This window comes from Megascapheus bottae, chromosome 14, assembly GCF_031878675.1.
Source record: "Megascapheus bottae isolate mThoBot1 chromosome 14, mThoBot2.hap1, whole genome shotgun sequence".
In the NCBI taxonomy this organism is placed as follows: domain Eukaryota; kingdom Metazoa; phylum Chordata; class Mammalia; order Rodentia; family Geomyidae; genus Megascapheus; species Megascapheus bottae.
This window is the reverse complement of record NC_143522.1, coordinates 9010761-9273068: the sequence shown is the minus strand read 5'-3', so window position 1 is coordinate 9273068 and position 262308 is coordinate 9010761. Positions and strand designations below refer to the sequence as shown.

The following is a 262308-nucleotide window of genomic DNA, read 5'->3' as shown; positions in this document are numbered from 1 at the left end:
AGTGGTCAGTGTCCATTGTCATTATTTATTTTTACTTCTAAGTTTCTCTCTCTTTTTTCCCCTTTTGTGTTTAGTGAATTATAGATGTTTGCTTCTTGATGGGGGTTCTTGATGTTCTACAATTTGTTCTCGGTTAATTAGTATTCTTTGTAATGCTGGTTTAGTGTGCACGTATTCATAAAGCTTCTCTTTGGAGTGAAATATTCTTGTTTCTCCCTCAAATGTAAATGCTAGTTTTGCAGGATATATCAGTCTGGGTTGGCACTTGTTGGTCTTCAGGACATCAATGATGTTTTTCCAAGCTTTTCTTGCATTTAGGGTTTGTGTGGAGAGATCTGCTGTAATTCGAATGTTTTTCCCATTGTAGTATATCTCTTTCTTTGTTTTTGCAGCATTTAAGATCAATTCCTTGGTATTCTGGTCTAATGTCTTTACTATGATATGTCTAGGTGAGTTCCTTCTAGGATCTTGCCTGCTTGGGATCCTGAAACCTTCAATAATGTGAGTATTTTCCCTTTTGAGGTTGGGGAAGTTCTCTGCTATGATTTTGGTGAGTAAAGGTTGCATACCTTTGTCCTGGGATTCGGCCCCCTCCTCAATCCCTATTATACGAAGATTAGACTTCTTTGCTGCATCTGCCAGTTCCTGGCGCTCTTTCTGGTAGATTCTGACTGATTTTTCCAAGGTGGCAATTCTCTGTTCCAGCTCTTGTGTTTTGTCTTCCGTTTCTGATGTTCTATTCTCCAGCTCTGTCAATCTGCTGCTTAATGCCTCCATTTTTGCTTGAAGTGTGGACACTGAGCTGATCATGTCAGCTCTGAGGGTATTAGTCTTTTCTTCCATTTCTCTTTTGAATTCGAGGAGCTCTTTCGAGATTTCCTGCTTATGTCCTGGAATTGGTTTTGGAATTCTGTTTTAATCTCTTTAGCCATGTTCACAATCATCTTCTTGAATAGGTCATGTTTCGTGTCTCCTCAGGTGTCATTTCTTGGGATGGTGTCATCTCTCTCGTCCCTTCGCTCTTCTTGCCTTTTGGGCTTTGCGTGGGACTTTGATTATTTATGTATGTCGTGATTCTTCTTTGAGCTCTCCTCGGCATCGAGAACTGTTGTTGTAGTTTGCTCTGTGGTCAGTAGGTAGCGGTCTTTGCTTGGATTGGGACTGTGGTTCTGGGAATATGTGAATACCTGTGGTTCTCAGCGAAATTGATTCCTCTGCTGACTATGTCAGAGTTTGCAGTTGGATCTGTGAGCTTCAGTCTCTGCATGCTAGGTGGATGGTTGGTTTTCCTATGCTGCTTCTAGGGGAGGCCCCCGGCCAAGGGTCTGGGGTTTGGGAGTTTACAGGGGCTCTCAGCAGGACCTGTAGCTGTCTGCACTGTTCCCAGGGGCGGGGCCCAGCTGAGGATGTGCGCTCCAAGGGCGGAGGCGTGCCTTTCTGATTCTCAGAAGAGGAACTTGGCTGCTGGTCGGCCCTTCAGTTCCCTGCTGAGTTGTCAGAGAGTCTGTGACTGTGGGGGGCCCCTGGGTGCTGTCTTGCTCAGGATTCCCAGCTGGAGAATGCCGGGCTCAAGATTTGAGGGGGACAGATGTTGGTTCCTATTGTCCCATATACCCCACCCACTGTTGTAAGGCAGGGTCTCAGCACCCCCCACTCTCCAGACATAGTGGCCTGGGAGAGGAACCTGGTGGGCGGGTGGGAGCTGGGACACCCCTGCCTCCCCTGGTTGGGTGCTGGGTCTTGGCGTAGCCCGCCTGTCAGTGTGCAGTCAGAGGTCTGGGAGAGGAGCCTGGTGGGCAGGTGGGGACTGGAACACCTCTGCCTCCCTTGGTGGGGTGCTGGGTCTTAGCACCGCCCACCTGTCAATCTCCAGTCATTGGCCTGGGGGAGGGGGCTGTTGAGGGAAGGGACAGGATTCTAAATTCCTTGCCCCCCTGCTCCTGCTCCTCTCAGGCAGGGTGGGGGGATCTGAGTTAAGTTCTATGGCTTGGCACTCGCTCTGTGTTTGGGGACCCGCTGCGGTCGGTACTCTTGCCTCTGCGTTCATCTGTGGGTGCTGCACGGTGTTGGAGAATCCTTCACTCCCCTTGGATCTCTGCCGCCGCTTGTGGTCCACGTCTGGGTTCCGCTCCTTGCTGTTCTGGTTCTGCGTCTGGGTTCCACTGCTTCTGTGGCTCACTGACCCGGTTCTATGCTGGTTTCTGCGGGTAGGGGTTGCCCGGCCCGGCGCTGCCCCAGCCGGCTCTCCCCGCTGACCCCTCTGCCCCTGCTTTTCTTGCCTCAGAGCCAGTGCGGTGGGGGAGGGGTCCTCGCGTTCCGAATTCTGTGAGAAAGTTGGATGTAAGCTTTATCTGGATTTCTTTTCCGGTTTGAGTCCTTCTCTGTTGTTTCTTGAGTTTGTTGTTGTAGATTTCTTAAGGTAATTGATTCATGAGACTTCCTGGTTCTCTCTTTTTGTGAGAGAGAGCTAAGCAGCGTCCCTATTGTCTCGGCGCCATCTCTAAGCATGAGCTTACCTAGAACCTGGTAAAAGCCAAAGTTACATCTGAATAAGGATTGCTGTTCTTCTCCATGGGCTAGCTGGAAGTTGCTATAAGGTAACTTACAAGAGCAAGCTGAAATAGTAATTAAGCAATTACTTTGGTAGTCCTAATTTTCCTTTTTTCTCTTTCTTTAAACATTTAAGACAACTTCACTTTCAAATATTGTTTAGAAACCCATTTCCAATGTTCTTAAAAACTTTTACGGATACTGGCTTAAACAATTAACACCTTAGCCTTTATTTGCAATTGAAAAACCTTTAAGGGCACAAAGAACTCCTTCTGCCTTCAGGCCCCCTAGGGCTCAAGGCACTCCTCTTGCCTTTTAGAAAAGGGCCTCTTTTTTTTTTTTTTTTTTTTTTTTTTGCAGTTTAGATTACTGTCTAGAACTCCAACAACAGTTTAAACTCAAATAACAGTTTTTCCCTAATGCAAGAACTATAGACATCAGTGCACCAAAAGTCTAAGTCTGGACTTAGTTTTCTTCCTTTTTTTTAAAAAATACACCCAATTGCATGGAGATAAACCTTTAAAATACTAATCACATTATCCACATTTTACCATTAGATTTCTAGTGTCAGTCTGCAAGAAAAGACAGATAAGCAAAGTTTCTGACGTTAATGAACAATTTTACATTTAAATCTCTAATACATGTCTCCAAACTTTAACTTAAAGTAATAAATCCCAAATTCCCTAATACCTCTGTGCTGAACAAGATACAATGTTTACAATGTAAAAACTGTATGCATTGCAATAAAATGCAGATTTCAGGATCTAGAAAAAAACTTTTTTACCAGTTTTTCTTTAAAACAATGCAATAATCCTTTGAGACATAGGAAACATTCAAACCTAATAATTTTCTTGAAGTTTAGACTTAGATTTACCCAATTGCTTTTGTGTTTCAAATGAGCTCAACCATTGTTTTATACAGCATGCTGACAATTTAACCTTGAACATGTTCACTCACACCCATTCGCACACACATTCATACTCAAAGATCTTAAAGCGCGCAAAATTAATATCGACCATTCATTTTCCGGAAGTTTGTGTCAAGAGAGCTTTGCCAATTTTACTCTTGCAGGTGAGAACCAGGTTCAAAACAAAACTTTTTGCAAGGCAACTTAGCTGGAATTTATTTTTCCAGGGCTTGTTACAACTGCAGACATGGGGGAGCGGCCATGCTAGGCCCAGAAATGTTCAAATAAATAACAAGGATGTGAGCTTGAGTACGCACAGAAAAACCATAAGGATCCATACTTAGAAATGGTACCAATTTTAGGCCGGGAGTTTGGCCTAGTGGTTAAAGTGCTTGCCTAGCATGCACGAAGACCCGGGTTCGATTCCTTGGTACCACATACATAGACAAAAGCTGGAAATGGTGCTGAGGCTCAAGTGGTAGAGTGCTAGCCTTGAGAAAGTCCGAGGACAGTGCTCAGGCCCTGAGCTCAAGCCCAGGACTGGCAAAAAAAAAATTAGAAATGGTACCAATTTTAAAGACAAAACTGGACAAGGAAAAATATGTAACACGAACAAGACAGAGAAGTGGAGACTTTTAAATAATCAGACATTGACATATAACAAGAAAATTGGACTCAATCAGATACACTTAACACAAAAAACATGAGCTCAGATGAATGTTTTCACCAAACAGCTATTTTTAGATTTAGATATGTCTTGCTGGTTGGGCTCTCAGATATGCCTTGTTATCGACAAGAAACTCAGAAGGGGAAGGGGGGTCAAGGCGTCTCTTGACCACCCAGGCCTCTATTTTAGGCCCACAGTGCACCCTTTTTTTTAAAAATAAAATAAAATAAAATAAAAAAATAAAACAAAACACAGACATACAGGGGGTCGGCCGACTTCTTCTTACCTCTGGAGGCCTTTGCTTTTCACCTGGGCATCTTTTACAAAAAAAGGTTATTAAGAAGAGGGATGGTAAAGACAAAATAAAAAGAACAATCCTTTATCTCAATAGTATACAAGTTGTGAAAGAAAAATTGTCACATATTAAATTGTGTAGAGTCAATGAATATGTTAAAAGGTTCCTACATAATAGTAAAAGGAGGAGAAACACAGCTCATATGAATGTGTGGAACAAGTGGATCAGTAGCAGTCCCAATTGACATGCACAAATAACTCAGGTCCTTCCCACGTCGCAGGATGCACCACTGGAGGGTTGGGGGTGTAGGCCCAGTGAGTCGCTGCTTGGATGGCCACTGTCACTCTCCACGATCCGAACGCAGCGTTCAGGCAGCCAGCGGGCGTCATTTTTTCCTTGTGAAAAAACACATACTTGCCCTCGACCCCAGGTTAGAACAGGATCAGGTCCATGCCAAACACCAGTTAGGGGATCCTTCCACTTTACTAAGGCAAAAGGACACTGCTCTCTTTTTTCCCAGAATCGCTGAGCAGCAGATAAATTATTTGAATCCAAATTCAAAAAATTTAAAACAAATAAAGCATGATTAAGTATATTCACAGGGGTAGCGGGATACGACTCTCCTTTCTGTATTTTAGCAATTTGGTGTTTTAATAATCCATTAGCTCTCTCCACGATGCCTTGACCTTGAGGATTGTAAGGAATGCCTGTAATATGAGTGATATTATAGGAATGGCAGAAGGATTGAAATGCTCGGCCTGCATAGCCAGAGCCATTATCTGTTTTTATTTGCGAGGGAATCCCCATCACAGCAAAACATCGAATGCAGTGAGAAATACAATGTTTAGTAGCTTTCACAGCAAGGGGGGTGGCCAGGATAAAATAAGTATCTACAGTAACATGAACATATTTTAATCGGCCAAATGATGGAACATGTGACATCCATCTGCCAAATGTGATTAGAAAGCAGTCCTCGTGGATTTATACCTAAATGAGGAACTGGTGAGAAGGGCACACAGTTGGAGCAAGTTTTAACTATTTGACGTGCCGCTTCTCTAGATAATTTAAACTGTCGCGCAAGGCTCGGCTGTTTTGATGATGGATGTTTGTAAGCATGCCTTACTAATGCCCGTGCCTTTCATAATTGGGCAGGAACTTGTCAATCTTCTGTGATAGTGGGTAGTTTAAAGTCCTAATTGAGCGAACTTTTTATTTGACACCAGCCACAAATTCAGGAAAGTTTGTGGATCTGGGGCTTGTGTCTCTATTAATCTGTTTAGATCTGACAAATGAAGCATTGTTAAGGTTGCAGAAATTTAGTTCCCCAAACAATCAAGAAAAAGCCTTTGCAAATGGGTGCTAAGTAAGTTACACTATTGTAGCCAAAGATGGTTTGTGCAGTTGTTAAATGTTAAATATGATCTCTAGTTTGGAGTAAATTATTGTTCCTAATATCTAATCCTTGCAACCCCTTGAAAAAACAGGCTAGGCTTCTTAAGGTCCCTGGTCAAGCACAGAGACAACGCCCCTGAGTCAGCTTGAAGAAGTCACAGAAGCTAAATCTCCACCCATCAATCCCCTTTAGATGAAGGGACCAAAGTCATTTTTGGAAAATGTGACAGGATAAATTAGAGATATAGTAAAGAGTAAAAATTGCACCTATGTTTCTTTTAAAATAAAAAGGGGGTTTATGTTGGGAGCCAGAATGGAATCAAACTGTACTTTGATTTGCAGCACATAATTGCTTTATTGTCTTATTGTTTTTGGCCTTGTTCTGTTCAGTTGTTCTGAGATTTATCATATGAATGGAACCCCCAACAGTTTCCTGATTTACCATCTGGATGTAACACCTGAAAGTTCCCTGGTTTTAAGAAGGGATATAAGCCTTGAGTTTGGAAATAAACGGGGCTGCAGTTTTTACCTGGGCTGCAGACCTCCCGGACCCGATGTGTTTGTTTCTCTTCTATTTTTTCCAGTCCCTGCCCCCTATTTCAGGAACCCCAATTTGCTGCCGGTAGGCCCCGGCATCCCAAGAGCTCCTTTCCCTCACCCCACGTTTTTCTTCCCTAGGGCAGCCCCACCCCCTCTACATACATCACTGAGGAACCCAGCATTGTTATGTAATAGGCTAACCCTCCCTTTACACCTCAGGAGCTGGTGAAAGCCTTCAGCCTCAGTCTGCACTGCTCCTGGCCAGCCTGATGGGAATCTTGATGTCTTAGGCATTACATCTGGCTGCATCTGCTTTGGCCCAGACCTCCCTTCCTCATGAGGTCTGCCTGGGCCCAGGGCCTCCTGCCTGCAGTTCTCTCGCTGCCTGTTCTCTGGACACTCCTGTCCCCTGTCTGCTGCTCCTATGGCCCACCCGGATGGCGCTTCACATCCTCTGAAATCGTCATTCCCAGGAAGGTGCCCCATAGAAAGGACGGAAGAAAGATGCCAGACCAGCTGTCCTACAGCATGCGCTTCCGGGGGCAAAGGCACGTGCTCCATATGAAGCTCAAGAAGGACTTGCTGCCCAGGCATTTGCCTGTTGTTACTGACAGTGACCAAGGAGGCACGCAGGAGGACTATCCCTTCATCCCTGGAGACTGTTACTACCACAGCTACCTGGAAGGGGTTCCTGGATCCCTGGCCACCCTGGACACCTGCCATGGAGGTCTGCGGGGAAGGATACAGGTGGATGACTTCACTTATGAAATCAAACCACTGGAGACCTCTTCCAGATTTGAGCATGTGGTTTCTATGCTCGTGGCAGAAGAGGAAGGAGAGGCCAGCAGAAGGTGTCACATTGGAGAGGGAGAAATGAAACCAGTCATTGAAGAATTTGAACCTGCTGAAAGCCCTAGAGCAGGCACTTATTATTTGTGGAGGAGACATCCAAAAGACGTGCGGCTGTTGTACATCGTTTCTAATTCCTACATCACCCACTTCAATAATCAGTCTCTTGTCTTTGAGCATGTAATGATTCTGAACAGCATTGCAGACACCATTTACAAACCAACTGGCTATAACATACGTGTGCGTTTTGTGTTACTCTGGGATGTTGAGGATGCTGTCTCTTTGAAAGAGCCAGATGCCTTTGATTTCTTAATAAAAGTTGGAACCTGGAGTTCTAGGCGGTGGACTCGCTGGGTTCCTCACAGCGCTATAGCGGTTATAGCAGGTGAGCTGGTTGGAGGAATGACTCATTTTTCTGTTGGTATAGGAATGTGCACCCCTGTGGGATCAGTTTTTCTCGTGAGTGCAGCAGCGTTTCATGTATTTTTGGCTTCCACTATGGTAGCACACACATTGGCTCATCTTTTTGGTGTTAACCACGACCCCCCACCTTGTATTTGTTTTCGAAGGACCCATTGCGTCATGACTCCTGTGCCTAATCTTCAAGATACATTTAGCAATTGCTCTTTTCCAATGTTTCAATCGTGGGTTTTCAGATGGGACACTTGCATGTATCCGCTGAATGTTCCCTATGCAACTCATCTTTATGTAGCCCCTCGTTGTGGAGACAAGATCATAAATCAACTGGAGGACTGTGACTGTGGTTCCTTTAAGGAATGTGCCAGTGATAAGTGTTGTGGGACCGACTGCATGTTCACAAATGGAACCAAGTGTAGCTCTGGAGACTGCTGCAAGGATTGCCAAATTGCTCCTCCTGGGACGATTTGCAGAGACATAGCAGGTGTTTGTGATCTGATGGAATACTGCGATGGAAAATCAGAGAAATGCCCAAATGATACGTATATCCAGGATGGAACTCCATGTTCCGCTCAAGCTGTTTGCGTGAGTGGAAACTGCAGTGACCGTGAAACACAGTGCCAAGCCCTTTTTGGGCAAAATGTAAAAGATGGTTCACCAGAATGCTATAAACAACTGAATGTGATTGGTGACCGATTTGGAAACTGTGGGATAAGGTCTCAATGGGGGGGGCCTATGATTTTGAAATGTGAGGAGCATAACTTCATGTGTGGCATGCTACACTGCAGGGATCTGTCTCATATTCCAGGAGGAGGCGAGCACACTACTTTCCACCAGCTGACTGTAATGTATGAGCGTGTTGAGCACCATTGCTTCGGCTATGATGCACACTATGGCGCAGAGCTGCCAGAAATGGGTATGGTAGTGGATGGCGCATCCTGTGGCCCAGGAAGATACTGTCGTAGGAAGAACTGCACTTATTTTCCGGATATTGACTTTGACTGTGATGTGAGAAGATGCAATTACAAAGGGGTGTGCAACAACCATCACAACTGTCACTGTATGCCTGGCTGGAAACCACCAACCTGTGAGGAGAAAGGAGAGGGAGGTAGTGAAGACAGTGGCCCGCCTTCTGGCAAGCAACAACGCCTTCGAACCTACATACATGTTGATTTTCACAGAATAATCCCTCTGATGTTAACTCGTTTAATTCTCTTCGTCCTTTCCATTTTTGCTGGTGGAATCCCAAATCTAAAAGAAGCTATAAGAAGAAGGTAAAGTTGAAGTTGAAAAACAGCCACATGTACCTGTTCCCAGGACCCACATTATGGTCTTAGGGACACATACTGTAACTTCGTGGGAGGAATAATCAGTCCATGGTTCCTGTAACAATGACATCATCTTTATTCTATCTGATGTATCATCTTGGAATAAAATCACTGTGAGAATAAAAATGGGCCTTGTTGACATGCACTCATCCTTCCCTCCCTTGTTCCTCTCTTCCTCCCTCCCTCTCTTCCTTCCTTCCTTCTGCTCCTCCCTTCTTCCCCTTGGTCCCTTCCTTCTGTGCTGGAGATCAAACCAGGCTCTTGTTCATCCCAGTCTTTACCACTGAGTTCTCCTCAAAATCCCCCCATTTTTAATACCTGTACAGCTTTTACATTCACTACTAGGTGAGCATGTGTTGTATATTTATTTATTTTTCTTATTTTGTAATTTATTGCAGAGGTCATGAACAGAGGGTTACAGTTTCATACCTTACCTTTTTCTATTCTGCCAGTCCTGGGGCTTGAACTCAGAGCCTGGGCACTGTCCCTGCACAAGTTTTGCTCAAGGCTCGTGGTCTACCACTGGAGCCACTGCACAACTCCTGGCCATTTCTGGGTATGTGGTACCAAGGAATCGAACCTAGGGCTTCATGCATGCTATGCTAGCACTCTACCACTAGGCTATGCTTCTGGCCCCATACATTTCTTTTTAAACATGGATTGGCTTGTGTGTATGTAAAGTGTGAGTATAATGAATGTCTTGCATTGCAATCCATTAATTTCCACTAGTTTTAATAGTGTCCTGTGTTTCAACTGAGGTGAACTAGAGTTTTTGTTATTTGTTCATTTTGTTGTGAGTATTAAAGTTGTGCATAAAAAGTAAAAGGGACCCTTTTTTTCTTTCTTTCTTTTTCTTTTTCTTTTTTTTGCCAGTACTCTTTTTCTTATTAAAGAATTTATTTGGTATCAATGTATGTGAATTAATGCACCTTCTATCTGGCAAATGTCCTGTAACCCTTTTATTAATTACAATAATATAAATATATAAATAAAAAAGAATTTATTAACATTGATTTTTACATCATATTTCAAATGACATGTTTAACAAACAAGTGTTCAAGAAGGGAATCTCTATATACAATCATTGGCACTTAGTTTTTAGAACATAATGAAAATTTTAGGCTAAGGGTTTGTATATCATAGATACATATTAATTTATGAAATAAAACTATGTCTATAGAATCATAGGTTTTTATGTCTTTGTAGTTATGTTTACATTTCCAATACCATGTACATAGCATTGGGTATGCAAATATAGAGTCCTTGCTCTTGTATTGTTTGGATCTAATAGCCACATATTAAGGATACTATGCACCTTTTGTTCTTTTGTTCCAGACTTGTCTCACTCAACATGAGTTGTTCTAGATTCATCCACTTCCCTGCAAATGCCATTATTTTATCTTGTCTGTTGGCTATATAGAACCCCATTGCATGTATGTATATAAATATATCTATGTATTTATATTCATATATATACATATATACATATCTATCTATCTATTTATCTATCTATCTATCTATATCTCTCTCTATATATATACCACATTTTCTGTACCATTCATCTGCAGTAGGGCATCTGGATTGTTTCTATTGCCTGTCCAATGTGAATAGTGCAGAGATAAACCTAGCTGAGCAGGTGTCCTCATTATATCCTGGTTTATGATGTTCAGGATAGATGACCAGAGATGGTATGGCAGGATTGTAGGGAAGGTCAATTTTCAGTTCTTTAAGAAACTTCTACACTGCTTTCCAGAGTGGTTGAACTAGTTTACAATCCCACCAGCAGTGTAGTAGGGTTCCTTTTTCTCCACAACCCTGCCAGCAACTGTCATTGTCTGAGTTCAAAATCTTGACCATTCTTGTTGGGGTAATGTGATATCTTAAAGTTGTTTTTATTTGCATTTGCTTTATGACCATGGATGGTGAACATTTTCTCATAGGCTTTTCTGCCATTTTAATCTCTTCTTTTGAGAAGTCTCTCTTTAGTTCCCTTGCCCATTTAGTGAATGGTTTGTGGTTTTGGGGGGAGATTAATTTCTTGAGTTCCGTATAGATACTGGATATTAAGCATTTGTCAGATGTATTATTGGTAAATATCTTTTTCGATTTTGTTGGGTGTCTCTCTACTTTTGTGGCTATGCTCAAGAAGAATTTTCTGCCCAGGTATTTGCCTGTTGTTACTGACAGCGACCCAGGAGGCATGCAGGAGGACTATCCCTTCATCCCTGGAGACTGTTACTACCACAGCTACCTGGAAGGGGTTCCTGGATCCCTGGCCACCCTGGACACCTGCCATGGAGGTCTGCGGGGAAGGATACAGGTGGATGACTTCACTTATGAAATCAAACCACTGGAGACCTCTTCCAGATTTGAGCATGTGGTTTCTATGCTCGTGGCAGAAGAGGAAGGAGAGGCCAGCAGAAGGTGTCACATTGGAGAGGGAGAAATGAAACCAGTCATTGAAGAATTTGAACCTGCTGAAAGCCCTAGAGCAGGCACCTATTATTTGTAGAGGACAGATTCTAAAAACTTGCGATTGTTGTACATCATTTCTAATTCCTACACCACCAACTGTAATAATGAGGCTCTTGTCCTTGAGCTTGTAATGATTCTGAACAGCACTGCAGACACCATTTACAAACCAACTGGCTATAACTTATGTGTGCGTTTCGTGTTACTCTGGCAAGAGTCTGTTGTTTGGTTGTCCGTTGTTTGATTGGTGAAGATTTTCTCCCACTCTAAAGGCTTCCTAATTAATTTACTAGCTATGTCCTTTGCCATACAAAAGCTCTGCAGGTTAATGCAGCCCCACTTATCCAGCCTTTCTCTGATTTGTTGTGATTCTTGGTCCTTATGAAGAAAGTTTCACAGGGAGGCATACGCAAATCAATTAACATAATTCAACACACCAACAGGAGCAAGGACAAAAATCACATGATTGTCTCAATAGATGCAGAAAAGGCATTTGACAAGATCCAGCACCCCTCTATGTTAAAAGCTCTGGAGAAACTAGGAATCCATGGAACATTCCTCAATATAATAAAGGCTGTGTATGATAAACCCACTGCTAGTATTACACTTAATGGTGAAAATCTAAAGCCATTCCCTCTAAAATCAGGAACGAGACAAGGATGCCCACTCTCTCCACTCCTTTTTAACATACTATTAGAATTCCTAGCCAGTGCAATAAGGCAGGCAGCAAGCATAAAGGGGATCCAAGTAGGGAAAGAGGAAGTAAATCTATCCCTCTTTGCAGATGACATGATTCTGTATTTAAAGAATCCTATAGACTCTACTCCCAAGCTCCTTCAGCTGATTCAAAACTTTGGAAGGGTAGCAGGCTATAAAATCAACCCTCAAAAATCAACTGCCTTCCTTTACGCCAACAGTGAGAGGAACGAGGCAATAATCAGGAAAGCAACTCCTTTCACAATAGCCTCAAAGAAAATAAAGTACCTAGGAATTAGCTTAACTAAGAATGTAAAGGACCTTTTTGATGAAAACTTTAAAACCCTAAAAAAGGAAATTAAAGCAGAACTAAGGAAATGAAAAAACTTCCCATGCTCCTGGATTGGAAGAATCAACATTGTGAAAATGACAATCTTGCCAAGGGCTATCTACAAATTCAATGCAATACCCATCAACATCCCAATGGCATTCTTTAAAGAAATAGAAGAGGCAATCCAAAATTTCATATGGAATAATAAAAGACCCCGTATTGCAAAAACACTTCTTAGCAGAAAGAACAGCACTGGAGGAATTTCAATTCCAAACTTTAGACTCTATTACAGAGCTATAATTCTCAAAACAGCTTGGTACTGGCACAGGAACAGGCCTGAAGACCAATGGAATAGAACTGAGGACCCAAATGTTAAACCACAGACCTATGGCCACCTAATCTTTGACAAGGAAGCCAAAAAAATAGAACGGAAGAAAGACAGCCTCTTCAACAAGTTGTGCTGGCAGAACTGGTTAAGCACCTGCAGAAACCTAAAGTTGGATCCTTCTTTGTCACTCTGTACTATAATTAACTCCAAATGGATCAAAGACCTGGAGGTAAAAGCTGACACACTGAAACCTTTACAGGAAGATATAGGAGATACCCTAGGCCTCCTTGGCATAGGTAAGATTTATCTTTTCTAACTTCTTCATGCTGACTCAGGGGCGTTGTCTCTGTACTTAGCTAGGGACCCTAAAAGCTTAGCCTATTTTACCAAGGGGTTACCAGGATTACATTTTAGGAGTCAGTGTAGGCCTAAACAGATCAATAGGGACACAGCCTCAGGTCCACAAACTTTCCTGAATTTCCAAATTTTGCTCAGCTAGAGCTTTGAGCAAACATGGGGGTCAGGATTGTAAACTACCCACTATTACAGATGACTGACAAGTTCCTGCCCAGTAGACATGGACATTAGTAAGGCATGTTTACAAACCCTTCTATGACCTCCTGGTTCTTGATTTATTTTGAATGGCCAAGCACAAGTGACTCTAGGATCTGACACCACCTCTGCCATCCAAGCAGAGGCTTACTGCATCTGGATGCTTTATTTCTTTTGTCCCAGTAGTTTCTCATTCTGGTACCCACACGAGTCTTCCGAGTTCTGGGTTTGGAATTGACTTCCCCTTGGGTACGAAGAAGCATTCAGCATTCAAAACTTGTTCAGAACTCCTTGAACTTCTAAAGTTTATCAAGCTACAGAAAAGGGATTTGATTATCCAAAGGAAACTGATCTACTTTGGGATTCCATCTTCATTTGTTTCAAATTCCTGATTTTGAAAAGAAAACCATAAAAAAGGCAGGCATAAGCATATAAGTCTGAACTTGGGGAAGGAGGTTTTCCCATTTTCAATTCAAGTTACATCAAACTCAAGCCACCAACCATCATGTTCACTGAGGCTCATTGACACACAGATTTGGTGAAGTCAAAATCCCCAACAACTACATTGTTCTGATGAAGTGATCCATGAATTATGCCAGCCTTGTGTAATGTATAGAAGCCCTGGACAACACTTTTCATGACTTTTAAAGCTTCTTCTGAAGTTAAAGGGCTAATGGCTTAAACTACACTCAGATTTGCTTTAGGATAGGAAAGAACTTAAGCCATTGGATCAGACTTACACAAAAACAGGAATGTCAATGGCAGTTACCCAGACTCCTCCTTAGCTTCTCTGTAAGCTCTGTGATAAGCGGCTGCTCTCTGAATCACCTTAACTTCCGTATCAACAGCCACAGAATAGCCCTTTAAAAGAACTGGCTTCCCATTGACTTCAGAGCATACCACAGGGAGCTTGCTACTAAGTACCTTCATGGGCTCACCATCAAGAAGATCTCATTCCAGGCTTGTAGTAAGAAGACCACCAGAGTCCACCAATTTCCATCTCAGTTGAGCTTTCAAGCCTTTCAGCATCTTCTTAATGGACAGCAAGTGATACATACTGGGTTTCTTATTTAAACATTCAATAATCAGACATTTAAACTCAACACTGTCCTTATAGAGTGACAATGAGCCTTTTCTCTAATCAGATCTTCTTCAATTGTTCAGTTAGAGATAACTCCACCTCTTTGCAAACACACCACTCAGTCTTTTCTAAGATGTCATCAATATCATCAGTTTTGTCTTGAGAAGTCAGTGATTTTTCCAAAGAAAGATAAAAAACCTTTAGGATGCTCTGGAACCATGCTACAAGATGCTGCAGAGAAGCTTCTGTTTCATTCGTAACACTAGTGAATCCTTTTCCTTTATCACACTTCCAGTCATAAAATTTTCGAAGTATTTCTTCAGAGTTTGTTCCTTCTTTAGCTTGTCCATATACTGCTTATAAAGAAGTAGCTAAATCCTTCAGTGTTTTCAAACATTTCTTAAGTGGTAAATCATCTATTTCTAGAATAAAAACATCTGCTGTCATGTATAGCTTCTGTTGCACTTCATTTCTTTCAGCAATCAAAATATTCCCTTCATCCTCATTATAACAACTTTGAATATTCTTCTGAGCCATATTGTATTCTGCCTGAATTTCTTTCAATATTTTCTCTTTAGCTGCCAGATTTTTCAACTCCATACTAGTTGCTTTCTCTTGCTATAGCTCCTGACCAGTCTGTTCAACTTTCAGTTCTAAAGCCTTGGAACTTTCAAGTAGAACTTCTTTCTCATTTTTAAGTTTTTCATTCTCGTCAATCAGTTTCTGGTCCTGCTTAATTTTTTCCAGACTAACATTAGTTCCTAAATTAAAGTTGCTAACAGCCAAACTTCCCTTTGGAAATGTCACTTGATTTCCTGAATTACTCTCATCCTGCAAGTCAAGAGGCAGCCTCCCATTTAAACGCCCCTTTGGCCTGCTGAAGTTTGACTGGTTGGATTGGTGCCCCCACAAGGGAATAGTATTTTTGAGATTCCTGAGAGTAAGATGACTAGGGTCTGATTTCTTTTCCTCACAGACTTGAGAGCTGGAAGGAAGTTTGCATTTTTCTGCAAATCCTTTCTTAGCCACTTCTTCCCCAATATCCACACCACCATACTCAACCTGAGCAATGACTGTTCCATCTTGATAGGTTGCTTTCACTAGCACACCACTGTCTCACAGAGACTCTGCTTTGCCCGGGCTGGCTCAAAACTACAGCTTTCAGATCAATGAGTCCTTTATAAGGCCACGTTACTCCAATTAGAAGCAACATAGTGGTCATCATAAAAATAGTCTCTCAGCACGATCTTACCTGGAATTTGGTAAGGGCCAAAATTACATCTAAATGAGGATTTGCTGTCCCTCTCCAAGGGCCAGCTGGAAATTGCTACACAAGAGCAAGCTGAAATAGTAAGTATGCAATCATTTTGGTAGTCCTAATTTTAAACAAGCATTTAGGACAACTTCACTTTCAAATTTTGTTCAGAAACCCATTTCTAATGTTCTTTAAAACTTTTACTGATATTTGCTTAAACATTTAACACTCTAGCCTTTATCAGCATTTGAAGAACTCTTAAGGGCTCAAGGCATTTCCTTTTGCCTCTAGGCCTTCTTTTAGAGGGGGCATTTTTTTTTCTGCACGTTAGATTACTGTCTAGAACTCCAACAACAGTTTAAACTCAAATAAGTTTTTCCTTAATGCAAGAACTACAAACATCATCAGTGCACCAGAAGTCTAGACTTAGTTCCTTTTTTTTGTTAAATCCAATTCCAAAGTAGCATGAAACCAAATCATGAAGAGATAAACCTTTAAACATTTCTCTTAAAAATGCTTTCCCCAATTTGTGTCCTTTCTTTTAGCATTTGATTACCTAAACAGTTTTAAAAGACAGGCAAAGTTTCTGACATTGATAAACAATTTCACATTTAAATTTCTAAAACTTTAACTCAAGGAAATAAATTTCAAATTCCTTAATGCTTCGGGCTACCCAATTTCCTTTGTGTTTCAATGATGAATTCATTATTTTACATAGCAGGCTGCCAATTTAACCTTGAACATGTTCACTCACACCCATTCACACACACATTCATACTCAAAGATCTTAAAGTGTGCAAAATTAATATCAGGTGTACATTTTTTGGAAGTTTGTGTCAAGGGAGCTTTTCCAATTATACTCTTGCAGGTGAGAACCAGGTTCAAAACAAAGCTTTTTACAAGGTAATTTCCAGCGTCAAACCTAGCCCACCTCGAGCATAACTCTAGTCATTTTCCCAATTCTGACTAGGCCATCTCACATGACAGTTTACAGGACCAAATTGAAACCTGGGAAACCAAGACTGATGCCTATGTCCTGCCACCAATTGTCTCCAGATTGTTGGACACAGCCTCAATTGCAGCAGAGTGGGAGAAGCCATACCAGGCTCAAGACCTACCCCAGGGGGCTGAAGCCTTTCAAATGTTTGACAAACACACAAAAACAAGAATCCATATTTAGGACTGGTACCAGTTTTGAAAACCAGACAAGATAAAATACACCTAACAAAACAGAAGCAGAGACCTGCTGCCTGGCAGCAGTCAGAGTGAGGAAGACACCTAGGGCCCTGAAAACTCTCGGCTGGCACCTCTCTTGTGGAGACTTCCATTCTCTGGCAGCTGCTGGCCAAGGCCAACCTACCTGCAAAAACTGCTATCAGGGGGGCAAGAGTTTTTCATTTCTGACAAGACTCAGTAACACCTCAGCAGAGAGTGACCCACTTTCTCCTTTTATTATAGTCTCCTGCACATCCTGCCAATGTGCAAGGGTCAGATCTAGGGGAGAAGAAGTAGAGTGAAGACACACACACAGCAGGTGACAACCAACAAATTCAAAGAGACAAAGTTCACAGAAAGTTCCCGGGAGCAAACAGCACCCCCTTACTCTCACTCGGGAGCTACCCAAACACACTCCACTCAGTGTGTCTAACCAGACGGACACCCTTCTGGTGCCCCCAGACGGCTTGGGGTCCAAATAGGACCCTTTGCCTACAGTGGGGATCGGGAAGTCTCCCGTTCCCTCAAGGATCACTGTCCAGACACCTCTATCCCAGTGAGACCCTGCCAGACACAAATGAGACCGATCGACCGCTACAAAGTGGCAACAACACAGACACAGACAAACAGCGAGCAATCTTACCGGTTATTAAGCAATAAACCTTTCGGGCCTCAAGGGTCCCGGTGAGATTCCTGGGGGGTCCCGGATGAGCACCCAAATGTTGTGGCCAGAGGAGGGCTCCCCCCAAAGAAAACCACCGAGATAGAGGCGTCTGAAATTCAAAAGGAAGGTTTATTGCGGGATACAAGCCAGGCAGGGAGCTCGTCCGCAGGCACTCTGCAGGGAGACTGGGAGGTGTCCTTGATCAGGGTTTACACAGCCTTTTTAAAGGCAAAAATCAGGGCCAGGAGTTTGGCCTAGTGGTAGAATGCTTGCCTAGCATGCACGAAGACCCGGGTTTGATTCCTCGGTACCACATACATAGCAAAAAGCCGGAAGTGGTGCTAAGGCTCAAGTGGTAGAGCTCTAGCCTTGAGAAAGTCCAAGGACAGTGCTCAGGCCCTGAGCTCAAGCCCCGGACTGGCAAAAAAAAAAAAAAAAGGCAAAAATCACACCCATCAGGTGGTCGAGTGAGATGGGGGAGCATCCCAGGCTGGTGGAAGCTGACGAAAAGTTCTCACGCCCATTCAACTGTCAGGGAGGAGTTTTATGGTTTAGACATCTGTGGGAACAATGTCTGACTAGAGTTCAGAAGTTTTGTGCAGCCTCGGGGAATACTGAAGGGGATTGGTCTGGGGGTCATGATTACATCGCATTATATGCGACTTGTGTAACAGTGTCATGATGTGTTTCCAACTCATGTGTACTACTTTGAGTATTTGTCCATGTTTTGTAAGTGTGAAACATAAATAGGAAGAGTGGCATTTGCCAGTGATATGCAAGATTGTAAGAAACTTTTTCCCCTATCAGCCCGGGGGCATGAACTCAGAGCCTGATCAATATCTTTGTGCTTTCTCTAGACTAGCATTCTACCACTTGAGCCACAGCATCATTTCCAGCTTTTTCTATGTATGTGGTACTGAGGATTTGAACCCCAGTCTTCATGCATGCCTGGCAGGCACTGTAAGCAACATTCCAGAAAACCACATGTACACAAATTACTTAGAAGAAAGCAAAGTTTATTGCCAACAGGAGGATCTAGAAGACCCCCTTCTCACCTTCATGTGAGAAGAAGAGCCAGCTATCTTGTGGGGTGACCTATTTAATGTGTAGATTTTAGGGGGCACAGAGAACATGGAAACCCTTGGGGGGGTCATCAGAATTAGGGGTTTCTTCATGGCAGGTGGAAGATAGCTAATTACTGCCCTAATCTATGTGTCTCATACCACTTTTTCAGAGAGAGAGAACATATTAAACCAAGGAGGAGGCAGGGGGAAAGGGCCCTGGGCCAGCACTGTTTATTGCTTTGACCAAATGAGCCTCAGAACAGGAGTGATAAAGTACAAGCTAAGCTGTGGGAGAAGAGGCCCCTGAGCCTACACTATCATTCCCTGTCAAGCACTCTACCACCATGGAAATGTCCTGCTTGTAAGAAACTTTTGTTATGGCCATCTGGAGTTTCCATAGTGATTCTGACACCTGCTGACTACGTAGTTATAGGAAAGTTAGATGTTCTATTATTTCAAGCACTATATTAAATAGAAATGATTTCACCCTGTGGACATAATGGAAATTGATGACAGGTCTAAGGAAATTGACATATATTCAGTGTGTGCTGGCTGCTGTCTTAATAGTTGGAGTATTATTTTTTTAGTTATTCTAAATTTGGAATATTGCCCCCATAATGTCATTGACATATCTCTGTTTAACCATCACATACTGAACTATGGTCCATTATATAACACTTCCTAATGCTTTGGATGTTTGAAGGCATATGATTCAAGTGAAATGAAACAGGCAGCACCATTTTAAAAAGAGTTTACTTTGTGTTGGGGGCAGAGAGAAGTCTCAGTGATAGGATTGTAGCCTTTGTGCTGAGTGTTGTGGGTTATTCTCTTAATCTCATCTGTGGAAAAGATGTTGCTAGAGGCCGGGCGCAAAGCCTAGTTGTAGAGAGCTCACCTACCACACAGGAAGCCCTGGTACCACATACACAGGAAAAGCCAGATATGGCAATGTGGCTTAAGTGGCCGAGCGCTAGCTTTGAGCAAAGGAGTATCCAAGGACACTGAACAGGCCCTGAGTTTAAGCCCCAGAACTGAGTTCAAGACCCTGGACTGGTAAAAAAAAAAAAAAAGAAGTTGGGAGAAGTTACCATAGTCTAAATTGGCCTGGGATAGTAATAGGTGACCCCACTTGAAAAGAAAAAAACTAAAGGAAAAAGGACTGGCCTGACTCAAGTGACATATAACTGCATTAGCAATTATAAGGACTAATTCTAGAATCAAAGTATGAAATGCCTTTTCATTTTCATTATTATTTTTGTCTGTCTTAGGGGTTGAATTCTTGCCTGGGGCCCTACTCCTGAACTCTTCAGCTCAGGGCTAGCAGTGTACCACTTTGAGCCACAGCGCCACTTCCAGTTTTCTGGTGGTTAATTGGAGATAAGAGTCTCACAGGCCTTCATGTCCAGGCTGGTGCTGAACTGCAACCCTCAGATCTTAGCCTGCTGAATAGCTGGGATTACAGGTGTAAGCCATTGACATCCGGCTGGTTTTCATTGTTATTGTGGCCGAGAAAAAAATCATTATTGTTACAGAAAAAAATCTCTACGTATCTCACTCTATTTCAGGTTATCTTTCTTTGAGTCAGCTGAATTGTATTGAATGTGTATTGCAAGAATTAAAGAAAATGAAATATCAACCTTTCTGGTGTTTAGATTATCTGTTTACTTGCTGACATTAGGTAGACTTAATGCAAGATTTGGGTGGAGAATTTTATTTAGTTGGTGCTAAGGACTTTGAAGTTTCTGTGAGAGTGATAGAGTGATTGCAGTCTAGTACAGTCATGGGGTCAGATTTTCTAGTTTAAATGATCTAAATAGGGGAAGGACCCTTGATACTGAACATATGTTTATAAGGCTTTTGAGAAAGGCGTTTTACAAATGAGCCTTCTAGTAAGTAGTAATTTTTTTAGAAACTTCAGTTTAACATGCCAGGTAGATAGTTATAGGACACATTACTTAACAGGGAAATAAAGATTGAGTTGTATTCTCTCCCTGTCTCCTCCCTCCCTTCCTTCTGTGTTCCTCTCTTTTTATCCTCAAAGGAAGACTCCACAAGGCACAGGGAAGATGTATGGAGATATAGAGGAGCCCGAATTAGGATAAAGGAAATATCGACCAAGAAAAGATAAGATGGTTACCTGATTAGATATCCTGATTTTTTGTATCTTCTATTCAAGCCTTCTCAGATTAGCATAATTAAGTTGCAGTAAAAAACAAAACAAAACAAAAACTATGTTCTTATAAGAAACTCTGTGTATGGTGGGAAATTTGGCCTAGTGGTAAGAAGGCTTTGTAGCATGCATGAAGACTTGGGTTCAATTCCTTGGGGCACATATATAGAAAAAGCCAAAAGTGGTGCTACGCCTCAAGTGGTGGAGCACAAGTCTTGAGAAAGCCCAAGGACGGTGCTCAGGCCCTGATTTTAAGCCCGGACAATGACCAAAAAAAAGGGGGGGGAGAACGAAAGGAAGGAAGGAAGAAAGAAAGAAGAGTCTTTACTATGACCAATTTGTTTACCACACTCAGAGATATGGAACTTCATTTTTAAACCTAAACCATCTACAAAATGATTTTCACTTTAAGAAAAAGAATGAAAATTACAAATGCATAATTGCTAAAGCAAACTTTCTTAGCAAAAGGAAGAAGTCACACCAAATTATAAATTGAAAACAGGAAAATCTCTAGACTTCACAAAAGTTGAACCTCTTTCATGTTGGTAATAATTACTGACACAATTTATTATATATTCTCTTTTTTTTTTCAGTCGATCTTGTGACTTGATCTGTGGGTGTCGGCCCCGAGCTCTTCAGCTCAGGGCTAGGGCTCTATTACTGGAGCCACCATACCACTTCCAGTTTTCTGGTGGTTCATTGGAGATGACAGTCTCTAGGACTTCCTTGAGGAAAAGCAGATACCCTGAAAACTTTGTTACAAGAAGGAATAGGAGATACACTAGATCTCCTTGGCATAGGTCTCAACTTTCTTAATAAAGACCTCCAAACACAATAAATTGAAGAAAATTTGGACAAATGGAACTGCACTAAAGTACAGGCCTTCTTTATGGCAAAGGACATAGCTAGCAGGTTAAATAGAAAGCCCACAGGGTGGGAGTAGAGCTTCACTTGCCATACAAGAGACAAGGGCCTCATACCTGAAATATATCAACAGCTCAAAAAATTGAATCTCTCCAAAACAAATCTTCAAAGAAACAACCCATTCAAAGGTGGGCTAAAGACTTAAAGAGAGACTTCTTTGAAGAGGAAATAAGAATGGCCTTTAGACACCTGAAGAAATGCAAACCAAAACAACTCTGAGATTCCACCTCACTCCAGATAGAAGGGCCATCATCAAGAAACCCATAACAACCGATGCTGGTGGGATGTGGCAAGAGGGATGGCTACTACACTGTTGGTGGGACTGTAAACTGGTCGAGCCACTATGGAAAGCAGTATGGCTATTCCTCAAAGATTAAACATAGAGCTCCCCTTTGACCCATCAATTCCATTCCTTGGCATTTACCCAAATGTCCAGAAACAAGGACATACTAACGCCACTAGCACAACGATGTTCATTACAGCATTATTGACCATGGCAAAGACATGGAACCAACCCAGATGCCTCTCACTAGATGATTGGATCAAGAAGATGTGGTATTTGTACACAATGGAGTTTGATGCTGCCATCAGAAAGAATGGCATTGCTCCATTTGTAAGGAAATGAAAAGACTTGGAAAAAAATTCATAGTAAGTGAAGTAAGCCAGACTCAAAGGCACATAGGCTCCACGGTTTCCCTCCTTTGTAATAATTAGTACACATCTAAGACTCTCCTAGCAGAGGTTTACAATAGGTCAATACCTAGGTACATAAGGTCATATAGGATGAGTCTGAATGAAAGGAACTCTAGTCTTGTGTGAATGTTGTTATTAATGTACTATGTTATTTCTCTTTTTTGCCCTTATGATTAACCCCATATTGTTCCTGTATCTGACTTTGTTATCTGCTATATTACATATATATTTACTTGATTATTTGAAATAGGAAAGGAAGGGGGAAACAAGATGATTGGGAGGAAAAGGGGGAAGGGAAATGGGGACAAAAACTTGAGAAAGGGTATCAATGTATGAGAAGTAATGTACCTGCTATCTGGCAATTGTAACTGTCACCCCTCTATACATGATCCCAACAATAGAAAAAAACGTCTTTTGGATTTTAGTGCCCAGGAGGGCTTTGAATCTTGATGCTCAGATATCATCCTCCTGAGTAGCTAAGATTACAGGCGTGAACCACAGGCACCTGGCTATAATAATATATTCTTTCTAAAGTTACTCTGTTTTGTGTTGGTTTTGAGTTGAAATTTCATATGTAGTGCAGACTGGCTTCCAACTTCCTGTCTCTTGCCTCAGTTTGCCAAGGGCTGGCATAAGTTATAGCTTTTTTAACTTTCTTTTTAATTTGCTAATCTTCTGGGAATTCTTTGTTATAATTTCTACTTTGAAACCTCAAAATCCACTTTCTTTTACTTAGAATTTTTGACTTTTTTGTATTATTGATAGTATAGAAAAAGAATTTTATGTCCAGAAACAAGGCCATACTAAAGCTACTAGCACAACAATGTTCACTGCAGCATAATTTACCATAGCTCAGATATGGAACCCACCCAGATGCCCCTCAGTAGATGATTGGTTCAACAAGAAGTGGTATTTATACACAATGGAATTTTATGCTGCCATCAGAAAGAATGACTTCCTTTTCTTAATATCTAACAAAAGAACCTGCAGGATTTTTTCACCTTTCCAGTCTTGGGGGTTAAATTCTGGGGCTGGGCACTGTCCTTGGACCATTTTTGCTCAAGGCTGGCACTCTGCCACTTGAGCTACAGCACCACTTCTCACTCTTTCTGTTTATGTGGTACTGAGGAATCAAACCCAGGGCTCTGTGGGTGCTAGGAGAGAATGCTAACACTGGGCTAAACTCCTGATATATGAGAGTCTTTTTTTTTTGTTTGTGTATTGATGAGTAATGAGATAAATGAATACAATCCCAGCCAGGATGCATGGTGAACACAGAACTTCTCCACTTACACAAGTGTTGATATATCTATTTAAGCAAACATTGAGAGGATTCCCTAGAATTCTTCGTTATTTTTTGTTGTTGTTGTGCGTCATGGGGCTCGGACTCTGGGCCTGGGTGCTATCCTTGAGCTTTTCAGATCAAGGCTATTGCCTCACTCCCACTTCCCATAGTTTAGTGATTAATTGGATACAAGTTTCTCACGGTCTTTGATGCCCAGGTTGGCTTTGAACCATGCTCCTCAGATCTCAGCCTCCTGAGTAGGTAGGATTACAGGCATGAGCCACCACACCCAGATGACTCCCTAGAATTCTTAAAACAACTGTCATGGCAATACCTTTGTTCAAAGAAGACAGAGATTCTCTTCTCAAGGCCCATGAGCTACATGAATTTTCAAATTCCTTTCTGAAGACACTCCATTCTTTTTCTCCTCCAATTCCCTTAGTCCTATGACTGGTCCCACCACTCTCTTTATTTCATTTCCAGCACCCCAGCTATGATGGTCTTCCTCTGCCAGGACACAGTTGCATAAAGGTCAGTGCTGCACTCAGTACCTCAGGGGGAGGAGGCTGAACAGAAGGGCCTCATTTTCTGTCCTCTTCTGCTGTGGAAAGATGGCTCCATAATGGTGGCTGTGAAGACTAGAGCACCCCTGACAGTCTCTCTTGTGCTGCTCTGGCTTGCAGTGCCTCCGTCGCCTTCTGGCCTCTCCCAGGCTGGGGCCACCCAATACCTGAGTACCCCTGAAGTGGTGATTCCCTTGAAAGTGACCACCAGGGGCAGAGGTGCAGAGACTCCAGGATGGCTCTCATACAGCCTGCAATTGGAGGGCCACAGGCACATTGTCCACATGAGGCCCAAGAAGCAATTGGTTTCCCCAGACCTCCCTGTGTTCACCTACACAGAACAGCATGCTCTCCATGAGGACCACCCCTTCATCCCTGGAGACTGTTACTACCATGGTTATGTGGAAGGAGCCCGGGAGTCTTTGGTAGTTTTCAGCATCTGTTTTGGAGGCTTTCGGGGAGTGTTACAAATAAGTGGCCTCAATTATGAAATTGAACCCATCAGACACTCTACAGCATTCGAACACTTGGCTTATCGGTTATATGCTAATGAGACACGATTCTCACCCGCAAAGTGTGCTTTAACAGAGAAGGAAGTAGCACACCAACACTTGAGATTTGAAGGAATGGAAAATTCTGGTCTGAAACAAAATGCTTCCGGTGACTGGTGGACCCACACATGGTTTCTAGAGCTGGCTATAGTGACTGACCATGCTTTCTTCAGTTACTCCCAAAGCAACTTATCAAACGTACAAGAGGATGTGATTCTTGTTATCAATATAGTGGATTCTGTGTATCACCAGTTGAATACTTTTGTGACTCTAATCGGCATTGTGATTTGGAATCAAGGAAATGCTTTCTCAATGACAGACATAGAACAGGTTTTGGAAGATTTCTCTCAGTGGAAACAAGTCAGTCTTTCCAAGCTGCAGCATGATGCTGCTCACATTTTTATAAAAAGCTCAATAAGCACACTTGGTTTAGCCTATGTTGGGGGCATCTGTCGCCCTCCTATTAATTGTGGAGTTGATAATTTCCAAGGAGACCCATGGTCTCTTTTTGCTAACACGGTAGCCCATGAGTTAGGTCACACTTTTGGTATGCAGCATGATGAGAAATTCTGTTCTTGTGGGGAAACAGGTTGCATCATGAGTGCTTTCAGAGTGCCAGCACAGCGATTCACCAATTGCAGCTATGATACATTTCAGAAGACAACTTTAAACCAAGGATCCTGTTTGCATACTCATCCAAGACCTGGAGGTGTCTTTTGGCTGAAGCGCTGTGGGAATGGTGTCATTGAGAGAGGGGAGGAGTGTGACTGTGGGTCTGTACAGCAGTGTAAACAAGATCCTTGTTGTATGTTGAACTGTACTCTGAAGCCTGAGGCTACTTGTGCTTTTGGACTTTGCTGCAAAGATTGCAAATTCATGCCATTAGGAGAACTCTGCAGACAACAGGTCAATGAATGTGACCTTCCAGAATGGTGCAATGGGACATCCCACCAATGCCCAGAAGATGGGTATGTGCAGGATGGGATCCCTTGCAGTGCCACTGCCTACTGTTACCAAAAACAATGCAATACCCATGACCAACAGTGCAAGGAGATTTTTGGCAAAGGTGCCAAGCGTGCATCTCAGAATTGCTATGAAGAAATCAACTCCCAAGGAAGCCAGGTTGGCCACTGTGGGAAAAATGGCACAGTATACTTGAAATGTAACCTATCGGATATCCTCTGCGGGAGAGTTCAGTGTGATAATGTGGAAAATGTTCCCCTACTCCGAGATCATTCAGTTTTGCAGCAAACCCGCGTCAACGGTGTTACCTGCTGGGGTATTAAGCATTACTTTGGGCATGGCATCCCTGACTTTGGTGAAGTGAAAGATGGCACCTCCTGTGGAGCAGGAAAGATCTGCATCCACAAGAAGTGTGTCAGTCTGTCTGTCCTGTCACAAGTCTGCCTGCCAGAGACCTGCAATATGAAAGGGATCTGCAATAATAAACATCACTGCCACTGCACCTATGGATGGTCTCCACCCCACTGCCTGAACAGAGGCTATGGAGGTAGTGAGGACAGTGGCCCTGCATCGGCAAAAACAAGGGTGTTCTTGTCAGGAGCTGGATTTCTTTGGGGGTCAAGTCTGATTGGTCTGTTGGCTATAGGAATTTGTGTATATTGTCAAATACACTTTAGACCCAGGTAGATTAAGTCTCTCACTCATCAACTTAAGCAAGCCTCTGTAATTGAACATCCTATACATTCGTTTTTAGCTTCTTACTAAAATGTGAGGGCAAGTCTGAAACTGAGCACCATTTTCACTGTATAAGAAGATATAGTGGACTTCACTTCAGTATCAGGAACCTAATTAAGTACAATGATCTGGTGATCCCTGCCTACTGTTCATGTATTAAGCATCTAATAATGATTCATTTCCTGTACAGCCACCCAGCTTAGTCATTTTAGTGTTTCTTTGACATAAATAGAATAGACAGGGAGGCAAGAGACAGGCATTAGAATGTCCAGGTGTTGGGCCTCTTCGGTCATTTATTGAGTTGAGAAAATAACTTATATAGTCCCACAAAATCCGTAAACTTTCAGTTAAGGTGACACCATAGAAGTCAAAAACACCTCACAAGTGGAGGCCAGGTAATAAATAATATCATAGTCCAAGGGAATGTCATGCCACATACAAAGGATCCATGAAACCCTCTGTGTTCTGAGTGCATGTAGGTGTGTCCAGGATCCAGAGTTTTGATAACAAAGGCCCAGTTGGGCATCCTAAAATATACTCATCTACCTCCAGTCAAGATTGTAAAGCAGAAACACTAACATATCTGGCATAGAATAGCAGAGATTAATGCCACCATTAATGGCTGCAGTTTCAGTGTGTTGATCCACATTGTATTCCCATTTAACTCAGCTCTTCATGAATGATGGTAGGTTTCTGTGAATTGAAATGAAAGTTCCTATCATGTATTCTCTCCCAGACTTGGTAAATTTATTGTAAGTGATGGATGCATGCAAGTCAAGTGTTATGGTATGGACCTGTATTCACAAGTACTCCCAAGTACAGGCAGGAGGATCCTGAGCAAATTTAGAGAAATCTTTTTTTTTGCCAGTCCTGGGCTTGAGCTCAGGGCCTGAGCCCTGTCCTTGGACTTTCTCAAGGCTAGAGCTCTACCACTTGAGCCTCAGCACCACTTCCGGCTTTTTTTTTTCTATGTACGTGGTACCGAGGAATCGAACCCGGGTCTTCATGCATGCTAGGCAAGCACTTTAACCACTAGGCCAAACTCCCGGCCCCATTTAGAGAAATCTTATCTCAGAAACCTAAGTAAAAACAAAAACTAAAGAGCTCAGGTTAGAGTCCAAGTGAAAGTCCCCTGTCTACCAAGCATGTGACCCTAAGTTAACCCAAGTACAATGACTGAATGAAAGATGAACATGGTTCCTGGCCCATGGCATATTCCTATTTACCTGACAAATGTATGTTTTTGTCAACACCAGGAATAAGGATCAAAAGCAGTTGACATTCTCTTTGCAAAGGAAAGCACCCTATGCCTATAGTCTTTCCTCAAGACTATATAACTGTTGTCACAATACAATTTGATAGTAACATGATAACCATGATGTTAAATGGAACAAATGCCTAGAATATTGATAAACATGTAGAACATTTAAACAACAATATAAAGGGGCCGGGAGTTTGGTGTAATGGAAGAGTGCTTGCCTAGCAAGCAGGAAGACCTGGGTTCCATTCCTCGGTACCACATATATAGAAAAAAAGCAGGAAGCAGTGCTGAGGATCAAGTGGTAGAGCTCGAGCCTTTAGAAAGTCCAAGGACAGTGCTCAGGCCCTGAGCTCAAGCCCATTGGCTGGCAAAAATGTAAATAAAAATAAACAACAATATAAAGCAATTTGACCTACATAACATGGTTATTTCAACAACAGGATGCACATTCTCACCAACACATGGAAACAACAGAATGGAGAAAACATAGTCAACAAATGACATTTAAAACATCCTTATGTGGAAAAAAAACACACATTTTAATCAAGTGGTATACTCCTGTGATCCCTGGATTCTGGAGGCTGAAACAGAAGGCTTAGAGTTAAGGCCAATCTGGGGTACAATGTACGGTCTAGGACAGTGGGCAAATAGATCCCATCTCAAAAACCAAAAAGGAAAAGAAGGAAGAGAGGAAGGAAGGAAAGAAGGAAAAACGTTGATTGGTTCTAACTGCAACCTGAGGCAGCACGATCAAATCTCAGACCAAAGAAAATTGGAAAATACAGGTACAGGTACAGAGGAAAAAGGAAATTCAGTGGGAACCAGGGCTCCTAACACTCACCAGCCCTTGGGCTCCAAGTTCCCATGAGCAAGCATATCTATTTCTGTTCATACAGGGAAGGTTACTATGGACACATGCAAAAATAAAGCATACTAATAATGTAATATATTAAAATCAGAGCCAAAACAGAGTTTGTGAGAAACACTGGTTCCTTCTTGTTTTGAGAAAGGAGACTGCAACTCAGGGCACATCCAGATATGTAGTCTACCTCATCCAGCCTCCAAGGTTAGGTGTCAGCCCTCAAGGTCCAGCTGCCAGGATTTCTAGCACTAAGGAAGGAGGACAGCATTCCAGTCTTTTAACCCTCACCAGAGCTGTCTTTTAAATCTTCCATGGCCCAGTTCTCAGTGCCCCAAATTCTGTCCAGGCAGTGTTCCGACCTCTCAAACCTTTCCCAGATTTGACAGCTTAGCTTCAGAGTTCCCTACAGTTGATCTGATCCTTTTAGTCTATGGAATAAACTCCATAAGCTTCAACAAATAGGAAAAAATTTACATAAGGGTTGTTCTCAATATATATGATCATATTAAATAACCATCACACAAATATGTTGAGTAAGTTAAATGTTTGGGCATTAACTAAACATACTTCAAAATAATAGTAACAAAGGAAATTTGAAAATATCTGAACAGTAAAAATCAAATATGTAAAAATTTGTGAAAAGTTGCTAAAGTAAAACAAATTTTTTTTGGATAGGTCGTGGGGCTTGAATGAACTCTGGGCATGGAAGATGTCCCTGAGCTCTTCAGCTCAACGCTAGCACTCTACCACTTGAGACACAGTGCCACTTCTAGTTTTCTGGTGGTTAATTGGAGATAAGAGTCTCATGGATTCTGGTGCCCAGGCTGGCTTTGAACTGTGATCCTCAGATCCCAGCCTGCTGAGTAGCTCAGATTACAGTGGTGAGCCACCAGCATCCAGCTTAAAGCAGTATTTTATTAGTTTTACACAAATTAGGTAAAAAGTTTATCTGAAAGGAAAAGTGGAATAGAAGAGGTCAAATGATTTTCAAAATGAAGAAACAAAGCTACCTTACCCTATTTAAAGATGTAACAGCAGCAACAACAAGGACATCAAAAGATGTAAGAAAATATAGTAATAAAAATGGTGCAATATGACCAGGAGTTTGGCATAGTGGTAGAGTGCTTGATTAGCATGCACGAAGACACAGGTTCTTTTCCTCAGTACTACATACATAGAAAAAAGTTGGAAGTAGTGCTGTTGGTCAAGTGGGAGAGCTCTAGAGTTGAGAAATTCCAAGGACCCTACTCAGGCTCTGAGCTCAAGCCAAGGATTGGCAAAAAAAGATGAAATCTGTAATATCTGCAAAAGGAATAGAAGCATAATACAAATACCAAGTCCAGAAGTTAACCCAGACCGAAGTCACCAAATGACCTATGGTAGACATGCAGAAATATTGAATGGAGCAGTGGTAATGTGGATTAACAAATGGAGATTTAACTTTAAGATATCTTGATCCCAAAAGCCCTAGATCTAATATTTATACCTTATAAGAAGTGACTCAAAATGGACCAGAATGTAAATTGTAAACAGTTGGTGAGAAAGTACAGGAAAGCGTTTGTGACCTGAGACTAGATGAAGAGGTCTTGAAATCGACATCAGATGCTGGAGCTCTGGTTCTGTTAACGGAGGGCCAGCTGTGAGCAACAAAACTGAAAGCTGAGTGAACCAGAAGAAATGGATCACTACACTGTACTTTTTTATAATTATCTTCTAGAAGTTGTAAAAAGGAGTTGCCATTTAACAAAGAAGTTTATGAATACATCTTGAACAATATCATCCTTTTAACACCATGCATTTAAATGTGCCAACTTAAAAAATTGATAGCAAGGGCTGGGAGTTTGGCCTAGTGGTAGAGTGCAAGCCTAGCATGCACGAAGACCACATACATAGAAAAAAATGAAAAAAACAGAAGTGGTGCTGTGGCTCTAGTGTTGAGAAAGACCAAGGCTAGTGCTCATGCCCTGAGCTCAAGCCCAGGGCTGGCAAAGAAGAAAAATGGACAGCAAAAGCATAAGCCAATCAGAAACATACATAAATTTTAGTTCATCATAATTAAAATCCTCTGCTCTGTGTATGCTTCCAAAGGAACAAAAAGCAAAAAGTTGGGAGTAAATAATTGCACATATATTGGTTTACATTAAACCAGTAGGGCTTCTCAAAAGGGAGATATCTATGCAACATCGGAATAGATAATGTTTTGTGAACAGTAAACAAAAAGCACAAGGCATAACATGATAGGTATGGCCAAGAGTAAGAGTGTGGCCCAGCAGTAGAGTGCTTACTTATCTCTGTTCAATACCTGAGTACCAAATTCACAGAAAGAGCTGGTAGTGGTACTGTGGCACAAATGATGGTGTGCTAGAGTTCAATCAAAAAGAAGCTCAGGGAGACTGCCCAAGAACTGGAAAAATCCAAACCCAAGGAGAAAATATAGACTTGGGATCATTTCATTTCGGCTCCTTGATGTTTTTTTGTGTAACGGAATGCATCCTGGTTAGTGAAGATAGACCAAGCCTGTTCATATATATGTTTCTATTGTATTTTGTGATGAGTTTTCATTTGAAATCACCTTGTCAGTGAACATGATTGACAGTTCCCTGCATCTAGAAAGGACCCTTCATGACCAATTCCACCAGACCCACCTTAGGACACTACTAAGCCCGGCATTATTCATTAAAGACTCACTTGCATTACCCTAGAGTGCCTGTAACTGAAATCATGTGCAATTACTCACTCCATTTGGCCTGTTTTCTTTCACTGTTAATTTATGTGAGATACAGCCATGCCCAATCCTCTGTCAGGAATTTTTCTTGATGAAAGTGAGGAACATCTCAAGGTTCTTAGCTGCCTTATTTGCCTATCACCTGTCAAGAGCTGGGTTCTTTTTCATTTTGTCAGTCATGGGGCTTGAACTCAAGGCCTAGACAATGTCCTTCAGCTTTCTTTTTTATTTATTTATTTATTTTTGATTTTTTTAATTTTAATTTAATTTAATTTTATTTTGTCCTTCAGCTTTCTGAAGGCTAGAGCCATATCAAGTGAGTCACAGCACCACTTCCAATTTTTTCTGTGTATGTAGTACCAATGAATCTAATCCAGGGCTTCATGCATGCTAGACACACGCTCTACCACTAGGCTATGCTCCTGTCCCAAGGCTGGGTCTAAAGATTCCAGTTGATGCAGTAAAGGTAGAAATAAAGGCGCTGTGCACATTCACAGATGAGTTTGTAGCTAGGTATAACTTCCTAAGACAGGAATTGGATCTGTCCATCATAAAATACGTCAGGTGGATCAGGAAAAGCAACCCTTGTTCTACAACCAAGGTTTTTTCTTTTTTTTTTTTTATCACCGCTGTTTAGTATTCTATCAAGAACCTCAATCTTGGTTCAGTGTCTATAAATACTATTTGTCCTCTAAACATTCCAGAAAGGAGCATCCACATGCCTATTGTTGTTTAGGATTTCTGTCTTAAATACCCAACCAATCCTTACTGAACCATAAAAGAATCTTTTTCTCACATGGCTTTTGTAAAAGCAGTCCTATCTGATGTAAAACTGCCCTGAACCCACAGAAGTGTTTCCTCCCTGTGGCTTTCCTTCAGGCCATAGCATTTTCAGATTCAATCTATGCCACTTTCCCTCTCCCCATGTTTTTCTTCCCTAGGGCAGCCCCACCCCCTCTACATACATCACTGAGGAAGCCAGCATTGTTATGTAATAGGCTAACCCTCCCTTTACACCTCAGGAGCTGGTGAAAGCCTTCAGCCTCAGTCTGCACTGCTCCTGGCCAGCCTGATGGGAATCTTGATGTCTTAGGCATTACATCTGGCTGCATCTGCTTTGGCCCAGACCTCCCTTCCTCATGAGGTCTGCCTGGGCCCAGGGCCTCCTGCCTGCAGTTCTCTCCCTGCCTGTTCTCTGGACACTCCTGTCCCCTGTCTGCTGCTCCTATGGCCCACCCGGATGGCGCTTCACATCCTCTGAAATCGTCATTCCCAGGAAGGTGCCCCAGAGAAAGGATGGAAGAAAGATGCCAGACCAGCTGTCCTACAGCATGCGCTTCCGGGGACAAAGGCACGTGCTCCATATGAAGCTCAAGAAGAACTTGCTGCCCAGGCATTTGCCTGTTGTTACTGACAGCGACCAAGGAGGCACGCAGGAGGACTATCCCTTCATCCCTGGAGACTGTTACTACCACAGCTACCTGGAAGGGGTTCCTGGATCCCTGGCCACCCTGGACACCTGCCATGGAGGTCTGCGGGGAAGGATACAGGTGGATGACTTCACTTATGAAATCAAACCACTGGAGACCTCTTCCAGATTTGAGCATGTGGTTTCTATGCTCGTGGCAGAAGAGGAAGGAGAGGCCAGCAGAAGGTGTCACATTGGAGAGGGAGAAATGAAACCAGTCATTGAAGAATTTGAACCTGCTGAAAGCCCTAGAGCAGGCACCTATTATTTGTGGAGGAGACACCCAAAAGACGTGCGGTTGTTGTACATCGTTTCTAATTCTTACATCACCCACTTCAATAATCAGACTCTTGTCCTTGAGCATGTAATGATTATGAACAGCATTGCAGAAACCATTTACAAACCAACTGGCTTTAATGTCCGGATTCGTTTTGTGTTATTCTGGGATTATGCAGATGCTGTCTCTTTGAAAAATCCAGATGCCTTTGACTTCATATTAAAAGTTGGAAGTTGGAGTTTTCAGAGTTGGGCTCGCAGACTTCCTCACAGCGCTATAGCGATAATAGCAGGAGAGCAGGTTGGAGGAATGACTCATCTTGCTATTTTGATAGGATTGTGCAGCCATACAGGGTCAGTTTTTTTTGTGACTGCAACAAGGTTTCATGTATTTTTGGCTTCAACTGTGGTAGCACACACATTGGCTCATCTTTTTGGTTCTAAGCATGACACACCTCCTTGTCTTTGTTTTCGAAGGACCCATTGCGTCATGACTCCTGTGCCTAATCTTCAAGATACATTTAGCAATTGTTCTTTTCCAGTATTTCACTCGTGGGTTTTAAGGTGGGACACTTGCATGTGGCAGCTGAATGTTCCCTATGAAAATTATCCTAACATAGCCCCTCGTTGTGGAGACAAGATCATAAGTCAACTGGAGGAGTGTGACTGTGGTTCCTTCAAAGACTGTGCCAGTGATAAGTGTTGTGGGACTGACTGCATGTTCACTAAGGGGACCAAGTGTAGTGATGGAGACTGCTGCAAGGACTGCCAATTTGCTCCCGCTGGGACGATTTGCAGAGATATAGCAGGTGTTTGTGATCTGACGGAATACTGTGATGGAAGAACAGAGAAATGCCCAAATGATACGTATATCCAGGATGGGACACCATGTTCTCCGAAGGCTGTTTGTGTGAGAGGAAACTGCAGTGACCGTGACTTGCAGTGCCAAGCCCTTTTTGGACAAAATGTAAAAGATGGTTCAGCAGAATGCTATAAACAACTGAATGTGAGGGGTGACCGGTTTGGAAACTGTGGAGTAAGATCCCAGCGAGGGGGACCTGGGCTTGTGAGATGTCGTCATCATAACTTCATGTGTGGCTTGTTACACTGCAGGGATCTGACCCATATTCCAGGAGGAGGCGAGCACACTACTTTCCACCAGCTGACTGTATGGTTTGAGGAAGAAGAGCACCAATGCTTCGGCTATGATGCACACTATGGTGCAGAGGTGCCCGAAATGAGTATGGTAGTGGATGGTGCATTTTGTGCTCCTGGAAAATTCTGTTTTAGGGGGAATTGCACCGATTTTGATGAAATGGGTTTTTCTTGTGATGTGAGAAGATGCAATTACAAAGGGGTGTGTAACAACTACCACAGCTGTCACTGTATGCCTGGCTGGAAACCACCAACCTGTCAGCAGAAAGGAGAGGGAGGTAGTGTAGATAGTGGCCCGCCAGGTGAAAGGGAACATCTTCAAGCCCATATATACTTGAAAATTCACAAAGTAGTCCCTCTGATATTAGTTCGTTTGTTTCTGTTTCTGTTTGTCATTCTTTTTGGTGCAATCCCAGGGATACAAACGTTTTTCGCACTGTACATTTTTAGAATTGAAATAGAACCAATGTCAGAATCAGAACTGCCAGAAACTGCTGAAAATCCCGCAATGCCTGGTGAATAAATATCAGTGAGCTCTACTACGGACTTGAGCTATCTGGAACCTGAGTGGACAGAAAATGATCACTGTAATAATTACATCGTGCTTATTCATTTTGAGGTAAAATAAAATCAGGAAATATTCAATATGGGGCTCTGGGTTTAAATTCATTTCAAACTTCATTTTTGTTTCATTTATCTCCTTGCTTCACCACACTTCTCTTTTCCCTCCTCACCCCTTTCCTTTGTTCCCCTTCCTTTTCCCTCCTTCCCCTCCAGAGTCCTGTTCTGTTTGTATCTTAGACAAACCTAGCACCTTTTCTTGAGAGGCAACGGTTGTACAACTACGAAGTCCCTAAACTCTCCTCATATTCCTTTCATCCCTCTGTAGATGAAGCAGGAATTAGTACATTCGCTATCTGTTGGTGAGCCTATGCATGTTTAACGTGTGAGCTCTAAGCTGTTCCTGATACATCATGATTACATCGCATTATATGGCACTTGTGTAGCAGCGCCATGATGTGTTTCCAACTCATGTGTACTGCTTTGAGTATTTGTCCATGTTTTGTAAGTGTGAAACATAAGTAGGAAGAGTGGCATTTGCCAGTGATATGCATGGTAATTGTAAGAAACTTTTTTCCCCGGTCAGCCCGGGGGCATGAACTCAGAGCCTGATCAATATCTTTGTGCTTTCTCTAGACTAGCATTCTACCACTTGAGCCACAGCATCATTTCCAGCTTTTTCTATGTATGTGGTACCGAGGATTTGAACCCCGGTCTTCATGCATGCCTGGCAGGCACTGTAAGCAACATTCCAGAAAACCACATGTACACAAATTACTTAGAAGAAAGCAAAGTTTATTGCCAACAGGAGGATCTAGAAGACCCCCTTCTCACCTTCATGTGAGAAGAAGAGCCAGCTATCTTGTGGGGTGACCTATTTAATGTGTAGATTTTAGGGGGCACAGAGAACATGGAAACCCTTGGGGGGGTCATCAGAATTAGGGGTTTCTTCATGGCAGGTGGAAGATAGCTAATTACTGCCCTAATCTATGTGTCTCATACCACTTTTTCAGAGAGAGAGAACATATTAAACCAAGGAGGAGGCAGGGGGAAAGGGCCCTGGGCCAGCACTGTTTATTGCTTTGACCAAATGAGCCTCAGAACAGGAGTGATAAACTACAAGCTAAGCTGTGGGAGAAGAGGCCCCTGAGACTACACTATCATTCCCTGTCAAGCACTCTACCACCATGGAAATGTCCTGCTTGTAAGAAACTTTTGTTATGGCCATCTGGAGTTTCCATAGTGATTCTGACACCTGCTGACTACGTAGTTATAGGAAAGTTAGATGTTCTATTATTTCAAGTACTATATTAAATAGAAATGATTTCACCCTGTGGACATAATGAAAATTGATGACAGGTCTAAGGAAATTGGCTGCTGTCTTAATAGTTGGAGTATTATTTTTTTAGTTATTCTAAATTTGGAATATTGCCTCCATAATGTCATTGACATATCTCTGTTAAACCATCACATACTGAACTATGGTCAATTATATAACAGTTCCTAATGCTTTGGATGTTTGAAGGCATATGATTCAAGTGAACTGAAGCAGGCAGTATCTTTTTTTTTTTTTTTGCCAGTCCTGGGCTGGATCTCATGCCTTGAGCACTATCCTCGGACTTTCTGAAGGCTAGCACTCTACCACTTGAATCTCAGCACCACTTCCGGCTTTTTTTCCTATGTATGTGGGGTACCAAGAAATCGAACCTGGGTCTTCCTGCATGCTAGGCAAGCACTGTACCACTAGGCCAAATTTTCGGCCCCCAACAGGCAGTATCATTTTAAAAACAGTTTATTTTGTGTTGGGGGCAGAGAGAAGTCTCAGTGATTGGGTTGTAGCCTTTGTGCTGAGTGTTCTGGATTATTCTCTTAATCTCATCTGTGGAAAAGGTGTTGCTAGAGGCCAGGAGTGAATCCTAGTTGTAGAGAGCTCACCTACCATGCAGGAAGGCCTGGTACCACATACACAGAAAAAGCCAGATATGGCAATGGGGCTCAAGAGGCAGAGCACTAGCCTTGAACAAAGTAGTATCCAAGGCCCTGAGTTTAAGCCCCAGGACTGACTTCAAGACCCTGGATTGGTAAAAAAAAAAAAAAAAAGAAGTTGTGAGAAGTTACCATAATCTAAATTGGCCTGGGATAGTAACAGGTGACCCCACTTGAAAAGAAAAAAACTAAAGGAAAAAGGACTGGCCTGACTCAACTGACACATAACTGCATTAGCAACTATAAGGACTAATTCTAGAATCAAAGTATGAAATGCCTTTTCATTTTCATTATTATTTTTGTCTGTCTTAGGGGTTGAACTCTTGCCTGGGGCCCTACTCCTGAACTCTTCAGCTCAGGGCTAGCAGTGTACCACTTTGAGCCACAGCGCCACTTCCAGTTTTCTGGTGGTTAATTGGAGATAAGAGTCTCACAGGCCTTCATGTCCAGGCTGGTGCTGAACTGCAACCCTCAGATCTTAGCCTGCTGAATAGCTGGGATTACAGGTGTAAGCCATTGACATCCGGCTGGTTTTCATTGTTATTGTGGCCAAGAAAAAAAATCATTATTGTTACAGAAAAAAAATCTCTAAGTATCTCACTCTATTTCAGGTTATCTTTCTTTGAGTCAGCTGAATTGTATTGAATGTATATTGCAAGAATTAAAGAAAATGAAATATCAACCTTTCTGGTGTTTAGATTATCTGTTTACTTGCTGACATTAAGCAGACTGAATGCAAGATTTGGGTGGAGAATTTTATTTAGTTGGTGCTAAGGACTTTGAAGTTTCTGTGAGAGTGATAGAGTGGTTATACTCCAGTACACTCATGGGGTCAGATTTTCTAGTTTAAATGATGTAAATAGAATAAGGATCCTTGATACTGGACCATATGTTATATAAGGCTTTGAGAAAGGCATTTTACAAATGAGCCTTCTAGTAAGTAGTAATTTTTCTTGAAACTTCAGTTTAACATGCTAGGTAGATAGTTATAGGACACATTACTTAACAGGGAAATAAAGATTGAGTTGTATTCTCTCCCTGTCTCCTCCCTCCTTCTGTGTTCCTCTCTTTTTATCCTCAAAGGAAGACTCCACAGGGCACAGGGAAGATGTATGGAGATATAGAGGAGCCTGAATTAGGATAAAGGAAACATCAGTTAAGAAAAGATAAGATGATTACCTGATTAGATATCCTGATCTTTTGTATCTTCTATTTAAGGCTTCTCAGATTAGCATGATTAAGTTGCAGTAAAAAAAAAAAAACAAAAAACAAAAAAAACAAACTATGCTCTTGTAAGAAACTCGGTTTATGTTTGGGAATTTGGGCTAGAGGTAAGAAGTCTTCCCTAGCATGCATGAAAAGTTGGGTTCAATTCCTTGGGACCACATACATAGAAAAAGCCAAAAGTGGTGATATGGCTCAAGTGGTGGAGCACAAGGCTTGAGAAAGCCCAAGGACGGTGCTCAAGCCCTGAGTTTAAGCCCCAAGACTGACCCAAAAAGAAAGAAAGAAAAAAAGAAAGAAAGAAAAAAAAAGAAAGAAAGAAAAAAAAAGAAAGAAAGAAACAAGAGCCTTTACTATGACCAATTTGTTTACCACACTCAGAGATATGGAACTTCATTTTTAAACCTAAACCATCTACAAAATGATTTTCACTTTAAGAAAAAGAATGAAAATTACAAATGCATAATTCCTAAAGCAAACTTTCTTAGCAAAAGGAAGAAGTCACACCAAATTATAAATTGAAAACAGGAAAATCTCTAGACTTCACAAAAGTTGAACCTTTTTGATATTGGTAATAATTACTGACACAATTTATAATATATTCTCTTTTTTTTCAGTCCATCATGTGACTTGATCTCTGGGTGTCGGCCCTGAGCTCTTCAGCTTAGGGCTAGGGCTCTATTACTGGAGCCACCATGCCACTTCCAGTTTTCTGGTGGTTCATTGGAGATGACAGTCTCTAGGACTTCCTTGAGGTAAAAGCAGATACCCTGAAAACTTTGTTACAAGAAGGAATAGGAGGGGGGAGGGAAATGGGTACCAAGACATGTGAAAGGGTATCAATGTATGTGAATTAATGCACCTTCTATCTGGCAAATATCATGTAACCCTTTTACTAATTACAATAAAAAAAATTTAAAAAAAAAGAAGGAATAGGAGATACACTAGGTCTCCTTGGCATAGGTCTCAATTTTCTTAATAAAGACCTCCAAACACAATAAATTAAAGAAAATTTGGACAAATGGAACTGCACTAAAGTACAGACCTTCTTTATGGCAAAGGACATAGCTAGCAGGTTAAATAGAAAGCCCACAGAGTGGGAGTAGAGCTTCACTCGCCATACAACAGACAAGGGCCTCATATCTGAAATATATCAACAGCTCAAAAAATTGAATCTCTTCAAAACAAATCTTCAAAGAAACAACCCATTCAAAGGTGGGCTAAAGACTTAAAGAGAGACTTCTTTGAAGAGGAAATAAGAATGGCCTTAGACACCTGAAGAAATGCAAATCAAAAGAACTCTGAGATTCCACCTCACTCCAGATAGAAGGGCCATCATCAAAAAATCCCATAACAACCGATGCTGGTGGGATGTGGCAAGAGGGATGGCTACTACACTGTTGGTGGGACTGTAAACTGGTCGAGCCACTATGGAAAGCAGTATGGCTATTCCTCAAAGATTAAACATAGAGCTCCCCTTTGACCCAGCAATTCCACTCCTTGGCATTTACCCAAATGTCCAGAAACAAGGACATACTAACGCCACTAGCACAATGATGTTCATTGCAGCATTATTGACCATGGCAAAGATATGGAACCAACACAGTTGCCTCTCACTAGATGATTGGATCAAGAAGATGTGGTGTTTGTACACAATGGAATTCGATGCTGCCATCAGAAAGAATGGCATTTCTCCATTCGTAAGAAAATGGAAAGACTTGGAAAAAAATTCATAGTAAGTGAAGTAAGCCAGACTCAAAGGCACATAGGCTCCATGGTTTCCCTCCTTTGTAATAATTAGTACACATCTAAGACTCTCCTAGCAGAGGTTTACAATAGGTCAATACCTAGGTACATAAGGTCATATAGGATGAGACTAAATGAAAGGAACTCTAGTCTTGTGTGAATGTTGTTATTAATGTACTATGTTATTTCTCTTTTTTGCCCTTATGATTAACCCCATAATGTTCCTGTATCTGACTTTGTTATCTGCTATATTACATATATATTTACTTGATTATTTGAAATAGGAAAGGAAGGGGGAAACAAGATGATTGGGAGGAAAAGGGGGAAGGGAAATGGGGACAAAAACTTGAGAAAGGGTATCAATGTATGAGAAGTAATGTACCTGCTATCTGGCAATTGTAACTGTCACCACTCTATACATGATCCCAACAATAGAAAAAAACGTCTTTTGGACTTTAGTGCCCAGGAGGGCTTTGAATGTTGATGCTCAGATATCATCCTCTTGAGTAGCTAAGATTACAGGCATGAACCACAGGCACCTGGCTATAATAATATATTCTTTCTAAAGTTACTCTGTTTTGTGTTGGTTTTGAGTCGAGATTTCATATGTAGTGCAGACTGGCTTCCAACTTCCTGTCTCTTGCCTCAGTTTCCCAAGGGCTGGCATAAGTATAGTTTTTTTAACTTGCTTTTTTAAAAATTGTTTTGTTATTTTTATTTATTTTTTATTGTAATTAATAAAAGCGTTACATGATATTTGCCAGATAGAAGGTGCACTAATTCACATATATTGATACCCTTTCACATGTCTTGGTCCCCATTACCCCCCCCCTCCACCTACCCCCCAACTTGGTTTTCCCCCCTTCCATATCCAATTTCAAATAACCAAACCCAAGGATTGACATAAGTTATAGTTTTTTAACTTTCTTTTTAATTTGCTAACCTTATGGGAATTCTTTGTTATAATTTCTACTGTGAAACCTCAAAATCTATTTTCCTTTAATTAAAATATTTTACTTTTTTGTATTATTGATAGTATAAAAAAAGAATTTTATGTCCAGAAACAAAACCATACTAAAGCTACTAGCACAACGATGTTCACTGCAGCATAATTTACCATAGCTCAGATATGGAACCCACCCAGATGCCCCTCAGTAGATGATTGGTTCAACAAGACGTGGTATTTATACATAATGGAATTTTATGCTGCCATCAGAAAGAATGACTTCCTTTTCTTAATATTTAACAAAATACCTTGCAGGGTTTTTTTCACCTTTCCAGTCTTGGGGGTTAAATTCTGGGGCTGGGCACTGTCCTTGGACCATTTTTGCTCAAGGCTAGCACTCTGCCACTTGAGCTACAGCACCACTTCTCACTCCTTCTGTTTATACGGTACTGAGGAATCAAACCCAGGGCTCTGTGGGTGCTAGGAGAGAATGCTAACACTGGGCTAAATTCCTGATATATGAGAGTCTTTTTTTGGTTTGTGTTTTGATGAGTTAAGGAGATAAATGGATACAATCCCAGCCAGGATGCATGGTGAACACAGAACTTCTTCACTTACACAAGTGTTGATATATCTATTTAAGCAAACATTGAGAGGTTTCCCTAGAATTCTTTTTTTTTTTGTGGGTCATGGGGCTTGGACTATGGGCCTGGGTGCTATCCCTGAGCTTTTCAGATCAAGGCTATTGCCTCACTCCCACTTCCCATAGTTTAGTGATTAATTGGAGATAAGTGTCTCATGGTCTTTGGTGCCCAGGTTGGCTTTGAACCATGCTGCTCAGATCTCAGCCTCCTGAGTAGGTAGGATTACAGGCATGAGCCACCACACCCAGATGACTCCCGAGAATTCTTAAAACAACTGTCATGGTAATACCTTGTTCAAAGAAGACAGAGATTCTCTTCTCAAGGCCCATAAGCTACATGAATTTTCAAATTCCTTTCTGAAGACACTCCATCCTTTTTCTCCTCCAGTTTCCTTAGTCTTATGACTGACCCCACCCTTCTCTTTATTTCATTTCCAGCACCCTAGCTATGATGTGTCAGGACACAGTTGCATAAAGGTCAGTGCTGCACTCAGTACCTCAAGGGGAAGAGTCTGAACAGAAGGGCCTCATTTTCTGTCCTCTTCTGCTGTGGAAAGATGGCTCCATAATGGTGGCTGTGAAGACTGGAGCACCCCTGACAGTCTCTCTTGTGCTGCTCTGACTTGCAGTGCCTCTTGTTCCCTTCTGGCCTCTCCCAGGCTGGGGCCACTCAATACCTGAGTGCCCCTGAAGTGGTGATTCCCTTGAAAGTGACCACCAGGGGCAGAGGTGCAGAGACTCCAAGGTGGGCTCTCATACAGCCTGCAATTGGAGGGCCACAGGCACAATGTCCACATGAGGCCCAAGAAGCAATTGGTTTCCCCAGACCTCCCTGTGTTCACCTACACAGAACAGCATGCTCTCCATGAGGACCACCCCTTCATCCCTGGAGACTGTTACTACCATGGTTATGTGGAAGGAGCCCGGGAGTCTTTGGTAGTTTTCAGCATCTGTTTTGGAGGCTTTCGGGGAGTGTTACACATAAGTGGCCTCAATTATGAAATTGAACCCATCAGACACTCTACAGCATTCGAACACTTGGCTTATCGGATATATGCTGAGACCCAATTCTGTTCCTATCACCTGTTAAAGGCTGGGTGCTGAAGATTCCAGTTGATGCAGGAAAGGTAGAAATAAAGGTGCTGTGCACATCCACAGATGAGTTTGTAGCTAGGTATAACTTCCTAAGACAGGAATTGGATCTGTCTATCATCAAATAGGTTGATCATGAGAAGCAACCCTTGTTGTACAAACAAGGTGTCTTATCATCGCTCTTTAGTATTGTAACAAGACTGCAAGCTAGGTTCAGTTTCTATGAATACTATTTGTCTTCTAAACATTCCAGAAAGGAGCATCCACATGCCCATTGTTATTTAGGGTTTCTGTCTTAAATCCCCAATCAATCCTTATTGAACCATAAAAGAATCTTTTTCTCACATGGCTTTTGTAAAAGCAGTCCTATCTGATGTAAAACTGCCCTGAACCCACAAAAGTGTTTCCTCCCTGTGGCTTTCCTTCAGGCCATAGCATTTTCAGATTCAATCTATGCCACTTTCCCAAGAGCTCCTTTCTCTCACCCTATGTTTTTCTTCCCTAGGGCAGCCCCACCCCCTCTACATACATCACTGAGGAAGCCAGCATTGTTATGTAATAGGCTAACCCTCCCTTTACACCTCAGGAGCTGGTGAAAGCCTTCAGCCTCAGTCTGCACTGCTCCTGGCCAGCCTGATGGGAATCTTGATGTCTTAGGCATTACATCTGGCTGCATCTGCTTTGGCCCAGACCTCCCTTCCTCATGAGGTCTGCCTGGGCCCAGGGCCTCCTGCCTGCAGTTCTCTCCCTGCCTGTTCTCTGGACACTCCTGTCCCCTGTCTGCTGCTCCTATGGCCCACCCGGATGGCGCTTCACATCCTCTGAAATTGTCATTCCCAGGAAGGTGCCCCAGAGAAGGACGGAAGTAAGATGCCAGACCAGCTGTCCTACAGCATGCGCTTCCGGGGACAAAGGCACGTGCTCCATATGAAGCTCAAGAAGAACTTGCTGCCCAGGCATTTGCCTGTTGTTACTGACAGCGACCAAGGAGGCACGCAGGAGGACTATCCCTTCATCCCTGGAGACTGTTACTACCACAGCTACCTGGAAGGGGTTCCTGGATCCCTGGCCACCCTGGACACCTGCCATGGAGGTCTGCGGGGAAGGATACAGGTGGATGACTTCACTTATGAAATCAAACCACTGGAGACCTCTTCCAGATTTGAGCATGTGGTTTCTATGCTCGTGGCAGAAGAGGGAGGAGAGGCCAGCAGAAGGTGTCACATTGGAGAGGGAGAAATGAAACCAGTCATTGAAGAATTTGAACCTGCTGAAATCCCTAGTGCAGGCACCTATTATTTGTGGAGGCGACATCCAAAAGATGTGCGGTTGTTGTACATCGTTTCTAATTCCTACATCACTCACTTCAATGACCAGGCTTTTGTCCTTGAGCATGTAATGATTATGAATAACATTGCAGACACCGTTTACAAACCAACTGGATATAATGTATGTTTGCGTGTTTTAACTATGAGATGATGTGGATGCTGTTAGTTTGGATTTTTGTGTTGTGTTTTATTTTTTAACTAGCCTTAGAATATGGCTTACAGCAAATGTGTCTCCCAGATTTCCTCACAGTGCTACAATGGTTTTAGCAGGTCAACCAATTGGAGGATAGTATTATTTTACTCTTCTTAGAGCAATTTTTGATTGGTGTTAGGGTTTTTCGTGACTGCAACCGGGTTTCATATATTTTTGGCTTCAATTGTAGCAGCACATGCATAACTCATCTTTTTGGTGTTTATCACAACATACCTTCTTGGTTTTGTTTTCGAAGGACCTACTTTCTCATGACTCTTGTGTCTAATCTTCAAGATACATTTAGCAATTGTTCTTTTCCAGAAATTCACACATGAATTTCAAAAAGGGACATTTGTCGGTGGGAGCTGAATGTTTCCTATGAAAGTTGTCATTACGTAGTCCCTTGTTGTGGAGAGAAGATCATACACCAGAGGACTGTGACTGTGGTTCCTTCAAAAATTTGCCAGTGATAGTGTTGTGGGACCGACTGCAAGTTCACAAATGGAACTACATGTAGTGACGGAGACTGCTGCAAGGACTGCCAATTTGCTCCCCCTGGGATGATTTGCAGAGACATCGCGGTATTTGTGATCTGACAGAATAATGTAATGGAAAATCAGAGAAATGCCCTAATGTCTTTTTTTTTTTTTTGCCAGTCCTGGGCTTGAGCTCAGGGCTTGAGCCCTGTCTTTGGACTTTCTCAAGGCTAGAGCTCTACCATTTGAGCCACAGCACCACTTCCGGCTTTTTTCCAGGTATGTGGTACCAAGGAATCGAACCCCAGTCTTCGTGCATGCTAGGCAGGCACTTTATCCACTAGGCCAAACTCCCGGCCCCTGCCCTAATGTCTTTTATATCCAAGATGGGACTCCGTTTTCTCTGAAATCTGTTTGCATGAGTTGACCCGCAGTGACCGTGACTTGCAGTGCCAAGCCCTTTTTAAACAAAATGTAAAAGATGATTCAGCAGAATGCTATACACAATTGAATAAGATTGGTGACTGATTTGGAAACTGTGGGGTTAGGTCCCAGCGAGGGGGACCTGGGCTTGTGAGATGTGGTCAGCATAGCTTCATGTGTGGCCTGCTACACTGCAGGGGTCTGTCTGGTATTCCAGGGGGAGGCGAGCACTCTACTTTTCACCAGCTGACTGTGCGGTAAGAGCAAGTTGCGCACCATTGCTTCGGCTATGATGCACACTATGGTGCAGAGCTGCCAGAAATGGGTATGGTAGTGGATGGTGAATTTTGTGGTCCTGGAAGATTCTGTTTTAGGGGGACCTGCACTTATTTTGACGAAATGGGTTTTAATTGTGACTTGAAAAGTTGCCATTACAAAGGGGTCTGCAACAACCATCACAATTGTCACTGAATGCCTTGCTAGAGACCACCAACCTGTGAGGAAGGAGAGGGAGGTAGTGAAGGTTTTGGACCCCCTTCTCGCAGGCAAGTCCGTCTTCTACCCATCGTTACCATGAAAATGCACAGATTATTCCCTGTGATGATACTTTGTTTGTTGCTTTTTCTGCTTGCCATTTTCCTTGGTGCAGTCCGAATATTTGTTGCAAGATAGATACTTGGAATTGAAAGGGAATAAAAGCTACCTGAGTAAATATTCATAGAGTAGTACTATGGACTCAAACTGTCATGAGCCTGATCGAATACTCCATGATCACTATTATAATTACATCGTACTTATTTATTCTGAGGGGAAATAAAATCAGGAAAGATTAAATATGGGCCTCTGGGTTTAAATTCATTTCAAACTTCATTTCTGTCCCTTTTCTTTTCTTTCTTTCCCTTCCTTCACTTCCAGTGTCCTCTTCTGTTTGTATCTTAGACTTGTATCTTAGATCAATCTAACACCTTTTTTCATATATTTTTTATTGTAATTAATAGAAGGGTTACATTATATTTGCCAGATAGAAGGTACATTAATTCACATACATTGATACCTTTTCTCATGTCTTGGTCCCCATTTCCCTCCCCTCCACCCCCACCTCTCATCTTCTTTTCCTCCTTCCCTATCCAATTTCAAATAACCAAATACAAAGATATACAATGTATCCCATAACAAAGTAAGATACTGTAACAATATGAGATAATCAAGGGATAGCAAAAGAGATGAGAGGTAGCATAGTACATTAAGGGCAACAATTACTTATTATATGGCTTTTGTTTCTATATCCTGGAGGTCCTTTCATTTAGCGTCCTACTATATGGCCTTATGTATCTAGGTTTTGCTCTATTGCCAATCTCTGCTAGGAGAGACCAAGGTTTCTACTGATTATGACAAATGTAGGAAACCATTGAGCCTATCTCCCTTTGAGTCTGGCTTACTTCATTTAATATGATTTTTTCTAAGTCTTTCCATTTCTTAACAAATGGGGCGATGTCATTCTTTCTGACAGCAGCATAGAATTCCATTGTGTACAAATACCACATCTTGCTGATCCACTCATCAACTGAGGGACATCTGGGTTGGTTCCATATCTTTGCTATGGTAAATAGTGCTGCAATGAACATAGTTGTAACACCTTTTTTTTGAGAGGCAATGGTTCTACAACTAAGCAGTCCCCAACTCTCCTCATATTCTTTTCATCCCTCCTGTAGATGAAACAGAAACTGGTAGATTCGCTAGCAGATGGGCTTGTGCATGTTTAAAGTATGAGCTCTAAACTGTTCTTGATACCCTTCAACATGTTTACATCCCATTATATGGCTCTTGTGTAACAGTGTCATGATGTGTTTCAAACTCATGTGTACTAGGCTTTTATTATTTGTCCATGTTTTGTAAGTGTGAAACTTAAGTAGGAAGAGTTGCATTTGCCAATTATATGCGCAGGAGAGTGTAAGACAGTTTTTGTCATAGCCATCTGTAGTTTCAGTAGTTTCTGAAACCTGCTCTCTATGTAGTTATAGGGAAGTGCTAATTCTTCAAAATTCCAGGCAGTAATTTTAATATTTGGAAATGATTAGACCTCTCTGAATATAATCAAGAAAAGCTTGTTATGTATCCAGCGTGTGCTAGCTGCTCTCTTATTATTTCAGTTATTTTTTGGTTATTCTAAATTTGGAATATTGCCTCCTTAATAACATTGACATTATATTTCTATTATACCATCACATACTGAACAAAGCTCCATAATGTAGCACTTGTGAATGTTTTGGAAGTTGAAGGTATATGATTTAAATGAAACAGGCAGTATCACTTTAGAAATATTTCACTTTAGGTGCAGGGCAGAGAGAAGTCTCAATGATAGGGATTGTATCCTTTCTGCAGAGTGTTGTGAATTATTCCCTTAATCTCATCTGTGGAAAAGACATTGCTAGAAGTATTATTGCCTAAATTGGCCTGGGATAATAATAGGTGACCCCACTTGTAAAACAATGTTTTAGACTGGGCCTGACTCAAGTGACAGAAAACTAACTGCATTTGCATTGTAAGGACAAATTCATTTCCAGAACCAAAGTATGAAATGTCTTCTTTCCATGTTCATTATTATTATAGTTAGTTGTGGGGCCCTGAGTCAGGGCCCTGTCCCTGAACACTTCAGCTCTAAGCTAATATTGTACCACTTTGAGCCACAGAGCCACTTCCAGTTTTCTGGTGGTTAATTGAAGAGTCCTGTGAACGTTCATGTCCAGGCTGGCTTTGACTGCGATCCTCAGATCTTAGACTCCTCAGTAGTGGGGATTCCTGCTGGTGCCCCACTCATTTTTATCATCATTGTTGCTGTTTTTGTAATTATTAAGGAGTTTTACAAAGGGTCTGCAATTCCTTAAGTCAGGTTATGAATACCATGCTTTTTGTTGAATGTCATCCCTCCCTTTTTTCTCCCCTATTGAAACCTATCAAATCTCTTTCTCAAAATAAGGCCTCTTGCTGGGGGTAGCTAACACTTCAGGGAGGACAGATACAAAAATAGGGCATTGGGTGGTTGCTACCTACCCTACATTTTGTCTATATTTTATGTCTGTTTCCTACCATTTCTTGCCTATCTCTGAGCGGTGTATGTATGTTTTACTGTAGGAAGCTGACAGTGATTCTTTGTGAATTTGTATAGCATTGCTATGGATAATTAAAAAACTTGAAGAAACTAAAGAAGACATCAAAAGATGGAAAGACATTTCATGCTTGTGCATTTTCAGAATTAATATCAAGAAAATATCCGTATTGTCTAAAGCAATTTGTAGAATCAATACCCTTCAAAAATTCCATTAACAAAGACTATACTTTCAGGGATCATTTCTATAGTATGTTACTAGAGAAACTCCACTGATTGTGTAGAGTACTGAAAGCCACCAGGGAGTTCACTGATCATGCTGAAGCCAAACCGAAGAACCTGGATTTCCTTTCCTTCTCTGATTTAAAGGATGGAAACGTGGAAGCTTGTAGCTAGTGTTTCTTTATCAATCAACATGAGAATACTGAGACCTAATTACTATGAAAAATATATTTCTTTTCTCAGGGACTTTTTAGATGAGCTAAACTTTCTCTTATCCAATTAAATCTCACATTAATAAGTATTTAAGTCACCAAAAAATTCCATTAATGTTTTTCATGAAATTCACTACATCAGCCCAAAATCCATATGGACATACTAAAGATCGTGGACAGGAAAGGCAATTGAACATAAAATCTGTATCACTGGAGGTATTACAATAGTAACTTTCAAAGTATGTTACAGAGCATTAATAAGAAAAACACTTTAGTTGATTTTTTTTTTAATGCAAGTCTTGGGGTTTGAGGTCAGGGACTGGGACCTGTCCCTGAGCTGCTTTCACTCAAGGCTAGCACTCTACTACTTCAGCTACAGTGCCACTTCTGGCTTTTTCTGTTCATGTGGGACTGAGGAATTGAAACCAGGGTTTCATGCATGCCAGGCACGTACTCCACCACTAATCCACATTCCCAGCCACAAAAAAAACAAAACAAAACAAAACACTTTAATAGTGGCACAAAATCAATCCTAAAGACCAATGGAACAATTCAGAAGTTCTGGAATAAAACCATACAGCTGAAGTCAAGTAATATTAGACAAAGGAAGCTGAAGCACACTTCTTTGCAATAAAATTAGCAAGAAGATAGTATCCCTTACCTCCCATCATCAGGGGAGGTATCCTTACTACATTGTTCCAAGGTGTAAATACACATTGTTAGACTACATTAGACTTTGTCAATAAGCTATGCTGATATCTAGGTACAAAGAACAAAGGGAATGTTTACTGCCATTGAAGGGACTGGCAAGATTCCTTCTCACAAGAAAGACGTATTAGCTCTTGTCTGAGGTGACCTATATAATCTACAGGGGCTAGGAAGGGGTCAGGAGGTAGAGACTTGGCTTCATCATGACAGGCTAGGATTTATGGCAGATAAAGGGGTCTTGCAGCTGCCCAGGACTGAAGGTCATTCTAAAGGGATCTTGCTGTCCTATATGGTTGCAGCTGTCCCAAAGGAGTTCTATCTCAAGGTAAAGGCTGGGGAGGGGGTGTGGAGGATGATTATATACGGCCTTTATTAAATGGGCCTCGTGTTGTCTAGGAAAAGAGCATGCTAAGCTATGAGAGAGGAGGCTATTGGGCCAATACACTTAAGTTTTGCTTTCCTTTTGTGTATACACAATTAATCCAGATGGCCACCTCGAGGGTGAAGTAGCAAAGACTGAACAACATTACCTACCGTGCCTCAGACTCTCTCTTCTTTCCATCTGGTTTTGGTGGTAAGCTGGAAACACTTCTGGCTCTGTCCAGAAGGCTCAAGACAGGGTGAACTACCTCTCCCAGAATCCATAGCGCTCCCGAGACTTCCTTTTCCGGCCCGCTGGCTGTAGAAATCGAAAGGGCCGAGCTCGGGTGGAGGCGCGGAACTTGATTCACCTTCACCCCCGCGGTGTGTCAGCCGAGCACGAAATCATGAACGGGAGAGTGGATTATTTGGTCACAGAGGAAGAGATCCACCTGACTAGAGGACCCTTAGGTGGGTGAGGGCATGGGGAAGAGCGCGGGGCCGGATGCGGGGGAATCGCCGAGCGGACGTTTGCGCCGACGGGGCGGCGCTGGGTCCGGGCCGGCCAGGCCTTGGCCTGGCGCTTCACCGGATCGCTTTCCGCCATGTAGAAACCGCGCTGGGGCCGCTGTGGTTGGCCAGATAGGCGGTCTTCAGGACGGTTTCCTAATCCTGTGTCACTGTCACCCTCGTCCTCAGGTGCGGGTGTTAGGAAAGGCCTGCTGGTGTCCGTTCGTTTGATTTGTTGGTAGCCAGTCTAATGGACAGGACACCCGTCCTTCCGTTGGCTGCTGGAGCCCTCTTCCTGGGAGATCCATTCGTGAAAACGGTCGCCAAGAAACTGTGCCCTCTGAATGCCCAGCACGGCAAATTGTCTGTTGCAAGGTTCCGGGTTCCTCGCCCTTCTCCTGCCCCCCCTGTTTTCACTGGTTTCCAAACTTGATACCATCCCAGAATTACTCTGGGTGCTGGTTTTTGGTCATCATCATCTCCTCCTCCCCCCTCTCCCCACTCCCCCTCTCCCCCTCTCGCCTTCCTCCTCCCTGCTCCCTCCTCCTCTTGTATAGAAAATAAGTTCCAATCCCTAAGTCCCACCGTGATGGATTCATATTCAATATGGATTTTTTTGACACAGCCAGATAGATCCTCACCTCTGCTGCGGGGTTTCCAGGATGAACCTTTTCACTTGACAGAGCTCTTATTACTGTATGTGCCTGCCTTGGGCTTTGAAGTTTTACTTTACACTTGGTTAGCTTATCCATAAAGAGTTTTTAGGGTTTTTTTGTGTTTTTTTTTTGGGGGGGGTGTTACACAATCTAAGGCCACATCTAACTTAATATTACTTTTGTTTAAAGTAGTGGCTGAGTAATTAACTGATTCAAATCTTACTTCCTCATCTTTAAAATTGGGAGGAAAAATTTCTTTTTAATAATTAATAGAAGGGTTACATCATATTCGCCAGATAGAAGGTGCATTACTTGACATTGTTACACCTTCTCATGTTTTTGTCCCCATTTCCCTCCCCCACTCACTCCCTTCATCTTGTTTTCCCACCTTCCCTATCCTACTTCAAATAAACGAATAAACATATATACAGTATATCAGATAACAAGGTAAGATACTGTAACAATATGAGATAACCAAGGGACAACAAAAGAGATGAGAAATGACATAGTACATTAAGAACAACAGTCACACATTGTATGGCTCTTGTTTCCATATCCTGGAGGTCCTTTGATTTAGCCTCATTGGGAGGGAAAATTTCATAGTGTTGTAAGAAAGAAATGAAATTAATGTCTGTACAGTATTTAGAATGGCTGGATGTCAGTGGCTCACATCTGTAATCCTAGGTACTGAGGAGGCTGAGATCTGAGAATCATAGTTCATAGCCAACCTGGGCAGGAAAGTCCCTGTGACCCTTACCTCCAGTGAACTATTCAGAAAAAGCCAGAAGTGGGGGGCAGGGAGTTTGGTGTAGTGAAAAAGTGCTTGCCTACCATGCATGAAGACCTGGATTCAATTTCTTGGTACCACATGCATAGAAAAAGCTAGAAGTAGTGCTGTGGCTCAAGTGGTAGAGCTCTAGCCTTTAGAAAAGCCCAAGGACAGTGCTCAGGCCCTGAGCTCAAATCCCAGGACTGGCCAAAAAAAAAAAAAAAAAAAAAAAAAAAAGCCAGAATTGTCACTATGGCTGGTGGGGCTATTTTGGAGCACAAAGAAGCTCACAGCACCTGGGCCCTGAATTCAATTCAGGGACTGGCAAAAAAGAATAATTTATAATGTGTCATAAGCAGTTTTTTTTTTGTTTTCAAAATTATCTTTAGTTGTATAAGAGTTTATGGGTACAATGCACCTTGATTACTCTAACCCTTCTCCCAGCTATCCGAACTCCATCCATCCCTTCAAGTTACCTAGTTCTATTTTCCTTGAACTCAGGGTCTGGGTGCTGTCTCTGACCTCTTGAGCTCAAGACTAGCACTCTACCACTTTGAACGACAGTACCACTTCTGGTTTTCTGGTGATTAATTGGAGATAATTGGACTTTAGTGGCTGGACAGGCTTTAATCTCAGTCTCATGAGTAGCTAGGATTACAGGCTGAGCCACTGGTGCCCAGCTTACTATTGTTATTAATAAATGCCTGAGTAGAGTGACACTGTAGGTCTGCTAAATACATTCGAAGACTCTCCAATTATCAAGTATTATGAGTTTTTTATCTCTGAAATATTTCTGAAATCCTGTCCTTTCTGTTCTCTTTGACATCACCTAGAATAGTCATCAGCTTTTCTCATCTGCATTTTTGTACTAGCATAATGACCACCGAGAGATTCTGTCCTCCTTTCCTTCCTTCTTGCCTTTTTTTTGGGAGGGGGCAGGGGGAGGCAGTACTAGGTTTTGCATTCAGGGCTATGCTTGCTAGGCAGGTTTTTCTTCTACTTGAATTATATCTCCTGCTTTTTTTTTCTTTATGTTTTGTATAGAATCTTGAGTTTTTACCTCTGCCAGGCTCAGACCGAGGTACTGATTTTTTGCCTTGGCTGCCCTCAAAATGCAAGATTTCCAAGTAGCTGGGTTTATAGGCTTGAATCAACATGTACAACAGATTATTTTTTTATGGCTTTCAGCATACTATCTATGTTCTTTCCTGTTGAAAAAAATAATGGAAGTTGTTTTTATGGAGTAAAATTCATTGCTAATGTTTGTGATTTAGTGTTATGTTTTATTTGAGCCCCTAAACTTTTGTTCAAGGGTGAGACTTTTCGTCAAAGATGTATGTAGTATGTCTAATTTTCTTACATTCATTTTTATTTTTATTTTTGCCAGTCCTGGGTTTTGAACTGAGTTGTCTCTGAGCTTCTTTTTGCTCAAGGCTGACATTCTTCCACTTGAGCCACAGTGCTACTTCCACCTTTTTTGTTTATATGGTACTGAGGAGTTGAACCCAGGGCTTCATACCACTAGCTACATTCCCAACCTCTTGCATTCAATTTTCTTAATTTTTAAAATTATTTTAAAAGTCACATACAGAGCACTTACAGTTACACAGCGAGGTAAAGTATATATTTCTTTTTGGATGTCACTTGTTAATTTTTACTATTTTTAAATATGTGCCTGTTACTATATTGATTTTTTTAGAGTAACATAGTAAAAACAGATTTTTCACACCAAAATCTAGTCTTATTTATTTTTCATCCATTGGTAGTTCTTAGGTCTAGTTAAAGCAATGCTTGTTCCTTTCTGATTATTTTGTAAAGGCATCTAGTTGCTCATGCATCTAGTTGTGTGTGTGTGTGTGTGTGTGTGTGTGTGATAGGGAGGGGGCACTTTTTTTCTTTACCTTAAATATACTATTATCCCTTTGTTTCTAGTGATGTTACTGAAGGGTTGCATTTTGCTTTATGCTTAAGTTAATGTACTTTGATATAGTCCGAATCACTCACTGGATCCTTTGGCATCCAGGATCTTCTGACTATAGCAGAACAGAACTCTAATACTACATTTTTTGGTCTCAGTGTTAAATATTTCTAAAATTCAGCCTAATAGTCCTTCACTTTTTTGGCATTGAAGTCATTGTCTAATGTTCAATTCATCCTTTACTAAAACTTCTAGCCTGTTATGTTAATCTTGCAGAGCTGAAGTTCCTAGTGTGCACATTTCTCCAAAATGATGGCGTTATATAGCTTCAGCAGACTAAGGAAAGTAGTTATATCTGGCTAATATATTTTACCCCAGAGTGGTTTAATTTCTGTTTTGTAGGTGTAGTTATACATAACAAATGAATTTGTTTACTGAGTAGCTTCTTGAATTTTCCTAAGCATTTTCATATCTTAGTCATGTCTGTCAGTCAGTGAACTTTCTAAAAGATTAGAGACCAAATTTAGGATTGATTTGTATAAAATTAGTCATCTGGAGTTTGCTTGGTTCATTTAACGGAAAAAAAAAAAAAGGAAAAAGAAAAGATTTCAGGTTGTGCTGTTTATTATTCCCAGAGCTGGTTTCCACCTGTGCTACTTTCCTGGCTTATATACCTAATCTTATAGTCCCATAAGGATTTCTTTCTACTGGAGAAATGTGAAAAACCTCTCATTCTAATTAAGCACTTCTCTTTTGTGTAACTTCCTACTCAAAGAAGTGCCGGTTTAATCATGTAGCTGCAAGAATGCATGCTAGAACTCTTTCAGGGACAAGAGTCTTGGATATTTAAAGGATTTAGACCTTTTTGTAATTCACACAAACCTAGTTTGTCTAATAGTGCTTGCTGAAAAGGAAAAACATAAAATCACTGGAAAATTATGTCAATGAAATAAGTGTCTAAAGAGTCAAAAAAAGGCTTGACTTCTTTTTGAAATAAGTAGTAGCATCTCCCCTGAGCCTGTTTCTCAACTGTGTAATGGGAGGCCTGCTTTGATCACTTCAAAGATCTCTTCCACTTCAAAAGTTCCTTATACTTTGACCCATGCATGTATTATTTTAAACAATTCCTGCCCTTTTAGACTATCTAGGTATCTAAAAAATTATCAAAGGCAGCAGTCACAACTGCAAATGCCTTCAAGGATTGTTTACCTTTTACCCTTTGGGAAACACCTTTCTTTCTGTGGGAGTGACTTGATTATAATCTGATCTAATCTTTTTCTTTATCAAATTTTAGTGTTCTTTTTTCTTTTACCCCTCCACTGGCCAGTAGTGCCCAGCTTTGTAATTTGTATTTATACTTTGTGTTTTGTCTAGACTGAACCAATGAGTGAGTATATATTTGTCATTATATATACATATATAATTTATATTATATACAATTTATATTGTATATATTTATAAATGTACATTTGTTTGTGTGTATGTACATATATATACATGTATATACCTGTGTGTATACATATCCTATATATAGCTACATACACATAAACACATTTGTTTATACACATAAGCATATACAGTTGTTTAATCTTCACAGCAGCCCTGAGAGGTAACTGTTTAGATGGAGAAGTTATCTGAGAAAGGTTAAGGACTTGTCCTAAATCTAAGATCAGTAAATTTTAAAGGATTTTATGCCAAGTCTGTTGACTGCTAATCTTTCACCTGACTTTTTTTGTTGTTGTTGTTATATCATGCCTTATTCCTGGAGGGATTTGAGGCATCATAACTACCTCACATAAGCCACAATGGAAAGCTTTTAGAATTTGCTGTTGATAGAGCTAAGGGCATATGAAGGTAAGAACCCCCAAATCAGAAAGCTTATTGAATCCAAGTATTTAAGTCTTTAGAGTCATTGGCTTTGGGTTTAATCCTGAGACTGTTGCTAACAGTTTGCTAATTGGTTGGTTCCTTCCTTTATCTGAGACTGAAGTGCTCTATTTTTGCCCTATTTTCTCTGGATTTGTGAACTCTAGCACATAGTCAGATTTGCAATATAATAAAGATGTGATATTCACATGCAAAAAAGTTAAATCTCAGTGCATAGGTACATATGGTTAAGTGCTGTGTGGAATACCTATGTAGTGGGAGGGCTAAGGAAGTAGGAAAAGTGGAAAAGAGGATGTAGACTATACTTTCGATCATATAGAATATTTGAAATAATAGAGCTAAGGACCCTCCTGGTCAATTTTAAGAAGGTTAGGCTTACAGAATTGATAGGTTTTTAGGCTTTTGTCCAGGGCCAAGTCTTTTCAGTAACAGAAGAAACACATGGTTCACACATGAAATCCTAGCTATTCAGGGAGTGAAGGCAGGAAGATTAAGCATTAGAGGCCAGCACAGTCATGATTAGCAAGATTTTGTTTCAAAATCAAAATACAGTGCAAAGACTTGGAAGTGAGTCTAAAGGAGTATTTGCCTAGCATTCACAAGATCCTATGTACAATCCCCTCCGTCCCTCCCTTCCTCCCTCCTTCCCTCCCTCCCTCCCTCCCTCCCTCCCTCCCTCCCTCCCTCCCTCCCTCCCTCCCTCCCTCCCTTCTTTCCTTCCTTCCTTCCTTCCTTCCTTCCTTCCTTCCTTCCTTCCTTCCTTCCTGGTGTCTTAGGGAGAAAAGTGACCAACTATTGTATTTGAGTAAAAGCAAAAATATTTACTGATGAAGAGAAAATAAAATATTAAATGTTAAAATGATTTTTAAAGGTTATTTCTGGATCAGCAAATTATAATTATTCTTTATATTTCCCACAGGAATTGCAGATTACTCTTAAATAAAAGGATGTACTGAGGGAAAGATATCCGGTTTTATTTAGATTATAAAGTTGTTGGTTTAAGAAGGCTCTGAATTAAAGTGCTTGAAATTCCTTTATACACTGATTAGGAATTATGTATTTCTAATCATATATTAGAGAACGGACTTTTGTTTTTAGTAATTTGGCGGTGCAATAGGAAGATGCATTAATCATCATTCAGCCACTGCCATAAAATTTCTGAGCTAACTTACAAGGAAGAAAGACAGACGTGGCCATGGGCTAAATACCTTGAAGAAGTAGCATAATCAAAGAGCTGTGGACCTTCATAAAATCTCTACTATCATTTTTAGATTCAGATTCCAGGTGCTGTATGTTACAAAAAACTGTTAAATGCTTTTTTTTTTTCCCCTGGGTCATGGGGCTTGAACTCTGGGCATGGGCACTGTCCCTGAGATCTTTAGCTCAAGGCTTCTGCCCTACCGCTGGGCCTGGGCACTATCCCTGAGCTCTTCAGCTCAAGGATACCACCTTACCCCTTGAGCTACAGTCCCACTTCCCATTTTCTAGTGGTTAATTGGAAATAAGAATCTCATGGGCCTTGTAGTGCCCAGGCTGGCTTTTAATTCATGCTTCCTATATACGTATATTTATATACTTACTGTATGTTGGATAAGATGCACTAGAATAAGAAGTTGGAACAAGAAGCAATGAAAAGGATACAGATTGTAATATGAGGCAAAATTGAATCAATTCATTGTGAACAATAAGGGAGCCACTGTAGGCAGAATCTAGTAGAGATTGGCCATACACACAGGCATAAATGTATATGTATATTGTATTTATATATGACATAAATGTTAACTATAAACATTTAACATGTTATATATTATATATAATTATATACAATGTTTGAACAATATCTTATTGAATACAGCTTAGAGTACAGTAGATGTATATTCTGTTTCAGTATTTGAAATTTTTTTTATTTTATTTTATTTTTATTGTAAGTAGTAAAAGGGTTACATGATATTTGCCAGATAGAAGGTGCATTAATTCACATACATTGATACCCTTTCACATGTCTTGGTACCTATTTCCCTCCCCCCCCACACCCCCCACCCGTCTTGGTTTTCCCCCCTTCCCTATCAAATTTCAAATATCCAAATACAAATAAATTCAATATATCAGATAACAAAGTGAAATACTATACCAATATGAGATAACCAAGGGACAGCAAAGGAGATGGGAGACAACATAGTACATTAAGGACAACAATCATTCATTATATGGCTTTTGTTTCACTATCCTGGAGGTCCTTTCAATTAGCTTCACATTATATGGCCTTATGTATCAAGATTTTGCTCTATTGCAGATCTCTGCTAGTAGAGCCCAAGGTTTCTACTGATTATGACGAATGAGGGAAACCATTGAGCCTAAGTTCCTTTGAGTCTGGCTTACTTCACTTAATATGATTTTTTTCTAAGTCTTTCCATTTCCTAACAAATGGGGCAATGTCATTCTTTCTGACAGCAGCATAGAATTCCATTGTGTACAAATACCACATCTTGTTGATCCACTCATCGACTGAGGGCCATCTAGGTTGGTTCCATATCTTTGCTATGGTGAATAGTGCTGCAATGAACATTGTTGTGCTAGTGGATTTAGTATGTCCTTGTTTCTGGACAGAGCTATAATTATCAAAACAGCTTGGTACTGGCACAGGAACAGGCCTGAAGACCAATGGAATAGAACTGAGGACCCAGATATTAAACCACAGACCTATGGCCACCTAATCTTTGACAAGGGAGCCAAAAAAATAGAATGGAAGAAAGACAGCCTCTTCAACAAGTTGTGCTGGCAGAACTGGTTAAGCACCTGCAGAAAACTAAAGTTGGATCCTTCTTTGTCACCTTGCACTAGAATTAACTCCAAATGGATCAAAGACCTGGAGGTAAAAGCTGACACACTGAAAACTTTACAGGAAGGAATAGGAGATACACTAGGCCTCCTTGGCACAGGTTGAAACTTTCTTAATAAGGACCAAGAATCACAACAAATCAGAGAAAGGCTGGATAAGTGGGACTGCATTAAACTGCAGAGCTTTTGTATGGCAAAGGACATAGCTAGTAAACTAATCAGGAAGCCTACAGAGTGGGAGAAGATCTTCACCAACCAAACAACGGACAAAGGCCTCATATCTAAAATATATCAACTCAAAAAATTGAATCACTCCAAAACTAACCTCCAAAGTAACAACCATCCCATTAAAAAATGGGCCAAAGACTTAAAGAGAGTCTTCTCTGAAGAAGAAACAAAAATGGCCTATAGACACATGAAGAAATGCTCAACATCTCTGGTCATAAAAGAAATGCAAATCAAAACAACTCTAAGATTCCACCTCACTCCAGTTAGAATGGCCAGGATCAGGAAAACGAATAATAACAGATGCTGGAGGGGATGTGGCCAGGAGGGATCACTACTACACTGTTGGTGGGAGTGCAAACTCGTTCAACCACTATGGAAAGCAGTGTGGCAGTGCCTCAAAAGGCTAAACATAGAACTCCCCTATGACCCAGCAATTACACTACTTGGCATTTACCCAACCATCCAGAAACAAGGACATACTAAATCCACTAGCACAACAATGTTCATTGCAGTATTTGAAATTTCTTTTAAAAATATTTTTAGCTTTATATTGTGTGATTGTTGTTCTTAATATATTATTTCTTTTTTGTTGCCTTTTGGTTAATCTCATATTGTTATAGTATCTGACTTTGCTACTTGGTATATTGTATATACATTTGTTTATTTGAAATAGGAAAGGAAAGGGGGAAAACAAGATGATTGGGAGGGGGTGGGGAGGGAAATGAGGACAAAAACATGTGTGAGAAATAATGCTCCTTCTATCTGGCAAATGTAACAGTAGTTCCTCTATACATTGTAATTAAAAAGAAAGAAATATACTTATCATCTGACCTGTGTAACTGTGACTCCCTTTGTATGTCACCTTTATTATAATAATAAAAAATAAAATAACCCCCCCCCCAAAAAAAAACACATTTGTACAAAGGAGTTGCCATTAAGGCAAAGCAGTTTGTGAATACAGTGCATCTTGATCAGTGTTATCCCTTTTAACATTCTCACCCAAGCCCTGCAGCCCACCCCATCCCTCACTTAATTTTGTAGAATATGCACTGATTTTTTTTTTTTTAACTCAGGGCCTGAGCACTGGCTGTGGGTTCAAGACCTAGTACTGCCACTTGAGCCACAGCACCACTTCTGGCTTTTTGTATGTATGTGGTACCGAGGAATTGAACCCCAGTCTTCATGCATGCTAGGCAAGTACTCTACCAATAGTCCAAACTCCTGGCTCGCATTTAAATATATATATATATATATATATATATATGTGAGCTTAAGCCCTAGGACTGGCAAAACAAACAAACACTGCCACAGTTTTTAAGTAATTATATAACATTCCATAAGCTGGATCCCCTTGCCATTTTACCTTCTCTTAAATTCCCAATCCCTCCTAAATGTCTTCAATATTCTATGATACAAGTTAAAGGTATTCTAAGAAAATGGCCTAGAACATAGACTTTCTCTAGCTGCAGAGACTGCACATTCAAGGTATGCTATTTAAATGATAGGTTTTCTGCTAATTCTTTTTTTTTTTTTTTTGCCAGTCCTGGGCTTGAGCTCAGGGCTTGAGCACTGTCCTTGGACTTTCTCAAGGCTAGCACTCTACCACTTGAGCCACAGCACCACTTCTGGCTTTTTTCTAAGTATGTGGTACCGAGGAATCGAACCCGGGTCTTCGTGCATGCTAGGCAAGCACTCTACCACTAGGCCAAACTCCCGGTCCCGTTTTCTGCTAATTCTTTATGGCTTTTATTACATGACAGATTGACTTGTTCGTGCTGTGTTGAGTCATCTGAGTTAGGTGTAAACTTCATCCAGTCAGTGGGAAGAACTAACAGTCCACGTACGTCTCTTTGGGTATTAATATTTTTTTCTTTGGCCATGCTAGTAGTGACTGGGATTCCACCCAGTTATATTGATAAATTTTCGTATTTTCATTGGTCCCTAATTGTCTTCCTTTTCTTTGCAGTGTGGTCCTGAATTATAGTAGTAGCTAACAAAAGAAGGCCCTACAAAAGTCCTCCCCCCACACACACACCTTCTTCTTCTATGTATAAGTAACCAAAAAATCTTCATGACAGCAGTTTCTGTTAAGTGAAATCCTTTTCTTTTCACAATTTAGTAGTTGAATCATGAAAGTAACACTTTGGTAAGTTAGCTAACTAGCTTTTGGCTTACTGTACTTGTTTTATTGCATTTCATTTCAATCACTTGGATCTATCCTATTAACAGATTTCGAAGTATACATTATAGTATTTTATCTCTAGGCATAGTGTGGTGCAGCAGATCTCTAGAACTTACTCATATTCTATAACTCAAAATTTACACTCATCTACAATAGCTTATAGAAACAAAAGTACAGGACGGTGGATACCAGAGACTGGGGAGGGAAGGGGATGGTAAGTTGCTAGTGAGTAGTTACTTTCTTTTAGAGTAAATAAAACTTGACCATTACATGTGGTTGTTTGTACTTAAAGTTGGGGGAAAAAAAGAGTGAAATTGGTAATTTAATGCTATCCAAAAGCAGGAGTTTCTTGCCAACACGAGTGCCTAAGACTTCTAATTCGTCTACGACTCTATCATACACTCATCTTCCAAGAAGAAAAGCACGGAGGTGAAGGTATTTGGGTTAATAAACCTTCCTCATTGAATTAGAAACTGTTCATCTGATTGTTAGTTAAAAGCACAGCTATAGTTGGGCACAGTGGCCTATGCCTGTTATCCTGGCTACTCAGGAGGTTGAGATTTGATGATCATGGTTCAAAGCTAGCCTGGGCAGGAAAGTCCATGAGACAGTTATCTCCAATTAAGCACCAACAAAGTCAGAAGTGAAACTCTGGTACACTCTACTCGCTGTGGCTACCAGAGCACTAGTCTTCAGCAAGAATTCCAGGGATTATGCCCAGGCCCAGAATTCAAGCCCCAGGATAGGAACTCATGTAGGCTTGCATTCATGTGAGTGTACACATACACAATGAATAAATAATAAAAGTGTAATAGCTAATCCTGTTACATTAGTACCAAAATAGCCATAATTGAGTTCTCTGAATGCTTTCATCAATGTTAAAATCAAATATGATCAATTCTTTCAACTTACAAGAATCAATACTATTAAGTTATATATAGATAGATCTTTATAAGTTCATGTCATCTTCATCACTTTGTTTATATTTTTTTGTCTTACCTGATTTAAGTAGGCATGGCCTTTATTGGTGTTACTACTTACTGACATTGAACTACCTCACAGTCCAGCTTGCCAGTCTCTCTCCCATTCCCTAAGTTGGCTTTTTCTCTTTCTTCCTTCTCCTCTAATGCTTTTCTTTCTTCTTTGCCCCATCTCCTTCATTTTTCCATGATTTTCTCAGGGCTGGGCTTCAACATCGTCGGTGGGACAGATCAACAGTATGTCTCCAATGACAGTGGCATCTACGTCAGTCGAATCAAAGAGAATGGGGCTGCAGCCCAGGATGGGCGGCTCCAGGAGGGTGATAAGATCCTTTCGGTGAGAACTGGCTTTGGCCTTCTTTGTTGTACTTTCCTAGACCTTCCCCTGAAAAGATTCCTGAATGCCAATTTGAACTAGAAATATCTAGATCGTGCACACACACACACACACACACACACACACTCTCTCTCTCTTTTTTTTTTTTTTTTCTTTTGCCAGTCTTGTGCTTGAGTTCAGGGCCTGAGCACTGTCCTTGGTTTTTTTTTTTTTTCCTCAAGGCAAGACCCCTACCACTTGAGCCACAGCATCACTTTTAGCTTTTTTTTTTTCCTTTTTTACGTTATGTGGTACCAAGGAATCGAACCCGGGTCTCCGTGCATGCTAAGCACTCTACCACTAGGCTAAACTCCCACCCCTAGATTATATTTTTGAATGGGAGGACCCTTGATCAATCTTCCAGCTTTACCATTGGGCTTGGAGGAGAATACATTCATTCTATGGATAAGGCAAATCAAATACAGAATATGAAGTTACTTGCCCGAGGTAAAAACACCAACAGTATATTGTATATACATTTATTTGTTTATTTGAAATAGGAAAGGGAAGGGGAGAAAACAAGATGATTGGGAGGGGGTGGAGGGAGGGAAAGGGGGACAAAAAATGAGAGGGGGTTTCAATGTATGAGAAGTAATGCACTTACTAGCTGATGAATGTAACTGTAACTCCTTTTTACATTATCCTAACAATAAAAATAAATTAATTTAAAAAACATAAAACAAGGACAGGTAAGAGATTGGTTTTGGAGAAAGAGATCTATTTTAAACCCACAATTTCTATCTTCTCTACTTTGGTTGGTTAAAACAGTGACTTACATCTTTTCCTTGGGGAATAACAACCTTTATAAAAGGATTTAACTTCACATGAGAGTACAAATTAAATGTTGTCTTCTGATGAGAGCCTTTTCTTACTTAAGATGAAAAAATGGAATGCAGTTAGATTTGGATATCTGTCAACTCTTCTGTCCTTTTATCTTGCTAATGTCTCACTGTCAAGTAATCGTTAATTTTACTGCTTTCTGGAGTTTACTCATGGGCAGGGACAGAATAAATCTTTTAGACCCTAGCACAAGACCCAATTCATATTTCACAAATGAACAGGTTTGCAAATTTGAATAAGCCTGGAAAGGTTTACTAATAAATATGGATATACAGATTCTAGCCTTAAAATAAGTCATAATAAGCCTAAAATAAATAAGAATCCAGGCAAAATAAGTATTAAAGTGTATACTATACTTCTGACCCTGCTTTTCATTCCTGTTTCTTTGATTGACTTCAGTATCACTATAGTACTGCCAGTTATAGAATGATATCTATTCTGTAGATTTAAAAAAAATTAGTCTTTAAAGATAGCTAAAGTTGGGGCCGGGAGTTTGGCCTAGTGGTAGAGTGCTTGCCTAGCGTGCACGAAGACCTGGGTTCGATTCCTCGGTACCACATACTTAGAAAAAAGCTGGAAGTGGTGCTGAGGCTCAAGTGGTAGTGCTCTAGCCTTGAGAAAGTCCAAGGACAGTGCTCGGGCCCTAAGCTCAAGCCCAGGACTGGCAAAAAAAAAAAAAAAAGATAGCTAAAGTTGGCTAGCTTATTACTTGTATGAAGATAGTGCAGATGATTGGTATAAAGAATGAAGAAGTGGACTGGGAGTGTGGCCTAGTGGTGGAGTGCCTGCCTAGAGTGCAATGAAGCCCTGGGTTTGATTTGTCAGTACCACATACACAGAAATAAAAAAAATAAAAAAGCCAGAAGTGATGCTGTGGCTCAAGTGGTAAGGCCCCAGGCTTGGGAGAGTCCAAGGACAGTGCCCAGGTCCTGAGTTCAAGCCCCAGGGCTAAAAAAAACAAGTATGAAGAAGTGCTAATGGCTGAGTATTACCTAATAAAAACTTTTAAAAAATGGCAAAAAAAAAATAAGGCTAGAAAAGGATGGGGGTGTGGCTTGAGTAGTAGAGTTCCTTTTTAACAAGCTCAAAGCTGAATTCAAGCCTCATGGATGCAACACTAAATAAAAAACCAAATTGCAAAACCACAGAAATTTAATTTATAACGTGAATGTGATAGTAATATGATGCTGAAATAGAATCCTTGCTTATAGTGTTAAGTTTGTCTAGATTAGTGCTTTAAAGAGCCAGGCTGGTAAAGTTTGAATCCTGGCTTTAGTCATTCCATTCATTGTGGACAAATTGCAGTTTCTCTGTTTGTATTACTGATGTGAGGTCCTTTCTTACAGGATTGTTGTGAAGACTAAGTGAGTTATTAGTGTATGTAGAATAAATGGGCAGTTCCAGACAAGATAATAACCACTAAATAATTGCTGGAATTGTTACTAAGTAATGTGGCAAAGATTATTTTAAGGTCAGGATTCCTACCACAAATGGCATAGAATATCCCAGTTAACATTCATATTATTATGAAACTTTGTTGCTGCTAAGTTGATAAGGAGCTGTCACATTATTTGGCATTTGCTGCTATGACCACATCTTGATTTCTTTGAATATCTCTAATGGAAATTAACCTATTTCCTTGAAACAAAAATATAATTAACAAATGGGCTGGAATGTATAAGTGAGCATTCTTACTATAATTCCATTAGGAGTTAACTAGCAATATAAGTCACTGAGAATTCATTGTGAAGTTCCTCCCCTATGGCATATCTACCAAGAAAACCAAAACATAAACAGAAGTGAAAAACTGCACCTGATATCAAAGTCCATCAGTTAGAAAACACTGCATTTACTTCTATAGGTAGTTGAATTTATCCTTTTAAAGATCAGTATTGGAAGATAAATAGAAATCTGAAAAAGGATCTGACTTTTAGGTGGAAGAGATAATTGGAGCATGGGTATGAAGCTAAGAGTATGTTTTAGGTACCAATGTCAGTGAACTCTGTGACCAGCTAGAGCATAGGATATATGAAAAGGAATGCATTGAGGTGAGACAGGATTTTGCAGGAGAGATAAAGCATGTGAGGTTGTATTTCCTTGATCTCCTGTATCATGTTTGTGTCTTGACTAGTAGAATTGTAATGCAGGAAGATGGATCTATAGGGTTGTTAGGGGTTGAGACTTATAGGAAAATGAGCCAGAAAGAAGGCAATATAATTCAGTGAAGAATATCTAGAATCTAACATAGAGTCCACAGGAAAGGAAGTAGCCTATAAGAGATGTCATGTTGTGGGACTGGGACTTTGGTCTAGTGGTAAGAGTGTGTGCCTAGCATGTGGGAAGATCTGGGTTTGATTCCTTGGTACCACATAAGTAGAAAAAGCTGGAAGTGGTGTTGTGGTTCAAGTGGTAGAGTTCTGTCCTTGAGAAAGGCCCCGGGACAGGCAAAAAAGTAATGAGAGCAAGAGAGGGTCATGTTAGATTATAGAATTTGACAAATATTATATGTAAAGATTAACCATAGAGAGAGTTTAGAAATGTTACCAGGATTTTTGTCAGAGGAATGCTATTAGCAATAAGAACCAAGTCAGGATATTTTGATTTTGTGGGAAGTTGTGAAGATGTTTTGGATATATTGAATTGGAGTCTGACAATATTTAAGTATGAGCATCCAGCAGAAAATTGGTGTATCTCTTAGAGTTAGGAGCTATCGTACAGATTATTCTTTTTGTTTTTTTTTTTTCTTTGTCATCAGTCGTGGGGCTTGAATTCTGGGCTTGGGCTCTGTCCCTGAGCTCTTCAGTTCAAGGCTACCACCCTATCCCTTGGTTTTCTAGTGGTTAATTGGAGATGAGTCTCATGGACTTTAGTGCCAGACTTTAGTACCCGGGCTGGTTTTGAGCCACGATCCTCAGATCTCAGCCTCCTGCGTAACTAGGATTACGGGCATGAGCTACCGCGCCCATCTCTTACCAATTATTCTTAAAGTTAAATCACTGAGGGAGAGAAAGGAAGACGATAGATACTGACAATGAAGTACATTTACTTTTCTTAGAAGAGGAGAGGTATTTTAGAAGTAAGAGAGCGAGAAGTGTTCATAATTCAGAACAGAAAATTGCAAAAGGCTAGTCTGAAGGTTAAGAAAGGTCTATGAGAGTTGGCAATTAGAAGTCACCAACTTTTAGGAGAGTTTGCTCTTCCTTCCCATTTTATATACTATTGAGAATACCAGTGATTAAAGAGTGAATGGATACTGTGGTAGTAGAAACAATGACCATTTTTTAACAGCTTTGAGTGAAAGAAAGATGGGATGTATATGGATATTCCAGGAAATATTTGTGTTTTCTTTTTTCTTTTTTGTACTGGTCCTGGGGCTTGAACTCTGGGGCCTATACTCTGTCCCTGACCTTAAGGCTAGCACTCTACCACTGGAGCCACAGCTCCATTTCTGGCTTTTTTGGTAGTTTAGTGGTGATAAGAGTTTCACAGACTTTGCTGTCCAGGCTGGCTTCAAATTTTGATCCTCAGCTCTCAGCCTCCTAAGTAGCTAGAATTACGGTGTGAACAACTGGTGCCTGGCTCATGTTGTGGTGTTTTGTTTGCTTGTTTGTTTGTTTGTTTGTTTTTTGTTAAATAAGAAAATATTTCATGATTTTAGTTGAGTGGCAAAAATAACAAGGCATCAAAATGAGCAAATGCTGTGTGGGTTCTGCAAGGAGGCTAGAAGTACTACAACCTGGAGCATGAGCAGAGTTAGCCTTAATGTAGGAAACAGAGTAGTGAAATATTAATAAACTTTAAGGGAAAAGGGGAGAGAATGTTAGTGCTCAATATTCTCACAACAAAATCTGTTGAGAGGAGGTAGAGGATTGGGATGGGGTTTGATGAAGCAGATAGCATCAGCTATTTATTGGGAGTTTGCTTGATGAGTAAGAGGGTTTTAAGGATAAGCTAGAGTCAGCTAACCTGGATCTATGGTGGAGAATGTGACTGTGTCTTTCTCCAGGAATATCCAACTCAATGATGGCAAGAAAGAAAGGTAAATGCATTATGTTGCCCAAGACTGGAAAAATGGCAGAAGATCATGGGGACAAGGGATTCTAATGATTTACCAAGTGCTTTGTTGAAATTACAACCGGAACTCCTAGATGGGTAAGGATGCCAGTAAAGTGTGAAAAAAAGTGAAGGACTTTGATGAAGCTAAACAGGAAACCAATAGAATAGAAATAATATGATTATGAATAGAATAGAAATATAGTCAAGTTTTTGAAATGTTGGATCTAAAGCATGTCTGATGTCTGAGTTATGTCAGTCATTTGGTAACTTAAAGTGAAATGGAGTTGGATACTTATCTTGGAAATAGTGTATAAGGTAAAAGCATTGGAAGATTACTCACTGAGAACATGTACAGGAGATAGGGTAACAGGAACATTGTAAACCTCTTAGAGAAAGATGTAACAGGAAGGTGAGAGGATTAGAAAAGTGGATGGCTTGAGCAGAGGAAAGGTAATTGGTGAGTTGAGGTGAAGGAGTAATATTACAGGAGGAACAGTAAAATGCAAAAGGTACTTCCATTATATGAAAACTCTAACCCTATCTCCTATACTCATGAGTCTCACTAAACTTCAATTGTTTTCATCAGGGGGCACCTAAAAAATACTATATTTGGGGGACTGGGAGTTTGGCCTAGTGGTAGAGTGCTTGCCTAGCATGCACGAAGACCCGGGTTCCATTCCTCGTTACCACATACATAGAAAAAAGCTGGAAGTGGTGCTTAGGCTCAAGTGGTAGAGCTCTAGCTTTGAAAAAGTCCAAGGACAATGCTCAGTCCCTGAGCTCAAGCCCAGGACTGGCAAAAAGAAAAAGAAAAAAAAAAATACTATATTTGGGCTGGGAGTTTGGCCTACTGGTAGAGTGCTTGCCTAGCAGACACGAAGACCTGGGTTCTATTCCTCAGTACCACATACATAGAAAAAGCTGGAAAGTGGTGCTATGGCTCAAGTGGTAGAGCTCTAGCCTGAGAAAGCTCAAGGACAGTGCTCAGGCCCTGAACTCAAGGCCTGGGACTGGAAAAAAAAATTATATATATATATATATATTCATAGGGTTATTGTGAAAATTAAATTGTATATTGTATGTGAAATAAAGTACCTATCAAAATAAATATAGCCAGGTATCAGTGGCTTAAGCCTCTAATCCTAGCTACTCAGGAGGCTGAGATCTGAGGATCATGGTGATTTAGAGCTAGCTCAGGCAGGAAAGGCCCTGAGACTCTTACCTCCGGTTAACCACCAGAAATCCAAAAGTGGCACTATGGCTCAAAGCAGTAGAGAGCTAGCTTTGTGCAAAATTTCTCAAGCCCCATGACTGGCAAAAAAAAAAAAAGTATGAAAAGTATGTTAAATATTCTTGCTATTGATGACAGGAACATGTGTAAAAGACATGTAGCCTTGCACAAAGTGGGCTGTGTTGTGTGTTTGAGTGGAGCATAGGATAGATATACCACTTGTGGCTAAAGTCAAAAAGTAATACCTGTGTTCCTTCCTGTCACCTTTAAGTGGTAGGAATAACTTTACACTGAAATAGTTCTTAGTTTGTATCATCACAGTGTACAGTTTTTAGTAATTGGAAGTGGATTGGAGTGTCCACAGAATCAAGGGAAATAGTTTATAATAGCATAAGCCCAGCAGAATATGCTAATAGAATATAGATTTACACCTTATCAAATAAAACTGGAGGAATATTTCATAGAATTATTTCTAGGGTTGACATTGGAAACTCCAACGCTAGGAATATGAACAGTAGTATGATAATCTGGAAGATCTTATTAGAAAACAAGACAAACCAAAACACTGTATTTTAACCTAGATTCTCCTCAGATGGCCCATGGAACCTCAGTTGTAGAAAAGAAGCTGAAAATGAAAAGGTAACACTCAAGTTCTAGGTGACTGCCTATACTTCTAGCCCTTGGAATTTTCCCTGAAAGTGTTTTTTGTTTTAGGTTTGACCACATGAAAGTAAATTATTGACTTATGAGAATTAGCCTTTTGCCTCCCTTACTCCTTCTTTCTATTTCTGACAGGTAAATGGCCAAGACCTAAAGAACCTGCTGCACCAGGATGCTGTGGATCTCTTTCGTAATGCAGGCTATGCTGTGTCCCTGAGAGTGCAACACCGGGTAAGGACCACTTCATCACTCGGCACGAGGCTTTTGCACTGTTCTGGTGAACAAATGCATGGAATAGCACTTGTTTTGTTGCTTATCATCACTATAAGGAGCTTGTCTGGCACAGCAGGGATCCTCTAGTACTTTTGTTTGTCATGAAAAAATTCAAAGCACTATGTTTGTTATTTAGTTTCTGCCTTCAAGGTAATATTCTTTAAAGCTTCCTAATCAAATCAAAATAGATAATAAAAAGAATCATTTTCACTTTTTGTGAGGGAAAGAACTGTACTATATACCTGCCTGGAAACTCATCTGTTAAATATATTTATAATATAAGGATATTTGTCTCTCTATCTGATCTGTATATTACAGGGATTTTTCCTATCACTGGGGTGAACTCTTAAAAACTTGGTGACCTGTGTGACCAATTGAACCAAACCCATATTTATGCTTGCATCTTGATTCTTATTTCCTATTGTTTCATAATTCTTCTTCTTACATCTGTATACTCTGTATTACTTGATGGCTAGGTGAGGATTCCAGGCTGAAGAGATTAAAGAGGACCTGGGGGAAAAAGTGCAAAAGGCTCAGACCTGTAATCCCCTTACTTGGGAAGTAGAGAAGAGAAAAATCATGATTTAAGACCAGCCTGGGGCCAAAAATTTCACCCAATCCCATCTGAGCCAATAAAAATTGGATGTGGTGGCAGGCAGCTGTCATACTATGCCAGAAATGTATATAGGTGGAAAAATCAGTCAGGGCATAGGTGGAAAAGGTCAGTCAGGGCATATATTTGAGAACCTGTTTGGAAAAGGATGGAAACAGAAAGGGAAGAAAATCAGTTTGATGGTGAAGCATTTAACCTGTCGGGAATGTAACTCAAGTAGTAGAGTACCTGTCTAGGAAGCAAAATGTTCTAAGTTCTAAACTTAGTATCACCAAGGCCTTAGCTTATCTCTGTATTTAAAACATGGAGGAGGATTTATTTTGTAGATAAGGCAAGTAAATTATATATGATGTGAATTCTTGGGCACCGTCCCAGCACTTCTGTGTTCAAGGCTAGTGATCTACCACTTGAGCCATAGCTCCACTTCTGACCTTTTTTTGGTAGTTTAGTGCAGATAAGAATCTCACAGACTTTTCTGACTGGGCAGGCTTTGAACCATAATCCTCAGATCTCAGTCTATTGAGTAGCTACCAGCACTTGGCTGATACGGAGTCTTTGTAATGGTATATGAGAATGATTTGCAATACTCACTTAGGGAAACATGGATTTTAATAAAACAGACTTGATTGGTCACGGAATTGGCATGGACATACTATCTCATCAAGAAATAAAACTGAAGAGGTAGAACAGAGGGTATAAAAGATAGTTTATGTAATCTTATCTTTCAGATGGAATGGACAGGGTTTTATGGCTTAAGATCAGTAGGTTAAATCTTACTGAAATCAGATGGCACCATACTAGTTGCAAAATAGCCATTAGAAATTGGCATTAAGAAGAGTATTGTTTAGAAAGGAACTCTTAGCCAGGTACCACCGGTGGCTCATGCCAGCCCAGGCACAAAAGTCTGAGACTGTTATCTCCAATTAGTCACCAGAAAACTAAGTGATAGAGCTCAAAGTGATAGAGCGCTAACCTTCAGTTGAAGAGTGCTGGGACAGAACTCAGGCCCAGAGTTCAAGCCTCTCGACCAACAAAACAGAAGGAAGGGAGGGAGGGAGGGAGGAAGGGAGGGAGGGAGGGAGGGAGGAAGGAAGGAAGGAAGGAAGGAAGGAAGGAAGGAAGGAAGGAACTCTATTGACTGACTGTTGATGGGAATATAAATTAGTTCCGCTACTATGGAAATCAGTGTGGGGATTTTAAAAATGGAACTTTGAAATGAGCTAGCTGAACCCCTTCTGACTATATACTGGAAGGGATCTAAGTCAGCCTACTATAGCGATAGCTGTATACCCATGTTTATTGAGTATTATTTACAGTAGCCAAACTATAGATGTAGCCTAACAGCCCATCAACAGATGAGTGGATAAATAAAATGTGGTTCACTACACAGTGGAGTTTTAATTAGCTATTTAAAAAGAAGGAAATTATGTTGTGTATTGTAAAATAGATGGAATTGATTATCATCTGGTTAAGTAAAAAATACAAGGCCTAAAAGATAATTGTAATGTGTTTTCTCTTATTTGTGGAAGCTAGGGGAAAAACGAAGCAAAACTTTAAGGTCATGACTACTAAGAGAAGAAGGAAATGAAGGAGGAGAGAAGAAAAGGGACAATAAGGAAGAGTAATAGAGTGGGTGGATATAATCGAAGTATAATGTATGCATGTATGGAAATGCCATGATAAAACTCTTCATACAATTTAATTTAGGAGCGAGTGTGAAAAAAAATAGTAAAATGAAGAAAGTCAGTCCAACCTCTAAAGGAAATACTTATGAACAGAATTGTGGGCTGGGAGTTTGACCTAGTGGTAGAGTGCTTGCCTAGCATGCACGAAGACCCAGGTTCGATTCCTTGGTACCATATACTTAGAAAAAGCCAGAAGTGGGGCTGAGGCTCAAGTGGTAGAGTTCTAGCCTTGAGAAAGTCCAAGGACAGTGCTCAGGCCCTGAGATTATGCCCAGGACTGGCAAAAAAAAACAAAAACAAAACAAAACAGAATTGTAATGCTAGGGTGTAGTTTACTTTTACTTACTTCTGAGTCTTCAACCTCAGTTCCATATAGGTTCCACCTTTATTTTTCTCTGGTATTACAAATTAAAACATGAAGGACAAGAACACATCTTAGGAAGAAATGGTATCTTCATCAGTACCTTCACCTTTCATGGTTGAAAGTGACTGATTCCTACATAGACCCTTGCTGTTGAAAATCCCCAAATGTTTATATTCTAATGGAAGAGTTAAAGATACTCTCTGAAGGGAAGCTGGACATGAGCTAAAACTTGGTTAGAACAAATGAAGGATCACATATTTTACTAGGACTATCAAGTAATGACATAGCACCTGTTTTGACATTGTCTTGGTCTGCTTACTCCATTGTGGTGACTGATTGTCTTTGAAAGTAAGCGTTCTAGAAATATTTCCTACTGTCCCTTTCTCTGACCCAGGTTTATCACAGGATCAGTAAGTTTCATGTTTTCATTTCTGATCTTTTCATTTCCTGATACACACCTAGTGAGATGAAAACAGTGTAGAAACTGAAATAATCTCACTTGAAATCCAGAATACTATTGGGTTAACAGTACAGCAAAGTTAAATGCTTCCTCATCAGACTTACTTTCTTCCCAAGAATCTGTGACAAAGGTATATCAACCGAGGATGGAGAACTCCTGCTAGGAAGTGCTTGGGATTTACAGCTCAAATGGTCTACAGCCTACTCTGCCCCAGTTGATGTGTCAACCTGGACATTTCAGTTTTGTAAACACCCCACAGTCATTAGGGTTAACATTTGTCTTTTCCAGTTACAGGTGCAGAATGGACCTATAGGACATCGAGGTGAAGGGGAGCCAAATAATATTCCTGTAGCTGTGATGCTGTTGCCAGTGTTTGCTCTCACCATGGTAGTAGCCTGGGCCTTCATGAAATACCGACAGCAGCTTTGAAAGACTTGCTTTCTGCCAATGCTCCCAATGAACTTACGTTTCTTTCACCCACCCTCCCTGCTATTTTTCCATATCTTTCCCCCTCTCTTCACAACCAACACATGATTCAAAGTGACTGATTCCTACCTAGACCCTTGCTGTTTAAAAATCTCCAAATGTTTATATTCTAATGGGAGAGTAAAGATATTCTTTGAAGGAAAGCAGGCTATAAGCTAAGACTTGCTTGGAAAAAATGAGGAATTACATATTTTACTAGGACTGCCAATAAAAATTCAGCTACTACCCAAAGAGTAAAAGATCCAGTCTTCCTGCCTCCATGGGTTACACCTTTTTTTCTTAACTGGCATAGAAGGCCAGATAGATGACATGAAAGGAAGAGAGGATTTTTTTACTTAATGATCTTCCTTGGGAAGTGTTTGTGGCCTTTATTAATAATTTCTAACTACATTCTTTAGTGCCTATATTGGACACAGGAGAATAAGAAAAGCTTTTTACTTTCTTAAAACAGCAAATGACATAAAGTACACACATATGCACTCTTAAGGACAGTATAATATTGATGCCTTATGTAGAATTAAAGAGGTGAGGAAGCTACTTTGGTTTCTGACCTAAGAGATGATCCTAATTGAGGAACTTTTAAAGATCTGTTTTGTAGAGCATACATAGTGGGATGAGGAAGTTTTAAAGAGGGTGCTCAGAGACAGAAGAGTAATAGCTGAAGCAACTACTTGAAAATTGTAGAAGAATCTTTTTGTAATACCTATGGTGATATTAAAGTAAATTATAAAAAAATCTGTTCAAGTTGGTATTCAAAAAAACCTTGAGATATTCAGATAAATTTTTTTGTCAAACTCTGGGCTACCTAGTGGCTTTTGTTTTGCCTCATTGTACCAGGATGCCATAGTGCTGAGATGGCTTTGGCCAGGGCTGTAGCAATGAGGCCAAACCAAACCAGCAAGACAAAAGAAAAGATTGAGCCTCAGGTAGCATCTGAACCCTTCTAGGCTGCTGACCATTCTAGTAGGATAGAGAAGAAATTAGCTTTATTTCTGATTTAGTTAAGTTGAAAAGGCCTGAATTACTATTTTTCCCCCCACGGGCTCTAAATACTAGTTACGGTTTTTATTACTAAATGAATAAACTTTTTTTTTTTCAGAGAAAAGGAGGAAATGTGTTTTGTTTTAGGAAGGAGGGGGATTTGTTGGGTGTTTTCTGGGGAAGTCTGGGAAGGAGAATGCATGAGAGTAGAAATACTGGGATTTGGGGAGGTAGGACCCATCCTGTGCTTGTGGTACTTCAGTTGGTTTTGAAGCACTGAGGATAGCTGAACCCCCAAAACTTATTTGTATCCTTCAAGTAACTTGCCTGGACTGTGTGGCTTACATATTACAACCTAAGATTATCTAGACTACCTGAGGCAATCAGATACCAATTTTAGCACAGACAATCTAGCTGTTATTTAATAAATATTGATTGGACATGGGATTTGTCAAGACACTCTTGCAAACCTTCATCCTAAAAGGATGTTTTTGTTCCATTTCAGAGGAGAACATTTAACATTGAATTGGCCAGTAAGTAGGGCATTATAAGTTGGTGTCAGGTTTATATCACAGACAACGAAAAGGAAGTTATTGAAAATTAGGGCACTTATGTAGAGGAAGTGGACAATGGAAAACACAGAGGAGTGTGTAGTTAAGAAAACTCATAAAGTAGGTGAAAAGTTAAGTAATAATTAAAACTAGTGGGATAAATGATACCATGCAGAATACAATGCAGCAACAAGAAGATAAATAGATGCTGTTTAATTTAGAAAAGAAACTATTACATAACATAGTTGTAAGAGAAAAATGTTACCTCTGAGTCATCTGTTAGATAGGGAGAAACTTATTTTAAACAACCATGACCTTATATGTTTCAACCTGAACTAGACAGTGCTTTTTTTGAGACTTGTGTAGAGATAACAGTCGATTGTAAAAGCATCACCAGTATTCAGTTGTTTCACCCAGTCCCACTGGAAGCCCCTTGTAGTTATGGGCATGCACAGCTTCTAGCCTAAACCTGTTTACCTCCCAGGGTTTGGACATTAAAATTTAAAAGATCTTGAGATATTCAAAGAGAAGCAAATGACAAGCACGAGGGAAAGCGGTTTCCTTTTTTGTTTACCAGTATATGCAAGTTTGAAAACACCTGTCTCATCATTGGTAGGAGCTTAGGTTTTGTTGATAATGGGGATTCTGAAGCACTTAAATAATTTAGGTTTTCTTGGAAATTAAATAGTATTAGAGACCAATATGTTTAAGATTTAGGGAAGTGTACTATTTATGTACATTCTTCTGATTCTGTGGAAAACCAAAATTATAGATAAGGCATTTGAATCCATTACAGGTGTAAAAATATTTTTCTGTTCTTTATAGTTTGAATCTAATATTTGTACAATTTTATAGATTATATGTAATGTTCCTACCACCTAAATTATAATGTTGAGTTTTGAAATTTGAATGTAGGTATTTTAAAATCCTGTACTTAATACAGTCTTATATTTATCATTATGAATTATATATATATAATTCTAATAAAATATTGTTTGCTTAATTCATGTATTTTATTGCCAGGACATCCATGTGAATGATTTAATGTGATTTCTTGGACTGTTTAGCCACTCAATTTTTAAAGGGAGCCAATATTTATTGCATTTTGTGCAAGGCACTGTACCAACTTTGATTGATACAGTAGTATCACAGCTGTGAGCATTGCTGTAAGTCTTACGTATTTCTATAAAAAAGACTGAAGATGAGAGGATAGATTTTATATGGGTAGTAATGATGGAATTGGAATTTTGAGGTCTGGACTTAAGGTGTCAATACCAGTAATATTCCCTTCCTGCTAGTGGTTCACCAAGCAAGGTTTCTGACAAAATTGCAGAATTAACTGGAAACTTGTCACATAAGTAAATTCTTGTACCTTGTCCCAGACCTACTAGTGAGAAACAGAATAGCAGCCAGTTCTAATAAGCCTACCAAGTATCTGGTTCACAGCAAAGTCTGAGGTGTTTGTAGTTGTCTATTCAGCTTTGAATTGCCTGTAGAGCTTGTAAACATTCTGTACCTCAGGCCAAATTAAATGGGAACCTCTGGAGCTGGGACTCAAGCAGCATCAATGATTAAAGTGTGAAGCCTTGATTGGAAATACTCTGATATTTAAGTGTGTGTGGTGTTTGTTAACTTACATTCAAAACCAAGAACTTCACTGGGGCAATATCTGAGCCCAGCTGTTGGAGCTTCTGCCCCAAGTATGAGGTAGAATAAGAAATGGAACATTCTTTCACATCTAATGTCGTGGGGACAAATCAGTCAACCTCTGTCAAGATGTATACTAAAGCTGGGTACTGGTAGTTCACACCTGTAATCCTAGCTCCTCAAGAGGGGCCTGAGATTGAGGATCACGGTTCCATTTGAAGCTGTGAGACTTTTTTTTTTTTAATTGTAATTAGTAAAAGGGTTACATGATATTTGCCAGATAGAAGGTGCATTAATTCACATACATTGATACCCTTTCACATGTCATGGTACCCATTTCCCTCCCCCCCCTCACACCCCAGAGCTGTGAGACTCTTATCTCTAATAAACCACTCAAAAAGGCCAGAAGTGGTGGGATGGCTCAAGTGGTACAGCATTCACAGAGCAAAAGAAACTCAGAAGCAACACCCAAGCCCAAAGTTAAAACCTCAGGACCAGGAAACTAAAAATGGATGCTAGAGTTAGTGTTTTAAAATTGTTTAAAGGTGTTGATTAGCACTACAAATGCAGATGGAATTGGAGTCATTTCTGGAAAGGTAAAAGATGCAGCTGATGAGAAATTCTGTCTTCCATTTTTTTCTCTTGAAAATTATACAATTATAAAATATCCCCTGTTCTGCTTTAACAGAAGAATCCAAAGCATATAGTAGTAATCTTTAAGGTGAGCAGCATGCAGAGGTAATGAGTTTACCATATAGATAGGTATGCTGGTCTTCCCTACTGTTGACACTTGTTCTTCATGGTCATCTCAAGGTTCTCAGTGAGTGTTTATCTAAAGGTGATTGAACAAATGAGGTCCCTGGCCTTTTAGGGTCTGAGGGAAAGAGAAGTCCACAGGACTTGTAAGTCATGGGAAGTGAAGGCGATGGGGAAAGCCAGTGCCATTGTGTTACACACTCCACAATTCCCTCTGGTAAATTCTGTAGTTTCATAAGATTCCATCTCTGCACAAAGATATTATTTTTTGAGATATTATTTTTAATGTATAAGTTAATCCAAAATAAAGTACAAAGAACTGCCAGCAATAAATGGGACCTTTTAAAGTACAGCAGTCCTGTTTATAAAGCTATTCCTTCAGTCCTAAGTGTGCCATCTTCAGTGCCCCATACATCTACATTTTGTATACCTGAAACTGTGGTTTGACTTAATCTCTCAGGTTTAGACCTCCAGCCTTTCTACTACTCCACTAAAGTGGAGGGACCGAGTTTAGGAAGGGATTAACAAATGGTCGTTGTTTTTAATTTATTAAATATATAGGGTGACATTTCATATTCATCTACTTGGAGAACTGCTCTTCTATAAGGAAGGTGACTAGGGCTTGCAAGTGAACAGTGGTCTGAAGACCACTGCACACCCTGACAGATCCCAATATTGCCATTGTCCTGAGAAAGGAAACATAGTGGACAGTGAGACACTTCTGAAATACACAGTTGGGAAGACCTCTGGAGAAATCGGGGCAGGAGAGAGCCAGGACAGGCTGGATGGACAGGACTAGCCGGCTAGATGTGTTGGCTAGCCTCATGTCACTGTGACCTTTTAACAACCACAGGTGCCACCAATAGTCCTAACCTATGGCTGCCACCAGAGCCACACCCAACACCAGGGTCAGGCTTACCATCATAGATTCCACTGAGAGCCTTGGGCTACCCTGATGGCCCCAGATCCCAATGCTCTCTTCCTGGAGCCACAGAAGAGAAACCCAACTAGGAAAGATCTCTGGTGACACATTACACAATTTTATCAGAACACAAATACTTTGCTCTACAGCATGTAACACCTTGAAACTACAAGATAGCAACCATTGTAGAATGCTTCTGCCTCACAATTCTGGAATAATTTATACAAGGTTGAAGAAAGATAGAAAACTGTGGCTCCAGCTACAGGGACGTCTGTTCACCTGACCACCAGATGGGGTGGCTGGAGCACACTAATCCCTCCCGCTGTTTCGTGTCTAACAGAGGCAGCTCACCCCAAGAGCAGCCACGAGGGTGCATGCGGGCCACCCTCGGGATCAGCCCGATGTTGGGCAGGTCCCTCCCAGAGCTGAAGGACACGGTCATTTCCACCACACTGGCCCCCGAGGACATCTAGGTCACAGAACAGCAGTAGCGGGCAGGGGCTCCGGGCCTATTTGATTGCAGTTGAAGCACGAGGTGTGCGCCGGTTGTCCGGTAGTCTACCACAAGGAAAAAAGGTTGCAGTCATTGGTGTCGCGTGTGCACGTTCGGCCATCTGGACAGGTATTGAAGGAGTCCCCACTGCCCCCCCATGTAGGGATGGAACAGCCTGCTGCTGCTGCTGCTGCAGGAGTGAGGAGGCAAAGTGCAGCTGAAGGTGGTACCTTAGCACTAAATGTGGTCATGGGGGCGGAGGGGAGAAGGCTGTAAACTTCGCAATGGCTGGTAGGGAAGAGCAGGGGAACTGGCCAGGTCACCCGGAGAAGCTCAGGAGCACCCATTTGGTTCTGGCCCACTGTCCAGACACCATGCACAGCTCTGTGGCTCTGCCCATTTGCACACTGGTAGAGGGTGCATCTAGGGGATGGCTGGGGGTGGGGGTGGAACGGATCTGCAAGGAGACCACAGGTTCCTCTGGGAAGATTTGGGCTGCTTGCAGGGACAAGTCCTATACTCTATACCTGAGCAAACTGGAGTGAATCATATAGGTAACACAAGAGAAACTAATAAAAAAGATCTCTACTCTGGCAGTACAAGTCAATCTTACGGAAGATCGACTTGAGAATTCTTGTTGTTTGCTTTCCTATTTTCTTTAAATTTAACCCTATAGTCCTACAGACATGAGTGCCATTGGAACAGCCTGTATATCTGGAGTTTCCTCCCCCTCTTCCCACTCCCAGCCTTCTGGAAAATACTTAATGACTTTTTTCTTCCTTTCTGCCAGTTCTTGGGCATGAACTCAGGGCCTGGGCACTGCCCCTGAGCTGCTTTTGCTCAAAGATAATTGGCCTGTTTTTGAAGAGCTAAAAAAGTGCCCCCATTCTGAGACAGCAACCGTCTTGTTTATGTAAGCTGTTCAAGGTATAGAGATGAAAAATAACTACCCCCAGACCCAAAATTATTCCCCATCAGTAAGCAGAATAAAAAGAAAATTCTGATTCGAAAAATCTCCAAGGACCCAGAGGCTGCACAAACAGGAACTTCTGAACCCTAGTCAGCCATTGTTCACACAGGTGTCCATAAGCTCCAGGAACTAACCTATTTTGTGTCAAAATTAGACTGCGTATAGCATTGTATAGCATTTGTTTCCCAAACCATAAAACTACTCTCTGACAGTTGAATGGGACCCAGGCGGCGTGAGAATTTCCCGTTAGTTTCCACCAGCCTGGGAAGCTCCCTAATCCCTATCTTATCTCACTCGACCACCTGATGGGTGTAAACCTGTGATTTTTGCCTTTAAAAAGACTGTGTCTACCCTGACTGTCAACTTCTCCCCCCGCCCACACCTCACTGTGTCACTGCTTTGGGGTGCGAGTGGACAAGTTCCCTGCCTGGCATGTAACCGCAATAAACCTTGCTTTTGCATTTCGGAATGTCTGACTCTCGGTGGTCTCTTGGTGGTCGTCCTGAGACTTGGGCATAACAGTTTTAATAAGAGGAAAGATAATAACCAGAAACATTTGGGGAGCATTGGAGAAGCAGAGCGGGTGGAAAGATTCAGGGATAGCACCGGAGATGTCATTATATGACAACTGCACCCTAGACAAAGCCTTCTCTGATTCCTTCCAGCAAATGACATTTGAGAAGCCTTTGGATCCCCAGGCTATACAGAACTTTAAAAATTGTATTAAATGTACACTAAATTCCCAGTCTCCTAAGTGAGGTGGCTCCATGCCAGTGATGTTCTAAAGCAGACGTTATTATACCAGACTCAGAGCATGTGAAGTCCTGACTTCCAATCAACTGGAGATCTGAGCCGGATTTTCCAATCCCTCAGTTATCCCAATGTCACGTCTGGCATCCGGAACTAAAGCACAGACTCCGAATTTCCGGGAGGACGCTGTAGTGGGTTACGACGTATCGATTGCTTTGGTCTGGCGGAGGACTATCAGGGAGGGACCAGGCACCAACCCGGCACGGAAAGGAGGTGAGCCAACAACCTGGGTATTTGAAGGGGAGCTTGGGTCGAAGGCCGTGCTGGCCGACAGCAGGGGTCAGTCATGGCTGCAGCTTCGGTGATGCGTACTTTGCGGAAGAACCGGACCCTGCGCTACGGAGTTCCCATGCTGGTGAGTGGCGGGAGGCGACCGCCAGACGGGGCTCGGGACCGCTGGCGGGGGCAGAGGGGAGGCTCCGGCGGGTCCGGCCGCCCCTGCCTCGGCCCGGCCCCCGCGGCCCCGACCGCCTTCCCTTATAGTCTAGCCTTGAGCCTGGTGGGTGGGCCCTGCGATCAGGTGGGAGGTGCAATGTCTGTCAAAGTAATCTCCACCTCCCAGGCCCAGGGGAAGGGCGGTAGCCTTGAACTGAAGGGTCCTGAGTTCAAGCCCCACGACTGACAACAACCACAAAAGTATCCCCCATGGTGCCTTTTTTGAAAAGATAAATGATGACTCACCAAGAAAAATGACCGCTAGGGTTTTGTATAGTCGGTTTTGCTTGTTGGTAGATGAGTACTGACAGGCTGAATTCTACACATCTATTTGTTTCCTTTGTTTCAGTTGCTGGTTATTGGCGGTTCCTTTGGTCTTCGTGAGTTTTCACAAATCCGATATGATGCTGTGAAGATAAAAGTAAGAACTACAACTGGGAATTTGACTGTATTTTTGTATCGTTGTGTCTGCACATTTTGGTTTTGCAGTATAGAGTCGCTGTTCTTAGTAATCCAAGTTTGTCTGTGGACAGTCTTTGTAATCTCTTAATCTTTAAAATCACGAATGATTATATTGTTCTAGAAGGTCACTGCAGCAGTTTTTTTTTCTCTTTCTTTCCATTCCTATTTCTCCCTTATCCTGCTCTGCTAAAATAAATCTTTGCTGAAGCTTCTACCTGAGAGTCTCCCAGTACTGTGAACCCTTTGAGGCAATTTCTATGTGTGGATGTCAAGGTCCTGTGATTTTGGGTGGAAACTGGAAAGCAAAGAGAAGCTCTTGTCTATGACTTGGTGACACTTTCAGTCAACATCCCAGTTTCTTAATCTTTAGCACAAAAATCATGATAATCTGACAATAGGAAGTAGAAGACCATTGTATGTATGTGAAAAATAACTGAATATTCGTCATGTCAATCACTTGTTTGATCCTTCAGGTAAAGTGTCAAGAAACTGGTCTTATAAATTTTAAATTTATAAATGTAAAACAACTGGAAGATATATCACATACATAAATGTATCCACACATATACAATAGCAAAACAAAAACAAACACAAAAACTCATATCCCAGGAAAATGCTGTAGTAGAATTTTGAATAAAACATTCCAAGAACTTTAAGGTGAGGCAAAAAGATAACAACCCTTGATGTTGTATGAGTTTGAGAGCATATAGTCTGATTTTCATGTTCATTTCCCCTTCAATGGACTATAGAATGGATGGTGATTGGAGGAGCAAAATAGAAGGGAAGAAACTGTTTTGATTGAGTAAGTAAGAAGAGCTCTATTAGAACACTGCTTAGTCAGCTTTTTATTCCTGGGACAAAAATACCTGAGATAAACAAAAGGAGGGAAGGTTTATTTTAAAATCACAGTTTCTGAGGTTTCAGGCACTGGTCCGCTGGTTCCATTGCCTTTAGGCCTGTGGGAGGACCAAGTGTTAACAGTGTGGAGCTTATGATAACCAGAGCACACAGAGAGACAGAGACGTGCCACTCAGGACCTACTGTCTCCAACTAGGTCCCACCCCATAAAGGTTTGATTGTCTCCCTGTAGCCTATTAAGTGGGTGATAACCAGTCCATGGGTCAGGTCATAGCCTTCACCATTCACAGGCCCCACCTCTAAACACGGTTGCCTTGGTGACCACATCTTTAGTACTTGAGTCTTGACTGCATTAGTGGAATAGCTGATCAATACTGGGTCCTGAAGGAAAGCATTTGCAATGGCAATAAAGAGAAATAAATGTGTAAAAACTATTTCAGTAGCAAATTGTCAGCCTTTGATGATCATTGTGATATATGTCATGCCATTTTGCTTCAAGTTTTGATTTTAAGAACTGGGGAGATTGTGGTGCTATAAGATTGTGAGCTATAAGGCAGTCTAGAATGTCAGACAGAAAAGTTAAGTCAGGTCAGGAGAATAAGATTGATTGAGTTGAGGAGCCAAGGCCAGTTGATTTCAAGGGAATAGGGCTAACAATGAGTTCAGATCTGTCTGTTGGAGGAAGATAAGAAGCAAGATTAAGGTGAGGAAAAGAACTGCTAAGATTGAGAGGGTGAGCTTGGTTGATGTTGAGAAGTAAACTCAGATGAAGTGAAGGCTGAGATCCAACAGGGTGTTGAAGATGGGACTGTAGCATTAGCTGAGGTTGTACCACTATTCAATTGGTCCTCTCCATTCAGGTTTTCTTCCTGAACACTTCATGGTACATCACAACAGTGTACCACTGTTGAACCCTAATTTTTTTCATTGATATCTCTTTATTGTTTATCTATAGAATTTTGTTGTTTGAATTTTAAATATTAGTATTTTTTGTAATATTTCTATGAAACCCAACTTGTGTGGGTGGTTAATGGTGTGGCTTCTGGAGATAGAGACCTAACGTTAAAGGCCATGGTCTGACAATTTATTCAGACTTCCATGCCTTATTTTTCTTTTATGTAATAACAAGAATAAAAATAACACTTAAAGACTTGCCTCTGTCACAGTGCCTGGACCACATAAGTGCTACTAACAAAACACTAATTGTTGGTTGCAGTGGTGGATGTTATATACATTAGCTACTGCTCTGTGATTGGAGAAGATGATGGGATGAAATTAGCCACACAGTCCAGTAAACCCTTTTAGAAACTTTAAAAACTGATACGTTTATTAGATGAAATAATGTTAAGAGTGCTCCCGTAGCATGCACGAAGCCCTGGGTTCAATTCCTTGGTACCACATACACAGAAAAAACTGAAAGTGGTGCTATGGCTCAAGTGGCAGAGTGCGAACCTTCAGCAAAAAGTGTCCAAGGATAGTGCTCAGAGCCTGAGGTCAAGCCCAGGACTGGCAAAAAAAAAAAAAAAAAAAAAAAAAAAAAAAAGAATGAAGGGAAGAAAGAAAGGAAAGAAAAGAAGCAGAGTTAAATAACTTGTGACTCCTCTTTCTTTTGTACAGATTGATCCTGAACTGGAAAAGAAACTGAAAATGAATAAAGTATCTTTAGAGTCAGAATATGAGGTACAGTATATTAGTAGTCTGTTATATAACAATTCTAGTCATGAAAAAAAGTGCTTTAAATATATGCTATTTGGAAAACTACATATTTCTTATCTAACATGCTGGGATCCATAAGCACTTTAGATTTCAGAGTTTTTCAGATAAACATTACCAGTATTGAAAACCAAAAATTCAAAATTCTCTAGAATAGAAGGATATTCGTGTGTTTCATTGTTGATGTTATTTTGATTTTATTTTGTTTGCTGGAGATTGAACCTATGGTCTCATGCGTACTAGGCAAAGATTTGACCCCTGAACTATACATCCAGAAAATATCTGCAGTTATTTTTTAGCATTGTATTAATGCTTCTGATTTTTTGAGCATTTCAGATTTCTGATTATGGATTTAGGGATACTCGGCCTGTATATAATCCTTTGAAGACAAAATAAAGATGGATCCAGGTCTTACACTGCAGATAAATCCATGTGGATCAAGAATTAAAAAATAACAGGCACACATCAGTGGTTTATACCTGTAGTCCTAGCTACTCAGGAGGCTGAAATCTGAGGATCAAGGTTCAGAATCATCCTGGGCAGGAAATTCCATTGGACTTTTTCTCCAGTTGACCAGGAAAAAGCTGTAAATGGTGACATGGCTCAAGTGGTAGATGATCTGCCTTTAGCAAAGAAGCTCAAGGACAGTACCCAAACCCTGAATTCAAGCCTGATTATACACACACATACTTTTAAAAACCCAAAATGCAGGGCTGAGTTGTAGCTCAGTGGCAAAGTCCTTGTCCAGCAAGTGCAACATCCTAGGTTCGATTCCCCAGTCCCCCCCATCCCCAAATGCAATTAAAAACCCCAAATGCTAAAAGTACTAGGAGGGGAAAAAAATGTAGATTTGTGTGTGTGTGTGTGTGTGTGTGTGTGTGTGTGTGTGTGTGTGTTTGGCATTGAGTTAGAAAAGCCTATTGGATAGAGAACCTAGAAGCTGTAAGTGTGAAGGTAAATTAGTTTATAAATAAAAATTCAAAAGTTTAGTCTCAATAAAGTCACAAGTTAAATGAGAAATCTTTAAAAATATTAATTTAAATACAAAAATGAAACAACTTATGAGTACAGGCTAAGTATATAAAAAGTTCATAATAGGAATGTGAAAGTTATAAGATGTCATTTTCTACTTTTCTGATTAGCAAAAAATCAAAAGTTAACCAGCACATTGTACTCTACAGTATATTTATGAGCAATGGCAAAGTTATTATCCTAGTTTTTGGTTTTTGTTTTGCAGTACTGGGGATTGAATTTAGGGCCTCAGTACTAGTAAGGCAGGGACTCTACATCTTGAGCCACAACCCAGTTTTTCTATTGTTCAGATAAGTCTCATGTTAACTTTGCCCGGGCTGCCCTTGAATCATGATCTTTTTATCCCCACTTCTGAGTAGTTGGGATTTCAGGCATAAAACCTGACCTAGTTCTGTTCAGTTCCTTTTTTTTTTTTTTTTTTTTTGCCTGTCCAGGGGCTTGTACTTAGGGACTGAGCACTGTCCTCTTCCAGCTTTTTCTGTGTAGTGGTACTAAGAAAGCGAACCCTGGGCTTCGTGCATACTAGGCAAGTACTCTACCATTAGGTCACGCTCCTGAGTCTGTTTGGTTCTTGACTGGGCCCCATTTTCTTCTTTGTATGTCTAGTCTGGTCACGTCTGAGATATTCCATACACATGAAATATCTCATCCAAGAGATTCTGAAGTGTGTTGAATTTCCCTTCACCAGGTAGTTTATCAGCCAATCATTTGAAACTTTGTTTTTGTTCTGTGAAGAAAGATCTGTGTAAAGATCGTGGCATTGTCCCTGTAATTTGGGACTTGTTCTCCAGATTGTTGCCTTAAAGGATCTGGTCAGAGTTTGTTTTTAAATTTCTTTGGGGATAGTCTAAAGTAGGTCATATTCTTGAGCATAATCTTTACTCCTAAAAGCATCCTTTTACACATATTACTTGGTATCAAGGAATTAGCAGGATACTAAGCAGAGATCCCCACTTGGGCAGGTTCTACATTCTGACTGTGCTTTAACTCAGCATTTCTTGGGTATATATGGGTAAGGTTTGAGTGATCCTGCCTGGAAAATGTACAGTCTAGCATTTGGCCACAGCCTGTCTGGAAGTATTTCTACAGGGAATCTTTCCTGAAAAAGTCTCTTTCTAAAGACTGTCTTTTTTTTTTCTCCTGCCAGTTCTGAGGTTTGAATTCTGGGCCTGGGTGTTCTCTTGTACTTTTGCGCTCAAGGTGAATGTCCTCCCACTTGAGCCACAGCTGTTCTGGCTTTTTTTTTTGAGGGGTAGCTAATTGGAGATAAGAGTCTCACGGACTTTCCTGCCTGGACCATAATTCTTAGAACTCAGCTTCCGTAATACTAGGATTATAGGCAAGAGCCACCAGCAGCCTACAAGACTGAATATTTTTGCATGATCTATTTCTGCCACTTGTACCTGTCTTTTAAAAATGATTTAAATTCTCTTAAGCATCTTTTTAAATATGGATACCTGTTGTTACTTTACTCACACTTTTTCATACTTTTTAATTATTCCGTAACCATACTTGAAAACATTTCTTTCTTGCATTGAATGTTTACTACAGACTCCAGTTTTTTTTCAATACTAATTTCAGCTAGGTGCAGTAGTTTACAACTGTAATCCCAGCTACTTGGGAGAGGGCTATTGGGAGCATATCACAATATTGAAGCCAGGCCAGGCAAAAGTTAATGAGCTACCATTTCAGAAAAAAAAAAAAAAAGAGCTTGGTGTGTGTGGTGTCATATGTTTGCCATCTTAGCTACATGGGGAACCTAAATAGGAGATCATAGTCCATGCTGGCCCGAGCATAAATGCAGAACTCTCTTTGAAAAATTAACAAAAACAAGAGGGATAGGGATGTGGGTCAAGTGGTAGAGTGCCTACCTACCAAGAGTAAGACTCTAAATTCAGACTTCATTACCTTATGCTTTAGGCATTCACAATCACTCTTCACATTTAGACTTGTTTTCCTAGCTTCTTCTTCTTTCTTGTGCTCTCAGAAGCAAGGTTTGTAGACTTTTTCCATATAGTAATAGTTCATTATTTATTATGGGGGGGAAGATATGTCAATTAACATCAACAGCAGGCAAGAAACATTCTAAATCCCAAGAAAGATGACATTATTTCCAGTTAGTTTACTTAGTTTGCAATTGGTTTGTTAAAATTATAACTAAGGGTCTATTAGATTTTGTCTTTTCACTTTTCATTCATTCACTGGTGTTCCAATCAAAGCCACAGGGCTCCTACACTAATATGTATACTTTAACTTTTATGGTTCTATAGAAAATAAAGGACTCCACTTTTGAAGACTGGGAAAATATTCGAGGCCCCAGGCCTTGGGAAGATCCTGATCTCCTCCAAGGACGAAATCCGGAATTTCTTAAAACTAAGACAACCTAACTATGATCTTTAAAAAAAAAATTAAAAAAAGAACTCATCCACTGGACAGACTTCTAGTTCACTGGAAAGAAAATTACAGGTCTACAGTTGCACCTGGACATGAGCAATTTGATGGCGGATAATTGTGATTAAAAAGTCAATGTCAAGTGTTTTTTACTTTCCAGCTGGTCTACTTGCAAATGAAGGTAAAAGTGTTGGTCACGTGTACACTCCACAGTGAAGCAGTGAACACTGCTACTAGTTGGCCCCTCAGAGCCCTTTCCTCAGCCACCAGCGCAACTGTGTGCCATTTCATTCAGAGAGAATAGTAGGCTTGTCCAAATTTTACAGTAAAATTGAGCAATATATTTATATTAAACCTATATAAGAAAATAACTGATCACAATTTTGGTTTTATTTATGGTGCCTAATATACTACACCTGAAGATTGTCTTGATATTACCAAATGTGTAAAAGGGATTATATGATTCCTGTTTAGTCAGAAGTAATGAAGGAATTATTTGTAATTATATGACTAAGCAGATATGGAAAATTTGTTGATGTAAGCTGAACATGACTGATTTGGGAAATAACTGACTTAAGGTAAGCTTTATGCTTGAGCATAATGTGCCTATAACTTGATCATAGCTTTTCACTTATTTTATTAATTTTTGGCTTGGTATAATCTGATCAGTAAGCAAAAGCTTAAGAGATTTAATTTTCCAAGTTCTCTACTTCTTTTTATTCCTGTCTTCAGCAACCTATGATTCTCTACCTTATGGTGTTTTCGTGTTGAATTTTAAGCACACCCACTGTAATTGCCAAAAATAATTATGAATTTATCCCACTTTTTCTTCAGTCAAAATTTGTATTTACCAAATTAGTTTTAGTTCAGTGCAGGGTAAGCTGATAATCTGTCAGTGGCAATTTGTAATAGCATAACACAAAAATAGACTGTTGATATAAAGATAAAACATTAAAATGTAGGAAAAATCAGAACTAAAGCCACTCATTTTATCTAGTGAGTTGTTTGTGACAAATAATTCTTAAACTATTCATAAAAAGAAAGGAAAAAAGAAACAAGCTGGGCATGGTAGCTCACACTTGTAATCTGAGTTGTTTTGAAGACGAGATAGGATTGTACTTCAAGGCTAGCACAGCACTTGTCCCACTTCCACTCCCCCTCCCCCAAAAAAAGAGAGATAAAAGTTAGCAAGACCTGTCTCAAAGAACAGGGCACAGTCTGGTGGTGCAGAGGTAGTAGTTCCAGCTATGCTGAAGGCTAAAAGGAGGAGGGTCATGGTTCAAAGTTGGCTTGAACCCTGTCTGAAAAACAAAGAGCAAAAAATGGCTGGCACCATGGCTCTGGTGAGACAGTGCTTACCTAGCAAGCATGAGGATCTGAGTTCAAAAAAGTCCAGAAAAGGAAGAAAAATGGTACCTGATTAAATTAACTTGATCACAAATCAGGAATTTTTTTCTCCCTAAGCACCATTTAGCAGGATGAAGAAACCTCCAAATTGAGAAAGTATAAACAAATGACAGAAATCTGGCAAAAGACTTGTATTTCAAATATGTGAAGAACTGAAAGCACAAGAGTAAGAAAAAAAATACAGAAAATTATTTCACCAAAAAGTATATATTAAGCACATGATAACATGAAAAAATGTTTGGCATCACACTGAAAGGTGTGATGTAATGGGTTAAAACATCTGAAAACAAAAACTGACAATACAAAATGCTGGCAAAGAGGTAGAGAAACTAGGTCTCTCACAGAGAAGTTATAGCTTCCCTCTCCACAAAGAAAAGCTGAAAAGAGAAGACCAATTCTTTGTTCCATCAGGGAGTTGAAGACAATTCAATCTTTAAATTGGAGACATATTGTCACAGTTTCTCTGGTACCATCAGAGATACCATTAGGCAGAAATGTTGCTAGTGTAGCTGTTGGAAACCAAGCATGGACTACAAAGAAAAAACTTGGAGGCAAGCCTTATGGGGGAAATATGCAGGTTTTTTTCCCCCTTCTTTTTCTGAGTTTTACTCCCAAGTTCCTATGAGGTCACAGTGAATATTAGAAGGGGGAAGAAAGCCTACCTGAAACAAAAAGCTCCACAAAATTCAATGTGCTTCCAGCAGAGCTATGGGGAAAAAAAAAAAAAGATAACCATTTTGAAAAACACTTCAATTGAATTTCATCAGAGCTTAAACAGCTGACAGAAAAGAAATAGCTCTAGCCCACACCAGCCTTCTTGATTCTCATAAGAAAATATGAGAAAAGGTAAAAAGTCATAATGCAAGAGCTTAGTTTCACAAAAGACCTGTTGTGTTAGGCTGGGAATGTAGCTTAGTGGTAGAGTGCTTGTCTAGCATGCATGAAGCGCTGGGCTCCATTCCTCAGTACTGCGTAACCAGAAAAGGCCAGAAGTAGCACTGTGGTTCAAGTGGTAGAGTGCAAGCTAGCCTTGAGCAAAAGGAGCTTGGGGACAGTGCCCAGGCCCTGAATTCAATCTCCAGGACTGGCAAGCAGGGAGGGGTATAGGGGAAGTTCTGCTGTGGAATGTTTCTTACCTTTGTTACTACTGCATCATTGAAAACCCATTATCTGGACTTCCTAATATATCATGTCAAACATGCAACAATTGAGACAAAAATAATAACAATACTGTTTGAGAAGAAAAAAGCACCAGAATCAGATTGAGATATAACAAGGATGTTGGAATTTTTAGCCTGAATGTTTAAACTAGTTATGATTACTATGCTAAAAACTCTTAATGGTAAAGGCCCTTAATGAAGTGTACACATGACTGAGGAAAGAAAAACAGGAGGGAGAGAGACCGAAATAGATACACCATCCTAATATTAATCAAAACAAAGTTGGAATGGCTTTCTAAAAAAAAATTTCAGACAAAGCAGAGCAAGAAAAATGGTTATAGATGAAGAGGGACATTGTGTAATGATAAAGGAGCCTACTCCAGTAAGACATACATAATCCTTCAATTGATAGGCCTAATAAAGACGGAAAAGGAAATAGATGAAATAGAATAGACTGTTATATTTGGAAACTTAAACGATCTGCTGGTAGCAATGGACAAATTGAGCAGGTGGAATCATTAAGGACTGAAGTGTTCTATCAACTGAATCTAATGTGTGGAATACTTCATTCTCAGCACAGAAGAATACATATTCTCTTCAAGCTCTCACCAAATAATCTAAAAGATAGGCAGCTTGAATTGTTTAAATGACCTGGAGCTGGCAGTATGTTCAGCATCCCCTTTTCTCAGAACATGTTGACAATCTTTTTTTGCTTTACTCGTGATTTGTATGATGCGGGAATTTTTATGAGACTCAGCCTGTGGGCAAGCAGTGGCCCTTACTGATTTTCCTCCATTATGACTTTGAGTTTCATTTCTATGTCTTGCCAACAACATGATGGCCATAATGAACACAACACAGCAAAATTAAAATCAAGAGACAGTGGACACAAGAGGTGTGAGATGTGAGGCTTCTGCCAGCATGGTGCAGAACTCTCTTGTGCAGTGAAGTTTTTATAGTAAGCAAGAATGCTTTCCAATGTAATGGTAGAAAGTGTGGCACAGTAAATACATGAACCACTTGCATACTTATTGAGTCTGATGTATTTAATGTGCTGTGCTTTCAACTCATACAGGAAGTTTACACCAGCACTATCACAAGCATAAACCATGGAATCACAAGAATATTACAGTAACTGCGGTGCCACTAGGCAATACAATGTTCCTGCTCCATTATCTTAGTGACCCTTAATCATTTCTGCAATCTATCATTGACCAGAATGTTTTCTTGTGGTACAAGACTATGTGTTCTATTGTCATTGTTGTCAAAAGATTTAAATTTAGTTAACATACAGACACGTGCACAGTTTCAAAGAAAATTGATTACATATTAACATCTGATTATATTGGCTTTTTTTTTCTGAGATCAGGACTTGAACTTCATACTTGACGCTTTTGCTCATTGACTAATGCTTTACCAACTAAGCCATGCCTCCAACCCCTGTAGCTTGCAATTTTCACTTTGCAAAGGACTTTAAATGATATCCTGGCTACAGAATAGGTCTGATCTCTACCTGAAGGTATTTGCAGAGCATTTGATGTGATGTTTTTTTTTCCCCAACAATAGGTTTGTTTTTACCTCCAATGACCTCTATGAGTCAGTGGAGACTGGAACCCACTCTGCAAAGGGAGACATTAGACTAGAGGGGGATCTGACTTCAGTCCAAAACTGTCACAGGCAGAATCTCTGCCAGACTCTCCAGGATGGAAGTGCATTGGGAGTGTGTGTGTGTTAAATCTTGAGTGGACTGTCCCTGGGTTTCCACAGCAGAGATAGGAAAGATTGTGCTCTCTATCTGACTGCTCCACTCATAGGCGACACCAGCCTAGGATTTAGTATTTCATGGGGTGTGAAAAATAGGGCTGGGTATGAAACATCATTTGATACAATAAGGCCTAAATAGCAGTGCACTTAGGGACATGAGAGTTTACCTGAACATAGTCAACTTATTACCACCTCCTCTATATCTGTACCTGCCCAAGATTGGAGCTATAGAAGCTTACAAAGTGCATTGGGATCTGGTAAGACAAGTATCAAACTCAGGAATGTTTCTTGGAGGTATCCCACCCCATTTCATGCTCTTTCTTCCCCCCCCCCATCCTCTCTCCCCCTCCCCATCCCCCAACACTCTAGACATTGGTCTCCAAGCTATATTTTCTTTTGTTTCCCCAAGATGCTAGTTAGGCATTAATTTATCAATTCAAGACATCCATACCTTTCACCTTTTGCAGTCCACAGGAGCATTTCAATTTGCAGTGCAGCCTGTTGGCCGCCTTTTGAGCTTCCATCCCTGCCCCCCGCCAAATATATTAACATAAAGTATTAGCAATGAGTGTAATATTTTCCAAGGACTGCATTGAAAAGAAAGGAGACAATGTAAACACAAGCTAGCTTGCGAAATTCTCTGAGAGTTTATTATTTGCTTCTCCACTCATGAGCAAACCCTTCCTCTTTTCACTTATCCATTTCCCCATGCAAGTCTCTTGCTCGACCCTGTCCTTTGTGTTTTTGGGTCTTGTTCATAAGCGGTGCCCTCGCAATACATCCCCTTATACAGCTCCTGCCCATCCTCCTTAACTCACTTATAGAAAAGTTTACTTTTTCCTCAGCTTCTGTAAACTACTATCATTGTCCCCAGATTTTCCGAAAATATGCTTGTTTCTATTGCCCTACATCCTTTTTTTTTTTTTTTTTTTTTTTTTGCCAGTCCTGGGCTTGAGCTCAGGGCCTGAACACTGTCCTTGGACTTTCTCAAAGGTAGAGCTCTACCACTTGAGCCTCAGCACCAGTTCCAGCTTTTTTCTATGTATGTGGTACTGAGGAACCCGGGCCTTCATGCATGCTAGGCAAGCACTCTACCACTAGGTCAAACTCTTGGCCCTGTTGTCCTACATCTTATGAATTCAATACAAGTGGGAATGATTCTCTTGGGGAAATGATTTAACTACTTTGGTGCCCCAGCTTCCCCATGTGAAACAAACAGGACAGACTATAAGTTTATTATGTAAGGCTCTCAGAACAGTGACTGACAGATGAACCATTGGACAGATGTTAGGTATTGATATAAAACAGGGAAACATTATTTGTAATAACCAAGGTTCTTATCCAAAATGTCACTTTTAAAAATAGCATTTTAGTATTTTGACTAAGATACCCCTTAAAATAGTATTTTAATAATTTGATAAGTATTCAGCAGGCTGTTCAATTAGTAGTAGGCAATTCTCTATAGAAAGACTTGTCTAAATGATGTTATGTATTTTTTTTTGTGCAAACAAAAATTCAGTGAAAAGCCAAGTAAACTGGTACACCTGGATTCCTGGCCCTATCACTTACAAATTGCAATCTTGTGCGAATTGCATAACCTTCATGTTCAGTTTATGCATGTATGTGTGTACATGGACTGTGGCTGTCATTAAATGATAGTGTTTATGAAGTCTTGGTTTCAATATCCAGGAACCTCCTCCCCAAGCAATTTCATGATGACAGCATGCCTTCTTGTATAAGAAAATTACTTGTAAATATATTTCCATCTTCATAATTTATATGCTAAAGCAGGTCAAGCTTGGTAGATTTCAGCTTTGCCTCTATTTGTCTTACTCTGTAGAGGCTTTGATGCAGGCTTTGGGCATCCTTGCAATTTTAGGCCGTGACAATGGTGTTGACATGCAACAGTGATCTGGAGCCCAAATTTCCAAGCATGAAAAAGCTGGAAAACGTTTGCAAAGTACAGATCCTCTGAAAACCTCCATCTATTGAATCAGAATCACAAGGGTCTTGGAATTTATCTCTTAAACTAGTTCTTTAAGCAGTACAAACGCTGCTGGATCTATAACCCACTGGTCTGGTGGCTCTTAAGTATCATGTGTGGGTGTGTTGGAGGTGCTATGGAGTAAAGCATCAGACGGAGAATTCGCTCCTTATGAAGGTCAAGGTTCATGGCTGATCATACAATTAGTCAGTGGAGACCTGTGGGGGGGGGGTGGGGGGAGAACAAGAAAAAAACAACAAAAACCCTCAAAATAAGCCTAAGGAGTATTCTGATTCTTAACGTACACTCATTTTCTCTAACCTAAACTACCTTTCGAGTCAGGCTCCACTTCCTGTGTAACCTTTATGAATCTCACATTCTGTGTCTATAAATTGGACTTTTGTAGTTGTATCAGTGAATCTAGGTGGCATGCATATGAAATTCAGTGGAGGCAGGAAAGAAAAATAGGTGATAAAGTCATTATTGTTATTGATGAGTACCAAACCCAAAAAAGCCCACTCACAGATACTTTATAGCATTGCTTAGGTAGTTTAGTGTTTTTAAAAATTACTTTCATTTGTTTCTTCCTTTTGAAATTTAATGTTTAGCCTGTTTGGAAACAACTAGGATACTAGAAGAGTATGTAGAAGGATTCTGAAATCCAAGCTTTGAGGCACCATTCACACCGCCAGAGGGCGCCCTAAGACCATACTGTACACTACCAAGAAAGAATTCTTAAGTGAAAGCCCAGCCTAGTCTCAAAATCAAGAAAGGTCAGATAGATGTGTTACTCACATCTGCCTGCATAGAAGATGCAGTGGCTAGTCCTTGCAACCTAGCAGAGCCACATAGACTCTGAAGAAACCTGAGAAGCCACCGATGAGAAATCTTCCTTGTATAGTGTTTTGAGGAGCTACTAGTCACATTGTCTGAGCTGGAGTCTCAGTCTTTCAGATGTTTCCCTCTTCCTTCATGCTCCTGCTCAGCACTCTGCTGTTACTTCCCAACTCCCTTGTCCTTGCCCAGATGCACTGATCACAAGAAACAAAAGCTCTTTTGTATCAGTTAGCTCTAGGCAGTGATACTCAAGTCCTCCTCCTGGGCCTTTGGCTACCTGAAATGCTTGGACACACCACACCAGCAAATCTCTTCATAATAGGCAGTGTGTAGAAAAGGGGCCCCTGGGACAGCAGCCCCTGGCTCGAAGGCTGGACTGACCAGTCTTTTTTTTTTTTTTGCCAGTTTTGAGGCTTGAACTCTAGGTCTGGATGCTATGCTGGATGCTCTTTTTGATCAAGGATAGTGCTCTAACACTTGAGCCATAGTGCCCCGTCTGTATCTTTCTGTGATTAATTGCAGATAATACATTCCTGCCTGGGCTGGCTTGGAACCACTACCCTCAGATCTCAGCCTCCTGAGAAACTAGGATTATAAAGCCACTGGCTCTCCCCTCAGTCCAATTAGTTCTTACAGGCGACTGTTCACTCCCTCACTCTGGAGTTGCCCCATGCCCAAGTAGTATTTCCTTTAATCTAGAGAGTCTTTTAGGAAAATCAAATCCTTAGGGGTTGGGAGAACAGAGTGAACTCCAAATCCTGTTCTGGTCACTGTGCATGGGAAGGTTGCCAGTGTTTTGGAATCTTCTTTTGGAAAATGTAAAGCTCATGTCCAGTTTTTATAAGGGGCCCAGAAAGCATATTCTAGCATTATCCTTTTTAGATACACAAAAACAATATGAATGAAACTATCAAATTTGTATATAGCTCAATAATTCATCAGACTATAATATTCAGGGCCAATCTGTTCATTAGGCAGTAAATAATTATCTGTAAAAAGACTTGTCTAAATGATCATATATATATTATTTTTTATATAAACAGAAAAAAATCAGTGAAAAGCCAAGCAAACTGGTAGACCTGAACTGGATTCCTGGTCCTATCACTTGCCACCTACAAGCTGCTCCTTTCCTCTTTTCCCTCCTTCCTTTTAATTTCTTTCTCTTGCTTCCTTGTGGTGCTCAGTTAATTGCCTTTGCCATGAAGTTTTGGTTTGTGACAGTCCAAGAGGAATGTACAGATAGCCAAGTGCTAGACTATTCCATGGGCTCAGACCCAGTTTCTGATGCAGCCTGGAAAATACTGTTTCTTTCAATTCACCTAAAATTTTTCATTATCACATTCCCTTGACTAATGACATTTGATTCTCTTTTAACTGATAGCAGTCCTACATTTATTATGAGAAAGAAGCTTAGACTAAGGCTCTTACTTTACAGAATGGCAAAATGAAGCCAGAGAAGAGAGATGACTTGTCCAAGGTCTTAAACCTGGTTAAGTAGACTCTGGACTGAAATCCAGTTACCCTGAATACTAGGTGAAGACAACTCCCCCCCCCCCCCCAGTTCAAGGGATCATGTGGGAGCCAGTTAATGTTTTTCCAAAGTTGCTAAAGACTCTGTATCTCTATTCGTGAATGTGGATGAGAATTATGGTCCTGAGGGCAACGATGCCTGTGACATTGTAACTACTTGGCAAGTACATACTAAACATTTCATTTTTTATTACGTTTAAGTAGTTGTGCCAAGGGTTTTCACGTCAACCTATCAGTTTATGAATGCAATGGATCTTGATACTAAACTTTTTTAAACTGAAGAACTTGCTGGGTGGGTAGAAACTGGTGAGAATGGTAAGTGATGCACAATCCCCAAAGACAAATGTAGACTGTTTGTCCAGTGAGTATGAAGCTTGGGTGAGGAACGGGAAATACCTGTGTGCACACGGTGTTTGTGCACATCAGGCGGGGGTAGACTTAACTTCCTTGGTCCTTACTTCCCTTAACACTGAGAAACTATATTTTTAGAGATTGTCCCATATCTATACTAGACCCCATATCTCAAGGAGGGAATGAGTTTCAAAGAAGGCCATCTTTTGGGGGACAGACCCTTCTGGAACATGTGGATGGACAGCCAACCTTTCTACTTCTTAGCCTCCAACACACCGAACTCCACTTTCAAAACCCAGATCTCATTTCTATCTTCTGTTCATGAGGAATTATCTGGGGTGAGAACTTAGGAGACAGATAAGACTCTGTTTTGAACTGTTTGTAGCTAATGAAGGAATCTTAGTATAAAACCGTTGGCTATTCAACTTCTCAGCTCCTACTTGGCAGGGATTTCATTTCATACACCAGTCCCAGTCCATATCCAGTTAACTAGAAATACCACAATCATTTATTCTTTTCTGATGTGTGGTGGAAAATGTCTCTCTGTCTGTCTGTCTCTGTCTCTGTCTTTCTGTGTGTGTGTGTGTGTGTGTCCCTTTCCCCTCTCTTTTTCTCTGTCTCCACTGGGGCTGGTACTCAGAGCCTGTGCATTGTCCTTTTGTTCAAGGCTAGAGCTCTACCACTTGAGCCACACTCTGGCCAAGGAGCTTTTTTTTTTTTTTTTTTTCGCCAGTCCTGGGCTTGAGCTCAGGGCCTGAGCACTGTCCTTGGACTTTCTCAAGGCTAGAGCTCTACCACTTGAGCCTCAGCACCACTTCCAGCTTTTTTCTATATATGTGGTACCAAGGAATCGAACCTGGGTCTTCGTGCATGCTAGGCAAGCACTTTAACCACTAGGCCAAACTCCCGGCCCCCTTCATGCTGCGTTCCCAAGCCACTATTTACGAATACATTCGCCTCAGGTGCCAGTGTGGTGGCATCAGGGAGATGTTGAAACACATGGGAATTAGAAGAGGAAACACAGGGTAGAATGGACCTTGTTGACGCATTTGGGTGTGGGCACTTGAAAAGTCTCCTGAGTTTGGTGGTGAGATGCTGCTGCTTGCCCCTGATGTCTGGGAGCAGGCTGGTCCCTAGACAGTGGAGCTGTATTCACACTGGTGTGTTACAAAAACGTCTCATGTGACTCGAGTGTGCATGTTAGGCAAAAGCAGCGTCTTGAAAATAAACTTGAGAATTACAATGCTGTTTTATCTTTCTGTGTGTATTTGACCTTTCATTGTGAGTGTCAAGACAAGGATTTTCTCCTCTGGACACCCATGAAGGCTAGGGTGGAAAGACGAAGGATTAAAAAGGGAACCTTTCAGTGACCATGGAGTCTGGACAGATGAAGGATTTTCGAGTAAATCATGAGGTGTGATCTTTTGTGTCACTTCACTCTATATGACTAATTTCAATCAGAACTTGGTAAGTGAGAATCACCTGACCAAGGGTACCAAGTGACTATTTCCTAACTTAACTCCGCCATTCATGCACTTAGTAGATGCCAGCTTCAAGATGGAGGTCACATCTCTCTATCCCTGCATTTACAGTGCCTTCCAGGGACATGCAATAAGGCAGGCTGCTCTGTGACTGAGCCAATAAATGTAATTATTGTTAAATGCAGGAAGTAAGCTATCCAGCGAGGCAGTGTGCTGATTAACATTAGCCTAAACTTTTTTTTAATTTTTAGTTTTTTATTGTATTTTTATTGTCGGGATAATGTATAGGGTTGCAGTTACATTTGTCAGGTAGTGGATACATTACTTCTTGAACACTGATACCTCTTCTTATGCTTTTGCTCCCATTTCCCCCCCCACACTCCCAATCATTTTATTTAGCCTAAGCTTTCAAAGCATAAATTTAAAAAAATCTGGTCACTTTCCCATATCAAAGAAAGACAGAGGCTAGAATACCTGTTCCATTTTTCTTAGCAGATTTTATTTAGTGACTGTGTGCTAAGAAAACTTAGTTAAGTCACAGCACATGGAAAGTACTGGCTTCTGTATCAATTTGCTGGTGACTACGAACCAGATTCAAATCTCTTAAATCCAAACTGTACCCCACGGTCCTGGGACCAATGTGCTAACACAAGTTCCAGGAGGATGCATGACAGTGTTACTATGAGTCGATTAGTTTTGCTTGGTGGAGGTTTATTATCAGGAGAGGAATGGGGAGGTGGGAAGATTTAGTCCCCTGCTTACTTTGGCCAGGATGTACGCAGGATGTGACCAAAAGTCCCCATATTGCATGAGCCCCCCACCAAGGGTGGACTGGGGAAGAAGACTCCAACTTCGTTCTATTTTTCTAATTATTCTTGACCTTTGTTCTTCTGTAAAAATTTGACCTTGTTGAACCAGAGAGCAAAACAGCAAACAAAAACAACTAGCTAAGCCCCCTCTTGATCTGTAAATCAGTATGAGGAGAATCAGTATCTTTGCCGTATGGATTCTACTTATATAAAGCATCAAATCACTTCCTACTGTAGACATTTAATTGTTATAGTTTCCTCCAAAAATGGATTGTACATTTTTAGTTATAATAAACCTATTCCTAACTACCTTAGCCTTATAAACGGCATCATTTGTATTGTTTCTAAGTTAAGCTTTATAAGTGAAATTAGTGGTGGTTTCGATAGTGTCTATAAAAGAACCAGACTTCCATATTTTGGCTTTGATTCCAAACAGACTAACATTGGAACAATCTCACATTAATTCCAGTACTTCACAAATCATTTTGATTTTTCTGTCAGCTCTGAATAACAGTTTTGGCTCCTCCAGAACTTGTAACTTGAAACTTTTCTTTTAACTGTAGAATCTTCCATATTAAGTAGTAAGGAAAGGTCTTGTTCCTGATAGTGAAAGGGAAGGCTTTCCCATTAAGCATGTGGTAGTGACATTGGGAGCTGCTGGCTCCCTAAAAGAAAGCTAGTTAGGACTGGGGACCTTGCCTCTCCCATCTCAGCAGTAAGGAGTAAGCCTGAGGCCAACTTCAGTGAGGACCAGATGCTCTTCCTCCAGCATGCCTGAATCCATTCTCATAAGACCACGAGGAAAAATGAAAACACAGCCACATAGACATGAGCCCGCATTTTCCCCAATAGCCAAAAAAGGGGAAAAAACCTAAATGTTCACCAACTGGCACACAGATAAACAACAGATGACATATGGTAGATAATATAGACTATTATTTGGATGTAAAAAAGAATGAAATACTGATATATGCTTCAGAGTGGATGAGCTTCAGAACCATTATATTCAGTGAAAAAAAGTCACAAAACACTATATTATTCAATGTATATTAAATGTCAAAAAATGAACCTAGAGAGGCAGAAAGTAGATCAGCAGTGATTCTTTAGGCCTAGAAATGAGGATAGAGGCAGACTGTAAATGATCAAGGGTTTCTTTTAGGGATGATGAAAATATTCTAGGGTTAGGAGCATGGCCTAGTAGTAGAGTGCTCGCCTAGCATGCACAAAGCCCTGAGTTTGATTCCCTGGTAGCACATACACAGAAAAAGCAGGAAGTGGTGCTATGGCTCAAGTGGTAGAGAGCTAGGCTTGAGAAAACTTAAGAACAGTGCTCAGGCCCTGAGCTCAGGCCACATGACAGGCCAAAAAATAAAAAATATAAACAAAATAAATAGTCTACAATTGGGTTGTAGTAAAGGTAAAATTAGGATATACATAATAGGTTATTGTACAACTGGAAACAAACCATACTCACAAAAGCATGTACTTAAAATAGGTAAATTTATAGAATAGAAATAGAGACAAATTAGTAGATATTAAAGAAACCAATAGTTAATATTAAACAAATCAATAGTTAATGCACTTTTTTGCCAGTCATAAGGACTGAACTCAAGGCCTGAGCATTGTCCTTTGGCTTTCTCAGCCACACCACCACTTGCAGCTTTTTTCTATGTATGTGGTACTGAGGAATCAAACCCAGGTCTTCATGCATGCTAGGCAAGCACTCTTACCACTAGTCCAAATTCCCGACCCAAGTTAGTGCACTTTCTTAAAAGCATGTTAATAAAAACAGCCTATGCCAGGCGTGGTAGCTCACACCTGTAATCCTAACTACTCAGGAAGCTGATATCTGAGGATCAAGGTTCAAAGCCAGCCCAGGCACAAAAGGACCTGAGACTCTTATCTCCAATTATCCTCTAGAAAACGGTAAGTGGGGCTTGGCTCAGGGTTAGGGCATTAGCCTTGAGCTGAAGAGCTCAGGGACAATGCCCAGGCCCAGGGGTAGGATAGTAGCCTTGAGCTGATAGTGCCCAATCAAGTTCCATCCCCATGACCCACAAAAAAAGCAGCATATGTCCTGTGATATTTACTTGACTGGCATCTAACCCTACACTCATCCATGTTTAGGTCTTAACATTATTTGCTGAATGCAAGGCTGCTATGATGATTGCATAGAAGGTAGAATAGTGAAGTGACAAGAAATCACTCCACACCACTGAGAACCTGCCATTAACCCATTGCTTGCTTCCTAGGTGATAACTTTCTCACACACACACAATGGCCTCAGAGACAGGCTGCAAAACACATATCTGAGAGCAGAGCCACACTCTCCAACTGTGCTTTGGTTGTCACTCACTCTCTGCACTGGAGGAACAAAAATATTAGAAAATTTGGTACTTGCTTTGCTGAATGTTTAGTCTTCCTCATAAATAATATAAAACCTATTCCATATGCTTGTGTCACATAATCTGGTAAACAGTACAATATGGTTTTATCCATGTTCCATCCTAGCTTGCCAATGGTTGTTATTGTGATGCATGTTGAATATTTTCCCATCTGTTGAAGCAAGTATTACACTTTTTTTCTTTAAAAATGTCACATAAAGCCGGGCATAGTGGTTCATGCCTGTAATCCTAGCTACTCAGGAAGCTGAGATCTGAGGAGCACCGTTCAAAGCCAGCCCTGACAATTCAAATCTGTGAGATTCTTATCTCCAGTTAATCACTAGAAAAAACAGGGAATGGGACTGTGGGCCAAGCTGAAGAGCTCAGGGACAGCACAGGCCAGAGTTCAAGTCTCATGACTCCTCCCCCCCCCAAAAAAATAATGTCACACACCAGACATTGGTGGGTCATGCCTATAATTTTAGCTACTAAGGAGGGCTGAAATCTGAGGATCATGGTTCGAAGCCAGCCGAAGCAAGAAAGTCTGCTAGATGCTTGTCTCCATTAAACCAAAGAAGCCAGAAGTGGAGCTGTGGCGTTGAACACAAAAGCTCACAGACAGAGCCTAGACCCAGAGTTCAAGCTTTAGGACCAACAACAACAACAAAAAAGTCACATGGTTTATATAACATAACTAAGTATATAAATTTATCTCCTGTTCCCCAGAAAACCACAGCACAAGCACTGTTTGTATCTTTTCCAGATCACCTAGGATTTTTTTTCCCACTACTCTCCAAATCCTGTGCTAGACAGTACATTAGAAGTTAATACTCTAAGCACTCGCCTGTGACAGAGGGGCCATGTTAGGTATCTGATGAGCACCAACAAGAGAGTTATGGTGCAGACATCAATCAGACAGCCTCTGTCATCACAGTCCTGATGTAATGAGCTTGGAGCAGTCCTGTGGCAGAGATAAAGCCAGTGCCTGGGGCACATATGCAGATTGAGCTCCTGCTGCCACTCTCCCTGACCACATACTCCCCTTGAAGTGGTACAACGAGCTCCCTGGTGACACAGGTTAGGTAAGACCTTTCAACCCAGAAAGGGCAGAAATTTGCCAGGAGTGTGGCCTAGTGGTAAAGTGCTTGCCTAACATTCATGAAGCCATGGGTTTAATTACTTGGTACCACATACACAGAAAAAGCCACAAGTGGTGCTGTGATTCAAGTGGTAAAGCGTTAATCTTGAGAAAGCCCAAGGAAAGTGTCCAGGCCCTGAGTTCAAGCCCCAAGACTGGCAAAAAAGGAGGGGAAGGGGGACTGAGATGGAACTAAGATTGACATTTTTTTTCTTTTTATGGTAATACTCATCATTTCCTGATTGACTATGGTTCCTTTCATGCTATTATCTGCAGAGCTGAGCAACACCATAGAGACTGTATAGTCTGCCAAGCCTAGAACATGTACCATCCCACCCTTCATGCAAAGGGGAGCAGGAGGCAGGAACCATGATGCTCAGGGGGAGAATGAGCTGGCCTGTCTCTGAGTAGATCCCATTAGTTTGGGCCCTAGTGTGTTAGATAAACAGAGTGGATTGTATCCTAACATTTCTTCTGTATGACAATGTTATTTTAGAAATAATCATAAAGCTGGGGCTGGGAGTTTGGCCTGGTGGTAGAGTGCTAGCCTAGCATGCACTAAGACTGGGGTTCAATTCCTCAGTACCACATACAAGAAAAAAAGCTGGAAGTGGTGCTGTTGCTCAGGGGGTAGAGTACTTGCCTTGAGAAAGCCCAAGAACATTGCTCAGGCCCTGAATTCAATCCCCAGGACTGGCAAAAAAAGAATCATAAGGTAAAACAAATAGCCAGGAAAAATGTAGACAATGAACATTTTCTTTCATTGAACATCACTATCAGTAAGGAGTAGAGTGCTAGCCTTGAGCTGAAAAGCTCAAGGACAATGCCAAGGTGCAGAGTTCAAGTCCCACAAATGATCAAAAAAATGTCTGAATACGAAATGAACTGCTTCGCTTTCCCATCCTTCTCTTCTGGGTACTGAAGTACAACGCATCGTTTCCTCACATAAATGTATCCCTGTGTAGGGGGGATGTACCCCTGTGCATACTCTTCACCTGCCCCTTCCATATTCCTCTTGTCTGTTCTAAGGCTGTGTTCATGCAGCCATCCAGGCGAGCCAGGACCCCTCCATAATCTACTCCAGAATTTAATTTTACCACAAATGGCCATTCAGTGATTTAAGACTCCCTTTAGCAATCTTGGAAAGCAGGAAACCTGAGTTCACGTCCCAGCTCTGCTACTTATTTAGCTGTGTGTGTTGGCTAAGGCATCATTTCATCTCCCATGGCCCAGAGTTCATCTCACTGTCCAGATCTAGACCTGTACCTTGAGTGTCTCTGCATTCAAAGCTCTGAGAGCTGAAACCTTTTGCCCTCTATTCAATCTTTGAGAATTTCCTTCACTTTCTTGCTGACACAGTACATAGAAACATTTGGAGAGGGATAAAACTCCTGCCTCACCTAGGGTTTCACGTTATTTTGTTCTGTAAACCTACAACTGCACATGTAATCTACCATCATGTTGCATAGGGAAATCAGAGTTCAATTTTTTCTTATTGTTTATTTTTGTCTACATTTACAGATATAAAAGGAAGACCATTCAAGAGGTGATGTTCATTTCATAGAACTCTAAAGTCTGCTACCCAGCTCTAGATCACTGGCTTTGACCCCATAGCTATAATCTCTAATTCTTCCCATTCTTGGTAATTAATTTTGACATCTCTCATACTATGTCCATCTCCTTGTTTCCTCTATTTGAATTCAGATACTGTACTCAAAATCTTGTCTTTTTTCTCATTTGCAACCTACAACTGACCTCTCCAACTTGAAAACACATTTAGCTTTCTGATTTTTATTTATTTATTTTTGCCAGTCCTGCCTGGGCTTGAGCTCAGGGCCTGAGCACTGTCCTTGGACTTTCTCAAGGCTAGAGCTCTACCACTTGAGCCTCAGCACCACTTCCGGCTTTTTTCTATGTATATGGTACCGAGGAATCAAACACGGGTCTTCGTGCATGCTAGGCAAGCACTTTAACCACTAGGCCAAATTCCCGGTCCCTGATATTTATTTTTGTACCTTGACATCAGAATTTGCCTTTGCTCCATTGACCTTTCTACTTTTTACTATCGTACCTGATTAGACCCTATACTAGCCATCCTATTATTACAGCCATCTAACTTGTGTCCTGGAAAGGCCTGTCCCAGTCAAAAAATGGAATGAAATCGGAGTAACACGTGCCATCAGTTCTCCCAGTGGCCACTTTTCTGACAGTGATCAAATTTTGCTGTCCCAAGGATAATATACTCTAAGAATTTTTGTGTTTACTACTTTATGGTTAATATCTAAACCATTGCAAGGAAATGTATTAAAAACTGTCACATTGAATATTATAGGCACTGAAATTTGAATTCTATATACTGTTCACTTGTGACAAAATCTCTTTTGGTTAATTTGTATCAAGTCTTTAAAAATAAAGGCAATTCTTAGAAGTTCATGCAAAAACAGAAAAAAAAGAATTTTTGTGTTTAATATTATCCACATTGTTATTAACGCTAAGGCATCCCCTATATACCAAGTATTGATTTGTTGATATCACATTCAACAAGTATTTTGTTTTCTTTTTGCCAGTCCTGGGGCTTGAACTTAGGGCCTGGGGGCTGTCCTTAGGCTTTCTCAAGGCTAGTGCTCTACCACTTGAGCCACAGTACAACTTCTGACTTTTTCTGTGTATATGGTACTGAAGAATCAAACCCAGAGCTTCATGAGTGCTCGGCAAGCACTCTATCATTAGGACATGCTCTTGGCCCTTAACAAGTATTCATTCTTTCCTTGTTTTCTTGGTCGTGGGGTTTGATCTTTGGGCCTCCGCATTGTCCCTGAGCTGTTTAGCTGAAGGCTACCTCCCTACCCCTGGAGCCACAACCCCACTTCTGGTTTTCTAGTGGTTAATCGGAGATAAGACTCTTTCGGGCTTTAGTGCCTGGCCTGACTTTTAATCTTGATCCTCAGATCTCAGCCTCCTGAGTAGCTAGGATTACAGATGTGAGCCATCTCTCAACAAGTATTCTTTAGTGCTCATCACAGGTGGCATGTTTAGAGATACTTCGGTTGTTTATTGCTATTTTTACGCCCTTTTGACAGTTTGGCTATGAAAGTATTTGGAAGAAAATGTGTCCTCACTCTAAAAGACTCTATATATTACTTGAACTTTCCTTTTTTTGTCCCTTTAAACCTGTCAGTTAAGCTCTACTTTATGGTCTAGGCAGGCAGTCCCATCCTAGATACCAGGAAAATAGCCTGTAAACCTATGGGTTTCTACCTTTCCCAGGCCCCAGGGGCGCAGTTCCATTCTTGCAGTCTTCCATTCATCCTCTCAGTACAAGGTATTGATGGCCTAAAATATGGTGAATAAAAGGATAGAGACTAGATGAAGCCAAGCAGGCTTTGATGCCATTTACTGACCAACCACAAGGTGGCAATGGGAAGCAAGAGAGAGGAGCCACTTTCAGTGTCTTGACTTGATAAAACTGCTAGCAATTTTTCTTAGAGAATGAGGAATGCAAGAAGGGAGAAAGAGAGAGGGAGAGAAAGAGAGAGAGAGAGAGAGAGAGAGAGAGAGAGAGAGAGAGAGAGAGAGAGAGAGAGAGAGAGAGAGAAGATTTTCTGTTTTACTTCAAAAATACATCTCTGAGGTTGTTTTTCTAAACATGATGCCCTGAAAAAACCTGTCCCACTTAACAAAAAATAGAACTCAGAAAAATAGTTGCCATCATTTCTACCTGGGATGACTTTTCTGACAGAGTAATAGATGATATTTTCCCCCCAAGAATGTGTTTTCCAAAACTTTAAATACTTCACAGCATTGTATTTACTTATTTGTTATTAATTATTTATCTAGCAATGCTGGGGATTGAACTTAGGTTCTCACAAATGTCAGGCAAATTCTCTACCACAAAGCCATATCCCCATCCTATTACATAATTTCTTAAGCATTAGAATTATTTCCACTCAAAATGGTATATTTAGTTGGTTCAACTATTTCCAGGATTCTTCTTCATAAATCATGCTGGAATTAACTTACATCTAACATTTTTTTAATTAAAAAAATTTTTTTGGTTGGTGGTGGGACTTGAATTCTGGTCCTGGGAGTGGTTTCTGAGCTCTTCAGTTCAAAGATACCACCCCTACTCCTTGAGCCATGAGCCACTTCTGGTTTTCTGGTGGTTAATTGGAGATAAGAGTCTCACAGACTTTAGTCCCAGGCTGGCTTTGAACTGCAGTCCTCAGATCTCAGCCTCCTGAGTAGTTAGGATTATAGGCGTGAACCACTATGACTGGCACTAACTTTTATTTTTAACCCCAAACCATCATTATTTCTTCTGAATAAACTACTATAGGTAGAAATTCTGGGTCATCATAAATACAGGAGAAACGTTTCTAAATTCTCCAAGAAGTATGTACTAATCTACATTCCACAAAACAACATAGTAATTGTTTATTTTTATATCCTTGCCACGTCCATTTCTCTGCCCATTTTTTAAATGATAATAAGGCTTAATGTTATATTCACACATTTATTTCATGTTTTGATTAAAACCTTGCCCTTTTTGTTATTATCCTTGTTTCAGAAACATTTGAGTTTTTCTGAGTTATTTTACTCTAGTTTACTAGCACCCTGTCACCCTAGCATGAGAAAGTTGGCTAAAGAATTCGTTTTTGAAAAAGTCCTCCCATTTCTTCTATATTTTATTTAGTCTCTGCTCCCCTGACCCCCAATCCCTCCCTAGCTTTCTTATTTTTCCTTTCACATTGGTGTTCTCTGTGAAGAATTTGTGGAAGCATCTAGGTCAAACACACTGAGTCCTCATAACAGGAAATAGCTTGCCTTCTGCTGCCTCCTGACAAAGCGTTCTTCCCTGACTTTTGCCCCTACCCTGGTTTTTAATGCAGAGCCTTCCGTTTACTCGCAGAGTAGCTCATTCATCACAATCACTCTATCACCATACCCATCGTATTAAAATGCACTTAGCAATGGACAGAGGGAGCGAACAGAAAGGTGAGCAGAAAGGAAAGAGGAGCAGGGGAGGAACCAGGATGCTCAGGGGGAGATCCTGTCTCTGAATAGAACCCATTATTTTGGACTCTAGTGTGTTAGATAAACAAAGTGGATTATATCCTAATATTTCTTCTCCTGTATGACAATGTTATGTTTAGAAATAATCATGAAGTGGGGCTGGGAGTTTGGCCTAGTGGTAGAGTGCTTGCCTAGCATGCATGAAGACCCTGGTTCGATTCATCAGTACCACATATATAGAAAAAAGCCAGAAGTGGTGCTGAGGCTCAAGTGGTAGAGCTCTAGCCTTGAGAAAGGCCAAGGACAGTGCTCAGGCCCTGAGCCCAAGCCCGGGACTGGCACACAAAAAAAGAAAGAAAGAATCATGAAGTAAAACTAATAATAACTAGGAAAAAGGTAGACAAATGAACATTTTCTTTCATCGAACCTCACAATATCAGTCAGTAAAAATGAAGAAATGGAAGATTCCATTTTAAAACTGTGCTGGTGGCTCATGCCACAGTTTGAAGCCATCTAGGACAGATAAATCCAAGAGGCTCTTATCTCCAGTTCATCACCACTTGATGAGCTATGGCTCAAGTGGTAGAGTGCTGGCTTTGAGTAAAAGTTCAAGGATACAAAGAGTACAGGAGCGAGGACTCAATATTTGCATACCCAAAGCTATGGACATGGTAATGGAAATATAAACATAACTATATAGACATAAAAACCTATGACTCTATAGACATAATGTTTTATCTCATAAATTAATATGTTTCTATGACATACAACCCTTAGCCTAATTGTGATTAAGTTCTAAATACTAAGTCCCAGTGATTGTAAATAGAGATTCCCTCCTTGAACACTTGTATGTTAAACTTGTCATTTAAAATATGATGTAAAAATCAACGTTAATAAATTCTTCAAAAAAAGTTCAAGGATAATGCTCAAGACTGGCGTGTGTGTGTGTGTGTGTTGACATAAAAGAATAGGGTAAATCACCATCTATTCAATATACCTGTAAAGTCTTTAAAGTAGTAAATGTTGCTGGTCTATCACAAAAATGAGTAGCAACATTATGGCCTTTTTTTTGTCTTAATTTCCACAGACTTATCCATGATTTGGACAAAATATTCATAAACTTCATAGTAGAGCACCTAAAATCTATAAGGATAATTAATATTAATAGAATCAAATAGAAAAATAGCAATATTCAATAATTATAGAAGATATTAATACCACAGTAGATAGATTTTTCAGATAGAAAATAATATGGAAACAATATACTTGAACACCATAGCCCAAGTGGGTCTGATAGACTGTATAAAAAGTATTATTGGGCTGGGAGTTTGGCCTAGTGGTAGAGTGCTTGCCTAGCATGCAAGAAGACCCGGGTTCGATTCCTTGGTACCACATACTTAGAAAAAGCCAGAAGTGGTGCTGAGGCTCAAGTGGTAGAGCTCTAGCCTTGAGAAAAATCCAAGGACAGTGCTCAGGCCCTGAGCTCAAGCCCAGGACTGGCAAAAAAAAAAAAAGTATTACATCCAACAGCAACAGAATACACCTTCTTAACAAGTTCACACAGAACATTTTCCAGGAGAAATACTATGTTACAAAAAGTCTTACAGGGCTGGGAACATGACCTAGTGGTAGAGTGCATTCCTAGCATTCACAAAGCCCTGGGTTTGATTCCTTGGTACCATATACACAGACAAAGCTGGAAATGGTACTGTGGCTCAAGTTGTACAGCACTAGCCTTGAGAAAGCGTGGCACAGTGTTCAGGCCCTGAGTTTAAGCCTCAGGACCAGAAAAAAAAAAAAACGTTACAAAATTTAAGAAGACTGAAATCATATCAAGTATATTTTCTGATTCCAAGGTATGAAACTAAAAATCAGGAACAAAGCTAATAAAATGCAGTGAAAATAGTCCTAAGTAGGAAACTAAAATAAGAAAGGACTTCTAATAAAAATTTACAGGGAAAAAAATCCAACTATGTTAAACAAGCAACTAAGCCCAGAAACAAGCAAACCAATCCCATAGGTAGTAGTGGGAATGAAACAAAGATTAGATGAGAAATAAATGTAGATGCCAGAAAAACAATATAAGAGATGGATGAATCTCAGAGGTGGTTTTTGTATAAACAAGTATTGGCAATTTACCAAGACTAAGAAGACATATAAAATTACAAATGAAAGAAGTGACATGACAGCTGACCACAGAAATGTAAATGATCATAAGAGACTACTGTGTGTTTTAAACAAAAGTATATGATTATATCCTAATCTAGATAACATGGAAACATTTATAGAAATATACCCACCAATAGTGAACCATGAAGAAATACAAAATCAAATCTGAATGGACCAATAATGGGTAAGGAGACTGAATCAATAACAAAACACAACAGTCAAAAACAAAACAATAACAACAAAAACCTTGGAGCCAATAGCTTTACAGCTGAATTCTGCTGGATATTTAAAGAACCAATTGTTCTCAAATTATTCCAAGAAATGGAAGAGGAGGGAACAATTCTGAACTCATTTTTACAAAGTCATCTCTACTTTGATACTCAAGCAAGGACAAGGCAAGAGAAAAAAAAGTACATGTCAACAACATTCTGTCTGAACACAGATGCAAAAAATCCTCAATGAAATATTAAATTCAAAATCACATTAAAAGGATCAAATAAAATGTCTTCTCAGGATGCAAGGATAATTTAACATGTGCAAATCAATAATTATGATACACCACTTAAACAGAATGAAGGATGAAAGCCACATAATCATTTTAATAGATGCAGAAGAAGCATTTGAAAACAAACTCATTTCTTATGAATGAGGCACAGAAATAAATGCTGCATGTGTAAGTTTAAAGAATTGAGAGAATAGTGAAGTAGATTTGAGGCTGGAAAGGACAGGAGAAATGGGAATAAACAATAGTTGACAGGTAAATGGGATGTATTTATTTTATATAGCACACAAATCAATTCTATATATATTTATTTTAAATTTTAAAGTTCTTTTGCAACATAGTGTCACGTGAATATCACTGTTGAGTTGATTCACCCTGTGTCCCACTGTGTTCCTTTCCTTCCCCAAATCAGATAAATGTATCTGCAAGACAAAGAGTTACAGAACTTAAAATGTATATTTCAGAATAACTAGTAAAGAGGACTTTGGCTTCCAATACAAAGAAACAATGAGTGTTTGAAATACTATGCAATATTATCCTCACCTGATTATTATATATCATAAGCCCATATTGTATTGCTATACATGGAAACATATCCCATAAGCATGCACTGTTACTCCATAGTGATGAAAACTGTTAGCCAATTAGCTATACAAAGAATGTATTTCAATGTTTCTAAAAGCCATATATGATAAGCCAACAGATAATGTCATAATTAGTGATGGGAAACTGTGTTGGGGGCCCAGTAACGCCATGTCTAATAACTTTCTGCGGAGACAAGGCAAGGCGCAAGAGGCAGGGCGCAAGACTCGATTACCATTGGTTACAAATGTGTTATTGTTTATCACTCTCTGCTGGGACCTAGAGTGAGGGTATATTAGCTGGAGGGACTTCCTCAGGAGGGGGGTTTTTGGAGAGAAAGATTTTTCCTGCCTTGATGAAGCTGCGTGGCGTCTCTGTTTGTGCTCCGGGGAAGGAAGGCCGAGTGCGGGAGGACAGGGCCCTCTCCTCTAGCGGCTCATCCTGGTCGGGGTGTGTTTTTCCCCATCCCTCCTACTAGTTGAGAGGGACCAGGGACGAAGGACCCGGACAAAACTGGGAGTGTTTCTTCTGACATGAGGAAAAGGACAGAAACATGAATGTCATTCTCATTCAGCTAGAGAAATGAAAAGAGAAAGCCATCTAGGCTGGAATGGGTGTGAGTATGCATACATATGCTCCTTATGTTAACATATATATGTTCCTTATCTCATGCATCAAAATAAGTGTCAAGTACATATTAAGTATAATAATTTGCTCTAAAAACTGGTCCCAGGTATCTGACTTCCCCACACCCCTTCGGATGAAGCCTTATGAAATGGGCAGAGAGGGATTAGAAACTGTCGTGGTGGTTATAGGATGGTGTTTACCCCCCCCCCCCCAAAAAAAAACAGCCACAGGGGCCATAATTTCAGCTTTTGTCAACCCCAATTTCTTCCTGCACCATTTCCCTTGGTGCCAGTGGAGTCTAGAGGCTGGCTTGTGGGATTAAAAGGTCGCCTGTATGGGAGGTGATTACTGTGAAGATGTCAGCGAATCCACGCCCTGTAATGGAATGCCTGCCATGGCCTTCTTATGAAAATGAGGTTTACTTAGCTCACTCTGCAGGGAGAAATCAAAGGGCAGAGTGCAGGCTTGGTGAATTGGTGGGACCATATACGGGAGAAAACGAGTGTTTATATCTTGGAGGAAGGGGTAAGGGGTGGGGGGAGGAGAGGGGAGAAAAGGCATGCTTTTCTCTTAACAATCCCAGCAGATCCCCTGAGACCTGAGGCCTCTGTAGGTCCCACTTCTTACAACTTCCACAGCACCCCCCAATATCAACCCCAAGGAACAAAGCTGCCAACACACAAACTGTACAGAGGCACAAATGAGTCCTTATTAAAGGGAGCACTCTATGAATGCTAAATAAAATGATACACAATGGTTGCTACCAAATGATAGCAGGTATACCAAATATATATGTGTAATTAAGTAAAATTAGAAATCTTGATGATAGTTATCTCCAGGTGGTGGTATTTGAGTGGTTTTCTTTAAAATTTCCTACATACGTAATTTCCCAGCAAAAAACATACACTGCTTTCATCATTAGTTAAGAATCATTAGTGACTCCTTTTTAAAAATCAGTGTCACAGAGTAGATGCGATTAACAACAGCCGGCCTATGCCCCATCTTGGAAAGCAGTAAACTTTTCCAGCGCTGTTTTCTTTTCATCAAGTAGAGCATTTCTCACAGGCAAAAAGAAGATTCAATAGTGCAACACCAGGAGTTTTGTGATGATTTCCTAGGGGAGACCTTGCCTGGAGCCCAAAGCCTGTTCGTTCTGGCCTGATGCTGTTCTTGGACCGCTGGGGAATTTAGCAGACGAATCACTGTGCTCCTCAACACTGCGTCCTCCAGATTTATGGACAATGATTACTGTCAATCAAATGTAAATAAAGCTTCAAAAAAAATCACCATTCTCCTTTATAGACGTCTCTGTGGTAGCTCTGTTGACCTCTAAACTATAGACAAACACGCAACAGATAGATTTCACAAGTAGACAACCATGAGCAGAAGGAGCCTTGTGTTGGAGAGAGCACTACTTAAACCATGAGGAAGAAAGATTTGAGATTTTAGTCAGGAAAGTGAGAGAAAGACCCAAGCAAGTTCATCACATTTAGCTGACTGTGTGTGCCTGCCCATCATTCTCACCTCCTATTCTCCCAATCATACCCACAACTCCAGCCAAGATGGCTTCTTTTTCCTGGGACACTGCCACTTTCCCTCTGTTCCCAAACTAGCATGGGACTTAACTGCTTCATTTCATTCAAGTCACTGCCCAACTGTAACCTGCCCAGAGAGACCTAACTTAGTCATCGAAGTCTGCTGTGACAAAAGAATCATTGGGTACACCACCATTCTACAGACTATACAATAAATTATAGCTCAAAAGCAATCACCAGAGTCAAAGCAATCCCTTCTAAAAGTCCCAATGATACTCTTTACAGAAATAATATGAAATTCATATGGAAGCACAAAGGACCCAGAGTAGCCAAAACAATCCTGAGCAAAAATATCACAATTCTTGACTTCCAATTATACTGCAGGGCCAAAGTTACAAAAACAGCATGGTATTTCTTGGCACACACACAAAACAGACATGTGGACAATGCAATAGAGCAGAGAACCATGTAGTGACAATCACCTGATTTTCACCAAAGTGGCAAAAAGCATGTCAGAGAATGGCTGGCTCTTCAATACATGGTGCTGGGGAAACCATCTACATGTAGAAGACCAAAACTGAATCTCCATCTATGACCTTGTATAAAAATCAGTTTAAAATGGATCAAAGACCTAACGTGAAGTCTAAAACCATGGAGCTACTATAAGAAAGTAGGTATATGGAGAGACTTTCTGAATGCAACTCCAAAACTCATGAAATAAGAGCGAGAATCGACAAATTGATGGCAGCAGATTAAAAAGCTATACATCAAAGGAAGCAGCAGAGCAGAGACAGCCTGCAGAATGGGGGAATATTTTTTTGCCAGCTGAAAAGGGATTCATATCTAGAATATATGAAGAGCTCAATAAGTTAAACAACAAAAACCCCTCAATTAACGCGAAGTTTTCAGAATAAGAAATAAGAAATACAGATGTCCAATAAACACATGAAATGTTCAACAACCTTAGTGATAAAAAGAAATGTAAGCCAAAGCATTGAGATTCTCCCCTCTCCCCATCAAGGCCCCCAATTGCATCCTACCACTTGGCAATCTTTTGTTCTTTCAGATTCAATTAACATGTTCTGTTATGACTACCTCAGCAGCCTCAGTTGCAGTTTGCTTCTACCCCTGATGGGTCACAATACCCTACTCTGACAATCAGGGACTTCAAAAAATATTAAAAATCCCTTCTTTCCTAATAAATCTTTGGCAACCTTTCCTCATGCCTCCTGAAGTCCCTGGACTACTTATGTTGGCCATGAGTAGACCCAGAGCTACTGATGAAAGAAATTGAGCCTCTTTACCTCTTGCTATAGACCATGAAAACAACAAATGTCTGGCTGCTTTCTGGGTTCTCTTGGACCCTGAGGCTCTTACAGTCCTGGAGCTTGTCCCAGCTGCCATTACTCTTTGGGTCATGCTCTTGCTTCACATGATGTTGCTCCAACACAAGGTGTCAGTCTATGTCTTGTACTGAAACCTCCATTTAGCGATGACCATGGACTGCTGCAACATTCCTGAGTCAGGATATAGCCAGTCTCACCCTGCCTGTAGGCTCCCCTGTCCTCAGTATCTTATCAAGTGCCAAGGAGGAGTGAGCAAGAGAGAGACAGGGCGTGGGGAAAGGGAGAGAGGGAGGGAGGGAGGGAGGAAGACAGAGAGAATCTCATGAGAAACTTGACTGCACATAGTAATAGAAGCTCATGGGACAGTGAAATGGCAGAGGTAACCATCATAAGACAGGGAGATTAATGGCATGTAGTGGTTTTTAATCCTTTAGCCTTAACAATGAACAAGTGCAAAAAACTACCTGTGTGACCAAAGTTCAAGTGGTCATTTTGGCCCCGGGTGCCTTGATGAACAAGTGGTCCCATCTTCATGTTTATTATGAATTATTGAGCCATTGTCTAAAGCTTGTTCCCTTCAAGGCAAAAAGTACTAGGGAAGCCAGGCATCAGTGGCTCACACCTGTAATCCTAGCTACTTAGGAGGCTGAGATCTGAGGATCAAGGTTCAAAGCCAGCTCAGGCAAGAAAGTTCCTTTGAGGCTCTTATCTCCAACTAACCACCAGAAAACCAGAAGTGGCCTTGTGGCTCAAAGTGGTAGAGAGCACTAGCCTTGAGCTGAAGAGCTCAGGGCTAGTGCCTAGACCCAGAGTTCAAGCCCCACAATTGACCAAAAATTTACTAGGGCTCTTGTGTTATAGGCATACAAAATAGAAATCAAAACTATACACATCTCTTACATGTATTAAGGTCATAATGCAAGACCATGCTTTGAGATCCCTTACTCCTTTTAGAGTTCTAGGTACTACTAGCCACAACACACATTTTAGATTTTGAAATATACAATGCTCGTCTCTTCAAACAAACAAACAAAAACCCAAGCATTCAATGAGTGCAACTTCCATGTCTCTAAGAAATCCCAGAGGATTGGTTTAATTAAAAGACATAATGGCCTCTTCAAAGAATGCCTTTTCCAACTGCAGTTCAACAAAATAAAACCCTAAATAAGTTTCTGTTTCAACTGAAGTGTTAACCTATTTATACACATTTAATCTTGCCTTTATCCAATTCTTGCCTCTATAGAGGCTAGATGCCAGATGGAGGGCCACCTACTCTTCTGGGACTCATTATACCACTGATTTTCCCCATAGACCAAGCAGCTGCTCATCTGATATGGGACCCAGGAAAACAAACCAAATCCTAGGCTGCACACTATCTTGTTGGCCGCTGGCACCTGCGCAGCAGGTGTTTACAATCTAGAAGCCCACATGAACTCAAGTGGATACCCACTCAGAAAGGATAGCTAAATGCCCCACCCCACACAACATCCCCTGGCCATAAAACCTGGCTTCTGGAGATCATAGTGCCTCAGGAGCTGTCTTCCCAGCCCATACCTGGCTATGGAAGATAGTGGCACCTCCTATTCTGGAGAGAACTTTGTTGTTCACAGGAAAACCCGTGTGTGTGTGGACTGCCTCTTCTAAGGCACAAATGGAAAGGAGATACTCTGCTTTCTGCTCAATGTCCACCTCTCCTATACTTAAAGGTTAACTATGATACAAGTCACTTAATGGAGATCACTGCTTTCTCCAGGAGATGTCTGTTTTACATCAATCAATCTTTCCTTTCTTGTGGATGTTAAACAACAGTTTACTTTCTATCTCTTCTTTTCATGTAGTTAAAGCTTTCTTAGTGCAGTATATGTCCACAGGCACACCCAGACACTCCTTGCTTATGGCTAGTTGTTGGAAAGATTTGTGGTCCACAAAGAATTTGGTCTGGAACTTCTTCTCGGGAGTCTGGGAAGCCACCACCAAGAAAACTTGACAAATGAGGACTGTCCTAAATCGTGCCATGCACATCCATCAGTTTTTTGGCCCTCTGGGGAGAGAATCACTCTCTTCCTGATGCTTTCTCCTGTAACCCCTCCTGTGATTTCCTGCTTTACATATCTGAACATGACCACCTTAACCACACAAATGACATACTTCGGTCATAAGTATGATATTAATGCACCAGCAGCTTTTTCACTCCAGAAGTGAGATTCACTCTTTTTTTTGCCAGTCCTGGGACTTGAATTCAGGGCTTGAACACCGTCCTTGGGCTTTCTCAAGGCTAGAGCTCTACCACTTGAGCTACAGCACCACTTCTGGCTTTTTTTAAACTGTATGTGGCACTGAAGAATGGAACCCAGGTCTTTGTGCATTCGAGGCAAGCACTCTACCACTAGGCCAAACTCCCAGCCTGAGATTCCCTCACTCTTGACACAGTTTCTGGTTTTACATCTATACACAGTCCCTTGGTATTGTCGATGCATTCATCTCCCTTTAATAAATGTCTGTTGGTGTCTACCTCCCTATAGGACAGCTAGAGAAAACATACTAGACTTGTTCCATTAGAGCTCCACACAGTCATGGACTGTGCAGAGAGGTGCAGTAACCACCAATCAGTCACAGACCCACCTTGTGGAACTTGGGCCTATTGGATTCCACTCAGAGGACCTCTGCTTGTATTAGACCCAATAAAAACTGTGGTTTATAGGTTCACAACCTGCTGGTTGAGTTGTTACAGTGTCTGGACTTCCTTTTCATCCTAGTAGGCACCTTCTCTATGAGTAAGAAATGGCTTCATCTTTCATATGCGTCATGTGCTGTCTTAAAATTTTACCTGACTCTCACACCTGAGCCCAAGTCCTGCCATCCACATCTTACTGGCATACCTGAATGGCACACCTAATCTAGTTCCTGCCATTTACATCTGACTGGAACACCTGAACCCGGCTCGTACCATGTAGACTCTTCTAGACAGTGTCTAGCTTGGCATGTGGCCATCCTCAAGAGAGAAAGACCCCAAGATCAATTAGAAAAATCCCAAGTAGAAGTGATGAAGGTCCAAGAGATGGGAAATTATCTTAGATGATCTGGAAGAGTCCACTCTAATAAGATGGGTTCTTAAAAGTGGAGACCCTGCCATTAGTGGAGACGTGGCTGAAGAATAGCTAAAGAGACAAAGAGACACAAAGCGGCTGGCTTTGAAGATGGAAAAGGGTCTGTGAGCCAAGCGGGCAGCCCTAGGAAGATGGAAGGCAAAGAAGAGGATTCATCCCTGTAATCTTTATGGCATCTTGCCTTTCACCCCCATGAGATCGTCTTTGGATTTCTAGTCTATGGAATAAAAATCTTTTTTTTTTTTTGAGACAGAGCCTCTCTAAGTGTCCCAGGTTGGCCTGAAGTTCTTGATCCTTCTGCCACAGTTCTGGGATTGCAGTGTCACCAGGTTCAGTGAATCTGCATTATTTTAAGCCATGAAAATAGTAGTAATAATTTGTTACACTGGTTAGGATAATAATAATCTCTAATTAAAAATATTCCTGTGCTGGACACGGTGGCTCACGCATGTAATCCTAGCTGCTCAGGAGGCTGAGATCTGAGGATCAAGGTTCAAAGCCAGCACGGGCACTAAAGTCCATGAAACTCTCCTCTCCAATTAGCCACCAGAAAACTGGAAGTGGCACTGTGACTCAAGGAATAGGGCGGTAACCTTGAGCTGAAGAGCTCAGGGACAGTGCCCAGTCCCAGAGTTCAAGTCCCACAACCAACAAAAAAAAAAATCTTCCCACGCAAAGAAACTCTAGTCTAGAGTGGCTTCTCCAAAGTTGTGTTGTTCTTACAGAGAGTAGAGAAGAGTAGACATGTGTCAGCTCACTGAATGATGTCAGAAAATCCTGATGAAAAATATTTGACAAGAGCACTGTAATTACGCACAGAAATGCATGGGCCAATCTCTGTCATGAATGTAGATACAGAGACCCTTAACAAATTCTAAGCAAGCCAAATTCATCAATACATACAAAAGAAGAATAGGACCCAAACACTATGATTTTATGCTAGGAATATAAAAAATATTAACTTAAAAAACAAGTTATTATCATTTCCTTTATTAACAGATGAACGAGGTTTAAAAGAAAGAAATATTGAAAAAGAAAGAGATAAGAATTCTATAAAAATGTATAGCTAGCATTATAATTAATGGGAAAATATAGAGGATATTTTCACTGAGATAAAAAAACAAACAGAGGGCCAGGAGTTTGGCCTAGTGGTAGAGTGCTTGCCTAGCATGCATGAAGACCGGGGTTCGATTCCTCGGTACCACATACATAGAAAAAAGCCGGAAATGGTGCTGAGGCTCAAGTGGTAGAGCTCTAGCCTTGAGAAAGTCCAAGGACAGTGCTCAGGCCCTGAGCTCAAGCCCAGGACTGGCAAAAAACAAAACAAAACAAAACAAAAAAAAAACAGATTCTTCCTTGAACTCATAACATTAAAGATTTAAAAGAAAGAAATTTGTAAGCACAGTTACATCTGAGAGGAAAAAAATACCATAAAACAAAACATCTAGAATAAAAACTTCTGGAATGAAACTTAACAAGGTGGCCATACACAAACTCGGTATAAAAAGGTTACATTTATTTTTTATCATAAAAATAGAACATAAAATTTTGTTTAACCAGAACAAAAAAAGAAAGAAATATTGTTTTACGTGGTGCCACAGAACTAGGAATAAATCTAAGGAAATGTGTGCAACCTGCGTATTTAGATTTTTAAGACACCACTGGGGGAAAGTAAAAGATATAAACAAATAGATATTCTGTGTTCATAGATCAGAGGACTCAATGTTGTAAAGATGTCAATTCTCTCCAAATTGAACTATAAATCCAATGCAATCTTAATTAAATTCCCAGCAAGCATCTTTCCGAAGACTGACTAAATTCTAAAAATCTATGTGTAATTGCAAAAGGCTAAAAATAACTAAGATACTCATGAGAAGAAACAAGCAAAAATATACTATTAGATATGAAAATTTAAAAAGTAAGTTTTAATAATGAACTGATTATGATATGGATGCAAAAATAGAGAAACAAACCAAAAAAGCAGAGAATCCACAAGAAACATATACATACATGATTTCTATCAAAGGTGACATCTCTTTTTGATATATCTGATCATTTTTCAGTTATTTGAATATTCGTGTGAAAAATAAAATTCCAATCCTATTTCACATTAAGCATAAAATGTAAATAGAGGAGAATGTTAGATCAAAATTATAATAGTTCTCAGAGCTAATAAGAAATAAAATCTTCATGACCTTGGATAGACAAAGGAATAGAAAAAGTACTTAATATTAAAAAATTATAAGGAATGGACCATATTAGAAGAAAGAAATTTTGCTCATCAAAAGACACAATAGAGAGTATGAAAAAGCAAGCTGAAGACAGTGGGGAGTGAATTGAACAGGGAGGCATTTGCAAAGCACGTCATGGCAGAAGACTCATGCAGAGGGCTGGCGATATAGCTCAGTGGTAGAGTGCTTGCCTAGTGTGCATAAGGGCCTGAATTTGATCCCAGCATGGCAATCAAAACAAAAGAATAATGCTCATCTGGAATACATAAAGAGCTCACACACATCAATAAGAAAAAGACAGATAACTATCACAGGAAATTAAGCCACAGATTTGAACAGACACTTCACAAAAGAGAATATTTAAAATCTGATATATGAATGGGAAGCTTTCCACTTCAATAATCATTAAGGCAATACACATTAAAACCACAAATTAAAGTTAAATAAACACCACTAGGATGGATAAAATTTAAGTAGACTGATAATGACAAGAATGTGGTAAAAATGATGTTGGAGAAAGGGAGCGTAGTACATAGATAGAAATAAAAGAAAACTGTCATTAAGGATGCATACTCATATGTACTGTATACTGTAATCCAGCAATTCTATTCCCAGGTATAATCCAAGGGAACTTGGCACATAAGTGCACTGAAAGATGTGTACAAATGTGCACAGTGGTATTATGGGAAATGATCTTTAAAAACATAAACAGTTGGGCCAGGAGTTTGGCCTAGTGGTTAAAGTGCCTGCTTAGCATGCATGAAGACCCAGGTTCGATTCCTCGGTACCACACACATAGAAAAAAGCCGGAAGTGGTGCTGAGGCTCAAGTGGTAGAGCTCTAGCGTTGAGAAAACCCAAGGACAGTGCTCAGGCCCTGAGCTCAAGCCCAGGACTGGCAAAAAAAAACAAAAACAAAAACAAAAACAGTTTAAATATCAAGGAAGGGAAGAATGAAAAGTTTCACAGCTTCAGTTAGATGGGAAGGTTACCTTCTGGTGTTTTATTGTATAATATAAAGGCTATAGAAAATAATAATAATAATCCATGGTGCTTATTAACCTGTTATTCTTCTAAAGAGCCTCTCCAGAACATATTAGAAGTTTCAAGTGGATTTCTCTTGCCTCTCTTTAACTTCTGTCATACAGTCCAACTGCTGTGAAACACTGATTCCCAGGTTGCCTATGCAGGGAGCCAACTATAGCTGGGACAAACAAGTTTTCTCCTTGGAAAGTGCACAAGGCCTTGCTTCCGAAGAAGCAGTGATTTGGGGAGGGGAGGGAATGTCTGAGGGGTTATGATAAGCCATGGGATACTGTCAAAAAAGCCATAGTCCTTTCCTTTCCTATTATTCATCCAGTGTGTCCCATGGTAATCTGATCAGCATCCAGAGAAGGGCATTCTACAACAAAGTCTCACAGAATTAGGCAGAGGACTTGGATTCTGTATTAATCCTCTATAGTGGTCTGTGTCTTAAGGGCTTGGTGCTTGTGGCAACGGGGAGAGGGTGGGACAGTTAAGAGGTGGGGCCTAGTGGGAGGAAGTTAGGTCACTGGAGGGATGTCCTTGAAGGGGGATTTGGGCCCCAGCCCTTTTGTCTCCCTCCTTTTCCCTCCTCCTCTTCCCTTCTCCCTCTCTCCTTCTCTTCTTCCTGGCCACCACGAGGTAAACAGCTACCACATGCTCTTACAATGGTGTATTTGGGCCACTGGAGGCCCAGAGCAACAGAGCCGACCAACCCTAGACTAAAGCCTCTGAAACTATGATAAACTTTTTCTTTACTGAATTGTCTCAGTTTTGTTGTTGTTAAAGCTGTCTAACACAGATTGTTCTAACGAAATACTACCAAATGGCCTTTATTTTCTCACAATTCTGGAGACTAGCCATTCAGGATCAAGATGTCAGTACACAGCCAAGTGTGGTGCTGCATACCTGTAATCCCAGGTATGTGGTAGGAGGATTGTGAGTTTGAGGCCAGCCTAGGCTATGTAGAGACACTGCTACAAAATGGATAAACAACTAAAAAAATGTCTTATACAGAAAGTAAAGAAGGTAGGCCTTTAGTTTCTCTTTAGTTTATAGATGATCTGCCTTCTTGTGTACAAATAAAACCTCTATCTGTGTCCAAACTCTTTTATAGGCACCAGTCACGTGGATCTAGGTCTACTTAACCACTCCATTTTATCTTGATTACCCTATTTCCAAATTGAGTCACATTCTAAGGTGCTGGAGGTTATGGTGTCAGCATGTGAATTTTGGAGAACTCAGTTCAGCCCCATAGCATATTCTAATCTTTCTCTTTTTTTCCCTCTTTTTTACTGAACTCTGTGACTAGGTTTTATCTGTTGACATCTCTGGGCCCCAGTTTCTTCTTAACTTGAACAGGAGGTTTGTGGCTCTTGCTGTCAATATTGATGATAGACAGCTGGATTGTAGGCTTTCCTACAAAAACCCCCTGGGTTCTCTCTAGCACAGCTAAAAATAAATGAACAAACAATGGCAGAAGTGGAAGGAAGACGGTTATCAAATACAGTGTTTTCCAACCCTGTATCCATGTCACAAAGAGAAGGGGGGAAAGTGAGATTGTCCAGAGTGTGAAGGAGTCTGGCCTCATGAAAGTTGCTGTGGGACTTAAGAGTACGAGAGAAGCGAGGATTATTATTATCATTATGATTTCCATTCAAATAATTGAAAGGAGGTATTGTGGCTAAACATGGAACTGGGCTTTGTTATCTCTGCCTAACTGCAACCCAGAGCACCCACACAAGTCACCTTTGCCTAGAACACATGTTGGCCTTCCCTTCCTTTCTCACAGGGTCCTGACACTGCTGCTGAGAGGAAGCTCTGGCTTTTGTCTGTTTTGTTTTGTGTAGTTATGCTAAAAATTCATGCCCAAACCAATTTGATTCATACTGTTGTGGCTATTGTGTCTTGAGGACTGTCCATTGAAGACATATCACGTTCATTGGAAATAAAACTCTGGAATAAACAAACCTAATTTATAGTGAGAGAAAGCAGACCTGGGGAAAGGAGATAAGTACAAAGGTACTGGAGGGAACTTCAGGGGAGATGAAAATATTCTATATCTCTATTTTGCTTGTTCTGCTTGCATGTACTTTTATGAAAATTCAGTCCATTTTGTATTATTATGACAAATATCTGAGATCAACATCTTCAACATAATTTTTACCACATTCTTGTCATTATTTGTCTACTTAATTTTTAGCCATCATCATAGGTGTGCATTTAACTTTATTTTGTGGTTGTAATTTGCATTTTCTTAATGCTTATTGGAGTAGGAAGCTTCCCATACATATATTGGCTTATTTTTGGTCAGTCCTGGGGCTTGACCTCAGGGCCTGGGCACTGTCCTTGGCTTTCTCAAGGCTAGCACTCTACCACTTGAGCCACAGAATCACTTTCAGCTTTTTCTGTGTATGTGGTACTGAGGATTCAAACCCAGGGCTTCCTGCATGCTAGACAAGCTCTCTACCACTAGGCCACACTCTCAGCCCACATACATTGGCTTTTAAATATTCTCTCTTTTTTTAAGTGTCAGCTAAATTTCTTGCTAAAACAAAAGGTTTATTTTGCTTCACAGTTTGGGAGTTTTCCAGGTCATTTGACTGGTTGGTTGTGATTGCTTTGGGCCTGTCTCAAGACCCATCATGGCAAGAGCACATGGTAAAGAAAAACAAGTCAGCTCATGGCCAGGAAGTAAAAGAGAGACACAAAGAGACTGGGGTCTCATGGTCTCTTTTGGGAACACTTTCTTAATGAACAACACATGCGTGCTACACACATGCGTACACACACATACACACACACGACTTCTATGTGCTATATCTGTCCTTTCTCTTCTTTCCCTAAAAGATTTTAAATTATTATAAAGGTGACATACAGAGGGGTTGCGGTTATGTAAGTCAGGTAAAGAGTACATTTCTTTGTGGACAATGTCACCCATTCCCTTGCTCTCTTCCAGTTTTTCCCTTCCATCCCTATCCAAAGTTGTATAATTTATTTTCAACATGTGCGCGCGCTCTCTCTCTCTCTCTCTCTCTCTCTCTCTCTCTCTCTCTCTCTCTCTCTCTCTCTCTCTCTTTCTCATTCTCTCTAATATACCATGAAAATCTTTCCATGTCAACACACAGAATGCAACATCCACATTTTATATAGCAGCAGAATAAATACACCACTGTGTCAATAGAATACAATTCATTCCATCAACAGTGTCTGATGAAAAATTCTGTTTCCTTGTTTTTTACCAGCATAAATACCACTATGAATATCCTTGTAACCAAGTATCTACACATATAGCTGTATAACATACATAACTAAATATTTAGTGCCATAGAAGTCTTCCAGTAAAATTACAGAATCACAGGGACTCACATTTTTTACAAAGGAATTTGCTACAGCTTTCAAAAATTACTGCTCCCTAAAATACCTAACAACTTGTACACTCACCAGTATGTATTGATTTTGACTATAGTCTAGTCAGCCGTGCTGTGGTCCTCCATGAACAGCAGGAAGGTTAATTCCAGTGTTGACATATGCTGAAGGTCTACGGCCTCAGACATTACTGAAACCTTACAATGACAGAGTCTCTCAGGTCTAATGGAATGGAATCTAAGATCCACATTGTATCAGGAGGTTGAAAGCATTCCTAACTGAGCACATCTAAGACACAAATTCAGCATGGAAACACCTCAGGACTTGCCAAAGGGACATGAAACAAAGGGCCAGATATCTCAAACTCAGATGCTCACTAGCTTTGCATCCACCCAGCCTCTTTTGGGCCAACTCTTGTTGTTGAGCAGCCTTTCAGGAATAATCCTGCGGTCTGGCACTTACACACATGGCTCTACTGTGGTATCATGCTTATTCTGTGTCAGCACAACTCAAGATGGCTCCATCGTTGTCCCATGCTTGGTTCTGCTGCTGTGGCCTGGACAGGAGTCTTTAACCTCACTAAGGCTCAGCTTCCTCAGCCAATAACAAATGGACATTTGTAATTGTACCCATGCCACATAGTTTTAGGAGGATAACACGGGATAATACAGCTAAGTTGGCCAGCATCAGTCCCTTACTGAGGAGATGCTGATGACTGCTAAGCTTTCTGTGGCTGTGATGGCTCCTTTGTACGTGGCTTCAGAGAGCAGAAGCTTGCAAGAGTGACTCGGGCCCTTCACCATTCTCATTGTACAACCCCAGGCCACCTAGAAACTCAGGACACAAAACCTCCTCCTCATGCCAGCCCCTCCTCCACCCCCGAGCCTTCAGGACCACACCTGATAAATATAGCAGAAATTACAGGCATTTGATTTGAGACTGTGTGTGCAGTTTGCTTGAGCCAAGCCCCAAACCCTAGTTCTGCCCAACATCAAAGGACTATCTCTCCTCCAAGCCTCCAGGCCCAGAACAAGCAACAATTTGGGAGACAGCCTCTTTATTTTTAGCCTTAAAAATTACCCTCCCAAAGCCAACATACCAACGCTCACCCAAGCGTCTCTCTCACAAGCTGTTGTTTGACTTGGTTGAGAAAATGACAGGCTAAGTTCTGCGTCAAGAAGAGAAGGGGGAAAAATTGGAGAGGAAAAAAAAAGGAGTTTTATTTTCCCTCCACGATCAACCTCCATCTCCCCCCCATCCCACCCCCGTCAACTCCTCCCCAAGGCCTGGGTGGACCCTGCCTTGGGTAGTCGTCTCCCTGCTATATTTTTAAAAACCACAGATGTGTTTGGTGGAGACTTAATTTCGGAATTGCAGGCGGCGTCTCCCGAGGACGAGGGGAAAGCCGGTGCCGCGAGCCCGCCCGCTGCCTGGAGCTCCCAACTCCGGGGAATCCAGGTCAGAAGGCGCCGCCGTGCCCGAACAGCGCCCGTCGGGAGGCGCCATCGGCTGGGTAGGGGGGCGGCGGGATGGGGGTCCGGGGCGAATTGGGTCTTCCGGGGTTCTCTGGACGCGAGGTTCGAGCTCGACGTCCCCGGCGCTGGCCGGAAAGCGGGGTGCAAAGTATCCCCTCGGCGCGCGCCAGGCTGAATGTGCGCGGCTTGTCACTCGGTGCGGCTGCCTCTCCCCGCCGATAGGGTGACGTTGGGGTTGGAGGCTTGGAGATTGGCTTTTTGATTTGGCTTCTTGCGGCAGCTTAACGGGCGAAGCTCACGGCTCGCCCAGAAACCAGCCCCTCCGCGCGCCCCCTCTGCGCGCGGCACGGCCGAGACGTCTCACGCGGTGACGGCGTGCGAGGCTCCGGGAAAGCCCGGGCGACGCGACTGCGAGCCCCCGCCGGGGTCCCTGGGAGCTGCCAGGGCGCGCCGGGCGCTTCGTCCTCCAGCCCCTCCCGGCAGGAATCCCCCCGCCCCCCCACCCCCAGCCGGCGGCGCCCGGGACTCCGGGCCTCTCCGGGGTTACCTGGAGCCCGCGCTCCGGCTCGGGGTTTCCCCATCTCTGCGTCGGCGAGGCGGGCCCTCTCCCCGACCCTCCCCGAACCTCTTCCTCCTGCTTCCCCCCCCCCAACCCCCTCCGGCCCGGATCGCGCCCCAGATGCGCCGCCCTGCAGCCCCCTGACCTCGGGAAGCCCACGAGCCGCGGCCGGCGGGCGGGAGGCAGCGGCGGCGGCGCACTGACATGCCCCGGACGCGGCTTCGGCCGGCCCGCAGCCCGCGGGGGCGATGAGCCGCTGCGGCCGCTGAGGCTCCAGGCGGCCGGGGCTTCGCGCACCGTCCTCACCCCGGTCTCCTGCCCACTGGGGCTGTGGGAGCTCGGGGAGGCCGAGAGGAATCGGTGAGTAGCGGCGGCGGCGGCGGGGGGGTGGTGTCTCGTGCCCTGCCCCCCCTCGGTGGCTAGGGCTGGGGAAATGAAGGTTGGGGGGCTAGGGACGCCCCCCGCCCCGGGTCCCTGGCGGTGAACAGTTGTGCTAATAAGTTGTTTCTCTAGATCGCTCGCGTGCACCGCGTTCCTGAGGGTTTAGGGGCAGGAGAAGCGGGGGAGGGAGCCCGGGAAAGTGTTCGTAGTGTCCGCGGTGTGGGGGGGAAGGTCTGGCAGGGGTGAGTGTCTGGGGGATGCTGGGGGGGGGGGCTGGGGCAGGAGCCGGGGGATGTGAGCTGGGTCCTGCTCGGGCTCGCTTCTCTTTGGGGATGACTATCCTGTGAGTGTGTGTGTGTGTGTGTGTGTGTGCGCGTGTGCACGCGCGCGCTGCTTGTGCCAGGGCGTGCTGTTTCTGGGAATGGGTACCGTCATCGGGCTGGGGGCTAGGAGGGGAGCGCGGTATCCTCCGGGCGCGCGGCCGGGAGGACGCCCGCGCGCGCCTGCACCCCAAGACCCAATCGGCGCGGGAGCTGATTGGGAGCTGCACCGGGAGCTGCAGCCCCAGTGCAGGCTCGGGCCGCCGCCGCCTCCGCGTCCAGAGCTCCTCAGACCCGGAGCTGGGCGATCCCCGGCTGGGTGGGGAAAAGCCAAGTGTGGAACGGAGCCCCCTCTCCCATGCAGGCGCGCGTGCGCGCACGAGCGGACACGCGCCCTCGCCACACGCGCGCGCACAGCCTCGGGCCCTCATTTAGAGTCCAGAGCTGCTCCCGCAGGCCCTGGCTGACCTGCCCCGAGGACCTGAGCCGCGGGAGGAGATGATGAAAGCGGTTTGCTCCGGGAAAGAAAGCAGTTTTTGGTCTTTATTCACTGTGTTTTATTTTTAACCGGGGAGGGAGAAGGGGTGGGTTCAGTGGCACGACAGCCTTTAATGCAGTGCCATAAATTTACCCGCTTGCTACTCCCCCCTCCTAGCTCTTCCCCCCCCCCCACTTCTCTCTCCTATCTCCCTTTCTGGCGATTAAAAACAAACCCCAATCCCCTGCACCTTTCCTGCACAAGCTTCCCATGCAGAAAGATTAAAAGTGGAGACAATTTATTAGGCACGCAGGCTGCAGCTGGGCGGCAGGTGCCGGGCTCCTGGGTGGTCAAGAACTCCCCCCGGGAAGGGGGTATGGCTAGCGGCAGCAACGCAAGCGGCCTTCTGGTGATGGGGCACCAAAAGGGAAGCCTCGGGGCCCCCTGGCGACCTGGCGACTAGCAGCCGTGTGTGATTAATCTTCCACAGCTGTTGTGCCCCATCCACTTGAGCTGAGATCTTGTTTACCTCGGTTTTCAAATATAGCTGCTGCGCCATGCTCTTCCTGAAATAGGGACATTGGTTCGTTGTGCATGGGGCATGGCATCCTACCAGCCTCTCTTTTACTCTTTCTTTCTTTCTTTCTTTCTTTCTTTCTTTCTTTCTTTCTTTCTTTCTTTCTCTCTCTCTCTCTCTCTCTCTCTTTCCTTCCTTCCTTCCTTCCTTCTCTTTCCTTCTTCTTTTCTTCCTTCCTTCTCCTACTCTTCCTCTTCTTCCTCTTCCTCCCCCTCCTCCTTCCTCCCTCCACTCCCCTCTCCTCCTTTTAGGCCAGCCTGGCTAACAGCATCCAACTTTGAGAGAAAGCCGTCCCTGAATTCAGACCTTGCAGTTCTCTAGAAGAGGTGACTCTCCATCCACTTAGTCTACCCCAATTCTTTCTCTCAAGTCCATCTCTGGTCTCCGGTTCCTTTAAGAAATGGGGTTGAAATCTGACATTAGGATTTACAGAACTGGACTTAGTTGGTGAGGTGATGTTTGTAACTTACCCTCCACAAAATGTTCACGGGAAGGCAGATTCCTCCACATCCTGAAAGTGCTTCACTTTGATCTCTAGTTCCCAGCTCAGGCCCCAAGAAGATCTTCCATGCCCTCTCTGACTAGGCTAGACCCCAGACCCCTCTCTTTCATAACCAGCATCTGAACTTGTGGCTTTGAAATAATTTCAACATGCACATTCTATTTATTTATGTGATTAAGTCATTCTGGGCATAGGTCTAGGTAATACGAAGAGAGGAAAGATGGCTGATGTTTACTCATGGGGTTTAGCATAGCGAAGGCACTCACGAAACACTGGGATAACAAACAGAATTGGAGGGACCCGTTACATCTTCCTCAGTGTTCTGGTCCCCTCTGTGCTCTATACTTCCCAGCCTCCTGGTGAAAGAGTGAACAGGCTTATCATGCTGACCCTGTTAGAAACACATAGCCTTCTGCTGTGCCCCTCTGTGGGCTGCAATCCTGGCTCACCTTCCTCATCTCTACCCTGCTTCTGTGCAAAGCAGTTCCTCACACAGTTATGGGTCTTGTTCACGGGCAGTGACTGTAGCTTTGTAACCATCTCTTCTCAACATGGTTCGTTTATTGCTCTTAATCCGGTTTTGGGGGAAAGTCATTAACTTAATTCCTTTTCAAACTACCAAGGCTGATAAGAACAGAGGAACAACTCCTCTCAAGCCTACTTGCTTTACCTAGGGGATAAGTATATTGCATTTCAGAAGAGAAAGAACTTCATTTATTCATTCATTCATTCAGCCAGCCATTTATCGACAAGCCATTTGTGAACCATCTACTCTGATGGGCATATGTCAATAGGGCAAGCAAAATAGAACGACTCATTTCCTCCTAAACATACCAGCCCAGTGAACAGGCAGGTACTGGGTTGGGTGGCTTATGCCAGTAGGGGGTAAGTGGTAGGTGAATGGACACATTCGTGAAGAGCATTTTCTTCCATGGTGCCTTGAGGAGCACTCGTAGGAACAGCTAAGCCCAGAAAGGAAAGATGAGCTGGAGTCCACCTTGGGAAAAGTGGGGGAGAAGAGAAGGAAGGCCGGATCCATATGCAAAGGCCTAAATTGGAGAAGGACTTTCCCAAAGGACTGCAGAGAGTAAAATGCAAAGGGCGACTTTGGAAAAGTTGTAGGATCAAACCTGGAAGGGTTTGTATTCCATCAAACTATTTCCACTGGCTATTCAGCGAGGGGTCAGGAAGGCTTTAACTCCCGAGATGAAGAGTCAATACACTTTTAGATGGTATGCTGAAACTAAAATGTAGGATGTGTGGTCTGAGCAGTTTTTGTGTCCAAAGTTGAGATGCCCCTTGTAAGACAGATTCCACTAATTTTCTTTAATGAGATTGGTTTGTGTTTGCTTTGTGAATGGACAGGGTAACACAGATGAAAGGTGAAAAGATTCCAGGAGGTATGAGACACTTTTTCTGACCCACTGAGCAGCAGAACAAGGCACACCTGCCAAAGATTAGAGATAGATGTTTGAGGGCAAGGCACAACCTGGAAGGAGCCTGGAAGAGTAAGAAGGATGTCTTGTCTTTAAAAGACAAGACTTTTAGATAGGAAGAATCACGTGTGCTTGTAGATAGACTTAAAAAATGATATGGTGAATGAATAAAGGCGAATTTACAGAATCCAGGGTATTTGGATATGGTATATGGAGCTACAGCAAAGAAACCTGCTCTCTTTCATCCTAGATAACATTTGAAAGAAACCAAGTGACATTTACTGTCTTCATGCTTAGATTAATGGAGAAGGCTCTTCTCTGATGTGCAGGAATGCTGGGTCACATGGGGACTGGATCAGGAAGTGGGACTGGAAGCTAATCCTGTCCTGGCTTCCACGTGGTGCTTTTAAAATCCCTGGAGAGGAGAGGGCCTGAAAGTCCTGGAGAATGAAGCTGACAGCATGACTAGGTCAACACTCATTCTTCCTTTCTACTATTTCCCTACTGGATTCCTTACCTTTCCCTCTCATTAATCTCAGAAAGAAAAAAAAATGGCCTGGACTCTCAGCCCAGAATCCCATCCTTTCACAAAGCGCAGTCTAAAAACACATCACTTGTTCATTTTCCCCAAGGCACTGAGGCATCTCTCCCTTCTCACCTCCCATCAGATGGTACGGATCCTTAGCTCCTTAGCGCTTTCCTCTTTTGGCTTCTTGTGCAGCAAACTCATCAAGTTCCATAGACTCTCATCATGGATCCTATTCCATTTCCACTCTGAGATGCTGCCCTTCTCAGTTTTCTCTCTCTCCATTGTCCCATGGCAGTCTCCCTCAAAGGATTGTGCTCTTCCTTCAGGGCAGACGTTTCTGAGCCTCCAACCCTACATGTTCTGTTTTCTTTCCAGAAAATTGTACCCTATCTCCAGTAGGATACACCATCAATTCCTCAAGGCAAATTTTTATTTTAGTTTTGGGGGGTTATGGTGCTTGAGCTCTGGGCCTGGGCGCTGTCCCTGAGCTCTTGAGCTCAAGGCTGTCATCCTATGCCTGGCCTGGGAGCTGTCCCTGAGCTCTTCAGGGACACTCTATCACTCTACCCTTAAGCTACAGCCCCACTTCCCATTTTATAGAGATTAATTGGAGATAAGAGTCTCTTGACTTTGTAGTGCCTGGGTTGGTTTTGAACTGAGATCCTCAGATCTCAGTCTCCTGAGTAGCTAGGATTACAGATGCTTGCCTTTGTCAGGGTGAGTTTTTTTATTAGCCCAAGACTACCTTCTTCCCCTTAGCTATCCATTTCCATTGAGCAAGTCTCCCTAGCTCAAACCAGTTAAAAGATAGGCCATATTTATCTTTTAACTACTTTCCTTTGTTCCCAAATCTAGCCTAATGGCTTTTAAGCTTATACTACTCTCCTATCTCTCTAATACTACTTAAATGTGGATTTTATAACATCTTGAATAACAATAATACCAGTTACTTTGTTGTTATTATACTGAACAAAAGAGCTTTTCAATGTCAACTTCTCCCTCCTTCAATTTATTTTGATCATAGTTACAAGATTCCCCATCTGAACCCTACTTCTAAGCTTGTTACTTTCCCACACAACAGTCTTTGAAGGACCTACCTTTTTTTCAGCTCCTCATACACAAGACCTTTGTAGCTTTCAAGTCTAGCCACAGGGTCACCTTAGGTGAACTTGCTCTTTCTGCCTCTGCCTTGATTCATGGTTTGCCTTTCCCTAGTATCATATCTGGGCTCTAGAAATGATTCTTTCTATTGGGGAATCTTCATGGGAAAGTAGTCCCTTTTCTGCCTGAAATCTAGATAACACTACATCTGGTTTTCATGAGATACATACTTTTTTTTTTTTGCCAGTTGTGGGGTTTGAATTCAGAGCCTGTGCACTGCTCTTGGACTTTCCAAGGCTAGAGTTCTACCACTTGAGCCACAGCACCACTTCCAGCTTTTTTCTATGCATGTGGTACCAAGGAATCGGACCCAGGTCTTTGTGCATGCTAGGCAAGCACTCTACCACTAGGCCAAACTCCTGGCTCCGAGATATGTATGCTTTTTAAAATTTAATTTTTAATGCTTTATGTAGTTGTACAAAGTGATTTCAAATCAACATATCAATTTATGAGCCCATCCAGGCTACTGTCACCATGGATTCCCTGTCCCACCCCCATCTCTTCTACCTCACCAATCCCCTAAGTTAACCTAGTTTCTTTTTTTCACCATTGAGCTAATTTTATTGTTTAAAAGATACTCAGAAGCATTTTAATGTATGTCATCAACTATTAGTCTGCAAGGAAAAGTATGTTAAGAAATGGAATAATGTCTTTATACTTAAGTTACCTAGTTTCTTTACACTTTTTTGAATGATGCCTAAAACAAGGTAGGTGCCCAAGGAAAAGTAAAGTAGTAAATAAACCAATGACCCACTTGTCTCACTTTTAAGTAGGTGAAGCCCGTTTAAGAGAGGCATGTGGTAGCGTTAAAGATGATTTCAGGAGCAGGCAACAGTGAGCAGTAGAAGCAGCCTGGATCTGGGAAGCCCCACTCCAGCTCTTAGCCTTCTCACAACCCACAGGTAAGATGCGTCACTGGTCTCTGAGCCTTGGATTCTTTGTACATCAAACGAGTTTGGCCTTAGATGTGTTGACTTTTAAGATCTTCCCTGACCTGATAATTCCATATGATGTGAATTTCTCCCCCAGAGCCTATAAGATTGCCTCTCCCTAAGACTACTTTAAATGCAGTAGAACCTTCCAGCTTCAAGTTGAAGTCTCTACTCTGTCTACTTTCATGTTGAGTCTCGAAAGGTCAACTGGCCAGGCAACTCAGGGTCTGCAAGAGGCCCTCTGGGCTGGGCTGAGGCCTCTGATTGCCTTAGGTGAGCCTCAGTATGCAGGCCTTCATCAACTCTCTCTACAACATTCCAGGGCATTCCCGGCTGGCTAGTTGTGTTCTAGGTCCCCCAGTGCTGTAGTCATCCTGTTGTCAGCTCCAGCACTTCTGCAGGGCCCCCAGGGAGGGTATATTCGAGCCATATAGAGTGTAGCGATTCCAGTGCATTCGCATTGTTCAAGGTCCTTCCAGAGGCTTTGCGTATCCCCAGCCGTGCCACCATCTCACTCCCTAATGAGACTGGAAGAACCACCTTGAGCTATGCCTTGACAACCCTCCGAAGGAGCTAATAGGGGAATCAGCTTCAAGGGACTCATGAAGGGAGTGGAGAGGAAGCATAGCTACCAGGAGAACCATTTCATCTGCTGGGAGTGTGGGGAAATGCTTCTAGCTCCCTCTTGTGAAGGGGTGCCTTCTGCACCACTGGCCTTGATTATCTGAGAGAGTCCCCAGAGATGACTCTGACTGCTTACCAGATTTCATCTGTTCTTTCAAACAACGATCTGATTTAATTCCACATTTCAGCATTTGAAAAAAATTAAGATAAATTGTATTAAAAATAGATCAGCTTCCTGGAGAATGGTCTGAAGGGAATCTGCCTCATGGAGGCTGGTCACTAACTTCTCAGGGTGGCTCAGCAGAGAAATGACAAGTAACCTCAGCACACAACCCGGGGGGGTTGTCTATGGGGGACAGTGAGGGACAGGACTGATGTCTGCCCCAGGCTTCTCTGAGTCCCTGACTTCTTGGCTTCCAGCCCTGAGATCCTTTCCATTGGAGGGTTATTTTCTTTTGGTCCTTTCTTACCTGGTCCCTTCCTTCAGGTCTGGTGGAAGGAGATCTCTGGCAACCAGAGAAACAACATTTGCTTCTGGCTCTATATTTATTGGCATGGAAACTCTTGGCAATTAACTAATTAACTTGGCATTAATTATCTTCATCTCTATGATCATCCTTACAAGAAGGATTAACTGAGATCATGGGAGTGAGGAAGGCCTTTGTAAACTCTTGGCACATAGTCTCACTTCATCTTCATTGGATCAATGATGCAATGTCGCTGGTTCTTGTCACATGGCATGCTCTGGAGGACAAGGAAGGTGCCCACGAGAGAGGAAGGGGACATAGAAGGATCTGGGTTGACAAATAGTCTCACATCTGCTCCAGTGCTCTGTGTGTGTGTGTGTGTGTGTGTGTGTGTGTGTGTGTGTGTGTGTGTTTTACTGATTCTTCTGAATGAACACATCCACTTGTTCCCTGAGGACTTTGGCTATAACCACTTCTTGACTCTAAGACTTATTAGGAAGTTGGAAGTCTCCTCTCATAGGCACATCTTTCCAAAATTAATCCTGCGGTTAGTCATGCATTCAACAAATACCTATTGACCACCCACAATATTCCAGGCTGTGGTGACTCAAAAGGTCATGTTTCCTGCTACCATGGAATTTACATTCCTTGATAAAGCCTTGATGAACAAAAGCAATAGTGATGTCAGTAATACATATTCTAAGGACAATGAAGAGTGTCAGTTGCCCCCACCTGTGTTCCTAGCTACTCCGGAGGCTGAGACCTGAGGATATTGAGTTGAAGCCAGCCCAGAATAGGAAAGTTCATGAGACTCTTAACTCCAATCAACTACCAAAAAAAAAAAAGTTGCAAGTAGAGTTGTGGCTCAAGGCAGCAACCTTGAATATGAAAAAAAAAATAAGGGACAGTGTCCAGGCCCTGGGTTCAAGCCTCAGTACTGTTTCATACACACAAAGATAATGAAAAATGATGTGGCAGAGAGTGGAGTAAAGGAGAGGGAGATAGGGAAAACCATCAAGATATGAAAAAGTGACACCTGTGGTTTGTGGGTGATGGTCTAAGTGGAGAGACTAGCTAATGCAAAAAACCCTAGGAGAAGCTTATGCTTGACCTGTTCCAAGAACCAGAGAATTTTATCTTAGCTGGAATGAAGGATAGATGGAACAAAAACAGAGTGGGAGGAGATAAGTCAGCGAGTTAGAAGTTAGAAGGCAGTGAGTGTAGTGGGCATCCTTCAAGAAAAGAAGCAATGCAAAGCATAGCTCATCTGTCTGATCTTTCTTTTCTTTCTTTCTTTTCTTTTCTTTCTTTCTTTTCTTTCTTTCTTTCTTTCTTTCTTTCTTTCTTTCTTTCTTTCTTTCTTACCATGGGGCTTGAACTCTGGGCCTGGGTACTGTCCCCGAGCTCTTCAGCTCAAGGCTAGAACTCTACCACTTTAGCAACAGTGCCACTTCTGGTTTTCCAGTGGTTAATTGGAGATAAGGGTCTCATGGACTTTTGTGTCTGGGCTGGCTTTGAACCAGGATTCTCAGATCTCAGCCTCTTGAGTAGCTAGGATAACAGGTGTGAGCCACTGGTGCCTGCTCATTTTTCTTTTACAAAGGCATCCCTGCAGACTACAATGGGTAAGGCAAGACTGGTAGCTATTGCAATAGTTCAGGCAAGAGATGGAATGTTGACTCCCCAGTAGCTGCAACCCATGACACATATTTGCCACCCGATAAATTTGAGAACACATCCACACAAACATGATCTTCAAAGAACTTACAATGGAAACATTTGACAAATATTTTATTACCCCTATGAATCAATGATCAGAATAAGGCTTTCTTCTAGTCATTCCAGGTTTTGAGTTTATCTCAAGCTTTTGGGGCTTTTCAAAAATTGAAAGAAAACAACAACAACAACCCTTCTAGCCAGCACCCTTTTTAGGAGCAATGAGTTTCTGGGGTTCATTTCCTTCTGTGTGAACTTCACTGTCATTTGAGACAGGCAGATGTTCAACTCCATCCCTAGACCCTTCTCCCCATCTCTCTCTCCCTCTCCTGTGTTGTTTCCCCTTCTCTGATACTGTTAGTGTTTATACCTCCCCAAACATTTACATTCTTATCTTGTGTCCTTCTGGGTGTTTCTTCAGGCTGGGGATAGATACCTCATCAGCACCTCTCAAAAGCCTGTGCTTTTGAAACCACAAATGCCTCTTGCCTTGACTAGATGTTTTTTTCAGGGACCCATATTGTCTTCCTAGAAAATTCACTTTTCTCTCTGCTTCCCATTTGTCTCACTGTTGCAGGAAGTCTTAAAATTGAATGGTTTGGGGTTGATTCCTTCAGCTTCGATTTCTTTGAGCGTGGATCTCTGTGAATTAGGAAGACCTTTGCAGAAGCAGTGTGGTGAAGATGGAGTGGTTTGGTTCTTGCGAATCCTCTTCGTTCCTCCTCCTTTACGATCTTGTTTCCACTGTTCTCCAGTTTAGTTGGACTCTGCTTTAGGTAGCTCTGAAACACGTCTTCTTCAGCAGCTCTTCTCACACTGTTCAGCATCTCCTCCTCTCACACCCTAGTGCTGGGAAAGATGAGATTGGTTTTCCCGCTACCAGTTGGCCTTGCTTTTCCAACTGTTTCCAATTCCCATATTGTCATCACTGCAGGTTACCTATGCAGAAGGAAAACATGGATCATATCCCTCCTCTGATTAAAAAGAATAAAAACAAACGAAAACCCCCTTCAGCCATATTGTCCCTATTGTCTCTGGGTCATGCCCGAGTTCCTTGGCCAGCTATACAAAGGCCTTCTGCCGGCCATCTCTACGAGTTCCTCAGGTGCCCTCCACTGCTCGAAGCACACACTGCTCATTCGGGCTTCTATGCTCACCAGAATGAGCCTCCCATTGCCTTTGTTGGCCATGCATTTGATTCCACCCAACCACTGCTATTCATTCTTTAAATCCTCCATCTAGAGGTACCTTGCTCTTGGAGCTTCTGTAGCCATCCTGGGCAGCACTGAAGCTTCCTTCCTCAGTCTCTCAGCACCGGGCATGTGCTTCCTGCTTTCATACCTGTGTGATTCTAATTACTCAACTTTCGGTCACTGTTCTCCAGTGAAATGTGTACTCCTCAAGGAGGATTATATTTTGTTGAGATTACTCACATTTGAAAATCCTTGCTCTCAGCCTCCCCGACAGATGGTTGTCTCCATCTGAATACTGCCAAGGGTGGGAGAAATCATTGGACACGATCCTTTTTATTTTTGCATATCCATTCAATGTATCCACTCATCTGATAACCATACTGAACATCTACTACACACTAGACACTAACTTAGCCACTCATTTAGGAAATAAAAAGAAAATCAGATAGAAGCTGGGCCCCAGTGGCTCATGCCTAATAATCCTAGCTACTACGGAGGCTGAGATCGAGAAAACCTTCTGGTAGGCACTGTGGGTCAACTCACAACCCACTGAAAAATCCTTCACCCAGTCCAACAAAGATCTCAGTGCTTGGAATCCTTGCGATACCCGTGTCATCGTCAGAATATGTATTCCGGCAAATCTCTCGCCATTCTACAACCTGTATGTTCCTTCAGATCAACTAAGGAACTTAAAACAATAAAAACAACCCCCAAACCATGAAAATCTAGCTCTACACGCAGAAAGCCCCAAACTCCTATCTAAAGGACAAGCCAGATGTTTGTACCTTATAGGGTTCCAGAGTCATTCTGAAGCAAAGCCATCTCTGGGCTGTACCTGATTCATTACTGTTGTTCTCCATTTAGAGGATGACTAGATGCAAGGTGTAGATCTACAAGCAGGAAAGCAGACTTCAAGCTGAGAAAATACCTCTCTCCTCCTAGGTCCCCTGCTCTACCCTCTGAGCTGGTGGCTCCCCTGGTCTGTGAAGGACTTGCAGAGGGCAACTTTCTTTGGATCATAGAATTGTACAGGGTATCATAGGTAAAGTCCAGTCTTTGAGCCCTATGGATAAGAGTTTCACTATAAAAACAAATCGTTAACCACAAAACCTCCCTTTGCTCTGTGGAGTTGAAATTCCGCCTGGAGCTTCGTGGAGTGTAGAAAATGGCCACCTAAGCAGATAAGCCCAGTGTTAGGAGATAAATACCTTCCTGATCATCAATATGTTACAGAAACTCAACATAGCAAATGGCTCATTTGGGAAGTAGAGAAGGAGACCAAGTAGTCAGGGAGGGCTTCCCAGAAGAGGCAGAGACTTCTAGGATCTTGCATTCTGACTTTATTCTTCTACCATCCCTTTCATCTCTTGAGGCTTAAATGCAAGATTTGGCATTTGGCATAATGAGATTCAAAGCCATGCAGTGCCTCTTGCACAATGAGAGGACCTTCAATGAATCCAGTCTCCTCATTTCTAGAATGGATAACGTCTCGCTTCTTCATGGTTTTGCTCTCCTGTTCTCAAGGTGCTTTTGAGGTGAAGAACTATACACGTTGTCTAACGCCATCTGAGTTTTATGGGTGAGATGGCTGTTGGCCCTGAGAGGGTCGCCAGTGTTTCAGGATCTCGCAGTTCACTCAAGCCTAGCTGGTTTCTTGCTCTCAAATCCAGGGTTCTGCTATTGCTTCATGATGCCTGGGAGTAAGCTGGTGGGGAAATGTCTGCATCTGGAAAGACTCACCCAAACCCCTTCCTCCCAAGGGCTCTTAAACCCAGAGTCTGTTGCCAGCACAATGGTAAACACCATATGCTCCAGTGACAGACTGCTAGAATTCAAGTTCTTGCCTTTCTACTTAGTAACTGTGATCTTGGGCAAATTCCCCATAGGAGCTCTAATTTATCATCTGTAAAAATGGCCATCATGAACCGGGCACCACAGCTCATGCCTATAACCCTAGGCATTCAGGAAGCTAAGATCTGAGGATCGTGGTTCAAAGCCAGTCCTGGCAGGAAAAACCATGAGACTCTTCTCTCCAAGAAAACTGGAAGTGGAGCTATAGCTCACAGTGGTAGAGCACTAGCCTTGAGCAGGCCCCGTGACTGACCAAAAAAAAAAAAGACATTATGTTGATGACATTTCTCTGTAAAGATTCAGCAAGCTATAGTATAGACAAACCATTTGTATCGTTTGGTTTCTCTCCTTAGTTCCTCGTTTCAGTTGTGATCCTCAAGCTAGCTAAGCAGTGAAGGTCACACCTTCCCTGCTCTAGAAAGAATAGGGAGTTCAGATCTTGCATTTTGTGGGGTGTGTTACTCTGAAGAGAAGGCTCTACCCTGACTGTCCCTGCTGCTGTAGGCAGATGTACAGGAAATACTGCAGTGTGCTTGGACCTAGCTGACATGTTGGAGCCAGTACAGCCCAGCCCAGCTGCACCTAAAACTTCAATGTAAATTGGCTGTGACGCCTGTGCAGGCACCCAGATTTAGCAGCAGTGGAGGACGATTCTACTGAGGCTGGTGACAAGCCTGGAGCTGTGCTGCCATTGGAGACAGTGGAGGGTGTTGCAGGAGGGGAGAATTTCTCAGTCTGGCCTGATGGCATTGTTTTATTAATGATCTAGAAGAGCAAAGGAACAGTGACTTTAATTAAATTTGCCAGTGATATTAAAAGATGTCAGGAACCACTGTTGAAGATACAGACACCTTGCAAATGGCCCTGGGGGCGTTGGGAAGATGATCTAGGAGCGGGACAAGAGGGCATAGGCTCAGCCAGGGCATAAGTTTGACTGAGAAGGAGGAATGTGGCATGGGGACAGAGGGTTGTCCTGTGCAGAGGTACATGTATCTGTATCTGTTCTGTTAGAAGTAGATTTCAGTTTCTAATTGATCTTTTTTTGCCCCAGTTTCATCCTCCTTACAGCCATCCTACCTTTAAGCAAATTGATACTTTCTGAAACACAAATCAAACCATGTCAATCTCCTGTTGAAAATTCCATCACTGGCATCTCACTGCCCTTAGGATAAAATTCTATCTTCTTGAGCTGAGTGTGGGTGGTGGCTCATGCTTGCAATCCTAGCTACTCAGGAGGCTGAGATCTGAAGATTGTAGTAGTTTGAAACCAGCCAGGATAGGAAAGTTATCACCAAGTAACTGCTAAAAAAAATCTAGAAGTGAAACTGTGGCTCAGATGGTAGAGTGCCAGTCGTGAGCAAAAAAGCTAAGGGACAATGCCTAGCCCTTGAGTTTAAGCCCTATTACACATACACATACACACACACACACACACACACACACACGCACGCACGCACGCACGCACGCACGCACGCACACGCACGCACACGCACGCACAGAGTCTTTGCAGCCTGGCCTTGCAGACTTGCCAGGAACTGAGTCTTCTCTCTGGTCTAGCCTCTTCTTCTGACTGCCCCTGCTCACCCTGATTCCTTATAATCCCACTTACACAGCAGGGCCTTTTCATGTTTTCAGGATTTTGTTTGGGCTGTTCTCTCAGACTCCAGTGCCCTTCCCACATTTTTATTTTTTATTTTTAAACTAAAGCTCACTCATGCTTGAAGACTCATTTCAGGGATCACCTCCTTCAGAACGCCTCTGTGAATCCTCAAGCTGGCTCAGCGCTCTCCTCATGTGCCCACAGAATTCTGCTGTTACCTCCACTTTTATAGTAAAAGCATCTATTTTTGTATCTCTCTACCCTGCTCAACTGTACCATTGTGGGCAAACACTGTATCTCGATTTTCATTTTACCCACCAGCCTCTAGTCCCACATCTAGCGAATCCCAGGCTTTTGTCAATATTTGTCAAACCAAACTGATGAGGAGTATTCATTCAGAGAGTAGATACCAGCCAACGTGGCCTGGCGTGTAGCCTTGAATGCATGCACTTCTGTCAAATGACAAATCTCTCCTGCAGGGGGGCAGAGGAGTGCAGTTCCTATGTCTCCAGCTGCTGGAAGCTGACTGGGGCCATAGATAGTCTACAATAAAGTGAAGCATTCTGGTAAAGTTGAGTGGTCAAAAGACATACATTCTTGTCATCTATGTGTGCGTGTTGAAGTAAATGAATTCAAGAAGACTGACTTATTTTCCCAAAATATAAAAATAGGGATAGAATATTGTTAATTTCCACTGGGGAGCTGGTGGCTCATGCCTGTAATTCTAACTAGTCAGGAGGCTAAGGTCTGAGGATTATGATTAGAAGCACAACAGACAAAGAGACTCTTATCTCCAAATTATCACCCAAAAGTAGACCTGTAGCTCAAGCAGAAGGGCACCAATCTTGAGAAAAAAAACCTGACAGGACTAACAGGCCTTGAGTTCAAGTCCCAGTATCCCCTGCTCCCTCTTTCTCTCTCTTCTCTCTCCTCTCTCTCTTCCTCTCTCTCACACATATACAATATTATTAATCTCATAGAATTGTTATAATCAAAATTAGCACTAAGCATACAAAAGGTATATATGTTAATTACTATGATCAAAATCTTAAACTTTGAGCATCTCAAAACCTATCTCTGGGTCTAAGTCTGTAAGAGGCTGAAGAGACACCCTGTGTCAATTTTGTACGTGCCTGGAGCCATGGCATGAAAAAAATGACCATCCTGTCTCTTCTTCCTCTTTTAACATCTCAGACTGAAATCATTTCCAAGCAGAGATGGAGCAAGAGCAACTAGGAATCCATGAGCATTTTCTACCTTCAAGTGGTGAAATGCATATAGGTACCCCGACTTCCTGCCTTTTTCTTTTAGTCTTTCCTTTAGCTCATTTGTTTTCTCAGAGAACTGATCTCTGATTCTGGCCTCATGGAGAGCATATTCTCCATGAAAATCTGTCACCACCATGTGTCTACAAAGCCAAAGAAGAACAAAGACCAAAGACCTTCTTTCTCCTGGCGTGTAAGATAAATAGGAGTCTGACATGCTAATCAGGGTTCATGTTTCACATTTCCCTCACCTGTGCATTCCTCACCCCACAGTGTGTTGGTTCTTAATTAAAGAACTGTTCCAGCTATGCCCATCTTGGGACTCCTGCTTGGGGCTTATCAGAATCCATAAAGTGTCCACATTTCAAGCAGAAGAATTGTGCATGGGGGGAGGAGGGAGGGGTCCCGTGCACATCACAACTTGCAAGAGCTTTCCTCAGCTTTTGGATATGATTCTGAGCATCTTGAGCCACCCTGCCCTTCCACAGTCAGCCTCATGCCCCCTTTTCCTGTGAGGTCACAGAGTCTTTGCTATGATGACCCCCACCTGCAGATTTGAATGCCGAGGCCCACCTTCCCCAATGGAACTATGAAACCATTCTGTCATTCTGGAGAAATACAAAGCCATGTTAATCCCCAGCTCTGCAGAAGGCAGAGCTTTGTAGTTGTAGTGTGCACTTCGACACACTGTATCCTGAAAGAAATTTCTCTCTAAGTATGAGCTTTGGGAATTTAAAGAGGTCTTTAAACATCTACTCAGGATTTGTCTGTTGAAGTCTATGGGTATTTCCAAAGCAAATGGTCAAAAGTTACATTGAAAAGGCTTTAAGGAAGCCTGTTGTCTCAGGAAGCTTTCTTGGTAGCTACAGCTAAAAGCAAACATTGATCGAACACTTACTGATGACTTAGGATTCCATACTAGAGACAAATTCGTCCTAGTTTTTATGTCTTTTATAGTTTAATGGTGAGTGAGATATTCATCACTTAGTACTGAAAATAAACATGTAATTTCAAAGTTTTAGAAAGGCCATGGAGAAAAAGTAAGAGTCCCAGGAGAGGAAGTAATCAAGGTAGCTGGTCATTTTTAACAGGTGACACTTAAACTGAGATCTATGAAACTATTAAGACCGGGGTGCCTCAGTTGCCTAGGCAGGAGTGGGGTTGGGAATTTGTGTCAGCATCATTTCTTCTTCACTTTACCTGAATACAAAAACAGTCATAAATTGTTTATCTTGTCCTTTAATATTGAAAAATAAAGTGTATGCCACTAAAATTGAAAGAATAAAAGAGGGTGGGGGTGCAAAGGAAAACCATTCATTTCAGGTATGAATAATGGCATGTGTGAAGGCCCTGAGGTGAGTTAAGTAACAGCGTGATCCAGAGGTTGGAAGGAAAAGCATTTTTGAAATATGGAAAGAGCAGGTGATGAAGATCTGATGTGGGAAGAAAGGAAAAGAAGTAGTTCAAACAAGGCTTTGTAGCTCATGATAAGGAATCTAGTTTTCAGATCAAGAGCCAGAGGAAATTACTAAAGATCTTCAAATAGTGAATTGATACACTTAAGTGTTTTGTTTTTCATGATTACTATGGCTACACAAGGAACGGTAGAACTGATACTCCATTCTCTAGCAAGATTTGGAGTGGTGAGTTCTGTTAGGTGGTTAGTGGTGATGCCCGCTTAGGCTGTGAAGGTGACAGGGGAGAGGGAATGAAAGTTGAAAGGATTTAGTGCTGTGTTAGATAAGGAGGGATGGGAGACAGAGGAAGGCTGAAAACACGTGCTTTCTAGCTTGACTAGCCAGGTAAATCAAAGTGCTATCTACAGATAGGAAATGGAGAAAGAAGAGCAGACAAGAGGGACAAGGATTCTGAATCTTTTACAGTGCTCGACAAATGCAAATCTTCATCCTTTTATTACTAGAAGTACCCACAGATTATAGAAGGGGGCGCAAAGTGGACAGGTTAGATTTGTTTGTTTCTTTATTTATTGTGTATGCTATAACTCAGGGCATCCTGATGGCTTGGCCTTTTGGCTCAAAGCAAGTACCCTCTCATTTGAGCCACAGCTCCACTTCTGGATTTTTATTAGTGAATCAGAATTAAGAGTTCATAGCCTTTTCTGTCTGGGCTTGCTTTGAACCATGATACTCAGATCCTGAGTAGCTAGGGTTACAAGTAAAAACCACTAGGATCAACTTACTAGTTCTTTAAAGCTATTGCATGTTGTTTTCCAATTGTATTGTATCTGGACAATGACTACCATGATGAGTTTCAACTGGGTTTTTCTCCTGTTCTTCTGAAGCCATAATCTCTTTTTAGTGGCCTGGAGTCAGAAGATGATTATATTTTACCTCCAAGTTGGTCACTTGTTAAACAAATTATTTGAAATCCATTTGTATTTTTTAATATATTTTTATTGTAATTAATAAAAGGGTTACATGATATTTGCCAGATAGAAGGTGCATTAATTCACATACATTGATACCCTTTCACATGTCTTGGTACCCTTTACTCTCCCCCTACCCCTCACCCCCCCATTTGTATTTTTGTTAATATTTTCAGCCATTAGACCCTTTGCCTATTTGGGTCTGGAACGTAAGTGGCTTATTGATCTCTTTGTTCCAATAGGTGACTACCTTATTTGTTCCTAACACATTTTACTGGAGGCCTAGCAGCTACTGTGGACTGAGTCTTGGGCTAGCATCATGGTAAAGCCAGGGCTTTAGTTTACCACAGTGTCAGCAGCATTCACTAGGACTCAACTCTGTTTCATAAGAAATCTCATTAGCTTGCCTCCAAAAGTATTGCATTGGGGGAAAGAGGTTTTTTTTTTCCCACAAAACTCACAGCAAGGTCTTCTATTTTGTGTGTGTGTTGGGGGGGGGGTGGGGAGAAACAGTCCCACAAAATACTCAATTCTGTGTGTATTCCCGCAAGCCTCTATGAAGCAAGAGTCTTGAGTCTCATGACAGTCAAGTAAGGAACACTAAAAACTGTAGCAACAGTGTAAGTGGGGACCAAGATGCAGGCCGTGCGAGTCCTTATTTAGGCTGGTTCTGGGCCTTCCAGTGAGGCTGGAAGAAAGGATTAGAAGTGCCTCACTTGGGTTTCCATCCCCAGTAGCTTCAGCGATTTCAAGCCATTCTTCAACTGAGTCTCCACCAGATGGTGGTGAGGACAGAGCAGCCATTAGTGCCTCCCATTGACATCTATTTTTCCAAGTGAGAGACAGCCCCATATGTCAGTGCAATATGTCGCTTGAGGTGAAACAACCGTTTGTGTTGGTGGGAACCTGCTATTTGGTACCCCTCTTTCCTCATGCCTTTTTCTGCCTCTCTCATTTGTTTTCTTTCCCTCCCCTAGGTCTCAGGCCTGTCCGGACCCTTGGTGCTGTGGTGGAAGTGAGCATCTAAGTCTTGTGTATGGCGTGGTTAAGGTTGCAGCCTCTCACCTCTGCCTTCCTCCATTTTGGGCTGGTTACTTTTGTGCTCTTTCTGAATAGTCTTCGGGCAGAGGCTGGTGGCTTGGGAGATGTGGCCAGCACGGGGCCGAACAATGAGTCCTGTTCAGGGTCATCGGAGTGCAAGGAGGGGGTCATCCTTCCCATCTGGTATCCAGAGAACCCTTCCCTGGGGGACAAGATCGCCAGGGTCATTGTCTATTTCGTGGCCCTGATCTACATGTTCCTCGGGGTGTCTGTCATTGCCGACCGCTTCATGGCCTCGATTGAAGTCATCACGTCTCAAGAGCGGGAGGTGACGATCAAAAAGCCCAATGGGGAGACCACCACGACGACGATTCGGGTCTGGAATGAGACCGTTTCTAACCTCACCCTGATGGCCCTGGGCTCTTCGGCTCCAGAGATTCTGCTTTCTTTAATTGAAGTGTGCGGCCACGGGTTCGTTGCTGGCGAGCTGGGACCCTCTACCATCGTAGGCAGTGCCGCCTTCAACATGTTCATTATCATTGGCATCTGCGTCTACGTGATCCCTGACGGAGAGACTCGCAAAATCAAGCACCTGCGAGTCTTCTTTGTCACGGCTGCTTGGAGTATCTTCGCTTATATCTGGCTCTATATGATTCTGGCGGTCTTCTCTCCCGGTGTGGTCCAAGTTTGGGAAGGTCTCCTCACTCTCTTCTTCTTTCCAGTGTGTGTCCTCCTGGCCTGGGTGGCAGACAAACGACTGCTCTTCTACAAATACATGCACAAAAAATACCGCACAGATAAACACCGGGGGATTATCATCGAGACGGAGGGGGACCACCCGAAGGGCATTGAGATGGATGGGAAAATGCTCAATTCCCACTTCCTAGATGGGAACCTTGTGCCCTTGGAGGGAAAGGAGGTGGATGAATCTCGCAGGGAGATGATCCGGATTCTCAAGGACCTGAAACAAAAACACCCAGAAAAGGACTTAGACCAGCTAGTAGAGATGGCCAATTACTATGCTCTTTCCCACCAGCAGAAGAGCCGAGCCTTCTACCGGATCCAAGCCACCCGAATGATGACTGGTGCCGGCAACATCTTGAAGAAGCATGCGGCAGAACAAGCCAAGAAGACTTCCAGCATGAACGAGGTCCACATGGATGAGCCCGAGGACTTTGTCTCCAAGGTCTTCTTTGACCCGTGTTCTTACCAGTGTTTGGAGAACTGTGGGGCTGTGCTCCTGACCGTGGTGAGGAAAGGGGGAGACATGTCCAAGACCGTATATGTGGACTACAAGACAGAAGACGGTTCTGCCAATGCAGGAGCTGACTACGAATTCACAGAGGGCACAGTGGTTCTGAAGCCAGGAGAGACCCAGAAGGAGTTCTCCGTGGGCATCATCGACGATGACATTTTTGAAGAAGATGAGCACTTTTTCGTGAGGCTGAGCAATGTCCGAGTAGAAGAGGACCATGCAGAGGAGGGAACGCCTGTGGTCATGCTCAACAGTCTTCCCTTGCCTCGGGCCGTTCTGGTCCCTCCTTGTGTGGCCACCGTGACTATCCTAGATGACGACCATGCAGGCATCTTCACTTTTGAGTGTGATACCATTCATGTCAGTGAAAGTATTGGTGTTATGGAGGTCAAGGTTCTGCGGACCTCTGGTGCTCGGGGCACAGTCATCGTCCCTTTTAGGACAGTGGAAGGGACAGCCAAGGGTGGCGGTGAGGACTTTGAAGATGCATATGGAGAGCTGGAATTCAAGAATGACGAGACAGTGTAAGTACCCTTGGTCCCCCATCCCCAGCCCCTGCCATCTCTTCCTGTTCTCCTACACTGTTCTTCCAAGCTCTTTCTTGTGATCATGTTAATGGCAACTTTGGTTACAGCACAGGCATACAGGATCAGCAGATGCTACGGGACAGGTCCTGTTTCCAAACTCGCCATCCGTTTCCCGCTTTAAGTTTCCTGAGCAAGGAATCCTGTGATGGCTGACAAAACTTTTGTCAGACATTTTGGAGACTGTTGTGAGCAAGCAAGAGTTAGCAAAGTGATTGGACCTTTCTCCTTGTTTCCTATCAAGGCTTATGAGCTTTGAAGCCAAACGCTATGACTAGAACAGCCATAGCTCAATCAGAAGAGTCTCAAGAAAAATAAGTGCCCATTGACTTTTCGCCCGGTACCATGTCATGTTGTCTAAACCAGATTTCAGGCACCATTCATTCAATTTGGATATCAAGCTGTGGACAGGCAATCTGTTTAAATGTCCATAGGCAATTTTATGGAGGAAGGTTTGATGAGTCAGGTGAGATGAGCCTAGCCTAGGTGAGATGACTCAGAATCTGGAAGCAGAGCTCCTCAAGGTCACAGCCTCCTATCAAGTTTCAGGTCTAAGCTCCAAAATAAGAGTATTCAGTGATGGAAAAGCCTCTTAGCAACTGTGAGAGGAAGTATATCTTCTGGGTGATTCTTTCTCTGCACAGCCGAGAACTTGCCTGAAATGCTTCTCTGGTTCCTACTCCATTCAATCCTTCAGAAACTGATTGTCCTAAGGTCTCTCCCCATGAGAACTGTCTTGTAAATTAGACACTGTGTCTTTGGGTCAGGTGAGTAACTTTGAAAAGAGAAACAGAAAGGCTTGCTCCAGAATGAGCAGACTTTCCAATTTCTGCTTCTCTCCTCAAGCAATAAGCAGTAGCAGGAGATAATATGGAAACTAAAAGCAGGCTTGTTAAAATGCTCCTGGAACCTGCTAATTTTCCTTTCCATGGGAAAGGAAACCACAGGCCCCAGAGTGAGAGGCTCCAAAAGTGCTTCTTCTTAGGTCCAGCCATGAGGTACAGTTCCAAAAGCATTGGGTTCTCATTCAATTCCTTCCTTCCTAGTAGTGTGACTTTGTGCAAGTCATCTGGTAACTTCTTAACTAAACTCTTTGTTTGCCAAGTAGGAATAACAATATTTCCCTGTACTTTGGGGAAGTCAGATCTTTCTGTGGCTATTTCCAGTTCTAAGACTTTCTGAACCATAGATGTGGGTGCCCTGTTATAAGTCATATTTGCACTAGCCAAAAAAATGGAATAAGGAAAATTGTCTCCTGAAGGGAAATAGCTATTGACAAATTGATGTATTAGAGCTCTGTTTAGTCATTTTGCTGGGAAGGATAATCATTTGTTAGCATAAGTAAAAACCTGTTCCTTTTAGAGACTACCATCCATTTATATATGCTTTGAAGAGAGAGTTCATGCATATAAATGAAGACCAAGCCCCGGCTGGGAAGGCTAACTGAAATTTCACACATTATAGTGATATTAGTATCTGAGAGTATATTGCCAGGTATTAAATGATGTGAAGATCACAAATTTCCCACAATTCAACAACAGTCTCATGGTCTCTCTGATTCAGTACCACACTGTTTTGGGAAGGGAGGGGAGTCAGGGGCTAGGTTTCCAATTTTCTCATTCTGGTCATAGTCAATTATGCAGTAGGATTTCTGAATATGACTACTACACCTTCTTCAAACTCATTTGTGCTTTGTTTATAAATGAGCTCATTTGTGCTTGGTGTAAGTGAGCTTGTGAACTACCAGTTTGGGATGATATTTATTCCAAATATATGCCAGCTTCCAGAAGTCTGACAGTCATATTCAGATAGTCTAGGATTTAGTCAACAGGCAAACAAACAAACAAACAAACATGTTCCCACCTACTCCTTGCTATTATTTTGTTGCCTTCCATACAGTTGATCCTTTTGATCTTTTTTATTATTCACAAACATTAGTGTACAGTAAGGTTTCATTGTGACATTTCCACAAATGTGTACAATGTCTACTTATTCCCTCTCCCATTTTTTTTAAAATTAAAGAATGAGTTCCCTGGCAGCCTCCCTGTGGTTCCTTAAACGGTAACTTTTACAACCAGAGGCATTGCTAGACCCATCAGTTCTAAGTACTCCGCATTCGAATTTCAGCCCTTCCACTGTGTGGAGTAGTCAGGGATGAGGTAATTTCCTTGTGGGAGTAGTAGCTCTCTGGCATGGCTACTGCGGTGATGGAAGGCATTGTGTGTCTTGTGTCTTGTGCCTATGACGCCTATGATGTGCTTCGTAGCGGTACTGGTGAATTAGCAATATTCCAGGTATCAGATTACGTGGATCTTTGTGTGACCTTAATTAATAATGCTAGTTATTCGCTCAGCATGAAGAGTCCTCAGCTAAAATCATAAAATAGTAGAGCCCCAAAGGTCCTTTGGGTATGCTTCTTTGATGTTAATGTGCTCAGCAATTGCTAGCGTACAGATTCTGAAGGTTTAGGTTAGAGCTTGAGAAGTACATTTCTAAAACGTTCCTGCTGCTACTGGTCCCAGCCTAAAATTGGGATCCAGAAAAGAGTGAGTTTTCAAATGACTTGTCTAACTGCATCATGAGTGCTTACCTTCCCAGTTCCAACTCTACCCCACGTTAGGAGGAGCCCATCTCTTAGAAAGGCCCTACTAACTGCAAGACCGCTCTGGGAACTGAAATGGAAACCTCTAGGCACTTGGAAGGAACACTGCAAGACTTGGAACCATCCCTCCTTCTAACTCTAGCCTTTATTTGCCTGCCTTGCCTGGCAGTGTGGAACTCGTGCCATAACCATGGGCCCTTAAATATAATGAAGTTGTAGGCAGCACTGGATCTCTGAATTCAAAGGTACCATTTAGCAGTGTGGTGGGATGAAAGGTAGGGACTTTGGAACCTTGCAAACAGAAGCAAATCCATCTTCATAAAGCTGAAGGAGTCTCCTGTCCACATTACATATTTTCTTTTGTCATGGGACTTGAACTCTGAGCCTGGACATTGTTCCTGAGCCCTTCAGCTCAGGGCTACCACCCTACCCCTTGAGCCATAACACCACTTCCAGTTTTCTGGTGTGGAGATAACAGTCTCACAGACTTTAGTGCCTGGGTTGTCTTTGAACTATGATCCACAGATCTCAGCCTCCCGAGTAGCTAGGATTACAGGTGTGAGCCACTGTGCACAGCAAAATTCCAAATTTTTTTGTTGGCATGAGAGAAGTAATGGACCATTCGCATAGTGCCTTCTCATAGAAAGTACTCAGTCATTCAACAAACATTTGTTAAATATTTGCGATGTGCTAGGTATATTTTTGGGCAACATGGGATGAATAAATGAGTAAGACAAGTTGGCATTTCATTACTAAAGATCTTATTCTTTTTTGTAATGTATAGAGGGGTTATAGTCATATTCACCATCTAGTAGATGCATTACTTCTCACACATTGATACCCCTTCTCATGTTTTTGTCCCCATTTCCCTCTCCTAACCCCCTCCCAATCATCTTGTTTCCCCCTCTTCCCTTTCCTATTTCAAATAAACAAATAAATGTATATACAATATGCCAGATAACAAAATCACATATGTAACAATATGAGATTAACCAAAGGGCAACAAAAGAGAAGAGAAATATCATAGTACGTTAAGAACAACAATCACACAAGATAAAGCTCCTGTTTCCATATCCTGGAGATCCTTTCATTTAGCCTCATCCTACATGGCCTTATGTATGTAGGTTTTGCACTATTGTAATCCTCTGCTAGGAGAGACCTAGGTATGTACTAATTATTACATATGAGTGAAATCATTGAACCTATTGTTCCTTTGGGTCTAGCTTACTTCACTTAATATGATTTTTTCCAAGTCTTTCCATTCTTTCTGATGGCAGCATAGAATTCCATTGTGTATAAATACCACATCTTGTTGATCCAGTCACCTACTGAGGGTTGGTTACATATCTTTGCTATGGTAAATAGTGCTGCAATGAACATAGTTGTGCTAGTGTCCTTGTTTCTGGATGATTCCAAGGAGTAGAATTGCTGGGTCATAGGGGAGTTCTATGTTTAGTCTTTTGAGGAACCGCCATACTGTTTTCCGTAGTGGTTGAACGAGTTTATACTTCCACCAACAATATAGTAGCAATCTCTCCTGGCCACATCTCTGTCAGCATTTATTGTTATTAGATTTCTTGATAAAGTTCTTATTCTTAAGAGGATCAAGATATCTATCTATCTATCCATCCATCCATCCATCTATCCATCCATCCATTCATACAGCCCTTCTACCTTCTTCACCAGGTTGATGGTGAAAGGACATGGTGAAAGGACATGGTCAAGGATCAAATCTGATCACCTGGAACATTGCTAATTCACCAGTACCGCAATGAAGCACATCATAGGCGCAAGACACAAGACACACAGTGCCTTCCATCACCACAGTAGCCATGCAAGAGAGCTACTATTCCCACAAGGAAATTACCTCACATCTGATTACTCCACACAGTGGAAGAGCTAGAATTCTAATGTGGAGTACTTAGAACTGATGGGTCTAGCGATGCCTCTGGTTGTAAAAGTTACAATTTAAGGAACCACAGAGAGGCTGCCAGGGAACTCATTCTTTAATTTAAAAGGTATGGTTTTTGTGGATTCAATAAAAGAGGAATGAGCATGTGCGATGGCTCATGCCTTGTAAATGCTAGCTATTCAGAAGGCTGAGATCCGAGGATCATGATTTGAGGCCAGCTTGGGGAGAAAAGTACATGAGACTTTTCTCCAGTTATTCAGTAACATGCTGGGAGTTGAAGTGTGGCTCAGTGGTCAAGTGCCAGCCTTGAATGATGAAAAGCCAAGTGGGAAGGCAAGGCTCTGAATTCAAGCCCTAGTACTGACACAAAATGGATCATAAATAGGAACAAGAGCTCTCTGTTGTGTATATGACACCACTGAAAGTGTGTATAAAATACCCTTCATAGAGGACATGAGAGTAATGGTGGTAGAGAGAGGTCACATGATAAACTTGTATCTACATTACAATAAGCCCTCAATATTTGCAAGTAGCAGTATTGACATCTTCATATCTAGAAGAATTCTCACTTGTGTGCCTATCACTGTGGTATTTTGGGAGAATTATGGCCTGGGAGACTCCAGCATCTGAGTAACAAAATCTCATGGAGATAGGATTTTTGCCTGCATGCTAATTTCTCTCATTAAACAAGTGACTGGTTCCTACCTCCCAGGCTCACACAGCATGCTTTTGCAAAATAACAGATTATTGCAGCTCAAAGACTCTGGGGTCTCTGGGAGTAGTCAAAGCCACAGATGTCAAATATGCAAATGCCATGATTCACAATAATTAAATAGCAGGGCTTCCTTCAAAGAAGAGTAGAGTAGTGGTTCTGCTTCACATCTCCTAACCAAGTCAGAATGGCAAAGCCGGAAGATATGTAGCTCTCATTCAGAAGGAAAGTGATTTGTCCAGTATTACACAACTAGCTGATAGGAGACGAGAGGTGAGAAGGACTTGAAAAACTACTGATAGATTGAATGCTTTCCTTTTCTAGTTTGGACTTCTCTCTTACTTTTACTTATCAGTAACTTAGGAAAGATGAGCAGTTTTTGTGTGAAAGATGCTCTGGAAGTATAAATATAGGAGAATTATGGGACTATAATAATATGGACTAGTTCTAATCTCTTGGTTCAACTTGAGATTGATCAAGAAGGAAGATAATAAGACCAGAGAGGTTTTCTTTTGTATTGTTGTTGTTTTCTGGTTGTTAAGGTCAACATTTCCTTATTCACTCACAAGAATGAATGGGGAAACCAAAGCAAAGCAGGTGAGTAAGGAGGTACTTCCTGGCAACGCAGCTTCCTGGATGCATATGGATGAGACCTGAGCTTATTTCCTCTGTTCTTTGACCATGTCCTTTCACCATCAACCTGGTGAAGAAGGTGGTAGGGCTGTGGTCTCTAACTTATTCAAGGCATTGTCTTTGAGATTCTTTTTTTTTTTTTTTGCCAGTCCTGGGCTTGGGCTCAGGGCCTGAGCACTGTCCCTGGATTTTCTCAAGGCTAGGGCTCTACCACTTGAGCCACAGCACCACTTCTGGCTTTTTTCTATGTATGTGGTACCGAGGAATCAAACCTGGGTCTTTGTGCATGCTAGGCAAGCACTCTACCACTAGGCCAAACTCCTGGCCCCTGTCTTTGAGATTCTTAAAAAATTTTATTATAAAGGTGATGTACAGAAGGGTTACAAAAGTCAGGCATTGAGTATATTTCTTTTTGCATCATGTCATCCCCTACTTCATTTTTCAAGATACTTTTGAAAAGAGAAACTAAACTGGACTTTCAGAATCTAGTCTGACATCCTGACATAAAGCTGGTAGCATATAATTGAGAGTTAAAGAGAATGAACACCTTCATCTTCAAATACAGCAAGGTCTCCGGGTATAAATTCTGTCCCTATAGAAACATTTTACAAACATCAGATGCTTCCAAGATTTTACTAAGTAATCAGGAAGGAGAACATTAGGTAACTTAGTCTCAGAAAGCATGACAGTTCTAATTCATAGGAATTACATTCTCACCCTTCCCTCATTCTTCTTAATTCTGTAGAATATACTTTGAGTTCTTGACATGTCTTCATATTTCTTTGTATTACTCTACTTGTCCCTTACTTTCCATTTGTAGGCCATTTTCTTGCCCCTCACTTTTGTAAGTGCTCTCACTGCAGGCTTTCCTCTTCCTCTGGGACACTCCAGGCACTTCAGAGTGCCTGCTATGGCTTCCACTCCTCCTCACATACAGCACATTTACCCTTCAATGCCTCTAGCCACTCTGTTTTTCTCATCTGATCCACTTCCCAATGCTCTCCCCCTTCTCACTGTTGGCATCTTGCACTTGGGTTTCTCTCTGTCCCCATCTGATCTATGACTTCTTTGAGTGAACAAGGAAGAGCCAGGGAAGTCTCCTTTGAGAAAGCCTGTCATTTGGACAGCTTTGAGATAGTGGCAAGAAGATGGATGTGTCTCAGGAAACAAACCACTCATAATGGTGCTCCTTTTCCCTTTACTATAAAGCATTTGCCCAACTCTATGTGGAGACAGGATCTTTGTCATCACAAAGATCAATTAGAGACAAAGCTGGGCATACCAGAAAGCCACCAGGGACTGAGACAGCTCTGAGGACTGTCTTCGCTTTCTCATATTTCCTTCTGGGTCATGTGGTCTCGGAGCTCTTCATGGCCTTCTCCCTTATTACTTCTAGCTCCTGGTGATACCACACAGGCCAATAATTCTCCTCTAGCCCTCTAGCCCACATCTAGAAAGCTCTATTTAGCTATCCAGCTCAAATTCTCAAGAGAAGGAATCTGATTTTGTTTCCATGTAGTCTTGTGAAAAGCCCTGGGGCCAGGTTGCAAGTACCTCCTCCTTCAGCATCACCTACAGCCAGATGGTAGGGTGGAAAATGAATTTACCAAGACAATTTCATGATAAGTTGTTTAAATGATTGTATCAATAGGTGGTGACTTAGAAAGAAGTCTCAGGTGAGACAGGTACCTGCTGCCTGTAAACTGACATAGTGTATTCAGTTGTAGTGCACTGCTTTTCTGGTGGTCTGTGTTGGGGCAGTGGGTTGGAAAAAATGGGATTTCCCCAATACATTGAATGCTAGACTCCAGAGCCATGATTAAACTGGCCTCTTCCCAGATCAGCAAAAGACATTCCCAGTAAGTGATGCTGAGTGGCCCAAATCTCAGGGCTGCTATATAACTTTTTTCCTTTTACTCTTCGCTGGTTCTGTCCAAGAGACTAGCATCAGTAGATAAGCTGTTGTTCCTAGGTATGCTATTTGGGTACCGAGTTACTTTTAAAGCTGCTTCCTGGATTTGAATGTTCAGAGTAGCCTGTGTTCCAGACCAAGGCAGAAATCGTCCCTCCATGCCAAGGGTAGAGTGACAGCTCTCCTTGAGCTTCTCTCTCTCTATCTCTCTCTTTCTATCTCTCTCTAACTCCCTCCTTTCCTGGACAGCTGGTCAGCTAAGTTCATCTGGAGCCAGCAGGCACCCACTCATTATCCTAGGAGCTATAGCTTGGGGTCTTTCTAGGAACTCCCAGAAGCCCTGAGTATTCTCATTTGCAGGTGTCAGTGTTTGGTCCTATCAGCTGCTTGTATCCCTGGGCTCATGGCTAGGGTGGAGAAAAGGACTCTCCTTTCATGTCAGCTCCAGTCAATTAGTAGTGGCTGTCAAGAGTCCATGAGGCCATATCAGCCCAGCTATATCTATGAGAAGAAAAGACAAAATATCTGCCAGTAGTAAAATTATGGTTTGAGTATAGAATGTCACACACAGGCTCAAGTGTTGAATTGGCATCACTATTTTGGGCAGGATGTGGAAACTTCAAGAGGTAGAGCTTAGTTGAAGAAAGTAGGTCCAGGCGTGTGGGTGTCTTTGAAGGTGAGAAATGGCCTCCAGTCTCTTCCTCACCCTTTGTTTCTTCTTGGCCTCATGCTCTTGTGGCAATGATATTTGGCCTAAATTCATGGGGCCAACCAATTATGGCCTGAACCTTCAGAAGCCACAAGGAAAAAAATAAGTCTGTAAGGTCTGCCGAAAGGAAACTATGCAGTTCAGGAGAAGAGGGTTTATTGCATGAGGAAAGAGCAGACTCCTGCCGCCCAAGATGGAGTTGGGGGAGCAAGAGAGCTTAGGGCGGGAAGTGAGAGATTATATAGGGGGAGGGGTATAGCCACAGCAGAAGTGGATGTGATCTCAGAGGATGGGGAAACACCTCAGTGGGGACCTCCCACTGCCCCCAGGCATGCCAGTTGCCAGGGTTACAGGGGCTTGGTGAGGATTTCCAGTGTGCAGGGGGAGAGAGCCAAGGGAAGAAGTCATTTCCTCCAGGCGGACCTAACAAAATCTTTCCTCCTTGAAGATGTTTCTGTCAGGTCCTGGTGACAGTGGCAAGAAAAAAAAGTTCACAGTGTACTTAGTGAGGGGATTGATGGTAGAAAGAACTTCATGAGATAGAGAAACAAGTAGTAGTTGAGGATGAATTTTACTGCCACTCTCTCTTTAATAGTAGGATAAAAATCCTAGCGGGAAAAAAATACACCTTAAATGATTCTGTTCTTTATCCTACAAAACAGAATCCTCTTTTCCTGGATGAATTCTCATCAGAAACATAAAGCCTAGAATTTCCTTGCAAGACTTGAATTTTCTAGAGCCCTTTCTAATGCAGTGGTCTTCATAAACCAGCTTAATTGTTCCTAAGCCACTGGCATGAGAGGTCCTTTTCCCCATCTTCCCTTCCCTCACGAATCCTGTGCTGTAAAAGATTATTAGCTGGTAATGAATGATTTCCATTTTTATACAATATAGCAAAAGTTAACTAGTGTTACCATGATCAGTTAACAATTCTAATCAAGGCAGAGAAAAAAACAGTATCTTAATTAACCTTTGTGGACTGTTGAAAGAACTTATACTGTCTACTTTGGGGGTTGAAGAGAGAACAGAATGAATATTGCCAAAAGCTATCAAAGGAAAATAATTTGAAAATAATAAGTACTCATTATTTAGAGTTGCTTTGATGAGGGTAGCCCCAAAGGGAGATGAGAATGTTCTGGACAGAATGAGTGTGCCATTGGTTACCTGGGTTTTACCAGTGGTTTTCTGGCCTCAGGGGAGGCTTATGATTGTTGCTGTAGTTTTTCTTGCATAATAAAACTAACTTTTTCTTTTTTTTTTGGTCTGGTTGTGGGGCTTGAACTCTGCGTCTGGGCACTATCCCTGAGTTCTTCAGCTCAAGGCTACCTCCCTACCCCTCAAGCAACAGCACCACTTCCATTTTTCTAGTGGTTAATTGGAGTTAAGAGTCTCATGGACTTTAGTGCCCAGGCTGGCTTTGAACCTTGGTCTTCAGATCTCAGCCTCCTGAGTATCTAGGATTACAGGCGTGAGCCACTGCGCCTTGTGGAAACTAACATTTTTTTACATAAACATAATTTTAGAAGTTAACATAAACATAAATTTAGAAATTCCACTTGTAAATTTATCAGGATTTTGCCCTTCCATCGGGATTACTATTACCACCTTGTTCAGATGACCTAATTTACCCGGGACACGAAGTTTTTAAGGGTAAGCATTGTGCGGGCTTTACACATTGTGAGGGCACTCATTAGAATCTTCTGATTCTATTCATGTATTCCAATTCTTTTGCCATGTTGCATATTTTAGCATAGGAATGAGGTCTTGAAGTTGAATATAGCAGTTTTCCTCAAATGGAGGAAGGGAAGAGCATATCCCACCTTTCCTATTTAATAGCAAGGGCTGGCTTCTTTACTTTCAGTTCCAGAGCTGGGCTACAGGAGAAATTTTGCAAGGACCAGATCTGCTCTGAAGCATTCAGCCCAGAGATCTGGACTCGTCAGCCTTGCTGTCTGTCTTATCCACCCTGGCCCAACCCAGTCCACAGAGGACTCTTGCTTGTGTCACTTTACTACCCAGACATACAAGTAGGTAATACTTTGAAGCTGGAAAAGGGGGAGGCTCAATGCAGTCACCACAGAGGTGATATTGTCTCCAAAGTATCTGAAAACAGCTAGGACCTGGGGGTAGGACCAGTTGCTCCTCACACGTAAGGGCCCACGACAGCCTTCCATACCAGCAATGATAGACACACAAGGAGAGCATCGATGAAGAAGGTGAGTGTGTGAGTAGCAGATATTTAGGGAACTCATATTATGGGCTGAGCACAGTGGAAATAGTACAGTCCCTCTTGTCAGGGAAAGGTAACAACGAGTGGTCATTACTGAAGGGGTGGGGACCACTGAGAACTGTAGCCACACAGACAAACCTCCCTCCCTCCCTCTTTTTTTTTTTTGGCAGGGATTCAGTTTGGTATCCTCCGTGGTAGCTTCCACGCATCTCCTCCAGTAGATTCAGAAGGCCCTGTTATCAGGGAGTGACTGGTCAACATCAGCTGTGGAGCACACACAGACATCAGCAGAAGTTGGCCTTGGAATAAATGATCTCCATGCAGGCCACATGTTGAATCAGGACAATATTTGCTTCTTCTGCCACACCCAGCAGTGGGACACAATGTCTGCGGAATGAATGAATGAGTGAATGAATGAATGAGTGAACGAATCAGTGCTTATTTAGCAGGTGAATTTCTGATCTAGCCTCTACCTGTGTACAATCAATCCCAGGGAGACCTGGGATTGAATCCTGCCTCTCAGGTATAAGAAACAGGCAGCATCCATCATTCCCTGTTCTCTGCTTTTTCCTTCCCCCCTCTCTCAGTTTCAGCAAGACCCACAGAACCCTCTGAGCTCCCTGATCCCCTGCACAGCCTGACCCTTGCCTGGCTCTGGCTCTTCAGAGGGCTGCTCCTATACTGCTTGGCTACCTCTGTGCATGGGTTGCCTTTGATGCTCAGGAGACACCCTGGAATTCAATTAAGCATTTCCTCCAGGGAGCATGTAATTATGTCCTCTCTGGGCCTTGTAATGACAGCCTCCTGCCACTGCACAGGGAGCTGCCCTGCTCAGCTGCCCAGAACTTTTCCCTGGGAGGGAACTAATCTGCTTAGCCCAGATTGGACACAGTTCTGTGCAGCACTGTCCTGGAAAGCCTCTGAAATGAGTCCTCTCTAGCAGACTGGGCCTGTCTTGGGGGACTCAGTCCTGTTCTGCTCTTGGCCATGAGCCATTCTGCCCATGGTTAAGCCTGATGTTTGAGAGGCCAACAGAGCCTCTGATGAGCATTGGAAGAAAGAAAAAAGAAAAAAAAAGACTGATGGCTTTGGCCTCTTTTCCATGTGAACATGACGGAAAGGATATATGATTAAGTCAGAGCAGCCTTTGCCTGGGTGATTCAAATGCTGGGATTCGGGGGTAACACCTGACTTGCCTTAGTTCTCTGTGTGATTTTCTTTGTTTCTTTAGACCAGATTTTTCTTTTGCAGCTGTTTGTCTATGGGTGGTCTTTCAGTCTGCTATGGATGCACCCTGCTCAGGTGGTCTGCTTGTTCCTGCCCCATTCTGGAATAGCAGCTCAGGTTTTCTTAATCCCTTCCCCTTGAGGAACCCTAACGCCTAAGCCTTTCCTTTTCATTCTATGGCAGCGACAAGCTGTACTGGGTTGAATACTGTCTGTATCTCTCAAATGTGGCCTCATACACAACTGCAGAATGTGGTCCTATGCAAAAGCAGGGTCTTTGCAGCTGTAATTGGTTAGGATGTGAGTGTACTGGATGGGAGCTGGTCCAGATCTTGTGACTAGCATCCTTATAAGCCAGTCACAGGCCCAAGGGCTGCCAGAAGCTGTTAGAAGCCAGTCTTGGTGTAGCTTGTCCCTCAGAGTGTCTGAGTAAAAAAATCAACCTTGTATGTTAGGCTTTTTGTTGTTGCTAATGCTGTGACAAATCTTCAAGAAAAGCAAAGGAAAAAAAATAATTTTGATTCATTGTTCAGTGGTTTCTCTATGGTCGGCTGTCTCTTGTTTTAAGGTCGAGGTTAGGCAGAAAATCATAGCAGAAGACTATAACAGAATACATCCAGGAAGCAGAAGAGGGAGGGAGGGAAGGAGAGAGAGTCAGAGAGTCAGAGTCAGAAGGCATCAGGGAAAAATATCTCCTTCAGAGACATGTTCTGGTGATCTACTTCTTCTAACGAGGCCCCACCTCAGAATAACCTACTCAGTATGAAGGAATTAATGAATCCATTGATGAAGTTAGTGCCCTCATGATCCAGTGTCTCAATCACAGGATCCACCAGCTAGAAGCCAACCCTTTTCCATATGAGCTATTTTAAGACCCCTAACCATATCACCCTGATAAGACTTTTCTTTTGGATTTCCAGCCTCTGACCTGGGAATGAATTTCATAAGACACCAAGTTTGTAGTAATATGTTATATCAGCTGCAGCATGCAAGGATGTAATTCCTGCCCAATGCCTCTTCAACCTTTCCTGGGTGGTTAAGAGCTGGGGAGAGAATAGCTGCCTGGATGGGTCATGCTGCCCCACCCTATACTGACCCTCAGCCCCTGAGGCAGGAGGACATGGCAGCTCATTTACTAGCTGCTTTATAAAGAGGTTGAAATTGCAAGTCTCTTCAATTTCTGTTTGCAAATAAAATCCCAAAACACTCAAAGGCCACTTTGCCTCACTCACATATCCCAGTCCTAAACAGTGACAGCTGTTAACACTGACCTCTCTTTCACTATCTATTCAATTGCCTTAGCTTGGTCCCTTCACAGTTCTTTTAAAAATTATTTTAATTAATTAAACTTTTAGGGGGCATGATATGAGTGGCAGGAGGCTGGATGGCAGAATTTGGCCTTACCCATGGCCACAGTGAACTCTGTAGTAAGAGCAGTGTATATACAGACGGGGGTAGAGAGCGTGATTAATGCCTGGATTGGCTGTCAGGCCCAAGGGTGGAGTCTTGGTTTGGCTACTAATTATACCGACAGAAAGTCCCTAGCATTTCACTTTACTTATTTGCATAACGAGAATGCTATGATATCTACCCTATAGGGTTGGAGTGAGGATGGAATACAGGCATGCTAGAAAAAAAATACTTAAAATGCTGGGCTCAGGTGGCTCACGATTGTAATTCTGGCTACTCAGGAGGCTGAGAACTGAGGATTATGGTTTGAAGGCAGCCCAAGTTAATCTCCGGTTAACCACGAAAAAGCCAGAAGTGGAGTTTCTGGTAGAGCACTAGCCTTGAGCACAAAAAAAAAAACGAAACAAAAACTAAGGGACAGTACCTAGGCCCTGAGTTCAAGCCCCAGAATTGGCACACACACAAAAAAAAAAGAAGAAAGAAAGAAAAAAAAAACACTTAGTTGACTGCCTAGTGCCAATTTGTTACCAGGGTATCGTGTGCTTGGGATTAGTTAAGTGTCTAAAAAAATCTTGACCATGTTCCTGCCATTCTGACCTACCTGGGTCAGTATATTGCTCCAGTTTTCCCCCATCAGTAATTGAATTCCTTCTCTGGGCCCAGAGTTAGCTTTTAGAAAGAGATGGTTGATCTAAAGATAGAAAGTCAAAGAGTATTGTCTGGAGGAAGATAGAGGGAACTGTCATTATCTGAGCTTTCTTCCACTGTGTCAGGGAACATGACAGGTTGTTCCTCAGGGAGAGGAACAGCCCCAGGTCAGGGCAGAAGGTGACCTTGGGGCTAACTCCTGAATCCTGTTGTGGACTTTATCTGGTTTGCTTGGGAGATGAAGGGAAAGGGGAAGAGGAGGGAAGAAAAAGAAAGAAAATAGAGAAATGGCAGAGAATAAAATGAGAGGGAGGTGGAAGGGCTGGGTGGAGGATGGGCCAAGCTCTCTTGACTCAGAATAATTAAATGTGAAATCAGCTTGCCAGTGAGACAACTGGCAACTGGGACAACTGTAGTGATTACAGTACAGGCTCCCGAAGGCTCTTGCGCATGTCTCTGAGCAGTACATAGGCAGCACGGAGAGGCCTCTCCTGTTGCTAGTCAAGAGGCTTGTTTTGGAGGGGGAGTGGGTAGGGTCGTGGGGCTTAGCCCCTGGGCCTGGGCATTGACCCTGAGCTCTTCGGCTCAAGGCTATCACCCTACCCTTTGAGCCACAGCGCCACTTCAGTTTTCTAGTGGTTAATTAGAGATGAGTCTCACAGACTTTAGTGCCTGGGTTGGTTTTGAACCTTGATCCTCAGATCTCAGCCTCCTGAGTAGTTAGGATTACAGGCCACCAGCACTGGGCTCAAGAGGCTTTAGCATGGCATTGGTGTGAGGGGCTTGTCTGCTGAAAGCCTACAGATAGAAAGGCTGCCTGGGAAAGCTCTGGTGTCTGCAGCAAAACCCTCTGTCTTTCTGTCCTGCCGCCATAGTACTGCGTCCTCACGCAGCCCGAGGGGAAGTTCCACCATGAGAAAATGAACTGGTTTCCGACTTGATTCTTGCCTCTTTGTCAGGCAGGACAGGCGATGTGCCTTTCATTTTTGTCTTTATATTTAGAGATGACTCACCTTTGCTTTCATCTCCCCCAAGCCAGGCAGTTTCTGCCATCTAACCATCCAATAATAATGTTGCCATTCCGTTCACACTTATAGTATATTTATGAGCCAGCTGCCATCGCAAGGGTCTGACATATTAGTCAGCACGTTATGCTAAGTCCACAGTGGTATAACCATGTGTGGAAATTTGAAGAGTAGGTAAGTGTTTCATAGGTGTTCTTACAACAATTGGCAAAGCCTTGTCCTGCAGTTTCCTGTTGTTGGGGCACGAATGTCACTACTGACACAGCTCCTTCTGGCTCTGAATACCTAATTTTTGGATTCCTATTTTGATAGTCCCCACCCCATCTCTTCCCATTTCCTACTAAACATCTGGCTTCTGCTCTGTTTCTGGCCATTCTGCTGGTTTTCGTGTGACTGCCGGTTAAAGCCTAGTCCTGTACAGAGTGATTGAATCCTATGTAATTGTACTTTGTGTATATCAAAAACATAATTATATTGGTGATTCTGTGTGGTTTTCCAATACTAGGACCTCATATTCTATACATTTTGTTGCCCCTAAATCTCTGCTGGACATTTCCTGTGTAATTGTCGCCTCCTGTCACATGAGCCTTCATCTTTCAAAAGCTCTCAGCTCCCAACCCCTTCCTATCCAAGGCTAGAAAGCTATTGTATCTGAGTATTTTCATGTCTCCCTGTTCTGCTCCAACTCCAAACACCCAGGACAAGCAAGGAACAAGGATATCAGTAAACAAAATGGGCTATTATATGGGATAAAGGAGAACATATCAACTTTGGAGTCAGATAGACTTGTGTTTGCACCCTGATTCTGCTACTCCTTAGTTGTGTGTATGATTAGTTTTCTATTGTATAACTGATGAACAGAAACAATAGTTACGATTCATCAGTTTCCATGAGTCCATTTCTGGGCTCAACTTAGCTGCAGTGGAGATACCAGCCAGCCAGGGCTTGTCTTAGAATCTTGAAGGGTCTTTTCTTAATCTCAAGTGGCTGCTGGCAGAAGTAATTTCCTCACAGCTGTAAAATTCATGGCCTGTTTTTTCATGGCTAGCAACAAAGAGATCCTCTCACCTCTTTTAAACCAGTTTTTGATTCCAGGCCCTTAAAGTCAAGGCTTAAAAGGCAACTATTAGAGAATCTTAATCTCTTCATTTTTGCTAGTAACAATCATGGCATATAATCATTACTATGTTACACATCTTATACTTAAAGGAGAGGAATGACTCCCCTATCCTCCCAGTAGTCCTGGGGCTTGAACTCAGGGTCTGGGTGCTGTTCCTAAGCGTTTTCACTCAAATCTAGCACTCTATCACCCGAGTCACAGCTCCACTTCTGGATTTTTTAGTGGTTAATTGGGGATAAAAGTCTCATAAACTTTCCTACCATGATCATCAGATCTCAGCCTCTTGAGTAGATAGGATTACAGGTGTGAGTCTGATTGATTTTATAGAGGGCAGATTTGCGAAGATGTGAAGAAATCTCAAGGTTTCCCATGCTTTGTGACATGGGGCTAATTAATTGACTAATATCTCTGTGGTTCAATTTCTTTGCCTCAAAAATGGAATGGGGAGGGCCGGGAGTTTGGTCTAGTGGTAGAGTGCTTGCCTAGTATGCACGAAGACCAGGGTTCGATTCCTCAGTACCACATACATAGAAGAAAGATAGAAGATAGTGAACTTATAGGTCCCAGGAGAGGTACATTAATCCCTTCTGAAGACATGTCCTGCAATGACCTAGGAACCTGTTACCTCTTGAAGGTCCCACCACCATGCATGTCACTGTACAAGAGAATAAGCTTCTAACACAGGAGCCCTCAGTCATATCAGAACCATTATAATAACAATTTCCTACATATGCTTCCTTCGGTTGTTCAACTATTCTACAGTCTCTGTGATTTGAAACCATAAAAAATCACTCCAAGTATCTAGGATTATATAAAAAAAACCTATCAATTCTCATTAATCATAGTAGTTATGTTCTATAAACCTTTTGCCCATACTAAATTAGTGTATAGTGAAACATTTCTCCCATACAAGCATAGGGCTAGCTTCCAGTGAGTCTGAGTTCACAACATTTCCATTAGCCGACCAATATATAACCTTGCCTTGTGTGTTTCTGCTTAAAGACACCTTATTTAATCCATATCATTAATTCATTAAAATTGGACTCAAGGCTCACATGCTCTCTTATGCCCAAGTCAAGCTATGTAACACATATGAACACATATACGTTCTTCTGTGTTACGTTGCAGCCTCTTCCTACTTAGGAAAGCTAGGTAGCAATTCAACACAATGTTTGGGGGGCCATTTTAAGATGAAAACTCAACCAACAAAACCTACAAGAAGGGGCTGGGAGTTTGGCCTAGTGGTTAAAGTGCTTGCCTAGCATGCATGAAGACCCGGGTTTGATTCCCCCGTACCACATACATAGAAAAAAGCTGGAAGTGGTGCTGAGGCTCAAGTGGTAGAGCTCTAGCCTTGAGAAAGTCCAAGGACAGTGCTCAGGCCCTGAGCTCAAGCCCAGGACTGGCAAAATAAATAAATAAATAAAAACCTACAAGAAAATATAAAAGTCATACATTCAACAGACTGCAAAAGGCAGAACTTCACTTGGACTGACCTCAGGTGACAATACTCAGTCAAGTTATCCAAATTGTATAAATATGTAAAAGACTGTGAAGTGTAACAGGTTTTTTTTTCTTGAAACCTTTTTCTAGTATTTTACTCTATCACTGAGTAAAAAATCACAGGGCTAGGAGCCAGGCTCCTTGCTAGGACTCTCTGAAGAGCAATCATTCCTTCAACACATTTCAGCTACCATTCTTCTAGGCACCATTAAAAAAGGGAAACTCAGACAGCACTGATAAAAAAAAATTGAAGCTTAGCATACCTTTGGGATTAAGAGACGAAATGGCACCGGCATGATAGAGCATGCCTGTAATTCCAGCTACTCAGGAGGCAGAGATTATGAAGATCTCAGTTTGAGGACAAGGCTGGGCAAAAAGTCCACAAGACACCTTCCCCCACCGCCATCCCAACCAATAGATAGGCATGATGATAGATGCCTGTCATCTCAGCTACATGAAAAGTAGGAATAGGCAGATCAGGGTCTAGTCTCTCATGGTGCAAGTGAAAATGCCTGTCCCCCAAATAACTAAAGTGGGTGAATGTTTGGACAACTCCTTGGAGTCAGGAATACTAACTGCACTGATGTCCAGTATAGTCAAGGCTTTTCAAATGTCCCTCCCTTTTCCTTCCTCCTCCCTTCCTTTTCCTCTCTCTACCTCCCTTCTTTCTCCCTCCTTCTTTCCTTCTCTTACTTCTCCCACCCTCCAACGACTCCCCTACTTCATCTACTCCCTCCTTTCCTCCTTCCCTACTTCCTTTTTTCCCTCCTTCCATCCATCCATCTCTCCCTCCTTTCTTCCTTCTCTTCCTCTTCATTTTCTCTTTCCTCTTTCCTTTCCTTTGCCCTCTTCCCTTTTCTCCTCCTTCTCTCCCTTTCTTTTTTCCTTTCCCTCTTTCCCTCCTTTTGCAGCCAGCTTCCCAGAGACCCTCTTCTCTGGCTTTTGCTATGGCATAGACCCTTCTCCCTCTCTTGGTTCTGTGTAAACTCAGCTCCTTGGAGCAGGGCCACAAAGGCTATGTGCACGGCCCCAGCAGCTTCAGAGCCTCAAATAGGGCTGGGACTTCAGGGTTAGGATGATTTCCTATCCAGCCAGTGTCCTTTATGTGCCCTCTTCTTCCCCTACCCATTTTTACTACACTAAAGGAAAACAGAAAACTATGATGTGTATGACAGTGTGGCTATCTTTGGGTGGCAAGCCTGATATCTGCGGGGAGCCTTCCTATATAATCAGCTGGCAAAACACAATGGAAATGGAGCCCTGTGTTTTGTAGCTGATACAGCAGAGTGGCATTGAAAGTGAGGGAGTTGGGACATCTATTTCCTTCACTTAAAAAAAAAAGTTAAATAGCAAAAGCAGATTCCATATTTAGGAATTACGCTTTGGTGCAGGTGTGGGCATGCAGCCACTAAGCCAACCCAACTGGCACCGCTGTCTGTTCTCTGTGTGATCTATTGAATTTAATAATGGAGGTATAGGAAATTTGGTGTGATTTAGAGGCTTTCAGAAAAATTGATATGTTAAGGCCTTGGGAGTGGATGAGGGACACCTTCCCTGTATTTCTCTTTCAAGTTTAAAGCCAAATAACCAAGCATTTAAAAAAATTGAGTTTAATCCAAGAATTGCTGTGCCTTTTATGAACCACATCTTATATTAAGAATTATGCTTCAAGTCAGGTGCTGATGCTTTATGCCTGTGATCCTGCCTACTAAGAAGGCTGAGATCTGAGAATCATTGTTCAAAGCCAGAAAAGTCTGGGCAGAAAAGTCTGAGAATCTCTGGTTTCCAACTAACCAACAAAAAGCTAGAGGTGGAGGTATGGCTCAGGTGGTAGAGTACCAGCCTTCCGTGAAAAGGCTAAGGTAGAACACCCAGTCCCTGAGTTCAAGCCTAAGGACAGAAACAAAGAAAACAAAAGAATTACATTTTTTCACTTTGTAGCCAGTCAACAGATATGATCTGTGAGTAGCCTATCAGTTCAGGGCGCAGGGCTAAGAGAGGTTATCAGATCTCTTCTTTTAATCAAGTCCAGCTGAGCATCTGTCTGCATCTGCCTGCACAGAGTCTCACTTCCCAGGAAGATTAATGTGAGAAAGTGTCAGGCCCAAAAGAGCTCACTGCCTGGCAGGAGACAGCTGAGGACTAAGCCAGCAAACTACTGCTGCCATCTCAGAAATAGCCCAAGTCTACAGACACAGGAGGAACATAAACGTCAAACTTCTGAATGTGAAAAAAATGACTTTGTTTTTTTGTGCCAGTCCTGGGGCATGAACTTAGGGCCTGGGCATTGTTCCTGAACTTCTTTTGTTCAAGGCTAGCACTCTACCACTTGAGCGACACTTCTAGCTTTTTCTGCTTAGGTCATACTAAGGAATTGAATGCAGGGATTCATGTATGCTACACAAGCACTCTACCACTAAACCATATTCCCAGCCAAAAGTAACTTTTGAAGGCAGAAAGGGAGAGTGCAATTGATAACTGAAATATAGAGTAGAATGACTGAACGATTCATTTGAAAAATGAACCATCCAAGAGACTTTCTTTTAGAGGTAGGTCGGGAGCCAAACCTTGAAGGATAAATTATTTTTGTTTCTTATTTCTTATAAAAAGCCTTTGAGTCAGCTGGGTGCTGATAGCTCATGCCTATAATCCTAGCTACTCAGGAAGTTGAGATCTGAGGACTGTGGTTCGAAGCTAGCCCAGACAGGAAAGTCCATGAGAGTGTTATTTCTAATCAGTTGCCAAAAACTAGAAGCGGAGCGGTGGTTCAGGTGGTAGAGTGTTAGCCTTGAGCATGATGGTTCAGGCTCTGCGTTGAAGCCCCAGAACCAGCATGCACTTGCACATACAACACACACGTCAAGTGGAAGCCAGTGGGAGGAAGTGACAGCAAATGGAGAAAGGTGACAACAAATGGAGAAAGGTGTTTCTGCTACTAGAACACACTCCTTCGGCCTGAATGAATCCTCGCCCATCCTCCTATGTGCCAAGCCTCACAGGCTCTCTGTCATAGGATGAGGATAATGCTCCAGGTCCTGTGTTGAGGGAGGCAGACTGACAGACATGTGGAGAGACAGTGAATGAGATGAGCTCTGCGGGGTGGTCATGGCTGTGGAGCACTCTCAGGAAGGGGTGGTTGGCCTGAGGGGAAGTGGTAACAGCAAGAGAAGCTTCACTGTGCACTGTGAGGACCACAAGCATTATTTCTAATGAGGAAGCTGGAGTGGGGGTGGGGGGCGTGGGATGGACCCTCGGGCCAGAGCCCAGCACAGCAGTGAGATGGGCATCATTTTCAGAGAGAACAGATGGCTGGGTGGAAGGGAACCACGGTTTGGGGTCCGCCAAGGAGGAGCTGGGTGCCTGGGGAGGTGAGTGGGTACTGGGGGAAAGTGAATAAAGGCGAATAGTTCCTGATAATGGGCAGTCATAGACCTTTTACATAAAAAAAATATTCAGAACAAAGAAAAAGAGTGGGAAGCTGACACACTCCTATCCCAACACTGCGGTTTCCGGGGCTCATAATTATCTGCATTTTGACAATCTGATTTCATATGCCTTTCCCAAACACCACCCCCAACCTCATTCTTCTTCTTTTCTTTTTAAAAACTGTTATTATAAAGGTGACGTACCGAAGGGTTACAGTTAGGTAAGTGAGGAAAGGAGTGCATTTCGTTTTTGGACACTGTCATCCCTTCCTTCACTTTCAGTTTTGCCTCTCCTGTCCCCACCCACAAGTTGTGTAGGTCAACATAGTATCTAGTGAGCCCCATGACTGCATTGAGCTGTGGCTCAATGTGGTAGAGCAGAAAAACTCAGGGAAAGTGCCCAGGCCCTGAGTTCAAGCCCCATGACTGAAAAATAAAGAAATAAAAGATAGAGGAAAAGAATAAGATACACCTTAGTGATCAACCTTTTCTAATCATATTCCACTTTCCATGGTTTCCACTCTCCCATGGGAATTACCTTGCTTGGTCCCAGGCAGACTCTTAACTCCCCCATTTTGTGTCCTGTTCTTTGAAGCTTTGGGAACCTCTGGCTCCTCTTTCTTACTCTCTGAGATTCAGAGCTAATGGCGAGGGAGGGGAGGACCTCTACTTCTGTACTGCAGATGCTAGGTACTCCTGCCTCTCCTCATCTCACCATAGCTCCAGCAGGCTTCTTGCAGGTAGAGAAAGCTGCAAGCCTGAGCCCTCATGCTCTCCTATGTCCCCAGTCCCTGGGGATCACACCAACTCCCTGAAGGACTCTTGCTTTTCTGGTATTTCCTTTTTAATTTTTTTTATAGCTGTAGGAAATGGGGCATGTAAATTACCAGCTGGGAGAGAATAGCAGGGAGGAAGTGTCTCCTTCCTTGGTGGTAACTTTAATCTAAAGGTGGGTGTTTCTTCCCTCAGTTTGGTGGCTGGGAAAGAGGAAGATGAAGCCACAAATTTCCCCCTCTGGTCAACAACAGTGTAGCCTTCTGCTAAGTTGTAAGAGATGTATCTGTTCTAAATACTGGCTGTTGTCTTTAAGTCTAGGGAGACTTAAGGCCTCTGTGCCTCAGCTGGGCATGTGTGTTAGAACAGTGCCTGAGGTTTCCAAAGTGGCCAGTGGGCCTGCTGTATTATTTTCCTTTTTGTGATTCCTCCAAGATAGCTAAAAGCCTTTGTTTGTGCCCACGTGACAGGACAGAGTACTGAGACTGTGATCTTCTTTGCTGTGTCCTTAACCTACCCAGGAGTTTGGAAAACAGGCTGTTTTACCGAGGCTGTGCTGTGCACAGCTAGAGACCATCTCTTCTGAACTCAGCATCGAGGCCTGTGGTTAGTCAACTTTAAGAAGATCGAGAGAAGGGATGGTCATGGTACATAGAGGTCCAGGCCCTGCTTCCAGGAGTTTATGGTTGGTGCGATAGAAGGAGATGGAAGAGGAGTCCAAGTGTGTCCAAATGAACAGCATGGAAGGCTGAGCTATGAGTTCAGCTCACAGCACTGCCTCAAAGAAGGATCCATCACATCTAAGTTACTTCAGAGGCTGGCAGGAAATACACATAATCATTCATTTATTCATTTATTCCCTCATTCCTTCAACAACAATGTCTTGCATTTCTACTATGTGGAAGCTACTCTGCTAGATACTGAAGGCATGGCAGAGAATGAAGCAGGTAAAATCTGCCTTCGAGAGCCTGTATTCTAGCCATGGATGGCTGTGTCTCAGTGGCCCTTTCCTTTCTTTGAGAGACAGTTCTCTTATAGTCTTGAGACTGATGGCTCCATAGAGTTGGACAAGCTGCCCAGCCTGGCCTTGCCAGCTCCCCTTTCATACAGTCAGTGTCTGTAGTCACTGTCAGCGTGATCCAGGTCTCCTCTTCCACGTTACTTCTACTCTCTTGAAAACCAGAGCTCAGGGACTGTGCCCATCTATTCCCCCTTCCTGAGAGGACTGACAGGTTGAAGTGTCTTGAAAGTGAATCATTGTCTGCCATAGCACTGGAGCCTTGCATAAGGATAGGCCATGTGCTGTTCATCCATTGTTTTCCCCTAAGGAGATGAATTGACTATCCCATTTCCCCCCCCAGGGGTGTTAGAATAGCAAGGTTGTGGGAGATTTCTAAATTAGCTAAAAAAAAAAAAAAACTTACCACCAGCTCTCAAATCCACCAGGCTGGTTGATGGTTTGTTTTGTGTAGATCATTCATTATATTTAGCATTTAGCCCTGCACAAGGACTGGTGACACGGAGTTTATATAGAAAAATACATCCACCTCTGGGCACATGGTGCAAATAAGTATCTCTTTTCAGAACAGAAGTCACAGTTTTGTGATACCAACTGTGTCAGTCATATGAGTGGAATTTTTAACAAATTCTGAAATAGGACACTACCGTTCATCTTACATATTTTCATCTTTCATGATTTTCTTTTTTTGGTGCTGATTCTAGGGCTTAAATTCAGGGTCTGGGTACTATCTTTGAGCTTTTCATTTGTTTTTGCTCATGACTAGTGCTTTGCCACTTGAGCCACAGCTCTATTTCTGTCTTTTTGCTGGTTATTTGGAGCTGAGTCTCACAGACTTTCCTTTTTGGGCTGGCTTTGAACCACAATCCTCAGATCTAACCTCCTGAGTAGCTAGGATTCTAGGTGTAAACCACTGGTATGTGGCTTTCAGGATTCTTTTTAGATGCCAGTTTCCCCTATGCTTTTAAAATATGCCTTGGTTTATGAAAACTTGGTATATAGAAAAATGTTCTTGATCTTCTCAGCATGTACTAGTAGAGAAAAACATTCATTTTAAGTTTCAGAGGCCTGGGTCCCAGTGCTCTTTCTGGTCCCCACAAGGTATGTTGACACTATTTTTGTTAGTTGTGCTAAACTTCATAATGGGTATTCCAGGACTATTCATTAGCATCCTTTCTTCAATAGAGTTTTGGCATGATGTGTCTTAAATATAATGTTCATTCTTTTATTGACTCATGACCTATTCAGTGAGTACCTTCTGTATGCCTAACACTGCAAAATGCCTAAGATATTTGGTGAACAAACTTTATCTAGACGGTGACCATGAGCTTATATTTGAATAATAATTCCACTGTAGTGGGCCTTACCCTTGTGTAGCTTGCATTAGAAGAACAGCAAACAAATAGCTAAAGAAAAAACAACTTTAGGCAATGTTCAATTGAGATAGACATTGTAAGGGAGCTGAGTAGGATGTTTTGAACCTGTGGGGTGGATGGTCTGGAAAGGTTTCCCTGAAGGGATGCTAGAAAAAAATGATTCCAGTAACATGAGGACTAACAACACACCGTGTTCTATGAGATAGGACCTGGGCATGTGGCATCCTCAAAGATGACACTTCTTATGTTCTAGAACCCAAAGAAACACCAGCTGAGTGAGGTAGGCAGAAACCCCAACACAGTTTCTTAGACCCTCATTTTCTGACGGTCTACATTAACTGAGTTGCTTAAAAAAATCAAAATGAATTGTCTCATGTTAAAATCTAGACGTCTGAAATCAAAGGGTCAATAGGTCAGTATGTGCAGGGATCTGCTCTTGTGTGTTCGTAGTGGTTGGTGTGTTGCTGGTAACTTTTGACATTCCTTTACTTGTAACAATATAACCCCAGTCTCTGCCTAGTCATCCCGTCTGTCTCATATAGTTTTCTTAGAAGGACATCATTCATACTGAATTAGAGGTCTATCCTATGACTTTGTCTTAGCTAATTATATGTTATTATTAAGTTATAATAATTATTAATTATATATGTATATATACTTTAATTCCTCCAAAAAGGTCACATTTCAAGGTACTGGAAGTTAGGATTTCAACCTAATGAATTTTAATGGGACACATTCAGCCCACAACATCATGGTAAGGAGTTTGAAGTTCATTGTATGTGAAGAACACTAGAAAAACATGTCTATGGATTGAATGGGGAGTAAAGAAAAAGGAAGGACTCTGATATGGGGGGTCTAAGCTTTTTCCTTTAGTCATGATGGTATGGGATGCCATTGACTTTGTTGGGCCAGACCTGAAGAGGACCAGGTTTGGGGCTGGATATAGTGTGGATGGAGAAGGTGTGGGAAAACGCAGGGATGGAAATGAGAAATACCCCTCCCGGTCATCACTACCATTTTTCTTTGATCGAAAATGCCATAAGTTTAAAAGTAGACTCTTCTGTTGACAAACTCAATCCCTTGTTAAAATACAACATTCCTGAAGAGAGGAAACAGAATCACCAGGGTACCTTCCTCCAGAACAGCCATTGCTTGGGAGATGACACCAAATAACACGAGGCATCAGAGAGAATGTGCTCAGGGCAGGCAGAGCAATTTGGTCCATGCCAGAAGATCCTGGTTTTCTTTAGGCTGGCTGTGGATGAGAGCTGGAGTGGGATCAGAGTTCAAGAGTAAGTTGCCAATATTGAGAGGTAAAACTGGGAGACTTTATTAAGATGTGACTCCTGTCACAAAGACCTGCAGCCCATGAATACACTTAACACTGTCAGAACATGGTGCTATGAGAGCAGGAGAGGAAAGAAAGAGCAGTCAAACAATACCAACAACCCAGATCAACTCCAGTAGAGAGCTGAAGTGGGATGCCATGTTGACTGGAGGAGAACCAGGAGACAGGACACAAGAAGACAGGGGACATGTGGGATGGTGTACTCAAACCTGATCTGAGTCAGGAGGCTTTAATAGAGTCAGTCAGGGTCAGAGAGTGGGGTCACAGGAAACTCAAGTGTCTCATGAGTGCAAAGCTCAGGACTGACAGGCCCAGTAATCTGTTGTCCAAGTCCTTGCCCCTGTCTCTAGGAATTCAGGCATACTTATCACCTGGGAGGTGGGACCTCCCCTTCCTCCACGATGAAGACAAGATGGCTCCAGTTAAAGCCAGTTCCCTATCCACCATGCGACCAACATGGTGCTCGCCAGACCCAGTCTCTTTACTTCAGTATAATGGAGTCAGACCATGGCAAGTTCCCACCACAGAGATCAGCTAGAAATGGCCAGAGGAGACTTTGAGGAGTAAGTGAGCGCTGAAGGGCATACAAGAAGCTGAGGAAGAAGCTTAGAATACATTGAGGCTGAAAGATGATGCTTCAGGCCTATTCTCTGAGCTTGACTCACCATCACTCTGGCGTCTGTGTGACCTGATTAATTTTGATGCCTGATCATCTTCTGCTTTCCTGGCAGTGCCTTGACTCTGCTGGAGCTAGACTGTCACTTCAGCATTTCTTTAGCCTGCATCTTTATCGCCTTTTGTTTGTTTGAATTCCTGTCTTATCAATTGATTTTGGTGTATAGGAGGATAAGTATCATGGGTGGCATCCTGGCTTTGGTGACCTGTATAATGAGACACCACTGGTCCCTCACACCATTCATTGTGGTTGCCAAAGACATGCATGCTGTCAACTCCTCTACAGTCTCAATGTACCTCATTCTGAATATGATATGATCACCCCATAGTATGTTCTGGCACTTGCCTATGCCAAAAGATTCCCCTTGTATTTCTTTGAGTGACAGTAAAGGAATACTTTGAAGATGCTTACCTCAGAGCCTGGCACCAAGACCACTTGTCTAGTCCACTGAACAGAGGCTATTCTGCCTACACTGAGAGTACAGCAGCAACATTTGCATTCCGTTTTGTCATCTTCCCCCCCCCCCCACTTTTCCCTTAAGGCCTCATTTGGGGAGGAGGGGGCTTGAACAAATGGTAATGGCCATTCTATTAATTTTCCTGAGTCAAGCTGGCTGTGGTTTTATGGTCACATCAGTAAAGAATAAAGCTAGCTCCCTTTTCCTTTGTGTAAGTTAAAAAAAAATATATCTGTTCAGTTTAGGAAGAATGGAATTGGGGACTATTGCTGGAGGAAGGAAAGGTTTCCTAACTAAATGTTGTCTTGGAATTTTTATTGAGTGTCAAATCTGGCAGTAAATTAGAATCAGAAGACAGTAAGTCAGTGATAAGCAGAGAAGCCAAGGGTGTTGGCATGGGCAGGCAGGAGAGACAATTCCTACCCACCAATAAAGGTGAAGAATGAAGGCCTCATTTTGCCTCGCAGTGAATCCTCAGATATCTGAGGGTGGGCTTGGTCTAAACTTCTCATTTCCAGTCTCAGCTCACTGCCCTGGAGGCAGACAACACACATTTACTCACAGAAGCCAGACATTTAACAGCAGAGTAAAGAACTGAATCTATCTGGTTCATCTAGATACTGAGCCTCTTTTTAAATCCAGTTTCCAAGATCATCACCTCAAAAGCCTGCCCTGAAATGCAATTGGATGATGAAACAAAGGGTTTTCTGTTTTCTCTATATTTTCCTTTCGAGCTATTTTGACCAGCAATTTTAAGCAGCCAGAGCCTGGCTTCCTTGCCCATATTGCACACATACAATGAATTTCCTGTGGCTGGAAATCTGAACACCTTAATTCTATTTCTAGCTTGCTCAGGGATTCCCTGTGTGCTTAGCAAACAGGCTTATTCATTTATATTGGCTGTTCTATGTGTGAGTCTCAGTAATAAACTCAAATACTATATATAGCGGAGGGGACAACTGCAGAGGGCAGGCCCCAAATATCTCAGTGAGACTTGGAGCATTTCCTGACTGTGCTATTTTCTCTAATGGATGGCTTGTATTTCTTAGTTATTTTCTTCTTTTTCATTCCACATGAGCGCAAAATAATTTTTCAAAGTGGGGGGGAGGGGAAGCTGGTCACCAGGAGACTTTTATCTCAAGAACTACCTGGGAAAGGCTGAAAGTGGGGTTGTGGCTCAAGTGGTATCTTTGACAGAACAAATCTCAGGGACAGAGTCCAGGCTCTGAGTTCAAGCCCCAAGACTGACCAAAAAAAGGGGGGGTGTTGGTGAACTCACTGAAACCTGAAGATGACAGTTTGAAGCCAGCCTGGAGTGGAAAGTCTGTGAGATTCTTATTTCCAGTTAACGCACACACACACACACACACACACACACACACACACACACACACGCCAGAAATGGAGCTCTGATTTAATTGGTTGAACGCTAGTCTTGAGCAAAAAAAAGCTCAGGAAGAGTGCCTAAACCCTGAGTTTACACCCCCGGGACCTGCACAAAAAAAAAGATGGAGGACATTCACCAACCTAAAACTTTCTTCTCTTTAAGTACTCTCTTTAAGTATTCTCTTGAAGTACTGGGGGGTTTCAAGGTTTCAATACAACATGTCAGATTATGAGCATAGTGCATCTTGACCAATGCCATCCTTTTATCATTCCCCTCCCCCCATCTAATTCTTCCATTTTGATTTTGTTTCAACTAAATCAGATGCCTTGAAAGAGCCAAAGGACCTAGGTCCTAGCTTTAGTCTCCCCGAAGATTTTATGTGTAAATTTCTTAAATCAGCCATTCTAGTCTCCAGTGTCTTATTTTGTAGAGTGAAGGAACAACCCGAATATTCTCTAATTACTCTTTATTCCGACATGGCAATTTGCTTACTTAGGAACTTTCCTGTGAGGCCCCACACCTGAGACTGTCTCTTCTCTTTCTTCTTTTGATCTTACCCTGTTTTCTGGTTCCTGTCTATTTAGTTGTTCACTCACTGTACTTATTAATTCTAAATTAACCCTGTAACTCTCAGGTTGATCCAATGTTCCTAGAAGTCAACCCACTTGTCGCCCATACACAGTATCTTCCTAAACGAGGATAATCAGTCACATTCTGTAGCTAACACACTTTCACATACAATCTAGGAAACCACAATTTCACACCATAAATTTTACAACTGAATATTACTAAGGCCAATATCTGAATTTGTCCTGGCTGTCTCTGGTCATGTCTGTTGTGCCTGTCTTTCAGAAAACCCTTGACTTGGTTCCTTCTGCAACTCCATCCATTAGGCACCTACTGTAAACCTCCACTGCTGGCTTTTATTAATATTAACCTCACTGATGAAGAATCCGACTTGGAGATTCAATGATCTACCCTAAAACCACATAATTCAATGCAAGCTGGAATTCTAACCAAACCCTGTTGAGCTCCAGAACCTGATATAAGCTCTACTCTCTGCCTCTCCCTCCATCATTTTTTTTAGTTCTATCTACACTCTCCCACCTCCAATTTCCACACGACTTCTCTATACAGTCTCCCCAGTCAGTATCATCCACTCAAGTGTTTGTTTATAACTTCTATATTGACAAGACTCAAATCTTTCTCTTTATCTCTTGTCCCTGTGTCTCCCGGATACTTTTCCCTGAATGTTTCACAGGCATGTCAAGTTCAGCAAATCCAGTTCCTGTTGGGACTGCCTCTTCCTCATATTTAATCTTTTGCATGATTGCCTACCTTTGTTCCTCCCTTGCTCCTAAACAACTTTTTTCCAAACATGTTCCTGAGCTGGCCCTTTTATTCTATCTGCCCATAATGGTTCTATTCCAAGCCTTCATTGTCTATTCTTCTCTATTGCAATAGCTCTCTAATCATCCCTGTGTCTTTAGTCTGTTCCTTTTAGACCCCTCTTCATTTGCCATCAACATAAGCTTTGCCTCCAGATGTTTTCAGTGGCTCATCCATCACGGGTGAACAGGACACGGGCTCTTCATCCTGGACAACAATGTCTTTAGTGCCAGGCCAATTATCTTGCCAGTGTCAATCTCTGCATCATGCTTTCTACTTTAGTGTTGCCCATAGCCTCTCTGATTCCTGGACTGTAGCATCTCTCTCACTATATGCCATTCTTCTTTTAATTGCTTTAAATGTCCTCTCATTTTTCTTGCCCAAAAGGTACCTACCGAGAGAAAACTCATCAGTAGGTCATGTCCTCTAGGACACACACACACACACACACACACACACACACACACACACACACACGATGCTTTAGGTATTGTTTTTCAGTCTTCCCTTAGATGTTTCATTTACTCCTCTATCTTCCCACTGCCAGTACTTCATACTTCATACCTCTCAGTTTCTGTGTCTGTCATCCCTTCTGAGAGTGAGGAGAGGGAATTGCTCTGCTTCCATGCTCAATCCCATCCTGGGACACAGCAGGCCTTAAAGAAAGGATTAGAGGAAGATTTTTAGTAAATATGCCACCTACATATTCTGAGCTTGTTTCCTTTTTCTCCTCCTAACCTATATTGTCTTACAATTCATCCAGACACTTGAGAAAACTCAGGCATTCTCGAGGACCAACCTAGAGAAGAAATTCAGCTGTGAAACTCAGTGTGTTTACCTCCAAGGACAGAAAGAGCAATGCTACAAAGCCCACTTAGCTGTGCCCTTACAGCCCTGAGACAGGAAGGAGCGGGCTTGGAGACCTCACTGGTTGGTGAGGAGGTGAAAATGGGAGAGACCAGTGGCTCCCCTTCTATGATTTCACCCAGACAGCGGTGCTCTCTTCATTAAGGCATAGAGCCTCTTTCAAAATAATTTATAGCACACACCAAGCCTGCTGTGCAGCATTACAATTTGTCATTAAAACTCCATTCCTCTTGCCAGAGTAAATGAGCCATTTACAGCCAGGGCTCCAAGATGGACTGTTGTTATTTTTTCTGCCTTTGTATTATGAGAGTTCATGGCTCTCCTCAGACAAGACCCTGGGGATTCCCAGAAGAGCGCTCTTGCCATTCAGGTCTATTAGCCAGGCTTGAGGGGAATTTCCTGTATACCTATGTCCTCATACAGGACTGCTGAAACACTAACCCTAGAAGTGTCACACACATATGTGAGTTCACAACTCTCTCTCTGTCTCTCTGTCTCTGTCTCTGTCTCTGTCTCTGTCTCTCTCTCTCTTACACACACACACACACATGCACACACACACACACACACCCTACAGGACAAATGCAGCATCACAGGCTCAGGTAGTAATAAACAAATGGTTTAGAGTGTGAAGCTCTGTCCCATAAGCTTTTAAATATCAGGATTTTAGCAGATGCTGTTATGGGGCATACAGCCCAGAGAAAACAAAGGAGAATAAAATAAGTGAGTCAAATATTCCTTGAGGAAAGAGTAAAGGGAGTCTCGAGTAAACTGAGTAAAGAGAGTCCTGGGAAAGTAGAAAGGAAATACTGTTGGGTAACTAAGGAAAATATTTGCCCTGAGTTCTAGTGACAATAATTCTGCCCTGTCTCTATACTCCGTTTCCTCCCTACCACACCACCCTGGCACAGATGAAGAAGATGCCTGATAAATACGTCTTGAATTTCACCATGATGAAAGATTAAGGTTTTGTTTTGCCCTCAAGGAGTTTACAGTTGGTTTCGCTGAAAGCACTTGGCCTCCTACCTCTCTTTTAAAGTTTGATGGGTCTTTCAAAACCACTGGCCCAAAGTCAGTCTCCAAATCTCTGTCAACATCTTCCTCATCTAATGGTTTCTGATTTGTTTGAATATAGAACTGTTTTTCTCACCAGCCTGTGAACCTCTTGTGTTAGGGGGGCCTATCTGATTTGCCCTTGTGTCTTCTATAATATGTGACATAAGATGCTTCATAAATGCATTAAACTATCAAAGAAAGATGGATACTGGCTCATACCTATAATCTCAGCTACTTAGTAGGCTGAGATCTGAGGATTAAAGCTGTGGTTTAAAGCTTTCCAGGGGAGGAAACTTCATGAGACTCTTATCTCCATTTAACCACCAAAAGCTAGAAGTAGAGCTGTGGTTCAAAATAGTAGAATACTAGCTTTAAACACAAAAGCTGAGGGACAGCATTCAGGCACTGAGTTCAAGCCCCAGGACTGGCACAAATACACACACACACACACACACACACACACACACACACACGCTTAATGATGCTCACTAAATGTTCTGTTTTGTGAATCATAAAACCCAATGTTCTCTAAGCTATAAAAGAAAGACAAAATAATAATATTTACATAGAAGTACTAGACAATTAAGTGAGGTAAACGTTTTAAACTCTTAGTGAAGATGTATGGTTTACAGGGATGGTAACTATTGCTGTTACCATGCCCTCTAGGTCACATTTGCTCAGAATTATTTATCCCCCCTTACAGTATATCCAGGAGTCCAGATCAGAATGGTCAGATTTCAGGACACCATGTTTTCTGTGAGAGCTTAAGTGAGGAAGATGAACAAGGCTATTCCAGTCCAGTCCAAGCCCTGGTGCCTGCCTCTCCCTCACCCAGATGCTGAGTGTGGCCTTTTCAAGTTAAGAAGGATATGACCTGAGATGGGATGGCGCATAATAGAGAATTTCTTCTTCAGTATGTTCCTCGGGTCAAAAAATTGAATTCTTTGGAATTCTCTCCACAGTTCTTTGCAGGTTCTAAGCAATAATAGAGATTCACTAAGGCTTGATTTAAAGCAGTGACTGAGTTTTGATACAGAAAGAGACTTAAAGGCAACAGCCTAGTAGTGAGTGAATTTGGGGGCTTTTCTAAAAACACATTTCATAAATGTAAGAAAATGTCAGTGGAGCCAGGCATAGTGGCTCCCACCTGTAATCCTAGCTATTCAGGAGGCTGAAATCTGAGGATCAAAGTCTGAAGCCAACCTGGGCACTAAAGACTGAGAGACTCATCTCTAATTAATCACTAGAAAACAGGAAGTGGTGTTGTGGCTCAAGGGGCAGGGCGGTAGCCTTGAGCTGAAGAGCTCAGGGACAGCACCCAGATTCAGAGTTCAAGCCCCACAACCTACAAAAAAAAAGTTAGTGATGCATATTTCTTAAAGGGATGGGTAAGGCTTCGTGATGGCACTCCAACTTACTTATCATCATTGGATTGATTTATTGTCTGAAGAAGCAATAGGTACTGGCTGAAGTGTTTACTAAATTGATTTACTAGCTGAAGAGCCTTTTACAGCAGGCTGGAGAAGAAAAACAAAAATGAAATAACATACTTATACTTTTCATTGCTTCTAATTCTGAGAGCATCTTATAAAAGTCTTTAGATCTCTCATTGTAAAGGCAAGACTCTACTGGTGATAACTTAAGAAAAAGGAAGAGAATGTTGTCAGAACATGAATGCACCAAAAAATAATACAATAGAACCCATTTCGCTTTCTAACAGGTATAATGGACTCCCCCCTCCCCCATGAAGTAAGATTTATTTTTTTCATGATCATATGAGCTACCATGATTTCTAGAATCCACTGTCCTTTTCTTAAACTGCTGGTTCTCAACTTTGGAGATATTTAAAACTGTTAATATTGCATATATCCTAGACTAATTAAATCAGTGGATGTGTGTGTGTGTGTGTGTGTGTGTGTGTGTGTGTGTGTGTGTGTGTGTGTGTGTGTTGTGTAGAAAATGCAATCTTAGCTGGGACGCAATGGCTCATGTCTATAATCCTAGCTACTCAGGAGGCTAAGATCCTAAGATCTAAGGATAAAGGTTCAAAGCCAGCCTAGACACAAAAGGACCTGGAACTCTTATCTCCAGTTAACCTCTAGAAAACAGGAAGTGAGGCTTGGCTCAAGGGTAGGGTGGTAGCCTTGAGCTGAAGAGCTCAGGGACAGCACCCAGGCTGAGTTCAAGGCCTATGACCACCCCCTCCACCACCACCACCAAAAAAACCTGCAATCTTATTGTTATTATGAAGGTGTCTTTCAAACAGATTACCATTTTGCAACTCAGATAGTGCTGAATTTCTATAAATGTAAAGTCTAGCCATCCATTTCTCTCTTTTTTTTTTTTTTTGCCAGTCCTGGGCACTGAGCACTGTCTTTGGACTTTCTCAAGGCTAGAGCTCTACCACTTGAGCCTCAGCACCATTTTCACCTTTTTTCTATGTATGTGGTACCAAGGAATCAAACCCGAGTCTTCGTGCATGCTAGGCAAGCATTCTACCACTAGGCCAAACTCCCAGCCCCTGTTAGTTTGGTTTGTAAACTCACAAATGTTGGGAATTATTGTTCCATCTTAGGGTATCTACTTTATTGTATTCCAAAATAGGTTTAGAGAATTTTATTGAGCAACTTAAAAATATTTACTGGGAATTTAGTATGTGAAAGGCCCTGAGGAGAAAGCAAGGTCCTGGCTTACGTTCCGATTATGAGGAAGGACACAAGGCAGGAGGAAGGATTGCTACCTTCTTCCAGTCATGGCAGATAATGTTCATTGATTGATTTTTGTTATCTTCTTTCTCTGACCCAAATATATTGTACAAAACCTTTCCAACCCTGGACTCCAGACAGCTGTCACCTTTTGATTTCTTGGCACCTGAGAAGAAGCCCATCTGCTGTTCTTGGACAGGTCATGCTCATATGGCTGGAGTTGAATGACTATTAGGAGAATGGCATAGTTTGGTTCTGAAATGTTCTGGAATGTTCCCCAAAGCCCATATGTTCCCCAGAGTAGTACTATTTGATCATGGACTGAAACTTCCAAAACTGTGATCTAAAATAAAACTTTTCTTTGTCAGTTGATTATCTCCGGTGTTAGCCCCAGTAATGAACAGCTGAGTAATATAAAACAACTCAGTGAAAGCAGGACATGTTAAGGGCTGCGAGCAGTGTCACATGCCTGTAATCCCAGCTACATGGGGGAGCATCAATTGCCATCGAGGCCAGCCCCAGGCAAAAAGCCCAAGAAAGAAAGCCCTACCCTCCTCACTCTTGAGAAAAGAGCTAAAGCAAAAAAGATTGAGGCTGTGGCTCAGCTAGAAGAGTGATTTCCTACCAAGCACAAGAGCCTGAGTTCAAAAGGACAGACTTAGAGGACATCGAGGAAGGTCTTGTCTGTCAGACAGTTATTTTGATCTTTACTACATTGGCAATTGCAAGCACTTGCAGTTTTTGCATGGGATTAGATGTAAGAGTAGCCTGGCGACTGGAAAGGATGCCAGAAATGATTGCAGTTAGTGAGACCAGCTTTATAAATTGAACCAGCCAGCAGCAAGGTGGCAAGGGCTGAATGAGCATGACCAGAGTATTAGAAATGGGAAAGAGACAATCTGAAAAGATGAGCGAGGGAGTGACAGGAGTCCACGATTGATGTAAGCCATGTCAGAGGTGAGATAGGAAAGTGGGAAGTGAGAAAGAGAGGGAAGTCTGATGATTGCTGGTTTGGAGATTGGATAAGAGGGAAAAGCTATAGAACTAAGCAAATTGAATCAGTTGAAGTTCTTCGCTCGGGATCACCTGTTCAAAAGTGTTATTGGCGCATCTGGGCTCCAGTTCCTACCTCTACCATTTACCTAAGGATGGAGAGGGAGTACTCATGACTTTCGATCTGCCTTGGTTACCTCTCCTCAAAAAAATTGGGAGGGTGATATCATCAGTCCTATCACAGGGTTTCGGGAAGGGTGAAGTAAGACAGGCATGACAGTTCTGGTTGACAGTGGTCCACTGTGTACTGGGGTGAACTGTGGATTTCCGGTCCGGCCTCTTGGATGAGTGCAGGCTCTGAAGGACTGGAGCCTGGAAAGGAAGCTAGGCCTGCCTGGAGAGGGAGGCTTGCATGTATTTTCTCTGAAAAAGATAAAGTTTGAGACACATTAAAACTTCTTAAATAGATGTCAGAAGGAAAATGGAGATAACATAGAATGTTGGATAGCATCTCTTTTTAAAAGCATTATATTTCAGAGTCTCTTTTCTACCACAATATCCAAATATACTATTAACTTTTCTTTATATATCTATCTCTATTCTATCCTCTTTGTTTTTTAAGGCATAAACCATTATATTTTTTAAATTATTTTTTTGTCAGTCCTAGGGCTGGAACTCAGGGCCTGATTACTGTCCTTGGGTTTTCTCAAGGGTAGAGCTCTACCACTTGAGCCACAGCATCACTTCTGGCTTTTTTTTTTTCTATACATGTGGTTCTGAGGAATCAAACCCGGGTCTTCATGCATGCTAGGCAAACACTACCACTAGGCCAAACTCCCTGTCCAATAAGCAATTATATTTAAGGAAGAATAAGAAAAGGAAATAACAAGTAGGTATTTTTTAAAAATTGAAATAATCCTAGCCACGGAGGACAAACATACATATTTTTTAAAAAGAGGAAAGAGAATAGAAATCAGTCTCCTATAAAAGGAAAATTGTAAAGGTCATCTCAATACAAACTTATTTTTTGCTACATTTATATTTATTCCATACTAATTATGTCTCAGCTCTTCAGCTAAGTGTTACCCACTCAGTAGGTCATCTAACAACCCCAGCAATCCTATGACATAGATATTATTGCTGTCCATTTTAAAGATGATGAAACTGGCCAGGCATTTGATATGTCACACTCATAATCCTAGCTACTCAGGAGGCCTGAGATTCAAAGCTACTCAAGAGGACTGAGATTCAAAGTCAGCCTGGGCAGCAAAGTCTGTGAGATTCTTACTATCAACTAACCAGCAAAAAGTGGGGATGTAGCTCAAGTGGCACTAGCCTTGAGTGACAGAGCCAAGCAAGAGCTGGGACCCTATGTCCAAGCCCTAGTACCAGCATCCAAAAAAAAAAAAAAAAAAAAAAAAAAAAAACCATGGATACTCAGTCTTTAGTTTTCTGGACCAGATGACAGAGAAAGAAAGTGTCAGAATCTGACAATGCCATGTCTGTCTGAGATCAGAGCACATGCTGTAAACCCAGGGCTATCAGAGCCTAGCACTTCAAAAGGGAAGGGGAGAGGATAGAGCCCCCAGGGATATGTTTGAGGCAAAAACAGCTGGGAGTGGGCTAAGAAATGAGTCATCTAGAAAACAGAGCAAGAAAGAAAGACAATAATCATTGCCAACCTTTTCTTTTATTTGAATATGTGATATAGCAATAGAGGCAAGAAGGGATTCCAAGGTTAGGTCAAAGGGACTGTGGAGTGTATCCTCTCCAGATACCTTCAAGCCTCCAGACTTTCTCTGACACAACAAATCACTTTCTGATTCTGTCCCTGGCTCCTTCAGGAAAGTCCTCTTGTCCTGATGGGGCAGAGATAGACCTAGAGAAGTAGAAATGAGAGCGCTTTCCTCTTCGGTGAGTTTGAGTACCTTTTGTTGCCAGCTGGGTAACTGCTACATGGTCAGAGGTTGGAGGGGGGGGGGGGAGTGGGAGTGGGGGTGGAGGGGGGACTTCTCTAGGCCCTTGAGAGAGTCAGAAGGGTGGGGAGGATTGCTTTTTCACAGCCCTTCTACCTCATTGAAAAGAAAACCCTCTCCCCAGTTCTGTTCCCAGGCGGCCTCCTGCAGAGCATCTCAGCATTGCTCAGCTGTTCCCATGGCAACAGAGTAAGGGGCTTTTTGTTTTTCTCAGAAGATTGGATTCTTTCTAACAGAAGATGTTGGTTGGCTCTTCCCCACCATCCACACTCCACTCCCTACCTTTCTTTGTTTGTCTGTGTGACTAATTTTTCAGTTAGCCATTTAAAAACATAACTGGAAAAGGTTAGGCTAATGAAAGCTTAAGAAAGCACTGGGTCCAGAATGCTTCCCAGCCACCATTTATCAGAGCTGTGGGTATTAGACTTGATTAGAGCAAACTTGTCAGAATCTGTACAGGCAACATCAAAAGTATCCCAGCTTAATAGCTTCCACTGTAAAGAAACAGAGAGGCTTTCACAGCAAGGAGTGTAGGTGGCATTATCTTAGAAAATTCTCAGCTGGCCCTTCCATAGGGCAAGAAGAGGTGATGCTTTCTCAAATTTCTCTTCCTTTCCAAAGCTCGATAAAGATGATGGTCTAAGGAGTTTGGATTTGATCTACTCTCCAGACTTCAAGTGAGCCATTTCAGTCATCTCTGGTTCTGAATTTGACTTGTAGGATGAAATAGTATGGAAGGTGGGCCTTGATGGCACATGCCTCTAATCCTAGCTACTCAAGAGGCTGACATCTGGAAGATCATGGTGCGAACCCAGCTCAGGCCAAAGTCTTTTGAGATTTCTTCTCTAATTAACCAGCCAAAAACTGGACTAGAGGTATGGTTTATGTGGTAGAGCCCTTGAGATAATAGTGATTTCTAGAGTCAAAAGTACAGAGTTTTTGAGCTGCAGAGAGAAAGAAAGGAACTTTTCAGAATTGTTCCCATGCTGCAGATTCCACACTGTTCTGGAATGCACACTTTTCTTAAGAGTCCTGGGTCTCATGAAGTGGTCTTTATCCTTTTCCTTCCCTATTTTGTATCAAGGTAAGTGGTATGTACGCAGAGAGCACTACACAGAGGTTACTTCCATTATGTCTGACTCCAGGACAGGCAAATTCTTTCTAGACCATGAGCCTCTTGAAGTCAGACAGAATCTCCTGAGCATCATTCATGGCACATTAGTTGAGTAAACACTCTTGTAAAAAAAAATGCATGGCATTAACGGCTGAAAAATCCTTTCAGATCCTTAAGGCCACCAATTTGCAGACACAGAAGCTAAGGCTCAACATTGTATGACTTGTCCGAAGTCTTACTGCTACAAGTACGACTGGGGTCTCCTGGTCAATTCCTGTTCTTCCTGTGAAAGTCTAATTCTTGAACTATTCTTTCAAGGTATTTTATATATCATTTAGGATCCTCTTGCCACTCATCAAGCTATATCAGCATCAAAGGAAGACAAAACTACCTGGACTCTGCTTCCTGTCTTCTGCTATTTAATGACAGGAGAGAATTTGCTAAGTATAGATAATGCAATTATATATTTTTCTCCACTTTCAGACTCAAAAATTGCAGTAGCTAAACCCACTAATTTCCCTTATAGTTTTCTCTAAACATTCTGTTTTAATCATATTTATAATAATATAGTCAGGATATTTCATGTTAGCAGAGGTGTCAAATTTTATTGGCTTTCGTAGTAAAACTTGGCTTCTTCCTCATACAAAGTTGAATGTGCTGGTGAAGAAGTTCTCTGAGACCATAAGTTAGGGATACAGGCTCCTTTCATCTTGGGGCTCCATCATTTGGGGCTGCTGTGTTGCTCTGGCATAACCAATAGAAGGAAAGCTTTGCACCCGTAACTTAACCACCTGGCCTGGAAGTGACTCACATGACTTTATACCATTTCTGATCATCACTCAGTCACATGCAAAGAGGGCTGAGGGATGTCATCCCCTAGTTGGCCATCCATGGCCCAGGCACAACTCTCTGCAATAGAAGGTGTCCTGGATCTTTATTAGTCTTTGACACATGTAACAGACATTTATAGAGCACATTATTTTTGCCAGGAGATACCCCAAATATTACTTTACTTAATCTGTAAAACAACCTTATGCATTTATACTCCATCTCAGGGTACAGGTTAAAAAAAAAAAAAAACAACAAACCAAAAACTAAGAGACTGGGAGTTTGGCCTAGTGGTAGAGTGCTTGCCTTGCATGCACAAAGGCCTGTGTTTGATTCCTCGGTACCACATACATAGAAAAAAGCCAGAAGTGGTGCTGTGGCTCAAGTGGTAGAGCTTTAGCCTTGAGAAAACCCAAGGACAGTGCTCAGGCCCTGAGCTCAAGCCCAGGACTGGCAAAACAAACAACAAACTAATCTCAGAAATTTAACTTGAGTGATGCAAAGCTACATAAATAGTTGGTGGCAAATCCAAAATTGAGATGCAGACTCCAGAGCCCAGGTTTCTAACTGCTATCTCTATTCTCCTACTCAGGCTGGTACCCTGAGGAACTGCATTGGCCTTAAGTACCTGCATTCTTCAATGACTTACATTTCCCCCATAGACCTAGCTTTGATACTCTGCCAAATGAAGATGCTACCCTGGATGAGATCTAGGGTAGCCTGCCAACTAGGACATCACATGGTACATAGGGTGAGCATGGGGTCCCCAGTGCTGTTTAACCATAGAAGATCCTGCTGAAGGTTCCCTCATCTGTATACAGAAACACAACGCCTCACAGTATTCACGTAGGGGAAAGAAAGTCTCAATATTTAGGGGAAAGGTAGTGCCCCAGCCCCATGGCTTCAGATTGATTTCAGGTAGGCTTGAAGATGAAACTTTTGTGTAATATTCTTGACACTTTGTACTCAAAATGCTGATTTCTGGAAACTAAGCAGTGTTACAGGGGAACATGCCATCCCCAACCAAAACCAGAACAGAACAGAAAGTTGAGATCTGATGATGATATGGTTCAAAGCCAGCTGGAGTAGGAAAGTCTTATCTCCAATAAACCATCTAAAAATCAGAGGTGGAGCTGTGGCTCAAAGTGGTAGAGCATTAGCCTTGAGCACAAAAGTCAGGAATAGCCCCAGGGCTCTGAGTTCAAGCCTTAAGATGGATAGGAAAAAAAAAAGTAGTAGAGTGACCTTCAAACTCATTCTAGGTTGAAGTATTGTCAACAACAGCAACTAAAGCAATCCATGAATGTTTGGATACAGCAAACCTATCTTTCATTGTGCTGAGAGAAAACTGGCTGTGTGTGTGTGTGTGTGTGTGTGTGTGTGTGTATGTGTGTGTGTGTGCATTTATGTGTGTGTCTGTTCACATGCATCAATGTACATCTGCATATGACCTTTCTACCTGTATCTTCTTGAGTCTCCACTACAGTATCCCAAGCCCCAACCTTGGGAATAAGGGGTGCTCCAAAGGTCTTAGGATGGGTTTTGAAGGTGTGACTACAACGATTTCTCCTTTTACACGAAAACGTATGTGCCATCAGAATGCACACTCCCCCCGCCCCCCAGTCCCACTCCATTCCCACACAAGCCAAGGGGCAGAGGTAAAACCTTGGGCTGAGCCAAGAAAACCAAGTTCTAAGGCAGCAATGATCCAGGCAGAACTTCAGAAGAGCATAGAGCTTATGCAGGTAAGAAAGCATTCTTGTTCATGCCTACTTCAGAATATGACATGAAGAGTCAGAGGGTGATACTGGGTAGGAAGCAAGCCTGGAAGATTTGGGATCTGCCTGGGTAACCTGGCAGAGGGAGTGTCAGGCAGCATGCTGGGAAATGACGAACACTGACCTCACCCCTGGGGCTTCTCCATCTTAAAGGGTGGGATGCATGCAAGGATTTCTGCTGTTTGAAGAAAGCTCTCTTTTAAATACTGCCTTTTAAGTTGTATCTACATTTTACTTTATTTTATTTAATTTTAATAGGGTGTGTGTGTGTGTGTGTGTGTGTGTGTGTGTGTGTGTGTGTGTGTGTGTGTGTGTGTGTATGTATATTTGCCAGTACTGGGGTTTGAACTCAGGGGTTTATATTCAAACTTGGCTTTTCTGCTCAAGGCTACTGCTCTACCTCCTGAGCTATACCTCCACCTCTAGCTTTTTTTTTTTTTTTTGCTGATTAATTGGAAATCTCACAGACTTTTCAGCCCAGACTGGCTTCAAACCTCAATATTTAATACTTAGCCTTCTGAGTATATAGGATTTCAGACATGAACTACCAGCTAGGATTTATTTTAATTGGGCATAGTAATATGCAAACATGACTGTCATGAAGTAAGAAGTATTTATACTCATGGGTGCTTCAGAACCAGGGAGTGCAGCACAGCATAGAGGATGACACGGACAAGATCCTGGCTGGGTAAGAAAGCACAGGGAGCCAGTAATACTCCTAATGCTATGGTTTCCCAAGGAAGAAGCAGGCCCAACTGCATAAGAATGTTTGGGACTGTCTAGTCTGAATAATTCCATTAGGGTGTAGGGACTATCTCTATTGTTCGTTAGTAAATGGTGGCCTGGAGTCTAACTGATGACCAGAGGAATTGGTAGAGGTGAGGGCTGTGTTGGCTGATGGTATATGAAAGGTGCATTTGGGAGTGAGGTTTTTTTTCTTATCTCTAGAAACTGTCTAGTTCTGAGAGAAGCAGATACAGCAAGAGCCCAAATGTCAAAATATCGCTTTTTTTTTTTTTTTTTTTTTTTGCCAGTCCTGGGCTTGAGCTCAGGGCCTGAGCACTGTCCTTGATCTTTCTCAAGGCTGGAGTTCTACCACTTGAGCCACGGCACCACTTCTAGCTTTTTCTGTGTATGTGGTACCAAGGAATTGAACCCAGGGCTTCATGCATGCTAGGCAAACACTCTACCACTAGGCCAAACTCCCGGCCCGCATTTTTTTTTTTAACTGGTGTTTGAATTCGGGGCCTCTTAGCTTCCCCCCACTTGGCCAGTGTTTGACCACTTGAACCACACCCCCACTTTCCAGCTTTGTGCTGGTTAATTGGAGATACACATCTCTTGGAATTTTTACTCAGATTTTATTTGTAGTTTCCAGCAATAGTAGGGAGTTGATAGTATTGATCTGTTTTTCAGAAATCAGATCCTGAGGTGGAGATTTGCATGGGGGGAGGCGATGCTCTAACTGAGTTCCATGCCTGTGACAGAAGCATGGCTAGACCCAGGATGTAGGACTGTGATGTCAAAGCCTCAGCAGATCGTGGTTCATTCAGAGCTCCAGAGTACAGAGGGCCCTTCAGGAATTACTTGAATGAAGGCAGAGTTAGATGGGCCATTGGACATAAGTTCACCACCTGAGCCCAAGGGGGACCTAAGACCTTAAGTGGGGAACATATGATCTTAAGTGACTGAGCTGTCTGTATTACATAATACACACTCAGAGGGACCTTGGCTATTCAGGACCTCCTAAGAGAAGGCCTCACTTGATCACCTGCACTCAGGGTAGTAGAATGAAGGAATGCTTCAGTCTTAAAGAAGAAATTTGGCATCACTTGAGCTGAGCATTACCTTCACAAATAGACTGAGTCCCAGGCAGGCCTTCCCTGGAGGGCAGAGACCATTAAAAAAAATAAAAATCAAACCTTGTGTCTGGAACTATTTATAAGACAACCCAATTTCCTACTAAGGAGAAATCACCAAGGCAGAATCTGAGAATCACATTCAGATTTTGTTGAAAATTCTGGTCAGATAATATTTATTTATGCTTATGATATAGCAATGCCATTGCTAAAATTTTCATGAGTAAAACCAAATGCATGCCATTTTCTTTGTTATTGGTTTGTTTTCAAAGGCAGAATTCTATTGGATGCTCCTCTAGATGTCATATGGAAAACCCAGATTTCTTTTTAAATGGAGTAGCCACCTCATAGAGAGGCTAGAATCAGGTGCCAGTGGCTCATCTGAGGATCTTGTTCAAAGCCAGCCTGGGAAGGAAAGAAAGTTCATGCGACTCTACTTTCCAATTAATGACCAAAAATGCTGAAAGTGGAGCCATGGTTCAAGTGGTAGAGCAAAATAGCTCAGGGGCAGAGTCTAGGCCCTGAGTTCAGACTCCCTTCACACACACACACACACACACACACACACACACACACACACACACACACACATGAAAAAAAATAAAGAAAAAGAAAATGTGTTGGGGTTTCCCTTTGTGAGAGGAAGAAGTTCAAATTACTTAAGAGCTACAAATAGAAAAACACATAGCTGCCTACTTTCTTTCACTGTCTAGCCCCTATAAATCTCAGCATTAGCATGTCCAGAGCAGCAAGCAGTAGTGGGTGAGTCATGTGTCTGCCATCTGGAAAGGCCTTGGTCAGCTGTTTCTTATGGGAAGGTAGCCTGTTACGTGGCATTAACCACTTTCTCCTATATCCAGGGACCTCTCTACTTCATAGAGTCAAAGTTCTTAATCTCTTTTTCCCGCTGGGCTCCACAAACGCTTTCCATTGTACTTGGTATACACATGTGCACATGCATACACACACACACACACACACACACACACACACACATGCAAATACACATACACAGAGGAATCCCTGTAGCTGAGCTGTCTTCAGAGCATCTACAAATTCCCAGCAGGCACTTGGCTTTCCTCTCAATCAGTGCAGCCCCATCATAAAAACATTTGGGTTTTGCTTAGTATGAGAACATGTTCTGTTGAAGGATTATATAATTGCAGAGTCAATGATGATCCCCAGGCCAATTTCAAGTCAAAGCTATTTTTAATGGAATTGCCAGAGGATGGGTAGGAATGGGGGCTTGGAGAAGATGTATTCACAGGTGCTTTTTACAAGAACTAATAAATATCCAACAGTTTTAGCCTTTTACATTTGTAAACCTATATTTTCAGGGAGGGAATTAGAGAATGCCAATTAAATCATAGCAGGTGTAGGCAAGAGCTGAGTTTACTTCCTGCACCAATGTTTTTCTTTTAGAAGCTTTTGCATATAGTGAAAAGATGACTGGATAAAGAGTCAAGAAACCCAAATCTATTCCCATCTTGGCCAAAGCCCTCAGCATGCCCTTGAGCAAGTTCCTTCCCCTATCTGTTTCTTCATCTGTAAACGAGAAACCTGAACTAAATGAATGTCTGTCTCTTCCAACTCTTAAAATCCAAAATGATCCTCTGATGTCAGCAGTAGTGTCTTGTGGTAACACAAAAGGTTAGTGTCCAAGCTGGGCATGGTGGCTCACGTCTTTAATCCTAGTTACTCAGGAGGCTGAGATCTGAGGATCATGGTTCAAAGCCAGCCAGGCACTAAAGAATGTGAGACTCTTATTTCCAGCTTATCACTAGAAAACAGGAAGTGAGGCTATGACTCAAGCAGAAGAGCTCAGGGACAGTGCTCAGGCCCAGAGTTCAAGCCCCATGACCCCTACACAAAAAAAAGTAAAACAAGTTAGGTTCCTCCTGCTTAGATTCTTTCTTCCATCCAAGACTTCTGACATGCCTTTCTTGATACAACTACACTAGACCCCTCAAGTATCTAGGAACCCAGGACTTTATTTTACAAACTTTCTTGGAGAAAAACATAAAAGACACTACCTTCCTGGGTGATAAATGCCACATTGGAAGGACATGGTTTGATTGCTTCACAGTGCTGGACTTTAATGAAACTCATTCTCCAGTTTTCAGAGAAGAAAATTCCATCAACACATAAGAACATGGAGGGGCAGGAGGGGGGCCCAGAAACCACTGGGCCTGCTGATCTGGTATGACTTTGAATTTGCTACAACTCAATAAGATCAGCAAGTGGCTTCAGGAATGCTTTAAAGCTCAGTTGCTTCTTTTAGTACTGATGTGGATCTGAAACGATTTTAAACAAGCTTGGCTTTCTCTGGCATGTTGGTCTACACTGTGGTTACAGTGTTGACAATGTCGCAGTTTGCCTCCTTTTTAATCTCCCTTTGCCTTTGGCAGGATCCTTTTCTCTATGGTAAGAGATCAACCTTGAGGTAAGAATGACTAAATAATGTCCTTTTCTGGAATACAAATGACTCTATGAATCAAGAAAAATAATAAGAAGAAATAGGAAGAGTTTTAGGCTTTATTCCGGTTGCTAAATGCCAGTCGAGACATTACAGACCACCCTCACAAGCTGTATCACATGCAAACATCAGAGTGTTTTGTTGAAGAGTTCATGACTATCCAATGCTTCAGAATAAAACCTTATTTGATAACAAGCTCTTTATAGTTGTCATAAGTTGAGATCATAATGGCGTGTGGTGGGCTCTAATTTCCATACGATGTGCCCTCATTCTCAGCTTCTCCGAAGTTGGACTTGCTATCTTTCCTCAAGCTTTTCCACTTCTAATATTCCCCATGTACCTTCATCTGTTCTGCCACCTTCCAGTGTAAACGAGGAGCTACATTTTCTATAATTTACTGGGGCTTAAACTGAGGACCTTGCCTCTCTTCTTGGCTTTTTATTTTTATTTTTTCTCATGGCTGACACTGGACTCCTTGAGCTACGCCTCCAGCTCTGGCTTTTTGCTGGTTAACTGGAGATAAGGAGGATCATGGATTTGTCTGCCTGGGCTGGCAGGCAACGCTTTCTTGACCACACTGAAATCAATTTTGTATTCTTTCATCTCCAACACTCCTCACATATAATAGATGATCTAATTTCCTGGGCCTACTACCATATTATTCCACAAAACTATGTTTTAGGGGATTTAAAAAATTCCTAATACCACCAAATAAGCCCTAATGACATATTATCTAGGCCATTGCAGGGAATCACTAACTAGGCCTTAGGACCCAAGTATCACTCTGAGCCAGTATCAACTTAAATGGCAATAAAAAAAATATTGCAGAATATTTCTTGAGATCTGAGTTGGAGGGAGCAATAATTCCATCCCATTGAAAACAGTACAGTGGTAAACACTTCTAGGTGGTATGCAAGATACACAAATGGATTAACCGAAATATGGTAGATTCAAGGGAGAACTCAGGTGGTATAATTCCTTAGAAAGGTGAAGTCACAGTCCAACAAAACAAGTACCAGGAAATGGAGACTGGAAAGGCTGTGGTGGAGTGAAGCAAAATGGAGTAGGATGAGGAGAGGAAGCTGAGAGAGCACAGGCATAAAATTCGATTCATATCCCATAAAATTAAGAATATCAAGGGAAGGGGTAGAGTTGGGAAAGATGGGAGAGAAATGAGGAAAGGTGACATTGATCATAAACCACTTTGTTGAATGGTTATTCCGTATGATAATAATACGCTTAACTACTTAATACAATGAAAACGTATTTAAAATGTTAATTTTAAAACGGGAAGTTTTCATAATGGGAGCTCATGCTTGCATATACACCTTTCTCCAGTGGTGCAGGTGAACTTCTCCTTCTTCAGTTGAGGCTGTCCCCTGATCACCTTTCTTGGTAGTCCTGATGCTTTCTACCTCCACACCCGGGCCTTCCACCTATGTAGCACTCTCTTGATTCTAGACTAGTTTTAAAACTTTCCCCACCTCATCACTACCATCCTCACCATGTCACTTTATTTTTGAATGTGTCCATAGTTTCCATAATGTTTTCACATGCACTTTCTCAATAGAGCCCCAACAAACTGTGGGCCTGGGAAGAGTGAGGGCTGTTTGGTCCTTTGACAATGTGGAAACTGAGATCAGAAATGTAAGTGAAATGGAGGTGCTCAAGTGGTAGAGCACCAGCTTTGAGCAAAAAAGCCAAGCAAAAGCATAAAGCCCTAAGTTCAAGCCCTAGTACCAACACAAAAAAATAATAAATCAAGGAAAAGGTAAATGGCTAGCTATTCTGTCACTGTCCTTGGACTTCTCTGTATTTCTCTTAGGTTTTTTGTGTGTGTGGGGGGGGTTATGGGGCTTAAACTCTGGGCCTGGGTGCTGTCCCTGAGCTGTTCAGTTCAGGGCTTCTGCCCTACCCTTGGAACTTGCCACTGTCCCTGAGCTCTTCAGCTCAAGGCTTCCTCCTCTATTGGCCCTCAGCATAAAAAACACAAGAGTGATTCACCTTTATATCATACTTGATGATTTACAAGATTCAAATAATCATCACTTTAGAATGATGATCCCTTTTTAGCATATGTGTGTGTTATTTGGTCTAAATTTTCTTGTTTCAGTCAATGGATGTTAGAGGAAAGGCATTGTGGACTTGAAAGAAAAGAACAAACACTTCATAATACTCAGAGCATCTTATCCTCTCACTATCCCAAGATGTCAGATGTATTGTAGATGTGGTTTCTTTCCATGGAAGGAAATATCTCCTTAAGAAGGAGGGCAGTGGGGGTGGGGGGGAGGGAAATGGGGATCAAGACATGTGAAAGGGTATCAATGTATGTGAATTAATGCACCTCCTATCTGGAAAATATCATGTAACCCTTCTATTAATTACAATAAAAAATATATGAAAAAAAGGAGGCCAGATGCTAATAGGTCATGCCTATAATCGAAACTTCTCAAGCGACTGAGTTCAAAGCCAACCTGGACAGAAATGTCTATGAGACTTCTTCTTTTTTTTTTTTTTTTTGCCATTCCTGGGGCTTGAACACTGGGCCCGAGCACTGTCCTTGGGCTTTCCTCAAGGCTAGGGCTCTACCACTTGAACCACAGCATCACTTCTGGCTTTTTTTTTTCTATGCATGTAGTACCGAGGAATCAAACCCAGGTCTTTGTGCATGCTAGGCAAGCACTCTACCACTAGACCAAACTCCCAGCCCCATCTGTGAGACTTTTATCTAATTAGCCAATAAAGTAGAAGTAGAGGTGTGGATCAAGTGGTAGAGAGTGGAAAAAACAAGCAAGAGTGTAAGGCCCTAAGTTCAAAACCCAGTACTGCAAAAAAAAAAAAAGGAAAGAAAAGAAAATGGCTACAAAGGAGATAGTCCTTAATTATTCCTTTATTTTCAAAAACCATAACTAAGAAGCTTCTATGTATTAGTAACTTCGCTAAATGATTAGGATGCAGTGGTTATGATAACAGAATCCATCCCTTGAGAAATGCTCAGCCTACTGAGGAATACTGGTTTAATACATGGGTCTGCATACATGCACGTGTGTGCGTGCACACACACACACACACACACACAGAGTAAAAAGTGCTATGATAACATAAAAAAAAGGGTGCTGAAATTCAGGTTTAACCTGAAAGAGCAATAGAAGCAAAACAGACAGTTATGGAGGAAAGAGCAATTAAGGAGAGAGACCATCAAAGGCCCAGGTAGAGCAGGGCTCTGGGAAGAGATGGCAGTGGGAGGAAAGCAGAAAGGCATGGCAGGGTGGCGGGAGTAGGAAGAGGTAGAGAGAACCTGATGGGCCACAGTAAGTGATTCATACTTCTCAAGGCAGTTGGAAACATGGAAGATTGAAGAGAGCTCTGCACTCTACCATAATATTATTGCTATTTTTATAAAAGCTAATTTATCTAAGGATGGAAGGTTCTTAAATAAGCTGTGTACACTTGGACCACACCGCTGTGAGCAGCAGCTGTTCTAATTTAGAGCAAGTCCTGCAGCCAAGCACTGTGTGGACAGAGCTGTGATTCATAAAGGGGACATTTTTCTCAGGAGGAGCCTAGGGACAATCCATCTGGAGACTTACTGGGGTAGAGGAGACAAGGCAGAAGCATTCTGTTTGGGTAGGGAAATTATAGGGATGACAAGAGGAATGGAGGTACCAAGTCTTCTTCTCTGATCCATAGTTTATAATTGAGTGGGGTGAGGAGCCAGGGACCCTGTGTTCACTGTTTCCATTCAATGGCTGGAGGAAATGTAGAAGAAAATCTTAGAGATAACGTTGGCTGTTCACCTAGTTGTTCAATAAGTTTTTACTGAACCTCTACAACGTTTTTGAGCTCCACAGGGCACTTGAATTTGACAGTAAACTAGATAGGTTTGTTGCAGTGGGCCTATGAGAGCTTAAAGCAACACTTACATGAAGTCATTGTGAACACATCCAAGAGAGGAAAGATGAAGGACAAACACATTCATTAATGCCAAACATCTATCAGAGGCAGGAAAAAGAGGAATTCCAGGACCTGCCTTGAATAATAAAAGGGTTTTTTTTCAAAAAAAAAAAAGAATATTGTGAAAAAGGACAAGGGGAAGGAAAACCATGCAAGTAGCACAATTGATCTGGTAGAATTTTCCTTCTATTTCTCCTTTCTCTCTCCCTCTCTTGCTGTATCATCATCATCAACATCATCCTCATCCTCATCATCTCTACCCCCGACCAAATTTGAAAAGCTTACTGTTTCCAGGATAATGTGCAGAAAAGAAGACCTGGTCTGCCTCTGCAGACTTTCCCAGATTTTTCTCCCTATTGTGAAAAGCAGCTTAAATAAATACATTTAAAAAATAGGTTGCAATCACAGGCTGCTGTGATTGTATCAGGACCCCACTGGACAGAATTGGCATGAATTACCTACTGCAGCCACTTTACAAATCTAAAAACTGGCTTCTCTTGGAAAAGTCCCAAGGCCGTATGCATAGGGCAAGCCAAATAGCTCTCCACAATGAGACTGAAAATGCCTCGGGTGCCCTTGCTGATAGGATCTAATGTATAGATTCGTGTCTACAAGCACATAGCAACTACTGCCAACATTTATTACAATCTGAATGTGAAATGTGCTCTTCTGTTCAGGGATTCTGGGGAGTGGGGGGGAGGGAGGAAGATCAGCCACAGTAGAACCTGGTTTTGCTGAGTGACTAGAGTTACCTTGTGTTCCCATTTCCATTCTGGTCAGTCTGGGGAGCAAACAGGGAATTCTTTCTCCAATAAGGTTTCTTCTCAGAGTTCAAGTGTACTTGAATGGGTTTTCTCTAGAGAAATGCATCCATTTGAACCTTAGGACCCCACAATCTGGCCTCAGCCTGCCTGTTCAGGCCCCTGGGCTTGGTTCCCGTGCTCCTCCATTCTACACGTGGGATTGTGAACTTGCCAGCATTGCTCAGGCTGGTCCTCATACTCTTCTCCACCAGGGGAGTGTTCTCTCTTCTCCTGTGACCCAGCTGACATTGAATACTTCTGCAAATTCTTCCTGCCCCCATCAGAGAACATCTCCTTTCTTCTGGCTTCTTATAGGTCAGGTCCTATGCATGGCACTGGGGATCCAAAGTCAAACAATAATAGAATCTGTGCCCTCAAGTCCTTAAAATCTGGTAGGGAGGCAGACACAGGTAAATACATGTGTACAAGTTCCTATAACAAAGGTATCAAAGAAATATACCGTGAAGAGTTTAACTGAATCCAATAAAATCAAGTTGAACCCAGGCTCTAACTCTGAGATATTCCATCATGCTGGGTTCTGGTTGCTGTAGTGGTAATATTGCCTTATCCTGACATTATGTAGGTACACTCGCCCCCACTCTTCTTTCTGCACTGGTACTGGGACTTGAACTCAGGGTCTGGGCGCTGTCCCTTAGTTTTTTAGTTGTTTGTTTGTTTGTTGTTTTCTCAAAGCCACTTGAACCACTGTGCCATTTTTAGAGTCACAGCTCTAACTTTTGGGTGGTTAATTGGAGATAAGAGTTTCTCAGACTTTTCCATCTAGGCTGGCTGGGGACTTTAGTCCTTAGATCTCAAGCCTCCTGGGTAGCTGAGATTACACACATGAGCCGCTGGCATCTGGCCTGGACCATTCTATTCTTAAAGAAAAGTCATCACCTTCTCATTATCATAAGCATCAACTTGGCTGCCACTATCATCACAAAGATTAGTGAAACAGAGTTAATCATGTGTGAATTTTCCAAACCACATTGTACAGATGACTCTCAATATTATGAAAATGATTTTATTGGACCTAATTAAACTTGGGTCCAATAGATTTTTTAAAGATTATTTCCCTTTTCTAAATAAAATAAAAGGTACATGTGAGAGTGTTAAGTGCAAGGGGTTTGCAAAACAAAATGCATTTTATCCAGTGCAAAAGGAGATTCACAGTATTTGAGAATGAGAAAGTGATGATGGCTTGTTCCTGCTTATAACACGAAGATAATAATTTTTCCTATTCTTGGTAGTTTTCAAGGTGATAATTATTGTGTAGAGTGCCAACTGTTCTCAGTGTATTAGAGAATGGTCCTCTTGTATTCCAGGTAACCTATTTTTCTTAGAACAACCTATGCAATCCATTTTATCCCATACACCCTAACTGGGGACTAGAAATTGTCTTTTGTTACATTGATCTGTCCACCCTTTGGTGAATACTGTACTGGCTTAGTTACTGTGGCATTTTAGTAAATAATGTGAATTCTTCAACTATATTCTTCTTCAAAGATTATTCTAAATCTTATATATCTCCATATGCATTCTAGAATCAGCTTGTCAAATTGTCTTTTCTCTGTCTCCTGGGATGGAGGTTTGGATCACTGATTTTGGAACTTTCTTCTTTTCTAATGAGTGTATTGGAATATATACATACATACATACATATATATATATATATATATATATATATATATATATATATATATATATATACCACTGTGGCTCACGCCTGTAATCCTACAGACTCAGGAGGCTGAGATCTGAGGATCAAGGTTCAAAGCCAGCCTGGGCACAAAATGATCTGAGACTCTTATTTCCAATTAACCTCTAGAAAATGGGAAGTGGGGCTTGGCTCAAGGGTAGGGCATTAGCCTCGAACTAAAGAGCTCAGGTACACCGTCCAGGTCCAGGGGTAGGGCAGTAGCCTTGAGCTGAAGAGCTCAGGGACAGCGCCCAGGCCAAGTTCAAGCGCCATGACCCACAAAAACAAAAAAATTTTCTTAGCATTTTATGAGCTATATCTCACACATCTTAGTTTCACTTTCCTTATCATTAACTACAACATAATCTGACATTCCTTGTGATTTCTTCTTTGACCCACAGGCTGTTTAGAAGTATGTAATTTTCCAAATGTATACTTGGGGCTTTCAAAGATATCTTATTATTGATTTTCAAATTTAGCTCTGTTACAGTCAGAGTATATACTGTATAAAAATTTAACCTTCTAAAATTTATTGAGACTATTTTCTGATCTGGGGTGGTTTAGCTCAGTGAACCACTATTGTACTCTTGAAGAAAGTGTTTTATAATTACTAGAAATATAATTATAGAGATGCCAATGAGATGGTTGGTAATATTAATTCGATTATCTATATCTTTTTAAGCATTACTAAGACAAAGCTGTTTTAAAATCTTTATCTGTGATTAGGGATTTGGTCATCTCTTTTTAGTTCTGTCAATTTTGTCTCATGTAATTTGGGACTCTGTTTTTCGACATGTAGGCATTTACGATCATTGTTATCTTCCTGATGAATTTTCTATCATTGATGAAATGTCCCCTTGATCCCTGAGAATGTTCCTTGTTTTGATATGTTTTCTGACAATATAATAACTTCATCATTTTTATGCTTACTGTTTGCAGTTTACATTTTGTTATTTTACTTTCAACTTACTTGTACTTCTATATTTAAAAATTGGTATTTTGTAGATAATGCAGTTTATTGTGTCTTGATTATTTTTACTTCTATCTAACATCTTCTGCCTTTTCCTTTGAAATATGGGTTAATATAATTGGGTTTAAATTCACTTCTTTTTTGCTTTGTTATATTTATTGTGGTTATTCCTCAATTATTTTTTATTTTTAATTAATTTTTATTACTTCATTTTGATTCTTTCAGTGACTTCATAGCCTTTGAACTATTATTGTTGCCATTATTGGTGGTGGTAGTGGTTCTGGGATTTTGAACCCAGAGTCTTATGGGCCATCAGCTTGCTAACTTTGGCTGGTGCTCTATCACTTGACTCTGGGTCAAGTGCTCAGGTCCTGAGTTCAAAGCCCCATGACTGGCAAAAACCAAAACAAAAAAGTACAGTCCTCCTAATCTCAGCCTCTTGAAAGGAGGCATGAGCCACTAGTTCTCAATTTGAGTTATTTTTTATTGGATGCACTCCAGATAATAATATGTACCTTTAACTTATCACTATCAACTTAGAGGGAAAATATAAAGATTTTGCATCAATCTATACCCTTTTATACTCCCATTACACAATTAAGTAATAACTCTAATCTCAAACTCCCATGTGAGCTTTAAAATTTTATGAATAAAAAATATAGGATTTAAACATTCTTAACTGAATATTTGTCATTTCTTCTTTGTTTTCATTCTGTACATGCGTGTGTGTGCATGCATGCATGCACGAATGCACGTGTGTGTGTGTGTGTGTGTGTGTGTGTGTATTTGTGTGTGTTGCTGAGGCTTGAAATCAGGGCCTTACATTTTTACTTGGCTTTTTCACTGAAAGCTGGTACTCTACCACTTGAACCATACCTCCACTTCCAGCTTTTTGCCTGTTAAATTGAGATAAAATTGGATGTAATTTCCCAGCTACCTTTGAACTGGGATCTTCAGATTTCGGCCTTCTGAGTAGTGAGGATTATAGACACGAGCCACTGGCTCATTCTTAATCTGTTATCCTGTTCCCGTTTGATGTCATTTCTATTAACATTTCTGGTGCAGGAATGCCGAATAAACATATTCTCTATTCTTACTTATCATAACTTACCTTTATTTTGTCTTCCTTTAAGGTTTTTCATTGTTCCTTGTATTATCATTATCAATAGATGTCTTGGCTGGCCATGTTTCTCCCTCTTCAGCTCCATTGCCTTATTTGTCTATTGTTTTTAAAGAAAAGTTATTCATTGATCTTTCCCCAAATGTAATGTGTTGTTTTTCTTTGGCTAGTTTCAAGATTTTTCTTTTTATCTGTGATTATCAACTCTTTGAATTTGATCATCAAAATATTGTTTTGTGTCCAATCCTATTTGCTGTTTTCTGAGCTCTAGGCTCTATAAATTGTGTTATTATTTTGTTTATTTAGATTCTCAGCAAATATAGGAAATTTTAGACCATAACTTTATGTGTTTGCTCTCCTTTTCTTTTTCATTCCTTGGAACTTCAATTTGGATTAAACTGATTGATGTTTCACAGATAATTGAGGTTCTATTCATTTTTAATTATTTTTTTCTTTACATTGGATCATTTCTTCCCCTTTCCCCTCCCTTTTTCCTTTCCTTTCCCTTCCCCTTTCCCTTCCCTTCCCCTTCCCTTTTCTCTTCTCTTCTTTTCTCTTCTTTGTGCCCCCCCTCCTTTCTTTCTTTCCTTTTTTTTTTTTGGTGCCAATCCTGAGGCTTGAATTCAGGGACTGGGTGTTGTCCCTAAGATTCATTTTGCTCAAGATTAGTGCTCTACCATTTGAGCCACTGCTCTGCTTCTGGCTTTTTGGTAGTTTGTTAGAGATAAGAGTCTCACGGACTTTCCTAACTGGGCTGGCTTTGAACTGTGATCTTTATATGGCAGTCTCCCGAGTAGCTAGGATTATAGGCGTGAGCCATAGGCCCAGGGTGGATATTTCTTTTCATCTGTATTGAAGTTTACTTATCCATTCCACCTGATATGAAGCTCATTAAGACCTAGAATTCTTTTTTTGTTTGCTTGTTTTGTTTGTTTTTGTTCTCATCCTAATGATTGAACCAAGGTCCTTGTGCATCTAAGCCTAGGCTCGACCAGGTTCTTTGTAATATTTTTTAGTTCTTGGCTCCAAAGCTTCATCTGTTCGTTCATGGTGACATTTTTTTTCATTAATACCTTCAGCTTTCAAATTCTTTTCAGTTAATTCCAACATTTGGAACATCTTAGAATCATTTTTACTAAATGAATTTGTCTTACTTATTGGTCATACTTTCCTATTGTTCTTGTGTCTAATAATTATCATTCACCAGATGTGGAGATGAAATTTTATAAGCAATGCCAATAGTACTATCTTCTTTTAAAGAGCATGGCTTTCTGTTATCCTGTCCCATAAGCTCGGGCTATTCTTTGTTAGAATGAGTTTTAGTTTTAAGCTTAGTCCTGTGGTCTGTGTCTTACTTGGCGGTATGATCCTTACTTCTACATTTATTTCCATGAGATACTCAGTGAAAACTCATTAGTTTTGATTATGTTGGAATTACAGTGTTATCTGCACAGCTTGGCTTCTGTGTTCATTATTCAGCTCTCAGGCTGTCAGAAATAGATCTCTGCTGGATCTAAGTGGATCTTGCCTATATTTGTGCAGTCTAGCCCTCATTTAAAGACCTGCACTGAATCCCCAGCAAGCCTCTGGGCTCCTCCTTCCTTGTACAACTTCCTCTTCTCAGAGACCCAGCCTTGAGTTTCACCCAACTCAAGGACCCAGAACTCTTATCCCTGCCTCCTCATTGGAGCTCAGCTATCACTCTATTTGGGCTCCAAACCAAGATATTTTTCTCTAGGAAGAAAGGCTGGACCTGTAGGAAGTGATTTTACATATTTTCTTTTCTACTTTATGTATTTCCTTTCTCACAAGGATCACACATTTGTGCTGCCTGTTCTTCAATGCCTGAAAAAGATTTCTTAAAAAATTTTTTTTCACCCAGTTTTACAGTTCTGTTCAATAGACGGCCAGTTCTAGTAGCAGCTACACAGTGGTTAAGGGCTGAAAGTCAGAGATCAGGGCCAAAGGTACATGTTCAACTTGAATAATAATACAAATTAGGTCATGTCATATCCCATCCCCAAACCTGTGTGTTTGTACCTTTATTGTACTTATTTTTTCATCACACACCAGTTTGTGTTATTCTTCCTTTAGCTTCAAAGATCATTTTTACATGTTTTTGGATTTCTTTTGCCTTGAAGATGTTCTGTCCTATCTTTCTTTCTTCATCACTACTCATCCTTATATTTCAAGTGAAAAAAATTTTTTTAAGTATGGCCATTCCTATCTCTGCCATTCTAGGTCCTTCATCTGTTCACTGATTATGACCACATTTTTCTTGGAGATACTAAACATATATATATACAAATAAACATATAAATAACATCATATAAATAAATAAATAATGACTGCTTTCAAATTTTTGTCAATTAATTCGAACATCTGTAATGTCTTAGGATCATTTTTATTAACTGATTTTCTATTTTTTTTCTTTTTGTCAGTCCCAGGGCTTGAACTCAGGGCCTGAGCACTGACCTTGGGCTTTCTCAAGGCTAAAGCTCTACCATTTGAATCACAGCACTACTTCTGGCTTTTTCTATGTATGTGGTACCAAGAAATTGTACCCGGGTCTTCGTGCATGCCTGGCAAGCACTCTACCACTAGGCCAAACTCCCAGCCCACAAAATGATTTTCTTAAATCTGTTGGTCATATTTTTCTATTTCTTATCTAATAATTATCAATCACTAGATTGGAGATGAAATATTATTTTCTTTTATTATATACCCTTATTTCATTATATATTTATCCAAAGCACATATTTAAATTGTAATTATATGGTTTTCATCTGATGTCTTCTCTAGAATACATATTCTACAAGAAAGATTTGTTTTCTGATTTATACTTCATCTCAGATATTTATTAGTGCCTGGTACCTCATAGTTGTTTAATATATGTTTTACCTTTTCTGGTTCTAGGGCTTGAACTCTGGGCTTGGGTGCTGTCCTTAAGCTTTTGTGTTTGACAAGTATTTTACCACTTGAGCCACAACTCTACTTCCCGTTTTTGGGGGGGCTAATTGGAGATAAGAGTCTCATGGACTTTCCTGTGTGGGCTGGATTCTCATATGATCCTCATAGCTCAGCCTCCTGAGTAGCTAAGAGTCCAATGTGAGTCATTGGCATTGGCTCAATGTGTTTTTTTAATAAGCACATCTACTTCTGTCTTTTGGATCTTTCATTGATTCTTTAAAAAAAATCATTGATACTAAATATAATACTTTACATTCATAGAAATTTTTTCTGTACAGCTCCTTTGAGCTTCACAAAACCCTGTAAAAATAGATCGTGAATATTATCAGATAAAAGATTTCAAGACATAGACTCGGAGCATCATTTGCCAAAGCTCATACAACCAGAGGCAGACACATGGCTAGAGCTGTCTCCGCATGTCTAACAAGAAGTTCTTTTCAGAAGACTCCTTAGTCTCTTATTCTCTTGGGTATTTTTCTACCATTATTTTGTAGAGCAAAGTATGTGGAAAGCAGGGATCCTTATTTGAAGTAAGTGTTCAGTTTTTCAGATTGAAGTCATACTGGATTTTCAGGTTCTCAAAAAATCTCAGGGAGCACAGAGGAAAGCCTGTGAACTGACAATCTTGTCTCTCCTATCAGTCCCCAGCTCGTGCAAGGGAAACCCTATTTCCATTCATGCCTTGGGAGACGAATCTTTTGACATTTCTGTTAAAATTTAGAATTGCTTGAGTTTTTTAAAAATTCTTTTAATTGTTGTTGCAAATATACATCTCAAATGTTCAGATACCACATATATGTGTTTATATATGTGTATGTAAGCCAGTTCGAGGGCTTGCGTTTGTGACCTCATATTTTTGATTGGCTTTTTCCTTCAAACCTGGTGATTTACCACTTGAACAACACCTCAACTTCTATCTTTTTGCATCTTATGGTCTTTTTCTGTGTGATCCTCAGATCTCAGCCTTCCGAGCAGCTAGGATTAAAGATAAATAAGACTATGCCCAGACATAACTATCAATCTAGAAACTCTGCAGTGATTTCTGTGCTGTTGTCCTTGGAAGAACAGGAATGTGCTGAGTTTGACACCCTCAAAGCTGAGTGTCTGATCCAAATTTAACCTTGACCTCATCAGCACTGTCTTCCCAGTATCCCTTTAGCTCAGCAGCTTAGTTATGTATTTCACGGGATGATTAAATGTGATATTACTGTCTGGATCATTCAAACTCATTGACTTACCTCGCCATTTATAAAATGTAAAGCTGTCTTTGTGGTCAAAATGTGGTCTGTGTCATTCTCTTTCCTTTTACAACTTCTAAACACAGTGAAAACCACTTTAGATTCACCAACTTTGTAAGAACAGCTCATTGGACCAAAATGGTCCCAAACTGGTACATAGTTTTCTGACCCCTATTTTAACTGAGTAGACACATGACCTTTCAGGTTATGAAAATGTGTGAGTGCAGTAGAAAATTGCAAGAAAATGGTAAGCGTCTGGGAGAAAATGTGAGATGACAGTGGGTACAATGAAGCTAAGTGTCATTCATCCACCTGGAAACTGGGCCAAGATAGGTTTCAGCTTTACTTGTGACATTCTTTCAGGAACCTAATACTTCCAGCAGCCTGGAGAAACAGATTGGAGGGAAATGACTCCTCAAGGGACTAGAAAACCTGCAGGGCAGAAAGTGTCTTTGCATCTGGCTGCCCTTTCCCAATCATTTTGCTCTGTGCTTTCTTGAGCATAATCAAGGCAAGAACTTTGGAGTCAGCAGCTTTTTTAATTTTTATACTTTACTAATTTTTCCCCTGCTGAGAAGTGTTTGTTTAAGGTACTCTAGTGGTAAATACTCATCTTTAGTCTGGAAGAAGCTGTGTTTCCCTATTGCAAGGTTCACACAGTATGCCTCTTAGAAAGTTGCTGACCATGACAGCTGACTGTCCCCAGAGGGTGAACAAAGCCCCTGCCTATTGGCTGAACCCCTTCCAGAAATAGTTGCTGGGCCAGGAGGCTTCCTGTGACTCCCCCATTGCTCCCCCCGTCTAACCAACACCTCAATCTCCTCTCCACATGTTCCTGTGACCCTTCCTTTCCTGGCACAGACACATTCTTCTGCCTGGCAAAAGGAATCTTGTTTCCATGGAAGCCTCATTAAATCTGCATCTTGCTCAGTTTGGGTTTGATCACGGCTGCCAGAAGTATTTTTAGCCCATGCAGTTTTGTAATAAGATAGAAACTGGAGAGGGGGCAGGGGGTACCATATAGACACAGAGTAGAAAAAGAGAGAGAAAGAGAGAAAAAAATCTCAGCAGAGGGTTTCATAAGGGGTGGAGCCTTCTCTTTGGCAGCTGAGGCTGCTGCCCCTAGCTGGCTCCTTCTCACTGGAAGCCAACCCATGGAAGCTCACCGTGAAGACTGTCAGGAACACGTGTCAGGGGAGCCTCTGAGTTCAGTTGGCTCCAGCCAGGGTGACACTTAATCCAGGGGGTGTGACTAATGCTGCTGCTCCTGGGGTTCCCCTCCTGGGCCAGGGGACAGGCAGGATTAGAAGCAGAGTGGAGCGCTGGTGCTGTGCAGACTCTGCCACGTGTAAGAACAGCAGATCACATCAGGGGGGAGATGGGGGTCGTAAGCCAGTGGAAGCTTATACCCAAAGATGGGATTTGAGGGTCTGAGAGGGCAGGTAGTGTGACTGGTATTGCAGGTAGATATGAGTGCAGATCTTGACTGCTTAGATTCAGAGGACGTTCGTCTCTACTCTTCAACCAGACTCTGGGCTGACACCTTTTCCTACACTGCAGAGAGCGTGAGAAGCTGGGCTGACTGTTTGTACAGGGGTTTGGGTACCATGTGCATGCTTATACCTGTGTACATGTACAACAACTCATAAAGAGGTAAAAGCCACAGGCAGAAATGATAAGTGACACTCATGGTGACTGCTCTGTTTCCAGTGTCTTAGGCCTTCTAGACGATTTCATTCATTTTTTTCCTTTTGCTCCAACTCCATGGACTCCATTTCCATTAGACCATGGGGAATCTGAGGCACAGAGAAATGGAAAAACTTCCTTTAAAACTCATCTAATTGGTGGTAGAGCCAGACTTGGTATCCAAGCCACCTGATTTGAGAAGCAGCAGATTAAAATCGGTACCCTGCATTGGATTGTCATACATCTTAAACACCTTGCTGTACATGGAACCATTTTTAGTAACTTTGTATGGATAAGCTGAAAGTAGTGGCAGATGTGCTGCGGGGATTTCATTCATCCTTTTTTTTCTTTCTCTTTTTTTTGGTTTTTTGAGGGCGGTATCTAAATTTATAAAAGTCTTTCTAATCAAGCGTCATTCGGGTTCATTCTGCCATTCCTCCACACCTCCCATTGTGTTTTACTGCCTGCCTTCTTTCTCCTGAGGCAACAAGGACTCCTCACCAGTGCTCTCTTGACAGCGGGAGTCTCTTTCCCAGCTCCATAGACATTTGTACTGCTTCCTCCTCCCTGGAGACAGCATTTAATTTCTCATACTTTTCCTAATCACATTCCCCCCCACCTCAAAAAAATGACTTTGGCAGACTGCTACCTTTCTTTATCTACTGGTTTATTTGTCACTTTATTAACACATCTCTCTTTAAACTCTTAGTTTTCTCTCCACATCCCTAAAATGAACAGACAAACAAACAAGAAGAGAGCAGAGAGGATGGAATCCAAATCCATTCACAGCCCCACATGCCAAAGCCTCTCTAAATGCACAATAGGTTCTTGTTCATGACATGAAAACAGTGGGGGTTGTGTACTGAGGGGTACTTCTGCTATCCACCTCTCTCTCTACACTCCTTGGGGAGGTGAATAAACCAAAGCACACCTAAGATGGAGTAACTTGCTCCACCTAGTGAGGTATTGGAAGTGTAATACAAATCTGGGCCATCTGACTTGGGAGCTGTGGCTCTTTGTTGTATTCCACTTGAAAATAACCAAGGGAAGTGTGAGATAATTCAACTGAAAGCTCCCAAGGCTAGCTCTGCTTGGGTGACTTGAGCTTTCTTGCTCGTGGTGAATGGCTTGTGTGGAATAATGGACTTGAAAGTCTAAGGCTTTTTTTTTTTCTGTGTGTGGTAACACTTGAGCCACACTAAGACCACCTGTGATCAGTGATGTCATTGGTGATGTCGCCCATCCAACAGCAGAGTGGTGGAACACGTGTGTATTAGCCTGACCATTCTCCTGGTTATAAGAAGCGGAACCCTCTAAAGATGGCTGAGGGGTAAAGAAGATGCAAGCACATCTTACAGACCTGGAAAGACAAGCAAATTGGGCCTGTGTCACCTTTAGAATGTGCTAAAAACAGAAATGAGACCAGGGGCCAGTGGCTTATGCCTGTAATCCTAGCTACTCAGGAGGCCTAGACAGAAAAATCCATGAGATCCTTATCTCCCATTAACCAGCAAGAATCTCGAAGTGGAGATATGGCATGAGTGATTGAACACCAGCTTTGAGGGAAAAAGCTAAGCAAGAACATGAGGCCCTGAAGTCAAGCCCCAGTACAGACAGACAGACAGACAGACAGACAGACACACACACACACACACACACACACACACACACACACACACCACATCCTCTACAGGAATGGAAAGTTATCCAGGTGTCTCTGTCTTTTTCCTGGATTTCCCTGGAGCCAAATGAATCTTTGACTGCTTTTCTCTGTATGCCTCACTTTTTTCCCCCCTCTCAACTCAGATGGTCTTTCCTTGCTTCATCCTGCGTGTGGAAATATGGGCACACCATTCCCACGTTTCTATAACCTTATTTCAGGTAGCCTGGTATTCTTAACACTCCATATGGCTCAGGGCGGGGAGTGGGTAGACTAAAAGACACAAGTGCCAGATGTGGCCAGAAAGCTGGAAAGGAAACCATTGCTGTGGCCAGTACAAAAGGTCAAGGCAAAAGAAAGCCATGTCCTCTTCATGTCCTCTTCATAGATGGAGAAACTGAGGCATAAAAGGAAGCTGGTAGGGATCCAGGTCTGTGCCTCTGTGCCATACATAGCAAGATCCATTAGACAGGCATCTGATCTCTAAGGCAAGTGGGGTTTGTCTACTTGATCTGCTTTTATGTGTCCAGAGAATCCTGGGACCCCCTTGGAATGGACTCAGATCAAGGTCCACAGGACAAAGCATCCAGAGAAAAGTTCTGGAAATTGTGAGCTAGACCAGGGACACAGAGTCTAAGGAGAAGCTCTTTGCTCATCTGGTATGCACTGTTTGCTGTTCCTTCATGGCACGAATCCTGGAGGCACCTGTGTTTGAATTTGGGGCTCCAAAGCTTTTGTTCTTATACTGTGTGACAAGCAGCCCTCCAGAGACGGGTACTTTCAGAGCAGATCACAGATGGGAAGATGGGGGCAGAGAGGGTGCGCGCTGGCTCAAGGTCACTCCATTGAGTCAGGATGTGGACACCGCTCCGTTTCTGATCCCTAAGAGCCTGTGCTTTTGCCACTTGCAATATGCCAGCTCTTGCTTCATTTCCTTGTCTGTCAGATGGGAGTGATAACACCCATCTCACATGGACATTGTCAGGGAAAATCAGATAAAAGAAGAGAAAGTGCTTTGGAAATGTACGCAGCCCCTGTAGATGGGAGTTATTTTTCTTGCTGTCACATACCACGGGCCCCCTGGGGCTTTGCTGAGTGGTACCCAGCTCAGCGCTTGCTCAGGAGGCAGCAGAGGAGGGGAGGACAGTCTGTCCTCTCCCTGAGTAAGGCTGACACACCAAGCTCCCACCTCCCCCATTCCTTCATGCTGAGAAAGAGCCTACTGTAGCTCCCATTCGCACCCTCCTTTGTTGCTGAGGGAATACAGAAGCCAGACTTTGGATCTCAGCAAGGTTGGGAATGCATTGTTTCCCCCAAGATTTCTTTTTGAAATACTTTCATTCATGGGCCCCAGTTGTGCATGAAATGTCCTTTCCTAAAATGGGAGCTTTCTCAATGACGAGGACTGTTTTATAATTGAGGGGTGAAGATGGGAACTCACGTGAACTCGGCACCTACCATATACTGGTAAGCCAGTTGAAAGTTAAGCATTGTTACAGATTCCCGTTTCATGGACTCGGAATTTAACCCAGTCAAGCTGTGTTCCACCTACTTCCTGTGGGGAGAGGGCAGTGGGGCTAGGATTGGAGCCCAAATCTCCAAGTCTTCCATCTTTTCCCCACTGTCTTTTATTGGAGACAAGGCCTTGGACTGTCAGAGATGTCTCCTTCCAGTCTAACAGACTGGAAGCAGCTGAACAAAACTTTTGCCAAGGTTACTAAGGAAGGAAGTAGAGTTGGAGCTAGATGCCACCTCCAGGCATTTTGCCCATGGCCAGCCATACCAGCCAGCCAGCTGTCCTCACTCGGCCTCACACAGGGTGGACTGTGTCTTACACAAATATCCAGGGCATTGGAGTAGTTCATGGGGGTTCGTGAAGGTTTCCCTGAGGCTCAGCCCCGCTCAGCAGTTAGAGCAGGTACCGGGAGGTATGTGTATTGGGATGAGAAAGGAGAAGGGTCTCGCCATTTTTTTAAGAAAAGGGTACTGGGTTGGGTCTCAAGCCATGATCTCCCCATCTCTGCCTCCTAAGTAGTTGGGATTCCAGGCATGAGACATCTGTGACGTGAGACACTTTGGCCCTCACTCATCTATGACAGAATGACATATGCTCACTCATTTCAATCTCTGATTCTCCATCACAACAAATTTTATTTCAAGCTTTAGACTAGTGATGGCTGTGTTATGGAGCTCATATTGAGTTACTAAATCTTGAGTCAGTTACTAGAGATATCAATAAGCTAGTCAGGATTACTCAACGGGATTCTTTAGTTGCAGAGAGCAAAATGGTCGTCGATTTTATTTAGAGAAAGAGGTCTCATTGGCTTACAGAAGTAAATGATGAGAAGGAAAACCCAGGCTTTCTTCAGAATTCTTCCTTGTCCTTCCATGTCCCTCTCTCCCTCCCTCCCTCCTTCCCTTCCTCCCTCCTTCCCTCCCTCCCTCTCTCTCTTTTTCTCTCTCTGATTGGCTTCTTCCACTAGGCTGTAGTACTAAGCAGCTAGTAGGTCTACATCCTCTGCTTATCCATGGACAGGTCTTCTTATGTCAGAGATTGCTTCGTTTATGTGCTTTGCAGGAAAAGCTGGGCTAAGTAAAAAGGTGCAGCTCCCATTTGAGCCGCATAGGGAGATGAGACCGATGTACTCCCAATCAGGGGAAGTGGAAGAAGGCGTTTGTGGCTCTGGGTGATAGATGATACCCAGTGACTGGCCTTTCAATCCAATGGGGGCTGTGGGCAAGGAAAAGTCAGCAACCCTAATACCAAGACATGGACTGCAGCACAAGAGCTCTGAGAGTCTGGAAGAGGGCTGTCCATGCTGGCATGGTGAGGGTGAGAAGTGGCACTAGTATAACATTCCAGTGGAAAGACATGTGGACACAGCCTCAGAGGATGCCTGGAAGCCACTGGGTGGTACAAGGGAGGAAGAAAATGCCAAAGAGCAGCAATAATGACCAAAAATGGGAGAAAAGTTTGAGTGCCCAAGAAAAGCAAGTACTCAATATTGTTGGATGTCAATTGCAGAAGGGAGAGTGGTAAGGCCATGCTGTTAATCATAGAAAAAATGAAAGTGCTTGAAAAGGCTTGTAGACTTCAGATCTCATGAACTATAAAAGGATTTATTTAGAATGGAATAAAAAAAAAAGCCCAGCCAGGAGGTGGTGAGTCACACTTATAATCCTGGCTACTCAGGAGGCTGAGATGTCAGGATCTGTTTAATCCAGCCTGGGAGTCAGCAAAAAGCTAGAAGTGGAGATATGACTCAAGTGGTAGAGCACCAGCTTTGAGTGGAAAAAAAATCAGACAAGAAGGGAAAGCAAGGAGAAGTAAGTCAGGGAGAAGATGTAAGCACATGTGTCTAGGAGAGTTGGAGCTGAGTTCAATTCCCATTACTGGTACACAGAGAGAGAGAGAGAGAGAGAGAGAGAGAGAGAGAGAGAGAGAGAGAGAGACAGAGAGAGAGAGACAGAGAGACGGGGGAGGGGGAGGGAGAGAGAAAGAGAGAGGGGGAGAGGGGGGGAAGGGGAGAGAGAGAGAAAGAGAGAGGGGGAGTTGGAGGGGGAGAGAGAGGGGGGAGACAGAGAGACAGGGAGAGAGAGAGAGGGAGACAGAAACAGAGAGAGAGAGACACAGATAGAGACACAGAGAGAGAACAAAGGGTAGAGAGGGTAGAGGTTATGGATGTGAGAAAATGCGTAGGAAAAGTTCATTTATCCATAACATGGGATAGTTTAGAAGCGAGGAAAAAGTCTCAGATTGCCTCAGTAACTAACTAATGAACTTTCTGGCATGTATGACATGTTAAATACTGTTGGGAGGATGATGGCAAGCTAAGCAAAATGCCAGTGGAGTTTGTCATTAGTGCTTATTCAATGGACCCTTCCTTCAGGTCAAGCTTCTAAACATGACTTGGAAAACAAAATCAAAGGTCAGTTAAGTTTGGGAAAAAAATATATTGGAAGAGGAAGATTAGGCTTTCTCAAGTTAAAGATAAAGTGAGACTAGGAAAAGATGGTGATTCGAATGATCAAATGCTTCAAGCTGCCCATTAGGACTCAAGGGAACAAGGACAACTTGAAAGCAAAGCCATGCAAAGTAGCATGGGAGCAGATAATACTAGACATGGAAAAAACTGCAAACAGTAAGGGATCTTTAGATGCCAGTGTTAAGGAAAGGAAAAGAGACCTAATAAAGGAGAGTAATCGATGAGAGAGTGAAATAGTTGAGAAAGCAAAGAGCTGGGGTTTGTGAGAAGGGAGGGAGGGAGGAAATGGAAGGAGGAAAGAAGGAAGGGAGGGAAGGAGGGACAAAAAGATCTTTTAACACAGGAGTTTCTTCTTTTCTGTTCCTCCTCCTGCTAAAATACTGGTTTGTTTTAACTGGAATGATGATAGATCAAACTTTTGTGGGTTTTAGCTTTTCTAAAATAAGAGCTATTTTGTGCTGCTGACTTCTATCATAAAATCAGAGCTCTGTTGCCATAAAATAAAAATGTCATAATAGAATGAGTAGCAAAGTTGGTATCCTGCAAAAGGAAAGATGGCAGCGCACTTGGTGCCATGCTGGGCTTGATTGTACATAAGCCATGCATCTCCTGCTGGGAGCTGGAGCTACTGCCCAGGCATTCACATTTCCTTTGCAGCTGTTTTCTGCATGTTCTCCATCTGTAAAATCTCTCTCCTATAGTTGATCATTATCCCTTAGGCCAGGATTATTAATCTGGAATTCATGAATGTTTAAGGATCAATAGCTGGGTTTTTATAGAGTCTGTGAACCCCTCCCCAAAACTTCCTACAACATTGTAGATGTGAATGTATGATTTTGGGGGATGTGTAATAGGTGGTTCATGACCCTCAAAAAGGCTGAGAACCCTTCCAAAGCAAAGGTCACACAAAATTCAACTAGGTATCCAGTTTCATACTTGAATAGCAAGTCTGCTTCTAGCAGGTATGTATTACAATAACTCTGTAAGAATTAGAAAGTCAATATAAAACCCTCTATGTACATGTTCTTCCAAATGATGAAACGTTCCACCTTTGACAAGAAAGAACATAACTAGATTTGTGTGTGCGCATGCGTGCATGTGCGCGTGCGTGCGTGCGTGCGTGCGTGCGTGTGTGTGTGTGTGTGTGTGTGTGTGTGTGTGTGTTTTGTTGGTTGTAGGGCTTGTACTCAGAGCCTAGGAGCTGTCCCTGAGCTTTCCTGCTCAAGGCTAGTGCTCTAGCATTTTGAGCCATAGCACTACTTCTAGTTTTCTGGTAGTTACTTGGAATTAAGAGTCTCACAGACTTTCCCGCCTGGGCTGGCTTTGAACTGCAATCCTCAGTTCTCAGCTTCTTGACATTATAGACATGAGCCATAGGTGCCTGGCTCATGAATTGTTGTTGTCTTTATATTTCAGCCCTAAAAGGTAAGTATGATTTCACAAAATCAAATCTTTAAGCTTTTGTTAATAAAATATTGGCTAGTTTGGGCATCAAGGGGATGAAATAAAATCCTTACAAAATACCAAGGTAGTGAGATTTTACCTACTCACAGGCAGAGCTTTTGAAATTGACAAGTAAGCCACAGAATGAGTATACATGCATATATTATGCAGTGTGTTTAAGGGATAGCAAAATCAGTTGCTATGAAGGAGAAGATAATTCAGAACACAGGATCTTTTTCTTCTTTTTTGGTTTATGGAAAATCAACTTAGAGGATGCGGAGGGAGAGTGAACAGAAATATCTCTGGCAGAAAACCTTGATGAATCAATAGCCAGCCAATGTGTTGATCAAAGCAATTATATTTGGGGGGAAAACAATAGAAGCCAGTGGATAAACAAGCATCAAGTTGCACAAAAACAGCAAATGGATTATAACAGCTTGATTATGTGATGAGAAAATTAACAGCAGGAGTTAGTGAAATACACTTTAAAAGAGAGAGAGAAAGTAGATAGGATGGGAAAAAAAATCCTAGAAGATCTTCAGTGGCAGCCAGAGTTAACAGTGATTTATCATGTGCTTCAAAATAGCTACAAGAGAAGATTGAATGTGGAATGTCCCCAACACCAAGAAATGATAGACATTTGAGGGGATGGATATGTCAATTCCTTTCATTTTGTCTTTGCATACTGTATATATATGTGTCAAAACATTTTTACTCCATGAGTGTGTACAATCATTATATGTAAAAACACTAAACAAAGGAAAACAATTATTTAGAAAGCTAAGGGAGAAAGGTCATTTAGATCTGAAGTATCTGATTTAAAAGATAAAACGTCCTCTTCCACTACACTCTGTTAAAGATTTCATCTGTGTCTAGAGATTGGAAGGTGTCTTCTTGGTCTGTAAGTCCTGAGTCTGTGTCCCTCGTGTTTCATTTCCGTGTGTCTAGATTACTTTCATACCTAGCTCCTTCTCCTCTGGAAGTCCTTCTTGCCATCCTTGCTGCATCTCCCCAGCTCTTTCACTTTCTCATGTTTGTCTTTTACTTTGTCTTACCCCGGATCGCTGCATTCATTCATTTCTGCATCCTTACATCCATCACTGTGCCAGTGATGGTCCCGTCCCGTGATTTCAGTTGTGTATGGTAAGTGTATGGTAAGAGGCCAGCACGGGTGCTAGGGACCCATCATCCCTGCCTAAAGGAGGCTGGGAAAAGCTTCTTGGAGAACATAACTTCTCATGTTTGTTTGTTTATTTGGTTTTTGTTACTCCTGGGGCTTGAACTCAGGGCCTGAAGCACTGCCCTTGGGCTTTCCTCAAGGCTAGCGCTCTACCACTTGAGCCACAGCATCACTTCTGGCTTTTTCTATGTATCTGGTGCCAAGGAATCAAACCCTGGTCTTTGTGCATGGTACGCAAGTGCTCTACCCCTAGGCCAAACTCCTAGCCCCTTGGAGAACATTACTGAGATCTTCAGGAGGCACAGGAGCGAAACAAGAAAGAGGGCAAGTCCCAACATTCCAGAAGTAGGACTCTTGGAGCATGCCAAGACATTTGAAGGACAGTGGAGATACAATGAAAAGGTTGGGAGGGAAGAAAAGGAATGAGTGAATTTGCAACCTGAACAGATAGAGTGTGCAGTGGAATGGGCAGGAATCTGATCAAAGGAATGAGGAGATTGTGCCCAGAAACACTGCTGACCAGTGCAAGGAAGCTTTAGTGAGTAATGAAAAGAAGAGTGTGTGTTTGTGAGACGTGAAGTAGTCAAAAGCACAATAGGATAGGAAATAAGCTAGTCCCGAGAGAGAGGCTAGGAGGCAGAAATGAATGGAGAGTGATACGATCCACTGATATGGAGCTTGAAGAAGTATCTTTGCTAAACCTGGTAACTTGGACTATGGGATGCTTGATGGCTGACTTGAAGATAAAGGTCACTAAAAATGAGATTGTTGATTGCTAGTTTGAAGCCAACATAGTCCCAAAAGTCCTTTAGACTCCACCCCCAAAATAACGAACACAAAGAAGGGCTGGGGGTGCAGCTCAAATGGTAGAGCACCAACCAAGCAAGTAAGCTGAACAAGCATGACACCGTGAGTTCAAAAAACCAGTACTGGCAAAAGAAAGGGTGACAGGATGGAGGGCTAAGGCTTTTTAATTAGTCATCTTGGGCACTAACATCACTCAGTATGCTGGCAGGAAGCCTGTCAGCCAGGTACCGAAGTTGTCTCTGGTGAGGTCAGTGATACAGATGTCAGAAGACAGGAAGCAGCAGGAGGGGGTTTATAGCCTGATGGAGAAAAACATCATTACTTGAGGATAGCAGGGACAGCATAACCATACCCAGCTGACGCAGCTTGGAGGGATTTGCTTCCAAAGCAATCCTTGGGTGGGAGGGAGCAGTGTCCACAGAGTTGAGTAGGCCCTGGTTTCCCCAGAAATCCCATCTAGAGGAATTCTGTTCCCAAGGGTCTTGGATCTGGAGAAGAGGGTTGTTGGTTCTCTGACCATCACCAACAAGATGTGCATCTGTACCCACAGTCTGTTGAATGCTCTTCTTATTTTCCTCTGTAAGTATCTCACTGTTAATAACCTTCTCCTCTCTCCCTTAACTCTGAGAACCTCCTATATTATTGATGACCAGTTCTGTCCTGGTAATACAGAATTTCCTTCTGATGTTGCTCAGAATGTTTGCTTTATCATCCTTTGGCTCCATTGGCAATAACCGTTTTGTTTCAGCAACACAGTATTTACCTGTGTCGCAGTTTCATTGCCAGTGCAGCTGCGTCTGCTGTAGCTTTCTCTGGTTCTTGCATCAGGAACTTTAATGAAGTCCAGGAACAATGGAGGATAGTTGTGAAGAGCTTTATTTAGAAAATATTACCTTGGTCAAGCGGCTGCTTGCTCTTGTCTGTGTGTCTGCTCTCTCAGTCCATTGTGTGATCCCTTCTTTGCCTCTCTCTCTCTCTCTCTCTCTCTCTCTCTCTCTCTCTCTCTCTCTCTCTCTCTCTCTCTCTCTCTCTCTCTCTCTCCCCCTCCCTCCCTCCCTCTCTCTCTGTCTCTGTCTCTCTTTCTTCTTCTCCCTCCTCCCTCTTCCTTTCTCTTTAAGTGTTTATTAGGGCTTTTTAGTATTCTGGAATGTGCTCTGATTGGCCATCCTTCAGCAAATGATGCATAAAACAGCCAGTCAGAGAAGACGTGCTGAGTCACTTTGAGTCTGCAGATCTGAAACTGTAGTTCTCAAGTAGGTCTGTTTCTTGCATGTCCCCAGTCCCCACTAAGATTGTGAAGAACAAGGAAGGACAGACGATAACCATAGTCTTGTCAGATCGCCAAGCCAGCCAGGTCCTTCATTGCAAGATGTTCTTCAGGGGTCCTGGACTCTTAACTAAGTTAACCTACCAAGTCTTTTGGCTTTTGAACTAGAATTACTGTTTCACTGCCTCTTCAGGAAGCCTTAAATATGTGCCAAGTGATCCTTCTCTCCACTATGTACTTTCTATAGCTCCCAGCTGCTCTGTAGCGATCAAATACTATTTATTGTGCACCTAAGTAGCAAGCGTTTGCCAGTCAGAGAATCTTATTTGTACTTTGTCAATTTCTCTCCCATTTCTTTGCATATGTAAGTACATCAGGAATAGTGAGACGATTGGTTGGTTGATTTCCTAACTGACATGGGCCTCAAAGTTCTGGAACCACGTATGTCTTTTTATAAACAGGAAATGACAAGATAGTACATGGAGATCAAATTCCACAGAGCAAAAGCATACGAGAGAAGGCGCTGAATCTTTCCTTTTTGGCTTGTGAAGCAACTGTTTTGAATTTATGTGACTTGCCTGAGAACTGAAATTGTGAATGGCAGTTCAAGTGATTTCCCTGTACATCCAGAAAGTAGAACTGAATATTTGATAGAGAGTAACTGCGTAAGACAGGAGGACAGGAAGAGAGTTGCTCTCAGGATATTTTTACAGCAGAGCAATTTTTTCTTAAAGTGAAGATAAATGAGATGGGATGGCAAGCGTGTGAACCTGTTGGACATAAGCCCCTGCAGTCATTGATAAACAATGTTTATATACCGCTGGGCCATCACAAGATAGATAATGGCATCAACGGCTCATGTTCTGGAAAGCTGAAAGATGGATGGGAGGTGCCTGACACCCCGAGAGCCTTCTTGGGAAGGCAGTTTACCTTCAGAGCAACAGCCGCCTGTCTGTCCCCTCTTTACTTGTTACATTAAATTTTCTTTCTTTTCTCCCTTTTTTTTTTTTTTGTCAGTTGTGGGGCTTGATCTCTGGGTCTGGGCATTGTCCCTGAGCTCTTCAGCTCAAAACTAGCATTCTACCACTTGAGCCACAGCACCTCTTCTGGTTTACGGACAAATAATTGGAGATAAGTGTCCCATAGACTTTTGTGCCTGGGATGGCTTTGAACTAAGGTCCTCAGATCTCAGCCTCCTGAGTAGCTAGGATTGTAGGCATGAGCCACCAGCGCCTGGCTTCCTTTCTCACTTTTAAGATGGCTATTTTTTTTTTAAATTTCCCTCCCACCCTCCCCCCGCTTATCTTGATTTCCCACCTTTCCTATCCAATTTCAAATAACCAATTAAGTACATATAAAATATATCAGATAACAAGGTGAAATACTGTAACAATATGAGATAACCAAGGGATGGCAAAAGAGATGAGAGGTAACATAGTACATTAAGGACAGCAATCACTCATTATATGGCTTTTGTTTCCTTATCCTGGAGGTCCTTACATTTAGTGTCATACTATTTGGCCTTATGTCTCTAGATTTTGTTCTATTGTAAATCTCTGGTAGGAGAGCCCAAGGTTTCTACTGATTATGACAAATGAGGGAGACTATTGGGCCTATGTTCCTTTGAGTCTGGCTTACTTCACTTAATATGAGGTTTTTTCTAAGTCTTTCCATTTCCTTACAAATGGGGCGATGTCATTCTTTCTGACAGCAGCATAGAATTCCGTTGTGTATAAATACCACACCTTGTTGATCCACTCATCAACTGAGGGACATCTGGGTTGGTTCCATATCTTTGCTATGGTAAATAGTGCTGCAATGAACAATAAGATGGCTATTTCTTTAAATAACACTGAAGTCTAGGCTTTGGCCAAGATATCTGGAGTTAAGAATGATCTTGAATTATTTTTCCCCCTTTGAATACTTGTAGCAATTAAAAAGAAAAACAAGTTAGGTGACTTAGAGATAACTGAAGAATTTCTGATTCTTTTGAATAACCATCAAATAGAAGGATACCAATATTTTGGGGTGCTGGTACCTGTGGAAAGTAGCGTGTAAGGAGCACGGCTCTATGGAATTTGATCTACCCCAGCAAGACAAGGGTACAAAGGAATTCCTAGAACAGAGAACTCTTGTGGGCAGGCTTAAGGAGGAGCTAGAAACTCTGCTCCTGCTCTTCTTGAATGTCTAGCCCATTACACAAGAAAAAAAGTACAGATCAGGAAAAGCTTTAGGTTTGGGATCAGGCTAAGCTGGACTAAAATCCTGGCTTTATCTCATTCCTCTGTGCCACTTTGGACAATTACTCAATTCAATTCTCAATTCCCTTCCCTGTAAAATGAAGGTAACCGTAGTACCTGTCTCATGTAGTTGTAATGGGAATTAAGTGAGATGTGTTGAAAGCGCTTCACACAGTATCTGGCACATAAAGAACACTTAACAAATGGTGATTGTACAGAAGCCAGAGACTGAGTGTAGGAGCTCAGAGTATAATACACGCTTAGTCTGAAGCTAGCTCTGGGCAAAAGGGGAGCCTCTACTTAAAAAAAAAAAAAAAAAAAAAAAAAAACTGGAACAAACAAGGCTGTGGCTGTGTCTCTATTGTAGTGCAGCATTTTCCTAGCAAAGTCTTCCTCCTGCCCCAGCTAAAAAGAAGAGGATGAGAAGGAGGAATTAGAAAGACCTAGAGGTGACAGCCTCTCCTGAAGTTATAGCAGAGGACACAACCTCCTTTTTTGTTTTGTTTTCCCTCATTGACTATGGAGTTAGACTTACTTAATTCCATCTTTTTCTCTGTATGATTGAACCTTCCAATGTCTTGGCTTTATCAACCTGAAAAGAAGAATAAAAACAGTATCTTTTCTATTGGATTGCAGAGATAAAGAAAACATTTAAAATAGTTGTCTGGACTATATGGAAGCACATGCAAGTATTAGCTATTGTTAGGATTAAATGATATGTGACACAGGACATGTAGGAATTTCAATCTTTGAGGTCTTTCCCAGTTTCATAAATCATAGCATTTCTAGGATAAATATTTGCTTCTGTGTCTGCTTTCCTTTTTGGATTGTGAATTCTCTAAGGGTATTACTCCTGCATAATGTAACATCTGAGTAAGATGCCTGATACTTTTTTAGAGGCTAAATACAATATGGAATACCTGGTAGGGATTTAGTTAGTGCAGATCAGTGCAGGTAGGGAGGGAAGTCAGGTTAGAAGTGAGAGGAGAAGCTGGGTGAGCCACATGACAAGGTAAACATTGTGAAATGAAGACATTGCTATCTCGGGAGGAAAGGGGTAATAATTCCCCTTCACATAAACACTTTAGACTCTAAGGATGTGCAGAAGGAAGGAAGGGATTTGTGGTTCATCTGTATGTGTGCAATGGTTATTTCTGTGTTTTATTCTGATGTGCCTGGAAAATGTACTCCTTTTCTCGAGACTAGAGCTCTGGGAAAGGTGCCACAAACAAGGATCTGTAAGCTATGAACTTGACAGTAAGAACACTATTTCTCTATATTTTTAATCCAGGTCATAGCAAGCTATTATTATTATTATTTATTGTTGTTGTTGTTGTCAGTACCAGGTTTTAAACTCAGGGCATCCGACTTGCTTGACTTGCTTGCTCAGCTTGTGCTCCACTGCTTATACCACGCTTTACAGCCCTCGCTCGAGATGGAGTCTAAGTAGACGTTGACTTCTGCCTGGCTGATTTTGATCTGTGATCCTCTGGCTCTCAGCCTCCTGAGTAGCTGGGATTACATGTGTGAGGTCATATTTGTAAGCACCTGACTTAATGCTAGGTTCTTTAAGGTAAACAATATCTTACTCTGTGTGTGTGTGTGTGTGTGTGTATGTGTGTGTGTGTGTGTGTGCTGGTCCTGGGGTTTGAATGCAGAATCTAGGTGCTACCCCGGAGCTGCTTTTGATCAAGGCTACTTTTCTACCACTTGATGCACAGCTCGTTATTAGAGTAGATTATTAGAGATAAGAGTCTCACTGACTTTCCTGACCATTCAAACCATGATCCTCAGATCTCAGCCTCCTGAGTAGCTGGGAATACAGAGGTGAGCCATTGGCACTTGGCTTGTCTTACCATTTTATCTCCTTCAGTCCATAATAGCTATCACATACCTTGCTATGGAAAACGAATAAGCATTTATAAATGAAAGAGAATTTGTAGAAGTCCAGAAAGTCACTCACCCTTTACTATCCTTCTGTTATGTTTTATCTAGCCATGTCCTCTTTTCTGTCATCCATCTTTATGAACATCATGGATATTCTCCCAGGTATATTTGTCTTTTTTTTCTTGATACCTCCATATCAAACATTGTAATAAGTACCATTTGGAAAATGGAATTCTAGGACTCTGAAGGCCTATAATCCAGTTTTCTGAGTGAAGAAAGAGCCCTAATTTTCTGCAAATTCTTGTGTCTCCTCTTCCTCCATGAATATGCATTCTCCACAAGTATATAGCAATTATAGAAATTTTTCCATTTCTTCCTCTCTTACTACCATGCTGCGGGGCCCTACACTCACTAGAAATTGAATGTTGGCAGGAGATGCGAAAGTCCTTTGAAAGCAAGCACATGTAAGGGCAATGCTGAGTGATTTTAACCATCACTTCAATGACAACTTGGTTTCTTTAGAAAGTAGGTTAGACAGCCAGGCGCGGTGGCTCACGCCTATAATCCTAGCTACTCAGGAGGCTGAGATCTGAGTATCACAGTTCAAAGCCAACCCCAGGCAATATGAAGCTGAGAGACTCTTATCTCCAGTTAATCACTGGAAAACGGGAAGTGGGGGGCTCAAGGGTAGGATGGTAGCCTTGAGCTGAAGAGCTCAGGGACAGTGTCCAGGCCAGAGTTCAAACCCCATGACCACTCCACACACACACACCCCAAAAAAGAAAGAAACTGGGATAGACTGTGTCCAGAGAGAATTCATAGACTGAAATGTGGTAAGCGTGGCTGAACAACAACCAGCAGGTTAAAGAGATAAGATAACCACCTCTCGGGGTTCTTCTCTTTAAGCCCAGAAGATTGATAACAACAAACATTGAAAGTAGTTCTGCTGGAGGATATCCTAAAAAAAGTGATGCTATGATCACCTTTAGGAAACTGGGTAGGAAAGTTTATTAAAAAACAAAATAAAACAAAACAAAAAAACAAAAAGAAGATGTCTAAGCCAGTGGGGGAAACCTTAATATTGAAAAATGACCCAGAAGATAGGATCTTACTCAGCATGTTTTCATGAGAGCAGATTCAGTGATTAATGCCAGCATTGTCACCAACACAACAATGAGTATATATTGAACAATTTATGCTAAGTGATTTACAACTGGATATCTCAGCCCTCGCATCATCTTTTCATAGATGGTGTTGAAAATGGTTATTTTTCCCCATTATTGTTCAGCTCAAAGTGGCAGAGCTATGCCTCAAACATAAATCAGCATGTCCACAAGGTCTTTACTTATAACATCTCCCTACCCACAATACACCACTCCCCTTACCTGCATCAGTCCCTTCAGGATGTGCAGGTACCGATTGGATAAGGCTTGCATAGGCAGGGAGACCCATTAGATGAAGATATATATAATGCCATTGACCAACTGAGAGAGCCTAGGAAGGTCCTGACTCTTCTGGATATTAATTGCCACACCCCTCCAGTGAGTGCTAGGGTAACTCCATGGATATCTGGGCTTTTGTGAAGATAAAATTAAGCATGTCTGTCAACAGAAGAGTACATCACACATGCAAAGTTATTGGCACACTGTGCCCTTCAGAGACTAGAGGCCGGTGGTAGGCAACCGGGAAATGAAAATTCAGTCAGTTGTCTGCTGATTAGTGCTATATTTAATTTTGGCTTTGTAAAGAAAGGACTACTTGCCTGCCTGCCTGCCTGCCTGCCTGCCTTCCTTCCTTCCTTCCTTCCTTCCTTCCTTCCTTCCTTCCTTCCTTCCTTCCTTCCTTCCTTCCTTCCTTCCTTTTCTTTCTTTCTTTTTTGTGCTGGTCATGGGGCTTGAATTCTGGGGGTCCTGTCCTGGACCTCTTCAGCTCAGGGCTCCCACCCTCCCCCTTGAGCCACAGCACCACTTCCAGTTTTTGGTGGTTAATTAAAGACAAGAGTCTCATGGGCTTTAGTGCCCAGGCTGACTTTGAACCTGGGATCCTCAGATCTCAGCCTCCTGAGTAGCTAGGATTACAGGTGTGAGCTACCACACCCAGCCACTCGCCTCTCTTTCTTTCTCATCCAACCCTTAAGACATTTGCAACTGGCTCTTCAATATCATGCTGTTTTCCATCAAGAAAGAGGGAATGAACCAAGATGCCCCACAACTAACCCTATAATTCTATTTTCATCAGTAAATAAAGATGTCTTATAACTGCTTTTCCCACTATGAGCTCTTGAATGGTCATGCATGAGGAAGCAGTTTTCATAAATGATAAAGAGCTCTACAGAGAGAAGAAATATCAGCGGGATGGGGTTGCAGTCCACGCTTGAGGCATGCAGTCTTGGAAAATTAATCATTCTGTCTTTGTGGTAGAATCTGAAGATAAGTCTCCAGCATGGAACAGTAGGAATGCATCATGTGGAATCTGAATTTATGTAAACCTTAAAAGTAGAAGACCATGAGGTGATGTCTCTTGAATGGTAGCTAGTTTCTCCCTCCTTCCTACCCTGCTCCACTCTGCCTCTTTCCTTGGTCCCAGAACAAAGTGCTACAATATTAAAGTAGATTATAACTCAGGGGAATCAGGCAGTGGAGGAAGAAAGCCATATAGTCAAGAACATTTCCACAATGCTGAAATTGCATGGAAGACTGGTGAATTGAGGTAGCCCCATTATCACTTCCCATGGTGCCCACAATTCTTTGACCTCTTCAATTTCATTTCCCCTTCATTTCTAGTTCTTGCTCCTGTGTGGAATGCTTGATGGCTCAGGTTAACTACAGTCTGCCAAATACTAGAGAGACAAAGAGGTATGTGACATGACCATGCTAGTATGGGCTCACAGGACAATGAGCAGAAGAGAGGAGAGAGAAGCTGGTTGCAAATGGTAGTGATAGACCATTTTCAAAGTAGGTATCTGGTCTTCAGGCAATCGCAGGCAAAGATTTCCAGGGATATGGGATCTTGGCTCTGCTTGGAAGGAGGGCTTATCTAATTAATGAGTTGTTATTTTAATAAAATTTAGTAAAGCCAGGTACCAGTGGCCTGTAACTCTAAATTCTAAGGGGGCTGAGACTTGAAGATTACAGTTTAAAGCCAATCTGAGAAGACAAATTAGAATGATTTGTAACTCTGATTAACCAGTCAAAAGCCAGAAATGGAGGTTTTGTTCAAGTGGTAAAGTGCCAGTCTTGACTGCAAAAAAATACCAGCGAGAGGCGAGGCCCTGAGTTCAGCCTTTAGTAGTGGCGTGCAGTTCATAGCATGCATGTGCACACACCCACACACACACGTGTAGTAAAAATGACTTTTAAATACAATCTGCTGAAATAATCAGAAAGCAGCAGAGGAGAAAATTGTACAATTAGCTCTCTTGGAGATCTTTCTTCAATCATCTGCTGTTGGTTTGCCCCAAAGCATCCATTAGGTAGGGTCATCCCCAAAGTTAGAAAAAAAATGGAAATCATTCCGTATTTTAAAAATATTCTTACTGCAAGATTTCAACTGCACTTTGTACAGTTATTTTAATGGGTTAATTTGGAGTAAAATTATATATACAAGCCTTGAAATCAAACCACTGGGACAAAACCCTGATTCTGTTGTATCCTAGTTGGGTAATGCCAGGTAAAATTACTCAGTTTCCAACAGCTCATTTCCTCAGCTGCAAAACAGAAGTGCTAATAATATTTATAAGGTTCCAGAAAGGAATAAATGGGTTATTTGTATAAGTCACAGAGTGTGAACCAGGGGAAACTATTATCTATATAGAGGGAAATATCATAAGGTTGGAGGAACCAGTCTGCCTGTACCTTCCCCTCAGCCCCTTTTCACTATGCCCCATGGGTCATTCGACCTTTCAGTGAATGAGAACAAAGCATTCATTATCTTGCATATGTTTCTAGACTCTGTGCTTGGCTATGGAATCATTTCCAGGCTGAACTCCACAAGATCCTTTTTGACTTTAGACTTGGCAAATGCCCCTTTGACATTCTTGATTTGGCCCTTGGGCTTCTCTACATTCCATTCAGCCTTCTTCCAAGGGCCCCTGCTCATTTCAGCACCATGTGGCCCCACTACCATCTGACCACGGTGGTGCTTCCTCTGGACCTTGATGATGCCGTAGATTAGACCCCAGGGCTCAGCAGCAACCCGCTCAGGCCCAGAGAGAGGTTGGAAAACTGCAGAACCATCCAGCCTGATTGTTTTGTGAGGCAGACCTGACCGGCAGAAGAGCCTGTGGAGTCAGGTGGGGAAGACAGATGGGTGATGAGGTTAGCTTCCATCTCCCAACTCCCAAACTTAAAAGTTGCCAGGTTATCTCCAGTGATACAAATGAAAGCAATCTAGAATTGCTGAATCAGAATTGGAGACTCTGGCCGACACTGTCACAGTTAGCCTAGGTGCTTCAGTTGCCACATTTTTGAGAGGCACTGCTTAAACTGTCTGTTTCTACAGGTGAGGTGTAGGGGAGGAGGAGGCTCTCCAAGACAGATGCTCCATGTCAATTGCACCTGTTGTATTTTAGCTGCTTTGTTGCTGATATTTCACCAACCTGCTTCATAAAAATGACTTTTGTTTGACTACATCGCCTTTGGTAGACATTGGTATATTGGAAAGAATATTGGATTTGGATTCCAAGTGGCTTGTGTTCAATTTCCAACCCTGCCATTTACCAGCTGTGTGACTTTGGGCACATTGCCAACCTCTCTGTGTCATTTCCTTGTGAAAAGCTAATCTGACTTGGCTAGGCCATTTTAAGGACTCAATGAAATGAGTCCTTAAGAACACTGGACCATCCTGCATGTTTTTCTCATCCACCTGGAGCCTGATAGCCCACATTTATACCTAGCAAGTGTGTAGGAGGTCTACACACATATAAAAGGACTTTTTCATATCTGCCTTTGTATAACTGAACCCAGGACAAGCCCAGGCCATGGCTACAGAGACCAGGCGTTCTTCCTAAGGAAGAGTCTGGTTTGAACAACTTCTGAACTTCAGTATAACTGGTGTCAGTCCTTAGCCTTGTCCCATTTGCTATCACCTGACTTAAAGGATCAGAGAAGCCATCTGAGAAAGGCTGCAGAGGTTAAGACTATATGTCCAGATCAGTGGGTGAGCAATTCTCAGCACAATAGTTTTTGCCTTTACCAGGCAGCACTTCTGCCTTGTGGCATCTCCAGGTCAGGCTCCTTGGAGAGCACTAGCTCACTAGAACAATCCACAGCCGGAACCACTGATCTTCATGGCTGAAATCCATCCTTCCCTTCAAGCTGTCCTCCTCCTCCCCTCCTCCCTATCACTATAGCAACACAGTGGTATAAAAAAAATAAAAGAGCTAAGGCATCTAAATATAGTCTGGGTCTCAACACTTTTCAGCATGGAGTCTAAAACCTAGGGGATGACAACTAGAAGCATCCAAGAGATACCAGGAAAGGAGAAGGAGTCAAAGGAAGGGGTCAGAGCCAGAGGGAAGGAATGGGACCTTTATTTACTGCATCGACCACCTGCACTTTCTCATCATCCTATTTGGATGCTATCTTCTGCTCAAGAGGTTAGGAACGTGGCCAAGCGCATACAGCTGGAAGCAATTGAGGGAAGGTTTTTCTAGATCAAGTTTTTCTTTCTCTAGACTTTTTTTTTTGGTCGGGATAATGACCAGAGGGGTTACAGCTACATTCATCAGGTAGTAGGTACATTACTTCTCTCTCGTTGATACCCCTTCTCATGTTTTTTTGTCCCCGTTTCTCTCCCTCCACCCCTTCTCTCTTTCTCTAGACTTTATGAATCTCCCTTCTCACACACACCTGTCAATATGTTGACAGGTGCAGGTGGAAGATGTTACTGGAGGCCCTGTGCTTTTGGAGTAGATCATATAAACAACCTGAACCCAAAGGCAACTACATTATTGGATTATTAAAATGAAATATACAACTTCTACTGTGTGTCCTGAAAAGCTAAGGAGAATGATAGGGAGGCACAGTGAGACTGTAGTTCCTGGGCACATAAGGAAAAGGAGTGGAGCGTGGGGCCTTTAGAATGCCTTAAGGTAGAAGGCATACCTGTGCAAAAGGATATGAGTGGAAGTTCTAACCCAGAGAAGGCTCAGCGTGATTCCTGCCATCGTCATTCATTCCCTCATTCCCTCATTCCTCTTTCTTTCAACAACCATTTTAACTGAGCATCTAGCATGTGCTCAACAACAGTCACATAGGCATGATGAAAACAAATATAGTCATTGTCCCTACTGAGTTTAGCATAGTGGAAGAGACAAAAAAAATTATACAATGGGTCAATTTGTGTTCCTGCTGGGACACTTGCTTTAAACACATACCAGTTCTATCAGTGGGAGGAAAATACAGACACTCTAACAAATAAAAGAAATCCCCTGGCTCCATTTGACGGGTAATGTCCATTTTTTTTTATATGAACACAGACCGTATGAGGAGATTAACCTCCACAGCGGGCTTGCATCATTTGTGCACACTTACCCTGTGTCTTCCTAAAAATTATGAGAAAGGCTTTCAAATCCAGCAAACTCGAACTTGCATGAAACTTGGTGGTGAATAAATGCATTTTGTCTTTTTTTTTTCCTTCTAGCCTTTGGTATCATGGACATAAAACTGAGTATGCCTATAAGGGCACTTGTGTCTCCATTGTATGTAGATGAGGTGACCGAGCTCTGCTGTTGGCTAAAGACAGCAAGAGCAGCCTTGAGAATGCCTGTGAATGATTAGGCTTGTGAGAAGGAGGAGAATAGAATTAAGTCATGAATTTCTGTGGATCTAAACCTCCCCACACTCGTTGTGAGGCGGCCTGTCTGGGGGATGTTGTATGAATGAGTTAGCATTGGATAATATAACGTGGTGGAGCTCTTGAGCTCTTCCCAGAAAATGCTGTCTAAATACATCGTGTTCACATCAAAGATAATGATTCAGTGCTCTATTTATAGCACTCCGCTCCCTACCTGCCAGCCACGTCCCAGGGTTGTGGCAAAGATGAACGGGCAAGATTTGGGGAAGGTGCTTTGAAATCCTTCATTAAGGGCCCTCTAGGGAGATGTAGAGTTTAAAATGTATTATTTTATTGTCAGTATGGTTTTGTTTTCTTTTATCACTCTGGGTGTCACGCCCTTCTGTTTCAGATGAATGAGTATCTGACCGGTGGCATCCAGAAGGCAGCAGCCCCTACAGGTGAAGTAAGCACCAATATGTAACTGGGCTGCCTCCTGTCAGCAGCTCCTCGCCTCTCTGTGAATGCAAGTCTTCCTGCAATCATTTCATTTCCTCCAATAGATAAGACTATATAAGGTCGGGAGTTTGGCCTAGTGGTAGAGTGCTTGCCTAGCATGCATGAAGACCCGGATTTGATTCCTTGATGCCATATACAAAGAAAAAAAATGGAAGTGGTGCTGTGCCTCAAGTGGTAGAGCTCTGTCTTTGAGAAAGCCTAAGGGCAGTGCTCAGGCCCTAAGTTCAAGCCCCAGGACTGACAAAAAAAAAATCAGGTCTAGGAGGTGGAAACAGGAGGAAGGAAACAGACTCCCATGACTAACAACAAACAAACAAACAAACAAAAAGTATAACAGACTCTGCCACCTCCTCATTCAGCTGATAGAATGAAGGAGCAGAGCTTGGAAAGACTCATTGCAGTTGAGGGCAGGCTGAGAACTTGAGATCATAACATTCACACTATGAAGTTAGATATCTTTGGAGCAGGAAGAATGCACATGCTTATAATCCCAGCACTTGGAGAAAGAGGCAAGAGGATCAGAAGTTTGAGGGCAGACTGGGCTATATAGCAAGATGCTATCTAAAAAAAATTAATTAAAAATAAATTTAAAAAAGAAAATAAGAATTAAATGCATTGGCTATTCATGAAAAACTCCTTATCCAAGGCTGAGAAGCCCTCAAAAAAATACTAATTAAAGCCAGACACAAATGGCTCATATCTGTAATCCTAGCTACTCAGGAAGCTGAGATCTGAGGATAGCAGTTCCAAGCCAGCCCTGGCAGGAAAAACTGTGAGACTCTTATCTCCAATTAGCTACCAAAAACCTGGAAATGGCACTGTGGTTCAAAGTGGTAGAGGGCTAGTCTTGAGTGAAGGGAGCTCAGAGGACAGCACCCAGCCCCCAGTTCAAGCCCCATGTCTGAAAAAAAAATGAACTAAACCATTAGTTATCACATACTATACTTCCATTAATATAAAAATCACCCTTTAAGGCCTATTTCTGACCAACAGGATGTGGATACACAAAGGGGATGCCTCTGCAACATAACATAGGGGCAGGGTTGGATAATGGAGAAAGGATTTCTATAATCCCTTAGAAAGATAATCTAATATTTAGGGCAGGGAGAGGGAGGTACAGAAAACCATAGGCCTTATTTCCAAACTGACTTCTTAAGAAAGGTAAGGCCAATAATCAATGATATGACAATGAAAAATGATGTTGAAGACCTTTCAGGGCATATTCTTTTATTTGTAATTCTTTCTTACATTTATTTTTTATTTATTGCTATACAGAGTTGATATATAGAGGGGTTATAGTTATGTGAATCAGAGAATGAATAATAAGTAAAATTCTTTTTGAATCATGTCTCTCCTCTGTCACTCTCTTCCAGTTTTTTTTTCCTGTCTCCACCCACAAGATATCTAGTTCATTTTCCACACAGTGTCTTGTAAGTAGCATGTATGATGTGGAAGACTTCCTGGGCATATTCCCTTATCTAAGATATTCTCCTTCAGATCAGACCAGCACTTGTAAGAAACTACCAGTTTTCCCACCTCTTCTAACCCTGTCCTGGAACTAGAGAAAGAATAGGCCTCTACTGGTTGCTTAAAGAAAGTACAATCCAATGTGATGATGACATTTATGTCTGCTTATTCATTGGCAGTTACTATATTGTAAACAATCCTTTTGTTATCTCATCTGATCCTTTCAAAAATCCCATGAAGCAGGTCTTATTACCTTCATCTTCAGATGAGGAAACTGAGGCCCATAGATAACCTTATTGAGTAATTTATTTGCAGTCCTAAAGCTTTAAGAACTTCACACAAAGATCTCTTTAAGAACTGTACACAGAGATCTCTTAACCTAAGGTTCGCCCAAACAATGAAGCAGATACTTACTTTTGTGGTTATCAGGAAAGAACAATGGAGGGTATGCTGAACTAAAGTCATTACCAAGCAATTGAGATGACAGCAGAGCCAGGATTCAAGCCAAGGTAACTCCTTTTGTGCAGTTTTGAAGTCCAGGAAGAGGAGTTTAGACTTGCTGCAGAAAGGAAAGACTACTTTTTTGTAAGAGTAGTTTTAATATCGGTGCTCTCAGTGGTGTAGTGTATGTAAGAATGGAGTTAGGGAGATAGCTAAGAGTGCTGCCTCAACTTCCCTTCTCATAACCACATGGTAACTGTTAAGAATGGTTCTTAAGAGATAGTCCTAGACTCAAATTCTATCTCCACTACTTATTAGTATTCACAGGTAATTCATTCATTCAACAAATATATGATGGGGCCGGGAGTATGGCCTAGTGGTAGAGTGCTTGCCTAGCATGCATGAAGACCGGGGTGCAATTCCTTGGTACCACATACATAGAAAAAAGCCGGAAGTGGTGCTGAGGCTCAGGTGGTAGAGCACTAGCCTTGAGAAAGCCCAAGGACAGTGCTCAGGCCCTGAGCTCAAGCCCAGGACTGGCACCACAAAACAAAACAAAACACTATATATATATATATATATATATATATATATATATATATATATATATATATATGATGGCTTCTGTCTATGTACCAGTAGATGGCAAATGAGACAGCCAAGGTTTCTGCTCTTGGTAGAACTTTTATTCTGGTAGAAGAAGCAGAGTGTACACAAGATAAACAGATGAAAGGAAAAGACAACACATACAGCAACAACAATAACAAAAGCTCTTGTTTCCATTTCTTGGAGTTCATTTCCTAAGCTATTTTATGTGATCATATGCACATAGCGATGGAGGCTTTGTGTTCCACTTCTATGAACCTTCTCTTTTGATCTCACTGTGTGACTGTCTAAAGACCTGTATAATTTATCATTTCCTGGCTTGCAGAAAAGGTGAACTGACAAAGAGCGAACAAACACAGCAGTGATACTCACCAGACACTGTGTGCAAAATGAACTGCACATTTTATGGATGGGGACAAGAGGGAAAAACTAGGAGAGAGCATGGGACATTGTCCAATAAGAAATGCACTCATCATCTGAGTTATGTAACTGTAACCCCTCTCTGTACATCACCTTTACAATACCAGTAAAAATGTATTTTTAAAAAGATAAACAGATAAGGTTGAAAATGGAACAGGATGATGGTATATAGAAGAATTGCTGGAGAGCCATTTCGATTGGGTATGCAAGGAAGCAGCATGGAAACTGAGACATTTCCAAAGAAACTAATGGTATGGATGTTTGGCAGAAGAGGCAAATTCCACGTAAAAGAGACAGCTAGTACAAAGGCCCCGAAATAGAAATGAGGTCTTTGTACTTGGGCAGAAAGGAAGAAGGCAAATTAGGGCAGGTGGATGGAGTGAGAGTGGTCCACAGTGCTTTGGGAGACGCACAGGGTTGAGTTTTGCAGGTATGATGAGCAGCAGGGTCAGCGGGGTGTACAGTCCATAACAGCAGCCAGGGACTTGTTTGAAATGCACATTCTCAGGGAGATCTGCTGAATCAGGAACTGGGTATTCTGGGTTTACTGAGCCTTCGACTTCCTGACAAGTGCAAGGAGCCACAGAGAACGGGCCACTGTCTAAATCACATTCAAAACCATTCTACCCTTCAACCATTCCCTCCTTAATGTCGACAGACAGAGAGCCCACTGGAAATCTAGCCTATGACAGACACATCGTGGGCAGACACACGAGAACTAGACAATCTGCAGAGAGCTGGTGCTTACTCTAGTAAGGAAGAGAAGCCAGTGGAAAATGGAGGCAGCCATGGTGGGAGAGGCTGTAAAGCTGAGACAGAGGCCTGATTCTGAAAGACTTAGGGATTAGCACTGGCGTGTGAGCCTTCTTTCCATTGGTTCTGATTTGTTAAACCTCTAAGACACCTCTGAGCATGAGCGCTGAGTTCTCTGGTGTTCTCTTGCCTTTTACACACGTGCCTCACTAGCTCATCCTCATCCTTGTTCTGGATCTATTCCTGTCTAGTCTTGACACATCAGCTTCTGTGTGAGCAACCAGAAGAACTTTCAATCTTTAAATGTAAGGAAAATAAGATTTTCACTCTTCACCCTTGTGAAAATCTTAGCTTCTGCTTTTAGGCTGTATGTCCCCAGAATTTTCCCTCTTGTACCCCGTCCACAATCAGTAGACTTGCTAAAACTAGCACTATCTTAGTGTCTCAAGGGAACAACTGCTACATCGCTTGTTTAGCTAAAATGGGACTAGGAGTAGGCCCTCAGCCTGCAACCCTGTGACACTAGGACCAAACCTTTATTGTTTATGAGCTCCATTTTTGTCCCTAGATGGGGCCAAACTAAATCCACCATTTGACTAGGAGAAAAAGAGAAGAGACCTCAAAGAGGAAACAGATCATATAGAAGGTCCACAGGTAGAAATATCTGACAACTCCTTGAGGACCCACAATGCAACACAACCACAGTGGCTGGCAGGGGATCTTTGTTCCAGGCTTTCCTCCCGGCCACTGATGGCACTGCCCCACGCACTCTCATGGGCCTGTGTGTGTGGAGCCTAGAGATGCTGTGCAATGCTGTAGTGCTGCTTTGTTTGATCCTAAGTTCAGTCAAGAAAATTTCTAGCCAGGTGTCGGCGGCTCACGCCTGTAATCCTAGTTACGCAGGAGGCTGAGATCTGAGGATCACACAGTTCAAAGCCAGCCCGGGCATGAAAGTCTATGAGACTCTGATCTCCAGTTAACCACCAGAAAACCTGAAGTGGCACTGTGGCTCAAATGATAGAGCAATAGCCTTGAGCTGAAGAGCTCAGGGACAATACCCAGGCCCAGAGTTCAAGCCCCATGACCAATCAAAAGAAAATGTCTATAGAATCACCTAATATTCCATACAGTTACATCTTTAATTGAATGATTTCTTCTGCCCAATAGTCTTTCTTGGATTTGCTATTTACTGGGATCTCTAGAAATTACCCAGCAGAAATAGGAGTTTTGTAAATACTCAACTAGACAGGTATTGAAGGTGGAAGACATGGAGATTTTTATTTACTTTGACTTAGGTCCTGTGGAGAGAGCTCTTCTGTTTTCCTAAATACTAGAAGCTTTATCTTGAGTCTGAAATTTCCTGTCTGTGCGATGCAAACCCCTCTTTTCTGTGTGGATCAAAATCATGCTTTAAAAATGAGATCCCCAGTAGAGAAAGCCAAAAAGAGAAATTTAACATCTCCAAAGCCATGAATCAGCTAACCAGTCACTTGTTCCCTTCACTGCTGGGAGCAGACACACTGTTAAATAAATTATTTTATAGATTATTCCCATTGCCTTTCCAGGAAGCAGATTTATCCATTTCAGGGCACAGTGGCCATTTATTCCTATACCACTGATGCCTTTATTTCTTTTCCTTTTTGACTTAGAAGAGAGAGATTGGGGGCTATGGATCTTTCTGTCTTTCCCCTCCCCATTTGCCTGGGTGAATCAGGGCATATTTGAGCATGTGTAGACTCACTGGTAAGGAGACTGGACATTTTATTTCAGTTCATGCCTTCAAGAAGGCCCAATTCTCCTTCTAATCATGATAGAATGTTCCTAATTCTTACCCCTCCCAACCCATTCACAAGCATGTAGACAATCAGGAATATGAGGCAAAGGTGAGAACTGCTTTCCCCATGTGTGCATGCATACACACATACATACACCCTTGTCTAAAAAAAAAAGTCTTTGCTAGGAAGCTGAAAGAAATACACACAAACTTGGGGCCTTCTTTAGGTTAGTTGTATACTCAAGACTTGTTTGAATTGCCTTAGGAATGTGAATTCCCTCCATAGAGACACTCATTTTCTTAAAAGTTCACATTCCTTCCCCCTCTCCCCCCCCCCCTCATGGAAATGTCACATTAGCAAGCAAAGGGGAGCAATAAAAGGGTGGCCTGAGGATCAAATTCAGGGCCCAACATATACTAACTGTAACTGAATTGTACTCAAGTCTCTGAAGGAATATTTTCTGTGTGTATAATACCCTTCCTCCACTACAGGAAACAGTAAAGCAAACAATGTGTGGGTAAGAAGTCGATGAATGAAAGAATCAGAGGCTATGTAGGCATTTCAGAGCTCCATGCCCAGAGCTGAAATAAGCACTGAAAAGAAAATGAAGACGATGGAGAAAAGACATTCTGAGCTCGTGAAATACTTAGCTCTAAAGGAAAGATAATTACACCACCAGGACATGCATCAGGCAATACATGTAAGAAGTTGAGCCTAATCTTTGTGTGTAGGAAGGAGCATCATTCCTCTGCTCCCCTTGCCACCCACCACCCCAGACCAGCATAGTATTTTGACTCTATCCTAATGAAGCAAGGGGATCTGGCTATGAGGAAAGCAGAGTAGACATCCCAGACTCCCCAGGATGGCTTATATTCATGATGATGTAGCCAAATTAAACCCATCACCCCCAGAAGCCACCATGTTTGTGCTTCCCAGCAAACACATGCCGTCTCTCTCACTGGAGGACCCTCTTTCTCATGGGCAGACCAGTTGAACTCATCATTCAGTACCCTGGTTAAATATTCTTTCCTCTGGAAAAGCTTTATGGATCTCATTATTCTGGGCCAAGTACTTCCCCAGCCCTGCTTTTGTTCCACCATCATACTTACCAGACTTCACAATAATTACGTGATTAAATATCTGCCTTCCCATAACACAGAAGACTCTTTAAGAGCAGGAACTATTCCTTTTTGTTTTATAATTATGCCTCGCACATATTAGGTACTTAATAAGTATTCATTGAATGAAAGGAATGGATGAATAGGTACATGGATTGATGGCTAAAGGAAGGAAAGAAGCAAGGAAGCAAAGAAAGAAAGAAGGATGGAAGGAAGAAAGCAAGGAAGGAAGGAAGGAGGGAGGGAGAAAGATAATGTATTTGGAATATAACAAGGATAACTGGAGTGTAGTTTGTTGGACAATTTGCAGGGATGGATGAATGTATGGATGGATGGGTGGTTGGAAATGACAGAGAGTTTCTAAATTCTGAGTGAAAAGTTAAGTCTTTACCTTCTAAGAAAGGAATGAAAGGATAAAAAGAATATGATTGAAAATCTATTCTACCCAATATAGCTCTCCTGCAAGGCATGACAGTCTTCAAAAAGAAAAATGCATCTTTTCTAAGTTAGAAATTTCTTTTTTTTGCTGTGCTTTTTTCCCCATAGATTTTATTATAATTAATAGAAGGGTTACATTATATTCACCAGATAGAAGGTGTATTACTTCACATACATTGATACCCTTTCTCATGTCTTAGTCCCCATTTCCCTTCCCCCACCCCTGCCCCTCTCATCTTGTTTTCCCCCCTTCCCTATCCGATTTCAAATAACCAAATATGCATATATCCAATATATCAGATAACAAAGTGAAATACTGTAACAATATGAGATAACCAAGGGACAGCAAAAGAGATGAGATAACATAGTATATTAAGGACAACAATCACTCAATATATGGCTTTTGTCTCTATATTCTGGAGGTCCTTTCATTTAGCGTCATACTATATGGCCTTATGTATCTAGATTGTGTTCTATTGTAAATCTCTGCTAGGAGAGCCCAAGGTTTCTACTGGTTATGACAAATAAAGGAAACCATTGAGCCTATGTTCCTAGACACAGGAAGAAATGCTCAACATCTCTGGCCATAAAAGAAATGCAAATCAAAACAACTCTAAGATTCCACCTCACTCCATTTAGAATGGCCATGATCAAGAAATCTACTAACAACAGATGCTGGAGGGGATGTGGCCAGGAGGGATCACTACTACACTGTTGGTGGGAGTGCAAACTCGTTCAACCACTATGGAAAGCAATGTGGCAGTTCCTCAAAAGACTAAACATAGAGCTCCCCTATGACCCAGCAATTCCACTACTTGGCATTTACCCAATCGTCCAGAAACAAGGACATACTAACTCCACTATCACAATGGTGTTCATTGCAGCACTATTTACCATAGCAAAGATATGGAACCAATGCAGATGTCCCTCAGTTGATGAGTGGATGGACAAGATGTGGTATTTATACACAGTGGAATTCTATGCTGCTGTCAGAAAGAATGACACTGCTGCATTTGTAAGGAAATGGAAAGACAGAAAAAATCTAAGTTAGAAATTTCCTCATATCGGGCCGGGAGTTTGGCCTAGTGGTTAAAGTGCTTGCCTAGCATGCACGAAGACCCGGGTTCGATTCCTCGGTACCACATACATAGAAAAAAGCCAGAAGTGGTGCTGAGGTTCAAGTGGTAGAGCCCTAGCCTTGAGAAAGTCCAAGGACAGTGCTCAGGCCCTGAGCTCAAGCCCAGGACTGGCAAAAAAAAAAAAAAAAAGAAATTAATTTCCTCATATCATCTTGACATTTGAGGGATAGAGTGAGTGGCCCTTTTGGGGTGGAGGCACCCCCTTTCATCTGACCACATCTGAAGCCTACACCTATAATCACACAGCTACAGCTCATACCCTTTTCCGTATAGTCAGAGGCAACACACACACACACACACGCGCGCGCGCGCGCGCGCACACACAAAGTTTATTGCTACTTTTTTCTTTGGTTGGTCATGGGGATTGAACTCTGTGCCTGGGCACTGTCCCTGAGCTCCTGAACTCAAGGCTCTAGGCTAGCACCCTATTCCTGAAGCCACAGCCCCACTTCCTGCTTTCTAGTGATTAATTGAAGATAAGAATCTCACATTCTTTAGTGCCTGGGCTGGCTTTGAGCCTCCATCCTCAGATCTCAGCCTCCTGAGTAGCTAAGATTACAGGTGTCAGCCACCACACCTGGCTTACTGCTACGTTTTGGTGATGGGAATCAAACAAAGGGCCTTCAGCATGCTGTGCATATGCTGTAGCACTGAGCTACAGCTCCAGCCCAGAAAGCAGACTTTTAGGAGAGCAGAGCTGTCAGTCAGTCGTGGGCTTTGGTGCCCAGTTTGAAAGCAGACATCCTAGAGCAGAGGAGTATCAAGTTCCCAGCACTGTGGGAGTGCATTTATGGTTTTGTCTCACAGTTAAGTCCTAAGTGTCAGTAGAGACAACATTAGAACAATGAAGCAATTAACAGTGTGCCTATCAAAACTGTTGCATACAGTGGTGGAAATTGTGCATTGCGTAAGCACCTCAAGTGATAGCTAAAATCCAGCCCATGCTCTCTACACCAAACCCTGCATCATGGCACCATGCCACAGAAGCCAAAAGCCAGAACACTATTCTTGCCATGCTATGTATCTTCAGGACTAAAATCCTTGTTCTACTTTTCACGAAGAGCCATTCTGTCAGGACAAAGTATTCTGATTACAGAGCAGACGAGGCAAGATGGTTCCAAGAGATCATCTGGCTCACTTCTTGCCTCCATAAAATAACTAAGCTTGTCCTATTGGTTGTCTGTGGCTGAGTAACAAATCTCCAGGAAGTTAGAGGCTTAAGGCAATATCCAAGGCTGTCACACAGTTCTGTACCAAGGAGTCCAATTAGATCTCAAATCAAGGTCTCCCAGGATTGAAACCAAAGTGTTGGTCAAGCTGAAATCTTAATGTGGAGATTCATAGGATTGAGGGATCTTTCAATTGGTGTTGGTGGAGCCCAGTTGCTAATGGCTATGGGTCTGATTCCATCTCATTGATGGTGGTCATCTGAGATCACTCTTGGCACAGGGTGTATAGGGGCCTTGGGGGGGCTGCCTGTGTTTCTTTTAGCAGAATGCCTTCCCATCTTCAAACTGAAAGCATCATGTTGGATCCCCTCCTGCTTTACCTCCTTCTGGCTTCCCCATTTTCTTAGTTTCTGTAATTCAATCACAGTCACCTGGATAATGTCCCTGTTTTCATTTTTCCGAGCCATGTCACTTGCCAGCCTATGTAAACCTATGGGATTCATCTCAGCATGTTTGCAGGTTACAAGGATTTAGACAGCATCTCAGCATCTCAAATTCTTCCTGCCATACCCTTCCTGTCTTTTAAAAGATGGTAGATCTTTCTCACTCCCCTATAATCATCTTTTTTCTAAGCCTTTTTTCCTCCAAAGCCTGTTTTGAGTAAGTACAACTCTGAACTTCTCTGGCCCCACAGAACTTCATCCCTAAGAAGGGAGATGAAAATAGCACCTACCTCATAGGTGATATTGAAAATTAAATAAGAAAGCATATGAAGAGAGAATAGCAATTTACCAGGCTTGTGCCTTCCTCATAGGTTTGTTCAGAGGACTAACTTAGTTAGTCTTTTTAATTATGAACTTAATAAGTAAATTATCTAGAACCATGCCCAGAAACAAGATAAACACTGTATAGATATGAAGAAGTCAATCAGAAATTGTAGTCTTTGTACCTCTCCTTACACCCATGCTGGAGTCCTACAATACCTCTTTCAAAGTGTAATGTCAAAATTCACCCAATTTCCCCAGCCTTCAGCTGAAATGTTAGGCTTTGACGCCAATCTCTTGCCCCTGGCTGACAGGAGCAGTGTATTTTCTTCCCCTAAGGTTTTTGTGGTTGTTGTTGTTTGTTATATGAGACAGAATTTAATTGCATAGCCCAGGCTGGCCCTGGAAGTCACAGCCTCCAGGATGCTGGAATTGTAAGTGTACAGCACTCTGCCTGGCTCTTCTGCTAGGTTTTTTTCTTATAATCATTATTTAATTTGTCTTTTATTAAAAAATAAATTTCAAAGAGTAAAATGATATAGTGGCAAAATAATTTCAAATTAAATTTTCCTACTTAAAACTTCACATAAAGAGCTATATTTTATAATGAGGAAGACTAAAAATACCTTATTGCAATTAATGATGTCTTTAAATAAAGATAATATAAATCTACATACAATCTTCTTGGGAATTAAAACATGACATACAAGTGTAACATACATGAAGTCCTGCAGGTGAACACTGGTCACAGAGAGGCCATTAGGAGAGACTCAGTCTTAGAAACATTGGTGATGCAGCATTCTTGATAAGTGAAAAAATACACAGAGGAGACACAAAACAAAATATACTTATAACTTTCATCATGTTAAAAACAATCACATTGAAAAAATATACAGATAAAAATGTCATAGATGACATAAGAAAATAGTGTGCATGTATATATATTGGACATATGTATATACATTAATCTACAATATTTATCACTGTTGATACATATATTTTTGGAACAGCTCAGGTGTTGCTTTCATAAACTAAATTGTACAGCTTTGTTTATGTCGAGTCACAGAATCATACTTTAAAAGTGGAATGAATAACCTCAGCTACATTTTTATATACATTTATTTCTCTGCGTCCATATGATCTAAATCAAGAGCCCAGTTATTTTTACCAGGAGTCTGTTTGGTTTCAGTGTAATGCTTATAGTTTTTTATTTGCTACAAGATTTTTTATTGTAATTAATAGAATTAATTACAATCATTGCTACCCCTTCTCATATTTTTGTCCCCAGTTCCCTCCCCCAGTGTTTATAGTTTTAATAGTTATCTGTTTTGTCATTTAATAAAATAACTACCAAGTTGATTAATATCACATTAGACTCACTATATAAAAAACATAGTCACATTCACTAGCTAAACAAATTTTACTTTCATTTTAAGACACATTTTTGTACCTCAAAAGCTTAAAGCCCCAACTTGCACTAGGAAGAACCACCGATGTTATGATTCTCTGCTTTCTTTGTTATCCAAATATGAGCAAGGTCATGTTGAAAACAAGCACTCCAATTACATGCAATGTCATTCTCTCTTGATAACTGTAGTGTACTGACTATTCTTTTACTGATTTATTTACTTATGTTTGCCAGTACTGGGTTGAACTCAGCCTCATGCTCTCACTTCACTTTCTGCTCTAGGCCGGTTCTCCACCACTTGATCTCCATATCTCTACTTCCAGCCTTTTGCTGGGTAACTGGAGGTAAGAGTCTCCATGGACTTTTCTGCCGGGCTGGTTTCAAACTGCAGTCCTGGTATCTCAGCCTCCTAAGTAGCAAGGGATTTCAGGCATAAGCTACTGACATCCTGGTAAATAGCCCTTATTGTTTTTTTAAACACAAACTTGAATTTTCTCACTAAAAGAGAACAAGATTCAAAGGAGTTTCTGCTAGGTTTTTAATATACTCTGAAAGACAAGCTCCCTGATTCCCGTCCCATGGACCTTACACAAGACAGACAGCTAGTAAACAAGTAACTAACACTTCAGGCTGTGATCTGTGCATTGAAAGGTACAGAGAAATGTGCAGGACCGTGGGGTGGGGAAGATCATGGTCTCAGGTATTCAGGGAAGGCTTCCCCAAGAGGTGATGGGGAGGAGACCTAAAGGATAAGGTCTGCGTGAAGATTGTTGCAGACAAAGGGAACAGTAAGGAGAAGAATGAGTGGGAAAGAACCTGATTTGAGATGGAGGGAGACCAGTGGGTCTGGAAGACAGAAAGAAGAGTAGGTGATGTGTAAGATCTGAAGTTAATATACAAGGCTCCTGCAAACTCCTCTGGGCCATGGTAAAGGCTTCTCACTTATTCCAACTACACAGGTATGACAGAACCTGAATTGTATTTTTTTTTTGAGGGACAAAGAATCTCTCTCTATAGTCAAGGCTGGGCTCAAACGTTTCATACAACTTCCTTAGCTCCTGAGTGCTGAGATTACAGGCAAGCCATACCATGCCTGACTGGACTGCACTTTTAATCCATGACACTGACTGTAATGTGGAAAAGGGGCTAAAAGAAGGGAGTGAAGGCAGCGACAGGGAAGCCTCAGGAAGCTGCACGAGGCGGTACTTTGGTCTTGAGGGAAAAGCAGTGGTCAGGGTGTTAGCGGCAGGGCAGGGGCTGGGGCAGAAAGGTGAAGAAATGAGGGAATCTAAGAGTGATCTCGGGTTTGGGGCTTGGTCATTTGGTATCCATCAACTAAAATGGGAAACAGTTTGAGGAATAGGTTTGGAAAGAGAACTCAAAACTGACTGGTGGCTCTTCTAAATTTAAATGTTCTGTGGCCTTGTTTGTGAATTGAAAAGTGGGAAATTTCTCAGCTTTCAAAAGCTGGAAAGGAATTCTCTAGCCTCCAGACTTGGTAGCACCTCCATCCTTCTCCGTAAATGATCTCAGCTGGGGAACCCCGCCCTCCTTTCCTCTCACCCCCACCCTCCAGACATTGCTTCCCGACCAGGCAACTTGAATTCCTCTTGCTGTTTTACTTACTGCCTGTCCTCACTTCTCTTCAGCTCAACTAAGACACATCTAAGATACAACTAATGGCATCTCTGGTCACTAAACATCAAAGCAAGCACGGGTCCTACCCAGCTCATCACTGACAGATGCAGAGGCTGAATTTTGAGAGAAGTGAGGGTGCCCTTCACTGCTCTTTTTAGCCCTCTGAGACCCTCTAATAACCCCCTTGGGAAACAAGCATCCTGTTTTTTTCCTAACCCTCTTTGACCTGACTTCTATTTCCCTGTACTATTTATTGATTTCCCTTTATTTTCTGATTTAATAGCTAGAGATGATAAGAGTCCCTTCCATATTACTCTATAATGGCCACACTGAGGTCATTATTACACTCAATAATAATAGTGGCTATTTATTCAACACTCAGTAAAGAAAACACACATCTCACCAAGTGCTTCTCATGTGTGGAAAGCATGTATCTCCTTTAAGCACACTGAGAGGTCCTGTTATTGTCCCATTTTATGCATGAGGCTGGGAAGATTTTTGTGAACCCCATGGCCACACAGACAGTGTGGAGACCAAGGAGAGATTTCAAACACAAGTCACCAGACTCCCCCACCCTCTCCAGGAAGGAAGGCTTCAGTGCACTGGCTTTCAGAAGTTGCCCAGACCTACCTTCAGTGGGGGCTAGCCAGGTTTTTCAATGACTGAGCTGGAGATAGAGGGATGATGATTTATAGTCTTGGTCCTTAGAAGCAGTTGGTGCAGGTATTACGAACCGTATTTCATTCATTTTAGGAGCCATGGAACCAGGCCTGGTTCTGTGAGCTCTTCAGAGTAAACTGCAGAGGCACTGTAACCACCTCGCCCTAGCGCTGGGTGTGACTTGCAGGAGTTCAGGAGAGCAGAGAGGTCATCCTAAATTAGAGTGTATATTCCAAAAAAAAAAAAAAAAGAGCTAAGCCGGGTGCCAATGGTTATCATCTAGAATCCTAACTATTCAGGAAGCTGAGATCTGAGGATCGTAGTTCAAAGCCAGCCCAGACAGCAAAGTGCTTGAGACTCTTATCTCCAATTAATCATAGGAAAAAAAAAAGCTGGAAGTGGTGCTGTGGCTCAAGTAGTAGAGTGCATGTCCAAGCCCAGAGTCCAGCTCCAGGACTGGCAAAAAACAAACAAACAAAGCAAAACAAAACCCCTGAAGATGTGTATAGGCAAAGATGGGGCCTCCTGGCAGGTGGGAAGTGGAGATGTGCATGGACGTAGACCAGGGATCCCGGGGAAGCTCTTCCTCCCCACAGCTCTAAGCCACTCTATCAGCCATGCTGCACTTGGCAGCAAGCGCTCCTCAGCAGCATCTGCAGAGAGGCCCAACTCTATCTGTTTTCAAAGCATCTGAGGATGGAGAAAGGGAGGAGGAGAAGGAGGAGGAGGAGGAATAAGAACAAACAACAGGAAGAAGGGTGTATTTACCAAACAGTATTTTTAAACATACAAAGCCATTACTTGTACACATTATTGTAGGGCTTAGATGAGTGAGAACATGTTCTCACCAGTGCAACTCTATGGCAAGCAGACAGCTGCAGACACGTGTTTAGAGATTGTATCTTTGAGGTTTCCTGTGAATTGTGTGTGTCTGAGGGGTTTTTTTGTTTGTTTGTTGCCTTCTGTTTCTGCTCCAGGAATTGAGCCCTTTTGGTTCTGGAGATTGTTACTGGCATACAGAAAGGACAAAATGATATTTCTGGAGAAGATTCCACAGCCTTTTTACACCTTCATTCCTGATCTTACTATAACATAAGCATCCAAGTCAACATCAGCTGATTTTGTAATTTTTTAAGACGCTTTTTCTTATCCAAACAACAAGAGGCATAAAGAAGCCAGGCTCATTGCCTAAACCTTTATCTCTATATAGTAATCCTCTCCATGAACAGTTTTAGAGGGGACTCTAGGGAGAGGCAGGGAGGAGAAGGTAAAAGGAATTGCCTGGGAAATGCAGATATTACCAAAGCACAGGATACTCATGTATGGAAATGTCACAGTAAGACCCATTAATATGTACAATTAATATGCACTAGTAATTATAATATTAAAATGGGGAATGGACACTTTCAGCTCACTACAATATCCATAGTCAGGAAATACTAAATGGAAAACTCCAGAAATAAACTATGTGTGAATTGTAAATGTCTATTATCACAGCAGATTGTTATAATTGTTCTATTTTATTATTATGTGTTGTTAATCTCTTATTGTACATACATAGGTATGTATGGGAGTGGAGAATCATAGTATATACCAGGCTCAGTACTGTCTATGGTTTTAGTGTCCACAAAGCTCTTAGAACATATCTCCAGAAAAGAGGAGGATTGTGTTTTATTTATTTGATTGTCCTGGGATGGTGCAAGCATTATTTGTTCTGCTTGTGAAATTGTTTGTCCAAGATCACAAAGCATATACAGAACTAGAACCTAGAGCCTTTATTTGTATAGCCCAATTTCTCTCCAGCTTTCAGGTATGGTGTGCCATCAAGCCACATGAAGTCCTAGAAGAAGAGCCAGTAGAGGCTGAAAAGAGGGGTGTGGGGCAGCCACCCTCCTCCATACTCCTGTGATGTGAGGGGAGACTTGGACTTTTTATTGGTTGTTGTTTTTTGTTTATTCGTTTTTCTGTTCCTGTTTCTTCTCCTGGCTGGCTCACCCCCACTCTGCTCTTTGTTTATGATACTTATTTTTTCCATCCACAGCAAAACAATTCCCATCAAGGTAATTGGTGATGAGGCGTATGAGAAAAACAAGAATTACTTCATTGAGATGATGGGCCCCCGCATGGTGGATATGAGTTTTCAGAAAGGTGTAGTACCCTGTCCTCCACACTAACATTAACATCCTTCTTTTCTCTTCCGTTTCTTCCTTTATCAAAATCTCTTCCTCTTGCTTTCCACCTTTCTGATTGATTGATTGATTCCCTTGTCTCTCCTTCTCACTGGTTTTCACTTCTCCCTCTCCCTTCTCCTCTCTGTGCTCCTCAATCTGTCCTAACACCAGCCAACCTGTCACATGGTAACTATAAGAGGACTGGTCAAGAATCAATCAAAATGTTGAAGAATGCTCATGAACCAATCAAAATGTTTCTGGAATAAAAAATGAGAGAGAGAGAGAGAGAGAGAGAGAGAGAGAGAGAGAGAGAGAGAGAGAGAGAGAGAGAGAGAGAGAGAGAGAGAGGGAGAGAGAGACAGCGCCTCCAGCTTCTCCTGGATGTCTTAGTGCAGAGGAAAGATCACCAGGCAAGAGATAGCATGAGGAGGAAACAGGCTTTCAGCACAGATTCCCACAGAGCAGCTATTCTTAAGGCTAATCTTATTGGTCCAGGAAGTTGGAGAATCAATGTATGTGGATTGTGGTTCATCCTACTGCCCAAAATAGCCCTTTGGAGCTATCTTATCTGTCACAATCCTAATATCAAGGCTTATTTCTTTCCCTGACCTTCTCAGAGCTGAAAGTACAGGGTTACATTCCAGATGTTAGTCAAAGACCTGCCTGCCTTACTCTGCTTTCCCTTTTAAGAGCTGCTAGGGGTAAGCAACAGAGAGATAGAAAAAGTTACTGACAGAGAGAAGTCCAGTCTGAGAGGAGGCTTCCCCTGCAAGTATACGGCATTTTTCAGAGTGAAAAGTCACTTCAGAGTTAAGTGACCTCGCTTATCCCAAAGTCTCCACTGTGCAAATTGGGGAATTTGTTCCTAGACACTGGATAGACCATCCTGAGGAGAGGGAGCTGCCAGTTGGTTGGCCCAGCTGCCCTCATATCCCTCTAGGCCAGAACGATGGGTATGGAGCCTCATTCCCCATCGCTCACTATAGTCCCTGCTGCAGAAGCAGGCCCACACCTTGTACACAGCCCATGGTCACAAATCTACGACCAAAAGACAAATTTCCTCACGAATGTGTCAACTGTCAGTGTTCTTCTCCCTTATCCACTGAGAGGATATGGAAAAATATTCCCCAAAGGATGCAAAAAGTGACCAAAATCACACACACACACACACACACACACACACACACACACACACACACGCTCAAAATGTACCACAATCTTGTGCACAACAAAGCAGTTCAGATCAGTTTGCTACATTGCTAGAAGCAAAGCAAAGCATGTTTCCCTAATATCATAAGAATCTCAGAGTATCTGAATATACATAGGCCATCATTCATTCATTCATTCATTCACTCTTTGCCCTTTGACAGCATTTAGAGCTCAGGCCCTCTTCTGTTCCTTTGCTGTCACCCCCAAAATAAACAGAATGCCAATGCTAGCTGACTCATGAATGGACCTGCTTGCTTCCACTGGAGCTCCGTGAGGGACTAGAAGCCACACAAAAGAACCAGGCTCACATCGCAGTCTCAAGCCAGTTGTTGGAGGGGAGTGCCTTTCAAAAAGTATTCTGTGGTGCATTATTTATAAGAGACTCTATGCTACATTATGATACAAAGAGATGAGAAGAAACTTCCAACCCCTTAAGATTAATCAGCATGTAGGAGGTTAACATAGGGATATAGCATCCCTTTCTCACAAGGATTGGCTGGGTAAGGGATTCCTGTATCCTACTTACTTTGGTCCCTACTACTCACTAGGAGATAAAAAATGAGCAAGGTAATAGAATTTGCCTCTCTCCACCCCACCCCCTCTCTTTTTCTCATTTTCCTTCCTCATAACTATTTTCCTTTGAAAGCTTTCCAAGGCTTATGTGAGAAGTGGGCACAGACACAAAGAAAGGGCACCATTTTGGATTCCATGGATATATTTGTTGTGGAAAGGCTCTAGGTCATTTCTAGTGAGCAGGTTGTTTACCTGTTGGCCAAAGAAATGCCACTGTTACCATGTGACACCCAATGGAATGTGCTGCCCAACTCATTCCCTACTAACCTTGGCAGGATCTAAAACAACTCCTCCCCACCATCACCCAATCAGCCAGATCTGCCTTTATTACCTTCCTGTCCTCCTTTCCTTTGCCAACCTGTCCTTGGATCCTGGTTCCCTTTCCCTCTCACTCCTAAGAATTGTGACCAAGGAGATAAGAAAAGCTAAGGCCATTTTTTTAAAGTATGAGAACAACAGAATCCACCATAGTCCTGTCAAAGAGCACGGTGCTGGGACGGGGTTGCATGTGCCGAGTGATGGGGTGATTGTAAAGGCTGCGCTCCAGACCGTCCATCAACCTGCCCACCCAGTCGACACATTCTCTCTCTCTTGTTGTCCCTACAGGAAAACCATAAGGGTTAAAATAGTAGATGAGGAGGAATACGAAAGGCAAGAGAATTTCTTCATTGCCCTTGGTGAACCGAAATGGATGGAACGTGGAATATCAGGTGTGAGATTCTTTCAAAACAAAACAATAACAAAAAAAAAGAAAGAAAAAACCTTAAGGAAACTGGAAAACAAATTTTATAAAAAGCAAAGGCAACTCTATTTTTTTCTCTCCCTCCCCTTCCCTTTTCTTCCTTTTCTCCTTTCAACGAATAGACTTTTTAAAATATATTTTTCCCTCCTGTATTCTCGCTCTCACCCTGTTTCGGTGTCATCTCTGCCTTCTTAGTCATAATTTATTTCTAAATTCCTCCTTTCCCGCCTTCTGGACAACATTGCAGCCTCAACTCTCCATTTTCCTAATGAGTTACTTCCTGTCGAATGCTACAATTATGCAGTTACCCAATTGCCACAGTTTTCCCAACCCACCACCCCCATACTGTGTAGCCTGTAACTGTAAAATGTCCTTGGTGGCTGGGGAGGAGAAAATACAAGAAAGAAACATGACCTCTTGCATGTCTGTGCCTCTGCCCTGCCCTTATCCTGCTACCCTCACTCTTCCAGCAGAGACTCACTATGGGAAGGGAGGGCCGGGGTGGGGTTGGGGGCCTCTAGTGTCATGATGCTCTGCCTGTTTTCTGCTGCATTCCTCAACCTGAATGCTTGGCAGGCTATTTGCTTACAGAGTAGCCTTATAGGCCCGCTGCCCTTCATGGAGGTAAGTGCACTATGTAGTTATTTCCCAGCTGAGTGTTGAGTAGACGATGGTGTGAGATGTTAACACCAAGTGTCAGAGTCCGTGGCTTCTGAGAGCATCAGAGCTGGCTCCTGAGGCAGTCCTGAAGCCAGAAATCCTGAACCATTCTTCCTCTACCTGGCACCTTATCCACCCTCTCCTACCATTTTTTGGTAGTCCCTATTCAGATCAGTTTAGGCTAATGCCACCTCTACATCAGAAAGTCTGCAGGAGGAAGGAAATTGCCAAGGGAAGGAGCTCTGAAGTAGTGGGTTGGTGCTGCTGATCCTGGAGAGACAGCTCTTGAAGATGGCTGATAGATAGTCCATGGACCACCCGCCTTTGTTTGGCATCTGCAAGTGAGGCTATTGCTCATATTCCAAGATACTATAGAATGGCATACCAGAGCAGTGGCCCCTCCTCTTCTTCCCTCACTACCTGCCATGGGTTCATCCCATTGGGTTCATCTCAATATCTGCCATAGATTCATCCCTAAAATGCTGGTGATGTTGCAACCAGGGTAGATATAAGGATATAAGGAAAGATTTTCTATTTCTTCTCAAAGAAAATGATTGACAGCCACGAGTGTGAAAGGGCTAGAGGAATAGATATGGGAATGAGTAAGAATGCCTTTGGGGAAGACCATCAGGTTTTCCTTCCGGAGAGACACACTTGCAAAGAATGGAGCAATGAAATCCACTTGTTTGCCCAAAATGAGTGATCAGCCTGCAACTACTTCATAGTCACATGACAGGGAGCAGTGGAAAGCCAACAAGGGAAGAGATTCAGCAACAACATCTCCAGAGCTCCTTTACGGGTCTCTCAGACTTGATTGTCCATCCTCCTCCTCCGCTGGGTTCTGTCTATGGGTATTTTCTGTACTGCTGGTTTGGACACATCTGCACATGCTCTAGGGGGAGAATTCCTCTCCATCTGCATTGTCCACATTCTTCTTCACCAAAAGAGATGTTGCCATCAACCTGACTACTGGAGAATGCCAGAAGAAGGTCGCTCACATTGTTGCTTCTCACATTGTATTGCAGCCAATAGAAGTTTCCTCCATACCTGCCCTACTTCATTCCCACCTCTGTTGTGCATGTATTCTGCATCTTCAGAATTGGTTGGAATTATAAGCTACCACAACAGCTGTTGGAGACTACTGTCACCAATTTCTACCATTCCCAACTACTTAGGTGCAAATGAAAGCATTGTGAAAGGCAGTGTAAGGAGCTGGAAGGATGGCAGAGACTCCAAACAGGAGGAAGAATTAGAGGTCCATGTATGTCTTTATTCTACCAACAAAGAGGCTATTAAAATCTCCTCCTAATTGCAAGACATAGAATGGCCTAAAGTGAGCCTTATGCTCTTCAAAAAACTTGACTTTGCTAGATGCAAGTGGCTCATGCCTGTAATCCTAACTACTCAGGAGGCTGGAGTGTGAGGATCACAGTTTGAAGCTAGCATGGGTAGGAAAGTCCATGAGATTTTTTATCTTCAGTTAACCATCAAAAAGCCAAAAGTAGAACTATGGCTCAACTGGATGAGTGTTAGCCTTGAGCAAAAAAATCTCCAGGCCCTGAGTTCAAGCCCCAGGACCAGCTCAAGGAAAAAAGAAAAAAATAAGTAAAAGAAAGGAAAGAAACCTGATTAAATGCAAATGTCTGTCGTTACTCCCCATTTGAGGATACCTTCCTGTTTGTGCTGGATTCTCAGTCCAAGGAGATTGCAGAAGACTCCCAGTGGAGTTCCAATCCAGGGAATGGAATAGGTAAGAAGACAAAGACTTCAGCAAGCTCATATGGAAGATGCCCAGATGGAAGCTGCCAATAAGAAAGCTTTCACTCACCCAGTCTCCTGCTCTATAATCTAGGGGGTAATTTTCAGATTCTCCAGTTCTTCTCAGATACTGACATGGGACCATAGGGTGAAAGGTCATAAACCCTGATTGTCTAGACTCAGAATCAAATGAAAACCATTATTGATTTGCAGAATTCCCTGATGCTCTCAGAGTGAGAGATGGCACAGTGGAAATTGCTTTTCATTATCACTGCTACATAGGAGCGTCTTAGGCATTCAGAATGATGTGGTCTCTGCATGATCAAAATTACAATTGCATTCTTGAAAAAAAATACCAGATTTGAAATAAGAGACTCTATGCTGGGTAAACAAAACAGATTTCAGGTGTATTATTAAAAGCTCAAGACAATCTGGGGTGAGGGAAACACCATAGCCTTTGAGTGGAGTAGGTCCTAGAGTCTGAATGTAAATTTCTGAGAGTGCCACATACCATCAAGGCTGTTGGGCCTGAGCTTTGTCTCTGGAAGTATCAGACAGGAAAGGAAAACGCTGCCCTGCGATAATGAAGCCTGTTTTTAACTCTTCTTTCCATATCCAGGGACTCACCTTGAGAAGTGCCCCCAAATGCTTCTAATGATTCACAGAGCTCTATTCTTTCCTACTTGTCCCTGGAGTGTCTAGGCAGAAATAAATGACTCTCACTCGACCCTGGAGATCAGTACAGGGGAAAGTTCAGCTCTAGTTTTTCTCACTATCAGCAGCAGCAGCAAGAAAAACACCCTGGAGGCATTGTGTCACTCAAAATGGGCCTACCGGGATCTCACAGACAGGTCTGTGAGTACTCAGTGGGAAGATTCACAGAGACACGACCTACCTGAGCACAGTAAAGGTGTGAAAGTCTCCGGCCTTCTGTGCTTCTTGAGGGCCAGGAGCAATTTCTTCCATGCAGACCCATGGAAGAATCAGAATAAATCATCTCCTTTGGAAAATCATCTCAATGTAGTGAGGGAGATCCATTAGCCTTTGCTTCCTTGATGTAGATGAGAAAAGTCAACTGTCATTCTCCTGATTATATGCCAGGCAGAGTCTAAGTCTTTGGTGACTATCAATAGGGAATGATGGATCCCAGGTCTGAGCTGCATTTGTAGAGGTGACTGGAAGTAACAATAGACAGATTACCCACACACATACACACGTATTGCTTTTTCATCCATCTCTATTAGTTGCCAGGGTAGTGACAGAATGTTTCCCTATTTTTATCTGACAAGTGCTAAGGCTTAAGGAATGCACTCCAATACCACCAAGATGAAACACGTTGTGTCGCAAGTTTTGTTTGTTGTTTTTAATTTCAGAGCCTTGAAGCCTAAGTACAAATCTGATGACTTGGGACAGCCTGGATATGTCTTTGACTCAGTTTCTCAATCCATATGGGAACCTCCCATGTACATGTAATTCTTGGTATGATAGTCTCTCTGTTTCAGGCTATCTGAACCTTTGCCTTCTCTTTCTGAAACAACAAAAAAAAACCATGCCTAGAGATATAGGATCCTAGATAAGATCTATGGCAAAGGCAATTGCCAAAATAGACAGAAAACAACTAGCCTTGTAGAGTACCACAAGGTGCAGGGACTTCGCTAGTTGTAAGTGGTACAGAATGGGACGTGTCCATGGCTCTGACCTCCAGGATATAGCTATTTAAAAAAAAAAAAACAAGACAAACCATTTCTAGGAAAGCATTTTATGGGATTTACCTTTTCACGTCGTCATTTTTTAAAAGATGAATCCAATTTTGGCCAACACGGTAGCTAAGATGCCATTTGTAGCCATGAAAACTGTTGTGAGCACTGGGAAATGTGGCATGATCTGATTGTGAGGCTAGAGATAGGAGTCTGAGCTACTGCATCACTCTGATACTCTTAGCTCCCACTCAAACATCTAGAGCCCCAAGCTCCCATTCAAACCCTATGGTCATATGTAACCACTGATGAACCAGCTTAATCCATCAGGGTTGTGATCTACACTGTGTTCATGATAACTGGATTCTCACTCCTTTATCCAGTGGTTTACAAGTCAGTCTATGTCCCACTCACCTGGTCTCCCTATCCTCCCTTCTCCATTTCCTACCTTTCAGGTTGCAGGGCAGTGTGGGTCTAACTCTCTCGTAACTGCTCTGCAGCCTTTCCAGCTACCCACACCTCTTGCTGCTGCGATTGCTGCGCATGCTCAAGGCTGCCTTGTGCATGTATTCCTGAGCTCTCACCTACTACGCTCGCTGCTTTCCTTACCGGGCCCGAACAAAGCCTGGGAAGACTTTCAAGATAGAACCTTAATGCTTTTTCCTTTTCTTTCTTCCCCTTGTCTGGTGTCTACTTACAAACAGCGCTCCTGTTATCACCAGGTAAGAGGTATCTTTCTCCTCTTTTCTATGTCTTGCCAAGGCTATTCTGTGGTTTCAGATCAATGGTCGTGGATTTGCTTCATCAGAATGGCAGGCTCTAGTTAGCCTGACAAGTTCTCCTAAGGACCGGGAGACTTGTCTCCCATGTGAAGTAATTGTAAGGAAGTACACCATTGTTTTTGAGCATCATTTCTATCTGTGGATATGGATACCTGCATGGCTCACTCTTTCTGTGACTAGAAAGAAAAATAAAACTTACCAAGAGGATAGTGGGACATCTCGTATATCTTGATTCATCACGCACCTCAGGTTGCCGGGAAAGAGATGGAGAAAGTCTAACCTGCAGTCTTCCAATGGAATTGTAATGAGATATTATGAAAGAATACACTTGATCCCAGGTGACCTAAGGGAAATGATCAAGAGCTGTAATGAGAACATGAAAAGCCATTTTTGAAAAAATAATTTGTAGTTTTACTGACCCTGGAGAGCTTCTAACTCATCACAGCTGAGACCTAGATAGCCAGGCTTTTGGTTCATTTTTTAATTATATGTTATGACCAACAAGAACAGGGATGGGGTCCCAAATGAAGATTTGGAGGCATTTGTTTTGGGGAGAATCTTGTGTAGAACGTTTCTATGTAGGATGCACACCTACTTGGTTGGTATGTTAGCCTGGGTAGAAACCAGACATGCACATCCAACTTTGTGAGCAGAAAGGAAAGCTTATCTCCAGATCTGGCAAATAATACCTCTTGTTGCAGGCAAAGCAGGTTCTGGGATATCACTCCAGCATGTTCAAAAGAACATCTTACATCCCATCAGTTCTTTGAACATAATGAAGTGTAAGGTCATTTCAAAGGCAAAGCATCTTACAGACTTAATTGGTATTCGTTGGTAGGCAATACCCTAGGATTAGGAAGAGGCAATATAAACAGGAAGGTCATTTATCTTCTTCTAGCCTTAAACAAAAAAAATGTAGGAAGTTTCTCCACTTTTCTTTTGTGGAGAAAATCACTCCAGCTTCCTTGTCCTATTGATTCTTTTGTATATCAAGTTAAGACCTATCTCTAATCCTGTTCTTCATTCTTCCCCCAAGGTTTTGATCTTACAGGTTGTTTTCTACTCTATGTCCTCTCTACTTATCCTCTTGTATGTGAACATAATTAGGTTTCTTTGTTCCAGTATGTATATATGGATATACATATATGTGATTGTGACTTAATTTGAGCTTCATTATATTTGTAACATGCTTTCAAATACCAATGGAAGCTAAAATGAGATAACTTTTGGATATCTGTTGTCTTTAAGGGTCTTTAATTAGGCTTTAAATCCACTGGCCATTTCAAGCCTGTATTTTAACTTTCTGGGGAAACAGACCAACATGATTCACAATACTTGGTAGTGAAAGACAGAGAAAATGTTTGTCCTGAGCCACTCTACCAGTATAAGGGACTTGGAGTAGAGTCTTAGCCACACCCCAATGCCTGCTAAGTATTCACAACCCATTCACTGTCTGACCTGGAGGAAGTGTTGTTCTTCCAATATTTGTCCAGCCTTCCATCTACCTGTCTTTTTCTTTCTCCTGCCCCTCTCTCTCCCTTTCTCCCTCCCTCCCCCCCCTCTCTTTCTCTCTCTCTCTTCCTCCCTCCTTCCCTCCCTCCCCGCCAACTCCTAGACCTAAGAATTTGATTAGTTAGTGTCCAAATCATGATCAAGATCACCTCTCCTTTATATCAAGATCTCAACTCCTTGGCACTTGAAGTTCTAAGACACTCCATAAATAAGTTATAAGAATCATTTTTCTTGTTTCATTAGAGGTCTATATATCATTCAGTCTGGAAGCCTTTAATTTACAAGCCCTTAATTAGGCTTTAAGTTTAAGACAACATTCTGTTGAGAAATTTAACAGTCTGAATTTAAAGCAACGATCATTACAAAAGTAGGAAAAAACAGGAATTACTTTCAAGACACCAAGTCAGAATTTACATAAAGATATGAGAATCAAATCAGTTAACAGATCCATTCAGAGTATCATGGGGCTGTGGAGATCCAAAGATAGACGAGTAGTTATTTGCCAGTGAGATTTTTGCAGAAAGGTAAATGGAAAAGACTGTCACTACAGGGGTGGACAGGTCAGTAGGGTGATCAATAATCTGCCAGATGGATGTACTGCTAGATTGATAGCTAGACAAGAGGTTAGACAGGTACATTTATATGTCACTGGAGAGCTCATTATATTGGTATAAAGTTCCTGTGGCACATGTAAAAGATGACATGGGGATCTAGAGAGGGAGGTATGGAATAACACTGTCACTTCTAAGGTAGACAGTATGATACACTGCCCAAAGCTACAGGCAGAGGAAGAGACTACCCATTTTTACGAAGGGAATCTATGTAGCTCTTTCTAAGGGTTTTATTCCAGTGTGGCTTGCAGTCTTGTTTCTAGGATTGCTGGTCTCAAAGGTAGCCAAATACCTAAATGCACTCAACTTTGCTTTTAGATTTAAATAATAAGAAACTCTGGTTCAATGATACCACCAAAGTCAGGCTAGCAGAGGGTATGTGCTGACTTGGAAATATGCAGAAGGACATAGGCTCTCGAGAAGTAATTGTTTAATACATGGATGCAGTACCACGGACAGCTCCCAAACTTTATTTATTTTCTAGATTGCTTGAAACACGAGTAGCCTATCTCACCAAACTCAAGCATCAGACCCTTAACTCACATTATACTCATCATCCACTAAGAAAATCTTTACATAAAATATCTTCTTTAGAACTTATACTTTTGTTCTATAGCCTTTTCAACGAATTCTTTTTCATTGAAATCTCAAGAACTGGACTCTCTGTCTCTCTCTGTCTCTCTCTCTGTCTCTCTCTCTGTCTCTCTCTGTCTCTCTCTGTCTCTGTCTCTCTCTCTCTCTCTTTCTCTCTCTCTCTCTCTCTCTCTCTCTCTCTCTCTCTCTGTCTCTCTCTGTCTCTCTCTCTGTCTCTCTGTCTCTCTCTCTGTCTCTTCTTCAAAAATTCTCCAGCCAAAAGGAAAAAAACACATTCTTGGCCTCTGACCCATTTTTGTCCTTGAGATTATCCAAGGACTGGAGGGTCCCCTGGGAGATTTACTGTGCGGGATGAAAGCAATTACAGAGCCAAATGAAAGAATTAATTGCATGTGAGAATGTGGCCTAGGATGGGAGGGTGCTTAAATGAGCTCTGAAAGAAACAGGCTACCAAGAGTAATTTTCTAATCAAAGGGGAATAAAAAAGATTCAATCTCTATTTCACTCTAATCCAGAAAACATGTCTTCATGGTGAAATAGTTTGAAAATGGACTCACCAGCTGAAGCAGAAAGTGTCTTAACTATTCAACATGAGAAAGGATCACTGGTAAATGAGTCAAGATTCCGGGGGACACAGAGAAGGCCCCAGAAGAAAGCAAAGCAAGAGCTCTCTTCAATTTTTGTTTCTTGAACAAAGTGTCTGTGTTCCTGAAGAAATGTGCTTGAATTGTAGCAAAATCCTGGGGATCTTTTCATGGAACTTTAGGAAGATTTTTGGGGAAATCTTCCAAGTTTCCTATTAGGAGAACAATAGTCACTTATACAAGCTGTGGATATCCCTGGAAATATGCCCTTTTTCTCTTTCACGGAAAAATTAGTGACCACAACATTGGAAACAGATGTCAACTGCTAGACATTCCCATTGGATGAATGTGGGAAGGCCTTAGAACTCCTCCATGAAGTAGCTGGACAAAGAATCAGACCCAACAGTTAGACTAAGCCAGGGGGTTTTGCTTTTTTTTTCCTGTTCCTCCACATCTCACTGAATGCTTGCAGACTTCACTTGATCCTTTATCTTAGAAAGTCTTTGACTTGGCTGGTCCACTTGTGTATAAAACTGAAAGAGAAATGCTTATGCAAGGCCTATGATGAGCCCTGTCATGATCTGATGGTCATAAAATATTCCGTATCTCACAAAATGATACAGTAAAAAGTCCACAGAGCCCTCATTCCTGGAAGATATTTGCTTTGCTTCCAATGCCTGTGTCTAATAGTCTGAACTTCAGAATCCCAGAGAAACCTAGTCTGATTATCATTATTTTCTTTGCAGAGGTGACAGACAGGAAGCTGACTGTGGAGGAGGAGGAGGCCAAGAGGATAGCAGAGATGGGAAAGCCAGTCTTGGGTGAACATCCCAAACTAGAGGTCATCATTGAAGAATCCTATGAGTTCAAGGTCAGGCCATCTGTAAGGTCTAGTTGAATAATAGAGTGGAAGACAGAAAACACGCATTCTTGTTGCATTTCCATCATTGAATATATGAAATGGAAACCAGATAAATCAGTTCCACCCGGCTAGGGCTCAATTTCCCATTTCTTTTTTCTTTATTTCTTTTGTTCTTTCTTCTTTTTTTTTTTAAATCAGTAATGGGGCTTGAAGCTCTGGGCCAAGGTGTTGTCCATGAGCAGTTCAGCTGAAGTCTACCACTTGAGTCACAGCACCAGTTCCGGTTTTCTGGTGGTTAATTGGAGGAAAGAGTCTCACAGCCCAGGCTGGCTTGGAACTGCAATCCTCAAATCTCAGCTTCCTGAGTAGCTAGGATTACAGGTGTGAGCCACCAGTACCCGGATAATTTCCCCATTTCTTACATAAAAAAAAATAGTACTAGCTACTTGTAAGCTAGAATGCTGAGAATATGAACTCAGTGGGCTAAGGAGTTTCCACATGTGTCATCACCATTGTTTAACTATTTTTAAAACAGAGACACTAGGTCAGGAGTTTGGCCTAGTGGTAGAGTACTTGCCTAGCATGCACAAAGACCCAGGTTTGATTCCTTGGTACCACATACATAGAAAAAAAGCTGGAAGTGGTGCTAAGGCTCAAGTGGAAGAACATTAGGCCTTGAGAAAACCATAGGGCAATGCCTCAGACCCTGAGTTCAAGGCCCAGGACTGGCAAAAATAAATAAATAAAATAGAGACACTAAAACTCATTACCGCAGGGCAAGGTTTGTTGACATCATATTCTTATTCATTATCATATTGCTGAATACTCAATGTCAGAAGTTAGGAAAAGGAAATAAGAGGGTCGTCCCTGAGGATATTCCCCAAGGCCATTCCAGACAATTTTCTGAACCTTTGGAATGTAAGGCACCTTTCATTCCTTTGAAGCACCAGACTCTGCCTTGGTTCTGAGTGTTTTAACCTCATGATTCCAAGTCTCCCTCTCTCTCTCTCTCTCTCCCTCCCTCTCCCTCCCTCCCTCCAACTCTCTAACAGACTACAGTGGACAAATTGATAAAGAAGACAAACCTAGCCTTGGTTGTGGGAACTCATTCTTGGAGGGACCAGTTTATGGAGGCAATCACAGTCAGTGCAGGTAAGTGGGGCTGACACAATCCTCTAAGAAGGAAGGATGTAACCCCATCAGCTCTCCAGGAAGGTTCCCTGCATTCAGTCTCCATAGCTCCAGTCCTAGATGTTCCCATGTTTCACTGCCTCTTAGTAAAAGCATCACAATGTAACCTAAAGAATGTAGCTATGTCTGCCTTCAAATCCTGATTCTGCAATGGTAACAAAAGCAAGTATCCTTCCTGCCTTCAATGTCCTTATCCTATAAGAGAACTGTAGGGTAAGAAAGGTGGCGAGGTATGGAGTTAAATACTGCATAAGCACCCAATACGCCAAGTGCTAGTGGTCCACACTTGTAATCATAGCTACCCGAAGGTGGAGTTCTGAGGATGCCAACCCAGGTGAAAGCCCAAGAGATTCTAGAGTTTGGGTGTCTTTTAGGTCTGAGACTGAGACTTGAACTTAGTCCCTGACGATTTCACTCATTGGCTGGAGCTCTACCAACTGAGCCATGCTCCAACTCCCATGAGACTGTAATCTACAATTAACCACCAAAAAGCTGAAAGTGGAGCTGTAGCTCAAGTGATAAAGTACCATCTATGCACAGAATAGCTAAGGGACAATGCCCAGGCCCTGAGTTCAAGCCCCAGCATCATCACACAATCCTACTAGTAGTAATAATAATAATAATAATAATAAATACCCAATAGATTCTGATTTATGTCATTCCTTTCTTTCTTCTTCTTTGGTCTCTCTTTTCTATAAAATGGTGAACAAGTCTGAACAGGATTTTGTGAAAATGTTTTGCACTGACTCTGACAAATCTCCACCCTGGGTGATTGCAACTTCTCCTTTGGATCTACTGGTAGGCCCTGGCACAACGAGCCACAGCACAGCCAGGAGTCCCAGCGGCCTGGAGCAGTGCTGGGACCAGGATGGAGAGTGTCTCCAAACTGCTCCTCGATTGTCTCTCAGCACCACTAAGCCCTCCTTCTACTAATGCCAACTACTGGCCTTGTCTTTTTTTCATGAGGCTTTGTTGTCATAGCAACATAAGGGTCACATCCCCAAGGTCCTAGAGCCAGAGCGAAAAAGTACCGCCAGGAACGAGGATGGCTGCTGCTACTGCTGCCCTACTTTCACATTGCTCCTTCCAGTGCTCACTCGATGCCCTTCCTCTGCCTCTTGAGAGACAAGTGGAATAAAAGGCTACCTCCATTTGCTTTTATACACAAAGGAAGTGAGGTTCAGAAACAAGTAATCTGTCCCAGAGATTTTCTTGATGCAAAGTTAGACTTAGAATCCAGATTTCTGGCTTTGATTTGTCTTTCCCCAAAACATGAGCAGTTGCCTTTGGTGTGGCAGCAGTGTGCCTCGGCACGCTTGCTCCTGGGCTGCTGAATGGGCAGATCTGCCCAGTTGCTCTGGCCAGGACAACTGGGCCCCATCTCGGCTCTTTCTCATGGGCAATTAGGAAGCTGGTACTGGCTCTCCATCGCACCTGCAGGATCTGGAATGCCAGCCTTCCCTCCGATGATAGAGAATGACCAGAGTCCAGATGGTTAGTGTAGAAGTCAGAGTGGAGAATTCAAGAGGTGCCCTGGTGGCATCCAGTGAAGAGAAAGAGAGTGCACAGGGTCGATTTCTTTCCTTTCCTTTCCTGGGCAGTTAATGCAGCCAGTTCCAACTTCCCTTCTGTCTCCTCCACTCTCTTCTTCTGTGTTTCCTGCTCTATATCTTTATCACTTTTTCTTATATCCATAATCTGTGCCTCTCCTGGCCAGGGATATTTGTAATGTGGGTTGGACTTGATTTTCTCATAAATGAATCACCTTTCCTCAGGCCTCTTTACCTTGACTCCAGCAGGGGAAGAGGATGAAGATGAATCAGGGGAGGAGAGGCTGCCATCTTGCTTTGACTACGTCATGCACTTCCTGACGGTCTTCTGGAAGGTGCTGTTTGCCTGTGTGCCCCCCACTGAGTACTGCCATGGCTGGGCCTGCTTCGTCGTCTCCATCCTCATCATCGGCATCCTCACCGCCATCATTGGGGACCTGGCTTCTCACTTTGGCTGCACTATTGGGCTTAAGGATTCCGTCACCGCTGTTGTGTTTGTGGCATTTGGCACCTCGGTACCAGGTGAGAGTAAGAGGTGTTTGTTTGGAAAGAGGCTTCAAATGCCATTGTGCTTCCTCCTCTTTGGCAACTCAGATCTGAGCTCAACCCAGAGATGCTGCTCTTGCAGTACACGAAAGTTAATCCAAGCCATTAATGACAATATTAATGGTGCTACCCAACATTTCTGATGTGCACAATTTCTGCATTCAACCCTTGCAATGCTCCCTCACATCCTACTAATTAGGGAAGCTTATTCCCACATGACAGGTGAGGAAACTGAGGTTCTCTCTCACCAAGACTAAGCAATCTGCTCAAATATGAAATCTTGCTTTCTTAACTTCCACATTATATTCTTAGGATACTCAAATCTAAGGCAATAAATACAGATAATGTTCTTCTGTTTACCCCTGGTGGTCTTTGAGATGCTAGGGGTTAATCTGCTTGTGGCTGCAAGTGTAGAGGGGCTACATTAGGCCACATTCCTTACTTAATTCAGTTGAGGTCCTCAGCACTTTCAAACTCTAAATTCTCGCTAGCTCCAAGCACCTTAGGGAGAAACAACGGTTCTGCAGGTGGTTGGACTGAACCTTATCAGATCCCAGTCTGCTGGCTGGACCAAGAAATCACTTCCTGTATGCAGGAAATGCCCTGTGTGTGTGTAATACTACAATAAGTGAGCCTGCATCACACTCCAGGAAAATCCTTCCTCCAACCATACACAGATCAGTGGGTTGATTCGTACATTAGGAGGAAGAGATCTGGCTAACATGAAAATACATCAGGTAGTAAGAAATGGAGTGCTAAGCCAAGCACTGGTGGCTCACGTCCTAGCTCTTCCTAGTTATGCAGGAGGCTGAGATCTAAGGATCTCTGCTCAAATCCAGCTTCGGCACTCAAGTCCGTGGGACTCATCTCCAATTAACCACCAGAAAACCGGAAGTGGTGCTGTGGCTCAAGTGGTACTATGAGCAATGCCTTGTGCTGAAGAGCTCAGGAACAGTGTCCAGGAAAAGTTCACGTCAGAAGAGGAAGACAAGAAGGAGGAGGAGGAAGAGGAGGGGGAGGAGGAGGAGGAGGGGGAGGAAGAAAAGGAGGGGGAAGGAAAGGGAAGGGAAGGGAAGGGGAAGAGGAAGAAGAAGAAGAAGAAATGAGAACAAGAAATGGAGTTCTAGAATCACTATTATTCAAGCCTTCGGAGACCTAAATCATTAGAGGGAAAGGGGGAAGATGTAGGGAAAGAAATAGATGGGAAAAGAAATAACAGAGGCAAAAAAAAAGAAAAAGAAAAGGCAAAGTCATGGCAAGAAAGAGCAAGAAATTTCCTCCAGAAGGTCTGAGAAAATTGACAATAATGAAACTAGTCAGGACAAAACAGGCAGAGAGATAGCTTGAGGCACTTCCATGTCCTAACATTTACTCCAGAAAAGAAAAAAAAAGAATAAACCTAGCAAACAGAACTGAGAGGGCTTTAGGAACTGATTTCATGGCTTTGGCTGAAGCTTTTTGGGTATAGGTAGACGGTATGGAAAAGACCCTAATGTAAGGGTTTTAGAATCAAATTTTGGTCACCTTACTACATAATCTCACGTACATTCTTTGGCCCTTACTTTCTTTAGCCCATGAAACAAAATGGTTGGGCTGATGTCTCTGGTCGTCTTCCTGTTCCTACAGTTTGTGTTACGACTTAGAACCAAACATATTTCAAGGGGTCGTGGTCCTACATACTAACTATAAAGACAGCACATCTTTCTTAAGTCTCTGGATATCCGCCTCAGGGTTCTCCAGCATGGCCTCTGTGCCCACAGAATGAAGGATGCGGTGGGGATGAACTCCAGCAGGTCCCCACTCTGCTGGCTGGAACAAGGGAAAACCTATCTACACTCAGGAAACACACCCTGCGGGAAGAGATGTGAGCCTGCATCATACTGTAGGAAAATGACAGATCAGTGGAGATGATGGGTGTATTAGAGATGGAGAAGTCTGACTGACATGGAAATAAATCAGGTGATGAGAATGGAGTGATGCAGGGAAGGTTTCCTGGATGAGATGCCTAGAATCGCTATTATTTGGGCCTTAAGAGACCTAAGCTGTCTGCAAGGAAAGGGGAAGCAGTGGGGGAAATAATCGATAGGAGAAGAAATAAGAGGATCAGAGTCCCAAGCCCAGTCCTAAATCCATGGGCATTCTCAAAGTTGAGAATCTGGTTCTAACCAGCTTCCCAGAATGTCAAAGTTTCCTGGGAAGACATAAAATAACAAAACCTCCCTCCCCTGCAAAAAAAAAAAAAGAAGGTCTTCAAAGAGAAGAATAAGCTCACTTGGCAAATATCAGGATTGCAGTGGCTCTTGGGAATTTTCCAGGCCCTTGCAGACTAGGAACAAGAAACCCATATCAGTAATGTGACTTTTCCAAGACCATTTAGCTGCTGCACGGCAGTGCTGGTAATGGTCTCTTAGCTTTTGCTACCCAGTCATCTATGAGATTGATTCTAAAACAGGCCTTGGTCATCTCAGCCTCCCGCCACTCCCGCTTGTCTCTGTCTTTTTCCAGATACATTTGCCAGCAAAGCAGCTGCCCTGCAGGACGTGTACGCCGACGCCTCCATTGGCAACGTCACTGGCAGCAATGCGGTCAATGTCTTCCTGGGTATTGGCCTGGCCTGGTCCGTGGCCGCCATCTACTGGGCCCTGCAGGGACAGGAATTCCACGTGTCAGCCGGCACACTGGCCTTCTCCGTCACTCTCTTCACCATCTTTGCATTCGTGTGCATCAGTGTGCTCTTGTACCGACGGCGACCCCACTTGGGTGGGGAGCTTGGAGGCCCTCGTGGCTGCAAGCTTGCCACGACATGGCTCTTTGTGAGCCTGTGGCTTCTCTACATACTCTTTGCCACACTGGAAGCCTATTGCTATATTAAAGGGTTCTGAGCCACCAAAAAAAAAAAAAAAAAAAAAAAGGCCTCCCACAAGGCAGGCCCAGGACTTCTCCTAAGAGAAGGCATTTCCCCACCAGTCCCTGGGCCAGGATGAGAAGCCCTGGAGAGGCGGCATCAGGACTCGAACCCCAGGAACTTCACCTGACCTAGGCCCAGGTAGCCACTGAAAGGGCAAAAGTCTTAATCAAGCAGAATGGAGGAAACACCCACTTTCCAAAGTATTTAACTACAAACCAACAACAGCAACAAATCCACCTCTACTCCATCCTTCCCCTCATGTCCTTGACCCAGAGCCAAGGTCAAACCCTCTCCTTCTGTTCCACCTTCCAACTATTCCTTTGCATCTAGTTTTACAGGAGGCAGGATGTCTCCTCCTGTCTATCCAATGCCACACATTGTGATTCTCTCATTCAGCTGAGAGTGAATCAGATCCACGTGGCTGGTCCGGATGCTCTTTTTATTGTAATCATGATTGTGCTTGCTTTTGTTTTTTCCACCAGGTTTTGTTTATTGCCTTGTCTTTTCTTTCTTATGTCAGCAACAAAGATGTCACTGAAGGGACTTCAGAAATGAGCCAACAGATAGAGACATGAACTTTCAGACATGCACGCTTTCCCACCCATTTGAGTCGCTGCCACCCCTCGGCCCCCGTGAGGTCTCGGTGTCCCCTTCCCCTTTTTCCTCTGAGTTCTTGGGAGGAGTGATGGAAGTATGCTTATATATCAACTTGGGGAGCAGGAAGAGCTTTAACTATGTGCAAAACACAAACACTAAGTGTTGGGTGCCAGTGGCTCATGCCTGTAACCTTAGCTACTCAGGAAACTGAGACCTAGTATCACAGATCAAAGCCAGCCCAGGCAGAGAACACTTTGAGACTCTTACCTATAGTTAACTGACAAAAAGCCAGCATTGGAGCTGTGTCTCAAGTGGTAGAGTACCAGCCTTGAGAGAAAAAGCCAGGTGAGAGTAGGAGGCCCTGAGTTCAAGCCCCACTCCTGGCACAAGTAAAAACACAACAAACAAAAACAAGCAAGGCAGTTGTCCACATTCCTATCCATGTCTTTACACATCTTGTGGTCCTCACCTGTGCACATGTGACTGCCAACAGTAAGACCTATCAAGTGGGAACTGTGAGACAAAAATAAGAATAGGGACCCAAAAGGGATACGTGCTTCTCAAATGACTGGTTTGGGATCTGAAGCAGAAAGAGATGTTCAACCTGTGAGCTTTTTCAGGGAAAAGATGGTTATTAAACATGTTTGTGTTTCGAAGAAATATCAGCATCACAGCACACCAACTCAATAGGGCCAACTTACCTTTCCCTAAGCAATGGAAGAATGCGTAGGTTTGTAAAAGAACAGGGTGGGTGGGGTCCTTTCCTTGCCTCCTGGCCCTCAGGCCACATTTGAAAACATTTTCACCACATAGGGACTGAAATTCCTTACATTCCCTTCCCCTCCACGTTCCTGCTTGTTTTTAAATCTCATGATGCTCTTTTCCACATGTGGGGTATTTCTTGACCCCTAAGTGAAATCTTAGTCACTATAACCCCATGGAACCTGGGTTTATCTTTTTTTAGTGGATTGATCTATCCTATGAACCTTTTCCCAACAAAATTTCAAAAGAACTTGGCTTTCAGATACACATAGAAACACAGATAAATACACACAACATCACCACAAACTGCCCACAGGTCTTTAGGCTTTCTGCATTGACATAAATACATTTTCTAAGGGGAAAAATAAAAATAATAATAACAGCTGTTTAATTTTAAACACATTTTTTAAGAAAAAAATAACTAAAAAAGAAATAGTGCTTGTGTCATAAGCTATATTGACAGTTGCCAGTGGAAATGTTGGGTTGGTTTAAAAAAAAAAAATAAAAGCTCAACTTATATCTCTCTGCTTGCTTCTCCCCGTGTTTCTCCAGTAAACAGAGTAGAGGCCACCTCAGGTCTCTTCTAAGGCAAATGCGATGCGGGCAAAGTGTCATCGTCCATCATGCTCAGGTTCCAGTGCGCCACCCATGTTGCTTTTCTTTTCTTTTTTTAAAAGCAGGAA

General features: G+C 42.1%; 6 protein-coding genes and 5 pseudogenes across 11 annotated transcripts; 10 read left to right on the top strand and 1 right to left on the bottom strand.

Moving 5' to 3' along the window:
* The first annotated feature begins 6559 nt into the window (after nucleotides 1-6559).
* LOC150054631 (disintegrin and metalloproteinase domain-containing protein 20-like) lies at nucleotides 6560-9221 on the top strand. The gene has a single exon (XM_090344388.1). It carries the CDS (start codon nucleotides 6688-6690, stop codon nucleotides 8893-8895), a length of 2208 nt encoding a protein of 735 aa, XP_090200514.1. The 5' UTR covers nucleotides 6560-6687; the 3' UTR covers nucleotides 8896-9221.
* Nucleotides 9222-13514: 4293 nt separating this feature from the next.
* On the bottom strand, nucleotides 13515-18672 carry LOC150054630 (serine/threonine-protein kinase 31-like; annotated as a pseudogene).
* A 5369-nt stretch (nucleotides 18673-24041) lies between these two features.
* Nucleotides 24042-26439, top strand: LOC150054629 (disintegrin and metalloproteinase domain-containing protein 21-like). The gene has a single exon (XM_090345384.1). It carries the CDS (start codon nucleotides 24298-24300, stop codon nucleotides 26437-26439), a length of 2142 nt encoding a protein of 713 aa, XP_090201510.1. The 5' UTR covers nucleotides 24042-24297.
* A 5907-nt stretch (nucleotides 26440-32346) lies between these two features.
* LOC150054628 (disintegrin and metalloproteinase domain-containing protein 20-like) lies at nucleotides 32347-34863 on the top strand. The gene has a single exon (XM_090344387.1). The coding sequence runs from the start codon at nucleotides 32475-32477 to the stop codon at nucleotides 34755-34757; it is 2283 nt and encodes a 760-aa protein (XP_090200513.1). The 5' UTR covers nucleotides 32347-32474; the 3' UTR covers nucleotides 34758-34863.
* A 4502-nt stretch (nucleotides 34864-39365) lies between these two features.
* LOC150054626 (disintegrin and metalloproteinase domain-containing protein 21-like) lies at nucleotides 39366-44557 on the top strand (annotated as a pseudogene).
* Nucleotides 43008-44490, top strand: LOC150054627 (disintegrin and metalloproteinase domain-containing protein 21-like; annotated as a pseudogene).
* A 4-nt stretch (nucleotides 44558-44561) lies between the features above and the next one.
* On the top strand, nucleotides 44562-45655 carry LOC150054625 (disintegrin and metalloproteinase domain-containing protein 29-like; annotated as a pseudogene).
* A 2523-nt stretch (nucleotides 45656-48178) lies between these two features.
* On the top strand, nucleotides 48179-48341 carry LOC150054624 (small nucleolar RNA U3; annotated as a pseudogene).
* A 1414-nt stretch (nucleotides 48342-49755) lies between these two features.
* Nucleotides 49756-74140, top strand: Synj2bp (synaptojanin 2 binding protein). Of its 3 annotated transcripts, XM_090344384.1 has the most exons (6): nucleotides 50000-50159; nucleotides 61629-61765; nucleotides 66651-66796; nucleotides 68513-68570; nucleotides 68727-68822; nucleotides 72275-74140. In XM_090344384.1, exons 3-6 carry the CDS (start codon nucleotides 66729-66731, stop codon nucleotides 72413-72415), a joined length of 363 nt encoding a protein of 120 aa, XP_090200510.1. In that variant the 5' UTR covers nucleotides 50000-50159; nucleotides 61629-61765; nucleotides 66651-66728; the 3' UTR covers nucleotides 72416-74140. The 3 variants fall into 3 exon arrangements, with proteins under 3 accessions (XP_090200509.1, XP_090200508.1, XP_090200510.1); XM_090344383.1 differs by lacking the exons at nucleotides 50000-50159; nucleotides 66651-66796; nucleotides 68513-68570 and adding an exon at nucleotides 49756-49931 and having other exon boundaries at nucleotides 72281-74140; XM_090344382.1 differs by lacking the exons at nucleotides 50000-50159; nucleotides 66651-66796; nucleotides 68513-68570 and adding an exon at nucleotides 49760-49931.
* A 5641-nt stretch (nucleotides 74141-79781) lies between these two features.
* Cox16 (cytochrome c oxidase assembly factor COX16) lies at nucleotides 79782-86640 on the top strand. Its single transcript, XM_090344386.1, has 4 exons — nucleotides 79782-79957; nucleotides 80387-80458; nucleotides 82975-83037; nucleotides 86373-86640. The coding sequence occupies exons 1-4, from the start codon at nucleotides 79889-79891 to the stop codon at nucleotides 86487-86489; spliced, it is 321 nt and encodes a 106-aa protein (XP_090200512.1). The 5' UTR covers nucleotides 79782-79888; the 3' UTR covers nucleotides 86490-86640.
* A 38538-nt stretch (nucleotides 86641-125178) lies between these two features.
* Slc8a3 (solute carrier family 8 member A3) lies at nucleotides 125179-261543 on the top strand. 4 transcript variants are annotated; one of them, XM_090344379.1, is made up of 8 exons: nucleotides 125179-125235; nucleotides 143271-145113; nucleotides 244876-244979; nucleotides 249831-249848; nucleotides 253956-254080; nucleotides 255124-255223; nucleotides 257062-257334; nucleotides 259864-261543. In XM_090344379.1, exons 2-8 carry the CDS (start codon nucleotides 143330-143332, stop codon nucleotides 260238-260240), a joined length of 2781 nt encoding a protein of 926 aa, XP_090200505.1. In that variant the 5' UTR covers nucleotides 125179-125235; nucleotides 143271-143329; the 3' UTR covers nucleotides 260241-261543. The 4 variants fall into 4 exon arrangements, with proteins under 4 accessions (XP_090200505.1, XP_090200504.1, XP_090200507.1 ...); XM_090344378.1 differs by having other exon boundaries at nucleotides 257059-257334; XM_090344381.1 differs by lacking the exon at nucleotides 249831-249848.
* Nucleotides 261544-262308: the final 765 nt, after the last annotated feature.

Bases quoted from the DNA above. Each gene is read 5' to 3' on its own strand.
- Synj2bp (XM_090344382.1), top strand. From the start codon at position 49,868: ATGAACGGGAGAGTGGATTATTTGGTCACAGAGGAAGAGATCCACCTG. The intron at 49,932-61,628 runs GTGGGTGAGGGC...TGATTTTCTCAG, and splicing joins CCTGACTAGAGGACCCTTAG to GGCTGGGCTTCAACATCGTC. The intron at 68,823-72,274 runs GTAAGGACCACT...TGTCTTTTCCAG, and splicing joins CCCTGAGAGTGCAACACCGG to TTACAGGTGCAGAATGGACC.
- LOC150054628 (XM_090344387.1), top strand. From the start codon at position 32,475: ATGAGGTCTGCCTGGGCCCAGGGCCTCCTGCCTGCAGTTCTCTCCCTG.
- LOC150054631 (XM_090344388.1), top strand. From the start codon at position 6,688: ATGAGGTCTGCCTGGGCCCAGGGCCTCCTGCCTGCAGTTCTCTCGCTG.
- Cox16 (XM_090344386.1), top strand. From the start codon at position 79,889: ATGGCTGCAGCTTCGGTGATGCGTACTTTGCGGAAGAACCGGACCCTG. The intron at 80,459-82,974 runs GTAAGAACTACA...TCTTTTGTACAG, and splicing joins ATGATGCTGTGAAGATAAAA to ATTGATCCTGAACTGGAAAA. The intron at 83,038-86,372 runs GTACAGTATATT...ATGGTTCTATAG, and splicing joins CTTTAGAGTCAGAATATGAG to AAAATAAAGGACTCCACTTT.
- Slc8a3 (XM_090344378.1), top strand. From the start codon at position 143,330: ATGGCGTGGTTAAGGTTGCAGCCTCTCACCTCTGCCTTCCTCCATTTT. The intron at 254,081-255,123 runs GTCAGGCCATCT...ACTCTCTAACAG, and splicing joins AAGAATCCTATGAGTTCAAG to ACTACAGTGGACAAATTGAT. The intron at 257,335-259,863 runs GTGAGAGTAAGA...GTCTTTTTCCAG, and splicing joins ATTTGGCACCTCGGTACCAG to ATACATTTGCCAGCAAAGCA.
- LOC150054629 (XM_090345384.1), top strand. From the start codon at position 24,298: ATGGTGGCTGTGAAGACTAGAGCACCCCTGACAGTCTCTCTTGTGCTG.